The sequence below is a fragment of the Nomascus leucogenys genome, chromosome 23 (assembly GCF_006542625.1).
Source record: "Nomascus leucogenys isolate Asia chromosome 23, Asia_NLE_v1, whole genome shotgun sequence".
In the NCBI taxonomy this organism is placed as follows: Eukaryota; Metazoa; Chordata; class Mammalia; order Primates; family Hylobatidae; genus Nomascus; species Nomascus leucogenys.
Genome location: NC_044403.1, coordinates 11,721,510 through 12,009,867, shown reverse-complemented (window position 1 = coordinate 12,009,867; position 288,358 = coordinate 11,721,510). Strand labels below are relative to the sequence as shown.

General features: G+C 38.6%; 1 protein-coding gene and 1 non-coding gene across 4 annotated transcripts; both read right to left on the bottom strand.

Annotated features, from left to right (window-relative positions):
* Nucleotides 1–101,311: 101,311 nt before the first annotated feature.
* Nucleotides 101,312–101,471, bottom strand: LOC115832977. The gene has a single exon (XR_004028386.1). It is a non-coding gene; the product is annotated as a U1 spliceosomal RNA (small nuclear RNA).
* Nucleotides 101,472–106,855: 5,384 nt separating this feature from the next.
* On the bottom strand, nt 106,856–236,225 carry ST8SIA1 (ST8 alpha-N-acetyl-neuraminide alpha-2,8-sialyltransferase 1). 3 transcript variants are annotated; one of them, XM_030804470.1, is made up of 7 exons: nt 235,245–236,225; nt 188,457–188,601; nt 158,887–158,996; nt 152,656–152,748; nt 116,293–116,333; nt 114,922–114,966; nt 107,816–107,894 (listed from the first exon to the last, which is right to left on the bottom strand). In XM_030804470.1, the coding sequence occupies exons 1-6, from the start codon at nt 235,478–235,480 to the stop codon at nt 114,923–114,925; spliced, it is 669 nt and encodes a 222-aa protein (XP_030660330.1). In that variant the 5' UTR covers nt 235,481–236,225; the 3' UTR covers nt 107,816–107,894; nt 114,922. The 3 variants fall into 3 exon arrangements, with proteins under 3 accessions (XP_003265640.1, XP_012357922.1, XP_030660330.1); XM_003265592.4 differs by lacking the exons at nt 114,922–114,966; nt 116,293–116,333 and having other exon boundaries at nt 106,856–107,894; nt 235,245–236,182; XM_012502468.2 differs by lacking the exons at nt 114,922–114,966; nt 116,293–116,333; nt 158,887–158,996 and having other exon boundaries at nt 106,861–107,894; nt 235,245–235,445.
* Between the last annotated feature and the right edge of the window lie 52,133 nt (nt 236,226–288,358).

Sequence of the window (288,358 nt, the reverse complement as noted above, 5' to 3'; positions counted from 1 at the left end):
TTTTTTTTGAGACTGAGTCTTGCTCTGTCACTAGGTGGGAGTGCAGTAACGTGATCTCGGCTCACTGCAACCTCTGCCTCCCGGGTTCAAGTGATTCTCCTGCCTCAGCCTACCAAGTAGCTGGGACTACAGGCACATGTCACCATGCCCAGCTAATTTTTGTATTTTTAGTAGAGACAGGGTTTCACCATTTTGACCAGGATGGTCTCGATCTCCTGACCTCATGATTCACCCGCCTCGGCCTCCCAAAGTTCTGGGATTACAGGCGTGAGCCACTGTGCCTGGCCTCTTTTTTTTTTTTTTTTTTTTTTGTTATATAGGGTCATGCTCTGTTGCCTAGGCTGGAGTGCAGTGGCACAATCATGGCTCACTGCAGCATTGACCTCCTGGGCACAAGTGATCTTCCCACCTCAGCCTCCTGAGTAGTTGGGACCACAGGCGCACGCCACCATGCCCAGTTAATTTTTGTAGAGATGGGGTTTCGCCATGTTGCAAACTGGTCTCAAACTGCTGGGCTCAGGCAAACCAACTGCCTCAGCCTCCCAGAGTGTTGGGACTACAGGCGTGAGCCACTTTGCCTGGCGTAGACTATCTTTTCATATTTTATTCTCACCACTATACTGGAATATGGTTATTTGATATAATCTATCTATTAAGTGTTTCCACATTAGTAAGATTATGTTTGTCATTGTTATGACACTGGAGGCTATTTCTACACAAACATCAGGGAATGTTGAAGTAAAAATATTTGTCTAGAGGTCATAAGCATCCAAATAGGCAGAAAATAAATTGTCAGACATTTGTTATTTTAGAAAATCCTTCACGTTTTTTGTTGGACATTAATGCAGCTTGAACACCCACAGTGATATGCGCTTTCTGAATAGAAGTACCCTTGCCTTATTGAATATCCTGAACAATTTGGCCATTCAAAAAATTTATACGTTCTTTTTTTAATTTAAAAGATGTATTTATTTTTTATTAAAAGAATTCATTCATTAAAATCATTAGTGATATTTCTCAGCATGACTGCCATGAATACGAGCAACAGATGGAAATTTAATTTCAAATTGTATAAGATTTGCTGAAATTACTCATATTTGCATATTGCATTTCTTCGTATGGTCTTTTTGCAAACCTAAAATAAGTTTAGAAGATCTAAAGACAAATCTCAAAAATATGTATAATTAGATTAGCTCATGAGTCTGGTTTTACACAACATACTGTTTTCACACTCAGAATGTAAGGAGAAATCTCACATGGACAGGTAGACATCTTTCTGAACGTTTTGGACTAACAACATTTAAGGCATTCAATAATCTGGCCTTATGCTCAGTCCTAAGCCTACATTGTTCTATGTGCACTCAAAATTTCAGTCAGACTAGCCCTCCTGATTAGCGTGAGGAAGACAGAGAAAGATTTTCAACCTGCTGCTTTACAACCAAAACATTGCAGCACGGGCTGCAAGCCAAGTGCACTGCTTTCCAGCACTGATGCATTTGTCTACGCTCTTCCTCCCTCCTAGAAAGGCCTCCCCATGGGCACATGGCACTTGTTAAAAATCTTACCCATCTTATTCTAAGGCACAACTCAAATGTCTTTTACTCTGTAAAGTATTCCCTGACTTTGAGGCTTACCCAGTAAAGTATGATCTCTTATTTTTCCGGACACATAGCATTTTGGCCTTTTTCATCGTGATAAGACTCATAGCACCTGCTATCATGTCTTTAGTAGGCATACTAATATCTGATGAATGAATAAATGAATAATTCTGGTGATTCAAACAGAAAATCTCTCAATATGTCTTGTTCATAGCGCTTCATCCATATGTAGTAGCGTGCCTTTGATTTGTTAGGAGAAGGAGAGAAACAACAGAAAAAAATTTCGACTAATGTATCTTTTAACCGCAGAATGGAAATGCATTCAAATAGAAGTGTCAACAGTTAATTACAGGAGAAAAATAATTTTTGGTGAAGTGGTTTTATCAATTGATCAATGGTACCTTGGCTATTACCTTCTTTTGCTCAAAATAAGGGCAATTTTAATTGATTTAAAAATATAGAAACTGAGGCCCAGAGAAAAGAAGAAAAGCAGGGGAAGACCACTGGTCTCATTCAAAACGTATTATTCTGCTAGACCCTATCACATCTTGCCCATTAATAATGGGTTTCTGAGTCAAACTAGACACAGCACAAATGTGAATCATCTGCCAAAAACTATAAAAAAAACTACCCCCATTACTTCACTGTTGATAAATAATACATTTTAACAATTATAAAAGATTTTCTTTACATGACTGGATTTTTTCCCTGCCACTTAAAAACAAAAGGAGTGTGAGGGTGAAGATAAACTGGCCACACAAATGCATGGGGATTAATTTATTAGAATCATAAACCAGTCTATTAGTGACTCATTATCAGTAAGAGGCAGGCAAGTATAAACAAAATTAGTTATACAAGAAGAAGTAAATTGGACATTTATGGGGAAACTCATTTGGCCATATTCATCTTCTCATGTAAAAATAGCTTTGCAGTAATAACCAAAATTATCTACTGGTCTACTGCCATATGTGGCTTTTTCATTGGTGACACTCAATGCTTCTTGAATTTTTTTTCTGATCCCAATAAGATCATCTTTTTCATTAAAGCAAGCACAAACAATTCACCATTTACTCTCCAAAAACGTGAGTTACATTTGGTTTGTTTCATCAGACATAAGAAGTTGATGTAACCTATTTCTATATAAATCATTGAAGATACTTATTCTTCTAGGATTGCTTGCATTCACAATTAAAATGAGACAAAAGTGACACCTAACATTTATAGAGCTTTGAATACAAGGGCCAAGAGTTTCACAGTTTGCATTTTGGTGTCATGTTGCCATCTTTGTAAGTTTCTATTTTTTTTTAATTTTTATTTTAGGTTCAGGGTTCAGGGGTATGTGTGCAGGTTTGTTATATAGGTAAACTCATGTCATAAGGGTTTGTTGTACAGATTATTTTGACATCCAGGTATAAAACCTAGTACTCAATAATTATTTTTTCTGATCCTCTCTCTTCTCCTGCTCTTCACTTTCAACTAGGCACTAGTGTCTGTTGTTTCCATCTTTGTGTCCCTGTGTTCTCATCATTTAGCTCCCACTTATAAATCAGAACATGTGGTATTTGGTTTTCTGTTCCTGCATTAGTTTGCTAAGGAAAATGGTCTCTGGCTTCATCCATTTTTCTTCAAAGGACATGATCTCATTCTTTTATATGACTGCATGATATTCCATGGTGTATATGTATCACATTTCCTTTATCCAGTCTGTCATCAATGGTCATTTAGATTGACTCTATGTCTTCACTATTGTGAACAGTGCTGCAATGAACATATGCATACATGTATCTCCACGATAGAATGATTTGTATTTCTTTGGGTATATACCCAGTAAGGGCATTGCTGGGTCAAATAGTAGTTCTGTTTTTAGCTCTTTGAGGAATTGCCACACTGCTTTCCACAATGGTTGAACTAACTTACACCCCCACTAACAGTGTGTATGTGTTTTTTTCTTCTCTGCAACCTCGCCAGCATCTGCTATTTCTTGACTTTTTAATAATAGCTATCCTGACTGGTGTGAGATGGTATCTCATTGTAGTTTTGATTTGCATTTTTCTAATGATCAGTAATGTTGAACTTTTTTTCATATGCTTGTTGGTCACATGTATATCTTATTTTGAAAAGTGACTGTTCATGTCCTTGGCCCACTTTTTAATGGGGTTGTTTTTTTCTTTTAAATTTAAGTTCCTTATTGATGCTGAATATTAGAACTTTGTCAGATGCACAGTTTGCAAATATTTTCTCCCCTTCTGTAGGTTGGCTGTTTGTTGATAATTTCTTTGCAGAGGCTCTGAAGTTTAATTAGATTCCATTTTTCAATTTTTGCTTTTGTTGCAATTAATTCTGGTGTCTTCATGAAATATTTGCCAGTTCCTATGCCCTGAATGGTATTGCCTATTCCATTGTCTTCCAGGGGTTTTATAATTTGGGGTTTTACATTTAAGTCTTCAATTCATCTTGAGTTGATTTTTTTTGTATATGGTATAAAGAAGGGATCCCATTTCAATATTCTGCATATGATTACCCTGTTATCCAGGCACCATTTATTGAATAGGGAGTCTTTCCCCATTGCTTGTTCTTGTCAGCTTTGTCAAAGATCAGATGGTCATAGGTGTGTGTCCTTGTATCTGGGCTCACTATTCTGTTCCATTCATCTACATTTCTGTTTTTGTAACAGTACCATGCTGTTTTAGTTACTGTAGCCCTGTAGTATAGTTTGAAGTTGGGTAACAAGATAATATCAGCTTTGTTCTTTTTGCTTAGGATTGCCTTGGCTATTCAGGCTTATTTTGGTTTGACACGAATTTTAAAATAGTTTTTCCAGGTTCTGTGAAGAATGTTATTGGTAGTTTGATAAGAATAGCATTGAATTTGTAAATTGCTTTGGGCAGTATGACTATTTTATTTATTATTCTTATCCATGAGCATGAGATGTTTTTCCATTTCTTTGTGTCATCTCTGATTTCTTTGAGCAGTGTTTTGTCGTTCTCATTGCGGAGATCTTTCACCTCCCTAGTTAGCTGTATTCCTCAGTATTTTATTCCTTTTGTGGCAATTGTGAATGGGATTGCCTTTCTGATTTGGCTCTCAGGTTGTTGTTGGTGTATAGAAATGCTAGTGATTTTTGTGCATTGATTTTGTATCCTGAGACTTTGCTGAAATTGTTTATCAGCTGAAGGAGCATTCAGACTGAGACTATGGGGTTTTCTAGGCATAGAATCACATAGTCTGCAAAAAGGAATAGTTTGACTTTCCCACTTTCTATTTGGATGTGCTTTATTTCTTTCTCTTGCCTAATTGTTCTGGCCAGGACTTCCAATGCTATGTTTAATAAGAGTAGTGAGAGAGGGCATCCTTGCCTTGTGTCGATTTTCAATGGGAATACTTCCAGCTTTTGCTCATTCAGTATGATGTTGACTGTGGGTTTGTCATAGATGGCTCTTATTATATTGAGGTATGTTCTTACAATACTTACTTAATTCATTGAAAGGTTTTAAGGGATGTTGAATTTTATCAAAACCCTTTTCCATATCTATTGAGATAATCATGTGGATTTTGTCTTTAGTTCTGTTTATGTGGTGAATCACATTAATTTGCATATGTTAAACCAAATTTGCATCCCTAGGATAAAGCCTACTTGATCATGGTGGTTTAGGTTTTTGGTGTGCTGTTGGAATAGGTTTGCAAGTATTTTGTTGAGGATTTTTACATCTGTGTTCATTAAGCATATTGGCCTGAAATTTCCTTTTTTTGTTGTTGGATCTCTGGTAAGTTTTGGTATCAAGGTGTTACTGGCCTCATAGAATGAGTTAGGGAGGAATTCTTCCTCCTCAATATTTTGGAATAGTTTTAGTAGGAACAGTACAAGCTCTTCTTTCTACATCTGGTAGAATTTGGCTGTGGATCTGTCTGGTCCTAGGCTTTTTTGGTTAGTAGGCTATTTATTACAGATTCAATTTTGGGACTTGTTATTGGTCTGCTCAGGGAATCAACTTCTTCCTGGTTCAGTTTTGGGAGGGTGTATGTGTCCAGGAATTTATAAATTCTGGTAGGCTTTCTAGTTTGTGTGCATGGAGGTGTTTGTAGTAGTCTCTGATGGTTATTTGTATTTTTATGGGGTCAGTGGTAATATCCCCTTTGTCGTTTCTAATTATGTTTATTTGGAAATCCTTTCTTTTCTTCTTTATTAATCTAGCTAGTGGCCTATCTTATTAAATATTTTCAAAAAGGCTACTCTTGGATTTGATGATCTTTTGAATGATTTTTTGTGTCTCAACCTCCTTCAGTTCAGCTCTGATTTTCATTATTTCTTCTCTTCTGCTAGTTTTGGGATTGGTTTGTTCTTGCTTCGCTAGTTATTTAGTTGTAAGGGTAGGTTGTTAAATTGAGATCTTTCTAACTTTTTGATCTGGGCATTTACCAATATACATTTCCCTCTTAACACTGCTTTAGCTGTGTCCCAGAGATTCTGGTATATTGTATCTTTGTTCTCATTAGTTTCAAATAATTTCTTGATTTCTGACTTAATTTCATTATTTACCCAAAACTTGTTTAGGAGTAGGTTAATTTCCATGTAATTGCTGTGATTTATTTTTAAGTCTTTACTTCTATTTTGTACTATGGTCTGAGAGTGTGTTTGGTATTATTTCAGTTTCTTTGCATTTGCTGAGGACTGTTTTATGTCTGATTGTGTGGCCAGTTTTAGAATATGTGCCATGTGGTGATGAGAAAAGTGTATATTTGGTTTTTGGGTACAGAGTTCTGTAAAAGTCTATCAGATCCATTGGTCCAATATTGAGTTCAGGTCCTGAAATGTTGTTAATTTTCTGCCTCAATCATCTATCTGATACTGTCAGTGGAGTATGGAAGTTTTCCACTATTATTGTGTGGAAGTCTAAGTCTCTTTGTAGGTCTCTAAGAACTTGCTTTATGAATCTGAGTGCTCCTGTGTTGGGTGCATATATATTTAGGATAGTTAAGTCTTCTTGTTGAATTGAACCCTTTATGATTATGTAATGCCCTTCTTTGTCTGTTTTGATTTTTGTTGGTTTGAAGTCTGTTTTGCCTGAAATTAGGATTACGACCCATTCTTTTTGCTGGTTTCCATTTGCTTGGTATATTTTCCTCTATCCCTTTATTTTGAGCCTGTGGGTGTCATTGTGTATGAGATGGGTCTCTGGAAGACAGCATGTCATTGGGTTTTGCTTTATTATCCAGCTGACCATTCTGAGCCTTTTAAATGGGGCATTTAGCCTGTTTACCTTCAAGGTTAGTACTGATATGTGTGAATTTGATCCTGTCATTGTGTTGTTGTCTGGTTATTGTGCCAGCTTGTTTGTGTGGTTGCTGTGTAGTGTCATTGGTCTGTGTCCTTAAATGTGTTTTTGTATTGGCTGGTAATGGTCTTTCCTTTCCATATTTTGTGCTCCTTTCAAGATCTCTTCTTAGACACATCTTGTGGCAATGAACTCCCTTAGCATTTGCTTATCTGAAAATGTTCTTTTTTCTTTTTTACTTAGAAGAAGCTTAGCTTGGCTGAATATAATATGCTTGTTGAAGATTATTTTTTCCTTAAGAATGTTGAATATAGGCCCCCAATCTCTACTGGCTTGTAGTGTTTCTGCTGAGAGGTCTGCTGTTAGCCTGATGGGGTTCCCTTTGTAGGTGACATGCTCTTTCTCTCTAGCTGCCTTCAAAATTTTTTCATTTCAACCTTGGAAAATCTGATTGTGTTTTTTGGGGATGATCTTCTTGTATAGAATCTTGCAGGGTTCTCTGTATTTCCAGAATTTGACTCTCAGCCTCTATGGTGAGGTTGGGGACATTTTCATGGATGATATCCTCAAATATGTTTTCCATGTTGTCTGCTTTCTCCCCATCCCCTTTCAGGATGCCAATAATTTTTACATTTGGCGTGTTTACATAATCCCACATTTCTTGGAGGTTTTATTCGTTCCTTTTTATTTTCTTTTAATTTTTGCCTGACTGTCCTATTTCAGAGAACCAGTCTTCAACTTCTGAGATTCTTTCCTCAGCTTGGTCTATTCTGCTGTTAATACTTGCAATTGCATTGTGAAATTCTTGTAATGTGTTTTTTAGATCTGTCAGATCAGTTAGGTTCTTTTTTATGCTGGCTATTTTGTCTGTCAGCTCCTGTATAGTTTTATTGTGGTTCTTATTTTCTTTGGATTGGGTTTTGCCATTCTCCTGAATTTTAATTTTAATTATCTTTGTTTTTTCTACATTCTGAATTCTATTTTTGTCATTTCAGCCAGATCAGTCTGGTTAAGAATCCTTGTTGGAAAATTAGTGTGGTCATTTGGAGGACATATGGCACTCTGGCCATTGAGTTACTGGAGTTCTTGTATTGCCTTCTTTCTCATCTCTGCATGTGGGTGTTCCTTTAACTGCAGCGTAGATTGAGTATAGTCAATAGACTTCTTTTCTGGATGTTTTCACAGGGCTGAAGCTTTGTGCAGGGTTTTTATTTGTGGCTAACTTCTTGTCTTTAGTTTTACAGGGGAGTATGTTATCTAGACATTTTTGGTGTTGAGGCTTTGGGGTGTGATCCAGTAGGTGGCGCTTAGGCATAGTGGTCAGTTGGTAGGCTCTTGCTCAGTTGTGTGGCTCCGCTATATTTCCTCACAGGTGCAGCCATGTTCCCTCTCAATGCTCTGAAATCATGGGCCCCTCTTCCACTTGAGCACTGGCTGTAAATTGTGGCTTGGCACTCCTGGGCTGTCCACCAGAGCTCTGGGGTGAACTCAGGGTTTATGTTTCCTCCCCAACTTAGAGGCAGCAAAGGAAGGAACTTTAGCAGTGGTTGTAGCTGATGGTCTTTTATTTGTATCCTAGGGGCTCCACCCCAGAGAAATGCAGGTCAGCAATCGCTCAGTGCAATCAGCCTACGATGGGTCTGTGCTGTGGACCCAAGCCAGGAGTTCCCTTTCCTGCACTCCATCTTTCTTGTAGGTGGAAACCCCAGGGGCAACCAAAAGCTTCTCTGCCACTGCTTCTGCCTTTGTTAGTCTGAGGGTGGCAGAGGTAATACCACTGCAGAGGCAGTGGCAGAGAGGTTTTTGGTTGCCCCTGGGGGTTCCACCTCTGTGAAGCAGAGCTGCTCTTACTAGGAGTGTTCAGCCAGTGGGGAGGGGCAGCTGCAGTGCTGGCATGAGCTTGGGGCTCTGCTTGTTTGGCAGCAGGGGGTCGTTCACTGGGAGGAGAGACGGGTTTCCTCTCCATATGACTGTGGCATGCTGTAAGCTCAGATGTGGCCCTCAGGTTCTTTGTTTCTTCTTCAGACTGAGGGCAGCAGGGATAGAACCAGTGACAAAGGGGCTGTAACATGTCGCTACAAGCTTCTCCTCAGGCCACTACCAGTGGATATGTTCAGCCGTGGGTGGAGTGGCTATTCTGCAATCATGAGCCAGGGGCCCTGCCTGGTGAAGAGTCTGGGGTGGGGGTTCCCCTGGAAGAGGGGCTGGGCTCCTCTCTATAGCGTGGCTGTGGTGTGCTGGAAGTGCCAGCATAATGACTAAGCCCCTTGTTCCTTCCCAACCACGAGGGCTGTTGGAACTGTACCACTGCAGCTGCAGCGAAGGAGAGTTTGTGGGTTGGCTCTGGGATTTCCTCCTGGGAGAAGTGCTGAGCTGGCTGTGATTGAAGTGATCAGGCAGGGGCAGGGTGGTTGTGTTGGCGGTTGGATAGCCCTGCCCAGTGAGAAGTGAGGACCGGGACCTGTATGGGGAAAAATCTGACCACTTTTCCATGGGGTTGGTGCTCTGTGCTGGGGGTCTGGACCAGTCCCTGATCCTCGCAGACTCTCCAGAGGCTGGAGACACCAAGGGCAAGGGCTGCAAGACAGCCAAGATGGCAACCTGCCCCTACCATGGGGAGCTCTGCCCCAGGGAGTTACAGAGCTGCTATTGGCTCCATCGCCGCAGCAGAGGGTAGTTGGAGACCCAAGCCAAGAGGACCTGCCCAGTGAGGAGCTACGCAATTGGGGACCCACATAACAGTCTGGCCACTTTTCCACAGGGCTGCTGCAGTATGCTGGGGGTCCACTCCAGTCCCCAGTCGCCTTGAATTTTCCAGTATCTAAAGGTATCACCAGTGAAGGCTGCAAAACAGCAAAAATGGTGGCCTGTCTCTGCCTCTGGGAGCTCCATTCCAGGGAGGTTGGACCTGTTACCAACCTGAACACACCTGCAAGAAGTGATTAGAGACCCCAATCGGGAGATCCCACCCAGTAACAAGGTATAGGATCAGGGACCCATGTAAAAAAGCAGCCTGGCTGCTTTTCCTCAGGATAGGTGTGCTTTTCTGGGGATCCACTACAGCCCCTGGTCACCCCAGACTCTCTAATGCCTGAAGGCAGCAATGCCTAAGGCTGCTAAACAGCAAAGATGGTGGTCTGCCCCTCCCTCTGGGAGCTACATCTCAGGGGTTGAAACTGCTGTCAGCCAGAAAATACCAGTGGGGGTGACAGGAGGTCCTGGTCAGGAGGTTCTACCCAGTGAAGAGAAATGGGATTTGGGATCCACATGAAAAGCAGTCGGCTGCTGCTTTGTAGAGCTGCTATGCTGGACTGGGGATCCGCTCCAGCCTCCAGTCACTTCAGACTCCCTAGAGTCCAAAGGCAATAACTGCTAAGGCTGTAAAACAACAAAGATGTGGCCCACCCCGCCCTCTGGGAACTTCATCTCAGGGAGGTGTAACTGTTGTTATTGGTGACTGGCTGGATTCCCAAGCCAGTGGGTCTTATCCTGTGAGCTGCCATGGAAGCAGGGCCTGCAGTCCATCACTGCTCACTCCCCTGGATTCAGCCCCTTTCCTATGGGTATGTACGAGGGTCTAACCTCTCACTTTGAAAGAGTTGCAGCTACTTTTTGACCGGAAGCTGGATATCTAAGCCTCCCAGGGCTCCACATGTGCCTGAGTGGCTACTCTGCAGAGCCATTATGTAGCTCTGCATGTCAAACTGAAGGGTCGGGTACAGTGGGTCCATGAAGGGATCTCCTGACCTGAGGGTTGCAAAGATCTGTGGTAGAACAGTGGGTCTCTGCAGTCACTTCCTCATTCAGTCAACACTTCTCTAACCAAGGGAGGCTCCCCTGGTTCCATGGCACTCCTGGGTGGGCAGTTACCCTGCCTTGCTTTTCTCCATTCTCCATGAGTCAAATTGTTTCCTTGATGAATCCCAATGTGTGTACCTGGATGCTTCCAGTACACACATTATACCGGAAGTACAATGTGCTGTATTTACTCATCCCTTCTATTTCTCTTAGATTGGCACAACCTAGCTGCTTCTAGTCAGCCATCTTGGCTAACCCCCTCACTACCACTTTTTTCTTATTAATAATTCTCTGCTATCACAAAATATGATAATAGTCTATCACACATGACATTTTTGACACATTTATAAAGTGTCTGTTTTGCACTGAAAAAAAATCTGCTTTCTATAATGGTGAAAAATATTTATGTTTTCCCCAAGCACTGCATTGCATAAAATAAAAATTGGTTTCATTTCCCATTTGTATTAAGAGTGATCTTCAAAGTATCTTACCAGTTCACTGTGTTTCATCTTCTCTGTGAATGGTTCATTAAATACTCTTCTGCTCTGAAGTAGTTTATCCAATCACTCACTGCTCCTGGATAGATTGGAAATGTATCAGACAAGAACCAATTTAAATGTATTGTATTCACAAAAGAAATCTGCCAGTTTTAAAATAAAATGTGAACATTTTGTATCTCTCGGTGCCAAGATGATAGGGGATTATTCTTTATTTACTTATCTGTTGTGGCTAATTTCTTCTGTAATGGTTGTATATTATGCAGTTTAAAAAGTTATTTCTGGAAAAAGAAGGCCGATTAAAAATACATGAATGTCATAGGTTTTGCTCTAGCAGGCAAAGTTTCTCACCTAAACTTAATAAAATCATAAAGCGGGCAATATGGACATAATGATGTTTCATTTATTTCCCAACTTGCACATCTCTGCAACAGAAGCTGTGCTGATGACTGGAGGGTGGCGGTAATTAGTCTAATTTTAAAGACATTTATTTTACAAAGTTGATATTGAAAACATAAGTGCCAAGTTATATAAACACAAATGAAATTTACTTGTGTGATATCCTCACTTTCAATATAAGGTGTTGGGTGATTGAGATAAGATATACACTTCACATACTCCATCAGCCTCTCTTGATCGTACAAATCATCTCTCTCAGCCTTGGCCACAGGGTCAACCACACAGGACTGCCTTTTTTGCCCCCATTATGCATACAGTGCCAAACCCCACCCTGGATCTTGCCCGCAATGGTCTTTTGCCACTTCTAGTCTCAAATTTCATCTCTTGGGTCTACCTGTACTGGAGCCAGTGATACATTTTATCCATCCATTACAGAACATCTTCTATTGTTCTCTATCATCTTTTCTTTCCAAAAAGCTTATACATTCATTCATGTTAGGAACTATGATGTGCTGTTAGTGTGTAATCCTGCAGAACCTCTCATCCAGTGCTGACCAGCAGCCAGCAGGTCCTCAGTAAATACCTGTGTTTTGACTGAATGTCAGACAATTTCCCACAGCAAAAAATACAGTAAAATCTAGGAATTTTTGATGTTGTTGATTCCTGGTTCAAAAAACTGAGTTTAAGAAGAAGCAGAGAGAAATGACAAAAAGTAGTACCAGAGAGATCTCAGAGTGAGGAAATGACATTGCTTCTAAAATGCACGAATTGGGAGACAAGGCCAACTTCATGAAGTCAAAGTGCCTGGCCCATAGAAGATTAATATTAATGTCAAAGGCATGCCTTGGAGATATTGCAGGTTCAGTCCCAGAGCACCCCAATAAAGTGAATATTACAATAGAGTGAGTCACTTGAATTGTTTTGTTTCCCAGTGCATAAAAAGTCATATTTACACTATACTGTAGTCTATTAAGTGTGCAATAGCATTTCGTCTAATAATAAACAATGAACATACCTTAATTAAAAATACCTTATTTCTAAAAATTACTAACAAACATCTGGGCCTTCAGCAACTTGTAATCTTTTCGCTGATAGAGGGTCTTGACTCCATGTTGATGGCTGTTAACTGAACAGAGTGGTAATTGCTGAAGTTGAAATAGCAGTGGCATTTTCTTAAAATAAAACAGTGAGTTTACACATCAATTGACTCATCCTTTCAGTAAAGATTTCTCTGAGGCATGCAATGCTATCCAACAGCATTTTATCCACAGTAGAACTTTCAAAACTGGAGTCAATTCTCTTAAGCACTGCTAGTGGTTTATCAGCTAAGTATATGTAATATTCTAAATTCTTGGTTGCCATTTAAACAATGTTCACAACATCTTCACCAGGAAAAACTGCTTTTTTTCTCATCCATAAGAAGCAACTCCTCATCTGTATTAGTCCATTTTTCATACTGCTATAAAGAACCTCCCAAGACTTGGTAATTTATAAGGGAAAGAGGTTTAGTTGACTCACAGTTTAGCATGACTAGAGAGGCCTCAGGAAACCCACAACCATGACAGAAGGTGAAGGGGAAGCAAAGCACCTTCTACACAAGGCACCAGAAAGGAGAAGAGTGGCAGAGCAAAGGGAAGAGCCCCTTATAAAACCATCAGATCTCGTGAGAACTCACTCACTATCATAAGAACAGTATGGGGAAAACTACCCCCACGATTCAATTACCTCCCACTGGGTCCCTCCCATGACATGTGGGGAGAATTACAATTCAAGGTAAGATTTGGGTGGGGACAGAGAGCCAAACCACATCATCATCTATTCAAGTTTGACCATGACATTGCAGCAATTCAGTCAAATCTTCAGGGTTCACTTTTATTTCTAGTTCTCCTGCTATTTCCACCACAACTTCAGTTTCTTTCTCCACTGAAGACTTGAACCCATCCATGAGTATTGAAATCGACTTCTTCCAAACTCCTGTTAATGTTGACATTTTGACCTCTTTCCATGAATCCCAAATGTTCTTAATGGCAATAGAATGATGGAACCCTTTCCAGAAGATTTTTAATTTACTTTGCCCAGTTACATTAGAGAAATCACTATCTATGACAGCAGTAGCCTTATGAAATGTATTCCTTAAGTAATAAGACCTTAAAAGTTGAAATTAGTCTTTGATCCATGACTGTGGAATGAATATTATGTTAGCAGGCATAAACAGGCATGAAAACAGCATTCATCAGCTTTTATATCACCATCGGAGCTCTTGGGTGACCAGATGAATTGTTGATGAGCAGTAACATTTTAAAGGAATCTTTTTTTCTGAGCATTAGGTCTCAACAGTGGGTTTCAAATATTTAATAAATCATGCTACAATCAGACGTGCTATCATCCAGGCTTTGTTGTTCCATTTATAGAGCACAGACAGAGTTGATTTACCCAAATACTTAAGGGCCCTAGAATTTTCAGAATGGTAAGTGAGCATTGGCTTCAACATTAGGTCGCCAGCAGCATTAACCCCTAACAAGAGAGTCAGCATTTCCCTTGAAGTTTTGAAACATTGACTTCTCCACTATAGCTATGAAAATCTTAGATGGTATCTTCTTCCAACAGGAGGATATTTCATCTACATTGAAAATCTTATTTAGTGTAGCCACCTTCATCAATGATCTTAATTAAATCTTCTGGATAACCTGCTGCAGCTTCTTCATTAGCACTTGCCGTTTCTCCTTGCATCTTTATGTTATAAAGACATCTTGGTGCGATTGAGTGAAAATGGCAGATAGGAAGCAAGACTAGTTTGTAGCTTCCACTTAGACAGACAGAGCAGCATGTGGAGACTCACATCGTGAACTTTGGCTCCCAGAACTACTGCAGGAACATATCAGGAAAGTCAAGAGAATCCACAGACCCTTCGAAGGAACTGGGTCACTGCTGCAGAATCCCTGAGATGCCAAAAAACTGTGAGTCTGCTTGCCTTCTCAATGGGGAGGCTCGTGGCCTGGGACAAGTTCTCAGTCCTGGTCACCAGCTGCCTGGAAATAGAAATGCAGGGATGGTTTAACATACATAAGTCAATAAATGTGATATATCACATAAACAGAATTAAAAACAAAAATCAGGCCAGGCATGGTGGCTCATGCCTGTAATCCCAGCACTTTGGGAGGCTGAGGCAGGTGGATCACGAAGTAAAGAGATTGAGACCATCCTGACCAACATGGTGAAACCCCATCTCTACTAAAAATACAAAAATTAGCTGGGTGTGGTGGCACGTGCCTGTAGTCTCAGCTACTTGGGAGGCTGAGGCAGAAGAATTACTTGAACCCAGGAGGCAGAGTTTGCAGTGAGCCAAGATCACGCCACTGCACTCCAGCCTGGGGACAGATTGAGACTCCATCTCAAAAAAAAAAAAAAAAGTCTCATGACTATCTGAATAGACACACAAAAAGCATTTGACAAAATCCAGCATCCTTTGTGATTAAGACCCTCAGCAAAATCGGCATAGAAGGGACATACCTTAAGGTAATAAAAGCCATCTACGACAAACCCACAGTCAACATTATATTGAATGGGGAAACGTTGAAAGCATTCCCTGTGAGAACTGGAACAAGACAAGGGTGTCCACTTTCATCACTTCTATTCAACATGGTACTGGAAGTCCTAGCCAGAGCAATCAGACAAGAGAAACAAATAAAGGGCATCCAAATCAGTAAAGAGAAAGTCAAACTGCCGCTGTTTGCTGATGATATAATCATATGCCTAGAAAACCCTAAAGACTCATCCAAAACGCTCCTAGAAATGGTAAATGAATTCAGCAAAGTTTCAAGATACAAAATTAATGTACGCTAATTAGTAGCTCTGCTATTCACCGACAGGGACCAAGCTGAGAATCAAATCAACAATTCAACCCCTTTTGGGATATCACCACCGATCCCACAGAAATACAATCTACCATCAGAGAATACTACAAACACCTCTATGCAAATAAACTAGAAAATCTAGAAGAAATGGATAAATTCCTCTACAAATACACCCTCCCAAGACTAAATCAGGAAGAAGTCGAATCTCTGAATAGACCAATAACAGGTTCTGAAATTGTGGCAATAATCAATAGCTTACCAACAAAAAGAGTCCAGGACCTGATGGATTCACAGCTGAATTCTACCAGAGGTACAAGGAGGAACTGGTACCATTCCTTCTGAAACTATTCCAATCGATAGAAAAAGAGGGAATCCTCCCTAACACATTCTATGAAGCCAGCATCGTCCTCATACCAAAGCCAGGCAGAGACACAACCAAAAAAGAGAATTTTAGACCAATATCCTTGATGAACATTGATGCAAAAATCCTCAATAAAATACTGGCAAACTGAATCCAGCAGCACATCAAAAAGCTTATATACCATGATCAAGTGGGCTTCATCCCTGGGATGCAAGGCTGGTTCAACATACACAAATCAATAAATGTAATCCAGCATATAAACAGAACCAAAGACAAAAACCACATGATTATCTCAATAGATGCAGAAAAGGCCTTTGACAAAATTCAACAACCCTTCATGCTAAAAACTCTCAAGAAATTAGGTATTGATGGGACGTATCTCAAAATAATAAGAGCTATATACGACAAACCCACAGCCAATATCATACTGAATGGGCAAAAACTGGAAGCATTCCCTCTGAAAACTGGCACAAGACAGGGATGCCCTCTCTCACCGCTCCTATTCAACATAGTGCTGGAAGTTCTGGCCAGGGCAATCAGGCAGGAGAAGGAAATAAAGGGTATTCAATTAGGAAAAGAGGAAGTCAAACTGTCCCTGTTTGCAGATGACATGATTGTATATCTAGAAAATCCCATTGTCTCAGCCCAAAATCTCCTTAAGCTGATTAGCAACTTCAGCAAAGTCTCAGGATACAAAATCAATGTACAAAAATCACAAGCATTCTTGTACACCAATCACAGACAAACAGAGAGCCAAATCATGAGTGAACTCCCATTCACAATTGCTTCAAAGAGAATAAAATACCTAGGAATCCAACTTACAAGGGATGTGAAGGACCTCTTCAAGGAGAACTACAAACCACTGCTCAATGAAATAAAAGAGGATACAAACAAATGGAAGAACATTCCATGCTCATGGGTTGGAAGAATCAATATCGTGAAAATGGCCATACTGCCCAAGGTACTTTATAGATTCAACGCCATCCCCATCAAGTTACCAATGACTTTCTTCACAGAATTGGAAAAAACTACTTTAAAGTTCATATGGAACCAAAAAAGAGCCCGCATCGCCAAGTCAATCCTAAGCCAAAAGAACAAAGCTGGAGGCATCACGCTACCTGACTTCAAACTATACTACAAGGCTACAGTAACCAAAACAGCATGGTACTGGTACCACAACAGAGATATAGATCAATGGAACAGAACAGAGCCCTCAGAAATGATGCCGCATATCTACAACTATCTGATCTTTGACAAACCTGACAAAAACAAGAAATGGGGAAAGGATTCCCTATTTAATAAATGGTGCTGGGAAAACTGGCTAGCCATATGTAGAAAGCTGAAACTGGATCCCTTCCTTACACCTTATACAAAAATTAATTCAAGATGGATTAAAGACTTAAATGTTAGACCTAAAACCATTAAAATCGTACAAGAAAACCTAGGCAATACCATTCAGGACATAGGCGTGGGCAAGGACTTCATGTCTAAAACACCAAAAGCAATGGCAACAAAAGCCAAAATTGACAAATGGGATCTAATTAAACTAAAGAGCTTCTGCACAGCAAAAGAAACTACCATCAGAGTGAACAGGCAACCTACAGAATGGGAGAAAATTTTTGCAACCTACTCATCTGACAAAGGGCTAATATCCAGAATCTACAATGAACTCAAACAAATTTACAAGAAAAAAACAAACAACCCCATCAAAAAGTGGGCAAAGGACATGAACAGACACTTCTCAAAAGAAGACATTTATGCAGCCAAAAAACACATGAAAAAATGCTCATCATCACTGGCCATCAGAGAAATGCAAATCAAAACCACAGTGAGATACCATCTCACACCAGTTAGAATGGCCATCATTAAAAAAGCAGGAAACAACAGGTGCTGGAGAGGATGTGGAGAAATAGGAACACTTTTACACTGTTGGTGGGACTGTAAACTAGTTCAACCATTGTGGAAGTCAGTGTGGCGATTCCTCAGGGATCTAGAACTAGAAATACCATTTGACCCAGCCATCCCATTACTGGGTATATACCCAAAGGACTATAAATCATGCTGCTATAAAGACACATGCACACGTATGTTTATTGCGGCACTATTCACAATAGCAAAGAGTTGGAACCAACCCAAATGTCCAACAACGATAGACTGGATTAAGAAAATGTGGCACATATACACCATGGAATACTATGCAGCCATAAAAAATGATGAGTTCGTGTCCTTTGTAGGGACATGGATGAAACTGGAAAACATCATTCTCAGTAAACTATCGCAAGGACAAAAAACCAAACACCGCATGTTCTCACTCATAGGTGGGAATTGAACAATGAGAACTCATGGACACAGGAAGGGGAACATCACATTCCAGGGACTGTTGTGGGGTGGGGGGAGGGGAGAGGGACAGCATTAGGAGATATATCTAATGCTAAATGACGAGTTAATGGGTGCAGGAAATCAACATGGCACATGGATACATATGTAACAAACCTGCACATTGTGCACATGTACCCTAAAACCTAAAGTATAAAAAAACAAACAAACAAACAAACAAACAAAAAAAACAATTCAACCCCTTTCACAATAACTGCAAAAAAAAAAAAAAAACAATACTTAGGAATGTACTTAACCAAGGATGTGAAAGCCTTTACAAGGAAAACTACAAAACACGGCTGAAAGGAACCACAGATGTCACAAACAAGTGGAAACACATCCCATGCTCACAGAAGGGTAGAATCACCATTGTGAAAATGACCATACTGCCAAAAGCAATCTACAAATTTAATACAATTCCCATCAAAATACCACCATCATTCTTAACAGAACTAGAAAAAATAATCCTAAAATTCATATGGAATCAAAAAAGAGCCTACATAGCCAAAGCAAGACTAAGCAAAAAGAACAAAGTTGGAGGCATCACATTACCTGATTTCAAAGTATACTGTAAGTTCACAGTCAGCAAAACAGCATAGTATTGGTATAAAAATAGGCACATAGACCAATGGAACAGAATAGAGAACCCAGAAATAAAGCCAAATACTTACAACAAACTGATCTTTGACAAGGCAAACAAAAACACAATGTGAGGAAAGCACACTGTATTCAACAAATGGTACTGGGGTAATTGGCAAACCACATGTAGGAGAATGAAACTGGATCCTCATCTCTCACCTTATATGAAAATCAACTCAAGAATGATCAAAGACTTAAATCTAAGAGCTGAAGCCATAAAAATTCTAGAAGATAGCATTGGAAAAACCCTTCTTGACATTGGCTTAGGCAAAGACTTCATGACCAAAAACCCAACAGCAAATACAACAAAAACAATGGTAAATAGGTGGAGCTTAATTAAACTAAAACGTTTCTGCAGAGCAAAAGAAACTAAGCAGAGTAAACAGACAACCCACAGAGTGTGAGAAAATCTTCACAATTTATACATCTGACAAAGGGCTAATATCCACAATCTACAAAGAACTCAAACAAATCAGCAAGAAAAAAAATCCCATAAAAAAGTGAGCTAAGGACATGAATAGACAATTCTCAAAAGAACACCTATAAATGGCCAATAAACATACGGAAAAATGCTCAACATCACAAATCATCAGGGAAATGCAAATCAAAACCACAATGCAATACCACCTCATTCCTGCAAGAATTAAAAAATAATAGATACTGGCACGGATGTGGTAAAAATGGAAAACTTTTTTACACTGTTCATGGGAATGTAAACTAGTACAACCACTATGGAAAACAGTGTGGAGATTCCTTGAAGAACTAAAAATGGATCTACTGTTTGATCCAGCAATCCCACTACTAACTATCTACCCAGATGAAAATAAGTCATTATACAAAAAAGATAATTGCATATGCATCTTTATAGCAGCACAATTTGCAATTGCAAAAATATGAAACCAGCCCAAATGCCCGTCAATCAACGAGTGAAAAAAGAAAATATGGTGTGTGCGTGTATAACATGAAATACTACTCAGCCATAAAAAGGAGTGAAATAATTACATTTGTAGTAATCTGGATAAAATTGGAGACAATTATTCTAAATAAGGTAACTCAGGAATAGAAAACCAAACATCACATGTTCTTTACTCATGTGGGAGCTAAGCTATGGGGATGCAAAGGTATAGGACTGATACATTGGACTTTGGGGACTCAGAGGAAAGGGTTGGGGGTGGTTAGGGATAAAAGACTACACATTGGGTACAGTGTGCACTGCTCAGGTGATGAGTGCACCAAAATCTCAGAAATCACCACTATAGAACTTATTCACGTAATCAAATACCACCTGTTCCCCCAAAACCTATTGAAATAGAGAAATAAAGACATCTTTATATTATAACAAAAAAAACAGCTTTATAACATAAAGAAAGCAGCACGTGCTGCTTCTCTGTGGGTCTTTATGTTCTAAAGATGGCTTCTTTTTTTAAACCTCTGCTTGCTTTAAACCAACCTCTGCTTGCGTTAAACTTTTCTCCTATCATTTCCTCACCTCTTTCAGCCTTCACAGAATTGAAGAAAGTTAGGGCCTTGTTCTGGATTAGACTTAAGGAAATGTGACTGGTTTGATGTTCTCACCAGATCACTCAAACTTTCTACATCTCAGCAAGAAATTTGTTTCACTTTCTTATTATTTGTGTAAATAAATACTAAAGTAGCACTCTGAGTTGCCTGCAATAACTTTTCCTTTGCATTCACAACTCGGCCAACCCTTTGGTGCAAGGGGCCCAGCTTTCAGCCTGAAGGCTTTCAACATGCCTTCCTCGCTAAGTTTAATCGTTTTAACTTTTGATTTAAAGTTAGTGATGTGAGACTATTCCTTTCACTTGAACACTTAGAAGTCATTGTAGGTTTATTGATTGTCCTAATTTCAATATTTGTTGTGTCTCAGTGAATAAACAGTCAGGCTGGAAGAGAGGGAGACAGATGTGGGAATAGCTGTTTGGTGGAACAGTCAGAACACCACAACACTTATCAATTAGGTTCACCATCTTATATGGGCACATTTCGTGGCACCCATAACAATTACAATAGTAACATCAAAGATCACTGATCACACATCATCCTAACATATATAATAATAAAAGTGTTTGAAACATTGGGAGAATTACGAAAATGTGACACAGAGACACAAAGTGAGTGCATACCGTTGAAAAATGGCATCCATAGACTTGCCTAACACAGGGTTGCCACAAACCTGCAATTTGTAAAAAAATAAAATAAAATAAAAACTAATACCAACATCTGCAAACTGAAATAAAGCAAAGTGCAATTTATGAGGTGTGCCTGTGATTGTCAATATTCTTTGGTCCTTTCTGGTTCTACCGTCTGGCTTCTATATTATTCACCTGAACTCTTACTTCATTTGACCTGACTTTTGTTTCTTTGCCCTGTTTTTAATTTGTTCTTTCGCCTTACCGTTTTTTATTCCCTTTTTTTAAAGAAAAACTATTTTAAAAAATAATATCATAGTTGTATATGTAGGTTATGGAAAATTATATAAGCAAAAGATAAAATAGAGTAAATACACTCAGCTAACATGGCTTACAGACCTGCTAACATGCATTCTTCCAGATATTTTTCTTTGCAGACACACACACACATATATAAACTACATTTAAAAATCACACAATTTCAATCTGCTTTTTTTGCTTATTATACTTTGATTATCTTCAATGTTAACATTAATATGTGTATATACACACACACACAAATATATGGTTCAGTAGAGCAAGATGAGTAACCAATAGGTCAAAACAGAAATAAAAAGATTAGAAATGAAAATGAAAACACAACATATCAAAAATTATAGGATGTTGCCGGGCACAGTGACTCATGCCTGTAATCCCAGCACTTTGGGACTCTGAATTGGGTGGATCACTTGAGGTCGGGAGTTCGAGGTCAGCCTGGCCAACATGGTGAAACCCCATCTCTACTAAAAATACAAAAAATTAGCTGGGCATGGTGGCAGGTGCCTGTAATCCCAGCTACTCAAGAGGTTGAGGCAGGTGAATCACTTGAACCTGGGAGGCGGAGGTTGCAGTAAGCCAAGATCATGGCACTGCACTCCAGTCTGGACAACAGAGCAAGACTCTGTCTCAAAAAAAAAAAAAAGTTATAGAATGTATTAGGTTGGTGCAAAAGCAGTACCAAGAGGGCAGTTTATAGAATTAAACAGTTATATTTAAAAAGAAGATGATCTCAAAAAAACAACCTACCTTTATACCTCAAGGAACTATAAAAAGAATAAACTAAGCTCAAAGTTGGCTGAAGGAAGAAAATAATAATGCTTAGAGCAGAAATAAATGACATAGAGAATAGAAAAACAATAGGAAAATAGTCAAGAAAACCAAGAGCTGTTTTTTGAAAAGTAGACAGCATTGACAAACCTTTGGTTAGACTAAGAGTAAAGAGAAGACAAATAAGACTGTTTGAATTCAAAACTTGACTACTTTCTACTAGCTCTGTGACTTTGGACAAATTATTCAGGTGCCTGACATCTCAGCAAAGTATGGATAGCATGAATGTCATCCTCAAGTCTGCTGCCATGTTTAAGATAAACCAAGTACTGTGCCTGGCACATAAGAAGCACTCAATAAAAGCTAGTTATACAATTTTCTATATTTTTCATGACTTCATACTGAGTCCCTATATGGTTGCGTCTTAACAGTTTTTGATTAATGGCCATTTAAGTGCATTCTAGGTTTTCATTGTTATAAGCAATATTGCAAAATGCATCCAGTCCATACGTCCTTCCATCCACCTGTAATTCTTCCCGATTTTTAATATGTATGGGCCCTGAGACTCGTGACACTTGTGTTCTCACCTCTCACCTTATCTCCATGATGACTACAATCGCTTTCTTTTTAAAAAAAGTGTTCAATTATTTACTTTTTATTTTTATAGAGATTAGGTCTCACTATGTTGCCCAGGCTGGTCTTGAATTCCTGACCTCAAGCGATCCTTCCATCTCAGCCTCCCAAAGTCCTAGAATTACACTCATGAGCCACTGCTCCTAACCGACTTTATTGACTATCAGCTCTATTTCTGACATCAGAGTAAAGAGAACTGCAGGCATGCCTGTAATCCCGGCACTTTGGGAGGCCAAGGCAGGAGGATCACTTGATGCCAGAAGTTCAACTCCAGCCTGGGCAACACAGTGAGACCCCCATAAAAATAAAAAATAAAAAAAAGAGAACCACAAGCATAAATTCTTTGTAAAGCGTGGAATAACTCTGTGAGCCAAGGAGTCTGAATCAATGACTTCAGTAATTTATTTGAAATAATTATTCTCACATGATAGGTCCCTAACTCCCACCCCATCCAATCAATCAATGAAAGGAGTGAAGCAAATGGGCTCTATTGGTTCATCCTTGTGTTCAATTCTGCAACAGGTGCTCAGGTGCTAACTGTCAGTGAGGATGTATCCACTTGTAACCTTCTGTGATTAGATCCAGCACAAGGAAAACACTTATTAGATAGAATTTCAATGCATTAGAACTAATGTCACTAGCTACAATCATGTCAATATGATTTCACCTGAGGATATTTACCAGGGTTACTAGTGTGGCAGAGATTAACTCTCTTCCTATTAGAGTAAGATTACCCAAGTTTGTAGGATATGATGTGTGAATCGTGATTATTTTGCTCATCCAAATCTCAAAGAGCAGTGATAACTGCTGTCAACAGTGACACCAAACACCACTGAGCATCAGAACTTCCTCATTTCTCACTGTCCTCTTTACCAGGGTCCCTCCCAATCTCTTTCTCTCCCTTTTGTTTATTTTGCCTTCCTTCATGTGTCCTTTTCTAAAGTCTTTCTGTCTTCTCTTCATCTCTTCCCAACCACTCTTAATCTTTGCCTTGACCCTGCCTCTCTCTCTCTCTCTCTCTCTCGAGCTCCCACATCATCTTGTCCCCATCGTCTACTCTCAAACTTCTTGGAAGAGTGTCATTGCAAAATTATAACTGAGACAGTGAAAGAGATCTGACCTCATCAACTCCATCTTGCTTCTAACCTCCAAGGTGTCTTTATTCACTCCTAGGTGTAGGCTGAACTAATTTGGGGAATAACTTAGTTTACGGTTTAAAACAAAGACAGTAACAGCCCTTTCCCAAAACAAACCTCCTTCTTGCTTGGAGAACAGACTGCCTTTGTAGGACTAACAAATTACCTATAAGATTGGAAATTATGTTTTAGGGGTCATGCAGCTGGAGGCTACAATATTCTGACCCTTCCTAAACTGCTCCTAAGGTCAGTGCTTGAGATATTATGCAGATCCTACACTGACCGGTCAGCTGGCACCACCCAGATAGATAACTGGCTCATCTGATCTTGTGGCCCATACCCAGGAACTGACTCAGTGCAAGAGGACAGCTTCAATTCCCTATGATTTCACCTCTGACCCAGTTTTCATGACTTCATACTGAGTCCCTATATGGTTGTGTCTTAACAGCTTTTGATTAATGGTCATTTAAGTGCATTCTAGGTTTTCATTGTTAAGAGCAATATTGCAAGGTGCATCCATTCAGCACTCTCGACTCACTGGCCTTCCCCCAACCCACCAAATTATCTTTAAAACTTAGATTCCCAAATTTTCGGGGAGACTGATTTGAGTAATAATAAAACTCCCCTCTCCCGTAAAAACAAAGAAACAACTACTTGGAAGAGTGGTCCTTACTGCTGCTCCCCTTCTTCACATCTCCTCTCTTCAAACCCTTCGACCTGGCTTTCATCTCTATTGCTGTAGATGCTGTGCTCTCAGAATTCAGGAATGATAAACCAATAGCCATATGTGATCCTGGTTTTCCTCCTAATTCTGGCTGACCTTTTTTTCTTGGCTTTTCTTGGACTGTTTCACTCCCATTGACATTAGGGTCTCCGGGGCTCCATCTTCTATCGCACTCTTCACTAGCTCTTCCCACTCGCCTTGACAATTTTAACTAATTCTACGACCAGCTGATGGCTCCTAAACTCACTTTTCAGCTGAGCTCCACCCAACAGTGATTCCATTGTCACGGCTCTAATTATGACCCTCAATGTTTCCCACCCAAAACTATTACAACAACATCTTAATTGGACGTTCTCCTTCTCTTTCACCCTCTTCTAATCAGTTTTCTACCCTGACTCTATTTTTTCTAGCACATAGGTCTGGTCACGTCAGGTCCCTTCTTTTAGCAACAAACCAAGAGGAGAAAAGAGCTCCTCACACTGCCCACCAAAGCTCTCAGGCATCAGTCTTTATCTATCTCATTCTGTTTCACATATCATATAACACTCCAGCCCACGAGACTACCTGCTATTTCTAGAAAATGCCATCCAATCTTATGGTAGTTTTGAGCTTTTCTTCTTTCTATTAGCTCTTGCTGGAATGTGTTTCTTCCCCATCATTTTCCTAGTAAAATCCTGCTCATTCTTTCAGTTTGAGATCCAATATGATCTCATCACCCTACTTTGCCAGGGTAAAATGATCTCTCTTTTACCCATGCTCCCATCCACATTTGCTCATACCACCTTTTATTACTTGTATTATCATCTTGTATTACTATCTAGATTATGATCCTCTGAAGGAATGGGCTGTGTTTTGTTCAATTTTTGAATGGTAGTTCCTAGAAGTAATCATGCACTAATAAATATTGGTTGAATTGAATTCTCAAGTCCCTCTAGCCCTTTTGCAACCATAAGGAAATAAAAAATGAGCCACCAAAAGGGAAAATCATAATTTGCAAAATTAAGACAATATCTGTTCTACATGAGTTGGCAAGTATATGCTTTGGAGTGAATTCAATCCAGCTGGGGCAAAGAAGGGAAACAAATGTGTATTTTCTGGTAAGAAACGCAATTTGCCTTTGTGATTATATTAAAATATTTGCCCCCACATCTAGATAAAAATTCACAGACTTTAAAACAATTCTATATTCAGATGTATCCAACTTACTTTTTTTTTTTTTTTTTTTTTTTCTTGAGACAGAGTCCTGCTCTGTCACTCAGGCTGGAGCGCAGTGGCGCAATCTCGGCTCACTGCAACCTCCACCTCCCTGGTTCAAGCCATTCTCCTGCCTCAGCCTCCCGAGTAGCTGGGATTACAAGCATCTGCCACCATGCCCGGCTAATTTTTTTGTGTTTTTAGTAGAGACAGGATTTTGCCATGTTGGCCAGGCAGGTCTTGAACTCCTGACCTCAGGTGATCCGCCCACCTTAGCCTCCCAAAGTGCTGAGATTACAGGCATGGTAATTAGTGTAATCTCAGGAATTAGTTAAACCTCAGGAATTAGTGAGAATGATTTATTTCCTTCTCTTTGTGTTTTCATGCAGAGGAACTTCCCTAGATAGCAATCCCAGCTTTTCTCCTAACCTCTACTTATTTTTGGAGGGTAATTTTGCAGCTTGATGAGTTGAGGGAAATGTACCATTCATACTCCTCAGCTCCCATCTGTCTCCTGAAGAACAAGTGTCTTATAGGGCTCCCTACCACAGTCTGGTGACTGGCCCCAGTGGGAGAAAGGCCTGCATTCAATTGACTGTAACTAAGTGGATATGTTTGTAAAATTCAGGGTAAACGATAAGCAAACACACTAGGCTGCAGACTTGAGGCATAGAATTCAATAGCTTTATCATTTCCATCTTTTTGACTCCTGTGCCTCCCTCTCAATTGGTTTCTAACTGGGCATGGAAATCTCAACTCTGGAAAGAATGCAACTCAAGAATTTCATTTAACAAACATTCACTGAAGGGTGACAATGTGGAAGCCATTGCACAGGATATGGGGTGTATGAAGATGAAATGAGAAATTAAAAAGGGCAAAACTCTGGAACTGAAATGGGAGAGTTCCCTTATCCCCTTTGCAGGACATGCAGCAGGGGTATGGCTTGCCTGTTCAGTGGCCTCTGCTGCTCAAACCTCCAATAGGAGAGGGAACACATAGATAGGCAGGTGCAGGAGCCAAGGCAAGTGCTGTGGGCTCCAGCCCCATGGTAATGTCTAAGGGTGGGTGCCTGCAGCCCCAGTGTTACAATGCTCTTTTAGCTCTGCCATCCGTAGATGGCTTAAGTTTTAATCAGCCCAGTGGACCCTCTGTCTTTTCACAAGGGTGGGGGGCTAGTGTGATAGTTTTCTGTATCCCAAGCTCTTGCCCAGCATCCCAGAAGAATCGGGTAACACACGGGCTTGAAGGATGAATGTGAGGTTTTATTGAGTGGTGGAAGTTGCTCAGTGGGATGGATGGCGAGTTGGCAGGGGGATGGAGTGGGAAAATGATCTTCCCCTGGAGTTTGGCCATCCAGCTGCCGAACTCCCCTCCGACTGTCCCCAGCTGAATTCCTCTTTGCCTTCAGACATTCCTTCTCTTCCCCCTTTCTCTGCCATGCCGTTCTGCTATCCATCTGCTTGCCTGCTTGTCTCCCTGTCTCCTTGTCTCCTCGTCTGCTTCTGGAGCCTTGGGGTTTATATGGGTACAGGATAGTGGGGGCATGGTAGGCCAAAAGGCAACTTTTTGGGCACAAAAACAAAAATGCCTGTTCTCACTTAGGGCTGCAGGTCTTCAAGCTTGAGGATGGGGCCTTTGCCAGGGAACCACCCTCTTCTACCCAATATCTCCCTGTCTCCTGTCCATATCAGAACTGCTTCCAAATATAGGCTGCAGACAAAGCACCACATGGCTTCCTGGCTTACCTTTCCTAAATACCAGGTTCCTGTTAGATGTGAGGCACAGATGGTATGATTTGGATCACAATTTTCTTTGGCTGCATCGTTTCTCATTTCACTGAATGATATTTTCTAAGCAATTTTATTAATCTCACTATCATTCACGTTTATACTGAGGAAAGTAGTTATTTTCTTCATGCTTTCAGAAAGATCCTGAGCAATAATTGAATTAAAACAGTAAGTGCAACTCTTGTTAAAATGCCAGATTAATCCCCTGAAACCTAAATTGATTGACAAGCTTTGTGTTTTAACGTAATTTAATTTAAATTTTGGTTGTTGGAACATTGGGAAGGACTTACTTTTTTTCATTTCTTCATAAAATATAATTTTTTAATCACTCTTGTACTCTTCCCAGCTTAAAATATGATCAAACCAGGATCCATATACAACTGGAAGAAAAGTGAATTGTTCATATTAAACATTGTGGGTTTGCATCCCTGAGTTCTTCCCACTTCAGCACAAAATGAGAGAGTTTTCCTTAGCAGAGCTCAATTTCACTATTGTTTCAGCTAAATACAATGTTGTGACATGAAACCGGACGGCCATATCTTTTATTAAGCCTATTAGTGTTTTTTTCTATTTCTAGTTAATATTATCTTATTGTAAGCAGAAGTGGCAACAGAAATACAGAGCTACACATTTTTCCTAATAACGGTGTTCTGATTACTGCTTTGGTTTTTGAGAGAAATAGACAAACATTGAGAATTTATCATTTTCTTTCTTTCTTTTTTTTAATTTTTATTATTATACTTTAGGTTTTAGGGTACATGTGCACAATGTGCAGGTTTGTTACATATGTATCCATGTGCCATGTTGTTTTGCTGCACCCATTAACTCGTCATTTGGCATTAGGTATTTATCATTTTCTTTCTGAAAGTGACATGCTTTTCATAATTACAGGCTCATCACAAAAAGTTTACAGACTTCAAATAAAAGATTCTATTCACTTATCTCAGTTCAAGGCTGAAGGGATTTATCTGTAGCTGATTTTATCTCTTTCTTGTTGGTAAAGGAGAGCCTTAAAAAATCTCGAGGGCTTAAAAGTAAAATATTATCGTGCAAAACAATCTCTTCAGCAGTGATGATTAAAAACAAAATGTGAGCAACTCCTTGTCCTTACAAGAAGCCAAATAGTATGAAAATCTCAAGCATAAAACATAGTAATTGAAAGTACTATAATCCATCATTCCGTGCACTCATCATCCAAAGTTTAAATTCTAGCTAATGCCCAAGCATAAAGAGCTACTCTGCTAGTGATTTCCTGAAGATCTGTTGACTTCTGATTCATTGAATAAACATTTATTAAAGCCATTAGTGTCTGCCAGACATTGTGCAAGACACTCTGAACATTAAAGCTTTGATTAAATTGAAGTATAATTAACTCCAAACTAACTGCAGTTTTTCATGGCTTCAGTTCTTGAGGAAATTAAAGGCAAGAAAATAACCATAATGTATTTTTAGAACAAGAATTTCCAGGATGACTGTAGTGTCATTAAAAAATCAGTACCATTTTCTGTCCCTGGGACCCACAAAGTTATATATGTAATAAGAGTTGGTGCTTAGAGAAAGCTGTCCTGATACAGTCTTTAGTTATTAGCAATCTCAGGCTATTCCAGTGACTTACAAAAAACATTATCTTAGAATTACTCAAATTACCATGTCAGCGATAAGGGGTTTGCCCTCTAAGAATAGCCAATCTTTTCCCAGACACAAAAACTAGATGATAGAAAAACTGATCTCTGATGCACATTTGGGAAGTTAATTAGTCCCTGGCACCCAAACGATGTTCAAAAATATTACCTGCATCACCACCTTGCACCAACAGCCACAGCCCAGGCCTCCTGGATGATGTCACTGCCTAGGGTTGCTGAGGTTGCAGAAGCCCTTGAGACTGTCAGCGAAGCTCAAGCTCTTGTGCCCGGGAGGCTGGGCAGGGATAGAGACTCAGTGTCACACTCCAAGGTCAGGTGTAATTGACTCTGCCCATTATGTTTTTTCAGTTGAAAATATATTGCAATATGCCTCAAAATAGATTTAAAAAATAACTTTTGGAGCATAGCCTGATTGCAATTTGACAACAAGCTGTTCTGTTACTAATTAATTTATACCCCACCTTGTTCCAAAAAGACTTGTCAGCCAAAAGAATGTAAAGAATTGGCTGCCTGTGTCTTCCTTACTACTATAGGAAAGTGAATGTATTAATATATTTAAAGACTTTTTTTAAAGAGTTAATCTTTTTTTTTTTTTATTTTTAACTTTTTTGAGTCTCATTTTGTCACTCAGACTGGAGTACAATGGTGCAATCTCTGCTCACTGCAACCTCCGCCTCCCAGGTTCAAGCTATTCTGGTGCCTCAGCCTCCTGAGTAGCTGAGATTACAGGTGCACGCCACCATGTCTGGCTAATTTTTGTATTTTTGGTAGAGACAGGGTTTCACCATGTTGGCCAGGCTGGTCTCGAACTCTTGGGCTCAAGCAGTCCACCTGCCTAGGCCTCCCGAAGTGCTGAGATTACAGGTGTGAGCCACCACACCCTGGCAAAAGTTAGAATTTTTAAAAAAGCATTTTAGTTAATTTTTAAATCAGAATCCTCATTGTGCAGATTATTAATAGATCTGTGGCTTTAAAGAAAATGTAGCTTCCAAAATAGAGATTTGAAATCTTTTTCCAGGAAATACTTTTCTTTGGTTAATTACAGAATTATCCTACCACCTCTTGGCCTTAACATATGCCTGGACTGCCCTTTCTCTGTGGTCCAAATGGCTCCTTCCCCTGTGTGCCCCTGAACAGAGGTTGCTCACTCTCACCCAACCTATATCTTAGGGTCTGAAGAGTAAGTCAACAATCTCACTGCTTCCTAGAAACTTCCAGAACTCCCTCCTCCTTCAGAAACCAGGCTTCTTTGAGAGTCATGGGAATCTGCCACTCTTTCCTTCAATATTTCAGTCATAAGTTGACCTCCTGGTCTCTCCCCTATATTCACAGAAGATTCTGACTTTAGAACATTTTCTGTGTCATCTCAAGTCTCACCATCAGCTGGAGTGACTTTAATGAATAGTTTCTACAGTCCCTACTCTGACCACTTTTGTCCCTTTCTATCTTCACTTTCTTTCCCTTTGTTCATCCTCTCAACAGTTTTCTCGCCAAAACCTTCAACTTCCTTGCCCCTTACTGCTTATTTCAATCACCTAAAAATGTGCCCAGTATTGAATCAAAACACTTTACCATCTTTTCTTCTCTCCATTGCTACAGAGTGCTGCCGGAGAAATTTACACAATTCTATTCACACCAAGGCCACCTACCAAACCTACTTGTCCTACATTAACACATTCTATTCTTTACATCAGCTATTTCAAACCTTCCACACTTTCTGCAAACCTTCTGCCCCACTCTTATATCTGATTATAATGAGCATCTTAGTCTTGAATTTCTAGAAAGTACTTTGAGGATAAGATAATTGTACAGAAAATATAAATTCTCTAGGATGAAGTGGCCTAGGAAATATAGAGTAATAATGTAAGACTGGAGACAGAGCTACAAGGAATGAAAGAAAAAAATGCTAATATATTAATTTCATCAAAATATTAACCTGTCAAAATATTATTAGAACACAATTTACAGTTATTGTTTAACTTAAAAAATAAAGCACATTTATGTACTATCTAAAAGGTAAATTACAAGAGTAGATAAATGTAGCTGTCCCTTTTTTTTTTTTTTTTTTTTTTTTGACAGAGTTTCGCTTTTGTTGCCCAGGCTGGAGTGCAGTGGTGCAATCTCAGCTCACTGCAACCTCCGCCTCCTGGGTTCAAGTGATTCTCTGGTCTCAGACTCCCAAGTAGCTGGGATTACAAGCACATGCCACCATGCCCAGCTAATTTTTGTATTTTTTTTTAGTAGAGACGGGATTTTGCCATGTTGGCCATGCTGGTCTCAAACTCCTGACCTCAAGTGTTTCGTTCGCCTCTGCCTCCCAAAGCGCTGGGATTATAGGAGTGAGCCACCGTGCCTGACCTGCTGTCTGTTTATTATACTGTCTTGTCACATAACTCATGTCTATGACTACATTTGAAGATGAATACAGAATATCATGATGCCTCAGTTGTAAAACAATCTCTTTAGATAGATACCTACTTGCAATATTTTCATATTGATATAAAACTACTTAAAAGTCTTCTGTGTTTAGTAGAATAATGAGTAGATTTCTATAGCATATTTTAGCCATTACTTAATTTGAATCTCTAAATAATCCTACAAAATAGATTTATTAGTCTTATTTTATATTAGAAATGTAGAACTCAGAATGGTTACTTTGCTCATCCAAAGTCACACAGGGAATAAATTATAGTCAGAACTTAATGCCAAGTCTTGTACTTCCATCGCCTTTTCTTTCTACTACATTATATTTTCATTTGCAAGAGAATAAGCCTCCCCTCAAAAAGCCATTGAAGGCCGGGTGCAGTGGCTCATGCCTATAATCCCAGCACTTTGGGAGGCTGAGGCAGGTGGATCGCTTGAGCTCAGGAGTTCAAGACCAGCCTGAGCCATATGGCGAAACCCCATCGTATAAAAAATACAAAAATTAGCTGGGCATATTGCTGTGCACCTGTAGTCCCAGCTACTCAGGAGGTTGAGGTGGGAGGATTGCTTGGGGCCAGAGATCAAAGATGTGGTGAGCTGTGGTCACACCACTGCACTCCAATCTGGGTGACAGAGGGAAACCCTGTCTAAAAAAAAAAAAAAAAAAAAAAAAAAAAAGAAAAGAAAAGAAAAATAAAGGAAAGTCATTGAAGAACATCACTGAAACACAGTCACATACATATAATACATCCATACATGCATACACTCAGAAAGACAAACAGCCCTATCTTATTGAAATGGGAGAGTTCCCCAGTTCCCCTCACAGGACATGTGCCAGGGTGTGGCTCATCTGCTTGGTCACCCCAAAGCTCAAACCCCTAGGGGGAGCATGCAGACGGGCAGGTGCAGAGGCCAGCTGTGCACTTTTGGGCTCTGGCCCCACGGCAGCATCTAGGGGTGGGTGTCTGTGACTCCCAAAGCCCAAGTGGGCGTGTGTTACAAAGGCCTTTCAAATTTGCCACCTGCAGATGGCTTGTGTGTTAATCAGCTCAGTCGACCCTCTTCCTTATGGCAAGGGCAGAGGGCCAGTGTGAGAGCCTTCTGGACTCTAAGCTCTTGCCCAGTATCCTGGAAGAATCAGATCACATGTGGGCTCAAAGGATGAGTTCAAGGTTTTATCGAGTGGTAGAGGTGGCTCTCATTGAGATGGATGGAGAGCTAGAAGTGGGGATGGAGTGGAAAGGTGGTATTCCCCTGTAGTTGGGCTGCCCAGCGGCCGGATTCTTCTCTGACCACTCCCTGCCAAACTCCCCTCAGCTTCCAGACATCCCCCACTTCCCTCTTTCTCTGCTGTGTGTCATTCCACCATCTCTGGTCTGCTGGTCTTGACGTTCAGCCACTTGTGTGTGTGCCTGCTAAAATCTCGGGAATATATGGGCGCAGGATGGGGGCATGGTGGACCAGAGTGGTCTTGGAAAATGCAATACTCAGGTGCGAAAACAGGAGTGCTCATTCTCACCTAGGTCCGCGGGCACAGGCCCGAGGGTGAAGCCCTCACCAGGGATCCCACCCTTCTCTACCCAGCACTTCCCTAATCCCCTTCCCCGTATCATTAGAAGTAAAGAAAAGTGAAGCTACTGCTTCCATTCATACAGAGTTCTTTTAAAAGCACTAGTGATTCAGTGACTATTCCTGGTGGTGACAGGGTTTGCACAGGCTGGATCATCCTGATGTAGAATACTTACAAGTAAAATCTCTTCACACCTAAGAAGGTGTAAAAGAATCATGTGGAATATTTTTCCAGCCACACTCTGCCCCTCCTAGATATTCTGCTATGAGTCCTGATTAACGTGGTGACAACAAAGGCAGATGTTCCCTGAAGGCCAGTGAGCTTCACTGAGTTCTGGTCTGGGCTGGCATTTTTGTGGCTGCAGTCACAGAAAAATAATCTCTAGAACAGAAGCAGTGCTAGGCTGCTCTACCCTGCCCTAGTCAGACCATATCTGCAGTGTGCGTTTCCTTCTAAGCACTGCACAATAATAGAGATGTGGCCAAATCAGAGCTCATGCAGCCAGGAGAGAGAGGTGGTGAACTGCAGTGTGTAATGACAGTAGACAAAAACAGTATTTCTTTTCTTGAGGAAAAGCAGACTCAATCTTTTTTTTTAAAATATATGTATTTCAACACTCCTTACTCCAAAAATGGAATTGAGGTGGAGTGAGGCATGCAAGCTATCTTCAAATATTTAGAAACCTTTCATGTGGAGGAGGAATTAATAATGAGGAAGACTGGTTTTTTGTTTTGTTTTGTTTTGTTTTAGGACAAATTATGACACTGTGATAAGGGCAAAGATTTTCGAGCTGCTACTTAAATTTATATCTTGACTGTTTTCCTTATTAGTTACACATCTGTGGACAAGTTATTTGGCCTCCCAAGGTTTGCATTTTCCTCCTCTGTAAAATAAGGATAATGACATCTACTTCACGGTGTTCTAATAAGGAAGACATGAGATAATGTTAGCATGGCACTTAGATAAGTGTCTGTAGCACATGGTTAGCAAACAGTAAATTGTTAAGATTTTTTTTTTTTTTTTTGAGATGGAGTCTCACTGTGTCACCCAGGCTGGAGTGCAGTGGCATGATCTCAACTCACTGCAACCTCCACCTCCCAGGTTCAAGTGATTCTCCTGCCTCAGCCTCCTGAGTAGCTGGGATTTCAGATGTGCTCCACCAAGCCTGGCTAATTTTTGTTTTTTGTTTTTTGTTTTTTGTTTTTTTTTGAGATGGAATCTCATTCTGTGGCCCAGGCTGGAGTGCAGTGGCACAATCTCAGCTCACTGCAACCTCTGCCCCTGGGTTCAAGCGATTCTCCTGTCTCAGCCTCCAGAGTAGCTGGAATTACAGGCACGTGCCACCACACCTGGCTAATTTTTATATTTTTAGTAGAGACAGAGTTTCACCATATCGGCCAGGCTGGTCTCAAACTCCTGACCTCAGGTGATCCTCCTGCCTCGGCCTCCCAAAGTGCTGGGATTACAGGTGTGAGGCACCATGCCTGGCCAATAACTTTTTTTAAACATCTCAGCAGTTCCTATATAGAACGTGTTGCTTGTAAGGGTAATTCAAACATTGGGTGGATGTTTTGACCAGATAAACATTAAGGTACCTATCCTTCCTGAAACTTTATGATTCCACTAAGTGTGTGCCATTAGTTAAAGAGGAAAATAGATGATGAAAAACAGGAGTTGAAATAGTGTGAGCATTGCATATTCTTCTATAGGGAACAGCAAACCTATTTGCTGGTGAGTTACCAATGTCGTTATGTTAAAGCTATACTTGCTGTGACTTCCTCGAAATGAAAATATAAAAGTGTAACAGTTTTCAAGCAAAATAACAATATATAGCAATTAAAAAGATCTACTCTAAGTCCAATAAGAGACAGGATTCTTTGGGTGTGCAGTGTTCCTAAATGATTTGTTTTCAGAATTCTGTATCATCTTGGTATATTTATTTTTGTTCAATGAAAGCCTTGGAAATTCAGAATTTTTTTTAAGTGCTTCAGACACCAATGAGTCAGGGAGAAAGGGTTGGGGTCAACGGTTGTGCACAGTGGCAGGACCAATGTGTGCTGTACAGCTTAATCAAATCACATTTCATTGTGATGTTTTCAGGATAAATTACTTTCCATTAGTTTTTTTTTTAAATAAATACATTTTTAAATAATAGAGACAGGTTTTCTCCATGTTGCCCAAACTGACCTCAAACTCCTGGGCTCAAGTGATTCACCTGCAATGGCCTCCCAAAGTGTTGAGATTACAGGTGTGAGGTACTGCACCTGGCCTTCATTAGTTTTTACAAAACCAAATCACTCACTGTTTGTTTGAGGAACTTACTTGTGTGAGTGTATGTATTTTTTTATTTGTGTTGTTTTGTTTTCTAGGCAGGTATATATATAAGGCACATTTCAGACTACCTCTTCATGTTTCAGCTATATGTCTATGCACTTCAATCAGTGAATAATTATTTCACTAAAAAGGTTGGTGGTATATGAAAACAAAATGAGCTTGTACAGAATTAATCTCTGTTTTGAACACATTAGCTCAATAAGTAATCACTAATATGTGCTACCTACAGGTTATAAGAAAGATTGTTGATAAGGTTTGGCTGTGTCCCCACCCAAATCTCATCTTGAATTGTAGCTCCCATAATTCCCAAGTGTTGTGAGAGGGACCCGGTAGGAGATAATTGAATCATGGGGGTGGATTTCCTCCATAATGTTCTCATGGTAGTGAATAAGTCTCACAAGAACTGATGGTTTTATAAGGGGAAACCCCTCTCACTTGGCTCATATGTCTTTATTAGCAGCATGAAAAGAAACTAATACAGTAAACTGATACCAGTAGAGTGGGGCACTGCTGGAAAAACACCCAAAAATGTGGAAGCAACTTTGGAACTGGGTAACAGGAAGAGGTTGGTATAGTTTGGATGGTTCGGAAGAAAATAGAAAAATGTCAGAAAGTTTGGAACTTCCTAGAGACTTATTGAATGGCTTTGTCCGAAATGCTGATATTGATATGGACAATAAGGTGCAGGCTGAGATAGACTCAGATGGAGATGAGGAACTTGACATTTGGGCTGTGTTCACAGCAGCCCCTCCCATCACAGGCCTGGAGGCTTAGGAGGAGAAATAGTCTTGTGGGCTGAGCCCAGGGTCCCTGCACTGTGTGCAGCCTAGGGACTTGTTGCCCTGCCTCCCAGACACTCCTATGGCTGAAAGGGGTCAACACAGGGCTCAAGCCATGGCTTCAGAGTGCAAGCCCCAAGCCTTGGCAACCTCCACATGACGTTGAACCTGTGAGTGCACAGAAGTCAAGAACTGGGATTTGGGAACCTCTGCCTAGATTTAAGAAGATGTATAGAAACATCCAGATGCCTAGACAGAAATTTACTGCAGGTGCAGGGCCCTCATGGAGAACTGAAGTGGGGAAGGGAAATGTTGGGTTGGAGTCCTCACACAGAGTGCCTACTGGGGCGCCACCCAGTGGAACTGTGAGAATAGGGCTACCATCCTCCAGATCCCAGAATGGTAGATCCACCGACAGCTTGCACCATGCACCTGGAAAAGCCATAGATACTCAATGCCAGCCTGTGAACACACCCTGGAAGGGAGCTGTACTCTGCAAAGCCACAGGAGTAGAGCTGCCCAAGACCATGGGAACCCACCTCTTGCATCAGCATGACCTGGATGTGAGACATGGAGTCAAAGGAGATTATTTTGGAGCTTTAAGATTTGACTGCCCCACTAGATTTTGGACTTGCATGGGGCCGGTAGCCCCTTTGTTTTGGCCAATTTCTCCCATTTAGAACAGCTGTATTACCCAATGCCTGTATACCCATTGTATCTAGGAAGTGAATAACTTGCTTTTGATTTTACAGGCTTATAGGTGAAAGGGACTTGCCTTGTCTCCGGTGAGACTTTGGATTGTGGACTTTTGAGTTAATGCTGAAATAAGTTAAGACTTTGGGGTACTGTTGGGAAGGCATGATTGGTTTTGAAATGTGAGAACATGAGATTTGGGAGGGGCCAGGGAATAATATGAGTTGGCTGTGTCCTCACCCAAATCTCATCTTGAATTGTAGTTCCCATAATTCCTGTGTGTTGTGGGAGGGACCCAGTGGGAGGTAATTCGAATCATAGGGGCAGTTTCCCCCATACTGTTCTCATGATAGTGAGTAAGTCTCATGAAATCTGATGGTTTTATAAGGGGAAAACCCTCTTGCTTGGCTCTTATTCTCTCTTGCTGCCACCAAGTAAGAAGTGCCTTTCACTTCTGCCATTATTGTGAGGTCTCCCCAGCCATTAAACCTATTTTTCTTCCCAGTCTTGGTTATGTCTTTATAGCAGTGTGAAAATGGATTAATACAACTGTGAAGAAGCAAACTGAAAAATAATTTGCTTAGAAAGAATATAAGAATAATACATTCAGTATATTTCTAAAAATGGTTATGATCCCCTTAAACTTTTGGAAAATGCTTACATTTTGAGTGAGAAAGTTCACTGTAAATTAAAAATAAAAATTATTGTTATATTTGCTATTTCCTCTTAGGAATAGGTCTAAAATTGCAGCCCATGTTTTAATGCAGGTGAGATTAGGGTTATCTCTGTAGTAGTGGCATAAAGAAAGAGCTGTGTCTTTTGGATTCCTAATGATGTAGGAAATCTGTTAGATTCATTTATTCTTGGATGGAGATAACCCCAGAACAAAACATTTCTATAAGGAAGTAGCATTTAAATTCACCTGTGCAAGTCACAGTTGTTTTGGGTAGCTTCAGCTGATGATTAAACACAGTATTAAAAGTTGGATGTGACAGTAATATTTTCAATCATGCTCAACATTGCATGCTTTACTTGGTTTTTAATTTACAATCAGAACAGGCACATTTTACTTAGGTAAGAAAGCATTTGCTGAGTCACTTTTAATACATAACTTTCTGTGTCATGTTTATATCATCACCTGATGGGTTCTTTCTGCCTGCTGCACAGGCAAAATCAATTGACTAAGACCATGGCATTTCAGTAGAGAAATAGTTTAATTGATGTGAGACCAGCCTCAAATCAACCTCAGAGGCTCAAAGGCTCAAAGGCTAGGAGTTTTCCAGGAAGTTTGGTGAGCAGGGGACTAGGGAATGGGGAATATTGATTGGTTACAGATGGAATCACAGGAGTGTGGAAAACAGTCCTTGTGCACTAAGTCCACCTCTGGGTGGGACCACAGGATCAGTTGAGTCATGAGTCAAGAGTCTGGGTGGGGTCAGCCTGAAAAATATCTCGAAAATCCAATCTTAGGTTCTATAACAGTGACGTTATTTGTAGGAGTAATTGGCGAAGACACAAATCTTACGACATTTGGCCACATGACTCCTGAGCAGTAAGGGATTATAGAAACTATACCGACATCTTATCAGAATTTAGGCCCCTCTCATAATCCTAACATTGTGGTGTGTATTAGTCCATTTTCATGCTGCTGATAAAGACATACCAGAGACTGGGCAATTTACAAAAGAAAGAGGTTTAAAGGACTTACAGTTCCACATGGCTAGGGAGGCCTCACAATCATGGCAGAAGGCAAAGAGGAGCAAGTGACATCTTATGTGGATGGCAGCAGGCAAAGAGAGAGAGCTTGTGCAGGGAAACTCCCATTTTTAAAACCATTAGATCTCATGAGACTTATTCAGTATTACAAGAACAGCATGAGAAAGATCTGCCCCCATGATTCAGTTACCTCCCACCAGGCTCCTCCCATGGCACATAGGGATTGTGGAAGTTACGATTCAAGATGAGATTTGGGTGTGGACACAGCCAAACCATATCATGGTGTTACATTAGTTTTACAAAGCTGGTTTAGTTTTGGGAAGGGCTATTTTTATCCTTGCTTTAAGGTTAAAGTATAAACTACATTTCTCCCAAAGTCAACTTGGCCTACACCCAGAAATGACCAAAGACAGCTTAGAGGTTAGAGGCAAGATGGAGTCAACTGTGTCAGATTTGTCTTGCTGTAATAATTTTCTAAAGGTAGTTTCAATTATAGTCCAGGTATTGTGTGAGTCCACATGAATAGCACCTGCTTATTTTTAATTGAGAGATGTATAAAGGCGACTGTATACAAAAATAGTCACTGGCCCCCTCACTCACCTCCAATACCACAATATCCTCTCTTTATCCCAGGACAGAATTGTGGAGTAAACCAACATGTCATGCTTTCTCTAACTGCTGTAGATTTTCTCAGCAGATTCATAGAATCCCAAGGCTCAGGGAGCACAAATTTAAAAATCTACTTCTTAATAAAAAGGAATAAAATGGCAGAACTTTAAGCCTCATCCATTTAGTTGGATGTATTTGTTTTGACAAAGAAGAGAGATTTTAGGGCCTTTGGAGAACACCTAAAGTTACGTGTCTGTATTATCTTCTGGGAAAGACAATGCAACCCATTAATACCTATTTTGCCAAAGACTGTATTCTATGAAATCAGAAGAATTATTGGAGGAGGTTAGGGGACATACAGGGAAGGTGGAACAGGACTCTGGAAGTGACAGGGGATCAAATACTAAACAAAACATCATGAAATGTGCTGGGAAGCATACCTTTCACATCAGAGAGTTTAGAAACATAAAAAAGAAGAAACAAGGATTAGGAAGAAAATATAGAAGGCAAAGTAGGGTTGAGAGCTGGGAGGGAAAGACTGGGGGAGGAAGCTCCTATTTGACAGGCCCTGTTAGGGCAAAAGAAGCTTGTCCAATCTGGGAGCTCTCAGGGACTAAGCCATCAGTAACAGTGGACAGGTTATCTTCTCAGGAGACAGAACTGGAAGGCCTCAGTTCCCAGTATGGGACACACTGAAAGTACTGTATCTTAAGGCTGTACCTTCTTTCACTGTGATAGTTTAAAAGTACCCCAATCCTTCTGAGCTTCAGTTTCTTTACTCATAAAAGGAGAAATACACACACTTGTCATTGTTGTAATGTATACAAAACACATAGCTTACTATCTGGCAGTCATTTGTTATCAATGTTATTGCATTACCCTAAGTGTTACTTAGCTTACCGGACTCCTTTTCTCCTCAAATCTCTCTCTCTTCTCAGTCTCTGTCTCTCTCTCCTTCCCGCCCGTCTTAGAAATCATCTGCTGGAAACGAAAATGGTTTGTTCGATGAAACTGTAATCCAGTTAATACATCTTCCCCGTTCTGACAGATTCACTGGAGATAAAGGCAAACTCTGACATTTTACCTCTGGTTACTTGTGTTTACTATCTTTGGGGCACAAGAGTAGATGGTGTGGGCAGAGGCACTGTGGTCACAGAGTTACAATCAGTTACATGTATGACTGGTAGATTGTTTCTGTTTTTATGTTTAGAATATGGCTGACATCGCTTGAAGAGGCTTTATTACTGGAACTTGCAATGTATCCTGATTTTGCTTTTCAAATATTCTTTTTTTTCCTGATCAAAATAGAATTTTAAAATATTCCTCGTACATATATCTCTAAAGAAAATAAAATTCAACGCTAATGCCATACTGTAGAAAGTCACTTGGCACATTGATATATTTATATCTACTCTTTTTTTATGCATGTATGTGTATATTTTAACTAAATTGAAATTATTTCATATATATGAATTTAAAAACATAGTTTCTACTTAACCTTAACCCATATGCATTTCTCCATGAAAACTTAAATTTAAATAAGAAAGTTTTGAAAATGGAAATCATTCTTTTAAATTACAATTCACTTTTAAAATAATAATGTGTGCACTTACCTGGGTGCAGTGGCTCACGCCTGCAATCCCAGCACTTTGAGAGGCTGAGGTGGGAGGATCGTTTGAGCCCAAGATTTTGAGACCAGCCTGGGCAACACAGTGAAACCCCATCTCTACAAAAAAAAAAAATACAAAATATTAGCCAGGCATGGTGGCACACACCTGTGGTCCCAGCTATTTGGGAGGCTGCGGCAGGAGAATTGCTTGAGCCCGGGAGGCAGAGGTTGCAGTCAGCCAAGATTGTGCCACCGCACTCCAGCCTGGGTGAAGGAGTGAGATCCTGTCTCAAAAATAAAAAATAAAAATAATAATGTTCATTTTTAAAATGGCTAGAGGTAACTATTATTTGCATTTTTATTACAATTTATTTATTTATTTTCCTATATAATCCCATGCAAGGATGACAGATAAAATTATTAAAATTTAAATGGCATTTGCTCTGCCTTTCAAGATGCATAACAGACCAAGCATCCAAGCCCGGTTTTCTCAGATCTCCAAACCTCTGTCTTTATGCCATAGAACTTACCTTGCATTCCATTTGTTTAACATTCGTGGGTGGCATATGTCATAGTTCAAAGGCATTGGAATTACTCTTCTGTTAGAATACAATTTTAGCTCTTCAAATTTAGAAATGTCTCCCAATTCAATAGGAGATGTTAGAGTAATTCTAGTGTTCGGACTGTACGCAATGATGCCTGCATCCCAGTGAATGCCTTCATGCAAAAGTAAAACACAATTTTCATGACATGTCACTCTTGACGAAACGGATGTAGAAAATTAGCATGTTATAAAAGTGATTCATACATTAGTTTTATTGTAAATAGTTATTATTACCTCCTGAAACCCGTCAAAACCTGCTGAAACACTTGAGATGCTAACTCATTTTATAGGTAGAATCACATTCTAAAGAGTGTGAAAAGGTATGAAAACTGTGTGCTGTTTCCTCAGCTTGAAGTACTTTTCTATGCTATGACTCATCCCTAGGCCCTTCTCCATATCACAAGTTCACACAGATCTTTCCATGCAGGATTCCTACTGGTCCTGCAAGCTCAGGCATCTTCCTCTTTTATAAACTGTCTCCTGAGTCCCCACCCCTGGGCAGAGTTGCTCATGCCTCTCTGTCTTCCCACAGTGTATCCAACTCCTCTCTCCACTGGAACACAAACCGGAGGACAGTTGCATAGCTCATGTCCTTGCCTATCTTCCCACTCTCCACTTGAAGATAGCCATTGTATCTTGGTTTTGTTTGTGCGTAGATACATAGTAGTTGTGCTAAAAAGCATCTGAACAAAGAACGTATGCTGTATTCAAACATCATTGACATACAAGCCTGCTACCATGGAACCTGGAAGGAATACAACTTTATATTTACATGAAGCAAATGGTGGATATGTTCCGGTATGGTAGACAATAGTGAATTGGGGCAGGGAAATAGAAGTTTGCAGGAAGTAGGGCGGATGTCTTACTAATATGAAAGCAATGTTCTCAAAGACTTTAAATCAGGCCCAGCCTTCATTTATCTCATTGTATTTTCAATGAGATACAATATTAACAAATTTACAGTTAAACAAATATTTAGAGTTTAAACAAGGTCCTCATTTGCATTTTATGTTTTAATATTAAGACTTTTAAATTATGTTAATAAGTAATTGTAATATTCATACAAATGTGACTAATAGTGATAGCTGCATTATTCTAACAAAACATATTTTATTTTGATGAGGGGGAGAGAATACACATGGCTTTGTGCTATTAATGAGGACCTCCTGGTACTTGATGCTTTAGATGGCAGAAGATGTTAAATTATAGGCAGTGAAATTATACAGTGAAAAACTATATTGGTTGCTTTTATAGGGTATAAGTTAGCCACCTTCTCTAAGAACATTTAAAGTATCATAAATTACTTTCTAAGCTAACAGATCAATTTTAGGTAAGATATATTTATCTACAGAGCACACTAATACATTTCAACTTTACCTTAAAGTATTTTAAGGGCAATCATTTAATATCCATTTGCAACAACATTTTCATATAGTTATACGGTTTACATTTATTCTCAAAAAGCATCTGGTAGATCTGGCCCAATGTGAGCTCTGCATCTTCCTTAGGTAGGTTCTCTTGGTCCTCAGATAAAGGAACTATAATGCACATACAACTCAAAGGCAGCTTGGCTCTTAGTTACTCATGCCAGCAGTTACATGCCCATCCCCTATGCCTGCTCTTCTGGAAAGAGCAACAGGAAGTTGGATATTACATAACTTGGTCATTTCTCTAAAACAAAAGTAACATGGAACTAATTTTGATTCTCTCTAAAGTTATATTATTCAAAATAATTGTTCTTTCCCTTCATGGGCATATACCTATACGAAGGAACAAACTTTGACAATAAAAATATATGTGGTTTGTATTCACCCAGAAGAAAAAAATTATTTATACATCAATTAATAAGTGTGAATTGAACAAACACTATTTAGTTATCATTATGACTTGTACAAAGCATGATGAGAACTCTATAATGTTATAGCTATTATGCTTATTATATATTGTCTATATGTCTTCGGGAATAAACTAGAAACAAGAGTATAGTAAGCTTGAATTTTTCCAATTGAATTTTCAACAAGGCACACTGTTTATCTTTCTAATATCAAGGTTGTAAATTAGAATCAGCAGTGGGAACATTTTTAAAATCAATGTTTTATAAAAATTATTATATTTCTTTGTATTGCATTTCTATATTTTTTTATTATTATACTTTAAGTTCTGGGATACATGTGGAGAACGTGCAGCTTTGTTACCAGGTATACACGTGCCATGGTGGTTTGCTGCACCCAACAACCCGTCATCTACATTAAGTATTTCTCCTAATGCTATCCCTCCCCTAGCCCCCCACCCCCTGACAGGCCCCTGTGTGTGATGTTCCCCTCCCTGTGCCTATGTGTTCTCATTGTTCAGCTCCCATTTATGAGTGAGAACACGTGGTGTTTGGTTTTCTGATCCTGTGTTAGTTTGCTGAGAATGATGGTTTCCAGCTTCATCCATGTCCCTGCAAGGGACAAGAACTCATCCTTTTTTATGGCTACATAGTATTCCATGGTGTATATATACCACATTTTCTTTATCCAGTCTATCATTGATGGGCATTTGGGTTGGTTCCAAGTCTTTGCTATTGTGAATAGTGCTGCAATAAACACATGTGTGCATGTGTCTTTGTAGTAGGATGATTTATAATCCCTTGGCTATATACTCAGTAATGGGATTGCTGGGTCAAATGGTATTTCTGGTTCGAGATCCTTGAGGAAGCACCACACTGTCTTCCACAAAGGTTGGACTAATTTACACTCCCACCAACAGTGTAAAAGCATTCCTATTTCTCCACATCCTCTCCAGCATCTGTTGTTTCCTGACTTTTTAATGATCACCATTCTAACTGGCATGTGATGGTATCTTACTGTGGTTTTGATTTGCATTTCTCTAATGATCAGTGATGATGAGCTTTTTTCATAGGTTTTTTGGATGCATAAATGTCTTCTTTTGAGGAGTGTCTGCTCATATCCTTCACCCACTTTTTAATGGGTTTGTTTGTTTTTTTCTTGTAAATTTGTTTAAGTTCTTTGTAGATTCTGGATACTAGCCCTTCGTTAGATGGGTAGATTGCAAAAATGTTCTCCCATTCTGTAGGTTGCCTGTTCACTCTGATGATAGTTTCTTTTGCTGTGCAGAAGCTCTTTAGTTGAATTAGATCCATTTGTCAATTTTGGCTTTTGTTGCCATTGCTTTTGTGTTTTATTCATGAAGTCTTTGCCCATGCCTATGTCCTGAATGGTATTGCCTAGGTTTTCTTCTAGGGTTTCTATCATGTTAAGTCTTACATTTAAGTCTTTAATCCATCTGAGTTAATTTTTGTACAAGGTGTAAGGAAGGGTTTTCTTTCAGTTTTCTGCGTATGGCTAGCCAGTTTTCCCAACACCATTTATTAAATAGGGAATCCTTTCCCCATTGCTTGTTTTTGTCAGGTTTGTCAAAGATCAGGTGGTTGGAGATGTGTGGCATTATTTCTGAGGCCTCTGTTCTGTTCCATTGCTCTATATATCTGTTTTGGTATTGATAGAATGTATCTCAAAATAATAAGAGGCATTTATGACAAACCCACAGTCAGTGTCATACCGAATGGGCAAAAGCTGGAAGCATTCCCTTTGAAAACTGGCACAAGACAAGGATGCCCTCCCTCACCACTCCTATTCAACATATTATTGGAAGTTCTGGCCAGGGCAATCAGGCACCAGAAACAAATAAAGGGTATTCAAATAGGAAGAGAGGAAGTCAAGTTGTCCTTGTTTGCAGATGGCATGATTGTATATTTAGAAAATCCAATCGTCTCAGCCCAAAATCTCCTTAAGCTGATAAACAACTTCAGCAAAGTCTCAGGATACAAAATCAATGTGCAAGAATCACAAGCATTCCTATACACCAATAATAGACAAACAGAGAGACAAATCATGAGTGAACTTCCATTCACAATTGCTTCAAAGAGAATAAAATACCTAGGAATCCAACTTACAAGGGATGTGAAAGACCTCTTCAAGGAGAACTACAAACCACTGCTCAAGGAAATAAGAGAAGACACAAACAACTGCAAAAACATTCCATGCTCATGGATAGGAAGAACCAATATCGTGAAAATGGCCACACTGCCCAAAGTAATTTATCAATTCAATGCTATCCGCATAAAACTACCACTGACTTACTTCACAGAATTAGAAGAAAACTACTTTAAATTTTATATGGAACCAAAAAAGAGCCCCCCACAGCCAAGACAACACTAAGCAAAAAGAACAAAGCTGGAGGCATCACGCTACTTGACTGCAAACTATACTACAAGGCCACAGTAACCAAAACAGCATTTCTATATTTTTAAAAATGCATTAAAACAAATTTACCAGAGTTTGGATAGGAAACCAGAAAGACATCATTTTCTTCTGCACAAACAAAATAAAACCAGGGAATTTAGAAGTTCTTCTGAAGACACGGTGGAAAAGAGGACCTCCTGGAAGTTATGAAGAATACTTAACTGGTCCTGGGATGGCACCTTTAATCAAATCTATCAAAAAGTACTTACTAAACACTGATATTACACAAGACACAGAGCAAGTATGGTCTTGAATCTTAACCCTAGCTCAATGTGAAAGTAATCTTAGAATAACTAAGCTAACATTCGAACCGGGGAACCCCTTGCAATTCTTCGCAAGTAGTTTTTAAACCATAACCAAGCCAAGATCTACCGTGAAAATGATATCTGAATTTTGATAATACACATTACAAAATATTTCCTCTAACTTGACACTCAGGATGGTTTGCATAAAAAGCTACCAAACTATCATAATGTAATCATATTAAGGAACAAAATTAATCAAATTCTTTGGCCTAGATAAGGAAAGGCTATTAGTGGCTGTAATGGATTATGTCACTGTGCAAATGATTCGAAAAATTAGATTTCTTCTTATTAATATTAACACAGAGATGAGGAAGTAGCTAGTATTGCATTTCATGAAAAGAGAACCATAGAACGAGAAAAGATAAATATAATTTTTTCTGGAAATTGGCAAATAAATCTATGACTAAATACAAACCTTACAAGCAGTACTTTAGCTAATATGGGAATTAGGACACCTAAGCCAGAAAATAAATATCTTGAGCTTTCCTGTAAACATAAATTGTTAGGCTGATGTGTATAAACCCTTGTCTGAGTCATTTGTAGCTTTTGTCACTAATATTGTGATATTCTGGATTCAGTTAGATATGGCAACAAAGTGCCCAATTATTTCAGTGAACCAGAGTTGAATCTTTGCTGGCCAAACCCTTAAAATAATTGTATATCAACAAAGGACTGGCCAATATTTTAATTGAGCACAGAAAAATGTAAAGGCCTACTGTGGGAGAAATGAAGAGAAATATTCACGCCAGTGGCAAAAATAAAGTTTAGAATCATCATGTATACAGAAAATCCAAAGAATCTCAATTAGAATGAACATGTAAATTGAACATGACTGTTAGATTATGAGTCAATACATGAAAATAAATTGTATTTCTGTGTTCTGGCAATAATCAACTGAAAAATAAAATTTGAAAAACAATACTATTTACAATAATATAAAAAATCAATTTTCTGAAAATAAATCTGCTACTGAAAGGCACAGAAAACCACAAAGTATTACTAAGACTGGTTAAATAAAGAAATAGAAATAAACAAAGAGAAACATAAACTATGTCCATCTACCAGATGAGTTAATATTATTAAAATGACAAAACTCATCTTATTGATTTATAAAAGTCAGTTTAACTTGATCAGAATCTCAACATGTGCATGCTTGTGTGTGTGTAAATTGACAAGCAATCATTTATATGAAAATGAAAAGGCCAAGAAAATCTGAAAGAAGAAAAAATTCTGTATGACTTATACCATCAGATTTCAAGATTTACCACAAAGCAAATGTAGTTAAGATAGCATGACCTGAGCTCAAGGCTACACATATAGAACAATGGAACAGAATAAAGAGTGCAGATAAAGACACACACATAAATGGTCATTTGATTCATGGCAAAGGTAAACTTTAGTGAAGAAAGTTGTCTTTTAAAATGAGTGGCACTTACATATGCACCATGGAATACTATGCAGCCATAAAAAAGGATGAGTTCATGTCCTTTGTAGGGACATGGATGAAGCTGGAAACCATCATTCTCAGCAAACTATCGCAAGGACAAAAAACTAAACACCACATGTTCTCACTCACAGGTGAGAATTGAACAATGAGAACACCTGGACACAGCAAGGGGAACATCACACACTGGGGCCTGTCATGGGGTGGGGGAGGGGGGAGGGATAGCATTAGAAGATATACCTAATGTAAATGACGAGTTAATGGGTGTAGCACACCAACATGGCACATGTATACATATGTAACAAACCTGCACGTTATGCACATGTACCCTAGAACTTAAAGTATAATAAAATAAAATAAATAAAATAATAAAAAAAAATAAAATGAGTGGCACTTATTTTTTTGATCCATCTGGGAAGCAAAATGAATTCTACTTTATACTATATACAAAGAAAAAAAAATGGATCAGATAATTAAATTTAAAAAATAAAAAGCTTCTAGATGAAAACATGGGAGAATATTTTTATAATCCTTGGAAAGGTAAAGACTGCTTGAACAGGATACACCAAAGCCCTAAGCATTAAGGGAAGAAATTATAATTAAATTTCATTAAATTGAGAACCTTTGTTGATTAAAAGTCATCATTTAGAGAGTGAAAAATAAGCCATGGTCTAGAAGAAAATAGGGTAATACATATTAATATATTCAATACTGTATGCATTTCCAGACTCTTTAATAAACTCTTACTAATCGATAATTTAAAAATAAAAAATCTTAACAACAAAAAAGAGCAAAAGACATAAATAAGTCTTCGAAAAGGTATTTAACATTATTTGTCATCAAATAAAAACTAGCTGGAGGAGGTGGAACAAGAGGCCAAATAGAAGCCCCTATCAATCATCCACCCCCTAGCAGAAACACCAAATTTAACAGCTATCTACACACACAAAAAGGACCTTTCAAGAAAATCACCAAAAATCAGGTGAACAATCACAATACCTGGTTTTAACTTTATATCACTGAAAGAGGCAATGAAAAGGGTAAAAAAGACAGTCTTCACTTGCTGATGCCACCCCTCCCTCATACCCCGGCAGTGTCATGTAGCACAGAGAATCTGTGCACTTGAGGGAGGGAGGGCACAGCCACTGTAGGACTTTGTATGGCCTACAGTCCTGTCAACACTGGGCAGAACTCTGCTGACACCCACAGAGGGAGCATTTAGGCCAGCCATAGGCAGAGGGGAATTGTTTATCCCAGAGGTTGTAATTTCAGTTCCAGCAAGCCTTGCCTCCATGGGCTAAAGTGCTTTGGGGTCCTAAATTACCTTGTCAGGCAGTCTAGGCTACAAAAATTGCAACTCCTAGACAAGTTCTACTGCTGTGCTGGGCTCAGAGCTAGGGGATTTGGTGGGCACATGACCTACTGAGATGCCAGCCAGGGCAGACAAGGGAATGTTGCATCACCCCTCCCTCAATCCCAGGCAGCATAGCTCACAGCTCCAAAAGAGTTCCCTTTCCTTCTGCTTGAGGAGAAGAGGGGGATAAGTAAAAAGGACTTTGTCTTGCAACTTGAATACCAGCTCAGCCATTGTAGAACAGAGAACTGGGCAGAGTCATGAGGCCCTCGTTCCAAGCCCTAGCTCCCAGACGACATTTCTAGACATACCCTGGGCCAGAAGGGAACCTGCTGCCTTGAAGGGAACAACCCAGTCCTTGTAGGATTCATTGCTTGCTGGCAGCCAGGTAATATATGCCCTGGGCCTTGGGTGAGACTGTGAGACGTGCTGGCTTCAGGCGACACTGAGCATGTTCACAGCTGTGGTGGCCATGAGGAGAGACTCCTTCTGATTGAGAAAAGGTGAGGGAAGAATAAAAGGGACTTCATCTTCATGTTGTAACTCAGCCATAGCAGGGAAGATGATCAAGTGGGCTTTCAGGGCCCTTGATTCCAGGCCTTAGCCCTTGGATGGCATTGCTGAACCTACCCTGGGCCAGAGGGGAGTCCACTGCCCTGAAGAATGAGTTCCAGGCTTGGAAGGATTCACCACCAGCTGACTGAAGAGCCCTGAAGACTTAAGTGAACATCAGTGGAACCTGGCAGTACTCCTTGTGGGCCTGTGGTAGTGATGGATATGGGGAGAGACTCCTTTCCCGGTGGAAACGGGAGAGAAGAGCATGAAGGACTTTGTCTTATGGTTTAGATGCTGGCTTAGCTGTGGTAGAATGAAGCACCAGGTAGATTTCTCAGGTTCCCAATTCTAGGCCCTGGCTCCTGGACAGTATCTCTGGAACCACATGGGGCCAGGGGCAACACACCACCCTGAAAGGAAGGACACAACATTGACTGACTTTGCCAGCTGCTAATTGTAGAGCCCCAGGGCCTTGAGTGAATATAAGTAACAGCCAGGTAGTGGTTACAATGGACCTTAGGCAAGACCAAGTGCTGTTCTGGCTTCAGGTCTGACCCAGTGCAGTCCCAGTGGTGGTGGCCACAGGGGTGTTTGTGTCATTCCTCCTGCAGCTCCAGGCAGCTCAGCATAGACAGAGAGAGACTCCTTTTGCTTAGGAGAAAGTAAGGAAAAAGTACAAGAGTCTCTACATGGGAATCTGGATAATTCTTCAGAATCTTATCCAGGACCAACAAGGTGGTACTTCTACAAGACTACAAGAACTAGTGTATGATGGGGCTGGGGTGCTCCCTCATGTTGATACGGTGTAGTGACCAAAAACTCCGATCACAACACCCAAATCCCTTCAAATATCTGGGAAGCCTTCCCCAAAAGGACTGGTACACACAAGTCCAGACTATGAAGACTATAATAAATACCTAACTCTCCAGTGCCCAGACATTGACAAACATCCACAAGCATCAGGACCATCCAGGAAAACATGACCTCACCAAATGAACAAAATAAGTCACCAGAGACCCATCCTAGAGAGATAGAGGTATGTGACCTTTCAAACAGAGAAGTCCATAGCTGTGTTTTTTGCTTTTTTGTTTTTTGTTTGTTTGTTTGTTTTTTGAGATGGAGTCTTGCTCTGTCACCCAAGCTGGAGTGCAATGGCATGATCTCGGCTCACTGCAACCTCCGCCTCCCAGGTTCAAGTGTTTCTCCTGCCTCAGCCTCCCTAGTAGCTGGGATTAAGGGTGCCTGCCGCCACACCCAGCTAATTTTTTTGTATTTTTAGTAGAGACAGGGTTTCACTATATTGGCCAGGCTGGTCTCAAACTCCAGACCTCAGGTGATCCACCAGCCTCGGCTTCCCAAAGTGCTGGGATTACAGATGTGAGCCACTACAGCCAGCCAAATATCTGTTTTGAGTGAAGTCAATGAAATTCCAAATAACACAAAGAAAGAATTCAGAATTTATCAGATACCTTTAAAGAAGACATTAGAATGACTTAAAAGAGTCAAGCAGAAATTCTGGAGTTGAAGAATGCCATTGACATACTGAAGAATGTGTCAGAGTCTCTTAATAGCAGAGTTGATCAAGCAGAAGAAAGAACTAGTGAGCTTGAAGACAGGCAATTTGAAAATACATAGTCAGAAGAGACAAAAGAAAAAAAATAAAAAACAGTGAAGATCTAGAAAAATAGCCTCAAAAGGACAAATCTAAGAGTTACTGTCCTTAAAGAGGAGGTAGAGAGAAACATAAAAGTGGAACGTTTATTCAAAGGGCAAGTAACAGGAATCTTTCCAAACCTAGAGAAATATACAATATTCAAGTACTAGAAGGTAATAGAACACCAAGAAGATTTAACCCAAAGAAGACTACCTCAAGACATTTAATAATCAAACTCTCAAAAGTCAGAGATAAAAGAAAGGATGCTAAAAGCAGCAAGAGAAAAGAAAACAAATAACATACAATGGAGCGCCAATACATTTGGCAGCAGACTTTTCAGTGGAAACCTTACAGGCCATGAGTGATTAGCATGATATTTAAAGTGCTGAAGGAAGAAAACGTTTTTACCCTAGAATAGTATATTTGGCACAAATTTTCTTTAAACATGCAGGAGAAATAAAGACTTTCACAGATTAAAAAAAAAAAGCAGAGGGATTTCATCAACACTAGACTTGTCCTACAGGAAGTGCTAAAGGAAGTTCTTCAATCTGAAAGAAACGGACATTAGTGAGCTATAAGAAATCATCTGAAGGTACAAAACTCATTGGTAATAGTAAGTACACAGAAAACACAGAATATTATTACCGTGTAATTGTGGTTTGTAAACTACTTATATCTTAAGCATAAAGAGTAAAAGATGAACTAATCAAAAATAATAAAGGCCGGGCACAATGGCTCATGCCTATAATCCCAGTACTTTGGGAAGCTGAGGCGGGCAGATCACCTGAGCTCAGGAGTTCGACACCAGCCTGACCAACATGATGAAACTCTGTCTCTACTAAAAATACAAAAATTAGCCAGGCATGGTGGTGCATGCTTGTAGTCCCAGCTACTTGGGAGGCTGAGGCATGAGAGTCGCTTTAAACTGGGTAGGCAAAGTTGCAGTGAGCCAAGATTGTGCCAATCCACTCCAGCCTGGGTGACAGAGCAAGATTCTACCTCAAAATAAATAAATAAATTAATTAATTAATAATAACAAATCTTCAAGACACAGACAGTACAATAAGATATAAATAGAAACAGAGAGATCTAGCAAGGTGGCTGAATAGGAACAGCTCCAGTCTGCAACTCCCAGTGAGATCAACCCAGAAGGCAGGTGATTGCTGCATTTCCAGTTGAGGTACCCAGCTCATCACACTGGGACTGGTTAGAGAGTGGGTGCAGCCCACAGAGGGCAAGCCGAAGCAGGATGGAACGTTGCCTCACCAGGGAAGTGCAAGGGGTCGGGGAACTCCCTCCCCTAGTCAAGGGAAGCTGTGAGGGACTGTGCCATGAGGAATGGTGCATCCTGGCCCAGATAGTAGGCTTTTCTCACAGTCTTCACAACCCACAGACCAGGAGTTCCCCTCGGGTTCCTATGCCGCCAGGGCCATGGATTTCAAGCACAAAATTGGGCAGCCATTTCTGCAGACACTGAGCTAGCTGTAGGAGTTTTTTCATATCCCAGCGGTGCCTGCAACACCAGTGGGACAGAACTGTTCATTCCCCTGGAAAGGGGACTAAAGCCAGGAAGCCATGTGGTCTAGCTCAGTGGATCCCACCCCCACAGAGCCCAGCAAGTTACAATCCACTGGCTTGAAATTCTCTCTGCTAGCACAGCAGTCTAAAGTCGACCTGGGACACTCGAGCTTGGTTGGGGAAGGGGCATCTGCCATGACTGAGGCTTGAATAGGAGGTTTTCCCCTCACAGTGTAAACAAAGCCTTGGGGAAGTTCCAACAGGGTGGAGCCCTCCACAGATCATCAAAGCCACTGTAGCCAGACTGCCTGTCTAGATTCTTCCTCTCTGTGCAGGGCATCTCTGAAAAAACGGCAGCAGCCCCAGTCAAGGGCTTATAGATAAAACTCCCATCTCCCTGGGACAGAGCACCTGGGGGAACAGGGGGCTGTGGGCACAGCTTCAGCAGAGTTAAATGTCCCTGCCTGCCGACTCTGTGCAGCGGATCTCCCAGCACAGTGTTCAAGCTCTGCTAAGGGTCAGACTGCCTCCTCAAGTGGGTTCCTGACACCCATGTCTCCAGACTGGGAGACACCTCCCAGTAGGGGCCAACAGACACCTCATACAGGAGAGCTCTGGCTGGCATCTGGTGAATGACCCTCTGGGACGAAGCTTCCAGAGGAAGGAACTGGTAGCAATCTTTGCTGTTTTTTAGCCTCCACGGGTGATACCCAGGCAAACAGGGTCTGGAGTGCACCTCCAGCAAACTCCAGCAGATCTGCAGCAGAAGGGCTTGACTGCTAGAAGGAAAACTAACAAACAGAAAGGAATAGCATCAACATCAACATCAACAGGAAGGACGTACACTCAGAAACCCCATCCGAAAGTCACCAACATCAAAAACCAAAGGTAGATAAATCCATGAAGATGGGGAGAAACTAGTGCAAAAAGGCTGAAAATTCCCAAAACCAGAATGCCTCTTCTCCTCCAAAGGATCACAACTCCTCGCCAGCAAGATAACAAAACTGGACAGAGAATGAGTTTTGACAAATTGACAGAAGTAGCCTTCAGAAGATGGGTAATAACAACCTCCTCCGAGCTAAAGGAGCATGTTCTAACCCAATGCAAGGAAGCTAAGAACCTTGAAAAAAGGCCAGAGGGATTGGTAACTAGAATAACCAGTTTAGAGAAGAATATAAATGACCCGATGTTCACTCTGATGGTAGTTTCTTTTGCTGTGCAGAAGCTCTTTAGTTTAATGAGATCCCATTTGTCAATTTTGGCTTTTGTTGCCATTGCTTTTGGTGTTTTAGACATGAAGTCCTTGCCCACGCCTATGTCCTGAATGGTATTGCCTAGGTTTTCTTGTAGGATTTTAATGGTTTTAGGTCTAACATTTAAGTCTTTAATCCATCTTGAGTTAATTTTTGTATAAGGTGTAAGGAAGGGATCCAGTTTCAGCTTTCTACATATGGCTAGCCAGTTTTCCCAGCACCATTTATTAAATAGGGAATCCTTTCCCCATTTCTTGTTTTTGTCAGGTTTGTCAAAGATCAGATAGTTGTAAATATGTGGCATCATTTCTGAGGGCTCTGTTCTGTTCCATTGATCTATGTCTCTGTTGTGGTACCAGTACCATGCTGTTTTGGTTACTGTAGCCTTGTAGTATAGTTTGAAGTCAGGTAGCGTGATGCCTCCAGCTTTGTTCTTTTGGCTTAGGATTGACTTGGCGATGCGGGCTCTTTTTTGGTTCCATATGAACTTTAAAGTAGTTTTTTCCAATTCTGTGAAGAAAGTCATTGGTAGCTTCATGGGGATGGCATTGAATCTATAAATTACCTTGGGCAGTATGGCCATTTTCACGATATTGATTCTTCCTACCCATGAGCATGGAATGTTCTTCCATTTGTTTGTATCCTCTTTTATTTCATTGAGCAGTGGTTAAGAAGAAAATGTGGCACATATACACCATGGAATACTATGCAGCCATAAAAAATGATGAGTTCATGTCCTTTGTAGGGACATGGATGAAGCTGGAAAACATCATTCTCAGTAAACTATCGCAAGGACAAAAAACCAAACACCGCATGTTCTCACTCATAGGTGGGAATTGAACAATGAGAACTCATGGACACAGGAAGGGGAACATCACACTCCGGGGACTGTTGTGGGGTTGGGGAGGGGGGGAGGGACAGCATTAGGAGATATACCTAATGCTAAATGATGAGTTAATGGGTGCAGGAAATCAACATGGCACATGGATACATATGTAACAAACCTGCACATTGTGCACATGTACCCTAAAACCTGAAGTATAATTAAAAAAAAAAAAAATGACCCGATGGAGCTGAAAAACACAGCACGAGAACTTCGTTAACCATACACAAGTATCCATACCCGAATTGATCAAGTGGAAGAAAGGAAATCAGAGATTGCAGAACTTAATGAAATAAAGTGAGAAGACAAGATTAGAGAAAAAAAGAATAAAAAGGAATGAACAAAGACTCCAAGAAATATGGCACTATGTGAATAGACCAAACCTACGTTTGATTGGTGTACATGAAAGTGATGGGGAGAATGAAACCAAGTTGGAAAACACTCTTCAGGATATTATCCAGGAGAATTTCCCCAACCTAGCAAGACAGGCCAGCATGCAAATTCAGAAAATACAGAGAAAACCACAAAGATACTCCTTGAGAAGAGCAACCCCAAGACATATATTCGTCAGATTCACCAAGGTTGAAATGAATGAAAAAATGTTAAGGGCAGCCAGAGAGAAAAGTCGGGTTACCCACAAAGGGAAGCCGATCAGACAAACAGCATATCTATCTCTGCAGAAACCCTACAAGCCAGAAGAGAGTGGGGGCCAATATTCAACATTCTTAAAGAAAAGAATTTTCAAACCAGAATTTCATATCCATCCAAACTAAGCTTCATAAGCGAAGGAGAAATAAAATCCTTTACAGAGAAGCAAATGCTGAGAGATTTTGTCACCATCAGGCCTGCCTTACAAGAGCTCCTGAAGGAAGCACTAAACATGGAAAGGAACAACTGGTACCAGCCACTGCAAAAACATACCAAATTATAAGACCATCAACACTATGAAGAAACTACATCAACTAACGGACAAAATAAACAGGTAGCATCATAATGACAGGATCAAATTCACACATAATAATATTAACCTTAAATGTAAATGGGCTAAATGACCCAATTAAAAGACACAGAGTGGCAAATTGGATAAGGAGTTAAGATCCATCGGTGTTCTGTATTCAGGAGACTCATCTCATGTGCAAAGACACACATAGGCTCAAAATAAAGGGATGGAGGAAGATCTACCAAGCAAATGGAAAGAAAAAAAAAAAGCAGGGGTTGCAATCCTAGTTTCTGATAAAACAGACTTTAACAAAGATCAAAAGAAACAAAGTAGGGCATTACATAATGGTAAAGCGATCAATGCAACAAGAAGAGCTACCTATCCTAAATATGTATGCACCCAATACAGGAGCACCCAGATTCATAAAGCAAGTTCTTAGAAACCTACAAAGAGACTTAGACTCCCACACAATAATAGTGGGAGACTTTAACACCCCACTGTCAATATTAGAAATATCAATGAGACAGAATATTAACAAAGATGTTCAGGACTTGAACTCAGCTCTGGACCAAGTGGACCTAATAGACATCTACAGAACTCTCCACCCCAAATCAACAGACTATACATTCTTCTCAGCACCACATCGCACTTATTCTAAAATTGACCATGTAATTGGAAGTAAAACACTTCTCAGCAAATGCAAAAGAACAGAAATCATAACAAACAGTCCCTCTTACCACAGTGTAATCAAATTAGAACTCAGGATTAAGAAATGGCACAACTACATGGAAACTAAACAAACTGCTCTTGAATGACTACTGGGTAAATAACGAAATGAAGTACTACATGGAAACTGAACAACCTGCTCCTGAATGACTACTGGGTAAATAACGAAATGAAGGCAGAAATAAAGAAGTTCTTTGAAACCAAGGGGAACAAAGACACAATGTACCAGAATCTCTGGGACACATTAAAGAAGTGTGTAGAGGGAAATTTATAGCACTAAATGCCCAGAAGAGAAAGCAGGAAATATCTAAAATCGACACTCTAGCTTCACACATAAAAGAACTAGAGAAGCAAGAGCAAACAAATTCAAAAGCTAGCAGAAGTCAAGAAATAACTAAGAGCAGAGCAGAACTGAAGGAGATAGAAACACGAAAAACTCTTCAAAAAATCAATGATCCAGCAGCTGTTTTTTTTGAAAAGGTCAACCAAATAGACTGCTAGCCAGACTAATAAAGAAGAAAAGAGAGAAGAATCAAATAGACACAACAAAAAATGATAAAGGGTATGTCATCACTGATCCCGCAGAAGTACAAACTACCATCAGAGAATATTATAAACACCTCTATGCAAATGAACTAGAAAATCTAGAAGAAATGGATAAATTCCTGGACACATACACCCTCCCAAGTCTAAACAAGGAATAATTTTAATCTCTGAATAGACCAATAAATAATTCTGAAATTGAAGAAATAATTAATGGCCTACCAACCAAAAAAAGTACAGAACCAGACAGATTCACAGCTGAATTCTACCAGAGGTACAAAAAGGAGCTGGTACCATTTCTTCTGAAACTATTCCAAACAATAGAAAAAGAGGGACTCCTTCCTTCCTTACTCACTTTATGAGGCCAGCATCATCCTGATACCAAAACCTGGCAGAGACACAACAAAAAAAGAAGATTTCAGGTCAATATCCCTGATGAACATCGATGTGAAAATCCTTAATAAAATACTGGCAAACTGAATCCAGCAGCACATCGAAATGTTTCTCCACCATGACCAAGTCAGCTTCATCCCTGGGATGCAAGGGTGGTTCAACAGATGCAAATTGAAAAATGTAATCCATCATATAAACAGAACCAATGACAAAAACCACATGATTATCTCAATAGATGCAGAAAAAGCCTGAGATAAAATTCAACACCGCTTCATGCTAAAAACTCTCAATAAACTCAATATTGATGGAACATATCTCAAAATAATAAAAGCTATTTATGACATACCCACAGCCAATATCATACTGAATTGGCAAAAGCTGGAAGCATTCCTTTTGAAAACTGGCACAAGATGCCCTCTCTCACCACTCCTATTTAACATAGTATTGGAAGTTCTGGCCAGGGCAATCAGGCAAGAGAAACAAATAAAGGGTATTCAAAGGGTGTTCAAAGAAAGGGTATTCAAATTGCCCCTGTTTGCAGATGACATGACTGTATATTTAGAAAACCCCATTGTCTCAGCCCAAAATCTCCTTAAGCTGATAAGCAACTTCAGCAAAGTCTCAGAATACAAAATCAACGCGCAAAAATCACAAGCATTCCTATATACCAATAACAGACAAACAGCCAAATCGTGAGTGAACTCCCATTCACAATTACTACAAAGATAATTAAATACCTAGGAATACAACTTACAAAGGGTATGAAAGACCTCTTCAAGGAGAACTACAAACCACTGCTCAAGGAAATAAGAGAAGGCACAAAGAAATGCAAAAACATTCCATGCTCATGGATAGGAAAAATCAATATCGTGAAAATCACCATACTTCCTGAAGTAATTTATAGATTCAATGCTATCCCCATCGAGCTACTATTGACTTTCTTCCACAGAATTAGAAAAAAACTAGTTTAAATTTGATATGGAACCAAAAAAGAGCCCACATAGCCAAGACAATCCTAAGTAAAAAGAACAAAGCAGGAGGCATCACGCTACTTGACTTCAAACTATACTATGAAGCCACAGTAACCAAAACAGCATGGTATTGGTACAAAAGCAGATATCTAGACCAATGGAAGAGAACAGAGGCCTCAGAAATAACACCACACATCTACAACCATCTGATCTTTGACAAACCTGACAAAAACAAGCAATGGGGGAAAGGATTCCCTATTTAACAAATGGTGCTGGGAAAACTGGCTAGCCATATGCAGAAAACTGAAACTGGACCCCTTCCTTACACCTTGTACAAAAATTAACTTAAGATGAATTAAAGACTTAAACATAAGACCTAAAACCATAAAAACTCTAGAAGAAAACCTAGGCAATACCATTCAAGACATAGGCATGCACAAAGACTTCATGACTAAAACACCAAAAGCAATGGCAACAAAAGCCGAAATTGACATATGGTATCTAATTAAACTAAAAAAATTCTATACAGCAAAAGAAATTATCATCAGAGTGAACAGGCAACCTACAGAATGGGAGAAAAATTTTGCAATCTATCCATCTGACAAAGGGCTAATATGCAGAATCTACAAAGAACTTACGCAAATTTACAAGAAAAAAACAACCCCATCAAAAACTGGGCAAAGGATATCAACAGACACTGCTCTAAAAAAGACATTTATGCTGCCAACAAACATGAAAAAAAGCTCATCATCACTGGTCATTAGAGAAATGAAATCAAAACCACAATGAGATACCATCTCACACCAGTTAGAATGACTATCATTAAAAAATCAGGAAACAACAGATGCTGGAGAGGATGTGGAGAAACAGGAATGCTTTTACACTATTGGTGGGAGTGTAAATTAGTTCAACCATTGTGGAAGACAGAGAGGCGATTTCTCAAGGATCTTGAACCAGAAATACCATTTGACCCAGCAATCCCATTACTTGGTTTATACCCAAAGGATTATAAATCATTCTACTATAAAGACACATAAACACGTTTGTTTACTGCAGCACTGTACACAATAGCAAAGACTTGGAACCAACCAGAATGACCATCAATGTTAGACTGGATAAAGAAAATGTGGCCAATACACACCATGGAATACTATGCAGCCATAAAAAAGGATGAGTTCTTGTCCTTTGCAGGGACATGGATGAAGCTGGAAACCATCATTCTCAGCAAACTAACACAAGAACAGAAAACTAAACACTGTATGTTCTCACTCATAAGTGGGAGTTGAACAATGAGAACACATGGGCACAGGGAGGGGAACATCACATACCTGGGCGGGATGAGGGGCTAGTGGAGGGATAGGATTAGGAGAAATACTTAATGCTGATGATGGGTTGATGAGTGCAGCAAACCACCATGGTACGTGTATACATGTGTAACAAACCTGCACATCCTGCACATGTACCCCAGAACTTAAAGTATAATAATAAAAAAAAGAAATAAAAATGATTATAGGTGAATACTGTGAACAATTATATTAAATCAAATTAGATAACTTAGATGAAATGAACTAACTCCTGGGAAGATACAAATCATCAAAACTGACTTAAGAAGTAATAGAAAAACTGAACAAACTTTAACAAGTTAATAGATTAAATTTGTAATCAAAATTATTTCACAAGTAAAAGTCCAGGTCCAAATGGCTTCAGTGGCAAACTCTACCAAACATTGAAAGAAGAGTTAACAATTCTTCACAAACTCTTCTAAAGAATAGAAGAGGGGAGAACACTCCTCAACATAATCAAAATTTTATTCTGGCCTTGGTATCAAGGTGATACTAAAGCCAGACAAAGGTTACAAGAAAACTACCTACTAATATCTTTGGCACAAATGTTCAGTGGAATGCTAAAACTAAATCCAGCAACATATACAAAGGATTATGTACCACGACAAAACAATTTTAACTGAAAATAAACTAATATAATACACTACTTAAAAGTAATGACAAAAATCAAATAATCGTTGCAATAGATACATAAATAAATTTGAAAATTTAAATAGCCCTTCAAGACAGAAACATTCAATAAACCAAGAATAGAACAGAACTAATAAAGGTCATCTACAAAAAACCAACAGCTGACATCATACATAATGATAAAAGACTTAAAGCTTTTCCAGTAAGACAGGAACAAAACAAGAATATCTGCTCTCATCACTTCTATTCAATTTTGTACTGAGTTTCTCGCCAGAGTAATTGGGTAAGAAAATGGGGAGTAAAAAGCTATCTATATTGAAAAGGAAGAAGTAAAACTATTTATATATACAGATGACACAATCTTGTATGTAGAAAATCTTGAAGAATCCACTAAAATGTAGTAGAACTAATAAAATAATCCAGCAAGAGTTGCATGAAAAAGATCAATATATGAAAACAATTCTGTTTCTATACATTAGCAAAGAATAACTCAAAAATGAAATTGAGAAAATTCTTTTAATAGCATGAAAAGAATAAATTATTTCAGAATAAATTTAACAAAGTTTACATCCTGAATACTATAACATATTGTTGAAAAAAACTAAAGAAGATCTAAAACAGTGGGAACACATTCCATATGTTCATGATTTGGAAGAACTAATCTTTTTAAATGGCAATACTCTCCAAATTGATGCAGAGATTCCATGAAATCTGTATTAAATTTCCATCTGATTTCTGTAAAGAAATTGAGAAGTTGACCCTGTAATTCTTATGGAAATACAAGTGACCTAAAATAGCCAGATGATTCTTGAAAAGGAAAAGAGTTGCAGGACACACACTTCTGGATTTCAAGACACACGATAAAGCAAAATCATCAAGATAGTATGGTACTGGTATAAGGACAGACATATAGAATCTAGAAATAAACCCTCATATTAATGGTCAATTGATTCTTTATAAGGATCTCAAGACTATTCAAGGGCAAAAGAATAGTGTTTTTAATAAATATTGTTGAGATGAGTGAGTATCCACATATAAAAGGATAAAGTTAGACCTCTTCCTCAAACTGTATCTAAAAATTAACTAAAATGCACTGTAGTCCTAAATATAAGAGCTAAAACTGTAAAATTTTTTGAGAAAACATCTAAGGAAATCTTCACAGCCTTGGACTAGACAACCTTGTCTCAGATCTGATACCAAAGGCACATGCAAAAAAAAGAAAGAAAGAAAGATATATTGGACCTCATTAAAATTAAAACTTTTCTCCTTCAAGATTCCAACAAGAGAGTGAAAATACAACCCGTGGAATGGGAGAAAATATTCGCAAATTATATACCTGATAAGGAACTTGTGCCCAGAATATGTAAGAAGCACTTATAATTCAGTAATAAAACAAAATCCAATTAGAAAAATGTTCAAAGTATCTGAACAGACATTTCTCCAAAGAAGATATTCAAATGACCAATAAGCACAAGAAAAGTGGCTCAACACCACTAACCCCCAGTGAAATGCAAATCAAAAGCACAATCGGACAGCCTCTCACACCACTAGGACGGCTATAATAACAAGACAGATAAAAAATGACGACAAGTTGTGGAGAAAGTTGAACCCTCAGACACTGCTGGTGGGAATGTAAAATGGCGCAACTGCTTTGGAAAACAGTCTGGTATTTCCACAAAAGGTTAAACATAGTTACCATCTGATGCAGCAATCTTTCTCCTAGCCATATGCCCAAGAGAAATGAAAACACAGGTTTATACAAAAAATTACACACAAATGTTCACAGAAGCATTATTCATAATAGTAAAAAAGTAGAAACAACTTAAATATCGATTAAGTGGTGCACGTGTGTGTATATATACACACATATATACATACATACACACACACATATATGATGTGGCACATCAATATGTCTTAATTTCCTATTGCTTCTGTAACAAATTACCACAATTTGGTGGCTTAAAGCAATGCTGGTTTACTATATTATAATCCTAGAAGTCAGAGATTTTCAAATGAGTGTTTGCAGGGCTATGTTCCTTTTGGAGGTTTTGGGAATTAGTTTCTTGACTTCTTCAGCTTCTAAAGGCTTCCCTCATTCATTGTTTCATGGTTCTGCAAGACATAGCCTGTTTTTCCTCTCTGTTTCTTTAGTCACATCACTTTCTCCTTAACCTTGACTGTCTTGTGTCCCTCTTATAAAGCCCCTGTGATTACACTGAGCCCACCCAGATACTTTAGGATAGTCTCTCCATCTCTAGACTGTTAACTTAATCAGATGTTCAAAGCCTCTTTGCTATATAAGGTAACATACTCACAGGTTCTGGGAATTAGTATATTGGCATCTTTTGGGGAGCTATTATTCTGTCTACCACACCATAAAATGGAAACTTATTCAGCAATAAAAAGGAATGAATTAGTGGTAGATATTGCAACATGGACAAACATTGAAAACATTATGCTAAGTGAAAGAAGCTAGTCACAAAATACCACATATTTTAAGATTCAGTTTATATTAAATGTCCAGAATATGCAAATCTATGAAGCCAGAAAGCAGGGTAGTGGTTGCCCACTGTCTGAGAGGTTGAAGGAAAACTGACAGTAACTGCTAATGGGTATGGGGTTTCTTGTGTTCAAGGTGATTAAATGTTCCAAAATTGATTGTGCTGATCCTTTCATAACTCTGTAAATATATGCTAAAAACCATTGAATTTTCTATTTAAATGATTGAATTGCATAGTATGTGATATATAAAATAAAGCTGTCATATTAAAAAAAATCAACCATCTAACACTATACATCCACCAGAATCTCTCACCAACAAAATATAAGAATTCTAGTTGATTCAAATCCTTACCAACATATGATATTGTCATACTTTACTGACAGGAGTGTAAATTGGCTACAATATTTTGGAAAAGCATTTGGCAGTGTCCTATTTTTCTATTGCTACTAACCACCATAAAGTTTAGTGACTTAAATGCAACAATGTGTTATCTTTCACTGTTCTATGGGTACTTTAGCTGAGTAGCTCTTGCTTCAGGTCTCTCAAGCAGCTGATGGCAGGTGGCAGTAAGTACCATATTCATCTGAAAATTTGATTGGACATGACATAGAAGATGGCTCACTCACGTAGCTTACCGTTGATTATGACTGCTGACTGTGAGTTTAGCTGGGTCCTTCTATGTAGCTTTTCCATGTGGTTTGGGCTTTTTACAGTATGGCAGCTGGATTTTGAAAGGGAATGTTCCAAGAGTAAATATGCCAGGAGACTTAAGCAGAAACTTCAAGGCTTCTTATGACCTAGCCCGGGGAGTCACACAGCATCACATCTGTCGTAGTTTATTGGTTATACAGGGCTAGTCCAGATTCAGTGTGTGCGGGAACTACACAAAGGCATGAATAAAGGGAAGTGTAGTTCACTGGGGCCATCATGGGAAACTAGGTCTTGAAGTCTTCCTCTTACTTCTAATGATTTGTTTTTATTCTACCAGCAAATTGCTCTCACAGCCTTCTCAAACCCCGAAAGTCTCACTGTATTAAGTCACGAGGGTCAGGTTGTAAGTCTGTGATTTCATCTAAAGCAGGTCCAGGTATGAATGGGGCTCCTTGGGGCCAGTTCTTTGCTGAAGCACCTTGAATGCACTCTTGGAGCATGATCGCTCTTAATCTGAAGAGTTGTGAATTCAAGAGACAAGTTATCTGCCCTTACACACCCAAGTACAATGGTGAGACAGGGATGAGAGAACTGTATGAAACACTGCCACTTAAAAAGGGGGAAGATCAGGAGGCACATCACTGTCGGTGGACTGTAGAAATAGTGCTGAGTCCATCCTCCACCCTACAGGTAATTCTCTGTAGGATTTTTTTTTTTTTTTTTTTTTTTTTTTTTTTGAGACAGAGTCTTGCTCTGCAACCCCGGCTGGAGTGCAATGGTGTGATCTCAGCTCACTGCAACCTCTGCCTCCTGGGTTCAAGTGATTCTCTTGTCTCAGCCTCCCAAATAACTGGGATTTCTGGCACACTCCACCACGCCCAGCTAATTTTTTTGTATTTTTAGTAGAGACAGGGTTTCACCATGTTGGCCTGGCTGGTCTCGAACTTCTGACCTCAAGGGATCCACCCGCCTCAGCCTCCCAGAGTGCTGGGATTACAGGCGTGAGCCACTGCACCACGCCAATTCTCTGATGTTCTAGGCTCTGTCTTTTGAGCTCTTGATTCTGCACTCCAGGACATCTTTCCTTTCCATAAGAGATAGCACTGTTAACAGCTGAGCTGATTTCATGGATTTATTCAGGCTCGAAGACAGTTGGGGCCTCTGTGAGCTCTTTTCCTTTTGAATTGCCTGTGTTCCTTTAAGTCCAAGTAGGTGGGTTGTATGTTTGTTTGTATGTTTCTCCAACACAGTGCTCTTTAAGGTTCCCAATGAATATTACTGGTGCTACTTCCATGAGACAAAAGCCACGCACATGAATATCTTCAGGATAGGCCACATTCTCCTTTGGAATGAGCATCAGGTGCTTTGAGATCATGCCAAGATTCTCAGAAACTTTTTGCCTAGCAGATTAGGACTGAGTGATATGCCCTTAAGATTGCTAAATGCTTTCTTGTCTACAAAGGTCTATGAGGACATTAATTTTAATTTTTCTGAGATATCTACAAGGGCCATATTTAATATTTATTCTGTACCCTGAAACTATGTGTCGCTGGTAGTGCCATGGGTATAATCTTTGCTCTGAGCCAATTTCTTACTTTGAGAAGGTTTTGCTAGCTAGGAAGACTGGCAAGGATCCTATTTTCCACTAAATTTTAATAAAAACTGGGCAGTTTCGTCTTTATTTTAACCTTCTTCTATTTCATCATAGACACTAGAAGAAGCCAGTCATCACTTTCAACATTCTGCCTGGATATTTTCTTTGCAAAGCCAAGTGTTTGTTAAGTACCCTTTTTATATTCCACAGGGATTCAGAAGATAGTGTTGCTAATTGTTCTGCTATATATAACTCTCATCCTTTTCCATCCAGCAACTAATAATAACTTCCTTATTGTTCTTCAAGAGTTTGCCAACATTTTTCCCAACTGCTAAGGTTCCACTCAATTGTTCAATCCCAAAGTCAATATTACATGTTTTAGCTGTTTATTACAAAAACACCTCACATACAGGTACCAATTTCTGTTCCATTTTCTATTTGCTATATAACAAACCACCCCCAAATGTGGTGCCTTAGAACAACAGTTTTTATCTCTCATGGCTTTATGATGTTACTAGGCTCAGCAGGGCAATTCTCATCTGGAGTCTTTCATGGTAGCTGGGACTGAAGTCACCTGAAGGCTGACCTGGCCATGCAGATGGCTCACCTTTGGAATGAGCATCAGGTGCTTTGAGATCATGCCAAGATTCTCAGAAACTTTTTGCCTAGCAGATTAGGACTGAGTGATATGCCCTTAAGATTGCTAAATGCTTTCTTGTCTACAGAGGTCTATGAGGACATTAATTTTAATTTTTCTGCAACAAGACAATAGCCTAGGCCAGGCATGGTGACTCATGCCTGTAATCTCAGTACTTTGGGAGACTGAGGCGGGTAGATTGCTTGAGGTCAGGAGTTCAAGACCAGCCTGGCCAACACGGTGAAACCCTGTCTCTACTAAAAATACAAAAGTTAGCCATTGTGCACCTATAGTCCCAGCTACTCGGTTGGCTGAGGCATGAGAGTTGCTTAAACCTGGGAAGCAAAGGTTGCAGTGAGCTGAGATCGCACCACTGCACTCCAGCCTGGGCAATGAAGTGAGACTCTATCTCTAGAAATACATGGCAAGGAGTTCATACTGGCTATCATTTGGGAGCTCATCTGAATGTTTACCAGGTAACTTTCCTTCCTACTTATCTTCCTTCTTTCCTTTGTATTTGTGTATATATAATGATGTGAGCAGTAGAAAGATATGAAAATTTACGATACATAGATATTATAGTTTTATGAAAATGCATATGAAGAAAGAAGTAATTTTTTAAAGAACTAGAAGATTGTTTCTGACAAGAACAGCAAGCATATGATATAAATTATGTGAAATATATACATATAATATTTGTCTATTTGCATGATGACATAGATAAAAGGAGAGTCACTACATATTAATGGTGGTTATCACAGGATAAGTGGATTTCAAGTATCAGTTTATTTCTTCTTCATATATTGTTTGCAGTTTTTTACAGGGATCGTATACTGTCCATCTTCTCAAGAGGTGAAATTATTTTCATTTTAAATTAAAAGGAAGAGGACAGATGAGGGCTCGATAAACTTTTGGAGCAAGCACGCCTGGATATACAAGAGGAATGAAGGGATGACTGGTTGATCATAAGCAAGAAATGTGTTTAGACGCAACACTGGGTGATCCTGCAAAAAAAGCCAAGATAGCTCTAATTGTATGGGCAGGAAAACCCCTTCCAGCGTCATATTCACAGGAGTGTGTCCTTCTTTTCTGAGAAAGGGTTCAGTATCCTCCTGGGTGTGGTGACTGAGCCAATAGCAGTGCTGGAATGAGAGAAAGAGCATCAGTGTGTGTGATAGAGGTGGGTGCTAGCGGACAACTAGCAACAGCAACACCTGTGTGGTTCTCTCCCTCCCTCTCTCTCCTCCCTGTAACCCCCTGCAGCCAGAAAAGTGGAGGCTCTCCACTTGAGTCTTGCTGTCTGGGACTCCTTACGGAAAACTCTAACCTCAAGAATCTGGTTATGAGGCTAAATATGCTCATCTTGATATGCTAAAAAATAAGAGTTGGGGAGAATATTAAGGAAATTTTAAAATCTTCTCTCAAAATGATAACCTGTTTTACTAGGCTATTGTCTTTTTTTTTTTTTCTTGAGATAGAGTCTCACTTCATTGCCCAGGCTGGAGTGCAGTGGTGCGATCTCAGCTCACTGCAACCTTTGCTTCCCAGGTTTAAGCAATTCTCATGCCTCAGCCACCCGAGTAGCTGGGGCTATAGTTGCACAATGGCTAACTTTTGTATTTTTAATGGAGACAGGGTTTCACCGTGTTGGCCAGGCTGGTCTTGAACTTCTGACCTCAAGCAATCTACCCGCCTCAGTCTCCCAAAGTACTGAGATTACAGGCATGAGCCACCATGCCTGGCCTAGGCTATTGTCTTGTTGCATAAATTCTACTTTCAATGTCAAATATGAAAAATAATGTTTTCATTATTTTTCTTTTGTAACACTGCTAATTTCCTTTCCCCATCTCCAGTAGTACTGGGGTAAAGTTTTTACACCTGAAAAGTCACAAGAGTGAAGTACATTAATTATTTTAAAATTATTACCATTGTCACAACAGGTACCATTTATAATGTGCTTGTTATATCACGCCAAGCATTGCGATAAGTGTTTTATGTTCATTTAATCTTTTTAACAACACTATGAAAGAAATATTAAACCTGTAGTTTTTTAGTGATAACAGATTCAGTGGGATTAAGTACCTTACTCCAGAATAAATTTAGCTAGAATGTCACTGCTATTGGTACATATGACTAACCTGAAAACTCATTCTCCAAATCACTGTGATATTCTTCCTAGAAGTGTTTGTGCAAGAATGTGTGTGTATGCATGTATAAGTAAAATGTCCTGAGTAATAAATCTTTAAATGTCATATGTTTATATCTGCTGTTTATTGTCCTAAGCTTTTTAAATTCTCTTCCAGTTCTAAAAATATTATTTGCATCTTTGGAGCTTTCCAGAACCCTAGACATAATCCCTAGTGGGATATTAAAACTTAAAGCAAAATGTAGGCCCCATAAGTGCAGTAGAAGAACAAAGCTATGGAAGCTGAGAGGAAGGAAGCCACATCTGGTAGACAGATCAGTAACGATTACTAGGGACAGTCGCCTTTGACAAGGGCCAACTTGAAGATGGAAAGGTTTTTCACAGAAAAAGTGTGGGTGGGCTGTGATTTCTGAAAAGAGTGGGGATATAGGAGAATGATTTTAGGCCTGGAGGACAGTGCCTAAGAAGTTTCAGCCACAACAATCTTGGTTGAAGATAGAATAGGTACAGCAGAAGATGAGGTTAAAAAGTCCACCTGGGCCTCTGCCGTGGAAAGTGCTGAATGTCTGAGTGAGGGATCTGCTCCCGTTCTGGGGTATAACCACATGGGGTCACAAATCCTCTTCCCCACAGAGGCTGGGTAGGTAATGGAAGAGAGTAAAGAGTGCTAAATGTATGACGAAGACATACACAAATTTTTCCATATTATATACTTAGAAATGGTCTGCATTCCCTTAAGCAAATATGTAGCCTTCTCAGGTTTTTATATTCTTATGTTTGAAAAACAGACGAAGTTAGAGAAATATTCCTCCACTCTAAGAAAAGCAACAGTACAAGAGTAACATAAATAACAAATTATGCTTGGCCCCAGCAGGGAGATAATAGGGAGTGGTGGGGACTCTGGGAAACTGGAGAGTATGTACTTTGTTTGCAGGGAGCAGCTAATACTCAGCTGTTTACTGTCTCATGAGAGCCTAGGCCCACTCTTTGCAGATCTTTTAGTTTTTATGAGAAATCAGATTTATATATAAAATCCCTTAACTATTTAACAAATGGGTAAAAATTTTGTTTTAAAACTGAGAAGCCCAAACAAACAAAACATAAATTCCACCGAAACTAGAACCATAAGTGGCTCATTTGCAACCTTTGCTTAGAAAGTCATTCAGGTTTTTTTGATAGAATAAAAGGTGAAATTTACTTTGGGAATGTTATCTAGATGCTGTGTGTAAAGTAAATGAAAGCAGAAGGGGAACTTGGAAGCAGGCAACTCAGTCAGGATAGGCAAAAAGCTTGGCTTGAAATGACTAGGTAGCCAAGGAAATGAAAGGTGTTTTCAGGTTTAGGACTATGAAGAAAGAAAGTCTGGGAGGTGGCAGCAGGATGGAGGGCATAAAAAACAAACAAACAACAACATAAAGTGGAGTGATTGCTTACAGAAATAATAAACTCAGGAAGGAAGTTATTTTTCTTTCTCCCATTGCTTTGGTACCAGAGATAGGTATGATGATGACTTTGAGGTCAGGATAAAACAGATTCCAGAACAGTAAATGTTAAGCAACAGGAATCACAACTAGTAGAATGAAATCACTGGTGACACGAACAATGAAGTCATAAGTAGAGATGGAGTGTAGATGTCAGTGAGCTTGGAGCTTCATTGTGGTGCTACTTTTTATACATATATTTTTTATTATACTTTAAGTTCTAGGGTACATGTGTACAACATGCAGGTTTGTTACATATGTATACATGTGCCATGTTGGTGTGCTGCATCCATTAACTCATCATTTACATTAGGTATATCTCCTAATGCTATCCCTCCCCCCTCCCCCTACCCCACAATAGGCCCCAGTGTGTGATGTTCCCCTTCCTGTGTCCCGAGTGTTCTCATTGTTCAATTCCCACCCAAGAGTGAGAACATGCGGTGTTTGGTTTTTTGTCCTTGCAATAATTTGCTGAGAATGATGGTTTCCATCTTCATCCATGTCCCTACAAAGGACATGAACTCATCCTTTTTTATGGCTGCATAGTATTCCGTGGTGTATATGTGCCACATTTACTTAATCCAGTCTATCATTGTTGGACATTTGGGTTGGTTCCAAGTCTTTGCTATTGTGAATAGTGCCGCCGTAAACATACGTGTGCATGTGTCTTTATAGCAGCATGATTTATAATCCTTTGGGTATATACCCAGTAATGGGATGGCTGGGCCAAATGGTATCTCTAGTTCTAGATCCCTGAGGAATCGCCGCACTGTCTTCTACTTTTTAAAACAAGTTGATTTTTCATTTGAAATTCTTTCCACTGGAGCAACAGCTGCTGTCAGGCCAGAGCTGGAAAATACTCTTTCAACATTTTATTCAGCACTTAAAATGGGCCAGATATTATTCTGGCTAAGGGAAATAGAACTTGAATGAGATTGAAAGGTACATGTTTTTATGGAGAGAATTTTAGCTCACAGGATAGAGAATTATTTTTAATTGACAAATTAACAAGAAAATATCAAGTAGTGATAAGTACAATACAAAAAACAAAACCAGGGTGATACAGTATGGAATAATTGGGGGGGTACTTTAATTTGGGTGGTCAGGGAAAGCTTCTCTGATGAGGGGCTGGTCTTTATTTTCTGTATTCAAAGGGTGATCCTCTAGAATCTTAAGTATGTCTTGCTGTATGAAACAAAAAGAGCTAAAATTAGAAAGACTGACCACACCAAGTTTTGGTGAGAATGTGGAAGAACTAGAACTCCCTACTTTGTAAAGCAGTTTGAGAATTTCTTGAGAAGTTGAACATATTTCTGCTGCATGATTTAGCCATTCGACTCTTAGGCATTTACCTAACAGAAATAAGAAGAAACCTCCACACAAAGACCTGCACATGAATGCTCACAGCAATTTGATTTGCGATAGCAACAAACAAACAAAAAGCTCCACCAGCAAGTGAATGAAAAAACAATGTATGATATATATCATATTCACCAATAATAAGAAAGAAACAGTTTATATATGCCCTACATGGATGCATCTCAAAATAATTTTGCTGGGTTAAGAAAAGCCAGACAAAGGGTACACGTAGCGTGATCTTATTGATACAAAAAATCTGAAAACTGCCAGGCATGGTGGCTCATGCCTGTAATCCCAGCACTTTGGGAGGCTGAGGCAGGCAGATCACTTGAGGTCAAGAGTTTGAGACCAGCCTGGCCAAGATGGCCAAACCCCATCTCTAGGTGTGGTGGTTAGGTGCCTGTAATCCCAGCTACTGGGGAGGCTGAGGCAGGAGAATTGCTTGAACCTGGGAGGTGAAGGTTGCAGTGAGCCGAGATCGCGTCACTGCACTCCAGCCTGGGCGACAGAGCAAGACTCCGTCTCAAAAAAAAAAGAATGCAAATCACTGGTTCCTTGGGGTAGGAAGGAAGTGGGCAGAGGCAGGAGGCAGGGACACAAAGGGGCAAGAGGCATGAGAAATCTTTTGAGTGTGATTGATCTGCTCAATATGTTGATTGTGGTGATGGCTTCACAAATGTGTACATACGTCAGTTGCACACTTTAAATATGTAGTTTGTTGCATACTAATTGTACCTGAATGAAGCTATTAAAATGATTGAAAAAAAATTTACGTAAAGCCCAACAATCAGAGGATGACCGTAACACTCCATGTGATGTGAGTGTCATGTGTTCACTATAAAGTGGGTCTTGAAAATTGTTACTGAAATTATCTGATAAATCATTTTTATCAACTGTTTGAAGTCTTTTTCATTAGAAATGTGATCAGTAGTTTTTTTATTAATATAAAATCTATTGGAGATATCATGTAATCATTTTGGTGTCTTTCTTGCTAGAGTTATTGCTTTTTAATGTTTTTCTTCTCAGTGGCTCTGCCCTTATTTTCTCCACCCTCACTGCCTGCCACTTCCTCCTCCTCTCCTCTGTCCTTTTCAGTGTGTTACTTCCTCTCAGCCATAAAAATATACTACATCAAAAGGCAAATGAACCAAAGCATTACCGACTTTAAATATCAGGGTTTTATTTCCTCATTTAGCTGTTGATTCTGACACACTTCATGCAGATGAGGCTCGGTTTGGGAAACTATTTTATACCTGGACTGTGACTGTGGGTGTTTTTCTGTAGTTCAGAAGATTAATTGATTTTCTTCTTTTAAGTTTCACACAGGTTTTGGTCCCTAGTTACCAAGGAGCTCAGTGATGAATAAATAGGTGTACTGTAGAGATTGGTATGGGAGGAGTTATTAGGTTTTTCCATCAAGTAGGTCTTGTTTATTGATTCAGCTCAGTTTATACACCATGCTCACAGGTACATATGAATTCTGAAAGGTTGCTGTGATGGTTAATTTTTTTTTTTTTTTTTTGAGACAAAGTCTCACTCTGACGCCCAGGCCGGAGTGCAGTGGTGCGATCTCAGCTCACTGCAGCCTCTGCCTCCCGGGTTAAAGCTATTCTCCTGTCTCAGCCTCCCAAGTAGCTAGGATTACAGGTGCCCACCACCCCACGCGGCTAATTTTTATATTTTTAGTAGAGATAGGGTTTTGTCATATTGGCCAGGCTGGTCTCGAATTCCTGACCTCAAGAGATCCTCCTGCCTCAGCCTCCCAAAGTGCTGAGATTATAGGTGTGACCCACCACACCTGGGCAATGGTTAATATTGAGTGTCAATTTATGATACTTTGGACTTGGACTTTCAGGTTAATGATGTAATGAGTTAAGACCTTGGAGGACTGTTGGAAAGGCATCATTGTGTTTTGAAATGTGAGCACATGCAATTTGGGAGGGGACAGCAATGAAATGATATGGTTTTGCTCTGTCCCCACCCAAATATCATCTTGAATTGTTATTCCCATTATTCCTACATGTCGTGGGAGAGGCCTGGTGGAAGATAATTGAATCATGGGGGTGGTTATTCCCCTGCTGCAGTTCTGGTGATAATAAGTGTGTTCTCAGGAGATCTGATGGTTTTATAAGGGGCTTCTCTCCCTTTTGCCTGGCACTTCTCCTTGCTGCCGCCACGTAAAAAAGAATGTGTTTGCTTCCCTTTCCGCCATGATTGTAAGTTTCCCGAGGCCTCCCTAGCCATGCTGAACTGTGAGTCAATTACACTTCTTCCCTTTATAAATTACCCAGTCTTGGGTATTTCTTTATAGGCAGTGTGAGGATACACTAATACAGTTGCTAAAAGTAGCACTAATACCAAGTGAAGTCAGTGTTAATTGAAGTACTAAAGATGCAAACTTTCACTTTTTTTTCCATGAATCTTGGAAGAGTGACCTATGAAAAGTTAAGATGGTTTGGGATCACCAATCAGATAAAATCATTGGTGCAAACAAGAACTCAAAGGTTGGTGCAAACAAGAACTCAGAGGAATCTGACGAATCAAGAACTCAGAAAGAAAAGAAAATTTAATCAATAAGAGCAATTTCTTTCCTCTTCCCTCCACCCATAACCCTTACCATACTTGATTGTTCCGAATGAATTAGAAAGGTTCCAGTGAACAATTTACGGGGGTAGAATTAAACTTTTAGCTCAGTTCCTTTCTTTTTAAGAGCTAACCACTGATCCCAGTATACAGTTTTCTAAAGGAAAAAGAAGATTTCTCTACGATGGAGAATAATGTCTTTGGAAGACACAAAATCCTATCACAGAAGGTTTATAAAACGTTATTTGATAATAAAGTTAGAACTCATAAAAATGACCTCTTGAGATTTCCACAGATACTATACTTCTGCCATCCTTTGAAGGCTTAGTGAATTGACACAGTAACAAGATGAATAAGAAAATTCAGAATGAAGACTGTATTTTATTTAAATTACAGGAATTCCATTTTAAATGTAGTCTGTATATTCAGGCCATCTAACCTGTGGATACAAACAGGGTCATACTAAAAATAGTAAATCTCATTTCCTTTGTCTAATATCCCATCAGAATACCAACAGTATCCTCCTTTTGATAGTTTCTGAGGGTTTCCATGGCATGATCCCAAGCAGTCATGACTAATTCAGCTCACCTACCATCCAATGTCTACCAGATACACCATCTCATGGGCAGTCCAATTTTCCCTCACCAGCTGCGTGTATGCCCTGCAATACACTTTGCAATTACCACTACACATGATTGTTCTGAGGCCACAGATGTGATAGGGGACAGCTTGGGGAAAATTCTCATTCACTCAACCTGTCTCTCCATCCAGTTCCCTACAATACTGTAAAAGCTACTCTTTTGGCTTAGCATGATGTGGGAAGATTATTAGCAAGTACTGAATGATACACATGGAAATTAAACATAATACTCATAGTTTTCATCCCTAGTATTGATGACTAGGTTGCCTTAGACCAACTTCCCTGTTAAAAACAATAAAAAATAGACAAATTTTTAAAAAATCCATTTGAAGACATAAGAAATCTTGAGAATTTTAAAGGTGAAAATCTAGAAGAAGAGAGAATAAGAGATGAACAGAGCATTTGAGTTGAAATTTTACTTCAATTTACTTGGCAATTTCAAAAGCAAAAAGCATAGCTGAAAACCTAAAAACTAGGCAGAACTTCTGCAGTCTCAGGAGAGTTAAAGAACAAAAATGGCAGGTTAGGACTCTTCAAGGAGGTGGGGCTTTTGGTAAAGATCCCTGACATAGAAATAAGGGTGACCTGGAAGTAGACCATACTCACACAGACTGAAGTCTTTATATCAACTAAGTCTTTAAAAAATTTAAGGTGACCCACCTCCATCCTAACCTGCTGTCAAAGCAAAATAAATTATTCAGGAAGGAAGATACAATAATTAAGAGCATCCAGTTATCTTGATGGTTTTGAATATGCAATTTCCAGCACTCAATCCAAAATTGACATATTAAAAAATTTGAGTCAAAAGCCAGAGAAAAAGCAGACGAAAGAATCAGATATACAAGTGACCTAAACATTAAAGTTGCCAGACACATAATTTAAATAAGTGTGACAATATTTTCAAGAAAATAAATGAAAGAATGAGGAATTTCAACAAAAATTGAATATAATTTATATAAAAAACCAGGCCAGCTGTGGTGGCTCACACCTGTAATCACAGCACTTTGGGAGGCTGAGGCAGGTGGATCACCTGAGGTCAGGACTTCGAGACCAGCCTGACGAACATGGAGAAACCCCGTCTCTGCTAAATACAAAAAATTAGTCAGGCGTGGTGGCACGCGCCTGTAATCCCAGCTACTCGGGAGGCTGACGTAGAATTTCTTGAACCCAGGAGGAGGAGGTTGCAGTGAGCCGAGATTGCACCATTGCACTCCAGCCTGGGCAACAAAAGCGAAACGCTGTCAAAAATAAAAAAAAAAAGAGGAATTTTAGAGCTTAAAATTTTTTAAATGAAATTCAGACCTCAGTGAATACATTTAAAGTCAAATAATAAATTGGGAGAAAGGGCAGAAGAAATTATACAAACTAAATCACAGAAACGAAAGGATGGAAATATATAGGAAAGAACATAAGAGATATATGCCATACAGTGAAAAGATCTGAAGTAGGTAAAATTCAAGTCTCAGGAGAAAAGGTTAGAAAAGATGGGCAGAGCATTTTGAAGAGCTAATAGGCAATAATTTTTCACAGTTTATGAATGACATCAAGCTTCCAATTTAAGAAGGGCTACAGCGACAAGCAAGATAAATACAAAAAAAACTAGACATAGTTTTATGTCTGTTAAAAATTAGAGACAAATTTTTTAAAAATATTAAAAGCAGTCAGAAAAGGTGACCCACTTCTAACAGGATAAAGTAGTTCACAACAGGCCAGGGACACCAAACAAATACCAGAAAATCCAGGTAAATTACATCAGTCATATATCTAAGAGCATCAGAGAGGGGTGAAAGCTACAAGGACTTGGAGAAAAATTTCAAAGAAGGAAAATCCTTCAGAAGGAAGCGGAAGATCTGCAACTATTCATAAAGGCATTTGCTGATTCTGGGCATTGCCAGGGTGAAAAAATCAGGCTTGTTCCCTGAGAGAAAAATTTTGTTGAGAAACAAAGTGGTGGGGGGAAAAAAGAGAGTTTCATGAAGCTAGAGTGACAAAAGATTTGAGATTCTCAAAATAGATCACAGACCTAAATGTAAAGCTAAAACTATATATAATATACATATAAACATACACACATATTTTTTTATCTCAATGTAATTTATTTTTTGATTTTTATTCTATTATTCTTTGTTCTTGTTTTTAATTGACAAATAAAAATTATATATGTTTATGGGGCACAACATGATGTTTTGATATATGTCTACATTGTGATAAACTATAAATATTCTAGAAGAAAACATGAGAAAATCAACCCAAGCATACAGCATGTTTTCTTAGATATCACACAAAATGCACACCATAAAAGAAGAAAAATGATAGGTCTTATTTTGTCAAAATTAAAACTTCTCTTCAAAAGGTACTTAAGAAAATGAAAAGACAGGCACAAACGGAGAAAATACTTGCAATCTGTACATCTAAGTATTTCTTAAACTCAATAATAGACAAACAACCAAGTAATAAACAGCCAAAACATTTGAAAAGAGACTTCACAATACGAGATATACAAATAGCACATAAAAAGATGCTCAAAATCATTAGTTAACATAAACATGCAATTTAAACCACAATGGGATACCATTACACACCCACTAATTCTAAATTAAAAATAACCATACCAGCTGTTGGTGAGAATGCAAAGAAACTGGAACTCTCAAACATTGCTGGTGGGAATGTAAAATGGTATAACCTCTGTGGAGGAAAGCAGTTTGGAAAGTTCTTATCAAGTTAGATAGACACCTACAATATGACCTGATAACCTCATTCCTATGTATTTACCTAAAAGAAATAAAATCATAAGTCAACACAAAGACTTGTTAATAAATGCTCATAAATTATTTATAACAGCCACGAATTGGAAACAAAACACCATAAAAAAGACAATGGATAAATAAATTGCGGCATAGTCACACAATGGGATACTACTCAGTAATAAGAAAAATAATTTGCTGGTACATGCAGCAACGTGGGTGGGTTGCAAAAGTATTATGCAGAGAAACAGAAGCCAGGGCAGACACAATGTGTACATGCCTTATGTCTTAGCTTGTTTGTGTTGCTATAAAGGAATACCTGAGGCTGAGTAATTTATAAAGAAAGGAGGATTACTGGGCTTGTGGTTCTGCAGTCTGAGGGCCTCAGGCTGCTTCCACACATGGCAGAAGGTGAAGGAGAGCTGTTGTGTTAGAGACCGCATGGTGAGAGAGGAAGCAAGAGAGAGGAGAGGCAGGTGCCAGGCTTTTTTTTTTTAACAACCAGATCTCTCAGGAACTAGTAACAGTGAGAACTCACTCTTGCAGGCGTTAGTGTATTCATGAGGGATATGAATAAGATGGGGTAGTTCAGCCATAGAGCATGACCTAACACCTCATATTAGGCCTCACCGCCAACATTGGAATCAGACGTTAACATGATGTTTGAAGAGACAAACATCTAAACTATAGCATCGGCCGGGCACAACGGCTCACGCCTGTAATCCCAGCACTTTGGGAGGCTGAGGCAGGTGGATCACTTGAGGTCAGGAGTTCAAGACCAGCCTGGCCAACATGGTGAAATCCTGTCTTGACTAAAAATACAAAAATTAGCTGGGCATGGTGGCACGTGCCTATAACCCCAGCTACTCAGGAGGCTGAGGAGGGAAAATCACTTGAACCCGGGAGACAGAGGTTACAGTGAACCGAGATCACAGCACTGCACTCCAGCCTGGGTGACAGAGCGAGAATCCATCTCAAAAAAATAAGTAAATAAATAAAATAAAATAGGAAAAAGAAAAACTATAGCACCTTATGATTCCATTTATATGAAATTCTAGCCTCCACAAATATAATCAATAGTGTCAGAAAGCAGATCAGTGTTTTTCTGGGGCAAGAATTTGGGGGGATTTAACTGAAACAAATGAGAAACTTTTTAAAGTGATGAACATAGTCTGCATCTTATAAGTGTTGTTGAAATTCATCACATTGTGTGCTTAAAATGGATCCATTTTATTGCTTTCTAATTCTACTTCCATGAAGTTTATTTCTTAAAAACTACATCAAGATATCATATTCTTCATCAATCATATTGGCAGTTAATGCAAAACTTGACAACACCCTCTCTTGGTGAGGCTGTGGGGAAATCAGTACTCTTACATTGCTTGGGGAATTTTTAAAAAATGGTTTAACCCCTAACAAGGGGAATCTCAGACCTCCTAATATAATAGTCTCAGAATATGCTAAATTCCTGCCAAAAATGTATTAATGGAGTGAAATCATGTGAAGACATCAGACAAACCCAAATTCAGAGACATTTAATTGGCTTGAATTTCTAAAAAAATCAATGTTGGGGCCGGGTGCGGTGGCTCACGCCGGTAATCCTAGCACTTTGAGAAGCCAAGGCGGGCGGATCATGAGGTCAGGAGATCGAGACCATCCTGGCTAATACGGTGAAACCCCGTCTCCACTAAAAATACAAAAAAATTAGCGGGGCGTGGTGGCAGGCGCCTGTAGTCCCAGCTACTTGGGAGGCTGAGGCAGGAGAACGGCGTGAACCTGGGAGGCAGAGCTTGCAGTGAACCGACATCGCGCCACTGCACTCCAGCCTGGGCGACAGAGCGGGACTCTGTCTCAAAAAATAAAAATAATAATAAATAAAAATCAACGTTAAAGATGATGAAAGATAGAAGGATAGTTCCAGATGAAAGGAGACTAAAGAAACATGACAATAATGCAATGTGTGATTCTAGATCCGATCCTGGAATGGGAAAAAAAAATCACCAAAAAGGACATTAATGAGAAAATTGGTAAAATCTGAATAGGAACTGTATCAGTATCAAATTACTTACCTTATTATTATACTATTGTTATCTAGGAAAATGTCCTTGTTAGGATATATACATTGAAATAGTTCGGAAGTAAAGGATTATGTTATCTGCAGCTTACTTTCTAATGTTTCAGCAACAAGAATAAGAATAATAATTAGATTTTAAAAAGCTAATATGGCAAAAACATTAATGATTGTTGGTAATGAGTAAAGATTATACCGATGTACTATATTTGCAACTTTTAAAATTGATTTTTTTTTTTTGACGTAGTTTCGCTCCGTTACTCAGATTGGAGTGCAGCAGCACAGTCACGGCTCACTGCAACCTCGGCCTCACAGGTTCAAGTGTCCCTCCCACCTCAGCCTTTCCGGTAGCTAGGACTACAGGTGTGTGCCATCATGCCCAGCTCATTTTTGTATTTTTCGTAGAGACGGGATTTCACCATGTTGCTCAGGCTGGACTTCAACTCCTACGCTGAAGTGATCTTCCCGTCTTGGCCTCCCAAAGTGCTGGGATTACAGGTGTGAGCCTCTACACCCAGGCTGATAGTTCTTTTAAATTAAACATTTAAATAAATACATGAAACAAATATTTAAATAGATCTTTCTCAACTACCAAACATAAGACGGAAAGCCAAAGTGAGAGAGTAGGGTATTTTTTTGCCATGGGCTCCTGAACAGTGTAGACATTTTCAGTTCTTGTAAAGACTTCATAATGGATTTATAACTTCACTTGTATAGCCTGGTTAGAGAGTGGGCAAGAGGGTATGTGCGTGATGGTAAAGGAAGGAGGGCCACAGCTCTGCTCCTGCACTTGCTCTGCCACTTTGCCTCCCTAATTCAAAGGGCTGTAAACATTCTCTTGCAATCTTGGCAACATTTGAAAATGCACAAACCATTATATCAGCAAAGGGTGTTTTTGGCCACAGTAATTTCTGAGGAAAAAAGATGTCCCAGAATTTACCTGGGAGCTGGGGTGAGCAACTTCTTTAGTCCAGAATGCCACCTGAAAGATTACGACTATATCTTAGAGTCACTGCCAGGTGATTATGGTCTGGAGTACTCCAGGGAAGAAGCCAAAGGAGGGAAGTCTGAAAACGGGAAGGAAGGAGAGGAGGACACGAGGAGGAACATAGTGACTAAGGTGTGGAATAAGCATGTGCCCCAGTATTACCCAGCTGCCCGTCAAGGACATTTGCAAGAGGCAGCTGCTTCTGTTCTTACGCTGCCCACAAACTTTGGTCAGGAGGATCCCCTGAAATACACGGTCTGGTCAGTCATTAAGGATATGGTTAAATTTTTTCCAACTCAAATAAATTTCAACTGATGACCTAGGCCAGGGGTGTCCAATCTTTTGGCTTCCCTGGGCCACACTGGAAGAAGAAGAATTGTCTTGCGCCACAAGTAAAATACACTAACACTAGAGATAGCTGATAAGCTAAAAAAACAAACAAACAAACAAACCAAAAAAAAAAACAAACAAACAAACACACACACAAAATAAATCTCATAATGTTTTGAGAAAGTTTATGAATTTGTGTTGGGCCACATTCAAAGCCATCCTTGGCTGCCTGCATCCCATGGGCTGTGGGTTGGACAAGCTTATCTAGACAAAAATTCACTACTCTTTTGAATTTTTATAGTTCTTTGGTCCAGTTTTATGCCTCCCTTTACTTTAACTTTTGTCTCATGCCTCCCTTTATTTTAACTTTTATCCATGCTTTGTCTCCCTTACCAAATTACAAATCTCTTATAGGCTGAGTACAGAATATAGTCATTTAATATTCCTTACACTGTTCAGCATAATGCCTAACAATTCATGTTCAATAAATATTTGTTGAGGAAACAAAATTTAAAGACAAACAAAACATATATTTTTTGACATGTTGTGTGTTAGAGCCCCGTACTGTACAGAAACATCTGTCTAGAGGAGCCTGAATTAACTGGAATTTGAACAAATTGCCAAGGGAATGATCTCTGATTCACTCCTTTAATTCAAGATTCCTCTGTTTTCTTATCAGCCTGATTTATTCTTCTGAGGGGAAGGACCACTTTTAGAATATTAGAACACTTCCATTCTCCAAGACTGCATCACTGACTTGTGCTTCATCCTCCTTCCAAAATGCCTTTTCTTTCATCCCAGTGATGGAAGATAAAAGTATTTGTTGATTCTAAGATACACTTTTTTCACATTTTAACATTTCTGAGATCAAACTGTATCTTACAATTGATGCTGTCACTATTACTGTTAGGTTATGTCTCATGGCATAACCATCATTTCCTATACATATACAAACTCTGTTACAGCACTTCTCAATCTCACATTAGTTGACTAATGGGCATTGTTTGGGTCACTTTTGTTTAATTTAACTGCCATTTAAATATCTTTAAAAAGATACGATGAATCAACAATTACATATACATATACATGTAGTCTATAGAGTGAGTTGTAATTGGGCATTAAGACACAAAGCTGTAGTATGTGTAAAATGGCAGGAAAATTATGTAGTGAGATGTAAATCGATTACTATAAGTTGATTATTTTTTGGAAGAATGACTACATTTCCAGATTATGCTGCAATACAACAACTAAGTTTTCTATAAGACGTAAGAAGGAAAGATACTCACAAATGAATAAAGCTGGATTGTATTTTATTGCTGAGATTCATGCAAAAATATTGCTTATTGTGTGCCATGCAATCCAACTAAAGGCAGAAAAATTTGCAATGGTACCTCCGAATGGATTAAACTTCAAAAGAATGAGGTACTGATGTGAACTATTCATTCGTTATGCAAGACTATCAATAAAATGTCAATTTGTCAGCATCTGCCTGATAATTTCGAATAGAAGCGGATTAGTGATACATGATTCATTCAGGGAAAACATGAAAATGGTAAATTAGACATCCTAGTGAAATCCTAAGGTGGAAACATTCCTCAAAGTTATATGGGCAATGTTAAAGTTATTAAGGAGACCAAGATCGTGACCACAAGCTATAAAAATCCGTATATTGCTGATAATATGCATAATTACTGAAGATCAAAAACTATTTCCACATATTTAATTTTAAGGCGCAGCATGAAATGTAAGAATGAGAGCTCCAAATATGCCAGTGCCTATAAATTTCAAAATAGTTGGATGGATGAACTAATGATAGACTGGCTGAAAGTCATTTGGAGTTGATATCTAAGAGCTTCATGCAACACAAACGAAAGTTTGATTTTCAATTCATTTCACGTCCCACGTATCTTAACAGTTAAAGAAAATGCTTACCAAAATCTGTATCAATGTGGAGTGTCTTGGCAATTATAAATCCTTTGCTTTTCTATATAAATTATAAGTTAAGTTTTAGAACAAATTCTATGGGTCTAGATCAACTTTAGCAGCAAAGAAATCTTTAATATATTTAGTCTTTCTGTCTATGAATATAGTACATTTCTCAATTAATTCAGGTCTTTTTCATTGCCTTTCAATAAATTTCATAATTATTCCCTAAGAGACATGTACATTTTTTGTTGTGTTTATTAGGTCTTAGCATTTCATTATTATTGCTGCAATGGTAAATAGTTTCATTATTCAAATTGCATTTTCTAGCTGTTTATTACTAGTACTGTAAAAATGATATTTACTTTTATATGCTGATCTTGTATTTGGTAACCTTATCAAATTTGTGCATTAATATTACAAACTTTTCAAATTTTGATAGGTGAAATTACAGATAATTTTGGTTTTTCTATCTTTTAAAAAGAAGAGTTGTGTTTTTTCTTTCAAATCTTTATGTATTTATTTCTTTCTATTTTTGCGTATGTGTCATCTAGGTGCCCAAAGAAAATGTTGAATGATAAGATATCCTACTCTTTTCCTTCCTTCCTTTCTTCCTTCCTTCCTTTCTGTCTCTCTCTCTCATTCTTTCTTTCTTGACGGAGTTTTGCTCTGTCGCTCAAGCTGGAGTGCGGTGGCACAATCTCGGCTCACTGCAAGCTCCGCCTCCCGGGTTCACGCCATTCTCCTGCCTCAGCCTCCCAAGTAGCTGGGACTACAGGCGCCCGCCGCCACACCCGGCTAATTTTTTGTCTATTTAGTAGAGACTGGATTTCACCATGCTAGCCAGGATGGTCTCGATCTCCTGACCTCGAGACCCACCTGCCTCGTCCTCCCAAAGTGCTGGGATTACAGGCATGAGCCACCGCGACCGGCCCTCTTATCCTTTATTTTTAAAGGTATGTTCTAATGTTTCACTGCTAAGAATGATGTTTACTATACATTTTTCAGGTACATGTTATTCTAAAGTTAGGAAAGTTATCTAAAATTTTTTAAATAGAAAATAACTTAATTTTTTTCTCATGACCTTCCTTATCTACTGATATGAACATAAGATTTTTTAAACCTGGTTAATGTGATTAACTATGTTAATATATTCTCTAATGTTGAAGCCTCCTTCTATTCTGAGATAAATCTAACCTATTCAATAACCAGAAAGATGAAACAGTCTTAAAACTGTATAGCATAGCCTTAAAATATATTAAACAAAATTAGACAAAACTCCAATTTGACAAATCCATCATAAGGTAGAACATTTGTCTTTCAATTGGAGACTTGAGTATATTTAAATTAATTGTGCTTGCTGATGTATTTGGTCTCTAGTTAAGAAAGTGAACTATTCGTTGTTTCCCATACACTCTGTACTTGCCTGCCTTTGCTTGTCTCCCTTTTCTGGGAATGTCATCCCCACTATCTCTTATCTTTCTCACTCCATCATAATCTACTCTTCAAGGTTCATTCTCCTCAAAGAATTCCCTGATTCAAGAATGAGAAGTAATCATTCTTTAAACTCCTATAATACATCATCATTACCTCTCCAGGAGCAAAGCAAACTGAAAGGAAGTAGAAGAAAGGAAATAATAAAGCTCATAGCAGAAATCAATGACATTAAAAAAAGAAAATGTACGATGACACCAAAAGTTGGTGTTTTTTTGTTTTGTTTTTGCAAAAGCAAAACAACTGATAAATCTTTAGTGAGAATTACTGTGAATAAAATAGAAAGACACAAACTACAATTCAGAGATAAAATAGGAGACACCATTGCAGATCTTAGAGAAATTAAAATAATAATGGCCAGGCATGGTGGCTCATACCGGTAATCCCAGCACTTTGGGAGGCTGAGGCAAGTGGATCACTTGAGGGCAGGAGTTTGAAACTAGCCTGGCCAACGTGGTGAAACCCTATCTCTACTAAAAAAATTTTAAAAAGTAAAAATTAGACAATATGGTGATTCATGCCTGTAGTTCCAGCTACTTGGGAGGCTGAGGTATGAGAATCGTTTGAACCTGGAAGGCCAAGATCACACCACTGCACTCCAGCCTAGATGACAGAACAAGAATCCATCTCAAAAAACGAACAAAATAACAATATTATTAATAATTTTATGCCAAGGGATTAGACACACTACACAAATTAATAATACTGACTTACAGGAATTCAAAGTAGATCTATATACAGGGAAGATATTTGAATTAGCAATTAAAATTCTTCCCATAAAGGAAAGCCAATCCCTAGCTGGTTTTATTATGATTCTATCAACAATTTAATGAAGAAATAATACAAATCCCATTCAAACTTTCAGAAAGAAGAGAAACACTTCCCAATTTATTTTCTAGAGTCAGTTTTAACCTGATGCCAAAGCCAGGCAAAGACATCACAAGAAAAGAAAAATATAGACGAATACACCTCATAAGCACACAAAATCCTTATTAAAATATTAGCAAACCAAATCCTGAAACACACAAAATCTTTATACACCATGAGAATGTGGGGTTTATCACAGGAATGCAAGATTGGCTTAACATATTAACTGATTAATTTAATACACCACAGTGATAGAATAAAGAAAACAGGAACAATCATCTCAATAGATATACAAAAATACATTTGTAAGTAGTAAAGAATCATTCATAATAATAACTCTCAAGAAAATAGGAAGAGAAATCAAATTCCTCATTCTGATAAAGGGCATCTCTTTAAAAAACTTCAGTTAGTCTCCTATTAATCTTGAAAGATGAAACTTCACCTAATATCAGGAGCGAGGCAAAGATGTCCATTTTCAGATTTGTATTCGACATTGCGTTTGCAGTTTTAGCTAGTTTATTAAACCAAGAATAAAAAAGCTAAATGCATGCATGTTGAAAAGAAAGAAATGTGTCTTTATTTGCAGAAGACACCAAAGGCACTCTCTTTATGCAAAAATACAAAATGGTCTTCATCAAAATGAAAATCCCTGGGAAGAAGGATGGCATGGTTAACGGGCACAAAAAATAAAGGTTAGAAAAAATGAGTAAGATCTACTATTTGATAGCACAACTGGGTGACTATAGTCAACAACAACTTAATTGTACATTTTAAAATAACTAAAAGAGTGTAATTGGATTGTTTGTAACTCAAGGGACAAATGCTTGAGGGGATGGATACCCCATTTGCCCATGATGTGATTACTTCATATTGCATGCCTGTATCAAAATGTCTTGTGTACCCCATAAATATATACACCTATGTACTCACAAAAATTAAAAATAACATTTTTTAAAAAGAAACACCTCTAATCTTGAGACACAATTAAGAAAAAGAATAAATAATTTACAGACAAGAAAAAAATGCAAATATTGTATCTGAAAAAGGACTTGTACACAGCTTATTTTTTTTATAATCTTACCACCATTTCCCCCAAACATTCAGTGTAAAAGATTTTAATACATACTTCAACAAAGCAAATATACAACTAGCTTTATTAGAGGTTTTTTTCGTTGTTTTCGTTTGTTTGTTTTTTATAAATACTTGCTCAACATCATTAGTCATTAGGGAAATGAAAGTTAAAACTACAAATGGTATCATCACACAATCTCCAAGAGTGGTTATTTTTAAAAAGACCACCAATAACAAGTGTTGTTGAGCATGTGAGGAACCAAAACAATCATAGATTGATGTTGGCTGGTGTAAAATGGTACAGCTACTTTGGAAAACAGTTCAGAAGTTTCTTAAGATGAAAATTTTACCATGAGAACCAGCAATCTGTACACAAACATTTGCAGCAGCATTATTCAAAACAGCCAGGGACTAAAAACAAATCCAAATGTATATCAACCAATGAGTGGATGAACAAAATGTGGTAAATGCATACAATGGAATATTATTCTGCAATCAGAAGGAACAAACCACTGATATATGCAACATAGATGAACTGAAAATATTATGCTAAGTGAAGAAGCCAGACACAGATGACTACATACATAATGCATATTGTCTTATTCCATGTATATGAAGTTTCCAGAAAAGACAAAGACGTAGAGACCAAAAGAAGATCCACGGTTGTCTGGGGTCAGAGCTGGGAGCAGGGATTGACTCCAAACTGTAACTAGACAACTTTTGGGGGTGGCAGAAGTGTTATAAAACTGAACTCTAGTAATGGTTGAACAACTATAAATTTTACTAAAAATAATCAAAGTGTACATTTGTAATGTAAATTGTATGGTATATAAACTATCCCTAAATAAAGTTGTAAAAAATTTATTAGAAACCCAATTTAGTTTTAAGTAAAATATAATATTCATCTTTCACACAGATCTTGGGTAGCTTGTCTGTTACATAATAATAGCAATCATAAGCCAATCAAGCTATTGGTACTTGGAGCAGAAAGAGCTGACTGGAGTCTGGGAAAATCTCAGATGCAACAATTATTGCCTTGACCTGACATCTCCTTCTCTACCAAACCAACACCACCAACCATTTTGATATGAAAGGTTAGTTAAGTTAGACCTGAAAAGCACAGAGAAGAATGGTTTTTAGTCTGGCTCATAAGAAACTTGGAAATCACCACTCTCTTCTAACAACAAGTAAAAGTCTAAACAAAGTGAACATTCAACAACTCTTTAAATGGTAATGAATGAATTGCGGGGAGCTCAGTGTGGAGAATTCTGAGAGTTAAAAACTTCAGGGAGACCCAGTCATAGGACAGCCCCCAACACTTTTGTGAGTTTTACTTCCAGGAAATCAACTGGGTCCTCACAGTGACTATCAGAGAAAAATCCCCATGTGCTTCTGGCAAGGAAAGGGAAAAAGGAACCATTTTGAAACAGGCCAGAGCACTTCATTCTTCTTAACAAGGTCTGCCCTCAGGAGAAACTAACCAGAGCCTAACTTACTGGGGTTTTATCTGAGCCTTAACGACCTGCGGGAAGAGAAATCTTAACTCTAGAAATCTTAACTGTAGTCTTCCACATGGGAGAAGAGAAATGCCTAACTCCAACCCACTTAACCAATTCTGTTCCAGTAGTTTTTGTTGTTGTTGTTTTTAGGGAGAAAAAACGAGAAGGATTTGTGACAGTCCAGAGGCACAGGCTTTCTGAGGACTGAGACCTAATCATAGAACTATAAGACATTCCCCTCCCCTACCACCTTACAACCACATGAGTAAAGGATTATTTACAGAAGTTCCTTTTACTCAGTACATTATCAAGAAAATAATATACTAATTTACATTAGACTGAATAAAATAATTTACTCAGTCTGGCTATTAAGAAAAAAATTACAAGATGAACTAGAGGCAAAAAACACAGATTGAGAAGACAAAGCAAGCATCAGAACCAGATTCAGATATGGCAGAGATGTTGAGATTATCAGACCAGGAATTTAAAACAACGATAACTAATATGCTAAAGTAGACATGAATAATGGATAAAGCAGACAGTGTACAATAATAAATGGGCCATGAAGGCAGAGATATGAAAATACTAAGAAAGAATCAAAAAGAAGTGCTAGAGATCAAAACACTGCAATAGAAATGCAGAATGTCTTTGATGTGCTTATAAGTACACAGGACACGGCTGAGGAAAGAATCTCTGAGCTTGAGGATATATCAGTGGAAACCTCCAAAACTGAAAAAGCAAACAGAAAAGAGACTGGGGGAAAAAAAGCAGAATAGAATATCCAAGAACTGTGGGTGACTACAAAAGTTGTAACATATATATAATACATAATGGAAATATCAGAAGTAGAAAGGAGAGAAAGGGACAGAGAAATATTTAAAACAATAATGACTGAAAATTTCCCCCAAATGAATGTCTAATAACAAACTACAGACTCAGGAAACTCATAAACCAATAAGCAGAATAAATGCCAGAAAAAACTATATCTAGACATGTAATATTCAAACTGCAGAAAATCAAAGATTAAAAAAATCTGAAAAAACCAGAGAGAAAAAAATCCTTATCTATAGAGAAGCAGTTACATCTGTTTTCTCACAAACTATGCAAGCAAGGAAAGTGAAATGAAATATTTGAAATGTCAAGAGGAAAACAACCTACCAACCTGGAATTCTGTTTTCTGTAAAATCATTCCTCGAAAGTTAAGAAGAAATAAAGACTTTCCCAGACAAATAAAAATCGAGGGTATTTGTTGCTAGTAGACCTATTTCATAATAAAAATTAAAATAAGCTATTTAGAGATAAGGGTTATATAGGTCAGTGTGTTAGTCCATTCGCACTCTGCTGTGAAGAAATACCCAAGACTGGCCTCTATAAAGCAAAGAGGTTTAATTGACCCATGGTTCCACAGGGCTGGGGAGGCCTCGGGAAACTTACAATCATGGAAGAAGGCAAGGAGAAGGAGGCACCTTCTTCACATTGAGGCAGGAAGAAGTGCGCAGTAAAGAGGGAAAAGCCCTTTATAAAACCATCAGATCTCATGAGAACTCACTATTACGAGAACAGCATGGAGGTAACTGCCCTCATGATTCAATTACCTCCCACCAGGTCCCTCCCATGGTATGTGGGGATTATGGGAACTACAATTCAAGAAGAGATTTGGGTGGGTATGCAGCCAAACCGTATCCGTCAGAAACTCAGACCTACATAAAGAAAGGAAAACCATCAAAGAAGAAATAGATGAAAGTACAATAAAAATTATTTTGTTCCTTACTCTTAATTGACCTAATAAAGGAGAGTTTGTCCAAAATTATGATAGCAACAATGTATTTTATTATTTGCATATATATATGCTATGTATATGTGAAATAAATGGCAGAAATAATACAAGTGATGGGAGGAAGGAATTAAGAATATTTTATTATAAGGCACTATTTGTGAAGTAAGTGTAGTTTTATTTGAAAGTGGAGTTGAATTAGTTGTAACTGTATATTGCAAACTCTAGAGCAACTATTAAAAAAATTAAAAAATACAACTGATATACTAAGAAGAAAAGAGAAAATGGAATAATGTAAAATGTTCAATCAAAGCCACAAAAGGCAGAAAAATAATGGAAGACAAAAATAGAAACAAAGAACAGGGACAACAATGGAAAACACTAAAAAATGTGGTAGATACTAATCGGACCCATATCAGTAATCTCTTTGAATGTCAATACACCAATTAAAATACAGAGAATGTAAGAAAGGATCAAAAATAAAACCCAATTGTATGTTGTCTATAAGAAATTTACTTTAAAGACATATAGATAAAAGTAAATGGGTGGAGAAAGATTTATTTTCCTAACACTAATCAAAAGAAAGCAGGAATCACTATATTAATTTCAGACAAGGCAGAGTTCAGTGCAAGGAAAGTTATCATGGATAAAGAAGGGCATTACATAATGAAAAAAGAGGTCAATTATTCAAGAAGACGTGGTAATCTTTAATGTGTATGCACCTAACAATATGGCATCAAAATAAGTGGGGCAAAAATTAATAGAGCAGTCCAGATATGGTGGCTCATGCCTCTAATCCTAGCACTTTGGGAGGCCAAGACAGGAGGGTCACTTGAGATCAGGAGTTTGAGGCCAGGTTGGGCAAACATAATAAGACCCCATCTATACAAAAAAAAATTTTTAATTAGTTGGGCATTGTAGTGTGTGCCTGTAGTATCAGCTACTCAGGAGGTTGAGGCAGGTGGATCACTGGAGCCCAAGAGATAGAGGCTGCAGTGAACTATGATTTTACCACTGCACTCCAGCTTGGGTGACAGAGCAAGACCCTGTCTCTAAAGAGAAAAATAAATAATTTTTTAAAAGCTAATCAATCAGCAAGGAAAAATAGATGAATCTATTATTAGAGTTGAAGATTTCAATATTCCTGTATCGGAAATGGCAGATCTAACAGGCTTAGAAAGCAAGTAAGGACACAGTTGAACTCAACACAATCAATCACCTGGATATATAGGTATTTATAGATTGCTTCATCTAACAACAGCAGAATACACATTCTCTCAAATTCCTGTGGAACATTCACCAAGATATGCCACATTTTAGGCCATAAATCACACCTTAATGAATTTTAAAAGCACAGAAATTATACAATGTCTTCTCTCAGACCACAGTGGAATTAAACTAGAAATCAATAATAGAAAGCTAGCTGAAAAATCCCCCAAATACTTGCAGATTAAAATGTCTGGTCTGCTCTATTAGTTTTTGCCTCACTTATTTTCATGCTATATTGTTAGGTGCATACTTTTAAATAACACATGGATCAAAGAAGAAATTGCAAGGGGAAATTCAAAAATATTTTAAGCTAAAAGAAAATGAAAACACAATGTATCAAAATTTATGCGATGAAGTAAAAGTAGTGCTTAGAAGGATATTTATAGAATCGAATGCATACATTAGAAGAGGAGGGCCATGTGCAGTGGCTCACACATGTAATCCTAGCATTTTGGGAGACCAAGGTGAGCAGATTGCTTGAGCTCAGGAGTTCGAGACCATCCTGAGCAACATGGCAAAACTCCATCTTTACAAAAAATACAAAAATTAGCCCGGCATAGTGGCGCAAACCTGTACTCCCAGCTGCTTGGGAGGCCGAGGTGGGAGGATCACTTGAGCTTGGGAGGTGGAGGTTGCAGTGAGCCAAGACTGTGCCACTGTCCTCCAAACAAGGTGACAAAGGGAAACGCTGTCTCAAAAAAATGGAAAGGAAAAGGAAAGAAGAAAGATCTAAAATCAATGAGTTAAGCTTCCCCCATAGGAAACTAGAAAGAGCGTGAGAGAAAATAATTGCAAAAAGACATACCCAATAAAAGAGTGTTATTCAAAATGTACAAAATCTTAAAACTCAACAATAACACCAATAACCCAGTTAAGAAGTGGACCAAAGACCTTAACAGACATTTCACCAAATAGAATATACAGATGACAAACAGCATATGAAAAGATGCTCCACATCATTTTTCATCAGAGAAGTGCAAATTAAAATAACGAGATATCACTACACACCTATAGAATGGCCAAAATCTAAAGCATTAATATTAATGCTGTTGAGGATGTGGGGCAACAAGAGCTTTCATTCAGTGCTGGTGGAAATGACTATAAAATAGTACAGCCACTTTGGAATACAATTTGCCAGTTTCTTACAAAATTAAATATACTCTTACCATAAAATACAGTAATTGTGCTCCTTGATATTTATCCAAAATAGTTGAAAACTTATGTCTACACAAAAACCTGAACTCAGATGTTTATACCAGCTTTATTTATATTTAAATGTTTATTATTAATTCATTACCAAACTTAGAAGTAACAAAGATGTCCTTCAGTGGGTAAATGAATAAATAAACTGTGGTATATTCAGACAATAGAATACTATTAAGTACTAAAAAGAAATGAGTGATCAAGCCATTAAAAGACACGGAGGAAACCTTAAATGCATATTGCTGAGTGATGAAAGCCAGTCTGAAAAGGGTATACAGTATGATTCACTATATGACATTCTGGAGACGTCAAAACTACTGAGATAGTAAAAAGATCAGTGGTTGCCAGAGAGTAGGTGGGAGGGAGGAAAGAATAGACAGAACACAAAAATCGTACAGGGCAGTGAACCTACTCTTTATGATACAGAGTAATATATGATAAAGGGTAATGACAATGGTGGAAACATGTCATTATACATTTGTCCAAACCCAAAGAATCTTACAACACTAAGAGTGAACCATGAGGTAAACTATGGATGTTGGGTGATAACTTAGTCAATGTAGGCTCACTACTTGTAACAAATGTACAACTCTGGTGGGAGATGTTGATAACGGGGGAAGGTCTGCATGTGTGGGGACAGAGGGTATTTGGGAAATCTCTGTACTTTCTCCTCAATTTTTCTGTGAACCTAAAACGGCTCTAAAAAATAGGGTATCACCTCTCCCCGCCCACCCACACACACAAAGGAATTACATGGTTTTGCACATTCTAGTGATACCTGGAACTGCGGATGCTACTGTTAAATCTCTATCAAAGTGCTGAAACCTAAATGAAAAAGAAACACCCTAAAATACAGGCCTCAATCTGTATAGTTCAGTACTACAAAAAAATTATTAATAAACTAGGAATAATAATAGTAAAGCAATTTCCTCTAATGATTTATAAATTTTCTTTTATTAAATTATCTATGCACACGTTTTTCATCTGCAAAACTAAATGTTTTCTTTTTAAAATATGAATCTGGTGACTGTACTTCAGAAGTCACTTGTGCCTCTGTGATTTGAAATTGGCTCATCTGTAATGTAGAATATTTTGATCAGCTCATCTCTGAAATAACCTTTGGTTTTGTTCAAAAGCAAATTGTAGCGTTTCTTTTCCTTTGAATCTCTATGAATTTGCAAAGAATCATAGATTTTATGTTTCTGGTGTTTTGTCCTTACTTCAAATCTAATTGAATACGTCAGCAGCATTAGTTGGCTCATTGAGCATTTCAGAACTCTTTCCCTTCTACCAAAAGAAAAGAGAAAGAAACAAAATGACATTATTGGTGGCTACAGTGAGTTCGCCTGAAAAATATCATGCTTTAACTATTTTGTATTTACTTCAATAAAGCAGGAGCTCTAGTCTGCTGGGGGGAAAAAAAACCTTAAAAGAAATTAGAGGGTAGAAGGAAAAGCAAACATCACCCGTAATACAATGGTGATAATTGGAGCAAAATCTTCAGAAACATAGTAAACTGGAAAACAATGGGATGATATATTTAAAAAGCTGAAAGAAAACCTGTCAAGCTAGAATTCTATAGCCAATAAAAATATACGTCAAAAATGAAAGTGAACTATAGACATTTTCAGGTAAATAAAAGCTGAGAGAGGCCAGGTGTGGAAGCTCATGCCTGTAATCCTTGCACTATGGGAGGCTAAGGTGGGAGGATCACTTGCACCCAGGAATTTGAGACCAGCCTAGACAACACAGGGAAACCCTGTCTCAAAAAAAAAGAAAAAGAAAAGAAAAGAAAGAAAGAGATAACCTGTTACCAGCACTACAAGAAAAGCTAAAGGAAATTCTTAGGCTGTTGAGAAATGATATCATTTCTACAGAAAGGATTAAAAGCAATAGATCTGTACATAAAGGGGTACATAAACAAAAGCGTATTTTCATATTCTAATTTCTTTGAAAGGCATCTATGTTTTTAAAACAAAAAACAACAATATTGTATTATGGAATTAATCAAATGTACAGTAGTAATACACATGGCAATAGGAAAAAGGATCGGCAGACAGAGTAATGTGACATATTAATATAACCCTCTTATTTGTGAAGTAGTATAATATTAATTCAAGTTATATTGTGATTAAAGTTGCATATTATAATCCCTAGAGCAACAGATAAAAGTATAGTAAAAAATGATTACCTAAAAAAGGCAAGAAAGCAGCATGAAAGGCAAAAAGAACAGAGAAAACCAATAAAAAACAAAGTTATGCACCATACAACAATATTTCTATCAATGATGAACTGCATATATGACATTGGTCCCATAAAATTGTAAATTTAGTACAGCCTAAGTGTACATTGTTTGTCAAGTCTACAGCAGTGGACAGTAATGTCCTAGGCCATCACATTCACTTATTGATGCACCCAGAGCAACTTCCGGTCCTGTAAGTTTCACATGGTAAATGCGCTATATAGATATACCATTTTTTAATCTTTTATACCATATGTTTACTGTATCTTTTCTATGTGTAGATACACAAATACTTACCATTATCTTCCCATTGCTTACAGTATTTAATACAGTATCATTCTGTGCAGGTTTGTAGCCAAGGAGCAATCAGCTATACAATTATAGCACAGGTGTGTACTCAGCTATAGCATCTAGGTTTGCATAAGTACACGCTATGATGCTTGCGCAATGATGAAATCACATAATGCATTTCTCAGAATGTATCCCACCATTAAGTGACACACGACTGTAATAAGATGATAGACTTAAACCTATCGATATCAACAATTCCATTAAATATAATAGTGATAAATGCCTCAGTTAAAGGGCAAAGATTGTTGAAATAGATAAAAAAGCAAAACAAGACCTAAGTATGTTGTTTACAAGAGATACATTGCAAAGATATAATAACTACAATAAGCTCAGGGTAAAAGGATAGAAAAAGATATACCAGGTAAATATTAACCGTAAAAAATTTTGTTTTCATTAATGTAGATGTAGATTTCAAAACAAAAAAAGAAAAAAAACAAAAAGAAAAAAACAAAAAAACAAAAAACAGAAAAAACAAAAAAACAAAAAGAAAAAAGAAAAAAGAAAAATTTATGTAATTATGTAATTATTTTGATACTTATTCATATTATAATACTTATATTGTTCTAAAAGTTAAGAATAAAAGGGTCAATTCATAAAGAAAATGTCACAATCTTCAATGTGTATTTCAAGCAATCAGATGTTGGTCAATTAGGACAATAAGCCAAGTGAAAGCAACAATCAAGCCTTTATTTACTTACTATGACACTGCAAAGAGGAGGCACCAGTTTCCTAGGGTGTAGTTTTTCCCCATGGAATGGTACTAGGTGAGAGTTAACTGAATGCAGTGTAGATGGGAGAATTGTCTCAATGCCAAGGAATCCTAAACAAAAGGCTCTTTCTCTCTTTATGGACCTATCAGCCAGGGGGAAGAAGAGAGGGCAGGTCTTCTAGCAATGGAAAGATACTGAGTCAAAGTGGAGAAGTGTCTCAACAAAGGCCCCTGATATAAAGGCCTCTACACGAAGGTGTTGGGTTAGGAATGCCAATATACATATGAACATGGCTCTCCTAAGAGTCCTAAGTCCTTGACTGCAACTCACTCTAGAAAACTGATGAATTGGCTATGCATCAAGGTGTGAGGAGGTGATATGGTTTAGATGTTTGTCACCTCCAAATCTCAGTGTTGAAATGTGACTCTCAATTTTGGAGGTGGGGCCTGGTGGGTGGTGATTGTTTGATGGGGGCAAAACTCACATGAATGATTTAGCACCGTCCCCTTGGTAATAAGTGAGTTCTCACTCCAAGTTCACACCAGATCTGGTTGTTTAAAAGTGTGTGGTACCTCCCACCCTGCTCCCACTCTTCCATGTGAGGGGCTAGCTCCTGCTTTGTGCTTTGCCTTTCAACATGATTATAAGCTTCCTGAGGACTTCACCAGAAGCCAAGCAGATGCTGGTGCCCTGCTTGTACAGTTTGCAGAACCATGAGCCAATTAAACTTCTTTTCTTAATAAATGACCCAGCCTCAGATATTTCTTTATAGTGATTCAAGAACAAAATAATACAGGAGAGCAGCTTCTCTCCATTAGGCCTGCCAGACAAAGCCTTATAATTGCCTGTGGTCAGACAGGAAGAATTGCAGATAGGAGTTTGGTCTGGAAGTCAGACTCCTCAATGAATGAAACTTATAATAAATTTCAAAGTAAATTCAATAAAGCTAAAATGTGTAGAACTAAAAGGAGAAATTGGCACATCATACTTAGAGACTTTAATATGCTTTTTTTTCTATAGTTGATAGAACAAATAGATAAAATGTATCAGTAAGAGTGTACAGTTGACCCTTGAACAACATAAGTTTGAACAGCACAGATCCACTTATATGAGGATTTTCTTCCATCTTCGCCACCCGGAAACAGCAAGATCGATCCCTCCTCTTTCTTGTCCTCCTCATTCTACCCAACATTAAGGTGATGAGGAGGAAGACCTTTATGACGATCCACTTAATGAATAGTAAATATGTTTTCTCTTTTTTATAATGTTCTTAATAACATTTCCTATTCTCTAGCTTACTTTATTGTAAAAATACAGCATATTATTTGTACATATGCCAGCAAAATATTTGTTAATCAACTGTTTATGTTATTGGTAAGGTCTTTGGTCAACAGTAGGCTATCAGTAGTTAAATTTTGGGGGAATCAAAAGATACATGTAGATTTTCAAATGCATCAGGGTCGACACCCCTAACCTTTACATTGTTCAAGGATCATCTCTACTTGACCTAATAAACGCTTTCAGTACACTATTGCCAACAACTGCAGAATGGATGTTCCTTTAAAGTACTCATGGAACCTGCACCATAAAATAATTCTTAATAAATTTTAGAAAATAAAATCACACATAATATATTCTCTGGTCATGCCAGAATTAAATGACAAAGAGACAACCAAAAGATACTAGAAAATCTTCCATATATTTGGAAATTTAAAATATACTAAGTGACAATTGATTTAAAGAAAAATCACAAGATAATTAGATAATATTCTGATTTAAAAACTGATAAAAGCACAATGTATCACAACTTGTGGAGCCACTTCTACTTCTATCCCTTCGTTCCCAGATCCAGATATTCTTAATACAGCCCAAACATATAATGGGAGAAACTAGTCACTGTGCAAAACATATACGACATCCTATAAGATGGCACCCCATACTCCCAACATTGTCTCTCAGATGGTCCTTAAAATGAGTCTTTATTAGGCCAAGCTAACTTTGTGTAAGGCAGACACTTCTAGATCAGTGTTCCTCAAACTTTTTAAAATTATCCCCTAAATAAACTTTTAAGATCTTTTTTCCTAACCATTAGAGTATCTATTTTTTTTTTTTTTTACCTCGTCATTCAAAAGATACCCGGAAGGCTAGATGGTAGAAAGGAGAGTTTTATTAGCAATATTGGTTTGCAAGCCAGGAAGAGAAAGTCTCCAGCATAGACCAAAGGTGCTCTGTCTTTGTAGAGGGGAGAGACAGGTTGGGTTATATGCCTGGCAAGGTTCGTACAGTCATAAATATTCAGCAGGTTAGAAGGGAAAGCTATACATATTTATGAGGGGAGCAGAGTGCATGCATGATGGGCAAACATCCACATAACATACAGCCATGTTCACTTTTAGGCTGAGTTTTAGCATTAAAATGAGATGGAATTTGGTTCTTTACATCAAAAGTTGAAGTACAGGATGCAAAGAGTTTGCGTGTAGCCTTTATAAGCTGCTGAAACTGGCTTAAGGTCTGCAGTAGTTTATCAGAAGAGAATGTTTATAAGGCTGATCCCCTGTCCAATCAGAGTTGCAGTGGTCTGGGTTGTAAATCAGAGTTAGGATAACTTGCCTGAAAGCTCTTATTGTTAAGGAGGCTGGTGAGAGTGTGGTTTTTCTTGCAGGAATTTAGAAATGTGTCATGCCAGCCAGACCCTGAATCCTCCACCCATAGGTTAACTTTGTTTCCTTAATCTTTAGGTCTGTCCTGATTGATAAAAAGGCATCTAGCTTGGTCTAACTTGGTCTCTCAGATCACATGCCCTAAAACCAATTTTTTCCTCTTTAGGGGGCAGTATCTCTCCTGTTGATAATGTATGTTCTATATGATATGGTAAAGAGTAATGCTAATACAAGCTAGTTCTATGGGAATTAGTTCCTTGCTACATTTCTTTAGCCATAAAATGTGTGTCCTTTGGTCAGAAGGATATTATATGTTGTACATGATGTCAATATGGTAAATGAGTCACTCTGTAAGTTCATAGATAGCCATGCTGGCAGAAGCATTGAGGACAGGAAAGGCAAATCTGGAATACATGTCTAGTTCAGTTAGAATAAATTGTTATGTGCACCAGGATAGAACGCATTGATAACCACTCCAGAAATTAACCTCACTACTGCAGTCATAACCTTTATAAGAGGCCCACACCAAACAATGTGTTGAGTGGGTAGCAGCTGGTATCTTTTCTCAATTACTCCACTACTTTCTCAATGGACTTCTATACAAAGTGGTTTTGGTAACACATATGGAGGTTATGCATGGAATTAATATCAAAGACTAATGATAATCTGCCTTCCACCACTGCCAAGTGCCCAACCAACAATAGCAAAGGCTAATGTTAAACCCTCGGTAGAGAAGCACTCTCTTTGTAGAGATCAGTAATCTGCCTGGTAGGAAATTGATTACAGTGGTCCCACCCAATGAACACTTGTACCTTATTCCTGCTGTCTCCCTTGCCCCATATGCAAAGGTTGGAATCTCCTTGATTGGCATCTATCTGGAGACTCACAAATTCTTTATTGCCTTTTAACCTAACATTTGATTGCACTGTTTACCATGAAAAAGTTCCCAAGTATTGAGGCTGACTTTTTAATTCCGGCCCAGAATTCATGACTATTGAGAAGGAAAGAAATGACTTTTACTCTGTCTATATAAATGAAACATAAACTTGTTTTCTCTACATCTAACAGCTCATAAAATGGAATAATATAAATTATAAATGAAGTCAATCCTCCTACATCTATAATTGTTCATATCATCAGGAATCTAACTGTATATCCAAAATAGTAAGTTTTCAAGCAAAAATATAGTCTATGATTTATAATTATCCTCCTTTTAGGTTTAGGGGGAATTCTTGAGTAATTAATGCCTTTGGAGTCTTAATATCTGCTTTTGAATGCTGAAATTGAAATAAAGTAGAAGAGCAGGACTCAGTCAAATCTAGATTTGGGGACTTAATGATAGTTGGTGAAAACAAGTTAAGTCTGTTTTCCTCATATGGTCTGAGAATAGGTTAGGGTAACCCACATTTATACTAGAGTTTTGCATTTGTTTCCAAGTGATTCAGCTGAACACCATGTAGATTTTCCATTAGGTAATAGAATGTCCTTTCTTAAAATAGCTGTAGCCCAAAAAGCTATGTCGTGTCAGAATGAAGTCAGAGAATTAATAAGGAGATCTGTACAGAGTAACTTGATCAATTTCTGAGGAGAAATGTATAATAAAGGATGAATCAAGGTCACTTTTCCTGATGCCACTCCCTCTGAGGAAGAGTCTGGCAGAACTGGGCCAACAGCGCCCAAGGGGAATGGGAGTTTAAAGCAATTATCTAAATAATTCAGACAAAGAGGCACACTTGGGCTTTGAAAGTCACCCATATGTGCATAAGGGGAATCTAAATGTATTGCATCTTGTTAGGAATGTATTAAAGTATCTCTTGGACACACATACTGATATTGACAAAAAGGAGAAGTTTCATCACTGGAAAAACTAGGCTCATCTTCACTAATCATATTAAATAAATGCTCAGTTTTCGTTCTAGTTTGCCTTATAGATAGTCCTTTCATCCACATAAGAAGTACCAATAGTGTTCTTATATTCTAGCAATTATAATTCAGGATTTCTAAAATGATTTCCTCGCTAAGTCTCATGACTTTTCATCTGTAAGAAAAAAATATCAGTGAAGCTGATATGGATACAAAATAAAGCAGGAATAGAAAATGAAAAAGCATCGCCCATTTAATTCTGGAAAATAAAAAGACTTCACAAGCTATAAAAAAATCATTTTATTCACAGGGTACATTTACAAATTTTCTCCAAGTAAGGGAGGTAGAGAAATTGAGACTTACTGAACCTTCTCACTGCCAGCCATAATTACAGTGAATACACCAAAGAAAAAGACATGTTTTTACAGCAAACCTCCTCCTATGACATTGCATTTAGATTCGGTGGAAAGAAGCAAGTCAGCAGAACCAACAGAGATAGATACTAATTTTTCTAGTCACACTGTAGAAAGTACCGATTAAAGTTTTCTTTTTTACCTGCAACATTTTACATGAAACTCTACAAAAAGAATTGAGCACACTGATTTTCTCCACACTTTCTGCCAGTAGAGGTTGGCTTTAATAGAAAGAAGCAATTCCATATACTCTTCAAAGGTAATTTCAATTTTATAGTTTAATCTAAAATTTTTTCCCAGAATTATTATATCCATGAACTAGTAGTCAGATTACATTATATGAGAAAAAATAATGTTTTAACTTTTCTATTTTCTTATCTCCAGCCTCAAACTTTGCTCTTGAGAAACAGTTTGCACACATGTGGAATAATATTAAAATGTGTCATAATAGAATTAAAGAGACCAAAAAGGCACCTTTTTTCCCCATTGCTGTTTAGACTGACTATGCTGCACGGTAACTGGAATTCTAGTAATATTTCAGACTTTTTAAAGATTAAGCAGGCTTTTTGATGAGCTATATTTATTCTCTTCTCTCTAGTGTCTCTATGATGTACCCTAGTGGCCATCAGACATCCTAAATTGTGAATCCTGTATATTTATTATAAAGGGAGTGTCTATAGCAACCTATCAATGCCCAACGGTGCTTAAGACTGAATGAAAAACAGTGACAGATTGATTCCTTGCTTCTGGTGTTTGCTGGAGAAACAAACATTAATCCTCTTGCAGTTATCACCTAAGGAGCTTCCTACTAGAAGGTTCTACGACTTCAATGAAGGATATTTACATACCATTATCAGACTTCTCCAAGGCCTATAAACTATTGTGCATTTCTATAAAATAGTCACATTTGCTACATTTATAGGACTTCTTGATAATAATGATACAACTTGGAACAGACATGGTTACATCTCTAAAGTGACAGAGGTATATGAAGGAAACACATAAGGAAGTAAGGGTCAAGCCAGAAAAAGTTAAGGCACCCTCTGCCACTCCCCACTCCCACTGAATCAACCATCTCCCTCTTCTCCACGGGTAAAGGGCTTATGTGTGTGTGTGTGTTGTGTACACTAGAATACAGGGTAGAAAATGCATCTAAGTAGCTTAAGTAATCATGGATACAAAAGCCTGTTATTGAAGTAATCGTGGAAGCAGGGTTAGAACCTCCTGTTCTAACTCTAGCTATACATAGCCCACTTTCCAAGGGTGAGGGTCAAAGTGACACTTCCTGCTATCACTGCCTTATCATGACAGGAGATCTAAATAATAATCTTATTTGGGGAATATGTACCAAAGTACAGACAAAAAAGGGCTATGAAAACAAGAGTGTGGGGCTGGGCTCGGTGGCTTATGCCTGTAATCCCAGCACTTTGGGAGGCTGAGGCGGGCGGATCACCTGAGGTCAGGAGTTCGAGACCAGCCTGACCAGTATGGAGAAACCCCATCTCTACTAAAAACACAAAATTAGCCGGGCATGGTGGCGAATGCCTGTAATCCCAGCTACTCCAGAGGCTGAGGCAGGAGAATCGCTTGAACCTGGGAGGCAGAGGTTGCAGTGAGCTGAGATCACGCCATTGCACTCCAGCCTGGGCAACAAGAGCAAAAAACTCTGTCTCAACAGAAAAAAAAAAGAAAAAAAGAAAGAAAAAAGAAAACAGGAGTGTTGTTTCACTGCCATCAAACTCCCAGGAGAGCACCTCTCCGGAAGGGACAGCAAGGGGTGGAGCCTTGAGACTGTCATGATCCAAGTGGGTAAACAGGTACCACTCTGTTCTCTCCGTCAGCATCTCATGATCTGGCTGTCACACTGCTTCTTCTAGCATCTTTTCTCTCTCTTTTTTTTTTTTTCTGTTTTTTTGTTTTGTTTTGTTTTTTGTAACCAGGGAAAAGCAGGAACACAGTCCCCCATTACCACAAATTATGCAGGCAACATTCCAACATTTGGGGAAATCGCAGGGGTCAGCACATCAGGTGAGCAATGGATAAGCCTCACCCAGAGAAAACTATTCATTATTAACCATAACAGCTGGATGACAATATATTTCCTTTAAAATATTTCAAAAAGGTTCCATTCTTGAGGCTCCACTCAAGGTCAACAGCCTCTTCCTTGCTTCCTGCTGAACTCTCTTCTGAGATCACTCCCAATCATCCTTTCAAATTAAAACCAAGATTTTGTCTCTCTTTTTTTCACTTTGGTTAAACCTTTTTTTATTACAATTTTCTGTTTGTAATACTGTGCAGATAAAATAGACATTAACTGATTCTTAGTTTTCTCTGCCTTGGATTAAATCACATCTCTTAGATGTTTATTGGTTTTGTGTGAAGCATACATTTTAAAAATAATCATCAAAAGAAAGTTAATTACATAGAAGCAGAAAGAGGCAGGATCAATATATTTGGATTATTCTATAAAATTCTCAGACAGCTGGGCATCATAGATTATATCCCACAGCTTCAACAAGAAAAAAAATTATCTGAAAGAATTTTAGCACAATATAAAGATCAATAGAAACACAGAGGAGTGACCATAAAATAAAATTCCTCTTCTGTGCTTTAAAAAGTTAGAGTCATAGGCTTTGACTATCTCGCAAATGCTCGCAGGCATGTAAGTCAATTTATAATATGGTATTTATTCCTTATGTATTAGAGACAGAAGAAATCAGAAATGTTGGCACCAGAGGAAACGAATTAGAGAGAAACAGAAACATGTATTTTCCCTTATTGAAATGGTGAGCAGGGGCTGTGTTATGTTTGAATAAGCTTTTCATTCATGCAGTTGTTTCAATCTCTCACCCCTAAGATGTATGTAAAAAATTCAAAAGACAAGTCTGGGCTGAGGGTAAAGCAGATGGTATCCATTTTCTTATGATAGAAGGGAAAAAAAGCTACAGCAATTATAGATTCAAGTCTCTTTCCACTTGCAAAATAGAAATTTTCTAGTGCTCAACCTAAATATTGTGGCCTCATATTTAGGAGTTTATAAACAGACGCTCTGGGCTTCAGACTTCCTGTGAGTTAGTCTCTAGGACTTTTAAAGAAGCTATGTAGGAACTGGTAGAATATTTGATATCTCCCTAGCTTCAAGGACTCAGACTATCCATATCAATGAGGGGGAAAAGTTCCACTTTAGAATCACTGGCAGGGCTATAACTAGGTCGGGGTGATCAGACCCTGTCACAAAACACCCAAATTTAGACAGCACGAGTTTAAGCAAAAACAAAACAGTTTAAGGCAGTGTAAAATTTTGAGGTCCTCAGCGAATTTCCACACTACCTCTCTAGTCACAATGCTATTAGCTCAACTCTGGAGCCAAGGTAGCTCTCCTGGGAGAGGACAGAGACTGACGGTGCTAAAAAGCCAAGGTTAAGGGTAGAGAGCACTCTGCCCTTTTACATCCTGAGAGTGTGGGGATAGGGTCATCTCCTCCTTTCAACTTGCCTCACCCTCCTCCTAGCACATAGTGGAATGAAGTTGCTAGTTATATTTACTGCTGACTTTATTAGGGGCTTTGAGCTAGGTTGCCAGACCCTGAAATTGTTAACCCACTTCTACCACTTCCACCCCTGATGTGTGCCCAACAAAAGTCATACAACCTGAGAGTCGACCTATACGACGCGAAGATAAAGAAAGAAAAAGCACAATATTACTCTCAGTCCTTATTCCTCCACAAGCTTGTCCTCAAGTTCACATAAATGTCCTTACAGCTTTTGATCTTTGGAATTCTACAAACATAGAGAATATATTACCTGGTGCTGGTGGGAAAGTATTTACACAGCACAATGAACATTTCCTAAAGTTTTCAGTGGACTGGTAACATTCCCCTCCCCCTTAGGTCCCTCCTAACAAGGATTTGTCAGTGAAAAATTTCACAAAGTCAATATTTCAAACATAGAAGTTAAAACTCTGGATGGCTGACTTTCTATTAATAAATCAAAAAATGTATATAATAAAGTTATAAAACTGGAATATATAGCTGCTGACAAAAAGAAATGTTATCAATATTGTTTCCATTTTGGATCATCTATAACACTCTTGTAAAGCCTTTGACTAATCCAAGGGTATTTCTGGCAAATGTAAAATCCCAGGATTTTTTCAGTTATTTTCCATTTTAAGCTATGTTGTCCAGATTGCTTCAGGTACAATTTATATATAGCCTAAACAATTTTTTTAGCCAAGAGAAAGACATGACACATCACAAAGCCAAACACAGTATTTTCTGAACATGTGCCATTTGAGATCATTTACTTCCTACCCTTGCGAAGACAGATAAAAGTGAACTATACAGAAGCAAAATCCAGTGAGCACTGCCTTAACTTCTTGTATGAGAATTATGCAGTTTAGATGTGCAATTTTGTATAAACTTTTGGCAAAACCCTCTATACAAAGCATATGTGTCTGTGAGTCATTGTCCATATAAAAATCTTTCATATAAACATTACTTTTCTTAATTATGGAATGACTTAATCCTTCACCTACCTTAATTTTACTGAAGTGTGATTAAAATTAGAGGGCATCCTTAGTCATGATCTTTGGAATCAATGCAGTTCTCAAATCGAGGCTAATAAAAACTAAAATTCTATCAAGGTACTAGTTTTTAGTCTCTTCACCCTTCCTTTTGCCCCTATGGAGCAGCCTAATTTTTATGACTACACAACAATTTTTTTAATTAGTCTGATGGTACAAAGTGATGCCCCCTCTTGGCAGGTGCATCATCAAAAGTGATTAAAGATTTTCTCATTGAATGTCTTCTGAGCTGAATTTTAAGAGTCAGTTATATCAAAATGTAATTGATCAAATCTGGAAAAGTACCAGGCCCAATTCTGAAGGTCTTAATTTCAGAAAAACAAAGAAAGATAATAGGAGCTTAGAATTGAAGATCTTAATAATAATAGAGTATTCCAGAGCACTCTACAGGATGATTCCAGCAAGGTCCTTACTTAGGAACACATAGCACAGTAAGTATAGAGATGCCTAACTTCATGCTACACACACACACACACACACACACACACACACACACTCCTATCTAACCAATTACGGCCAAAAGGCATATGTATGGTGTATCTAGTGAGTTGTAATTTACCATAAGAAAATATTTCCATTAAATTGTAGTCATATTTTGAATGCTGTGAGCTTGTATATCTATCTTTAAGTGAAGACAAGGTGGAACAATCAAAATTTCATTTTGGTCTAATCCAGGGTGTCTCAACCGTGATACTACTGACATCTTAGCCTGGATAATTATTTTGCTGTGAGAGGCTGACTTGTCCATTGTAAGATCTTTAGCAGGATCCCTAACCTCTACTAATTACATGCTATTAGCACCCTTGAGTCATGAAAATAAAAAATGTCTCTGGTCTCCAGACATTGCCAAATGTCACCAGAGAGGGATAATTAATCACCCCAGCTGTGAAGAACTGATCTAATCAAACATCACCGGCACTGGCCATTTCTGTTTTGCCTTTCAGAATCCACGTGAAATAGTTTCACAAGTTTGTAAACTAAACATTAAATATAAATCTACTGCATAAATCTATCCCAGGCATCCTAACAAGATGAAAAATTTCCACATAATATTTTCTTTCTTTCTTTTTCTTTTTTTTGAGACAGGGTCTTGCCCTGTCACCCAGGCTGGAGTGCAGCGGCACCATCTTGGCTCACTGCAACCTCCACTTCCTGGGTTTAAGAGATTCTAGTCCAGATAATATTTTCAATGCAACTGTGATGTATGGGTTTTATGGAGCTTTTTAATTACATTTTAACAATTAAAGTACTAATCTGAGTAACATATTTTATTAACTTTTATATGTGTTTTTGTTAAGCCTTTTATATTTTTAATGGTATACTAGTAAAAATGTATTCTTTTTTAGGTAACTGCTAAATAACAACAGATCAAAAGAGGAAACATATTCAAAGCTTCACTCAAAGTGAATATTTAACACAGTTTCTTCATGGTACATTCTCATTATGTTTTTGCTGCAAACTGGTTCTCCAATAGAATCATTACTCTGGAATTCTTAACTTTCTAAGTAACAATATAATCTGCACTATCAACAAGTCATATTTTAAATGCAAATTTTTATAATAACCTCACTATTTAATTGTATTTAGAAATGGTCTACTTCAATGATGTAGAATTTTGCCAAGGGCTTTGTTATGTTTATGTCATGTTAAATTAACCCACAGAAAATACCAGCCATTATTGTTTACATGGTAACACGGTATGCTAAGTTTTTACTGTTAAAATTAAACTAGAACTTTTTGGCACAGTTTACCTACAATTTAGTGACATTTAAAATAAAAAAGAAATTGAACTCTAGTGTCTCATTTTAGCTTAAGACATTCCAAAGTATGAAGACAACGAGAGGCTTCCTTTACCCTTCTCTGAAATGTAAACACATTTGGCTGCTTGTAATCTGTCAGTAGAGTTTTCTTGCTGTGTATCAAAGCTGGTGTAACAAGCTAAGTAGTCCTACCTGCTACTAAGGAAATAAATAGCTACTAATTCATATCTCTTTACTTGTACAAACTATACCTTGTGTGATCACGCTCAACAGCAAGCCCATTCATGATATTTTGGGTAAAATCAGGATGAGTAAGACAATTCTGCTCATTCCGGGTAAGCATTTGGGGTAAGACTTGCATCTTGTGCTGCTATGGGTATTATGTGCAGCAACCAGTGAGCTCAGTTGTCTTATATCAACATGTAATGGATAGTGCATAACACATTTGTGATCTCCAACACTGGTTACAAATTTTTGCCATACCAGGTCATATGAGTTCAGCTTTCATAGTTGCACAGTAATGAGCTTTAACTTTGTGTGTGTGTATGTGTGTCTACATGTATGCATACATGCATACATGTTAAGCCTTTTACATTTTTAATGGTATACTAGTAAAAATGTATTCTTTTTTAGGTAACTACTAAATAGCAATAGCTCAAAAGAGGAAACATATTCAAAGTTTCGCTCAATTCATTCTTGCATGTATGCATACATGTCCTTTGCCTTGCAGTGAATATGCCACAGTAGATAGAAAAGGGATTTGTCTTCTGGTCTGTCTTCCACAAAGACTAAGCTTTTCATCAGTGTGCTTTACTGCATTTCTGAACATTAAATTATGAAGACAATTATGCCAATTTACAAATAAATAATGCACTCATATTGGTAGTCTTTTGCACCAAAATAAAAATGACAATGCAAACAGGCTTACATAATGCAGACCTAAAATTGGGTTTATGTCCTAAATTCTGAGGAAGGAAAGTGGCTCCTGTTATCCAGACTATGAATCAACACAGTCTAAATTCAATAATGCTTCACATTGTCTCTGTAGACTTGACAAATGAGGAAGAAGCAATTCTTACGTAAAATTTTAAAAATAGAGGGGAGCTATAGTTAATATAGACGTGGCTCAACAAATCACAATTATCAGCAGTAACATTTTGTATCTTTATTACTCAGGAAGGGATTTTTTAAATCTACCCACCCACTTCCCCAAAGAGGGCAAAAATAAATAATAATTTTTTAAAAAACTTACAGTTCTAAAGCCAGTCTTAATAAGACAGGTTCTTATTAATATTATTAAGCCAGTTTGTGTTGACAATCAGCAACACTGTTACCCCAACATTTTCTTTATTCTACCTTGATTGGTTCCTCAGCCCTAACAACTCCAGTCTGTCTTGTTTTTGAACTGCATCTTCTAGATTTGAACCATGTGCTTTACCAACAGCATTTTACCAGCAGTTTACTAGCTGCAAATCTGCCATGTGCTATAAAGTATTTCATAGGATGTTTCATTTCTTTTTTGTCCTCCAAGCCAACACTGAAAGTAAAGTTTTGCTTGGATCTTCATTGCTCCTTTCCTGTTTTTCCAAGGGCCCATGCAAATCCATGAAACAACTTGACCATTCCCTCTTGGAGTCACATAGAAAACCTAACAAAAATACCCTGGTTCAGTCCTTTCTTCTTCCATTGTCCCTAGGAAGTGGGCTGGAGCGAGGTATCTTCACATGGGTCCAGCTGCATTCTCAGTGCACCGATTTTATGAAGATACCAGAGTTGGAGAAATTCCTCGGGCATGGCATGGAAGCCAGAAAAGGGTAAGACGTTATCATAGTAGTGGTGGCTGATGGGCTGCTCATGCATATTCACAGAGAAGGGCCAGAAGCCATAGATGGCCACCTCTTCACAGAGACCCAGAGCTGCGCTCACCAGAAAAAGTCCTGTGGACAGGCGCTTGGCATGGATTCCTCTACTTTTCCAGAACTTTCCAATGCTACGCAGAAAGTTGGGGTTGGCAAACAGCACTGTTTGATTGGCACCAACATCTGACAGTGTATAATAAACCCTCAAAGATGGCTCTGTTCCTGTCTTCATAGAAAAGGCAGGCATGTAGATGTAACTGTGGTTATAGATTTTCATGTTGTCCACAAATGTCTTTCTGGACCACAGAAGGTTCTGAAACCTATTAAAGAAAAAAAAATGGTTCAGTTAAACCTAGACAAAAAGAAACTCATTAGAACCCACTCTATTGTCTTCTGGTGGCCCTGATACCTCAAATCATTTCAATGAAACACATGAAAAACACTTTATTTGTATCTAAAATCCTCCTTGAACTTATCAATTATCTCTCACCAAACAGCCTGACCTTTTCCCTGACCCCTACTTCTTAAAACGCAGTTAACATTTGTTAATGGGGCTCCCTCTGAACTAAAATGCATTGTACATTTGTTCTCTTCCAGAATGTTTTTGCCTGAAATGGGAAATGGTTTAATTCTCATAAATTTCTAAAGGTTGTTGGCTGGGATTTTGATGAAAGGTGCTTAGGTGGTCTAACGTAACCACAAGACTGGTTTCTTCATCTGCAAATCAAAGGAATCACTTCTAAGATACCTCTCCCCACTGAAATTCTATGATTCTACAAATATTCAGATTCATCAATGCTACAACTATAATATTACATGGAAAAAGAAAAGCATGTTACTATTACAAAATGATGCAGGGAGTTGCCCATATTGCTTGCTGCAAAGAACTCTATTCTCCTATGTTCTTTCAGTTTGGATTACATGAAATTCTAGTGCAGTTGTAGAAACAGGTAAGTACAACACAAGTAAGTACAAGATACAAGTAAATACAATAGAATGTTCTAAATACAATGTTGATACTTGTATAAAGTACTATGGAATACAGATGAAAAAAATAATTCTGCCTTGAAAGAGGGAGTGTGGTCCAAGAAAGCTACAGAGCGGGAATAACATTTAAATACACTTCTTATAGGGAAACAACAGAAAGAACAGCAACTAAACTCGAAGGGACACTTTGGTTATAGGCAAGAGTATGCAATATACTGAGGCAATGACAAGGATTCCCTGTCCCTAGAATGTAGGAGGTGCTAATGGCGGGGGCAGTGGCTGAAGACAAGGCACTCTTCGAAAAACCTCTTATATCTGTTTTGTTTGTTAGAACGTCACTCTGTGGTGACAGGAAATCTTCACAACAGTGACTGCTTACAGCACTTATGACAACTATCAGTCTGTGTAAAAAAAAGGTACTCTAATAGAAGATTACCTTGGAAGGAAGAGGCTGGTAGCCTGGAGACCAGGTAAGAGGCTGCTAATATACTCAAGTTAAAAAAAAGAGAGAGAGAGAAAGAGAGGGAGAGAGAAGGGTAGAGAGAGAGAAAAGCTACAAACTAGATTAGGGCCTTGCAACTTTTAATTCCTTTCACCATGGGAGCTGCCCATCTTGGGTTATGTGCAGGTGGAGCAGCAGCATCAAAGAATAAACCGAGCCACAACTAGCAGAGGAAAGTCTGGCCTGACATGTTGGCAGCCTCATCATAATTTGTGAAATTAAAGTTCTGAATACACAAATCCACAGGATTGTACATAGCAATCAGCATTATTGACTCTGCCTGCCCAGAAAGGTATGTTTCCCAAGGCCAGAAGGAAGGGAAATCCCTCAAGTTGTCTTCATGTCCTTGATCCAGTAGCCTGCTTTCTTGATCCAGTAGCCTGCTTTCTTGATCCAGTAGCCTGCTTTATCAATTTTTCCCTGGGCCCTGATACAGAAGTAATAACAGGGTCTTTAGGTAGATTCACTTTAACTTAGAAGAAGCCATGGAAGCACATTCAACCATATCTGGAGCTGGGCCAGCCTCTCCAATACAAATTCCTGCTTCCCAACTTCCAAATGGGCTCTGCTCAGCAATTCTTTTCTTCCTTCCATTGCCCACCCATATCTTCCACCCTCTTCCTAAAACACGAATGCTTTCCCAATCATATAGACACACTGTGCAGATAACCTACTACTCCATTTGAGCCATTGGTTCTCACACTTTAGTTAGAATAACCCAGAGAGTTCACTAATATCACAGCTTCCTGGGTTCTGATGAGAGTGATCCAGGGGCTGAATTTTTACCCAGTACTCCTAGGTAATCTGACACAGGTGGGACATACTTATTGAGAAGATCAAAGCATCAGTGTAAGCTGTCTGGCTTTCTGCATCCATCCCTCACCACCTTTTTCTTTACATCTTCTAATGACATCCTTGCTGCCATTCTAAGAAGTGCTCCATCTTCCCCTCTGTATCTTGAGACAAGCTGTTTCACATATCCTAAAGAACTCATGTTCCAAAGTGGGTCTCTCCTCTTTTAAAAAAAATTCAACCTCTCCATCTCAACTGAATTGTTTCCTCTGTCTTCTAAATATGGTTAGAACTTTCCCCTTCAACTTTACTAAGGTATATTTTACAAATAAAAATCGTGTATATTTAAGGTGTGTAATGTGGTGTTTTGATACACACATACATTGTGAAATGATTACAACAAGCAGGTTAGAACTTTAAAAAACTCTTCTTAATATGTTCACACTGTTCCCAGTGCTACATTCTCATTCTGTCATTTCACCATCAACCTTCTAGAGCAGTTAGGATGCCTCTATTGCTTTCCCTGCTTGCTTCCATTCCCTCCTTATTCCTGTACAGAATGGATCCAATTTCACAGGGCCCTGCTGGCTGATGGAACTCATCCCTGTCTCTGTAGTGGACTACATACTAGCAGAGAATTACACACTGCTTCAATAAAGTAAAGATGATTGATTTTGTGTTTCTATCTTAAAGCCAACTGATTAGTCTTGAAGGGAGTAGTTTTCTCTTTCTGTGTTTTCACTTTGAAAAGGAACACACAGCTTGAATTTACTATAGTCCTAATTTTATTGACACTGTTATTATTTTTACCTCTCCCATTCTGCGACAAATGACATTATTATGTAAGAATTCGATTCAATTCAATAATTGTTATGGTATACTGAATATGCTTAATATTATCCTGATCAAGAGTTTAATGGGGTTGGTATTGAATTTTATTAAATTATTACAAAATTAAGCTGGAATTAGAAAAGAGGGGTGCTCCAGTTTGTCTCTCCAGCCTCATACTCAGTTACTCCTCATGTCCTCACCCTATGCTCCAGCCATCCCTGTGTGTGTACCTGTCCACAATTTTTATTGCATATACAGATTCATTTTTGCTGATCTAGTCGTTGCCCTGGTGAAGTTGTGCCTATAAATCAAGACCCAACTTAAGCTTTCCTTTATTAGGCTTATTCCTTCCTTCCAACTTAAGCTTTCAAAAGTCTTCTTTGAATTCTTGAATAATAATTGCTCATACTCTCTAAGACTATGTACTCCTTGAAAACAAAGGAGAAGTGCTATTCATCCTTTAATTTTTATAACCTAGCTCAGAATATTTGTGTAGTATATGAATAGAAAACTACTAAACAATAATTTTTAAAAATAAAAAAAGAAATCAGACCAGCCTATGAGTTAAGAATAAAAATGAAGATCAGCTCATGAATTATTAAAATATAAATGATTAATTTATAATCAATATGAGCATAAAAGGAAAAACAAAAACAGAGTGTAAAGGACAAAAGTATAGTACATTTTATAAAGGAACTGAATATGTGATAATGGGGACAAAACCAATAAGATTTTTTAAATTACTTAAGAAACAATATTGAGATAGTTAGCTAACAATTTGGAAATCTGAGAGGGAACAGATTCATACTTCATGAGACAATTACTAAATAATTTTAAGATAAGTAAGACAGATATTTAAAATCTAGCCAGCACAGTGACTCAAGTCTACAATCCTAGCACTTTAGGCAGCTGAGGTGGGAGGATCACTTGAGGCCAGGAGTTCGAGACCAGCCTGGGCAACCATCTCAATAAATAAATAAATAAAACCTATGTTACAAAAACTCTAAAAAAAAAACCATGAACTTATCAGACATTTGCAAAATATATTTTCAACAAAGGAAAATATTAACAAAATTGATTATGTCATGATGTAAAATTTCATTACCATGAAGAATAAGATAACTAAAGTAAAAAGGGTATTACTCCAAGAAATATTTACAGCAAACATGACAAACATAAATTGGTATCGATAAATTGTAGAGTCTGAATATATTGATACATTGATATGAAAATGGACAATTAATCTTGAAGGAATTTCAATTAAAAATGTTAAAGCATTCGGTTACAGTTAAAGATGCAAACTGAATACAAAAAGGAATATTAATAGAATAGAAAGGAACACAATAAAGGGTGAATAAAGCTCTCACCTCCTATGACAAATCTCTAGAAATAGGAGAAAATAAGTTTTTAAAAATCTATCTCCATTCTGAAAATAAAAAAGAAAGCAAACCTCAGTGGATCCTGAATCTAGGTTACCTCAAAAAAACAGACAGTTTACCAAAGGAAACGAGAGCGTGAAGTAACTTGTTGGGCATTCCTCTAAAAGGCAGCAGTAGCAGTGCCCTATGCCTGGAGGCAGGAGATACTAGGGAAAGTGGTGTCTAACAGCGATCAGCAAGGTTATTGTTCAGATTATGGGGTAGCAGAGATACCCAGGTGGGCTGAACTCTAAAATCCTGCACTGATCAATTATCACCGTGTATGTGGAAGAAGGCGTCAGTTTCCAGGTAGGAAGAGTGGGTATGTGTCCAGAAAGCTGGCTCAGCCCAGGGAAATTGAATTCTCAACTCATACAATATCAGCAGTCAGGCTTGTAGTTCCCAAGTGGAATACTGACACTGAGTAGCCCAAGGAGAAGACCTACAAGCAGTAACATTTGGGAACTGCCCAAGAGAAAGCAATGTTGCCACCTTCTCAACCCAGAGTACAACCCACCTGTTGACAGGTGCAGTCCCTGCACAGAGCTTCCAGTCACCAAACAAGAACACACAGCCAAGCTCAGAAGACACTGATGGATAGCGTCCAACACAAGAGTCAGAGCAGAGGGACTCAGAGGAAACCAAAATCATTCAAGGGGCAGAGGAAAACTCTTAAACATCTATAATTAGTTTGTTTACTCATGTTCAAGGCTACCACATCTGGACTAGGATGATACAAAAAGAAAAAGCATTTAGGTAATAAGAAAGTGCTGCCGGCAATTTAAAAAATATAACAAATGATGGATTTGGGTAAAGGAAAGCTCCAGAAAAATAGCTATAAAGTAGGCCTAGAAAGCCATCAATCAGGTTCAAGAAAGAGAAAAATACAGCTCCAGATGAATGTCTCAACAGAAACAAACAGTGCCCCAGACAGACCAATGTGCAGCAGGGATGGAAGAGCTGCACTTTCAAAGGATTCCAGAGATGGATTCGCGACTGCTGCATGGAAGGGCTTTATGCACTCTGGGAGAAAATTTAAATGTGGACAGGCTATCAATTCCTGTAATAAACTTTTTATCTCAGATGTGAACTACACTCAGGTAGACACTGACTATTGATTTGATTGTGATATGTCTGGATTGAGAGGTCAAGAAAGTATAAGTGTATAGGGTAGACAGCTGTGCTGTGAGGAGCACATGAAGAGAACTCAGTCTACTTTTCCATAAGAAATCGATAGACAAGTTGAAATTTTAGAATTGTAATTAGGCATGTTGTTTTCACATGTGACAAGAAAAAATCAGCTGGGGAAGTTGAAAGGTATAGATTTCTTGGAACATAACTTGGGGGAGTGGGGGGGCAGCATCTGAGACAAGAGATTGCTGCTTTTCATTTTGAGCTTTGTCATATGAGTTAATTTTTCCATGTATGTGTATTATTTTGGTAAAAACAGAAATTTAATGTTTAAAATTATAAAAAAGATAAAACAATTTATATTGACCAAGTTCACAAGACTACCAAAATAATAGTAGTCAAGAAACTTTAAATACCTAACATTATAGCTTTTAAAAAATATATAGCATAAACCAATAAAAACTATAGATAGAAATTCACAAGTCCACAATCATAGTGCATTTTCAATTTTAAAATATATTATTTAAAACACATAAAATACAAAATTTCTAGCCAGGTGCAGTGGCTCACGCCTGTAATCCTAGCACTTTGGGAGGCCAGTGTAGACAGATCATGAGGTCAGGAGTTCGAGACCAGCCTGACCAATATGGTGAAACTCCATCTCTACTAAAAATACAAAAATTAGCTGGGCATAGTGGCAGGTGCCTGTAATCCCAGCTCGGGAGGCTGAGGCAGAAGAATTGCTTGAACCAGGAGGTGGAGGTTGCAGTGAGCCAAGATCGCACCATTGCACTCCAGCCTGGTCAACAGTACAAGGCTCTGTCTCACAAAAAAAAAAAAAAAAAAAAAAAAAAGCAAATTTCGAAAAATGGCCACACATTATGTTACAAAAGCAAAATCAATAATAAAACAATTATCATCATATGGGTCACACTGTCTGATCAAAAATGTAAAAACATGAGAAGTCAACAACATAAAAATACACACACACTGCACTAGAAAAAACTTTTAAAACATATTTCAATTATGTATATAAGGGGAAATCCGTCAATATTTGAAGATGTTATAATTACCTATCTAGAATATATAAAAGAATCAACTGAAAAAAATATTTATTGGAACCAAGAGAGTCTTAGCTTCCCTATACAGCAGGAATCATATATTAAAATAATACAATAAAACAAAAATTTCATTGTTAATAGCAACAAAGCCCTCAAACACTTTGAAATAAGCCTAAAACGAAATACAACATTTTTATGGGGACAATAATGAATATTGAAAGATGTCTCCCCAAATAAATTTGTAGGTTCAAATGCAATCTCAACAAAAATCCCAACATTATTTTAAAGTAAAATTTGATAAGATAATTCTAAACATTGTATGAGAGGTATAAATTAGTATGTATACTGACAATAATTTTGGAAAAAAGAATAACAGAGAAAACTTAACTTACCAATGTCAAAACTGATTATAAAACTATAGTAATAAAAACACTATGGAACTCACACAAGAATAAACCATGTATGATGAAACAGGAGAATGAGTCTAAAAATGTACCTAAGCATTTTTGGAGATTTCCTTTATGCTAAAAGTAATATTTCAAACCAATTCATAAAAGTCTACTATTCCATACATTGTACTGGATCTACTGGCTAGCCAATAATAGAAAATAAGATAAATTACTACCTCATATTGTCCCGAAAATTAAGCTCCAGATGGAATAATCATATACTATAAAATTAAAAGAAAATATGAGAAAATATCTTTAAGACCTTTAGGACACAAAAGACAACATAAACATGAGGCAATTCCTTAGCAAAATCCATAAGAGATTGTTAAACATGACTGCTTTAAAATGAAAGTCTTCCACAAACATATTTTTAAAGAGACAAGCAGCAGATTGGGATGAAAATATTTACAACATACATGACAAGGGATTAGTATCCAGGATACAAATGATAAAAATCAATAACAAATACAGCAAATAGCACAATATAACAAGACGGTAGTATCCAGGACACAAACCATAAAAATTAATAACAAGCATGTAAATATCACAATGGGTAAATGAACAACAATGTAGAACTGCCAAGTCTGAGATGAGGAAATTCAAAGGGCTAATATGCATATTAAAATAAGCACAACCTCACTAGCATTCAAGTTACAACAAAACTATAGCAAACTAACAGTTTTCCACACATCTGACTGGTACACATTAAGGAAATTGATAATAAGAAAGAAACCTGTGAGAAACAGTACACTTTTAGGCTTCAAATGGGAGTATGAATTGCCACTGACAGCTTGGAAAGTGATTTTGCATTTCAAATATGCACACCTATTGACCCTGCATTTCCAGTTCTCAGCTGGTGCCTTTGATATTTGCAGGGCACCATCCATCACTTCTTTTAGGTCTTGGCTCAAATGAAAGCTCCTCATTGAAGCCTTTACTGCCACCTACTTTCTCATCTTTGTTTTCTTTCTGTATGTTTTTTACAACATCTTTGTTGTATTTTTTTGTATTTTCTTTCTTAGATGTATTTTATATATACATCTTTACTGTCTCTGCTGTATTTCTTCTATCGTACATAATATTTTATTACATATACATGTCTTCATTTTTATTTGTCTCCTCTTACATGTCCACAAGAAGTATTATTTTGTTTACTAGTAAATCCTCTGAACCAAGAAGGGTGCCTGGCACGTGGCACTAAGTAAATATCCACGAATGTCTGCTGGAGGATGCAGGAAATTAGAAACCACCTAAATGCCATCACTAACAGAATGCCAAATAAATTATGTTATATCCATATTATGATACATGGCAATTTTTTTAAATGACATAACTCTAATTTACATTGAAATGGAAATATTTCCAAGACAAATGTTATATAGAAACATGAAGAAGTTGCAGAATTACTACTGCAATTTGTATAGTGGATTATCATATATACATATCATAAAAGATAAAGATAGAAATTGTCTATAGTTACATATACATATGTAAGTGCATGAGAAAATGTTGAAAGGATACACATAAAGCCAAAAAAAGATGGTTACCTCCAGGGATAGCAGTGGTATGGAGGTAGCGGTAAGGGTCTCTGTGTAGAAAAAACAAATTCAAAGTGATTTTTCTGTTCTCTCACTGAACACTAATCAACACAGAAAACTTCTGTGACCTATATGTGGGTTTTTTCCCCCACACATCAAACAAGCAATCAGTTTTACAGCAGACATCAGCTGGGGGTCCTCCACTTCAATTCCAACACTATCTACCTAAAGATAGCATCAGATCCCTCAACCCCTTAGACATCAGTTGCAAGTCTGGGCCTCCAGAACTTCTGACCAGCTGGCTTCACGCTGAGGTTCCTGCAATCCCTTCTTCATGTTAGATTAATTTGCTAAAGTAACTCACAAATCTCAGGCAAACATTCACATTTACTGGTTTATTATAAATAATATTACTGTCAAATTAAGTTTAGTCTACAGCTGCCTCTTTACATATTTTAGGTTCAGCCTAAAGATTTCTCTATACACAGTGAACTGTAACTTAACAGGATGTGTAAACAGACCATAACCTACTCTTGTACCAATCACCAAGTTTCAGCCAAAGGTGGCCAATCGTTCCAGCTGTGTTCAAGTAAGACAAACACCAAGCTGTAACCAATCATGCTGTTTCTGTACCTCAGTTCCACTTTCTGCATGTCACTTTCTTTTTTCTGTCCATAAACTCTCTCAGAAAACACAGCAGCATGGAGTTTCTCTGAACCACTTCTGATTCTAGGGACTGCCTGATTCATGAGTCTTTGCTCAGTTAAACTCTGTTAAATTTAATTTGTCTAAAGTTTTCCTTTTAATATTACAAAGGATACAGAGGGAGAGATGCATAGGGCAATGTATGGAGGAAGGAGTGTGCAACCCTCCAGGAACTTTCACATGTTCAGCTATCCAGAAGCTCTCCAAACCCTGTCCTGTTAGGTTTTTATGGAAGCTTCATTACATAGCCATGATTGATTGAACCACTGGCCACTGGTGATCACCTCAACCTTCAGCTCCTCTCTCCTCCCTGGAGACTGGGGGGTGGGGCTAAAAGGCTCAATCCTCTAATCATGCCTTGGTCTTTCCTGTGATCAGCTCCCAGCCTGAAGCTACCTAGCGATTGTCAACCCTGATTGCATGCTAATGGTTGGCTAATCATTAGCATACAAAATACATCACCTTGTGGAGATTCTAAGGATTTTAGGGGTTGTATGTGACAAAATAGGTTGAAGATCAAATATGTATTTCATAGGGTCAAAGCCTTATCTGTAATGCTTTTAATTTTTTAGAAAGTGAATATATGTATGTTACTTGTGTTATTAAATATGTCCTTTTAAAAGGTTAGGCTATTTAGTAATCCTATAAATGCAAAGTAAACCAGTTGTGTTTTTCTAATGTACTATTTTCTTTTTTCTTTTTTTTGAGATGGCGTCTTGCTCGCTCTGTCGCCCAGACCGGAGTGCAGTGGTGTGATCTCGGTTCACTGCAACCTCCACCTCCTGGGTTCAAATGATTCTCCTGCATCAGCCTCCCGAGTAGCTGGGACTTCAGGTGCCTGCCACCATGCCCAACTAATTTTGTATTTTTAGTAGAGACAGGGTTTCGCCAAGTTGGCCAGGCTGATCTCAAACTCCTGACTGCAGGTGACCCACGCACCTCGGCCTCCCAAAGTGCTGGGATTACAGGCATCAGCCACCGCACCCGGCCCTAATTTACTGTTTTCAACACAATGATAAGTGAGGATTATGGCATACTTTTATTCTTTTGATATTTTAATATTATTATAATGTCTGTGCAGTATAAAACACATTTATAAAAAACAAGTCATATAAATTTTCAAGTTAATTTATCTCCTAAGCATATTGCATTTTAAAAGTCCACTTCTTTTACACACAATATTTATTCTATTTTTTTTCTGTATAATAACTTTAATTTGAACACTTCCTTTATTCACTTCTTCTTCAAATGCTTCAGCAATTTTCCAATGGGTTAATTCATTTCCTCATATTATTTACTTGCTTTTCTAATTTTTGGGGACCATTTTCCATGTTCATTGCTGCTTACTGTCATTTTTCTGTCTCTTTGAGCAGCTGTTTGTTTACCCAGCTGTTACTTCCTTTCCTTCTGTCAATGAATGTTAATTTTATGTTGATTTACAATACTTTCCTCCTCCGTACCTTCTCATTTTATGGGTGTGTTTCTTCCACAGGAAAGTATTTTACCAGATTGCAATGAACATTCTGTGGCAAGCTATTCCATTGATAGATAACACATGAACTGCCTTTAAAAAAAATTGCAACAGTGAAAGAAATCTAACATAAACTGACTCCATCTTGCTTTTCACCTCACAAGCTAACTGCCCTTGCTCATGCCTGAGCATAGGTTAAGCTAACTATAGGAAGAATTTAGCTTACAGTTTAACTTTGAAGCAAGGATGATAATAGTCCCTTTCCCAAACTGATCCCTGGGGACTGACACCATCTTTGTAAGACTATAGTGGGGCCTCAATTCTGCTAAGAGGTAGGCATAGTTGAACAATAACCAGCCATTGTTCCCTAGATTGCTTTTCTATAACTGCTCACTGCTCAGGAATCATATAGCCCGAAGTCACAAGATTTGTAACTTTCCCAATTGTTCCTGTATATTCCTCACTATTGTAAAACCTGAGACTGGTCTTTGAGATCATTTTCAGACTTTTGCATTCAGGCAGACCAACTCATGCCACCTGAATCCATGACCCATACCAAAGTACTGACTTGACAGGTCCACAGGTCCTGTTATCCACCCCTGCCAGCCAGAAACTGACTAGGGACATGAAGATAGTTTCAACATCCCTGTGATTTCATTCCCAACCAATCAGCCGCACCCATTCCCTGGCCCCCTGCCCACCAAATTATCCTTAAAAACCCCAGCCTCTGAGTTCTCACGGAAGTGAATTTGAGAAATATCTCCCATCCTACTTGCTTCACACCCCACAATGATTAAATTCTTTCTCTACTATAATACCTGATGTTTCCACGTATTGCTTTTTCTGTGCAGCAGGCGAGAAGAATTTGTGGGGCTATAACAATAATAAAATATGACTTACAAATGCAAGCTTTTAAAATACTTGCAGCATGGGGGTTCCAAACCTAGACTGGGGATGTTGCTAAGAGAGAAGAAAGTTAGGGCAGGCCTTTCAGATATGCATATATCTGAAATGAATTTTGAAGAATGAGTAAAAAGTAGCTATGCAAACGGAGTTGAAGGAGAAGAGCACTCTTTGCTGAAAGACCAGCATGGGCAAGGGCATGTGGTAAGAGCAGGTAGTGCCTGGGGAAATGCAAACAATTTAATAGGGTAAAGTTTAGAGCCTTGGGAGCAGCTAGAAGTGTAACTAGCTTGATGCATAGGACAGAAAAAAGGAAGGATCTATTCCACTCAAGGTTGAGATTTTACCTACAAGGAAAACGAAAACACATTAGCATGTGAATAGTCCATGGTAAAATGATGTTACCACAGAGGCAGTAGGAGCTGGCTTTGGTAACTGAGTATGGAGGGCTGATCTTTAGCTGGGAAGCAACAGTGAGGTGTACAGGGCACTGTCCAGTCTTATTTAATGTCTGCACTGTGCCAGTTGTTGAATATTTATTATTTCTAGATGTGAAAGTGGTTTCAGTTTGGGAGACTGAATGGCTTGGATTTCTGGTGACTGCTTTCATTGTGATATGTAACACAATAGGAGAAAATGGTTTGAAAAGAAAGACTATTATCCAAATTTGGACATGTTGAGCCACAGACATGAGCCAACAAGAAGAACAGTGAGCTAAAATAAAAACACTGACAAATTATTGCACTTAAATGGTGGGCAAAGAAGACAGAGCTGCAGCAAAGAGTAGACGAAAAAGGAAGGTGACAGAAAATAGAGGAAAAAAGAGTTTCAAAAGTTTATCAACAGTGGCAAATGCTGAGGAGAGATCAATAAAATAAAGACAGAAAGTGGTGTGTGGGGATTTTGCAATATGAGAGTCATTAAAGGTATGAGATATTTTATAGTAGAAATCAATAGTAGAAATTACTATGAAATTGATTCATAGTAGAAATCAGTCTAGATCATGGGTTGTCTACAAAGGCCAAGTAAATTAGGAAAATATATGAAGAGTCCAGGCAAAAGACAAGAGGGAGTAGACCTGGAAATGGATTGTTGCATGTCCCATTTAAGGATTTCGAATTAAAAAGAAAAAAAAAAGTTATAACCAAGTGAAATAACTCTGCAGGCCAGATTTGGCCTGTTGGCAACAAGTTTGATGTTAACCTTCAAAACTTATTCAAAATTCCAAAGGACGTGAAATCCCAAATCCTTTTGGAGCAAATGAAACAAAAAAAAAACATATAATAGATAGGGCCTCTTGTTTATTTATGACACTAGTAATAATTTGAGATAAAAATCAAAAGATCTATAATTAAATTACAGAAATAATCAACAAATTCCATCACAAGATTCTTGCTTAATGCATTTCATGTCATTTAAGCCTTGCAGTAACTCTATGAGGAAGGCATTATCCCTTTTCTGCTGTTGAGAAAATTAAGGATCAGGGCAGTTAAGTATTCTAGCAAAATTTCATAGCAAGAATGTAGTAGACTCTGGCTTCTAACTCAGATCAGCCTGACACTTGATTCTATGCTCTGAATTATACTGTGTAGCTTTTCCCTGAGTAGAAGACATAGCCCTCCTGTCCTGTGAATTCATTCCCCGGTAGTCTGGGTTCCTTCTCACCTTCTGCAGGACCTGGTCCACATCATTCTCTTTGCCTACTCCACGTCATTCGCCCCTTCCTCCATATATACTCTTTCCCAAGTCTCCCCCAACTGAAAACTAACATAACAAACAAAAATTTGCTCAAAAGTGCATCTTTCTCTAGGTACTTCCCAATCTCTTTCCTTCTCTCAATGACTGATTTCTTCTCTCGTGTCACCCATACTCTCTGGAAAGCCTCATTCCACTGACCATTTCCATTTGGATTCATTCACACTCCTAGCAATTATTTATTGAGTACCTATCATGTACCAGGTGCTGTTCTATGCACTGAGGGATGTAGTAATGAACAATACTGGCAAAGTCTCTGCTGTCATGGAGCTTTCATTCAAGTAAGAAGAGACAACCAGTAAACCGAAAAATGAACAATATGTGGGAAGAGCTATGAAGAGAATAAAGTGGGATAAAAAGAAAAGAGAGAGTGAGAGTGTTGCTGTTTTGTTTAGGGCGACATTTTAACACAGGTTCAAAGAAAGTTAGGGAGTCAGCCCTGTGGAGATCTGTGGGAAGCATCTCAAACTCACATCTTTCCTCCAATATCTATTGTGACAACCATATTCCTTGCATGAAAAGATTGCACAACCATCCACCAGTGACTCAACCAAACTAAAAACATATATTCTTCCCTTTTCTGCAACTTCTACATCCAGTTGGTCACTAAGTTCCATTTTCATAGCATCTCTTAAGTTAACCTTTCCACCTCTCTACCTATTACAGTGTTACAGGCTGAGCCACATAAAATGGCCATTATGCAAGTCAGACAGTTGTTTCCTCGGTCAGCAACAACAGGATCTATTCAAGGATTCTATAGCCCTAAGGGAATGGTGGAACCAGAGATGGAATAATTTGGGGTCCATAAATGACAGTGTAGGATAGAACCATTCCCCTTTTCTGTGCACCCTCAAATTGTATCTGGATGAGAAAGAACGCTTTGCTGTATTATGTCATGAAGGTTTGGGGTAGTTTATCATGGCAGTTGGCCAACCCTAACTAATGCATATCCTCAGTACCACAATTTAATTTCAAGTTACCTTCAAGCCTCCTTCGTATTATATTAACAGCTCAGTCTCTAATGCATAATTCTCAATCCTCCCCAAGTAATTGTCCCAAGTCCAATTTGACCATGTCACTTCCTGTCAAGGGGGCATTCTTCAAGGGCTTCTCCTTATCTTCAGATAAAGTCTAAGCATGATATAATCCCTGCCTACACCTTCAGCCTCTTTTCTTGCCACTGCTCGTCAGCACTCCCTACCCTTGCCCTGCCCAATTACTTGGTGTTTATCAAAAGGGTCATGCTCGCTGAAGCCTCTAAGCTGTTGCACATGCTACTTGTTCTGTCTAAAGTGAATGCCCCCTTTGCCCTGCTAATTCCTACTAATCTTTCAGGACTCAATTCGTGGCATCTACTATAAAAAGTTTTCCATGACCCTGAGCCTGGATTAGGTATCTAACTTTGTGTTCTCTTATCACTTTATTTTTATCAAGGTACTTGTCACCTTGCCATGTCTTTATATCTTAATTTTTAGATCTCCTTTACTGAATTCCTTCAGAAAAGACTAATGTCCTTTATCTTGCTGTTCCCTAAGGCTAATGCTATGCCTGACATAATGCAGTATCTAATAAATATTTGTTGAACAAATAAATGCATAATGAAATGAGTGAATTTCTAAGCATTTTTGTATCTTTGTCCCAAAGTCCATTTAATTCTTACCAAAATATGCTATAGGAAAAGCAAAATATGCTATTTCTTTTTTAAGGAATACCAAGATAACATAAGAGATACTTCGATTGCCTTCACATTTGTCATGCAACATTTTCTATCACTGGCTTTTATGCAAGCTATTTTCCTGCCTGAAGCCAGAAAATGGGTAATTAGGAACTGAATAGCACCCTTAAATACAAATCTCTCATTAGGCACTAGTTCATTTTCTTGTAAACAGAATATGGTAATTTCTGAGAAACATCAAACTTTCCACAAATCACACAACCATTTTTAATATCAGGAATCTTTTAGAAAAATCTCATTTTTTTCCAGGACAAATAAAATTGTACTTGCTGTTGTTTTGACCATAGGTGTTCATCTCTTATGGTCTCTCCCTTTTGAAGTTCTCAGAATAGCAATTTATTTGTTTAAGTTTCTTTATATGAAATTAAGGCCATACTAAATTTAAAAACAGATATTAATTTATTTCGAGACACAATATTAAGTGAAGTATATTCTAATCTATAGACTATCACCATTTAAGTAAAAAAATGGAGATGATGGCGTAAAGTAACACCTTATATTTTAAAAATAGACTGTATCTTGGAAAACCCATTGATTTTTGCCATGTTGATGTCTATGTCTAATATAGATGATGGTCTCAAATGTGGTTTCAAATTTTAGGGAAGGTATTTTGAGAATCCTGTATGTTCCGCCTTTTCCACAGCAAATTGCACAACCTTAAGCTGGTTACTTCATTTCTTTATGCCTCAATTTCCTCACTTGAAAAAAATAATAATAGCATGTAGTTCATAGTGTTGTGAGGACTAGATGAGTTCATATGTATAACACACTTAGAATAGTGCCTGGCACATAATGTCTTACAACTACTAGCTTTCATCATCATCATCACATCATCGTTATCATCATCATCGTTACTCTCCTCTTTGCAAAAGCAAGTGATGAAAATTTGAATCTTAAAAGAACTCTTCCAAAGAAATAAGCATTATCTCCAAGGACACAAGTTATAAATTAATAGAAAACCACTTCCTAGCTTTGGTATGGCTGTGCATTTGTTTATATAGGCATTATCAGAATAGTGAAATGAATGTAAATAACTGTTCATTTCTCATTTCTCGTTGTTTTGTGAAATAAAATTTAAACATGTGACTGACATTCCAAACTGTCAGTGAACACTTAGAAATAACAAGATATAGGCCCAGTGACTCATGCCTGTAATCCCAGGACTTTGGGAGTCTGAGGCGGGCAGATCACTTGAGGCCAGGAGTTCGAGACCAGCCTGGCCAATATGGCAAAACCCCGTCTCTACAAAAAATACAAAAATTAGCCAGGTGTGGTGGTGGGTGCCCATAATCCCAGCTACTCGGGAGGCTGAGACACAAGAATTGTTTGAACCTGGGAGGCAGATGTTGCAGTGGGCCGAGATTATGCCATAGCACTCCAGTCTGGGCGACAGAGCGAGACTCTCTCAAAAAAATAAAATAGACCAGGCACAGTGGCTCATGCCTGTAAAACCAGCACTTTGGGAGGCCAAGATGGGAGGATCACTTGAGGTCAGGAGTTCCAGACCAGCCTGACCAACATGGCAAAACCCCGTCTCTACAAAAAATACAAAAATTAGCCAGGCTTGGTGGTGGGCGCCCATAATCCCAGCTACTCGGGAGGCTGGCTGAGACACAAGAATCGCTTGAACCTGGGAGGCAGAGGTTGCAGTGGGCCGAGATCATGCCATTGCACTCCACTCTGGGCGACAGAGTGAGACTCCGTCTCAAAATAAAATACATACATACATACATACATACATACATACATACAAAAAGTAGCCAGGCCTGGTGGCAGGCGCCTGTAATCCCAGCTACTCAGGAGGCCGAGGCAGGAGAATCACTTGAACCTGGGAGGCGGAGGTTGCAGTGGGCTGAGATTGAACCACTGCACTCTAGCCTGGGCAACAGAGTGAGACTTGGTCTCAAAAAAATAAATAAAATAAAATAAAAAAGAAATAACAAGGAATAATAAGTGCAGGGATCAGTGAAAATGGTGAATTTCATGTTCTTTGTCAGAGCAGAAAGGGAATATCAAAGAATCTCTTTTCTATAATCCAAAAGAAACAAGCTAAATGTAAGCAAAGTTTTATAAGAGAATGGAATCCCACCAAAATATTGTAAAATGTATCATCTTTATTTTATGACAAAGAACTTAGCTATGCCCTCCCTATACTCTAATTTAAAACAACTGATAGAACTATTTGCATTAGCATTGAAAGCTTTAATATGTTACACATTTATTATAGGTATCACATTTATTTAATTAATGATGAATTTCATTACTCAATTACTATTTTATTAAAAGTTCTTGCCAAATAACATACCACAAATGTAAATTATACTGTGTTTCAATTTTATTATATTTCTATAGTTATATGGACAGGATATCTGTATAATCTCTTTGATTATCCTTCAATAAGAAGTAATTTGGAATTTCCCTTTGTGCCATAAACTCAAACTGAAAATCTGCGAAGGGTGTGAAGACAGGGATCCTTCTCTTGGGATGCAGCAGTGGAAGGGAGCATCAGCTGCACTTCAGAGCCAGGATAGGGTGCAGGCGAGGGCACGTGAAACCATTTCCCAGGCCTCAGACTACATCTGAAGAAGCAAGAGAGGACTTAATATTCCACTCACCTTGCCTTTGGTTAGGTGACCTGGCAGGTTGATTGTTGTCTACTGCAAGCCACAAGATAATTAATTCGGGGAATCTTGTTATGGAGGATTTTTTAAAATGAAATTATCATGAACAAATCATTTACAGGATCTTTAAAGCTGCTAGAGAGTGTATTTGCTAATTCTGGGAAAGCAAATGGAAATTTCTCACTGGTATGTGCCTGCCATCTACACCTTGCAATGACTACATTAGGAGGCTGCTATAAGACATCATGCCGGGGTGTCCATGACCCATCTGCAATGAATTTCCATTGTATATAGTGTGATAAAAACTTGACCCACATAGAGAAATCATTATATTTAAAAAAGAACCAACTACCAGATTTGACTTTCACGTGAACCTTTTTAACCCATTTTCAGTAAGATCACTTGAGTATCAGAGTATCATAACACTCTACAAACTTCCTCCACTTCTGAAGATCAAAACAGAGTTCTGGTTTGTATGTAACCACAACATAGCCTAAAATAGTGAATGAAAAAGTTTGCATGGGAATTAAGCTCTATATAAGCCCAGCAAAATGATTCCTGCAAACCTTGGAACTTATATTTAACTAACCTCAAAAACATATACTGAGAAACAGAACAGTCAACTCCAAGGCCTTGTTTTCAACTCACATGGTGAGACATGAGCACTCAAATACTACAGTGAGTGAATAGGATAGATTTGTTTTCAAATAACAGTGAATTATGTCTTCCTCTTCACAAAAGCAAAACAGAAAGATTTTATTTGTAGAGAAATTTAGAAATAAAGGTAAGCACAAAGGAGTAGTTTGGCAGAGGGACAGTGTTTAATAAATGTATATTGAATAAGAGAGAAAGAGAGAAGGAAAACAATCACCTAACAATTCTACCATTCAGAGTTGACCTCAATTAACATACTGATTTTTGTCTTTCATATACACACCCCTAATAGCAGAATTGAAAATTTATACACAACTCACATGTGCTAAAGTCTAACTTTTTTCCCCCTGCAATTGCCTTCATCTTACTCTGATGTTCCCATCCTCACTGAAGGCGGAAGAAAAACCCTTAAATTTGCCAATTAAAAGCAATTAAGCGTCTTTCAAAGTAAAAATAGTGTTGGGGGCAAATATTTCATTCATTTAAAACGTAAAACTCCTTCAGAGCTAATTTTTCCCCCCCAGGATCCTCACGGAAATAGTAGATCCTTATGCTGTCTCCAATGTGGTGAAGTTGATCTGAGTTTGTCCTTGGGACCTGGCACTGGTGGTGTCTGCATGGCTGGTACATCTGGTTTTTCTGGACACCAAGCTGACAATCAGAACTCAAGTCTGTAACCTTCTCTGTTGTCCCAGTAATCCGTGCCTGCCTTTTCTCTGCCTTCAGCCCTTTTTGCTCCATCAGTACTTTTAGTGCTTTTCTACATATTGGAAGTGTGGAAATGTCATGATTCCCAAAATATCACATGCAGGCTATGGAGAACAGGAGGTAGCATCTCAAGTCCATCCCTGGGCATCCCCTTCAGCCCTTTTTCATTCTCTCCTAGCACCAAGATGGCTCCCTCCTAGGCCGCCAGTCTCCTTGGAGAAGCATGCAGTTATTTCAGACACCTACCCTGTCCACCAACAATACCACTACCCTAACTTTCCAATTTACATAATCACCTGGAAAAAAAAAATGATGAGTGAAGACAGATGGAGAAGAAAGGGAAAAAAGAGAACAGAAGAATGGGAAGCAAAAGGACAACAGGAAGAGGAGGTAAATAAAAAGGTATTACCAAAAACAATAGCAAAGATAAACTAGGCAATCAAAAACTTGTATGATTAAAGAGGTTGAGATGCAAAAAGAGAAAAAGAACAAAAATCATTTTCCTTCCTATCACTCATCCCATTATTTATCTGCCACAATGAATAAAGACGAAGAGATAAATAGCAAAGTGTAGAAAATAACAAAGAAGAGGAGGTGAGAAGAAATGTCTCACTTGCTCTCTTCCATTTCAAGGACTAAATTATACACTCATTTCATTTCACCTCCAATTCTTTAAATCATGTGCTGCAAACAGCTCCAAACAAACCACAGTAGACTGCAAAACAGTTGATTCAGTGGCTAAGTAAAAACAGAGCCTAAGAGTTAATTATATTACAGTTGTTGAAAACAGAACATCTATTTTCATTTCACTTTGTGATTCAAGTGTTAGTGGATTAGCTTTTAAAATAAACCTTTTCCTTGCTTATACCTATATTAGATGTAGGGCAAATAGTAATTTCTTCCATTTCTACGTGTCCTCGGTTACTGTCTGCCTAGCCTAAAAAGTATTTTGAATAATGAATTGCATATGTTACATGTATATACAGCAGTCATTCTCCTATCTCTCTAAAATATGGCTAATACCACCATTCTTCACCCATTTCCAAAAATGGAAAAGAAAGTTAAAAAAACTGCACAATACAGTGAACATTGGAATCTTAATAGTACGTCTTATAATTGCAATGTATTAGGATAAGAAACCAAATATATTTATATCAAGAATAAATTTCAAAAAAAAGTTTATTAACATTTAACAAACTTAAGTAAACAAACTTAACTTATTTAACTTGTTTTATTATTGGGTTAATTTTAACACACTAGTCCACACCTTTTAACATCACACTGAAGGAGTTTCTTGTAATGAGGTAGGGCAGTTAAATCATCCCTCAGAATCTCCAGGGGAATTGTTGTGCTAGATCATATGCTAAGTTGGAAAGCTTGGTCCAAACATGTTCAGCAAGAAAAGCTGCCTCATGAGGGAAAAACTGTAGACAGTAACCTTTTGCTCTACTCGAGTATTTTTATTTTGGTAATGGATTTACATTAGAAAATCTCTAATTTTCCAAAAAGAAAATCTCTAATACTTAAAGAAGTGAGAGAAAAGACGTTGAAGAACTTATTATCTTTATCACAGTTAACAAGCAGTAAAAAGTATTCATTTGAAATACCAATAATATTTTAATTAAAAGTAGCACTCTATGTGAGAGAAGTGTAAGTAATCTTATTGACAGTTAACTAGAAAAAGACCATATATATATATATATATATATATATATATACATATACATATATACATATACCTGTATACACTGTATCTCCAGGTTTTTGTTTTCTTTGGAAGCAATCACTGTACTCGTTGATTTATTTATGATTGATAAATAAAATTAGTTTCTTTACATTTTAATATTAAGATTCTAGTCATATACTTTAAGCCAAATATTATATATACACACATATATTTATATATTACCCAAGAGAAACACATAAATACACAAATACCCCTAAATTCAAGTCTAAATGACTAGCCTGTGCTACCTCTAGTATTTCGTCAGCAACTACCACTCATGCCTGATGTGAAAAAGCCAAATTTAGAGGGAAATTAACAAGCTTTTTTGGGATCTCTTCAAACCCTAAAACAGTGAAAGAAACAGCCATGGATATATTTATTTTCTATTCATTCATGTCCTCAATACTTCTTTCATTTATTTAACAAACATATGTTTGCTTGTTTTGATGGGAAACGAGAATTATAAAATTAATTTATGTTCATTTTAGGAAATGGAAAAGGTATAATTAAGAAAAAGAACAACTCCTACAGTTTCATGCAAGTGTTTAACACACTGCCATATTTCTCAGGTGTTTTGTCCTCTATATTTTACATAGATGAGATCATGCATTATATACGCTTCTATTTCATGCTTTTTAAAAAAATGTTTAATCAAAAGTATTTCTGAGTCATTTAAAGCCATTGAATATATTTCTTATAATTTGAATGTTTAGAGTATGGTGCATATATGGACTGGATCACAAAATAATCATTTCAACCTCCTTCTGTATCTTCCTGTAGTCCAAAGTGGAAAAGCTAAGAACTGCCTTTCTCAGACTTCTTTATAGCCGGGATTCCAGCTGTGATGCTGGCGCAGCCAATGTGATGTACCTGTGTGAGTCCTGACTTCTGAACTGGGTTAAATGAGGAGACAGGGGCCCATTTTTCAAGCCAGATTCTGATTCAAGCAGCATGAGTCTGGAGTGAGCAGCTGAAGTTGTGGCTTCTCAACGTGGCAGGGATTCTGATTCTGACTGATTCTGCAGTCTATTGATTGCTAGAGACGTTCTGTCGTTTGGAGCTGTTTTCCATTTCCTTAATCAAGAATCTATTTCTTCACCCTCTCGACAGCTGTAAAATCCCTTTAAATAAACCCGTTTATGCTTAGGCTAGTTAGAATGAATTATATTCTCTGCAATATCCTTAACAATAGCATGTTTCTAATTGTGCAAAATAATACTTAATTCTGTTATATCTTCTTTTGCTTTCTACATCTTTATCCTTTATACATTGCTAGATTATTACTTTCTGACTTATTTAGAAGTGTTATTATGAATTCAAAAGGTAGGAACATTTTCAAGATTCTTGATACATGTCAATTCTTTTGTTTTCCTAAAAGAAAGGTTGTACTAATTTATACTCCCATTAGCAGTGCATGAGAATATACAGCAGCATTATCATTTCTCTTTATTTTTGCTACTTTGGTTGTTAAAAATAGATAATTTGCTTCCAGCTCTAATGTGAGTATATTTATTAATATGACTGAATACTTATTTTACAAGCCATCTGTATTTACTCCTTTGTGACTTTTCCACCTCTACATCCAATTATCTCCTGAGACAATATTTTTCATACCTGTTTACATATCATCTTTATAAATATATAAAAATATATTTATATTCTTTTTTTTTTTTTTAGATGGAGTCTTACTCTGCCGCCCAGGCTGGAGTGCAATGGCACAATCTCTGGTCACTGCAGCTTCCTCCTCCTGGGTTCAAGTGATTATCCTGCCTCAGCCTCCTGAGTAGCTGGGATTACAGATGCACACCACCAGTCCTGGCTAATTTTTGTATTTTTTAGTAGAGATGGGGTTTCGCCCACCTTGGCCTCTCAAAGTGCTGGGATTATAAGCATGAGCCACCATGCCTGGCCTATTTATACTTTATCTTGGTATCTCTGATGCAGTTTTTTCCCAAATAATTGTTGGTTTTTAGATTTTGTTTATGTTTTTGACAAGAACAAATTTTAAATTTTTGGAGTCAAATGTATAAATCATTTCTCTTTGATTTCTGTCAGCAGAAAGTACTCTATCCTCAAGACAAATAAGTAGTCACACTAATGCTTTTAATTTTTGTAGTCTGTTTCTTACATTTAATGTGTGAATCCTTCTCTTGGGTCAAATCCTTGTACTGATCCCCAGAAAGTTCACATCCACCCAGAACTTCAGAATGTGACTTTATTTAGAAACAGGATCTTTGTAGATGTAATAGTTAAGTTAAAATGAGGCCACAGCACATTAGGGTGAGCCCTGATCCAATGACTGGCAGCCTTATAAAAAGAAAAACAGCGACATAGATCATACACAGGAAGAATGCTGTGTGAGGACAGAGGCAGAGATGGAGTGCTGAGTCTATCAGCCAGGAAAGCTACAGATTGTTAGACACCACCAGAAGCTAGGACGATGTAAGGAAGGGTCCTCCTCTAGAGCCCTGGACACTTCACAGAGAGCCTGACCTTGCTGACACCTTGATTTCAAAATTCTAGCCTCCAAAATTCTGAGAAAACAAATTTCTGTTGTTTTTGTGGTTTGTGGTAATTTGTGGTAGCAGCCCTAAGAAACTAATAAAATGATTATATGGTTAATTTTGATATATGGCCTCAGACGAAGATTTAAGTTATTTTGTGATCAAAGAGTGAAATAATAGGTCCAGATCCTAATTATTAGGATCTGATCCTACTAGTAGCTGGATCCTAGTAGGCACGTGAGGACCAATTGCTCACATTTCTCCTATTAAAGTAAATTAAAATGGAGACCAGGGCTGAGGAATTCTTGAGCAGACAAAGCCAGTCAGAGCTCATAAGTGGCCTTAACCTTGCTTGATTTGCAAACATAAGTGAAACAAAACTTGAGCTACTAATATTTCTTATAAACACCTATTTTAAAGAAAAATGAAACTGGCTTGATCTGCAAACATAAATGAAACAAAACTTGAGCTATTAATATTTCTTGTAAACACCTATGTTAAAGAAAAATGAAACATTTTAAGCTCAATTTATCAGAAGCCACCAACTAACAAACTGATGGTTATGTAACTAAACACTTTTCTGCAGGACAGACCAAATAAGGCAACTCTGTAACTGTTACCAATCAAATGTTCTCTTGCTTTATTTCAGCGTTCACCCCATAAAAAGCCTTCTCCTTGCATTCCCTCTGCAGAGCCTGAAACCACCTTTGGTTTGGTGCTTTCTGAAACAAGAACCACTATTTGCTAAAATAAACTCTTTAAAATTTTAGTGTACCTCAGTTTACCTTTTATCACTCCCTAACTCCACATTAACATCACAATGGTAGCTTGACTTGGCCGTGGGGGCGGTACTTACATCATGTACATCAGCAAACACTAAAAATGAAGGCTTTCTTCCCCACCCCAGAGCTGGTTTTGAAACATTTACCAGCACACCGTTTCAATCTGTATACTTTTAATTGCTTTTGAATTACTATCAGTATCTTATACTGCAAATTCTTATTCTTGAATATTTGGCTCTCAGCTGTAGTGGATATTCATAATACATATGTATATAGTACATACTTTATATTAAAAAAATTCAAGAAGAATATTTGAGAAATAACCTTTCTGAACCCTCGTATTATATATATGACAACTTGGCTAGACTTTTTAAAGAATCATTCACATCTTGGTACTTACCATGACATCTGTCCTGAAACTTAGTGATAGGGAAAAGTTTGAAGCTACCTTGACTCTTACTCCGTTGTAGGTAAATCACATTTTTCTGATTGGATGCTTGTAGAGTTTTTCTCTTTATCTTTGAAGTGTAAAAATTCATCACAATATGTCTAAATGTGGGTCTTTTTGCATTAATTTTACCTGGAATGTAACTAAGTACTTCTGTCTGTGGACCCAGTCCTGTTTCAGCTCTGGAAAGCCTTTTGGCCGTTAAAACTTTTTTGTTTTTCTTATTGGGTCTGATGATTACTTTTTTAAATTCTTTCTTGATTCTTCTTCAGAAAACTTGTCATCTTTAGGATGAATCTCCTTTCCCTTTCCTTCATCTTTTTTTTCCTCATTATATTCATCTCTCTGAGTTTTTTTCCTCGACATTCTTAAAATGGAAATATTATGGGGTTTACTTTCTGCACTGTAACTCTGCTCTTTGCAACATCCAACATGAACTTTATTGCTTTCTTTGCAATTCTGCCTGCTCTCAGCCATCTCTCTTTTCATCTCAGCTTTCAGCTCATCCTTTATTCTAATACCTAACCACTCTGTGCACCTAATGGGTCAATTCTTATTAAGTCATCAAGCTAAGGCTTTGAAATTGTTTCTATTTCCTCTGCAAAAGCAGGTTTCTATGTGTGTTTTTCCTCTGAGTCTCTTTTGTTTGTTTGTTGTTGTTGTTGTTTTTCTTTTCTTTTTTCTTTTTTATTATACTTTAGGGTTTTAGGGTACATGTGCACAATGTGCAGGTTTGTTACATATGTATCCATGTGCCATGTTGATTTCCTGCACCCATTAACTCGTCATTTAGCATTAGGTGTATCTCCTAATGCTGTCCCTCCCCTCTCCCCCCTCCCCCCACCCCACAACAGTCCCCGGAGTGTGATGATCCCCTTCCTGTGTCCATGAGTTCTCATTGTTCAATTCCCACCTATGAGTGAGAACATGCGGTGTTTGGTTTTTTGTCCTTGTGATAGTTTACTGAGAATGATGTTTTCCAGTTTCATCCATGTCCCTACAAAGGACACGAACTCATCATTTTTTATTGAGACAGAGTCTGGCTCTGTTGCCAGGCTGGAGGGCAGTGGCGTGATCTTGGCTCACTGCAATCTCCGCCTCCCAGGTTCAATGATTCTCCTGCCTCAGCCTCCCAAGTAGCTGGGATTACAGGCACCCACCACCACACCTTGCTAATTTTTGTATTTTTAGTAGAGACGGGGTTTCACCATGTTGGCCAGAATGGTCTCAATCTCTTGACCTTATGATCCACCCACCTTGGCCTCTCAAAGTCCTGGGATTACTGGTGTGAGCCACCACACCTGACCTTTCCTCTGAGTCTTTAAGTCACATTTTCTGTGTTATAAAATGTTTTGAGGCCAGGCGCGGTGGCTCACGCCTGTAATCCCAGCACTATTGGGAGGCCAAGGCAGGCAGATCACGAGGTCAGCAGTTCGAGACCAGCCTGGCCAACACGGTGAAATCCCGTCTCTACTAAAAATACAAAAATCAGCCAGGCATGGTGGTGGGCGCCTGTAATCCCAGCTACTCGGGAGGCTGAGGCAGGAGAATCGCTGAACCCGGGAGGTGGAGGTTGCAGTGAGCCGAGATGGTGCCATTGCACTCCAGCCTGGGTGACAGAGCAACACTCTGTCTCAAAAAACAAAACAAAACAAAAAAACAAAAAAAATATGTTTTGAGGTGTTCTATATCAAATTTTTTTTCTATTATTTATCTTAAATAGTAGAAAAACAAACATAAAGCAAGAAACTTATTCCAGAACCATATTTGGTTTCAAAAAGGTATATATGGTATCCTTTTATCTTCAGGCACTTATCATTTGAGTATTTGTGCATTTTCTTTCTTAGACCTAGACTTACAAAGAATGCCACAGTGCCAAGTCCTGAGCCTGGTTTCTCATGTCTAGCAAACAATCATCTAAAATTTTTGCTAAACTGAGGGAAGATCTTCTACTCCAACTGACAGGTTGTCTGATGATGGTTAGGGAGTCATATGCAGAATTTAATTTTTCCTTTAGTGATAGAAATAAAAATTGCACCTCCAGCTGCACTGTTCTAAGGGCTCTTCTTCTAATCTTCCCTCCTTGAATGGTTTCCTAAAGTCTTTACACAGCTCAGCCTGCAAAGTGATACTGCCTCTACTTTTCACTCTCTACCCATGGCAGTTTTGTGTATTGTGAAGTATGGTTGTCAAGTGGATAAGGAAAGAGAAGAACTGATTAAGAGAAGAAAGGGCATGGCCCTAGCCAGCTAAGAAAAGAATTCACACAGCTTTGGGATTTTCTGTGTTTCTTTGCCAGTGGATAGAGTGGGGTTGAGTCACAGTCTTTTCCCATCTTCTTCCCAGATTTCTGTGCTATTCTGGTTCAGCAGGCTTAGTTTAGGATTATGACTCTCAACCCAACCCTCTCCTTGCTGCAGTTAGTGGAAATTCCCTGCAGATTCTAGCATTTTATTTTTCTCTTATCCTATTTTTCAGTTCTCTTGTAGATTTTTTTGTCTATGTGTTTATTTATGCTAATTTAATTTAAAAGTTGGAATATAACATTTCACCAGAATGGCACATACTAACCCAGATACTTGCTAATGACTCAACTGTGTTAAACACTCTGCTAGATACTGAGAATAAAAAGATAAAAAGAGACAGAGTCATTGCCATTGGAGAGCTAATCCTTGGAAGGGACAATACAAAGAAAGACTCTAGGCAGAGGACACTGCATGTGTGCAGAGCTACTGGTGAGTGTGGTCCCTGGAGAATGACAAGTGATACTGGCATCTGAAGAAAGTAGGAGACAGTGGTGGGGATGATGACCCAAGATTCCATTTAAAAATTAATGGGGGCTGGGCGCGGTGGCTCATGCCTGTAATCCTGGCACTTTGGGAGGCCAAGGCAGGTGGATCACGAGGTCAGGAGTTCAGGACCAGCCTGGCCAACATGGTGAAACCCTATCTCATCTAAAAATACAAAAATTAACTGGGCATGGTGGTGGGCATTTGTAATCCCAGCTACTCAGGAGGCTGAGGCAGGGGAATCGCTTCAACCTGGGAGGCAGAGGTTGCAGTAAGCCGAGATCGCACCACTGCACTCTAGCATGGGTAACAGAGCAAGACTCCATCTCCAAAAAAACAAAAAAGTAATGGGGAGCCAGTGAAGAATATTGATTCTGGATTTTCTGGATTTTAAAAGACAAATCCATACTGTAAAAAAACAGGGGAGGGGTGTTGAAGGAAGGTCTTAGGACACTATTTTCAGCAAGGAATTAGAATAGCCTGAACAAAGACAATGGCAGTGGAAATAATGAGACAGTAACAGAGTTCATGGATAATATAAAAGTGATATCAACAGTGTTTTGTAGATTAATAGATAGGGATGATGACAGCAAGGTTGTACAAGAATGACTTCAAGGGCTGAGCATGGTGGCTCATGCCTGTAATCCCAACACTTTGGGAGGCTGAGAGGGGAGGATCACTCCAGGCCAGGGATTTGAGACCAGCCTGGGCAACACAGGGAGAACTTGTCTCTACAAAAATTAAAAAATTAACTGGGCATGGTGGCATGCGCCTGTAGTCCCAGCTACTTTAGAGGCCAAAGTGGGAGGATTGCTTGAGCCCAGGCGGTCGAGTCTGCAGTCAGCTGTGATGGCACCACTGCTCTCCAGCCTGAGTGACACAGCAAGACCGGGTTTCAAAAAAAAAAAAGAATAACTTCAAGGTTATCCACCATGGTGGCTTGAAAGATGGTGCCAATAACTGTGATGATGACTACAGGACCAAGGATGGTTTGATGGGAGAGAAAAATTATTCACTTTAAGGACACATGAAACATGAGGTACCTGGGGATTTCTAAGTGGAGTTGGCCAGTAGACACATAGCTGTCTGAAGCACAGAAGAGATTCAAGGCCTGGGACAGGTCTGAACTAGTGGTAGTTCAACACTAGGGAACACCAACATTAAGGTAGCAGATAAAGGGAAAACCAACAAAGGAAGCTAACAAGAAACAGTAAAGAGAGCTGTGTTGGGACATAGGGTGGAAAGAATATCAAGAATGCAGAAACATGTGTTAAGTGCAGCAGAGATTAAGTAATGTAAGTACCAATAACCACTAGTTTCACTCGTCCAGGACTTTAAATCTCTCTTTCAAAATATTTATTTAACAATTGTTCAAACAAATAGTGTCAAGCTCTTACAAAATAATGCTCTTACACAAAAATCAGAAAACTTCCATCTAATGAGAATCTGTTATGAAACCTTTGCCTTCTGGAGTTTTAGTGACATCAGGCACATATTATGATCTAGCATATATTTGAGGAATGAAATCTCTTTTTTCACAGAATTTGTTGCCATGAGATGTAAACCATGAAAAAGGCAACCTTCTAAGAGCCTCTAGTCTTACAGGACAGCTATAGACGCTGAATCCTGCCCTCTCTGGGGCTCTGTAATACAAAAGAGTAGAATCTGTTTCCCATTAGTTCTCCAAAAGCCATCATTAATCTTGTGGTAGCAAGGTCAGCCCTAGGAATAACTAGCTGTATAAATGGAATGATGTAAAGAACATGAAGGATTCCTTTCCAATCCCCCATCTAAAATTCCCTGCCCAGCCCCCCACTCCCAAGACAGTCAAAGTGTCTGCAGTTTCTCCAGTTAAAGAATTATTCTATTTCTTTAAAGCATTTAGTTTCCTCAGGGTGGCTCCAGTTAAAATGCAAACCACAGAGAGAAGTAAAACATTACCCCTTATAAACTACTAACATTTCAACAAAGTTATGTTTATCAAATGACTCACTATCATCTTGAATAGAGTAGAGACTAGACATTGAGTTGAGAAGATCTGAATCACAGGGCACTGCTGAAGGACAGGCCTCTTGGAACCAAGGAACACCACATCACTGGGAATGGGAGCAAGGATACCACAATTGGGGAGGGGGTAATGGAAAGCAGCAGTCCCCAGACTGTTGTTTTTAACCCACATTTATCTTTAATAAACATTAAGATCTCTTGGGCCACTGCCTCTGCAGATTCTGATGTACTTCCCAGGGAAGGTGAGGCCTCTTCTAAGAATCACATATCTGCATATCCCAAACAACTAGAAGTATGTTGGTGAGCTTGATGTTTTGTAAGTTGAGTTGTGAAAATAAGTGAGCATGAATATTTAAATATATAATTACATACTTTATAGATATAATTATACTTAATTATATATAAATATATAATAGATATAATCATACATATATAATATTATATATTTAAATACTCATATTTGGAAAATTTAATGAATTTCCAAATGAATTAAATGAACAATGTTGCATGTGATTTTCCAAAGACTCATGCCCTGCTGGAAATCCTGACTTGACATTCCAACTGTTCCATGATCACCACCCTATCACTAACACCTTCATTCCAAAACAGGGAAGAGACTAATAATTTTATCAAATTAATTAGAATAAGCTTTTTTTTTTTTTCCTGAGCTGAAGAGTACCACGGAAAAAACTGTAAGATGAAATGATAATTTAAAGTAGAAAAACCAGCCCATGTGGGAAGAAAACGCTTGGCTAGAATAAAGAAGCATAAGAGTTTGGGATGGCCAAGGATAAACTAATTCTTCTACTTTGTGCTAATGCAATAAGCTTTTTTTTTTTTTTTTTTTTTGAGATGGAGTCTTGCTCTGTCACCCAGGCTAGAGTGCAGTTGTGCGATCTTGGCTCACTGCAAGCTCCGTCTCCTGGGTTCACGCCATTCTCCTGCCTCAGCCTCCCGAGTAGCTGGGACTACAGGCACCCGCCACCACGCCCAGCTAATTTTTTGTATTTTTTAGTAGAGACAGGGCTTCACCGTGTTAGCCAGGATGGTCTCGATCTCCTGACCTCGTGATCTGCCTGCCTCAGCCTCCCAAAGAATTAGCTTTATTCTTAGACTGGGTTGTTGTGGTTTTACAAATGTCAAAGTTTAAAAGACAAGAATAAGAATCTCTTACGTGTGTGTTGACTAGGTTTAAAGTGCGGAGAAACGCTGCCAGTTGAATTTAGCTACTGCTATGGAAAGGAATGGTTGCTAGGGTTATTCTCATAGGAACCACAAGGAGACAGGAGACCCACAGGACACGAGGAGGAAGGAACAAATCCCTTTCCCCTTTCAGCCTCCCATAGTGTCCCTCTAGTGCCCCCAGTTGGAAACTAGCTGGTAAGGGGGAAACGTGATTTGTAAAATCCTGGTTTCAGCAACACAAACCAGGGTATGTGAAAGTGGTTTTGCAGCTGAGAGGCAATAAGCTACTAAATAGCACAGCGGTAAGGCTGAGAGCATAAAAACTTGTTGGGAGATGACTGCAATTATTCGGCAGACACATGGACCAAGGTCGTGACAGTGGAAGAGGTGAATAATGGTCATAAAATATGAAAGTAGAGCCACCGTAATTTAGCAGTGGATTTAATAAAATAAGCCAGTGGGGACTCCAATTCAAGATTTTTGAGCTGAGCAAATGAAAAATGGAGTTTCCATTTCTTTGAGATGGGGAAAATGACAGAATACACAGGTTCGCAGAAAAGGGGGAATTAGGAGTTCTGTACTGGTTATTTTAAGTTTGATATTCATATTACATATCCAAATAGATTAGACAAGCTGGGAGTTAGGTATATGAGTCTGGAGATAAAAGAATAGGTCTCAGAGTACAAATTTAAGAGTCATCAGAGGATATACATATAGTATTTAAGCCCTGAGACTGGATAAAATCCTGTAGAAAGTGAATAAAATAGGCTGGGCGTGGTGGCACATGCCTGTAATTCCAGCTACTCAGGAGGCTGAGGCAGGAGAATGGTTTGAACCTGGGAGGCGGAGGTTGCAGTGAGCCAAGATCTCACCCCTGCACTCCAGCCAGGTGACAGAGAGAGACTCTGCCTCAAAAAAAAAAAAAAAAAAAAAAAAAAACTAAAATAAAAACAAAAAATAAAATGGCAAGAGAATCTAAACAGTGTTGACTTGGAAACTAAGTGAAGTAAGTGGTTTAAGGAGAGAAAAATCAATGTGTCACGTGTTCCTGGTGGGTCAAATAAGAGAACTAACAACTGCCTACTGCAATCGGCAAAGCAGAATTAAGGAAATAACTCAAGAAAAATTTCCATAATGAAAGGACATAACCTTGCAGATTGAAAAGGTCCACTGCATGCCAGCACAATGAATGAAATTAAGCCAATCACTAGGCGTATCACTGTGAAATTTCAAAATATGAGGCGAGGAAGAAGATCAGATTAGAACGCAGGAGTAAGTAGACGTACAGGTCATACACAAAAGATCAGGAATCACAATGACATCAGTTTTCTCGGAAGCAACACTGAATCTGAGAAGAAACATTGGAGGAACATCTTTGAAATGCTAAAAGGATTTCCAAAGTAGAAATAAAATCCCAGCAAAAATATCAATCAAGTGTAAGAGTAGAGTACTGTGGTGGCGTATTTTTTTTTAACATTTACCGAGCATGCATTCTTTCACCCTTTCATATATTCTGTTACTGTCAGAATCTTTGAAATACAGAGTACAGAATCATAAATCACTCTTTTTTGTCTCCCCAGGAGTTTCACTCAAGTATCTCAAGTCAATAAATCCTCCTTTTCTCTTTTAAATGGTAAACTCATTATTAACCTCTTGGAATTTTCTTGTTTTCTCTTCTCTCCCAGTAAAACACGGGCAAGCTGCTATACCAACCATAAACCTCTCCACAGTATCTCTTGAACTACTTCTCAAAAAAAAAACCAAAGACCTAGGTTCAAGTGCCTAATCTGCCACTTAATAGCTGATTGAAGCAAATCATCTAACTTGTCTGTCACAAAAGTTTTCACTGAAAAATCAGGATAATGCTAATACATGCATTACTTACCTCTCAACGTATCCATTCGATGTGCCTCATGGTTGTGCAGCGCTTAGTATTTTCTTTTATGTGCCATGCTTCCTCCAAATATTCCGTTTCATTTTCTATCTAATCATTTGTATTTCAGAGGAATTAGCAGATATTGTTTATTTAAAACAAATTATATTTTATCAAATATAATATATTATTTGGCTGGGTGCGGTGGCTCATGCCTGTAATACCAACACTTTGAGAGGCCAAGGTGGACGGATCACTTGAGGTCAGGAGTTCGAGACCAGCCTGGCCATGGTCTCTACTAAAAATACAAAACCCATCTCTACTAAAAATACAAAAATTAGCCGGGCATGGTGGTGGGTGCCTGTAATTCCAGCTACTCAGGAGGCTGAGGTAGGAGAATCACTTGAACCCAGGAGGCAGAGGTTACAGCGAGCTGAGATCGCACCACTGCACTCCGGCCTGAGTGACAGATCGAGACTCTGTCTCAAAAAAATAAAAAAGATATTATTTACTAACTATAAAGAAAAAAACACTGCCAATAAAACCATGCCTCAGTGTTTTTATAATAGTATTGTGAATAGTCCTGTACTAGTCTCTTCTTGCTCTGGCATTTTTCATGCATTCTAAGGAACACAACAATTTTTCCTGCATTCATCTGCATTGTCTAGACAATCATTTTGCACACATCTTAGTAACTACTTAAAATAAACCGTCATCCGCTGGTGGTTATTTTCTTCTTCCTTTTTTATGCTGCTTTACAAGAAAACATAAAATTGCTTCCATTATTTCTCTGAAGTAATTTGCTTACAAATCAAATTTACATCCCAGGCTTTGTTTCCACCTTTATACACAATAGATATTCAATCTTTTTGGAGATATTTTAAATGCCAATCAAACTCAACATGTGCAGTACCAACAATGTGCATAATTTAATTAGGAGGACAGCATAGGAGCAGCTATGAGCAAGGTGACAAATATGTACTCCCAGTGCCAACTATGCCTCAGCTTCCAACTGGACAACAGAGGCTGTAAGAAGCAGCTGTTTCACAGATGTTAAAATATTAAAAACTTTGCAGCTCACAATCAATAAAATATGGTAATTTAACCATGTGGGTAGCACTTCCTTTTTCTGCCTTTCCCTTCATTTGTATTTGCAATAATATTTATCAGATATGATATCTGTCTGACTAATTTATATTCTGCCCTTGTCAACAATTTGCATTGTGATTCTGATTCTCCTTTGTCTCATTACTGTGTGTATGTGCACGTGTGTGAGCGCATGTATTGTGTGTGTGCAGGGTGTGTGTGTCCAAAGAGATTCAAATATGAAAGCTACAGTGGAAACTTCGGTTAAAAATACATATCATGATTTATAAATGCAATAACACTAAAGCTCTGATTTTTAAAATTCTATTAAACAAATTAAAGCAACTTAGTAACAGAAACATACAGATATGTTCTCATAATTCCAGTTGGAAAGAAAACTTTTTTAAAATAAAAATATTGTTTTAAACAATATATAATCCAATGCAATACAATTAGTAATCATTGAGACTATATTCTATTTAATCTACATGGTTTCTATTCTCCAATAAAATGAATTACAAATACAAATTTAGCAATAAAGTCATTTTTATTTTAATAAAGTAATAGAAATATTCACATACTAATAAATATTACTGTCATCCATTTTCATGAGGATAATGAAGAAAGTTCATTAATAGCTGGACAATCTGAAATCACTGAATACATAATCAACTCTGCAATGAATTGTTCACAGATGGACCCCTACCATCTTGCTCAAAGAGGCTCTTGGCATATATGGAGTTGGTAAGATAATTAGCCAGTTTCACACTTTACACTTAAAGTTTGCCTCCTACAGTCAATCATGCTGTGAGGGTGCCCACAGTAATTCACAAGGAGAAACCATATGGAAAGCCCTGAGACTACAGGAAGGGAGATGTTTGTCCAGCCGCGGCTTCTCCAAGCCTTTGCCATTTCAACTCCAGCCACCATGTGAGAGATCATGAGACAGATCTGTTCAGCCTAGTTCTTCCTGAATTCCTGACCCACAGAAACAGTGAAAGATACTAAAATTACTGCTGTTGCTGCTTAAGACAAAAGGATGACTTGTCACTAAGAAGTAAAAAATTGAAAGAAGAGCTAAAAACACTTCAATCTCCCCCTCCTAACTTATGCAATGTCATTTTCCAGTATTTTAGTTGTCTTTTGTTTTGATCACACAAATCATCTGCAAAAATAATGTAAGATAGTAATTATTTTATACAGATAAAATTGTTTAGATTTGTTGCTATGTTTAGCAATTCATTTGCATGCCAGATGTTTTTTTCTGGAGTAACATACTCTTCTTCTGAGATATATTCTTCAGATTTTCTCCCAATGAAGGATATTTGGAGGTAAAAAATCTGTGTCTGTTTTTTAGAAAACATTTTCTATTGAAACAACTATTGAAGAAATAGATTGCTGAATATACATTTCTATGTTGATAGTTTCTCTCTCAGCACTTTGAAGATACTCTTCCACTGCTTCCTGATGTCCATTTTTACTGTTAAAGTTTGTTTTTAGTATAATTATTCTTTTGCAGGTGATCTGTCTTTCTGTGTGCTTTTATAAGCTTCTTATTATCTTTAGTTCTGTTTCACTAAAATTGTCTGTTTGCATTTTTAAAAATTTTAATTGATCTGCTTGATACTTTGTGTTTTGGATCACATTACTTTTTACTTATGGATCACATTAATCATGAATTCTGGAAGAGTTCCTATCTCTGTTTTATAGTTCCACAATTCCACTTTAACATACTCCTTCTCATTCTATCCTCCATGTTTCTTTGTCTTGCCTTTATATTTTCCATAGCCTCATTATCTGGAAAATTATTTGCTCTGTCTTCCAGTTCACAAATTCTCTCTTCAGTTATGTCTAATTTGATGTCTTTCCATTTCAACAATTAGATTTTTCATTTCTTAAGGTTCAATTTAGTTCTTTTTCAAGTCTACCTATTTAATTTGGATATTCTCTTATTGGCTTCTCATTCTTTTTATTTCCTATAAAGATTACATATTTAGTAATCTACTGCATCTGACAACTCCAATAAGTTCTCAGGCATTAAATTCATCTGTTACTTTTTGTTTGATTTTTGTCTCTGAGAATTTACATTATTGATGGCTTGTGTGCATTTTGAGTGTTTGCTTATGAGCTATCATTTGTTTGAACATAGTATATGAGAATTCCATGAGCTTTCTTCCAGAAGAAACTTGTTTGCTTCTGTTGGAAGCCAGGGGCTGCTACTGACCTGGAACCACAATAGGCTCCTTCTCAGGACTTAATATGGGACACCCATTAACATGGTGAGTCCAGAGATTGGTCTCTTTTCTAAGTTTTGGTACCTGACTTTTAGAATTCACACCATTTGGTCTGGTTTTTGTTCCCTCATTTTCTGTTTTTGTTTTTTTGTGGGGAAGGTGGGCATGCAGATATTCTTGGAGATTTCTCTAAATCTGATGAGTACAATAATGTATTAAATAATATGTTTTATCCAAGAACAAAATGTACTGCAACAGGAGAGTCCTCTTGAGTAGCTACTTTGGATATCAGTCAGAATAGCTTCTACTAGATGCAGTTACATTATCTCATTTATATCTCTCAACAGTCCCCAAGGTAAATAATTTTTATACTCAACTGACATATGGTACATTAAGTAACTAAGGTTACATAGCTAGTAGGCAGAAACACTTACTAGCACTAGCACTATAATTTGAAAACAAATCCGTTCTAATCAAAACTTGTGTTCTTCACTGCTATGTAATATTGCCTCTCAGACACCAACTCCATGTATTCATATTTTTAGGGGCTTTTCTTTTCTATCTCCTCCTTGCTATCTCTAGTTGCAGTTTTATTTTCTGCCTTCTAATTCCCTTATTTCAGAACAGATGTTAGAATAAATAGCTATCAATGACTTTGAAGCCTTGATACAAACACTGATAAGCTGCTCTGAGTTTGGAGGAAAAAAAAAAAAGAAGTCAGACAGCAAAAGAGATACAGAAGTTTTAGGAACACAGTTTGAAACATTCATGTACAGTATGTGTACATTGAGTTGTACACAATTTTAAAGATAAATTGCTGTAATCTTGGACCCAAGTTATTTTCCTCAAAGCTCAAGTTATTATTTAAAAAGTACATTAATGATATAAACAATTGTTCCCCCTGTGATTATCTCTACATTCTCAATTCCCTTTATTAAACTTAGAGGCACTAACCATTGGATAAAATCTCTTCTACTTGTATGGGAAGATATTCCTCAGGTGATACCTCAAAATAAATACTGAGGTCTCATATCAAGTCCCCTTATTGAATTAAAAGTTATGCATTTACAAATTTTAAAAGTTTAACTCCACCATGATTTTTACTACATTTGTTCTAAATACCTTTCTGTTTCCTAGTTCATGCCAACTCTTTTTTTTTTTTTTTTTTTTGAGACCGGGTCTTGCTCTGTTGCCCAGGCAAGAGTGCAATCATGGCTAACCTTAACCCTAACCCTAACCCTAACCCTAACGCAACCTTCTGGGCTCAAGCAATCCTCTCACCTCAGCCTCCTGAGTAGCTGGGACTATAAGAACACGCCACCATGCCCAGCCAAGTTTTTATTATTTTCTGTAAAGAACATTTTGTATAATTTCAGAAGGTAATATGCTTTGTATCTGTGTCCACACCCAAATCTCATATTGAATTGTAATCCCCAATGTTGGAGGTGCGGCCTAACGGGAGGTGATTGGATTATGGCGATGATTTCTCATCAATGGCTTAGTACCACCCCCTTGGTGCTGTCCTTGCAATAGTGAGTGACTTATCATGAGACCTGGCTGTTTAAAAGTGTCGCAGCTTGCTCGCTCTCTCTTGCTCCTGCTCCAGCCATGTGACGTGCCCGCTCCCCCTTTGCCTTCTGCCATGATTGTGAGTATACCGAGGCCTCCCTAGTTGCTGAGCAGATGCCAATATCATGCTTCCTGTAAAGTCTGCAGAACCATGAGCCAATTAAACCTCTTTTCTTTAAGAAGTACCCAGTCTCCGAAATTTATTTTTTGAGATGGAGTCTTGCTCTGTCACCCAGGCTGGAGTCCAGTGGCACGATCTCTGCTCACGGCAAGCAATGTGGGAATGGACTAATACAGAAGGATTCCCTCAAATTTATAAAATCCCTTCCGTGGACACTACAACCATGGACATGTCTGCTTCTGTGAGCAACTTCAGGGTTTGAGGCCATCTCATTCAACTTTGTATGTCATGTCCCAGAGTAGATTTCAAGAAATATTTGTTGGCTCTCATTTTATTCCTCCTCCTCCCCATAAATTTCCAGATCTTCAAATATATATGTATACTTTTTCTAAAATATATTTGCTCAAGACCAATCTGACAGTCTAAAGAACTCTCTTTTCCAAATTCAATTTCCATAATTTTTGTTTTTCTATTTCGCAAAAGAAAGTCATGCCTCCTATTATCCCAAATATTATAATGATGCATTGCCCCAAAGGATAAAAGCTGCTAGGCCAGCAAACAAAGAAACATTTCCAAAATACATACCTTCTGAGGGAATATCCCCTGAACAAAAGCAAAAACTTATTTAGAAGAAATAGAAAGGAGCTGTGCCTTATTTTATCCAGGGGACAAACTCTTGACAGTTCCCCATACTGTATATGTTGAATAATTAAACCTGAGAAGTGGGTTTATATTAAACCCAATATAATTAAACCGAATAATTATATTGGATTATACTGTAACACTTATTTGAATTAAAGTAGTCCATCTTTTCTGACAAAAAGTTAACTTAATAAATTAATTTGACAAAGTGACTGATTTTGCCATGAGGAAATGTAACATCGGAAGAACTAGATCTGCACTTCTGAAATTCTGACAATATAAAGCATATGTATATAATGCCCTGAAAAGTCCACACTTGGCAACAATTTAACCTATGCCACAAAAATTAGGTTAATTAAAAATAATCAAGGAATCATGGATTTAAAAAATCTTTTAAAGGATATTTGAACACTAACTTCACCACTACAAAATATAGCCATGTAACAAAATGGCACTATATTCCTTAAATTCATAAAAATAAAATAAAGAGTATTCGAACAAAAATGTTTTAAGAACAAGGGCTACAGATGGTGCATTGATGAAGGGTAATGATATGTATGAATCCTCTGCCTTCCACCTGCAAAGGCCAGCAAAGGAAGAAAAAGGATAATAGCAAGGAGTTTAAACATCCAGCTGCCAGATTAAAACCACCTCTCCTCTCTTCGCCCATAAAAATTCAATCAAAGGATGAATGTGACTGCAAAGCCCTTTCTAATCTTATGTCTCAGGCACCCTAACTAATCTTTTTGTTCCGGGTACTGTCAAGAAGAATGCACTCCAAACAAGATATCCTAACAAAGGCTGTAGCAAAGCTCCTTCTTACTGTAGCAAAGCTCCTTCTTACTGAGAATTTCTTTTAGATAGAGTAATAAGTATTACCTTCTCTAACTTTCTTTTTGTCACTATAATTATGAGTGCCTCTCACATATGTATGCTTAATTTTTCTAAAACCTGTTTTATCTTGTTACTGATATTTTCTAACAGAATTTTACAGTGAAAACTCTTAATGCTTATAACTTCTGATAGAATATTTTTAGGAGAATCAAGATTTTGGAGACAGCTATGAAAATTAGCATTTCCACTGCACATCTTTGCCCAACGAGTTTAATTTTTCATCACATGAAAGTACAAAATAACTACTGATGTCTTAGATTTGCACAGCTTTGACAGAAGACTACAAGATATGAATATCTAATATAAATAAGGTAATCTTCTAATATAGAAATACATCTTGCCTTTCTCACTTCAATATTATTTCCTCCATTTTACTGTGCCATGGTAGTAGAGAATCATCTATATTTTAATCCCTATATACAAGTGTTTGCACTTTGTATACCACCCTGTTTGCATATACTGCTAGCCACGTGAACAAGATGCTACGAACACAGTCTCAGCTGTATTTAACCAAAAGTTTCCAGCACTTGCTACCTGTTTGATCCCTTCTATAAAACAAAAAGTTGATAACTGATGGCTTAAAACATTGTATTCCAATTCGAGCACAGAGCCTCACAACACTAACAGTGGTGCTGATAAGGCTTTAACTATGTTTCTATTCAAATATTTTTATTGGCCGGGTGCGGTGGCTCACACCTGTAATGCCAGCACTTTTGGAGGACCAGGCAGGTGGATCACCCGAGGTCAGGATTCAAGACCAGCCTGGCAAACATGGTGAAACCCTGTCTCTACAAAAAATACAAAATTAGCTGGGTGTGGTGGCACATGCCTGTAATCCCAGCTACTTGGGAGGCTGAAGCAAGAGAATCTCTTGAACCGGGGAGGCAGAGGTTGCAGTGAGCCAAGATTGCACCACTGTACTCCTGCCCAGGTAAAAAGAGTGAAACTGTCTCAAAAAAAAAAAAAAATGTTTGTATCAATCCTTATGTTCAAGACACTGAGATCCCTTTTATACAGAACTTACACTCTAATATACTTCTCTGGAACTCAATTTTGTCAAAAAAGCAAACAGAGAAACTTTAAAATTAACTATAAGTTGTGTAGTCCTCCAGCACTTAGTATACCTTTTTCTTATGTTTTTAGTAAAGTACATCTACTGAAGAGTGCATCTAACATACATGTGCAGCCTAAGCAATCATCATGAAGGTATATCCATGTTACACCAGCCTGGCCAAGAAAAAGAACACTTCTAGCAATCCAGAGGTCCCATTATTCTACACCTGAACCCAATACTCTTCCTACCCTGAGAAGTGACTATTGCTCCTTATAGTTTTACTTGCTACATTTTTGTCCCTAGCCATATTGTTAGTTGGTTTTATTTTTTTATTTTAAATTATTATTATTATTATTATTATTATTTTAGAGACAGGGTCTCACTCGACAGACTTTGGTGCAGGGCACAAACAAGGCTCACTGCAGCCTCAACATCCTGGACTGAAGCAATTCTCCTGCCTCAGCCTCCCAAGAAGCTGGGACTACAGCCACGTGCCACCATACCCAGCTAACTTTCGTATTTTTTGGTAGAGACGAGGTTTTGCCATGTTGACCAGACTGGTCTCAACTCCTCAGCCAGTCCACCAGCCTCGGCCTCCCAAAGTGCTGAGATTACAGGCGTGAGCCACCAGGCCCAGCAGCTTTATTTTTAGGTCTTAACCACCTGAAAATAGTTTTTGGTATAAGTTATGAGGTAGAGGTTTAATTTAATTTATTTTTTTCCCATGTGTAATCTAATTATCCAACATCATTTTGGAAAGTTTATACTTCTTTGCTATTCTTGGCTCTTCATATTTATATCACTGATATAAATACGACATCTGTCATATATACTGGCTTATATCTATGTGGAAATATTTAGAAGTATCCTATTCTGTTTCACTGCTCAGTTGGTTTATCCCTTCATCAGAGCCACATTGTCTTAATTATAATAGCTTTTCAATAAGTCTTAACATCTTATAGAGCAACTCTGCCCATCATTTTTTCTTCAAGAGCTTCTTTGCTATTCTCGGCTCTTCATATTTCTACATAACTTTTTAAGTTTAACACACATATACACACACATGCATCATTAGGATTTCTATTGGAATTTCAATGAATCTGCAGATAGATTTGGGTAGATCTGGTGCCTTTAAATACTGAGTCTTTCAATCATGCACATGGTATTATCAGTACATCTAATCAGGTTGTCTAAAGTGTCTCTCAATAAAATTTCATATTTTTTCCAAAGAGGACTTGCTTTCTTGTCTAATTAAGTGTATCATATTATTTTATTCTATTGTAAATGCAATTTTTTCTTGTCACAAAATGGAATTGGTGTACACATATTGATTTGAACAGAAATCTTGTTACATTGAATACATTTTTTAAAATGAAGAAACTTTCATTCACTTTTACAAAATTATTTATAACCTGTGAAAATGCTACTGTCTCCTTTGCAACACATGAATCATGGAGAAAGGTCAGAGGGGGGGATGGAGTAATGTTGTGAAATACATATTTGATCTTCGACCTCGTAACTCCTAAAATCTTTAGCAACTCCACAGTGATACCTTTTTGCATCTTAAGGAGTTGACTAACGGCTGGCAGCCCTATGCAGCTTCAGAGTGTGGGGCTGGTCACTGGAAAGAATCAAGGCAGGATTCTAGGGTTGGGACTTCAGCCCCACTCCCTGACCTCTGGGGAGGAGAAAAGGGTTACAGGTTAAGTTGATCACCAGTGGTTAATGGTTTCATCAATCACTCCTGCTAATGAAGCCTCCATAAAAACCTGAAAGGACAGGGCTTGGAGAGCTTCCAGATGAGAAGGTGGAGGTTTCTGGGGGGGGTGGTGTGCCCAGGGAGGGCATGGAAGCTCCATGTCCCTTCCCCCATCCCTCATCCTATGCACTCCTTCATCTGAATCCTTTGTAACATAATAAACCAGTAAACGTAAGTAAGTGTTTCCTTGAGTTCTGTGAGCTGCCCTAGCAAGTTAATCAAGCCCAAAAAGAGAGTTGGGGGAACCCCACTTGAAGCCAGTCAGTCCGAAGTTCCAGAGGCCTATACTTGTGACTGGTGGGGGTGGGGGGTAGTCTTGTGGGACTGAGCCCTCAATCTGTGGGATGTGACACTATCTGTAGATAGCATTGGAATTGAATTGGAGATACCCCGCTGGTGTCTGCTGCAGAATTGATTGTTTGCTTGGTGTGTGGGGGAAAAACACAAACACATTTGGTGGCAGAAGTTTTCTATGTTGATTATTCTGGGGAAACTCTATTGTCTCCTTGTGCAACACAGGGATTTCAGAAAAAGATCAGAGGGTGTGATGGTGTAATATTATGAAATAGATATTTGAGATCGTTGATCTCATTTCGTAGCATACAACGCCTAAAATCTTTAGAAACTCCACAGTGCTATCTTTTTGCATGTTAATGAGTTGATTGAGGCCCTATGCAGCTTCAGGGTGGGGGCTGGTCACTGGAAAGAGCCAGACCCCCCAACCCTGGTTCTTTGTCACAGTCTTCTGTGTTGTAGTGTGAAAGCAGAGGAAAAAGCAGTTTGGGTTTTTTTTCTCTCAGAGATGGTCACTGGTTGAGAGCACGGGCTTTGGAATAAGAGAGGCCTGGGTGAAGTCCCAGGCAATTATTAGCAGCTGTGTGCATGAGCAGGTTCCTAGATTCACCACATCACAGGTTTCTTCTGTCAAATGCATAAATTAAAATAGTTTCTGTCTATTAGGATTGTTTCAAGGATGAAGTGAGGAACTGCCTATAAAGGGCACAGAACCTGGCACACAGCAATGTGAACTAAATACTTATCAATGTTAGTAATAATGATTCTTGCTTGTCCATGCGTGTTTTCTTCATAGTGAGCTTAAGTCTTAACCAACAGTACTACTTTCCTCTTCAAAATTTAATTTTTGACCCTGTCCTTCCTCCATTTGTATTTATATTTTTCCCCCAAAACAATCTCTCCCTCTCCCTCCCTCCCTCATCTCCTTCCCTCTCTCGTCTCCTTCCCTCCCTCCCCTCTTTCCCTCCCTCCCTCATTTCCTTCCCTCCCTCTCTCCCTCATCTTGTTCTAAATCTTGCTCTGAACATTCTTTTTCACATTCCTTTTTAAATCTTACACCAACTCCACATATTCGGGTAGAAAAACAGAATCTTCTGGTCCTCGATACAATATATTGAATGTTCCATTTCCCTCCAAAGGAACATGTGTTCCTTCTTAAAAGTTATTTTATTCCTAAATCAAAATAATAGTCAAAGATGTCACCTTTTGGGGAAACTGGGTAAAGACTATGTTGAACCTTCCTGTAAATTGTTTTTTGCAATTTTCTGTGAATCTATAGGTATTTAAAACTAAATTGTTTTAATAAAAAAACTTCTTGTAAGTGTTCTCTTATTTCTTCTTTGTACTTTTCTGTTTGATTTCTTATAATGAACATATATTTGTGTTGAAAAACAATAAAATTACTCTTATAAGAACAAAAATAAATACATTTACATGGATTACATTTCTAAATATAAACTATAAATGCATTAGAAGCATTCAGGATATTTTTTTCATGGGAGGAGCATCAGAGTAAGAAAGATCATCCAAAGAAAGACTGTTTTTATAAAAGAAGCCATAAAGGAAAATATTTACAAGTCTCATCGCATAAAAAATTTTAAATTGCAATAGAATATAAATTAAAATACATGTGACAGGCTAGAATAAAATATTTGATACAAAGACTTAATATCCATAATATAGAGTTCCTATAAATCAATAGAAAAATATTTTTTAAAGCAAGTCGAAAGTAGGCAAAAAATACAAAGGAGCAGAAGAAAAAATACTAATAGTCAATACCACTCAGCTCTTATTATATTCAGAAAAATGCAAATTAAGTAAAATATAATGTATCCTTTTTTTCCACAAATAGTATTGTTTTACATATGGGTAACAAGCAGTCTTATCCATTACTGAAGATAAATGGTACATTTGGGGAGGGTAATTTAACAATATCTCCCAAAATTAAAAGCTGATTGCATTTCTAGATATCTATTTTATGGGAATACTTATGAACCAAAACAAGTAGTGCCACGTTGTGAATAAGTGAACACACATGCTGTTCACTTGGACAGGACTTAGATGAAAAGCACCTGGGCCCAGAACATCTGGATATTTCACTCCTAATTGCTAGGAACACAGGAGGACCTAAAGCAATGCTTGATTCCTCTTTACTCAGAGATGGACTCCTTCTCTACAATGAACGGTCCTTGGAGAAACAGCTGATAGCTTGCTGATGCATTTCATCAATTAGAGACCGACCACCTCCCCTGCCCCCGAAGCTCCCACAGCAGCTTCCAAGATTCCAGGCAATTTCAAGATTTCTGGAATTGATGCTAGAACAAGAATTTTACATCTCCTCTCCCAAATATGATTGAATATAATATAATGTAATGTAATATAGTATACTATAACCACATATTCTTGTACATTCTGACAATATTGCTATTTTAATGCATGCATGGATTGGCCAAAGCAATGTAATGGATTGGCCATTGCTTTGTTTTTATTCTTGATATTAATTCAGTTCACAGTTGCCAATCAGTAAATTGGGACTGAAGCCAACAAACTGAAAAGTAGCAGTAATGAGTAAACAGAATATTGTGCTGCTCTTTGAGCAAAACAATTGATCTTCTTGTTATTTCTATCATCTTTAAAGGCAAGAAACAGAATCCCAGAGGAAGCATAAAATATTGTTTGGATTCCCATAATCCTGCTTTCTTTATTTACAATTCCCTTCTTCATCCTTCCTGCCTGTCCAGATGGTTTTCCTCTTGATTTCCCAAACTGAATTATGCTCACTGCCTTTGAGATGCTAAGTACTTGAGAAGACTTCATCTTCGTTCATCACAAACAGAAGTCATAAACTCTTACCTTTGCCGAATTATGCTAGGATTAGCTGTCACTAACTGACTTTTGGATCCAACATCCTTAGTGTATTCACTTGACAAAGGAGGGAGATTGCATCTAGAGAAACAAGAACAAACATTTTGGAACAATTTGCATAGTTTTAAATCATCAGTTAGAATAATACAAATAGAAATTTTATTAATTGTAGCTCAATTCACAAGTAACTGTTTGGTTTTTATTATTATTATTTTTTTTTGAGACGGAGTCTCGCTCTGTCGCCCAGGCTGGAGTGCAGTGGTGCGATCTCCGCTCACTGCAAGCTCCATCTGCCAGGTTCCCGCCATTCTCCTGCCTCAGCCTCCCGAGTAGCTGGGACTACAGGCACCTGCCACCACACCTGGCTAAATTTTTTTGTATTTTTAATAGAGACGGAGTTTCGCTGTGTTATCCAGGATGGTCTTGATCTCCTGACCTCGTGATCCGCCCGCCTCAGCCTCCCAAAGTACTGGGATTACAGGCGTGAGCCACCGCGCCCGGCCAGTAACTGTTTTTTTTGTTTTTTTTTTTACCACCTCTCCCTTTTAATAGACATTAGATGAATAATTAACTATCAGCATCTTCCAAATGCTGTCATAAAAACTACTCCTGTTTAGGAAGAAAGATAATGTCAGCCAAAGGGGCAAATTATCTACAAAAAGAAAGAGACAGTAACTAGGAGGTATTTATTCCATTCAAAATATTTTTGAGAGGGTAGGACAGACATTCTTAGACTTGAATTAAAGCTCAGGACAGTGTGGTACACTAGAGGACATGGGACCTACAGTACCTCTGCACACCCATAAATCTCAAAAGACAAGGAGGAATTAATATATTTTCTTGTGTTTTTCTTTCTTTTTCCAAAATCAAAATTATAAGAGTACATTCAGGGCCATGTACTATTCACTTAAATCACAGCATGTCTGACTTGTGTGTGTGGCCAATGCATAGGCTGATTACTGGTGAAGGCATAATGGCTCATCATCCAAAGAAATGCAGTGATCCACCATCCTAGTTCAGCCAAAGGAAAGAGTACAGGTGATGTTTCCCTGGTGATGGGAACAGCCACCCCACTCCCACTCCCCAAACCCCACCCTGCCCCAGTTGCTCTCCTTGGCCACCATGTCTTATAAATGTTTACAATGGGAAATATGACCACTGCAAATTCAAATCCCATGGCTTTCTGCCTGTGGAACATTAGGCAAGTTAATTCATTTGCCTGACTTCAGTTTCTCCATTACACAAAATGAGGATAATGATTCTTCCTCTTTTCCTGAATTGTTGCAAGGACTAAAAAACATATGTAATATAAAAATTCCCTAACCTTGATGTGTACACTTAGTAAATATTCATAAATATCACAAATCAGAAATAGCATACAAAAATAATTAAATATATATTTATTATCTATGAAAACGCCAAATGGGCCTAGTTTCCATTATGCTTTCTTTTATTACTGAGTCCTAATTTCTCCTCTTCAACCATATGTCTAACTTGACTCCTACCACATTAGGGCATCTGTAACTTTTTATTACTTCAGTAAACCAAAGCATCATTTACTTGTAGGTAAAGATATGTTACAAATATTGCAGTCTCTGCTAGTTCCCCAACTACTAAATTTTCCTTACAAATTACCGTCAGTATCCAGGCACCCACTCAGCTGATCAGCTCAAGTTCTCTGATTTTGTCTCTTATTTACCCTGTGAGTGTCACCACATCAAGGCATCCTAGGCAGAAACTTGTCTCAGTTGATTTAGAATCTTCTTGTTATCTGCTCTTTGGTGATAAGATACTGGTTTTTCTGGTAGCTACCAACAGGTCAGTTAACCAGTCAGTGGCTTTTGCTGAATGCCCACTGAAAGCAAACACAGTGGGCATTATGGGGGCCTTGGGGGTAGAGCCCAAGTCAGAGAACCTGCTCTTGAAGTATCTACAGTCCAGTGGTTGCCCCATATCCCACCACGTGGTTTCCTGAGGATTCTAATGAGGGAGTGAGTTTATGCATTAACAGCCAGGCTCATCCGGCTGTGGTAACTGATTGTGGTCTTGTGATTTAATTGATCTTTGCAAAGAGGAAGATGACTTCCAGGATAAAACAGACTAAAATTTGGATACTTGTCTCTTAAAGAAGCTTTGATCTTAATTGCCCTTGGAAGCATGTGAGAATCCGCTATGTTACGCTAAAACTGTAAATTCTGAGTATTGCTGGAGAGTACTGTCAACATGTTTTGTCATTATTAAACAAACTGGTTTTCATGATTTCCTGTGTGTTCCATGGCTCATGTGTCTGGGTCTTTTCATATCGACTGCCACAGAGTAATAGCTCAATAAAAACTTGCAGGTATTTATTATCTTCTAGAACAGAGGGGAATGCTTAAAACCATAAAGATAACATTTTATATGAATTTTGATGTATTTCCAGAAAATAATGACAATACATTTTGATGTAAGTTTTTCTGGGTAAACTTTTTCTTTAAGTGCAAATATCTGTGACACTTTCTTGTATCTCTTCTCTCAGGAAAAGCACACCATAATTTTAGTTCCTCAACTCATAAATTGATAATTACAAAGATGTACACAAAAGGCACATTTAATACAGTCAAATTGTTTTAATAAGGCATAATTGTGGTGTAAAATGTTTCAAAGTTTGCATTATCGCTGTTGGCACAATTAACAAATATTAATGACTAAAGTGTCTTAGCAACTGTGCTCATGATCCTAAAAGAGATCTGATCAGAGAATTAATGAGAAATGAATATTATTTGAATTGGGATGTGGAAGTAAGTGGGAAACAGGCTTCATAGAAAGAAATCTTAAAGTAGAAAAATCATGAAATTACTTCAATTTTTTTGTATATGTGAGTATGCAAAACATACATTTGAGCATAATTCAAAAGGCACCAAAATTATGTTCCCTCATTCACGTCCCCAAGCCAACCAGTTCCTTTTGAGGATGCAATCCCTGTTAATTTTTGTCTGGCAAATCTTCCCAATAAATTGAATTCAATGATATTATTTTTTAAAGTACTGCTTTTGGCTACAGAGCAAATGTTTACTTTGAGAAATGGGAAATTGATTTTCAGCACTAGAAGATGTGTTTGAAAACATTTAAGCAAAGAAAATTATGAAATTGTTATATCCTAGTCCTAGGAGACACTTTGAACTGTAATCTGGTATATTATTGTGTATAGGCAGCGCTATATTTGGGTGTTCTCTCTCACTGTATCTGTCCATTACACACCCTACAGTCTAGGACCAGACATATGACATGCTTTCTAATCTATGTTTATTCATTAAATGTTTAATTTTGAATATATAATATCTCAATATATTAAGCATGCCCCAAAATGCATATTAAGCAATGATTTATTAATCGATCTGCAAATGGTCAAATAATTTTAAAATAATTTATCAACTTTTATTACTCCTATAATTTAAACCATACATAAGGCTTTTAAAAATTAAAATGTGTCATAAAACAGCACTCTTCTTGAAATTAAATCAAAGGCATATGCATACACAGTTCTAGTTATGGTGCTACCTTCTTTGAATTCTTTCAACCCTCATCTCCCCATATTTTAGAAACATTATGCTTAATATTGTGCCAGGCACTCTAATCAGAAGCACTCATTAATTCTGAACTTGAATATATCAACACCAGATTGCATATAAGGCCAAAAAAGTCTTGTTTACTTGTGATAAATATGGCCCACTGGAAACAACAGATAACATTCTATGGTGCCTAAGCCTAGTCTTCTACACATTAGTAAACGTCCATCTTCACAAATGGATGACACACACACATACACACTCATGAATATTACAAAAATACACTTATTGTACTGCACGAAGTGTATTTACATTTCTACGTGTATCAAGTCCACTTGAAATCACTTAACTTCTTTGAATCTGTGAGTTGAATACTATGAATTCCTTCTTCCTTACATAATTTTTGGAAAGAGTACAAAAACTAATAATACTCAAGAGCAATTTGAAAACTTAAACTAAACTACATAAACGGTGTTACAATGATACGGTATTCACACAGTCACAATGGGAAGGGCCTGAGGAATTGCCTTGTCCCGCTTCCTCCTACAAATTAGAAAGCTGGGCCCCAGCAAGGGTAAAATAATGCACTGTAGGTCACAGACCTAGTCAACAACAGCAAGGACTTGTCTCCTATCTCGCTGTGTTCTTTGCTGGCTCCTCAGCCTCACCTAATGCCAAAATACTGGAGAGGGTGCCTGAAGGTGGCTCAGGGCTCCCTGCTCTTCTCACCTATTCATGCTCTCTAGGTGATTTTCTCCACTCCAATGCCTTAAATACCTCTCTGGCTCCATCTCAAGCCACTTTCCCCACTGTTCATGACACTGCAACAGCACTTGCTGTCTTTCCCACCTTGGACTCTTGGGAAAGGTTGTTTCTCTGCTTAGGGTGAAATGAAGAGAAGACTCAGCTCACATGCCGCTTCTCTTGAGAAGCTCCCATGTGTCTGAATTCCCCCATGGTAGCAAACACATCTCTAGGATATAAATCCACCATATAATTGTTCAACACACCATCCCAGAGCCAGCTCAAGGCCCATATGTCATGGGTGCTCAATGAGCAGGTGTTGCATTGACTGCAACTAAAAGAACTACATTTGTACTTTTTCCATTTTTCTATTGTTTGTTTATGTTGAAAAGAAAAACTGCAATACAGAGAAAAAACTATGCTGAGGGTACCTGCATGAGGGAAAGGTGGGTATAGAAGGATCTAGACTCTCCTGCAGGCTTCACCAAGTGAGAAAAAAAAAAAGTCTTTCAAGGAGACCAGCTCCGAGAGGGAACTTGGCCCCCACAAGTACATGGCTTCTCTTGAAACCCTCTCAAATAAAGTCTTTACTCTTCCCTCTCCCACTTAGCTCAGGGCTCAGAGGTGGCTTAGCATTCTCTTGGCTACCTTTTTTCCACTCCTAGACTGTTACTCGTTTATACTTAAAAATAAACAGGAATACAAAATCTCGCTCAGCTTTCTGTCCTTGATGTTGCCGCGGTCTTCACCCTTCCTGGCCACAGAGTCTGCTGGCACTTGGTTCATAGTCATTTCCACCTCAGTGAGGCTTGAGGGTCCACCTGAAAAGTCCCTCAGAATCTATCCTCAAGCTTCCTTTATTTGCTCCATAACAAATGTTTTCTTTTTCTACAGCATGTCCACTCAGCCCTGAGATACCCCGAGCTCTGAAATCTTGCCCTCCAGAAAGCCATTCTTTTTGACTTTAGCTTCTTATTATTCCACGTCTCCTTCATTCATAGCCAGGAGCCACAACTTACCTCACCCCTGCTCTGAATGACCCCATCATTTGTCCCTTTCCTTTCTCCTTCACTCATCTCAGAGCTCTCTTCCTGCCCAGCCCAGATTTCAAGGTGTGTTACATTACACCCTCTCTAGCCAGAGCCCTCCAAGTTGTCACTCTCTGTCCTTCTTCCCTGTCACCCAGATAATCCCAAACCTGTCCTTATCCAATCACTTGCTGTCTTTCCTTCTACACCTGGCTGGTAAGCATGTCTGGGCAGAATCACCCAGCAAGTCAGGCTACTGACCCTACAATTTGGCATCTCTGCCCCTGGCTGAATATGTCTCAGCAATTCCTTTTCATGCTCCTGCAGGGGCCTCCTGTTTTTCCTGGAACTGATGTGCACATCACCACTCTGCTCAGTCCCTTTACCAAGCGTCCTCCTTGTTTGAAATTTACCCCGCTCCTTTGTTCGTTTTCTCACTCACTCAAAGATTTAATCCGTCTTCAGATCCCACTTGCCACTTACACATGCTTTGGTCAAAAACTAAGAATAAGGTATAGCATAAAATGAATCCATTAAAGCATTTATTCATAGAGAGTTGCCCTTAAGGAAAAGAACAATTTAAAAAGCCGGAATCACCTGACTGTACAATCTAAAATGAGATGTGAGATTTTCCACTTTCCCCTGCTCCCTTTATTCACAGCAGAGTGGGTATCTCTGTTCCGCCTGAGCCTTCTTGGCTTTGTACTTTCTCAGGGCATGTTCCCTCGCTCCCCTTACCCTTCTCCTAAACTCACTTGTCTATGAGCTGGAAGTGAAGCTAAGGAGCGTGCTACAACTGATTAATCACAAGTGACTAGTTTTGAAAAGCCCCAGGGCTTATGGGAGGGGTGGGGAAAAGGAGAGAAGGCAGAGGCCGCGCTGTGGGTGCTCTCTCTTACCGCATGACAAAATTTGCTTCATCTATTTGACGGCCACAGCCACTCTTCTTCAGAATCCCACCATTTCCCACCACCGCGCATTTCTTCAATGGCAGCTGGAATGGGGTTGCCTAGCAACAGAAAACAAGGCGGGTTTTCACTGCAAAGAACACACAACCGCTCACAAAATCATTGTTTACAGCAGACCCTTTGGAGGAATTTGACTGAAGACTGGGTCCAGCAAAAAAGAGCATGTGAAAAGAAAGATGCCAAGAAGTTTGTAAGGAACAAACTAGTCTGTTGCCTTGAAATTTAAAAAGCAAAATTTTAAATAAGCCTCCCTGAAGTGTATTTAAATATAACAACATTTATTTTTTTCATCTCCAATTGGCCATGCACATAGTAGAAGGTGTTTGCTAGGGAAAATTTAAAAAAAAAATACAAAGTAAACACAGGATTATTTTTAAAGCCATTAAGCTGGAAACAAATGAGCTCCATTCTCCTATGTGATTGCAATCTCATTCATTCATACAATCAGCCATTCACTTGACAAATGTTTCTGAACATTTCCTTTGCTAACTGTTGGGGAGAGATGTGGACAGAAGTCACAGGCTTGAGGGTTCACAATTTGGGATGTGAGGAGAGAAAGGGATGATGACAGTGTGAAAATATATACCTAGGTAACAAACTCTATTATAATGATGAAGTTGCTGCCAAAGAGATGCACACCGAATGTTATGGGGCAATCCACAAGGAGGAAGAAGGCATTTCTGCTGAGACAACTCGGGGAAAGCTTTCTCACTTGGGATGAACCTTAAAGAATATGTAGAATTCCTCCAGGCACAGAAAGCAGCGTAAACAATGACACAGAAGTATTTGCTGAGAGTAATGCTGTGTTTATGAGCAAATGAACACTCTGGGTGGGTCTGTCTAGAGCTTAGGATCCACTAAGGGGCAAGTGACTTGTGTAGAACCACATAGCATGTGACTTTCTTTCTGCCAACACTGAACTGGACTGCAAAGAAAATGTTCAGTGTATCTGAGTGTTCCCTGAAGTGCTATTTATAGTATGAATATGAAAACCCAGCAATAGCCCCTGAAAGTGAAATGCGTCATTCGGCCACTTCTAGCTGGGTCAGCAAGAACTGCCAGGTACAGAATTTCCTGCTTGCTGAAACGACACAGAGCAGCTGGAGTTCTTTAGGGAAAGACCTTACATATACACAACTGGCATCAAAAATAACCACCCTACATGAATCTCAAGCAAATAATATGGGTTATTCCAAAAGAACAAATCCAAAAGTATATGAATATACACTGTAAGGGCCTCATATAGGCAGGAAGTAGTTAAACCAAAAATAAAATTCCAGGAGTTTCTGTATTCATTGGTAACTGAGGTGGCCACTTAATGCAGCATAAGAAGAGGATTTTACTCCTTTGATTTCTAGTTGTCAAAGGAGCAGCCAGAGCTATGCAAATATTGTTGATAAAAATACAGTACTTAAAGTGTAATGTCTAAGCATTTGCCAGCAGAGAGTTAAGAATTTCCTGATTACTACACCAGAGACCAGCCCAACAAACATCAGAGCAGATCCAGAGAGGAGAGACAGGCAAGAAACAGAGGGCTTGGAATCAACACTAGAAAAACATCAGTTAGAGCTATAACTTGTTACAAGAAGATTTAAATACTTACATTCAAAGTAGCTGTTTGTTTATTCCACAAGTATTTACAAAGTGCCTACTATGCATCAGGCACTGCCCTGGGTGACAGGGACATAAGTAAAAATTCCTGTTCCCGCAAAGGTTATATTCTAGTGTGGAAAACAGATGATAAGTAAAGATAAATGAGTAAAATGAGCAGTGGGTCAGATGGTGACATGAGCTTTGGAAAGAAAGAAAGCATTGCCATGAAAGGATTAGGACATGAATTCAGAGAGGAACTGCAATTATTATTATTATCATTTTCTTTTGAGACAGAGTCTCGCTCAGTCACCCAGGCTGGAGTACAGTGGCATGATCTCGGCTCACTGCAACCCCCACCTCCGGGATTCAAGCGATTCTCCTGCCTCAGCCTCTTGAGTAGCTAGGATTACAGGTGCACGTTACCATGCCCAGCTAATTTTTGTGGGGTTTTTTTCTTTTTTTTTTTTTTTAGTAGAGATGGGGTTTCATCATGTTGGCTAGGCTAATCTCAAACTTCTGACCTCAGGTGATCAGCTTACCTCTTCCTCCCAAAGTGCTGGGATTACAGGAGTGAGCCACCGCACCTGGCCCCAGGAACTGCAATTTTAATAGGGTGATCAATGAGGAGCTCAATTTGTGAGCAAATTCCTGCAGGAGATGAGGTAGTGAGCCTCATGGATCCCTGTGGGAACCCCTGGTGCAGAGACCCTAAGGAGAAAACATTCCTGGGATGGGAAAGCGGGAGCAAAGAGCCTGTTGTGTCTGGAGATGAAGAAGCGAGGGAGGGAGAAGTAGGAAGGATATCAGAGAGTAGACTATTAGGGAGGTTGGGAAATGCATTCTGAAGGGCCTTGTAGGGTATTGTAAAGACATGGGTTTTTATTCTAAGATGAGAATCAAGTCAATGTTGGGTGTGCAAAGGAGTGACATTATGACATATTTTGGAGCAATCACTATACTGCTATGAGAACAGGCTATAGAATGTCATGGGCAGAAAGAGAGAGACCAGATAAGAGTCTTTTGTAAGAGATTTTGGTGACTCTTGGACTAGAATATGTCCAGAATCTGGCTGCTTCTCACTACCCCTATCATCGTCACTGGGGGTAGTGAGAAGTAGCCAGATTCTGGACATATTCTGGAGAAAGAGCTGCCTGGATTTGCTGATACAATGAAAACAGGGCAAGAGAAAAAGAGAGAAATCAGCGATGATGCCAAGAGTTCTGGCTTGAACAACTGTAAAGATAGACTTGCCATTTACCGACATATGGAAGATTACAGGAGGAGCAGGTTTCTGGGGAACGATTTGGAGTTCAATCTTAAATATGTCAAGTGCATGATGTCCTTTAGAAACCCTTTAGGTGGCAATGTCAAGTAGGCAAGTGAATATATGACTATGCAGTCAGGGAGTTGGTCTTTCCTGGAGACAGAAAATAGAGAGTGATCAGCATGGGCATTTAAAGTCAGGAGACTGGATGGTGAATGAGTGCAGAGGGAAAAGAGAAGAGGTCTAAGAATTGTCCAAGTTAAAAAAAAATAGTGTCTCCAGAAGAAAAGAAAAAAATTACATCAAATGCTACTGATAGATTAAGTAAGACAACAGCTAAAAATTGCCATCGAACTTAGCAACAGAAGGTCACTGGTGAACTTCAAAAAGATAGATTTAGTTCAGCGACAAGAACAAAAACCTGATCTGAGGAAGCTATACATACACATTTGCATATTTCTTTTCATATTGCTTATTTGAAAAATCTGAGTTTACTCATCTTCAACTAATATTTAGTTTGCTCTACAAAAGCCAACTAAAAATCCCTCTAATTGTTGTCAAAGAGTGGTTCTTGCTTGAACCTATTAGACTGGCAATTCCAGGTTTTCTGTCAGGAATCTGGCCCGAAAACAAACAGATCTTGGAAGCAGCAACATAGTCCTAGATATAAACATTACCTCCTAACTTCCAAACTGTGGAACTATGGAATTGGAAGGTGGGCTGTCAAACCCCTCTGTATTCTGCTTCCCGTCCTGGGAGGGGCCTAACCTCACACAGGCGTTCATGAAATTCTATGAGTTTGTGGATGTCAAGCATCTAACCAAGCCACTGGCATGGAAGTCCACTCATCTTCCTTCCCTTTTTCATTTCTTTCCTCCTTCTAGCAGAGTCTCCCTGGCTTGTTCAAGCCATGAAATGCCTAGATTTCATGGTTTCTGTAGAACATGGTAAAATAGTAATTTATCACACTACCTTAACAATTAGTAATAATTTTATTAACAGAAAACTTAGCTATTATATCCATGCACTAGTAAATACCACCCCCAAAGCCCTCAAACAAAAGTCCAGGGGTTTTAAAAAAAGCCATTTTGACTTTTTATTGACAAGCAATTTCATTTCATTTCAATAAATATTTCTTGAGTGCCTGAGTGCACTCTCTGGGCACTTATAATACGTCAATGAACAATAACAGCACACCAAAGCTTTACAGACAAAAAACTTAATTGAGAAAATACTATGGATTTTTATTTTTCTTTTTTTTTGAGAGGGAGTCTCCCTCTCGCCCAGGCTGGAGTGCAGTGGCGCGATCTGGGATCACTGCAAGCTCCACCTCCCAGGTTCACACCATTCTCCTGCCTCGGCCTCCCAAGTAGCTGGGACTACAGGCACCCGCTACCATGCCTGGCTAGTTTTTTTGTATTTTTAGTAGAGACGGGGTTTCACCATGTTAGCCAGGATGGTCTCGATCTCCTGACCTCGTGATCTGCCTGCCTCGGCCTCCCAAAGTGCTGGGCTTACAGGCGTGAGCCACCGCGCCTGGCCGAAAATACTATGGATTTTTTAAAGTAATTGAGATAATACTCTCATTAATACTCACAGAATACCTCTCAATTTCTCAGTTTGGCAATGGTCTATGTTTTCCAGAATGATGTATGAACAAGATGTTTTCCTTTATGAGTATACTTATATAGAAAGAAGTTTGGTCATCCATTGCCACGTGAACATTATTATTTTAACAGAGAATATTTTTATTAAGGCATTGCATGCTGTCTTTTCAAATATGTCTCCTTGTACCTATGCAAGAAAATAATCTACTGGATTTGAGAATATAATATACTATAACACTCTTGCTAACCTTAAAAAAATCTACTCTAAACGCAAGGATAAATTAGACAGATTAACTATAGTAATGAGCTCAAGGGTTTTTTTCTTTTTTCTTTTCTTTCTTTTTTCTTCCCTTTTTTTTTTTTTCTAGACAGGGTCTAGTTCTGTGTCACCCATGCTGAAGTACAATGGTGCCATCACGGTTCACTGCAGCCTTGATCTCCCAGGCCCAAGCAATCCTCCTGCCTCAGCTTCCCAAGTAGCTGGAACTATAGGTGCATGCCACCACACACAGCTATTTTTTGTATTTTTTGTAGAGACAAGATTTCGCCATGCTGCCCAGGCTGGTCTCAAACTCAGATTCAAGCAGTCTGCTCGCCTCAGCCTCTTAAAGTGTTGAGATAAGGCATGAGCCACTGCGCCCAGCCTCACAGATTTTCTATTCTTGCTCAGCCACTAATCATCCTACAGATCTTTGTCCAGAGTTTTTTTATCTGTAACTGTTCCATCTGTTAATGGCTATCTTATTAGTGACCATATTATATTAATCATCTGGATTGAGATTTGTCAGGCCCTTCAACCCCTCAGTGCCTCACTGGAAACAAGGCATGATAAAAAACCATCTGTTCCATCTTCCAGGACTATTATGAGAGTTAAAATAAGGTGAGGCATTTACCATTATCAGTAACCTCTGAAGTCCCATATAAATATATTATATGAATTCATTATTATGTACTAAGAAAATTGCATTCCTTAGGGGAAAGTTAGTATTTTGCTAGACCACTGTAATATTTAGTCTATATTTGTGTGAAATATTTTCAATTTCAAAGATTTATATAGTTGTTTGTTTTTTTTTTTTTTTGAGACAGAGTTTCACTCTGTCCCCCAGGCTGGAGTGCAGTGGTCCAATCACGGCTCACAGCAGCTTCAACCTCCTGGGATCAAGCGATCCTCCTGCCTCAGCCACCAGAATAGCTGGGGCTACAGGCACATACCACCATGCCTGGCTAATTTTTGTTTTTTGTTTTTGGTAGACACGACGTTTCACCATGTTACCCAAGCTAATTTATATAGATTTTGAACAAATCAATATTTTTTGTCATTGGTCCTTTGAGAGTGTATTTGTTTGTTTTGTGACGGAGTCTCGTTCTGTCACCCAGGCTAGAGTGCAGTGGTGCAATCTTGGCTCACTGCAACCTCAGCCTCCTGGGTTCAAGCAATTCTCCTGCTTCAGCCTCCCGAGTAGCTGGGATTACAGGTGCCTGCCACCACGCTCGGGTCTTTTATTTGTATTTTTAGGAGAGATGGGGTTTCACCATGTTGGCCAGACCTCAGGTGATCTGCCTGCCTTGGCCTCCCAAAGTGCTGGGATTACAGGCATGAGCCACCGTGCCCAGCCAAGAGTGTATTACTAATACAACTTCTATCAAGCCATGAGTTTTAATAACATATTTTTGTAGAAATCATTGCAGGCATCATATCTTTTTTTTCAACACCTCATATCTGGACTAAGTACAGATAAGATGATCAACAAATTGTCCAATAATTAGTTATTTAATCACAAAATTTTCCTGGAGCATCTAATCCATTCTCAGCAGTTTTTGGACCTAAAATGGCATTTCCTTATATTGTAATGAATATATAAATTAATCTCCAAATTTGAAGAACAAGCATGAGCCCCATCACTCTAAATATGAACCGATCAGTAAGGCCATCCAGTGTGTTGCTTCTGAGATACCCCTTATCCTCATTTTCCACAGTCTGCCTCACTCGTGCCTCTTCTCAAATAGCCCTAATACCTAACTTCCCTGTTCATTCATCAACTTTTCATTGAGCACCTAGTATGGGCCAGGAGCTGTTATGGATGCTGAAATGTGATGGTGGACAAAATAGACATGTACCCCACTCATGCAGCTTACACGCTAAATAGAAAAACAGAATTTAACAAACATGACAGGAAAATGCAGAGTGCTATAAGGTTAGGAAAAATTTCTCTGAGGAATTAACATTTAAGCTGAGATCCATAGCTTTAAGTATATGAAAGTAGTTGAGATTTCTGGTCTATTAGATAATATTAGGAAGGTGAAAAAAAGACAAACAAAAATTAGGATCTTTGGTGTTTTATAGCATGCATGAGAGTGAAAAGACTTGTTAAATGCCAGCTGCAAACATATTCCTGGCTGACAATATGACTTCTGGAAAAATGCTATTGAAATCTGAAGAATTTAAACCCTGTTTGTTGTGCCTTATGTAAATAGTACTGGAGCATCTCAGAATGGTTTTTATAATTAAGTCAACAAAGCATCATTTACCAGAGTCATTTCCAAAGCCCGAAGCCCACTTCTTCCTCCTCTCCTTGTGCAATCCACACAAAGCAACAAAGAGCTGGCGAGCTGGGACTCCAGCCCCAACCTCGAACAGCAGAGCCAGCACTGACCTCGACCACTGGCACAAGGAGACTTTACACCTACTCATCTTCCAACCCACAGACATAACTAGATGTCTTGAATGATAATTGTGTGACCTCTAGAAGCACATGAGTTAACCACCACAAATCATTCATTGTTGCAGAGTCTGAGCTGGTCTGGGAGGCAGGGCAAAAAGTAGGAAGTGCATGGAGAAAAAGAAAATGTAAACCACTTAGTGCATAGAGAATTGGATACAACAGTAATTTTCACAGGAATGCATAACATTTTATTAAGAGCACTTCTGATTACAAATTAAGTTACAAGAGCCTTTGTGAGAGTCTGCCTTTGAGGCATCTCTACAATTTTAAAAATCAGCATCATGCATTGATGTGAAATCAAAATCTAAGAATTAAAAAGAAGTTCTTTAAAACCACTACAGGGCAGAACAAGAGATTGCGGGCAGGCTGCAATGTCCTTACATCCACATTATAAAAAATAACTAACCTTAAATATAGATTTCTTGAATCCTTTTCGGATTCTTTTTGAATCTAAAAACTTCAGAATCCCTGAAGCAACCAGCTCAACCAGGAATCTATCAATAGTGGAGTTCTGTCAGAACTGACCTAAGGCCTGAACAGATATGAGGAGGCTCTGAGGCTGTGGGGTTTATGAGAATTTAGTGCTATATTGAATCAATTTAAGCAGACTATTGGCCAATTAAATATGTTTAATTTCAACAATTAAGCAACGAACAAATATTCGAATAGTTCTCTAGCTTTTGAAGATGACAACAGGAGTCTCCGTGTTTTAAGTTTAATATAGGATATATTTATTATGATCACTCTTAACATACTTCACTGCTTCAGTGTAAGTTTCTGAGATGCCCTGAGTAATTTCTCACCTACTTTGCTTGTGATCATTCTTCCCCTGGCTCCCTTCTGCCAATCCCTAGTTCCTCTTTTATCTGCAGCCTACATTTGTTGCTTTGTTGGTTTTATATGTTGGGAGGATGCCAAAATTATTTATGAAAACATATTGTTTTAGAAATTTAAAATAAAGAGGTTACCATAACTAAGTTTTGTTGATTTTGTTACACATTTATGTTTATGTGATACCCTTTTAGCTAAAACAGTGATGCTTACTTTCACAGTTGGCAATATAAAGAAAAATTGGTGTTTTGGTTGTTGGTGGCAAGAAGGTTTTGTTGTTCTTGTTTGTGTGTTTATTTGCCCTAGTAATCCCCGCCAAACTCTTTTCTCTTTGACAGGAAGGGGGAGCAGGTCTTCCTTCTCATGTAATTGTGTTTTAAAGCTAGAAAAATTACCCAGCCACTCAGTATTTAGAATTGTGGCATGAAGTGCCACAATCAAGAAGAATCAACAGCAGTGTTAGCTGCAGGTCTCAAACCATATTGGAAAAGCACAGAGTTTGCTTTGCAAGTCTTCAGAGTGGTCTGAAAGGCTGTCACTACATGCCACCTGCTATCAGTCATGAGGTCAAAACATATGTTTGCCCTTCATAATGAAAATCTCAAGTTTTTGACCATAAGAACATCAACTCACACATCTAATTGCACTCTGACCCTTTTCTTTCCGTATACCCTCACCCACGTATCTTCCTGGACTCCCACACATAATTATGCTTCACCCATACACATAATTTAATTTCTTGCCCATATGTTAATTATATCCTCAACTTAGGCATCTAAATACACACCCCTGCCTCACATTTAATTATAGCCCCCCTCTTATGAATGTAATTACATCATTCAGCCTCCCACCTAATTATGCCCTCCTTAATATATTTAATTGCACTGCCCTTCTCCAGGACCTAATTACATTCTAACCAGTGCATCAATCAAGCCCCCAACTCTCCAGCAATACTCCTCATATGAACATCTCTTTATCCTGTACCCCAGTCACTTTATTATTTCAACTAAGGACTGGCAATTTCCCACAAGCGAATTCCTAGCGAGCATGGTGCCCAGCTAAACAAACAAAATAATGACAAGATGCAGCCGAATCAAAAGCAGTTTTGGTTCTTTCCAGTAAGTAAACTAACACATATTGGCTTTTTCAGTCATTTAACTAGCCCCTTGGAAGTCCAAATTAAAATTTCAGTTGTTTTCTTACTTTGCATACGTAAGCATTTTATGATGAAAATATCTGGTAATTAGTTCACTTATTTCAGAGAAAAAAATACTTCTCATTATAGATATTTAATTATTAAACCCTTTAAAAAACATTACACAAAATTTTCCCTGAAGATATTTGTACATGCTAATTATAGAATATTTGTAGTTTCCTACCACTCAAGGACTTTTAACTGTTCTTCAATTATATGAAAACAAATTTCCAGAAAGCTGCTGCTAAGATTTGTATTCCCCATTCTATTAATAAAATTGTGATTTTAAAAGGATAACTTCAGGGTTATGCTTTCTACACAAGACGCTTCTTTGGAAATTGAATGATGTGAATATTTACGTAGTGGATGCTATTTGCCTATTAAAATTTCTTACTCAATCCATTATAAAAAATAACACGAAAGCATTCCAAAAAGTGTTTTGTATGTTTCACATATGATCTGTTATTCTGGATGCAACTCATGTGGCATCAGTTCATGTGCCCATGCAGCAGATTTATTAAACATCTCATAGTCAAGTCCCAATGAATTGAAATTTTTCACTGATGTTGTTTCTGAACCATAAGGTGACAAAGACTGTGTCTATACTTTAGGGCAGAGGTTGACCACATTTTAAAAGTCCTCAAAACTGTTTTCATGATGGAAAGGGAAGGAAACACGAAGGGCATGCCCAACATTTCAAAGGTAGGGCCAATCATCTTAGCAGTGGAGCAGAAAAACGGAGGAAGCAGCAGCAGGAAGAACTAAGCTTCATGCCATTGCTAGACGTCATATTTGCAATCCCCTCATTGGAAATACCACTGAAAGATTCATTTTCTCCAAATACAGAAAGCACATCTTCATGCTGATGAGCATCATCTTGTAGCCCGCCTGCCTGCATCCAGTCCCTGCTGTTAATGTTCCTCTATGACCACTGGCAAGTTACTTAACCTTAGGCCCGTAGTTGTCTCACTTGTAACAATTGTACTGACTTCTTACAGTTGTTGTGAGAATTAAATGACTTATGTCTGGCACAAGGTAAATGATCAATAATTGTTATTTTTATCTTTAAGAGATCAACATTTTCTCAGCAACACAGACTAGAAATCTCAGAGCCATTTTTGCTCACCTCTCTCTTAATATCTACCTAACACCTCCCTCTGCAGAGGCTCTTCTGTTCTCCTCCTCTTTCCACTCTCATTGTAACTATTGTTTAAAATGGCTTAATGCTATAAATTGGCCTCTAGTTCTTGCCCACCATCAGTCCTTCACTCTCATATCCTAATTCTTCTAAAACAAAAGCTAGTGCAAATCACCTTTCTAATAAAAAAAAAAAGTACCATGTTTTCCCTTGCCCACAGACAAAAACATTTGGGATCTTCATTGAAGCACCCACCCAGGACCTCTCAACACCCTAAACTTCCTGTTCATTCTTTTCCACCAGCTGGTTATCTATGCACACACCCAATATTCCCTCCACACCATTTTACGCACCTGTGTTTCCTCAGACACAGCCTGAATTTCTTGTCTCCCTACCTGTGTTAAAGCTGCTTCAATGGCTCGCCCTCACCCCTTCTCCTTACTTTCTCTACTCTATTACCTGCCTTCCAAATTATTTTTCAACCTTAAGATCTATGAAGGGTCTGCAGGTATAGTGTCCAATAAAATTCCCTACAAGTGCAAGGAATGCTAAAAAAAAAAAAAAAAAAAAACAAAAAAAACTCAAGCAGACAAGAGGCACACTGGAATTCATTTATATCCCATGAGTCATGAGATTATGTATTAAAGCTGTGCACAGTGGCTGGTAAATACACGTGGAATTGAAACAAATCATTTATTCAATACTTCAGAGACTTCCAAACTTATTACTGTTGCTACTGTTAGTTTCTTTGCTTCAAAATGGAAGCCTTTATTGTTTCTCAGACAAGGTTATACCAGAAAACCCCTATTAAAAAAATATATATATACAGGCCAGGCATGGTGGCTCACATCTGTAATCCCAGAACTTCAGAAGGCTGAGGTGGGAGGATTTCTTGAGGCCAGGAGTTTGAGACCAGCCTAGTAAAACTCTGTCTCTACTAAAAATATACATTTTTTAATTAGCCCAGCATCGTGGTATGGACATGTAGTCCCAGCTACTTGGGAGGCTGAGGTGGGAGGATCTCTTGAACCTAGGAGTTGAAGGCTGCAGTGAGCTATGATTGTGCCACTGCATTCCAGCCTGGGTGACAGAGTGAGACCCTGTCTCTTGAAAAAATGTGTGTACACATACTCACACCCACACACATACACAGAAGTATACACACACACAAATACACAAAAGAGAAGATGAAGTAAAGTGGGCACCCTTCCCCAATTTCTTGGTCTCTCTATTTCTGGAAGTGACACTTAGACACCCCAAGGAATTTGATGGTGTAGAGAACCATGAATAAAATCCAACTCAATTTTTTCAGAAATGAAGAACTACAAATACCAAGCAAGTTTCAGTTAAGAACATTTGGCAAGTATTTATGGAGTGCCAACTAACCATATACCAGTCACTGTATGAGATGCTGGGTCAGAAACTGTGAGCTTCAGTTCAGTATTTGCTACACTAAAAGGTGGTATCAATTAGGGCATCCCTTTTGTTTGCAACTATAAATAGTGTGCAATTACTTAGTAAGTAATGCAGCAGACTGCTAAACCGTTAATCCAATTTAACTGATTAGGCACCTCAACTATCAGGACCAGGATCAATTGCCTGCTAATTAACTATTATTCGCATTTTAAAAAAAGCATGTCCATGATTGATTGTCTCATATATAACTATTTTATTCCATTAAAAGATAAATAAACCAAGCAGAGAATGTTTTTTTGGGAATAACTTGCTGCTGCTGATGCTTTATTTCCCCAATTTAATAAAATGCATCTGCCATCCTTTCTTACTGATAAAAAGGAAAGTAAGTGAATTCCAGAGCATCCTTCTCTTCCCAGTATTCCTCCCTTAATTATCTCCCAGGACTCCGCATACAAGCATCCAATCAGCTGAGTTTTGCAGCCTTTAAATTACCTTCACACATTCCTACCTTTACTTATTTCTCCTGACCTGCTTGGCTTATCTTCTACCCTTTTTTCACAGTGTAACTCACATATTTCAGAGTCACATGGAATTCATATTAAAGATGCATATTCTTGGTCCACTTCAGCCCTCTAGAAATAGATCTCTGTGTAGAGCTTAGGAATCTGAAGTTGCCCTACACGATACAATTCACATGCACAGTGATGTTTGTGACCCACTCTATCTGCCAACTGTCAGTTATGACCTGAGGTCTTCCTTCCCTAGAACCTTCCCTGACCTATGTCATCTTCTAGGATTGGCATGCACATCCTGCCCACTCCCACAGAAACACCTACTGCACTTACCGTCAGTCTCACTAAGCAGACATTCTAGGCCCTTGGCACTGGGTAACATGTGACTAGCTACCGTTGTGTACACCCGTCTTCCACAACAGAGAATAAGCCCCTCAAGGGTATAAACCACGTCTTTGTAACTCTTAGTGTCTCCAGAGCCTACCATATAGGTATACAGATGTTTTTATTAATTAATTGATTTAATACATCCCCAGACTTTCTGGAGAAATGCCAAGGATCTATCTAAGCAAATGGAGCAAACTTGTTCCCTTTTTCAGACCACTGACAGAAAGGTTAAGGAAATTGCTAAATGATCCACAGATGAGCTTTTCAGATTATTTTAAAGTCTAGCACACCAGAGGTGCAAAATGAAATGCCTACACAATTTAAGCAGGTAACATAAACGAGTGGAAGGAAGGCAATAGGAAGTGCTAGAGACTGTGGCAAACAAAGGGCACATGGCCAAATGTATTAGTCTGTTTTCACACTACTAATAAAGACATACCTGAGAGTGGGTAATTTATAAAGAAAGAAGTTTAATTGACTCACAGTTCAGCATGGCGGGGGAGGCCTCAGGAAACAATCACGGCAGAAGGAGAAGCAAACACATCCCTTCTCGTGGCAGCAGCAAGGCCAAGTGCAGAGCAAAGTCGAGGGGAAGGGGGAAGCCCGTTATAAACCCATCAGATCTAGTGAGAACTCACTCACTACCATGAGAACAGCATGAGGGTAACCGCCCCCATGATTAAATTACATCCCACCTGGTCCCTCCCTTACATGTGGGGATTATGGGAACTACAATTCAAGATGGGAGTTGGGTGGGGACACAGCCAAACCAAAACCATATCACCAAAGCAACAGGATAAGGAGCTGCTCATGCCCTACTCATGGGCATGGGAGCCAGGACTGCTAGATATTCTGATTTTTTTCCAAGTGATACTAAAAATCCAGGTGTTAATGTAAAAGCTCCTAGTTTTTAAAAGTTGGCATATAGTTCAAATGATTTTTTTTAAAGTAAAGCCAAAATTTGAAGGCCAAATTTGTCTTAACTGGTAGCCAATTTGCATATCCTACTATAGACCCAGGCAGGGCCCTGGCAGACTTAATAAATAAATTTATTCCAAGAGTACGCAGTTAGAGAAGAGTGCATATCTTAAATTATTCCAAGAGACACAGTAGGAAAATACATGCTTTAGGGAATTTTAGCCAAAGATTGAGAAAGAATCCTTTCTCCAGGCCAGATTTAAACGAAATACAGGGTTGTTTTTTTTTATAAGGCAGTTAGTGAAAAATTCAGGATTCTAACTGACAAAGAGAAGTCCAAAAGTTTCTAAAAGTCTCCCTTGCTTCTTCTCAAAATAACATTAAGTAATATTTTTAAATTACCTGCAGTGATTTCTCAGCCCTCTGTTGCTTGGACTTCCCATCCTAAATGGCTTGTTTTCTAACCAAAATTGGATCAGATGATCCCATATGAATACTATTATGATGTGTATGTTTATTTAACAAGATATTATGGATACCTTTCCATCATGATTTTAATATCAACATGGTATTTAACTGTAGAGGTGGTTCATAATCTAACCAATCCCTTAATGTTGAATATTTTAGGTCGTTCCCAATTTTTCACTATGATAAACAATACTGTTATAAACATCTTTGAATTGTGGCAGAGCTAAGAAGGTAGCTGAGAAAGGGGCGTATCAGGCCACTGTATTCTCTTCTTTTATATGGACAATAAAGTTTGCTTAATTGTATGTAAAACACCTCACATAAAAGGGGTCTTGAAGAGACAGAACCCTCTTTTAACAAGTTCACCATCACTAACCCATTCCACCTAGAGGTCCTCCTGCTGTTACTTATCTGATACATACAGCCTGGAGCAGTTGTTCAGTTAATTCTTTAAGATAAATCCTTCAATATGGAATTGCTAGGTTTAAACAATTTGGACCACATTACAGAAATTAGCAACTGAGTAAGTGTCCATCCGTTTCCATAAGAAAAACAAAATGGGAATCTCCTTATACACTATTATAGATATTTCAGACATATCAGGAGAGAGACTTCATTAGGTTGTAAACATTTTGTAGCATATTACTTAATTTGAAAGGAAATGCAATGCAGTTTAAAGGGCTAAATTTGCAGAGTTAGCTTCAACAGGCCTCAGTTTGAATCTTGACTTGGAATCCCAGCATGGAACCAGTGTCTAACTGGGAAATCCCAGGCAGGACACTTTTGGCTCAGCCTCAATTTCTACATGTAAAATGGAGACAATAATATCAGCATCATATGTTGGGATTATCAGATAATGCATGCAAAATATTTAGCAAAGAGTCTAGCACATAGTTAGTCTTCAACAAAGTATAGTTGTGGAGTGTAGCCACAAAATTGAATCAAATTGAGAAAATACAACCAACCTACTCTTTGGTAGGTTTTCTCTAATATGTTTGAGTTTCATTAATGTTTCCTACGCACTTTCCTTAAAGTGTCACATTTTGGGGAATTGAGTTATTTAAATTAACTTACTTATTATTTCCAATTTAAAATTAAAATTCTGAATTAAAACAAAAATATGTTCAATACAATTTTTCCTCTAAATAGATATAATCTATTTCAAATAAGAAACTTTTACGTGAACCTAGAGTGTGGAATGATAGACAATGGAGATTCAGAAAGGTAAAGGGGTGAAAGGGGGCTGAACAATGAGAAATTATTTAATGAGGATGCTGTATGTGATTCTGGTGATGGATACACTAAAAGCCCTGACTTCACTGCTACGCAGTATATCCATGGAACAAAATTATACTTGTACCCCATAAATTTACACAAATTTTAAAATTAGGAACAAAAAGAAAATTGAAATTTTAAAAGAAGAAACTTTTGTAGGAGTCGTAAACAGTTGACATTAATTGCTTTATTTGTACAGGTGGTCACAGATTCATAATTAGTAAATGGAAATATACTTAAAAGTTCATTGTGCCTTTTTTCCTATGTATTTGGCCATACTTGCATCTACCATGTCACTTGCAATCGTGGCAGCCTTTTATGTGAGGTAGGTAGTTTATGTCTGCAGTTCCCACAGGCACATAGATTTCCTTTTTCTTTCCAATAGGATCCTCAAGAAAATGAAGCTTTGGTGGTTTCACCAGCAGTGGATTTGATGAACCTTTTGGCTCACATATCCATTAACTGACTCAGTAAGAAAACATCTGCATTAACAGGATGAGTTTCAAGGCTGGAGTGACTTTCTTATAAGTGCACTAAACAGAATGCCAAGCCCACAGGAAGCACTGGCAACAGAAAGTTCGGGGTTAGCCAATTTAATCCTCAATGCTTCTCAAGCACAACTTAATTGAGGAAAACTTCACAGACAGATGGAACAATAGCATATATAAACTCTATATGAATATACATAACATATCTAAATCATTCCTCAGTCATCTTCTAAGTGCCCAGGTCATGGAGAACAAAACGGTTATTTACACAATTACAGCATCAGAGGATTCTGCCACTTCCAATGTACTTTGTGACAGGTACTGAACCTTTCTAAGCCTCAGCTTCCTCATCTATAAATGGGGTGAAGGGAAACGTAAGAAATTACCTCTACAGTTATTGAATGAATTAAATAAAATGATAATTACAAAAAGTGCCAGGTCTGGAACTTAGAAATCATTCAGTCAATATGAGCTATTAATAGCTGTAAAATACGAGAGCGCTAATCATCACATTGCTCTGGTGGCTTCCCTGTTCCATGTAGTTGTTCTGATGTTCTGTGTCCCACACAAGCCTTTCCTGTCCCCTTGTTCTCTGCATCCCTCCACTGTTCTGAGATCGCTCAACCATCTGCAAAAGTGAAAGGAAATTTCTATATATCCAGATCCCCATGGTATGACATAACCTAAAACATGAAATTTATATTTCCTTCAGGTACTCTCTTTTTAAATACATGACATAATCTATGACATTTTATTACCATTATTTTTATTTTATGATAACACTTTGCCTTTTTCCCCAAAGCTTTCCTGGCCCTTACTTCATCTATCTTACATCTTATAAATCCTTACCACTGAATGCTTATTTTCCTAAGCCCAAATCTTTATCTTCTAAATCCTTTCTTGCCCCTATTTGTTGATGATGCAATAAAAGGTCACCAATGAAATTACAAAATGCCTTAAGTGAACGTTTTAAGTGAATGACTATAATTTACTTTTTAATTTTTGACCTGCTATGGTCTTTTGAATATTGCAGAGAGCACTTTGCTACTTGTTTTACAGGGCCATTTCCTTGAAATGTAATTACAAGCTGAAAAAGAAGTCCTAGGGGATTACTTAATGTATGTCCTTTACTAATTCCAAGGACAGTCAAAAAGTTTTCAACTCGAAGGATGATTGTTCAAACTGCCCACAACAACCAAGGTTTAGTGTTCATAATCTGGATGAAACCATTTTCCTGTTTAGAGTTCAAGGGATTAAAAAATTATTACTGTCTCTGGCAAGAGGTTATTTGGGAACTATATTGACTGGCTTGTTTCCTAAACATATTGGCTCCATGGCGCTACAAAGACTAAAAAGTATTTTCCTCCAGCAGCTGGGCCAAGATAAGTTGAAAAACAACAGGGAGACAGTATGCCAATTTCAAAGACACCGGTATTATAATAACTGTGGTTTTAAAATACAAATCCCAGTCATTCGCTTTGTGGGAAAATTGGTACAAGAATATTTGATGGCTAAAAGACTGAAGAGCACCAAGGCCCCAACACAGGAGCCGAGAGTCTGGAGATGCCAGCTCCTGGCAGGGAAGAGACCTTGGAACCAGTTCAGCTTTTTGCTCTGTCACTGCACTCTGCCATTTAGTTCTGGTTGGGCAGAAGGCAGAGACTGAGCTGACATCTCTGACTGTGATTTTTACATCTTCAAAAAGAGCAGCAATTTCTCCATTATGGTGTCCTTTAAGATTGATTTCATTGCAACACCTGAGTCTTGTATTATCTAATGACACAAGAGTGACATGGTAACAAAAGGGCTCGGGGTCACCCTGTTTGACTATCTTCACAGTTAGCCCTAAAGGCTTCAGTCTGGGACAGTTATTCTGAGGTTTCTTACTGATAATGACAGGAGGCAGACAAATGCCCAGATAGATTAGCCAGGCATGGTGGTGCCCACCTGTAGTCCCAGCTACTCGGAGGCTGAGGCAGGAGAATCACTTGAGCCCTGGGGGCAGAGGTTGCAGTGAGCGGAGGTCACACCACTGCACTCCAGCCTGGATGACAGAGTGAGACTCCGTCTCAAAAAAAAAAAAAAAAAAAAAGTAATGAGGAGCTGGAGGAAGCAGATGGATGGCAATTGGTAAGCTTATATTAGCTGACATCCTCAGAGCGTTCATATCGTGAAGACCCTGTGTGACACTCTAAGGGGTTTGAACTTTATCATACAGGTAATAACCAGGAAGGATGAACCTGCTCAAGATTGATCCCCTGTCAACGGGTAAAAGATGTGGCCTCCTGTAGAGCTGCATGGAAACCCGATGGGGCTCAGTGCCCAAGGCCCTCAATCCTGGTCAGTAGCAAGGCTTGGATTCCCACTATTCTCAGCAAGCCAAGGAAGAGACAAGCTCTTCTGCAACCATAAACTGATGCAATAAGTCCCGTTTGTGTTCCCCACCCCTCACCCGCTGCCTAAGCTCTTCTGTAGCTGGGGTGAGGTGCTGGCAGTGCTCTGGGAACCAGGCCTGCAGTCTTCCTATTCCAGTACTGCTGTGAGTCAGGGGAATGATATGGAGGGAGGATCTAGTGCAGCAGCCTCCACGCAGGATTCAGTACAACACTGGGGAGTGATCCTTCCCTCCGGCCTCTGCCTACCAACGACTGGGTTTGTCACTGGGAAAACACAAAACATTACACGACCCAGCAACAACAAAAAAACTAGTCCTCTTAGAATTTCATGCGCTTTGATTTTTTTAGGGCTTGTGCCCTGTTTCACTTGTAGAGTCTAGAATGCTTGTGTTGAGTAAAAAGGAGATGCCCTAATATTCAAAGCAGCTAAGTGTCCTCTTTGCCATAAAGACTCCATGAAACTGTGTGAACACTTGGGATTTTTCTCCTCTGTCCCGAGGTTGTTGTCTGCTTTCTTTTTTGGGTTTCTTTCTAGAAGATGGAGAAGTGCAAGTGACGGGCTGAGAGCACCCACCAAACACACAAGCTCTCAACCATGGGCAGCTTCTCCACAGCCCCAGCTTAGCACAAGCTCCTGGAGGGCTGCCTGGGGGAGGCAGACATGGAAGTGCCAAGGTGGCCAGATGGTTCCAGGACCACAATGTCTATTTTTAACTGTTTGCCACCGCCACCCCCACCCCTGCCCTCTGGAGTACTGTCTTCCCCAGACAAGCAGGAGTGAAGTGGAGGGGGAAAGCACTGATTCCCAGTTGGGGTGTTCCTAACTGAGCAGTAGGGATAGAAGGTGTGAGCCTGGGAGTCCTTTTATAAATTATTTTCCTTGTAGATTTTATTTTTAATTTATATCTGTGACCTGCCAGGGAGGGGGAGAGAGAGAGAAAAAGAGATGCTGTTGAACACATGACAAAATAAAATAAAATAAAATGAAACAAAAAAGGCCACCGTTTCTGGCCATCTATGTCATTCAACTGTATCTGCTTGTACCTGAGTCACCCATCATAGCTACACTGGCTTTCCATTCCCTACAAACACTAAGTTGATAAAAGAGGCCAAAGCCAGGGTTCTGCCCTATCTTAGTAAGTATGTTATATCTCAGTCTCTCAATCGCCCCAGGGGAATGGTTGGTGCATCCCTAATTACAGAACTACAAAGCCCAGTGTAGTTTCAGGTTCCCTTTCTTACAGGGTAGAATTTCCTTATTTTTAATAATAAAATGCAACAGCGTATCTACTAGCTGCTCCTTGTCCTTCATGAGTTTTCTCCGTGAATGCTGCTCCAGCCGACTTGGTGAGTCTGCCGTTTAGCCACTTGCTCATCTGCATGGCAAGTAGTGAAGAGTGACTTAAGAGATGTCACACACACCAGTTTACATTTTATAACAACAAAATTGGCAGAGGGTGGAGGATGTCACAGGAAGGCAAATTCATAATAGTGAACTTTTTTCTTTTTTTTTTGAGACAGAGTCTCACTCTGTTGCCCAGGCTGAAGTGCAGTGGTGTGATTTCGGCTCACTGCAACTTCTGCCTCCTGGGTTCAAGCAATTCACCGGCCCCAGCCTCCTGAATAGCAGGGATTACAGGTGCCTGCCACCACGCCCAGCTAATTTTTGTATTTTTAGTAGAGACAGGGTTTCATCATGTTTGCCAGACTGGTCTCAAACTCCAGACCTCAAATGATCTGCCCGCCTCAGTCTCCTAAAGTGCTGGGATTACAGGCATGAGCCACTGCACCCGTCAGTGAAACTTTTTTCAAAGTTCTTAAATTAGCATAGATAACAGATGATAAACCTTGACCTAACCCAGTGGCAGTGAGGTAAGAAAAGAGGGGATTGATTCAGGAGATATTTAAGAAATAAATTTGGATTTGGACAGTGAAATTCAAACATAAGACCCTGGTGTCCAGCTCAGGTGACTGAGTAGACGATAGTGTCATTACCTGAAACCAGGAATAGAAGAAAAGAAGCAGGAGAGAGGGACAGAACTGTGAGCATGTAAAAGGTAAGGAACCTATGGAACATTGGGGACAGTATCCAATAGGTGCAGAACCAGATCTATTTTTACTCACTATTATTTCCCCAGGAACTAGCATAGTCCCTATCACACAGTAGCAGTTGCTCAATAAGTACTTCATGAATGAGTGGTTGAACACTTATTTTACTTACATAGAATCATGAAAATTTCAGGAAAGCATAGTTGTGCTGGCAGCAGGGCGTATTTATTTAGGTGACAAGTCCAATCAATGTGTAAGGCAATTTTCTATGCATCAAATCCTTGCTTTAAATTTAATTCTAACCTTGATGTTATTTTGTAGATTTTTGATTTACATTAAATTTTATAGTTCATGTAGAAATACTGTGTTTTTTTTCTTGAGTCCAGAAATATTACTGAACTTTGGATTTTAAAATATCCTCAAACAATCTCCATGTCAGGCATCTGGAAGCACCTACAAACTGTAGCAACTTCAGTTCTTACTGACCTTGGGTGCTATAGTCAAAGACTATGTAAGAGTATAACCAGAAAAGACAATTAGGAAATTTATAAGTTATGGCTGCAGAACTAACCATACTTTGTGAATATACTATCCTCTGAATAGTATATGAGACCCAAGATGTATATAAAATCAGAGTGGATTGACTCTAGAAACAGAAAAATGTAAGCAAAATAATCAGATGATACATATTGTATATGGGGCTGTTAGCCAATGCTTCATTAACTGCAGACACCCCAGGTGAAGTGATTATCAAATTAATTTAATTTACAATTGCATTTCTCTCAGCACTTATTTTCTTTTTCTCAGCAAAGAGTTAAAATTCTGAAATCTCAAGAATAGAGTCTGAATAGACAGGAAAAATAAAACTTAGCAAGAAAAAAACCCTATGCATAATAATTTTCAGAGTATAAAATGTTGCCTTACCCTCAAAAAGCACTTCTGTTTCCTTTACAATCAGCAGATGTTGACCCATGCCCATCTATCCTAAATTTTCTCACCACACTTATCCACTTACCTATTTTTCTGACAAACTGCTAATATAATTTCTTAATTACCTAACAATTTTCCCAAATCCTCTCCTTACACTTAGTTTTTGCTCTCTCTGTATTGTCAGCCTCCACAGAGCTAGACATTGAAGACAGTAAGAATCTAACGTTTTGGTCTGAAAAATTCTACTCATTTATCCAGCCTACTTCTCAATCTCTATATACACCTGAACCTACAGCTGGGGTTCAGACTGAGCCCTGAGCAATGTGGGTGAATCTTGGCCTTTAGGGGAATGATTGGGGATGGTCACCTGAAGCTATGGGAATCACTATCAAGTTACAGTTGTGTTCTGGCCCTGGCTTTGCGGTATGGCTCTAGTAACTTGGTTTATGACTTAATTTCAAAACATAACCCCAGGCTGCCCTTCCAGGTCCCTGCCTCCCAGCTCATACCAAGTTCCAGTAAATGTGCTTCGGCCTTGCTTACAAAAACAGTCCCTAATTTGGGCCCCAATGCTAGGACCCTCACCTTGTTCACTTGTGTTCCTGCTGTGATAAATGATCAGTTCTCAAACCTCTAGAAGTCAGAGGCTCTGCCTTCTTCTGACCAGTACCCTTGGAAGCTGCCAGTTGCCAAAACCTCCAGCGTAGAGACTGGGAACTTGAAGTCAATTGTTTTAACCGGATCTCTGGGTATAGCTCCATCCACCCCTATTTTCATCTCTGCATCCTGGATACTAGCAGCACATCATGTTATTCCTTATTATCTTCTGGTTATTGCCAACAGTGTCCCACAGTAAGAACTGCAATACTCCTTTATGGCTACTGGCTGGACTTCCTTTTAGCCCCCAAAGCTATGTTCACTCCCTATCCTATCCCTAGCCAACCCCTTTCCCCACTGTGTTGGGCAAGTCAAGCTTCACGGTCGGTCTCTTCAATCTGCTCAGAAGTTCTGAACACTGAAGATAACAGGGTAGAGCTAGTCAGGCCATGAGTGATTACAAAAATGTTGTGCTAGCTCACCTGTGATCTAAGAATGTTTGACCATCAATGGAAGGAAGACAGTGAATTAGAAGGAAGATAGTGAATTGATCTGAACATAGACAAACACTCTGAAAACGTTCTCTGTACCTAGTCACACCTCTTGATTATTTGACCAAATTAATTAAGCCAGAGAAAATTCAGGGTTGAAATGATACCTCTCTGTAAGTTAATCAAATATGTCTATGCATTTAAGCGACTCCTAATAGAGTTTAAAAGTACAAATGAGCATATTAATAGAAATGAAACAGAGGCTTCCTAGTAGCCAAATGCTCAAAACCAAATTAAAATAGGATGCAAATTCTGTTCTACACTTGGACCTTTGTCTGTAAGAGCAACCAAGATTAAGAAACTAATCAAAGAAAAAAAAATAAAGGTATACCAGGTTTTTGCTGCAGGGAAACACCCTGTCATGTCACCAAACCTAAGAAGAAAATGTTATATGGAACAGTAACACCTCCTAAGAAAAGCTATCACTCCTGTCAGGCCTATGGGATGAGATGTGACTCAGTGGTAATTGGTGTCATGAATTCTTTTCAATTATTCCCAGGAAGCTAGACTCCTGAGCCATAATCAGTCTTTGTACGAAATTTTACACACTGTCAAGTAATTTAGAAAGATCTACACCATGGCAAGATAGAGCATTCCTTTATTTTTCATTTTGTTCTCAACCATAGACAACCTGCAAATTTTCATTAAAGAAAGGTCTTAATTTTTAATTATTTCTAAATTTGAAAAACAAGACATCTTAAAGTTCCCGTCAGCTATTCTTTTGAGCAACTCCATTGCACTACCTCACTTCTAATCAATTGTTTTCCTTTCCCTATGAAGATAACAGATATTTGGACATCCAGTGATGATGTCTTCTTCTCAGTTACAGAGCAATTTGAAGAACAGTGGATATCAATTCATTGTTCAGATCACAATCTTAATTCACTGGAAGTTAATGATTTATTTCACCTTGCTCTTTTACTTTACTGTAATTATTATCTAAATATAATGAAACAAAGACTATAACATTCTCCGTTACTACTTTATGTTTTCTGAAATCCCAGCTTCAACATCTTTATTTCTTTTCACTGTCCTGGAAAATTGATTTCACCCCTTTTTTAGTGGTGTTTTAGTTTTTGTTTTGCTTCATGGGTTCCTGGCATTACCCAAATGCCAAGGCAATGCCAAAGTCCGTAAACACTTTGAGAGAAAATAACAGTAATAATATTATTATATGTTTTTATGATGCATTCATTACCAAGTACTTTTAAACCCATTATCTCATTTTAACTTTGTTACTCATAAAAATGATACTGAAATATAAAGACCAGGTATTATTTGTCCCAATGTGCAAATTATGAAATTCATGCTGAGAATGGTTCCATGACTTGTCTGGGATCATAAGCATCATCATTGAAAGGCCAGGCTTAGGATCCAGATTTTTAGACTGCATACCCTAAATAGTACTCTAGTGTTAGCATTAGGCCAAGAATGGCAGGGCAAATTACCTTAATTATTCAATAGTAGTGGAATCATGTTCTAGATTCCTATAACAAAGAAGCAATGCAAGGTTTCCCCTTTATAAAACTCAAAATAATGTAAATGCTCTTATTTCTCCTTTCAACAGGGGATACCGGGGAGCTCAAAGCCAAAAAGAGACTAGAGTATTGTATGGGAAACTATGGTGTTGTATAGGATTCCATATCCTATATATCTACACTCTATTTTTTCTCCCAAAAAGCTGCAGAAGAAATTTCTTGGCCAGGTGTAGTGGTTCACGCCTGCAATTCCAGCATTTTGGGAGGCCAAGATGGGTGAATTAGTTGAGCCCAGCAGTCCTAGACCAGCCTGGTCAACATAACAAAATCTTGCCTCTACAAAAAAAAAAAAAAAATACAATAAAAAAATACAAAAATTAGCCGGGTGTGGTAGCACATGCCTGTAATCCCAGCTACTTGTGAGGCGGAGGTCGGAGGATCACTTGAGTCCAGGAGGTGGAGGCTTGCAGTGAGCCATGATCGTGCCACTGCACTTTCAGTTTATCAAACAGAGCAAGACCCTGTCTCAAAATAAAATAAAATAAAAATAAATTTAAAAAATGAAATTTCTCCATTTCCTATAAGGGTATTCTTAGAAGTGAAAAACCTTAAAACGGTTTCAAGGTGACTGAGTGATAAGAATGAACTAATCCACTAGAACCCAAGTCTTCTAAGGAAATAAACCAGAGAGTAAACACTAACACCTTTGAAATCAGACAGGCCAGGTTTCACATCCCAGCCCTTCCACCTACCAGCTCTGGGACCCTCAATAAGGTATTTAACCCCTCAGTCTTAGCTTCATCCATGAAATGGAGACAATAATAACAGCCACACAGAGTCGCTGTAAGGGCTGAGCGAGATAACATGTGAAGAAACTGAGGCAGCCCGTATAGTTGACAAACACAAGGCATTTGCCTAAAGCTGGAACACTGAACTTCCCAGGCTTTCTTGCAGTTAGACACGTCCATGTGACTCAGTCCTGATTAATGATACATGAGCAGGAATCTGTCCAACTTTCCTCTTCTGTCTACTCCTTCTTTTTGCTGGGATCCTGAACCAAAACTGCAAAGTTCCTTGGCCATCAGCTAAGGAGGTTTGAGTAGGAAGACAAGGGTCTGGGAGCTTGATGGCACACTATGTAGCCATCACTGAGCCCTAAACTACCCACCCTCTAATTCTTTATTGCTTAAATAAGCACCTATTTGGTTCTGCCCCCCATCAGGTTTCTGTTATAAAACAGCCAGATGCAAGCCTAAAAAGAGAACCTAACAAAAGTCCAGCAAAGATCCATCCCCACCAGACATGAGACCCCTTAGTTTTCTTCCAGCCGAAAAGATATATATCAGGGGAAATGATTACAATAATATGGACAAGTGGAAAAAAACTACCAAATTCTGTAGATTATATAGTATGATCCAAATTTTATTAAAAGAAAAAAAAATTGCTGTGAGACTCAGGGATATCCGGGAGCTCAGAGAATTCTATTAAGCACATTACTGTGAAGGAAAAAAAAATGTGTATTTTCATTTTAATAAGGCTATTTTGACAAACTACCCCAAGATGTCCTGCTGGGTTTCCCACAGGCCAAGAACGCTGCAGGTCCAGGCTCAGTGGAACGTGACAGGAGCCTACAGCCAACCTAGGAAGCTGGAGATGAGTGTCTATGTGGGGTGCATTAATGATGTTTTGTGATGCTTTACATATGGCCTTGGGTGAACATGCTGAGGAGAAATGTAATTTATATCACAATGTAAGAGAATGGAGAGCCAACCGTGTTTTTATAATACCAAAAGGAAATATTTTTCAGATTATATCAGCACAGTTGTGGTTTCTAACATTCCTGCTACTCCCTCACTCATTTCCATGGAACTTTGTGTTCTTCCTTGGCAATATATCTTAGGCCAAAATAGGGTTCATTCAATAATTCCTGCAAACACTGGACCATGCAGGCTTAAAAGGGGCAGTTCCTGGCTAAGCAGGAAAGAGCTGGTCCCAACCCAGGGGATTGGGAGCAGCTATTCTCAAAGTGGGAAGGCTGATACCATCACACCGTCCTCCCCAAATACAAACACGCACACATACATCGCATGTTTTAAAAATCCTGTGTGAAGGTTAAAAATTCTGCCCTTCATGCCTAATAATATTCAACAAATATTTCACCAAAATACATTTATAGAGCCCTTTGGAAACAGCTACATCTGAATTTCCTGCTTGGTTTCCTATAGTTCAAGCAAGGGCACTGCAGGGGTCCAGCCCAAGTGAGACACAGACAGGAACGCCCTTGACAGACATGAGTGGTCGGGAATGAATATTTATACTGAGTGGGAAGCACTGCAGTGGGCACAAAAAGGAAAACCCTCTTGTTCTCAAGAGCTCACAAGATGGTACTGAGATAGCAGATAAGGACTTTTAGAACATAGAACACTGTCATATGGAGATATGAAGTTATGTACACAGCATTATGTGGCAAAATTGAATAAATATGAACATAAAATTACAGAAAGTTGTGGAAGGTTCAAATAGCAAAGAACTAACTAACTAAAAGGAGTTTGATGTGGCATCTCAATACACAGACATTTTAATAGTTACCTCCTGAGGATACACCGCCCCAGCCCTTATAGGACCTGTTGCTATTCCCTAATGTACCAGAGCATCTCCCTTCTTACACTGCATCTTTGTACCAACAACAGAAAAAACAATACTTAAAAGTAGGCAAACGAATAACACTGATAATGATGGCTAACATATACGGAGCATTTAAGGGGCAAGTGTAAAGGTACAGATGTAGAATCGAGGTTAGAAATGAGTGACCTAGCATTATTTCACTGAAACTCTGGGAAAGGAGTGAAGCTTTGTTCATGCTGAAAACACTGAGCCTGGCCGACTCACCTGCATTTCTACCTCATCTGCATACGCTATTTTCTTCCCACTGGGAACATAAATGAAGCATACCAATTAACTGGCAACCCTTTTTGGCTGATAACAAACTAGAAACATTTTGCTAAGAAATAATAATGGATGAGAGCAGAGGGAAAACACCATTTTTTCCAGTGATGCAAACTGGTTTACCAAGATTTCTATGAATAAATTAGTCATTTCAGATTCTTAGCAGGAAAATACATACATATGCAATTTAAAAAAATCTACTCATTGAATTGGTTCTGCCTTTTGCAATGGCTGTGCCCATACACAATGATGTAACGACTTCTGATTCCCAAGAAAAAAGTATTCTTCCTTTATTATTCAAGGATGTTTCCTTGGTCTTGAAACTGGCACAAAGAGGCACATTAATTCATTTGCACACACTTTACAGAGTAAATGTTTCTTATAACCCTATTGCTGCAACCGACAGATAATATAGGAGGCTAGTTTATATTTCTTTAATCTTCCTTTTAAATCTATTTTCTAATACAAAGTTAGAATTCATTTGGTATAACTAAAAGTCATCATCTATAAAAAAAGCTACTTTGGATTTCATTTAAAATGTTTCTATGTGAGGAGCTGTTAAAGGAGATTGCTTCCTTATCTCTTCCTCGTGCCACAACTAGTTGGTAGCAGTTTTCATACATAGAATATCCTGTGGATTGGCTTGATTAATCTCTGTACCACTCCCTTTCCAGCTTTCTGCTGAAGCATGATACTTAAAAACTGCCTTTCCTGGACTTCTTCGCAACTAGTGTTCTGGATGCAAATCATTTCTCCATTAGAAGCATTTGAGGAAGATTTGAAATGAGGAGGAGAATTGGAACTAATCTTCTTTCCCCTATTTCTAATGGAAGCAGTTGTGGCCACGCTAACAGCAATGCAAGTTGGGGCTTCCCAGTCCCTAGACAACAGTTACAGTAGTAGGTTCTTGAACTCAGTAATTCTAGGAACCACCCTTTGGCTCCCATTTCTCCATTCTTCCAATGATTTTTTTAAATGCCAAATTCCCTATATGAAATATCTTTCTGCTAAAAGTACCTAAAGAGATTTCTGTACCTTGCCTAAACCCTCACCAATACAATTCTATTTTTCATGCCTCTGCTTCAAGATACTAAGTATGAATCAGCACATTAATACCAAGCATATAATGCTTTGTATTTATAAAGTACATTTATTATGTATTACAGTCAGGCACGGTGGCTCACACCTGTAATCCCAGCACTTTGGGAGGCCGAGGTGGGCAGATCACTTGAGGTCAGGAGTTCGAGACAAGCCTGGCCAGCAGGGCGAAACATAGTCTCTACTAAAAATATAAAACAGCTGGGTATGGTGGCACATGTCTGTGATCCCAGCTACTCAGGAGGCTGAGGCAGAACTGCTTGAACCTGAAAGGTGGAGGTTGCAGTGACCCAAGATCACGCTACTGTACTCAAGCCCAGGCAACAGAGTGAGTGAGACTCTGTCAAAAAAAAAAAAAAGAAAAAGGACATTCCCATGCATTATCTAAGTTGATCTTTTCCACAGCTCTGTAAGGAAAATAGGGCAAGTGCTGCTCTAGCCATCATAGAGACAAGAGAGCTAAATCTCAGACGACTTAGGTAATTATCCAAGGAATTTAGTTAGTAAGAGATGGAGACAAAATTCAATTCCATATATTATAACTCTTAGTTATTTGCTTTGACACTTGGAAGCCTCCCAAGGGCAGATGAAGAAAAGAGAGAAAAAGAGAGAAGACACGTAGATGCTGGCAATAAACTAAAGCTTCTATTTCCTATTTCAAAAATTAAAAGAAAAACCTTATCACTGCATTTTAAAACCATTAAACTAGACTAAAATATCTAAGGATGAGCTAGTCAGCATGGCTGTTTTATAGAGAGTGTGACTTTGGATCTGGCAGAACCTGTGCCTCCACTTTGTGGGATTCCTCCTTTAAAGTCTCATGGGCTATTAACAGAGATACATGAAAGGTTCAGTACCACTTTCCAAGGCTCAAAAATTCTCTTTCTGTACAATCATCTGAGCAAACCAAGGGTGGCTAGAAGAGGTCTTGGGGAGACCACGATTCATTTCTGAATTTTTCCCTAATTGCAATTTTGCCTAAGATCTCCCCTCCCCAAAACTAGGGTTCCCTAAAATAAAATTTCCCTTTTCCCCCCTCTTGCTGCCTACATGTATATTAGAAAAACATTTTATTTCAATGCTCAGAAAACCAAGAAGAGATATTAAGTAAGCAAAGCTTGATTTAGACCACTTCAAAAGTGGTCAAGTTGAATTATTCCTCTCCATATCCACCACTCCTCCATTTCACAGCGGTAATCTAACCACAGGGTTAACATTCAAGAGCTCTAAGAAGCAAACTTCTCACCATATGGTCCCCACTCCTTGAGCAACATCAGTCCTAAGAAAACATTCCAGTATCACACAAATCCTCACGGTCATTCCACAGCCAACCTCAGAACACTAGAATTCCACAAGTCCCTGATCATTCATTTCTTGCTTCCTTCAGTCTCATAAGACTCAAATCAGAAAGGCTAGGAAAATTGTAACTCTGTAACATCCTGCTTCCACCCTTGCATCAAAACACTATGTGATTTATTCACACACACACAGATGACAGATATAAAGAAAAACCTTTAAAGTTAAGAGAGAAGAAAGAAAACAAAAAGTCGATCTGATGAGTTAGGCAAACTCAATTATCCCTTTTCTATGACAGCAAGAAATTTAAGAAACCATATTGAAGGCAACCAACTCTATACTAACCTGAGGGAAGAGAGAATAAGTTGAATTGTCAATGGTGAATGAGTATAAAAACTCCCCGTCATACCACATGCTTTTCCCCATAGGGGAATTCATTTTAGTCATGGCAAAGAGGTGGGCAGGGTCGCAGCAGTCTTCCATTTGTTTCCTAGGAGAGAAAAGAGAGAGAGAGAAAAGAACAGCAGGTTAAATGAGGAGCAGATTCATTCACTTGTCATTCCCACAGAGATGCGCCGCCTTACCTCAGTGCCAGCTCATAGAAGCATAGCATCTCCAGGGTGATTAGACTACTATTAATTCACTCTTCTAGCCACCAAAATGCGTGACCAGAATATTTCACAGTAAAAAAAAAGTTCACAAAAAATACATCGGCTCTCAGATTCAGGTGAGATATGTCAAAAGTAAAAATAACCATTACAGTTGCAGATGTACTGATTGATTCAAACATCCAGGTCCAGAAAAGACCTGGATAGCTAACTTTGGAGACTGTTGAGCTATTCAGCTACAGCAGAGGTGCATCTCTATCTTCATTAACAATCAGGTGGTTAAATTCAGTGAAAAGAGACTTCCTGCGAGCTGTATGGCAATGGAATACACAGAGTGACCCTAAAGAGAGTGCACTCCCCAAAACTGGTGACAAGATAGAGAACAATCCCTTGGAAACCTTTTGAGTAGAAATAGAATGAAATGAATGATATGATCTCAGACACTGGAGAGCAACCTACCGTCTCACTGCTAAACCTCACGGGCCTTTTTGGTTCTCACTTTGGCCTCTCAGAAGTGTTTGACACTGTGATGAGCTCTGTGACTTTGACAGAAGTTTCTCCCAGCTCCCTCAGTGTCTGAAGCACCAGCATCACTGGGGTAACCTCACCCTTCTGGGCTGGCTTGCAGGCTACTCGCCAGCCAGCCCCTCAAGTCTAAGCCATGTTTGTTCTATGGGGAAATATTTATAGTACCCTCCAATTAACAATCTGTCAGAAATAAATTCCACTTACTCATGAGTAAAAGAGCTTATTCACCATTTCCTCCTCTAGGAAGATGAATAAAACAAATTGCTGGCTTAAACCACTTCTGAATGACCTCACGCAGAAATGCTTGCTCAGACATCTTTAGCTGAAAGGGGACGGTGGAGTGGGAGACCTGACTTCAAGTCCTGCCTCTGCAGCTTACTAACTCCATGACTGCGCAAAGAGAAGGGGTTGCAGAACTGCCCTATGAGACTTTCATTGAGAGTTCACTGAAAACGTACTGGTAGAGCACACAGTGAAAGTTCAATACTTGGTAGGTGTTCTCCTTCTTATTGTTACACCGTCCCAGCCTCATTGCTGCCAGGAATCAGCCTAGTCAGTAAGGCTGCAGCTGCAGGGGTCGTGCAGCGTGGGCAGGCTTCCTCAGCCTGCGGGGGAGGTGCTTTTCCTGCCACACTGTGCCTCCCCTTGCACTCTCTGAGATCTTCGTTGGCTTTGCCTTCACGAAGGTTTCATTGGAAAGAAGGACAGAAGAGAAGGGCTCAAGCCAGAAAGGGGAGAAGAGCTCGGGAAGAAAGCTTTCATCTTATCAAAGTTGCTAGACCCAGTGTCTCTTCCTGCTCCTACACTAGCCCTCTGTTTCTCATCAGCTACCTCTCTTTCCCCTTCTTCTCCACCTTCATTCATTTTTATTGGTGTTTTGCCACCCAAAAGGTGGCTTCCAGAGATGGTAAAGGTTTTCTTTGTTGTTTGTTGTTGTTGTTGTCCTTGTTTTTTGAAACAGGGTCTCACTCTATTGCCCAGGCTGGAGTGCAGTCACTGCAACCTCAAACTCCTGGACTCAAGCGATCCTCCTGCCTTAGCCTCTCAAATGGCTGAGATAACAGGCATGTGCCACCACGCCTGGCTAAGGTAAAGTTTTATACTGGACTGCAAACATTTTGTCAAAAGCGCATCCTGCGCTCTTATTGAGTCAATAGAAAACACCTGGACATGGTTTACGACTATCTTTAAAAATAAGGAGAATTATCACTAGCATGATGCTAAATTTTGGGGGAGGATAGGCTAAATTGTTAGTTCCTATCCCATGTCTGCTGATATCTTATATTTTTTAATCCTCAGAGCAACCCTAAGAGATAATTAAAGGTATGGTTATTATTATTATTATCATCATTATTCCTCCCAATTCTCGTCTGAGGAAACAGGTTTAGAGCAGTTCCAGGACTTGCTCAGGCCACACAGGGCAGAACAGGAAGCCAGGTCCACGGACTCCAAGCTTTCTCCTCTTTGCAGGCTACCTGCTCAGAACCATTTTGATTCATTTGTATCTTTCTCTGCCCTAAAAAAAATGCTGTGTAAACACTGGCCAACTGCCTGCAGTACACCAGGTGGCTTCATAGGTATTTTTCTACTTAATTCTCACAGTAACCCATGAGCTGGATGACTTTAATATTCTTTTCTCAAGTAATTTATCTCCGGTCACATAACTGGTGAAACGGTGGGGCAGGGCTTTGCTTCCAGGTCTTTGTACCTCATATCAGGTACTTATTTCCAACAAGACCGTGGCTCTGGCCTCCAGCCAAGCTGAACGTGCCATTCTGTACAAAGTGCTACAAGATGTTCAGAAGGAAAATTTGTCACAGCCATATAACACTTTACGTTGCCTAGTACCTGGCAGCTTGCAAATCGCTTTCATATTTGTTTCCTCTTTGCATCCTCAAAATAGCCTAAGAAGACAGGTTACATTATTCTGAATTTATGGACAGTGAAACTGATGCTGAGTCCCAGAGACTTGTTTAAGTTCATTAGGTTAGCAAATGTTTTCTTAATTATTGATAAAATATGTATTAGATTATGTTGAATCAAATTCACATCTCCTCCTACAGCATCACCATGCTAGGGCACTCATACCTTTAGTGGGGGAAAACAAATATGCCATAGAAAATACAAAGTTTCACATATGTAGAAATATTTTTAAATCCAAGAGGTATAGCAAATTCACAGCAATCATGCCACTATTTGCAATATGAGTGGTTTTTCTATCATAAACTCTTAAACTTTTCCCTTCATCCAGAATGCCTCCACATCTTCCCTCTGTCATGACCATCTCTGGAGGGTGGCTAAAAAGAAACCACAATTTGGAAATGTGTATGCATATCCCATGTGCCTGAGTGGGGTCCTCATTAGCTCAGCAGCTACACTGGATATGGCAGCAGCAGCAAAAACAGGAATAGTACTAGTACTGTAGTACTACCAGCTGCAGTACTAATAGTAGTAGTCATGTTAGAAGCAGTAGTAGTGATTTTTACTGAGTTCTTACCTAAAACTGTGCTAGGTTCTTGGGATATAAAATTGAATTTAAAACCAGATCTTCCTTCTGAAAACATAATCAAGAAAAGGGGCAACCAGCAAGCAAGTGACTTCCTGTGTATGCAGGGAGATGTGACCAAAGTCACAGCAGAGATGTGCACAGACGTCTGTGGTTGTTTGGAAAAAGGAGGACATTAAGTCATATCCAGGGTTCCAGGAAGGGTTTCCTGATCTGAGATTTGCAGCCTGTTGTTTTTGATGTCTAGGAAATTGTCAGATTAAATAATGGACTTCACGTCCATCCAACCTTCAGGTAATTCTGGAGCAGAGCTATAGACCAGCTTTTAGAATTTTTACCGAATTTGGCTCCTATATCCTTTTTCATGCTTTGCATGGATGCTGTGTATTATTTGCTTTTCTTTCGTGGCAGACAATAAAATCAGAGGATCAAAAAAGCTAAAGGAATTCCTTTTTCATATTCATCTTTAAATTGCCAGATCATTAAGTTTCAGTTGCATGTGAGTTGAGTACTGGAATTACATGTAATTGCTTTTTATTTGAATTCAAGCTTCAGCAATAGTCATAGCTAATGACACTATAACTGCAGCATAAAGGTAAATACTTACAAAGCCTAGGAGCCACTTGCTAGAATGTCACTCAGGTTCTTATCCCTCCTAATGGAATTCATAAGATCAATTAAGCCAAGAAGCCCTCATCTGTTGACTGTGCCTACCGACTAGGAAGCCAGATACTGAGGAAACTTAACAGGCAAATAAGGGTGAAAATCCAACCACTCAATTAATAATGCCTAGGATCAGAGTGAACCTTGTTATGACCCTTTCAGATGCCATGTTCAACACTTTGGTCACCAGGCAGGAAGAAGGTTGGGAGGCTACCACTCCAGTGACTGATACTTTTGTGCCCCTTCCAAAGGATGACTGAATTTGAGAGAGGAGGGGTGGGCAAGAATTTACCTCAGTTTCAGTATCTGGCCAAAATCTACTGTTACACTGTAGCTATTTAGACTTAGCTTTTGGAAGGTTAAATACTCAGATATACAAACATCCAAATCAATGCCAGTGCTGGCATCCCTGAACATGCATGTGACAAATGATCATTTGATCTTACATGTGCCCTTCATATCTAATCAGGGTATCAATGTGAGTAGCACGAACAGGGAGTGTCATCAGAGTTTACTGTTTGTAACCGACTATGCAATCTAAAATTCTTATACACAATATAGGGGTAAACAGTGACAATCTCTTTATGTGCTTTCTATGTTGAAATTCTATCAATCAGGTGAAGTGTAAGTGAACATTTAATATTGCAAGAAGAAAATGCTGCAATAATAAATTTATTATGAAAGCTGTTAGTTTTATGTACAAAAAAATTATGAGGAATTATTTACTACCTAGGAGAGTCAATTGTCAGTTAAAGGAAATATTAAGTCAGAGTGTGTCTGGAATATAACCTTAGGAAAAATACCACATAATTATTCTGCCAACGAATATTTACAAAAAAAAATTTTTTAAATAATATAAAGCAGAATAACAGAGTTGAGATTAAATAAGTCTTCATAGAATTATTTTACATACTGACACTCAAAACATTAGACAAAATAATCTTGAAGAACTATATTTAATGTTCAGTTATTTAACTCCATTTAGACAATGAGATTTTCAAGGAAAAAAAATCCTAAATTGGAACTCTTCACATGTTGTTATGAAGAACTGAAAGTTAAATGTTAAATCTGCCCTCAAAAAGTTCCATGAGGAATAAATACTCCAAAAATAATATCATGAGAAATCATCTTTGATCCAGTCACAATAGAGAATTCCTCATATCCCCCTTCCCTGCTTTATTCTTCTCTCTAGCACTTAAAACTATTTATATGCTATATATTTAATTTATAGTCTTGTTTATTGTCTATATCCCTAAGGCCCAGAATATAAACTCCATGAAGGCAGAGACTTCTATCTTCTGTTCACTGTTGTATCCCCATTTCCTGAAATGCTGACTGAGACATTATAAAGATGCTTAATAAATATTTATTGAAAACCTAGATGCTTATCAATAGTGCATTGGATAAACAAAATGTGACATACATATGGATGGAATATTATGCAGCCATAAAAAAGAAGGAAATCATGTCCTTTGCAACATGGATGCAGCTGGAGGCCATTACCCCAGGTGAGTTAATGGAGGAACAGAAAACCAAATACTGCATGTTCTCACTTATAAGTGGAAGCTAAACACTGGGTACACAGGGACATAAAGATGACAGCAATACACGTTGGGGAATACTAGAAGTGGGAGAGAGAAGGGGAGAAAAGAACTGAAAAACGACCTATTGGGTACTATGCTCACTACCTGAATAATTGAATCATTTTTACCCCAAACCTCGGCATCGCACAATATATCCAAACCTGCACATGTACCCTCTGAATTTAAAGCCGTAATTAAAATAAATAAATAAATCTGATTGAATGAATAAATAACAAATAGGAAGAAAAAAGACAGTGTTAGAGAAAGCAGAGAATTGCAATGTGCATTTTGCTTCCACAATCAAAATTCAAATTTAAGAAGTCAATTCCTTATAGTTTTCTTCTGTGTTGTCTGTTTCGAGACTAAGGAACAAAACACTTGTCAAAATAATTGCTCTAGACTGGCAAACATTTTCAGCAGCAGAAGATCCAGGATTTGGGGTATTTGCTGAGCAGTGAATCCCATTTCCTGCCGCTGTGTGCTAAATGTTAGTCTGGTTAAAGTAGGCATGTCTGTAGGACTGCAGACACGCAGCACAGAGACTACAGGAATAATCCACCAGTGGATAGTGCTAAGAAATTATTTTTCCTTCACTATATTGTCAAACATCCAAATGTTGACTTTGAAAATGTTTGGTAAGGTTTCAAATTTAATCTTGTCTCCCCAAAGTTCTTCCTATTCTAGTGATATCTGACTTGTCAATTATTTATTTTAACATTTGGCTTTCAGCCAAAATGTGTATCTAATGCATTTCCTCCAGACAGCTAAATCAATAGTCCTTATTGTAAAGTGTCCTGAGCTGAGTTCCTAAAATTCCTTTTAGACTACAATATGTTGACTCCTTGGGTTAATGTCACAGAGCCTCAGATTCATGACTGAAAATGTTCCCAAGCCTCAATATCAGAGGATGGTTTTGAAATGGAGGTAATAGATATAAATCACTTAGCACATTGTATAGCCTCAGTAAGTAATTTCATTCTCCTTCTTAAGAGTTAGAGACAATACAACTTTGTTTGCTTCACACAATATCAGTTTATAACCTTTTTCTGGCCGTAATTTTTAATAGTTACCCCTTCTATTCTCAAACATGTCCCTATTTGAATAATAACTTGTATGTTCACCATATAAAGAGTAGAAGCTGAAAAGTTAAGCATCTAACAAAAGGGGGCTTTTCTTTAAGTGAAGAATCTAGTAGCCTAGACAGAAATCAGAGAAGTTTCTTATTCTAAAAACTAGGTGGCAGATTTCACATGAAAGAAGAGTTTGGGCCAGCATACGTTAATTTTTTCCCCTGACTTAAGGAAATCTGTCTGAAATAATCAATTTTGAAGCAGGTTTTTTTTTTTAAAGGGTCACTGTTGGCTGATGGCCCAGACATATTTTCTATATGATCTAGAACAAGAAGTGGCAGAAGCTGCTCTGAAAATTTTCAGTGAATGCTTATTTTCAGTCTCCCTGTTTATACCCACTGGTCTATGTAGCTAGAAAGATTCTAATATTGTGTTTTGAGAATCAAGCAGCAGGGTCTTGCTCATGGAAGGGGAATGGAGGCAAGCAGTGATAATACTGCCTCTGGGGCAAAGACAATACCTTTGCCCCAGGTATTGGGGCAACTGTATTGGTTCCCTGCAGTAGCTTACATCATTGACCTAATAGGCCGAAATACACACTCCATATAGAGTAGAGATTTGTATTCATCTTATTTTTCTATCAAAATCTCTTAAATTGTATGAAGGAGAAGTACTTTCATTAGATTATTGCTTCAAAATTTTGTTTTCTACAGATATAATAAAAAGTCTTTTCAAAGATTAATCTTCTGGATAATTTGCCAGAACTACAAACACAGAGAAAAACAACTCTTACCCACTACTTAAGCCAGCAAGTAATCTTGTATTTAGCAGTATTTTATTTTTCACATTTGAAATGACTGCATGATAAAGGAAATGTGTTCCAAAGAAATGACGAGTTAATGGGTGCAGCACACCAACATGGCACGTGTATACATATGTAACAAACCTGCACATTGTGCACATGTACCCGAAAACTTAAAGTATAATAATAATAAAATAAAAAAAAAGAAAGGCAGATTAGTGCCACGTGTAATTTGTGTTTCTCTAGTAAGGGCAGAGAAAATTGAAAGAAGGAACTTTTGAAACATGAATATTTTAAGGAGGATCTGTTTTTTCTAATACGTATTTGTTTTATAATTTATGGAACAAGTACACAAAATAATTTGGATTAAAGAATATCAATGTTTCCAGGAAGGATTTCAATGAATACTTATTTTCAGTCTTCCTACTCAGGCTTACTGATCTATACAGCTAGAAAGATTCTAGTATTATCTTTTGAGAACCACTTATTTGTTATTTTAGTAGCTGGAAGTGACTGGACCCATTCAGACCGCACTCATTCAGTCAATCAACAAACATTTGCTGAGCAACTTCTATGTGCCCAGTGCTGTTCTAGGCACTGAGGATAAGGCAGTGAATATACCAGGGGCAGAGGTAGGGGGGACACCTTGCATCCTAATTCTACTGAAGAAATCAGAAAAATAAAATAAATAATTTACTTGGGTGAATTGGGAAAGATGCAGTTTTTAACAGGGTGGCTAAGTGAGTCCTCACCGGGTGACATTTGAGTAAAGACCTGAAGGAGGTGAAGAAGAAAGCCATGTGAATATCTGAAAGAAGAGTATAGTGGAGTCAAAACTCTCTGTCCCCTCGTAGGGTCCTGGCTGGGTCTGAGAATTAAATTGATACATGATATATTAACAGGAGAAAAGTTTTAAAATTTATTTAATGTAAGTTTTATAGGATATGGGAGCCCTCATAAGAAAAGTAGGACTCAAAGACATGGCAAAACCTACATGCAGGCCAGGCACTGTGGCTCACACCTGTAATCCCAGCACTTTAGGAGGCCAAGGCAGGAAGACAGCTTGAGCCCAGGAGTTTGAGACCAGCCTGGGCAACATGGTGAAACCCTGTTTCTACAAAAAAAAAATTTTTTAATTAGCCTGATGTGGCGGTGCATGCCTGTGGTTCCACTACTTGGGAAGCTGTTTGGAGGATTGCTTGAGCCCAGGAGTTCAAGGTTACAGTAAGCCATGATCACACTACTGCACTCTAGCCTGGGCAACAAAGTGAGACCCTGTTTCAGAACCAACCAACAAAAAGAACCTACTTGATTTTGTATAAGGCTGAACAAAGAGATCCAATTGTGGAAAAGTAACTAAACTATGGCAAGGCTAAAGGAAGACAAGATTTATTTTAACAAAGTCTGCTTGTACAGAATTCTCTTGGCTATGACTCCCCATCAAAGAATGTTTCTTTCTTCCTAGCATATGGAGGACAGCTTTCACCTGGGAGTTTTTAATCTCCTGCCTTCAGGAAGAAAAAGGGAAGATAAGAATGTCCTTCTCGCATCTGCTGTTCTTCAAGTGTCTTTAGCTTGAAGTCATCCCCGTGTGGTAGTGTTGTTTTGGGGGGCATAATCTGCTGTCCTTCAAAAGCATTCCAGGTAGAGCAAACAACAAGTGCAGAGGCCTTAAAGAGGAGCATGCCTGGTATGCTGAAAGCCTCAAGGAAATCAGCGAATCTAGAATAAAGTGAGCGTGGAACGGACTGGTGTGCTGGAGGAGAGGCTCACATAGGGTTGGGTGCATGCGGCACTTACTCTGAGTGAAAAGAAGACTCTGCCCTCCCTTACAGATCCTCAAGAATAAATCCAACTCCAAAAGCACAGCAAGACATTCGAATTTGACTAGAAGTTGCAATGGAGGGTATGGGGCCACTGCAAAGCAGAAACTTCATAAAATCTTCCAGTGGATGCCTGTTTCTCTCCTGGACATATTTCTAACATTTTCTCTAACCAGCCCCGTCAAGCCGACCCTCTCTCACTCTTATCTCTGTCCTATCCACAGCAAGGTATCCCTCTATTAGACTCTTCAATTTTGATTCCCCTCATAATCATCTAACACCATGCTTAGATATGAGAAAACCCACCAAAGAAAATATTTCTGTTATACATGAATTCATATCTTCATGAATAAAATTCTGTTTGTCTGTTAATGGCATCACAGAAAAACAGGGAAGTGGGTATCTATCACATCTGGAGAGTGTGTTTCAGTGGTCTGAAGTTTAAAACACATGTTTGGAGAGATGCAATGAATTCACTTCTGGAGGCTTGAGCAGGAGCATAGGGGTGGGCAGGTCCATCCACTCAGAGAGAGGCAGTAGTTGGGCAGTCATCGTAAGAACAGCTGAAAATACGGTCCAGATCAGAAGTACCAGTCATCACATGAACCCCTATACTCCACTGGGCTTTTAGACATGTGCGCAAGTAGCAGATGCTCCAAACTGCAGGCAGTGACTTATAATTGAGCCACTTCTCGAATATACATGTTTACACAGCAGGGTGGGATGCAGCGGGAATGTCTTTATCCAATCATGGCCCACGGTGCTCCTGAATAGCACTGGGGAGGCCAGACATTATATAATAGATATAAGAACTCCATTCAGAAACACTTTTTCTTTCTTGTTGTAATGATACCTAGATCTGAGATTATGTCTGTGAAAGATGGGGAGAAGTTTGTGAAAGGCAAAGCAAATTAAAGGAAGAGAAAAAAGATACAGAAACGGCATTATAAATTTCTGAATTATACAGATTTTTTAAGTCAGGGAACTGAACCAGCAAACATTAAGATGATCAGGGAAGTGACATATTTCAGAGGGTAAGATCCTGTAGTCAGCTCCACGGACTCATCCCAGCTGCACTGCTTACTAGATACAGGACTGGACAGTAGCATCTGTCCTGAAATTTTTCCAGATCCTAATTGTCTCTTTCATGATTCATGGCATACACTTCTGGTATTTCTGTGAGTAAGATTCAAAATTATTTTCTGAGAAAAACTTTGGCTTTGTGCTATGAACCATTTTCACAGAATGGAATTCTGCGTAAACACAAGTCAAAGATTCTCAATTTTCTTTACAGATTATTAACTGTGCCACCTGCTTGTCTAAAACATATGGGTCTCTCTTTACTCAACACAGAATATCAGCATTTCAGGTTGTCAACAACCTTTAACTGACTGTCATTCAGTTTCCATTAAGGAACGTGCTAGCTGAATCTTATTCTGGGAGGTAGAGTCTTTATATTTGTGAAATTATGAAATATAAATTTGCTCTTCGACCCTGTTTCCTGGCGTACAAGTCTTAAAATCCTTAGAAACTCCAAAATGATGTCTTTTTGTATGCTAATGAGTTGACTGGTGGCTAAAGACCCCTAGGTAGATTCAGGATGGGGGCTGATCATTTAAAAGGCTAAAGCAGGATTACAGGATTAGAACTTTAAGCCGCATCCCCCAAACTCTGGGGAGGAAAGGGTGGCTGAAGGTTAAGTTGATCACCAGTGGCTAATGGTTTAATCAATCATGCCTACATAATGGAGCCTCCATAAAAGCCCAAACTGACAGGATTTGAATAGCTTCTGTATAGCTGAACACCTGGAGATTCCTGAAGGGTGATGTGCCTCATGAGGGCATGGAAGTTCCACACACCTTCCTCCATATCTCACTGCATGCATCTCTTCATCTGCATCCTTCGTAATATCCTGTATAATAAACAGTAAATGTGTTTCCCTGAGTTCTGTGAACTGCTGTAGCAAATTAATAGAACCCAAGGAGGAGGTTGTGGAATCCCCAATTTATAGCCAGTCAGTCAGATGCACTGGTAAAACAACCTGGGGCTTGTCACTGGCATCTAAAGTCAGGGGCAGTCTCAGGGACTAAACCCTCATCCTGTGGGATATGACTCTATCTCTAGGTAGACAGTGTTATAATTGAATTGGAAGACACCCAGCTGGGTCCACCACAGAATCAATTGCTTTCTTATTGGTAGGGAGAAATCCCCATGCATTTGGTCACAGAAGTCTGTGCTGATTGTTGTTGAGTGGAGTTTGTGCATGGTTTTTTCCTACTGTCAATATTCTTTCTTTATATCAAGTCAAATCATGAGGAATTAAGCTATTTATATCACATAAAGGTAACTCTTTTTAAACATCAGCCCTGTAAATGATCATAGACATAAACAAAGCTACTTTCTAGTTCCAGTGGGTCAACTCAGCTCCTCACCAACATATTGTGAAAACAGTCAGGCAGGCACTGCCACCTCATCCACCCATCATCCCTCAACTTGTCGCTGTGTTCACTGCATTTGTACTTAATATTGTTTTGTGAATATCACTGGCCATCTTGATAGAAAAGTGCAAAGGTATTGAGAGAGTTGAAAGCAACAGTTAAGGAGAAGCATAGGCTTATAAACAAAAACAAAAATAGAGATTTTTTTTTTAATTTGGAAGCATTGAGAAAATAAAGGATATTACAAATTTAGATGGAATGAATCCTTTGACGAGTGAAAAAAGAAGCAACAACTGGCAAAAGGGAAGGAAAATGAGAAATGAAATGGAGTTTGTTTTTTTTAGTTTGCTGAGAAGATAATGAGGTAAATGTAATGGGATAAATACTTGTAGACAAATTTGTCATAATTTAGAATCTAAAGGTATATTAAATTAAATAATAGATACTTCATTATTTGGGTATTTTCCAATAAAAATATATTGTAGGAAAACATTCTTTCTAAAAAAAAATGTCCTTTTTAAAGAGGTGAACAATTTTTGTCTAATTCAAAGTTTATTTAACTGTTACATATATAACAAAGTAAAAAGAACCAGGAAATAAGACAGATGTAAAGAAAGTTATAGAAATAAAGAGGTATTTTTTGGTAAGAAAGCTTAAACAGAAATCATTTTGTATGAGAAGGAATCTTATAAAGTAAATTTAGTCTTAGAATAAAAGGTCTGGTTGTTTATGAAAGAGGGATGTTCAGGACAAACCAGAAAGTCCAAGCATGTCATGAATAGTCTGTGTAAGTCCAATAAGAAGCTGTATTAAAAAATGTATAGTTAATGGGTGCAGCACACCAACATGGCACATGTATACATATGTAACAAACTTGCACGTTGTGCACATGTACCCTAAAATGTAAAGTATAATAATAATAATAATAAATGTATAGAGTATAAATCCAATAAGATGATTTATTAAAAATATTTTTATATGATCAAGTTGTCTATAATTAAAGGGAAATTATAATGGTCTTTCTAGAGATTGGGTTTGATGTAAAAGAACACTAATACACTAAAAAATTGATTAGAACAATAAAATTTTCTTAAGGGATTGATTTATTCTTAATAAATTATAAGAGATTTTAATTTTTTTAACCCAAAGTTCAACTTTTATTGCATCTCACCATTTTCAGTTTTCTCTCCCCTTTTAAAAGCCACAAAATAGTAACACTCTTCTTCAACTCATTTTCAGCTCATATAAGGTTTTTTCCCCTCAAGTTCTGTTTGTTGTGGCCTGATGCTAACAATGTTTTCTTAAAGGTCTGAAGGAAAAGATTTATTCCAACATAATATATTCTGTGCACTACAGAAAGTCTTTTCTTTTGCCTTTTGGTAACAGGCCTAACAGATTTTATGTTTTATCAAAATTATTCCTATGCCATTATTATTAAGTTTTGGTTTGCTTAGAAATAAAACTAAGATTTAAAAGAATTATTTTTTAATTAAGGTTATTACATCTGTGTATCTTTCTTTAGGTGCTTTTAAAGTCCTTGTGATATTGAGTTACAGGGCTTTGACTCCTGGGTCTAAAAAGGACACCAAGTTCTGCTAAATCTTAAAAACTGAAAGCAATTAAAGTCTCATCTCCAGGCCCACTATAAAATGCCAATCAAATAAACTGCATTCCTGAGACACAGAGCCAGAAATTAAAGCTTTTCAACTCCTCAAGGTCCAGGGACTATTGCAGAAGAGGTGGGTATGTGAGATTGTAAGGGCTGATATTGAGAGATGAAATAAGTTCAGTTCCTCAGTAAATTAACCATTAACATCAAAGGCACACTAATGCAAGACCAACATATGGGCCCCTGTATCCAATTAGCAAGGTTTTCTTGAAGCATTAACTGACTCTTTAATAAAACTTATAAAGGTTATAAAAGGCTTATTGAAGTTATATCTTATGGTCAAGATTACAATTTTATAGGTCATTTATAAAATTTTGAAAAACAAGTTTAATTGGCTTTGTGCTGTTTTTATTAGGGCTTATTGTTTGGAAAACTAAGTCTCCTCTCTCAAAGACTGAAGGTTTTTGCCTTTTTTTTTTAAATCCTTGAGTTATCATTTTAAGTGAATGACTTATTTTACAATGACTTGTGATCCAATTTTGTGATATCAAGTGTCTTAACCTTTGATATTTGACAAACTTCTCAAAATCAAATTATAAATTTTGTCTTTTTCTGACTTAATTAATCCTTTAAGATGTTAGGCTTCCTAAAGTCCAAAGTTGACATATTTGACGTATTTGGTATAAAAATTATATAGGAAGCATTGTCAAATCTGAAATGGTGTTTGGTTTTCTTTGGGTTGTATTTCTATAAATATGTTATTGGTATGTGTTCCAAAATTATGAGAAACTCCTATCATTCTGATATGACTTAGTGTACATTTTCGGTAATAATTATAATCGTTATAATAAATAATTGTGTGCCACAGAGGTAATAAATTTCTTTGTCAATTGTGTCTTTGACTATGGCTGCCCTAAAGCTTTTTGTCATTCATGGAAAATTATTGCCTTGTTTTGATCCTCTTTAGAAGGTGGTTTTATAATCAGCTGTAAAACTCTAACAAGTGCTCTTGAATGAAGGTGTCTGATAATTCTGGAGATTTTGACATCAGAATAGTGGTAAAACTTTCAGGACTCATGGAGAGCTGAAATGTTGATGAATATCAAGCAGAATAGGTATTAACCGCACAGAAAAAACTAATAGAAGACCAGAGTAATCTTTTTGACTTTTTGCTTAAAATGTTGGTGATCCTTTGTTTTGTTTTTCAAAGTAAAGGAAACTTTTCTTTTGAGCTATTGACAGCTTTTAACAATTAAGTATACTCCTATAAACAAAATTTGGAGCATATTTATTTCTCTCCACCTGATTTCTCCAGAATTCAGAAACTATTTGTGAATATTCTTAACTTATGGCAATATAGTTATTTGCATAAGTTCAATAAGAATCTGTTTTCATTTGTAACAGGACACAGTTGGAGAAACTGGTTATTTTACCAAGGCTTTGACTGGCATGGTGTGCTTTCCTTTAAGGAATCGAAGTTGGCTTAGAAAGCCAATAAAAGCTTTTTGGGAAAACTGCCCTCATACCTTGTCTATGCAGTTCCTGTACAGGGTTCCTGTCCTGTGGTAAATAAAGAATGTCACTTTCTGACAGGCCCAGGAGCCCCAACCTATTAATACCTTGGAACCTCAAGAGGAGAGTAATTCATCCAACTCATAAGTATTTGATGGTACAAATCCATGGCTGGGCTCAGCTTTAAAAAAAATCTTATCTGAGATTCCTTTTATGGAACAAAGTTCCATCAAAGCCAGTACAAAAAGCCTATGTGAAAGATAATTATTCTTGCTGTACTTTACACAAATAATCTGGCCAAGTATAATAAAGCAAATCAGTCCTACCATGATTTGTCTTTAGTAAAAATAGGAAATTGGAGAGAGAAAAATCATGTTTCAAAAACTATAGTACACTTGATGTTTGATTCCAGTCTTGCCTAAGGTTTTTCAATTTTTATTATTTTCTAAGTTTAGACTGAATTCTGATTTTTCCTGGCTGCAAGTATCCAAAAATAATGTTTTCAATTTTTTTCTTCTTTCTTTTCCTTTTGCCCCCCAATTTTCCTAATTTGAAATCACTAAAAACTAACCTTTGCTTTCTTAAAGCCCTGCTAACTGAATTTAGACAACTTAAATAAACTTCAGAAGAAAATAACAGCAATCTATTTACACACATAAGCCACTTTCATACCTGCCTACTGATGTATGGACTTCAGAGTAATGTGGCCTATACCAATTTTCCAGGATTGTTCTTTTGTTTGTTATTGTTTTTCTCCCTTCCTCCCCCTATTTTCTCTTCATAGGACATGAGACTTCTCAACCTGCTGAAAATGAGCTTTCCTAATAACTTGGGACCTACCTATATAGGAATAAACCATCCCAGACATGAGAGATCAGATACAACCTGAGACCAAAGGCTAATTTTCTTGTAAAATGTTTTCTCCAAAAATTTTAGAAAAGAAAAGGGGGGAAATGTCAAAGGAAAATAAATCTTGGGGCCCCAAAAATTACTAAGCTAAAGGGAAAAGTCAACCTGGGAACTGCTTAGGACAAAGCTGCCTCCCATTCTATTCAAAGTCATCCCTCCCCTCACTGAGATAAATGCATGTCTGATTGACACCTTGGAAAGGCTAATCAGAACTCAAAAAGAGTGCAACCATTTGTCTCTCACCTACCCGTGATCTGAAGCCCCCTCCCTGCTTGAGCTGTCCCACCTTTCTTGATGGAACCAATGTACATCTTACATATATCAATTGATGTCTTATGTCTCCCTAAAATGTGTATAAAACCAAGCTGTGCCCCAACCACCTTGGGCACACGTTGTCAGGACTTCCTGAGGCTGTGTCATGGGCACACATCCTCAACTTTGACAAAATAAACTTTCTAAATTAAATGAAACCTGTCTCAGATATTCAGGGTTCACATTTTGGTAACCACAAAGAGATTCTAAGTGGAGGTGCCCCTGACCTTTGCCAAATCTCCCATTGGTGCTTGGTACCAGCTTGAGATATCTTTATGGCTCGGACCATTAGGACAATTTGCTGAAGCCTGAAAGTGCCCCCTCCAGAGAATCCCTGATCTCCCAAAATTTGGTCAAGATCTAAAGTTTATATTGCCACACAACTCCTTTTTTTTTTTTTTTTTTTTTTGGAATTTTGCTTGCTTCCCCCACAAGGAAGGCAGGTTTTTCCTGCTTCCATGACAATGGAAGGCAGGTAACTAGTTTATGAAGTCTGAACTCTCTTCCAACAGGGAAGATGAATTTGAGATTTTTCCTCCTTCTAGGATGGTAGAGAGCAGTCTTCAGCCTGAGACCCATTCCTAGGTAAGTAACTGAATCGGGGTTTGTTTTGGCTAAAGTTAAGATTAACAACCAGCTGGTTTTAATTGCTCCTTATCATTGGAATGCTCAGTAATTGAATAAGTTGTTTTGCTTAACTGTTTGTTTTGTTTTGCTTAACTGTCTTTTGTTTGTTTTGCTTAACTTTTGTTGTTGTTGTTGTTTTTGTTTGTTTCTGTTTTTGTGGTTGTTTCGGTCTTTTTCCCATTGGGTTTGATCAACTCTATCCGACTTAATCAAATTAGAAGGAAACTTCCAAATTATGGGAGAAAAAGCCTCTGAAGTGGCTAAATCCGCCCCCCAACACTACTACCCTGCCACACACACACACACACACACACAGACACACACAAAGGTGATGTGGTACGGGGAGAAAAATGAACAGCAAAAAACAGGAAAGACTTTCATTTTTGACTACTTAAAAAGGCTTTGTTTACATAACAAGGCCACCTTTTTGCTAGTCAGGCCAACCAAAAAAGCAATGGCTGTCGCCTCACACTGCTGTTCCATAGCTAGGGGTTCTGCCATCTTTTTTTCCACCTTAACAGCCTGGGTTTGTTTCCTAAATCAAGCCCTCTCTGGTTTGATACTTGGTACTTCTAAAATAGCAGCAATTTGTTCCAGCTGAACTACGGTCATAAGATTTAAAAAGATTTTTTTTAAGGAGCTCAGTGGTTAAAAGTCAGCTTAATTAAAAGCTAACATCCAAAATGTATGTGTGTGTGTCTATGTGTTTGTATTTAAAAGGCCTTCATGTTGGCTTTTTTTTCTCCTAGGACCTTGTCTTTTTCTTTTTCTTTTTTTTTTTTTTTTTGAGCAAAAGTTTTTTCTTCTCAGTTGACTGAATTCTGTTTTCTTCATTTACTTCTTCTGTCTCTCCTTTCTCTTGCACCCTCTGCTGAATGAGAAACCTAAAATAGTTTATAACAGCCTTAAAGAAAACAGAGAAAGTGCCAGACTCCCTTTGGGGGAGAAACCTGTTTTTCCTTATGGAAACCCAAGAGCATAAACAGATCAGTTCATCTCAACTCTTAAACTACTTGTTTTTGTATTTTGTTATTTGATTTATTGACTAAAATAGTTATTGCAACAGAGGTTCTCTTGGGTTTTTAGGGAGAGTGTAGTTTAGACACTCAGAAAAGTCTTTGTTTAAAAAAACTTTTTTTAAAGTGCACTGAAAAAGCATCACGTGGTCTAGCCTCATAATAATTCTCCTTTTTTGGAGACCCAGGATTCAATGTGGGCTCTGCCCAGAGCTCAGATCCAGTTAAAAGACAAGTAGTCCCTATCTAAATAAAATTGGTCTCCTTTTACAGTCCTATGGTAGATTTGTATAATTTTGTGCTTGACATCCATCTTTAATCTCCCTCCAGCTCTACCAGACTTTTTCTTTCAGTACCTTGAGATGTAAATTTCGCTATCTGATTTTTCACTGAGAGTTGTTTCCTTCAATATGCAGATTTAGGGGTATTTAGCTGACAACTGCCAGGGTGATGAAACAGGATCAAGAGTTTGCAAGTCTAAGATAGGAAAAACACAAAAGAGGAGGTCTTAGGAATCTATAAATGTACTTCTATCGGTATGCCTAATACATCTCTTTATTTATGTGCTGTGTACACAATGTTTCACTGCTAAAAATATGTAAAAGGGCTCTAATGAATGGACTTAAAGAAAAATAAAAGTGCTTAAATAAAATACTTTATCAGAAAAAAAGGAAAGACTAGTCAAATGCTTTTTCAAGTGTACATGACTTAAGTAGAATCTTTAATAAATAAGCTAGCTTTAAAATTACTGGTAAAGTAATATTAGAAATGTCTTAAGAATTTCCAGCATACTTTTTTTTTTTTTTTTGAGATGGAGTTCCTCTCTGTCGCCCAGGCTGGAGTGCAATGGCGCGATCTCGGCTCACTGCAACCTCCACTTCCTGGCTTCAAGCTATTCTCCTGCCTCAACCTCCCAAGTAGCTGGGATTACAGGCGCCCACTACTATGCCCAGATAATTTTTGTATTTTTAGTAGAGACAGGGTTTCACCATGTTGGTCAGGCTGGCCTCGAACTCCTGACCTCAGGTGACCCACCTGCCTCGGCCTCCCAAAGTGCTGGGATTACAGGCGTGAGCCACCACGCCCAGACCAGCATACATTTTTGTTTGCATTTATTGACCAAGCAATCTCATACTTATCCCTGGCAAATACTATAAGGTGTCAAAATTTGGCATTGGGGTTACCTAACTATCAACCCAGCCCACAACAGAATGATCTTTGCTTGTGTAATTTTTAATAAATAAGGTGATATTGGTTTAATGAAAAGAGCTACATCTTGAATTATTTAGTAAAATTACCATAACTTCTAATCTTGTGGTTTTGGGCAGTCTAGTCCACAGGCAGGAAGAAGGTTTGTTTTGGGAAAGGACTATTATCATCTTTGTTTCAAAACTAAACTATAAACTAAGTTCCTCCTAAAGTCCAGGAATGAACAAAGACAGCTTAGAGGTTAGAAGCAAGGTGGAATCAGTTAGGTCATATCTTTTTCACTGTCCTTCACCTACCTGTGACCTGGAAGCCCCTTCCCTGCTTGAGTTCTCCTGACTTTCTGGATGGAACCAATGTACATCTTACATATGTTGATTGATGTCTTATGTCTCCCTAAAATGTACAAAACCAAGCTGTGCTCTGACCACCTTGGGCACATGTCATCAGGACCTCCTGAGGCTGTGTCATGGGCACGTCCTCAACCTTGGCAAAATAAACTTTCTAAGTTAACTGAGACCTGTCTCACATATTCAGAGTTCACACCTTATTCTTTCTTTTTTTTTTTAGTATGCCCTCATTTTGGAATAGCTTACAATCTATTTCCTTCTTGAGAAAGGGTACAAGCAAAGTACAATTTTTGAGGCTTTGGATGTTGAAACCACTTCCTAGTTTGGCTGGGTAACAAAATTCCAGAAAGTTTAGAAATAATTTCCCTTAGATTTTGAAGGCATTATTGTTTTCTGACTTTCAGTGTTTCTGTTGAGTAATCTGACATCATTCTTAGAAGTAACCATTTTATTATAATGATTTTTCTTCTTTAAATGTTTGTAAGATGTTAACTTTGGGATTCTGAAATGTCACTAATATGCCTTGGATATGTCTTTTTATATTCATTGTGCTGGATACTTGGTGTTCCCTCGCAACCAGAAAACAGGTCCTTCAGCTCTGGAAACAGCCTTTTATTGTTTCTTTAATAACTTCTGCCCTCTCATTTATATTTCTCTTCCTGGAACTCCTACTATCCATACTTCTCACATTTTTATCTCTTTTTTTTCCTTTCTGTCCTTTCAGGAGTGATTTCCTAAACATTATTTTGCTAATCCATTTGTTGACATTTTAATTTCTACTATCGCATTTTTTTAAGAGCAAAAAGTATTTCTTAGCTTCAAAAGGTTCTATTTGCATAGATTCCTACCCTTTGTGAAAGCAGTATATTTTCTTTGGAAGGATCATAACTATATCATTTGTTGTGTATTCTTCTGCCTCCCGCTCGTCTGTTTTCTGTGTTTTTTCTATTGCTTTGTTTGGTCTCTGTTTTTTTATGTGAGAGGCTTTCTAGAAATATTTACTGATCCATAGCTGTCCATTTACATTTGAGAATGAGGCACTACACAGCTGACTGAAAGCTCTTTATGCTTGGGTGGTAATTACCAAGCACTGGGCTTCATCAGAGCTTCATCCACGGGGACTCAGCCATTTCACAAATGTCAGTCTCCACATAACAGCAGTCTTTTCTCTTGGCCTAGTCAGTCTCCCCAGAAAGAAACTCTCCAATCTCTTGGTATAGTTTAAGCCTAGTTGCTAACATTCTGCCAGCTGGGTGGTAAGATGGGCTGAGGTCTCTCTCTTCAGGATACGACCTTTCCTGTCTTCAGCTAATGTCCCAAGTCCAGAGCCTCCCTGTTTCATCTCCAGTCTTCTAACAGATGGGAAAGGGCAACACCCTGCACCTGTGGGTAGAGGGAGAGCAGACACACTTCCAGCCAATCTTCCTGGTTTTAGTGACATCAGCACTCTCACCTCTAATTCCTGCGTCTTTTAGGAATTTGCAACAGAACTGACTTCCTTTTACTGCTTCCTGTGTTGTGAGTACTGAAGTTGTAGATTTCTGTACTGTCCTAGTCAGATATCACTAGGCCATCTGTTTTAAATCTCCTAATATTTTGTTGATGTCTTTTGTCTATTTTCTTCTCTTCCATTATCTTCATTCTTACAAGTTTATGCCTATTTACATTCTTGTCTTCTCATGTTATTAGTCTTTCAAGAGGGATCCGAAAATCATAAGCCAGGTGGTATTATCCTTTTCAAGCTTAACTTCTTTACTAATGAGTTTTCAATACTGTTTTCTGATTTTAAAACATATGTGTACAAAAAATTACTGAAGGGCTACCAAGAAAAAAAAATTTATTTTGAGATTAGAGGTCACAGTGTGTTGCCCAAGCTTGTCTCAAACTCCTGGACTCAAGCAATCCTCCTGCCTCAGCCTCCTGAGTAACTGGGACTACAGGCACGTGCCACCACACCCAGCTTACCAAGTAAATTTTTGAAGGTGGTTGCTTTAAAGAAATGGAAATAAAATATTAGGGCAGGTGGGAAGTTATAATTTTCATCTTATATGTTTCTATAGTTTCTTAGTGTCATGAACATGTTTTATCATTTTAAATCTGCTTAACTTTAAGAGCAATTAAAAATTTGAAAATTATAGATGCTTGTTATAGAAAATCTAGAAAATATAAAAGAGAACAAAGAAGAAATTAAAAGTTAAAAAAGAACACAACCATACAAAGAAAAATACTATTAACAGTTTTCTCAGTGTGATCTTGACATTAGATTCTCAGGCTTTCTTCAAAATTGGCACACACTTACCTATCAATTATCTCTGCTCTCTGACATCTTCAAAATCTTCTTAACTAGATCTTTAATTTTTGCCCATAAAAATACTTATTTCTGAACTAAATTAAAGAAAAATTCTTTCAAATATGACATCTCTTCAAGATATGATAGAATCTCCCTGATTTTTACAAACCAAATATCTCAAAATAATTACTGCCTCTATTTCCTCACCATCCTTATTACTTTCCTCCAGTCCATTACCTCTACTGAAACTGCCCTCTTCAAGGTCTTTAAAGATATCTGAATGATCAAATCAAATCAAATGGCCTTTCCTCATTACTCATCCTGATCCCTGTAGCATTTGACACAGTTGACCAAATTTCTCCTTCTTATAAGTCTCCCTTCCCTGATATTCATGGCAGTCTCATATCCTACATATCATCAACTCCTCTCTAAGTGCTTTTTCTCTCTCCCCTGATAAGACAGCACTTTTTCCTCCCATCACCTAAATATGATTGTCCCAAGGCTTACACCTTGATCCTCGGCGTTTATTATTCTAATCATAATGAAGGATTGAATCACAGCCACATTCCTTATATCCATCCCAAGAAAACTAATATCTCTAAAAGAGATACAAAAGAGAACAGACCTAGGATGGACCATCAGGAGATGCCTAAAGTATTGTAAACTAAAAATGAAATCCTAAGCCCCCCAAGCAACTGAATGGACACCCTCCTGGCCAAGGGGACCCCAAGATAATCTTGGAAACTAAGTTCTTGGCCATGACGAGGGATAGGAAGTCGGACACACCTTGCTAGACCTCCTCCCTCGCTAACTACCATTAGCTTTTCTTCCCTAAAGACTAAAGAGAAACCGGCCCTTTCAAAGAACTCCACCACTGATGTCCACCATCCATCTGACGCTGCCCCTCCTTTTTGCCTGAACAGACACCACTGACTACAGAGTGGTTTTGGCCAGTCTATGGAGAATGCACAGTAAGGGTCTTTGTGTCCTCTGCTTCACCTTTTGACATCAGAGGGCCAAACACTCCACCCTCAGATCATGCTAACCCCACTGCTTTTTGCACACAGGACCCAAGAAGGGGCATGAAGCTCAATTGCACATGTACACGTTTCTCCTTTCATTAATATTCATGAGTCTTTCTATAGCTGATTGAATATGTAGATTTGGCTACTCTGCTCAGTATAAATTCTTGATCCCTTTGTCCCTCTCTCAAAATATCTGTTTCTGGCTTCTGGTGGGAGGCTATGCTTCCAAGCCTAGCAGAACGGCCACTTTCAGGCTGCAACACTTTATGAGAAATAAAGCTCTCCTTTCCAAATTTTTGAACCTCATCATTCTTTAGTTGGCAGTAGAAAGGTAGGGCTGGATAAGTGAAGAAAGGAGGGCCTACAGGAAAAAGAAGGAGAAATTTAAAAAATGTATTTGGTTCTTACTATGCACAGATGCTATGCCATGTCCTTTCATATATATTACCTTCATTTCATTCTCAAAACAGTCCTGTGAATTAGGTACTTTTATTTATCTTTACAAGAGTTAAGGAGCTGCACAAAATGGCACAGCTATGATCCAGGTTATAAAAGAAGGAAGCCAGACTGATGTGATGGAAAAAACAGAGGCTTGGAGATTACACAGCTTTGATGCTACCACTTACTGCTCTATGGTATCGGTCAAATACAACTCTCTGGTCTTCAGTTTTCTCATTTATAAAATAAGGACAAAATTAGTTGATTACAAATGAAAGGCTTATAAATAAGGTATATAAAGTACCTAGTACATAGGAAGTGCCCATCAATAATTGTTATTCTGACTCTATGAATATTGGTTATTTTCATTAACAAAAGAATACAACACTAGGAGAAGGAAGACAAGAGAGTTTCAAAAAGAAGATCTAATGTTTCTTTCAAGGCACAGATCCAAGCCCAGCTGAAGCCCAGGTCTCTAGTGGCTGCACAACCTTGTATCTATAAGGGGCTTGTCTGTGAGAAAGACAAAGGGGCAGGTTCCCCCTGTGACTGAGCAAGAGTCAGTGCAATAACTCATCACAGTCATCTTGTGAGCTGGGAAAATGCTCAATACAGTAACTCGATTGCCTAGAGACCATATGTCCCCAAATGAGACAGCTCAGATCACCACTGAATCTTAAGAGAAGCTGCATCTATGCTTTCTGGATATGTTGTTTTGATTTCAAAAAATGTTTAAGGCAAATACAAGTGTGGTTTTTAAAAAAGAAACAATAACAACATAAAAGCAAAGCATATACGCCTTGGTGGATTTAGAAAAATTGGACTACATAAAATGCTGACTTTTCTCTACACTCACTAGATAGCATGTCTTACAATATTGTACATTCCTTTTCCCATAAAAATAAATAAAAATATGATAAATCAACATGGCAACCCAAAATGAATTGACTAAAGAGAAACACAAGCTGACCAGAAGAGCTGAGACACGCCCTTATAGCCCCTGTAAGTGTTTCAGACAGCAGCTGCAGACTGTTCCCAGACACTCTGATAATGGAGAATATAATTAGTTTTCTTCAGCAAAGAAAAATAGAAGACTGATGAGGTCAAAACCCATAAATTAATTCAATTTAATGAATATTAGTGTTTGTTTCAATAAATCCCATGTGCTCGAAACTGCAGGTCACAGAAGACATGCAAAACACAAAGAATAGGCAGGGCATCCAGGTAATCACGCATTCATTCATTCACCTACTACTTATTATGCACTGAGTGTGTGTCAAAGACTACGTGCTAAACTTTGGGAATGAAGGTGAATAAGATGCAGTTTCTGTCCACAAGAATCTCATGGTCCTGTGGTAAGAGACAGCAGCAAATTATCCCAGCACATCTTATCAGTACTTGGAAGAGGACACACAGACTGCCACCTAGAGAGATAATTGGAGGGGTGGGCGGGGTGCAAGACAGCAGGTGGAGGGGGATAGAAGAATTTCTAAGGTCAAGGTGTAAACTGAGAATCGAAAGACTAGAAGGATTTACTCAGACAAGCAAAAGGCTAAGTGACATCATTCCCAAACACCACAGGCCAGTGCCAGTCCACAACTATTTCTTCAATTGTCTCTGGCAAAATGAGGAAAATATAGGCAATGTGTGAGGTTTTCATAGTTTATTTTAATTAGTGGTCTTTATTCTGAGATGATGTCCTTTCTACTTTTTAAAATGTTAACATATAAAGGCTTCAATGAAATGGTGGTATTTTATAATTTCCTTACTTGCTGTAATACAAAATCAACACTATTCATGTTTTTATTTATTTGGCAATTCTCTAGCCCATTAAATCCTAAATTTGGGAAACTCTGTGCATGATGCATCAACAGAACCACCAGTCCTTGGCATGATCAATCAGCAGAGTACACACAGCAAGCAAATAAACAATAACAGTTTATGTAGGAGATTAATTGCATAAAGTAGGCAGGACCTCCATTACAAAGGACTTTAAATGGCTGGCTAGGAAATTTAGGCTTCATCCCATAGTCAAAAAGGATGAAGGTGACTGTCAAAACTGAGGAATTAGTCAGTATAATGCTGGGCAAGTCCCTACACTTTTTCTCTGGTGCTTCTTTCTAAAATGTTAATGCTGATAAGCACCCAACCTACCAAGCTTTGTGGGTACATAAACCACAGCTGAGATGAGCTGATGATGTTCCCCATAAATTCTGGTGTGTTGCCCCAAAGGTAGAGGGTTAACATTAATAAAACCCTCCCTCTCCTCTAAATAAATGTATAAACTAACCAGCTGTTAAAATCTCCCCTCCTGGCTCTTTCTCCTGGATCACCTTTGGCCGGGATACTGCCTACCAGGGTCCTAGAATAGGACATGAAGTGAAGAAAACCAAAAGACACTTTTTGGGTTCTAATAAATGAATGGCACATCTTTCCCCAGACTTTGATTTTTATTTGTGACAGAGGACCACCTAGTAGCAATCTACTAAGTTAATTTTAAGAGTTATTAAAATTCAGTATTCAAACACTAGAATTGCCACATGTGAGAGTTTACCAAGGATTCTCATTCAACATTCTCCAAAGAAGCCTGGCTGCTGAGCAGCAGTTGGCAATAGAACAATGCTTCCTTTGTGCACAGACACATGCACGGTTTGGAAATTCCCACAATTGTCGGAAAAGACATGTTTTATCAGTGCATCATTAGTGTTATGGGGACTTGGATACAATTTTCAATTGCTATTGCTCTTGTTGGTAAATATAAATTACTTTAGTCATTGCTGGATTAACCTAAAGCAGATTGTTTGTATTTGGTGTGCCAACCAAATAGGAGTGTCATGGAAATGAAAAAAAAAAAAACAATAAATTTGTAAAAATAATTTGGTAATTAAATTCCTAAAACCATTAAAGTGGTCCCGATGGACACAAGCAAAACTTTACTAAACTGAGTATACCATATTCTTTTCAATGCTGAAGTCTTCTAAAAGTTTTAATCAGAACTTTTAGTTAGCTTAGCAAAAAACTTTCATTTCTTGTGAATTACTGGTCTAACCCTTTGGTATACAGAGATGATAATTTACATTGATATTTTATGCTATAATTTTGGAATAACTTTTAAATTTGAGACATATCTGTATAACTTACAGTTGAAATATGAATCATCTATAAATGTGCTGGTAGAGTCTGAGCTTATGGAGGCAGGCCATACCGAATCTGATTTCTGGCCCTATCTCCTACTACAGATGAGACCTTGAGTATGTTCCATAGCCTCTCTAAGCCTTAGTTTTTGTAACTGGACAATAGAAATTAAATAGTGCCTCCCTCATACATTAGTAGAGAGAACTGATAAAGCTCATATATATAAACCCCTTTGCATGGAAACTGTCACATTTCTCAACCACTTAGGCATTAGCAGCAGTAGTATTATTTAAGTTCATTTTTTTCAACAGCAGTAAAAATAGGTAAGATATAAGGGCAAGAAAGCTCAGCACAGTTAAGCTACCAAATAAACACACTTGAGTTTTGCTGATGAAGGAAATAGGAAAGGAACAGAACAAATGTTGGAGGAGTTATCTCCACACAGAAACCATGAGGCATAGAAAATGGGACAATGGCCAAATACACTGAAAATGAGAAGCAAGAGGATTCTAGCCTGTGCCAAAGGGCCTGGATAAACATTTGTCCACAAATGTCACCTATTTCAGTGAATCTAGACAACTAAGCTGGATACCCTCGATGTTGAACAACAAAAAAGAATCAGTGGAATGTACACTTAATTGCACTCATATTGATGAATTTATGCATAAAGCCAATTTACCAATTTTTACGCTAACGATTTTAACTTTCACACAGGTACTGCTATATCTGGAACATGCCAGGAATGTCTATGGAGCCAAGAGCATGTGTTGCCAGCAGGAAGGTGCCCCAGGCCATATGGACTGACCAATCAGTGTCCAGATACCTGACACCAGCAGATATGCTCAACTTATGCCCTGGTATTTGCTCATAATACAAATTTAGAAATTTTCATTCTTTAAAATGTCTATCTCTTTAAAAAATATTTTGGTTGCATTTGTTCCATGTAGGTGTGTCTACGTTTGGGTTTGTTGTAAGGTAAGGGGTGCATTTGGAATAAGTGTTTTGTGGTTCTTAAAGCCGTGAGTTGGTTTGTCTGAGGAGGGATAAAGGAGGCAATTAAGGATGTCAAGGAGGCTGTTTTCCCCATCCATCCAGACTCCTGCTAGCTTAGTCCCACCACGTGTACAAACAGCTGCTGCAAAATGGGACAGGACAGAGAAACTGACAACATGGCTACATGAAACCCTGCACTCTTCCCCTCCTTCCTCCATGCTCACTAGTACAACCCTTCATGTTACGTCTTTAGCCATCAAAGAACTCTCAAACATGATTATCCCACAAGGCCAAAATATGTTAACCCAGAGAGAAGAAAGGCAGCCCGTATGCCTCCTAACACAGTGTTTAACCTCCTCCTCAATGTATGCCATCATGGTGATAGCTTTAACTTTTCAGTCACCAGAGCATCTACTGGGAGGATCACTTGAAGACAATTCAGTGCATAACTGATAAAACCTACGGGAACACATCAAGAATCCTGATAATTTAAAGAAAATTTTAAAGAAAAAAATGCAATAACCGGCTCAATTAGCAGAAGAAAACTAAATTCCAGTCCAGATTCCATGATATACAGCAAGAGGACCCGGGTAGTGTCAAACCTGTCCAGTATTGAATTGTGTATCTTCCTTCTCTTCCATGAACTTTACAAAATCATTTTCTTATTCTGGAGGATTTTCTGTTGTGTCTGTTAGATCTGCCCCTTCTATGCCATTCCCATTGTTTGCACTCTAGACTGGGCTCTCGGCATGACTCTTAACTCACATCCCTGGCTCCAGGCCTGCCTCTCCCAGATTCATGCTCCTAATCACAGTTACCATGTTACTTACATACTCCAGAGCTGACAATAACTCTCAAACTCCAACTGAAGCTCATCCTAACTGCCCCAGGTTTTCTTTCATTTCTCCCACTCACATAATGCTGCTCAAACCAACCATTCAGCTAACTCTCAACCAAAAACCATTTCTCAGATTTTTCTCAGGCTCAGAATATGCATGACTGTTTCTCTGCCAATTCAAATCCCACTCACCCTCAGATTAAGTTCAGCACTCCTCTCTGCTACCAAGTACCAGCATTTAATTGTCTGACCAACTAGTTACAATTACCTGGAGATCAGAGACTATGCCTTACACTTTCTTTATATTCTCCCTTGAAACTGTCCTCATAGTAGAAACTCAATAATGACTCGTTGAATTTAAAAAAAAAAGTGCTAAACAGAGTTGTAAATTCTATCACTTGCAAATAAGAAGCATCTATTTCTGTCATTTTTCCTACTCCTTATTCATCCCCATCCCAACCACCCATCACAGACCTGTGCTTCACTGACAGAGGACTTGGTTTAGAGCAACCGTTCTTTCTCCCAGTAAGATTCATGCAGTAATCCCACTGCTAGAGAAAATAGAGCAAAATTAACACGTACTGATTTTTAAAACCTAGAGAAGTTTCCTTTCTGAGCAGAACATCTATTTTGACTCTTGCTTTCCATTTCCCCACAAGAATCTAAACTATTTTCCTTCTCTACCTCTCGTGCTCCCTCCTAAAATAATGACATTTCCAGAAACCGGATTCTTTTGATTTAAGCATCTCACAGTGAGCTGTGTTTCCTTTCAAACCGAGGACCTATAGTGAAGGGCAAGAGGAGAATGTGCAGCAGCAAACCTTGAAGTAATGAGGGAACTAAACGCCTCTGAACAATCCAGAAGAGATAAGAGTAGTTAGGGCAAGCAAATAAATACACATTCACAAACCCCTTAATGTAAAAAAAAAAAAAAAAAAAAAAAATTCCCCTCACAGACAGGCAATGCAGTATAGTGAAATCATTGTTCTTAGAGTCAAAAGTCCATCAGGATAAACAGCTAATGCCTGTGGAGCTTAAAACTTAGATGATGGGTTGATAGGTACAGCAAATCACTATGGCACACGTTTACCTATGTAACAAACCTGCACATCCTGTACATGTAGCCCAGAACTTAAAATAAAATAAAATTAAATATTTTAAAAAGATAGAATTCTAAAAAAGCTAAATACTCTGTTTAGGAAAATAAAATAAGAATTAAATATACAAGTAAATATTCTTAAACAAGAAGCTTCAGTTCTTAATAACATATAAATGAGTGAAATTCAAATAATAAATCTCAACAAGAATCATTTGAACTTGCAAAACAATCTTAATTGTATCTGAGAGAAAAATATGACACAATAGCACAGAAACTTCTGACAAAGAAACTGATTGGCCCAGCATATATTAAAATGTACTGTAAAGCTATGGTATGGCTTTAGAAAAGAACAAGTGAGACACAACTATGGAAGAAAAGTGGGACTTCTGAAATAGACCCACACATATCGGATTATCTAGAATGGATGAACTTGGCATTACAAATTAGTGGGGAGAGGTGAATTTTTGTTTTTGTTTTAGTAACATCTGGTGGAAAAAGTTGGATCTCTACCTCACTACACTAAAACAAATCACAGATAGATCTCAAATTTAGATGCAAAAAGGTTAAATCATAAAAATACCAGATGAAAATGTTTTGGGCTGCACGATTCATGACTCGAAGGCTCAAAAGCTATAAAAGAAAAAACTGATGAGGTTGATTGCCTGATAATTTTTAAAGTCGTTATGGAAAAAAATTCAAACATAAACGTAGGCAGTCATAAGACAAATTTAGAAAAATATTTGCAACAGATGTGACAAAAATGTCTACTACATTCCCTTAACAAATAAGGAACACTTAGTATCAAAAAAGAGAAGATGAACCACCCAAGAAGAAAGTGGCTAAGAGACATGAATGTGCCCCTCGCAGAAGACAAAATCCACAGGGATAATAACACATAAGTAAAAGAGAGCTGAGTCTCACTCATCAATACAATTAAAATTTTTCACCTATATATTGGCAAAATTGTTTAAAGTTGATAACATTCAGTATTGGGGAAAAAAAACAGGCTTTCTCATACACTCTTGGTCACAAAACAGATGACTTCAATTGGAACACAATTCATAAATATCAGTGTAAACCTAAATGTGCTGTCTCATGACCCAGAAATCTTTCCTTTAAGAAGCTACCCTGTGGAGATAATTGCAGGAGCAAAAAACATGTTTCCAAGGATTTTTAAGGCTTTTTTTATTTAAAAAAAAGGAAAGGAGAAACATTATGGTCAACTCTAAAATCATTTTACATTTTATCTATTTTAAAAAATAAAATAGTATTGCTTTGTACTACACATACTAAGTGGGGTATCTACTGATAGACATTGTGGGTGGGAAAGAGGATATTGTTAAAAACAATTTATTACGTGATTTGATTTTTTATTTAATAAATGTGGATGAGTTATCTATTATGATATAACAAATTATCACAAACTTAGCAGCTTAAAACAGCCAAGACTTACTATCTCACACAGTTTATGAGAGCCAGGAGTATCTCAGCTGGAGGGCTCTAGCTCAAGGTCTCTCATGAACTTGCAGTCAAGCTGTCTGCTGGGGCTGTGGTCATCGGAAGCTAAAGGATACGCTTCCTAGTTCACTTACGTGGTTGTTGGTGGCCTCAGTTCCTCACTGGCTATCAAGCAGAACTGCAGTTTTTTGGCACAAGGGTCTCTCCATAGACTGCCTGAGTGGCCTCATAGCATGGCAGCTGGCTTCCCCCAGAGTGAGTGATCCGACAGGGAGAGAAGGAGGGCACTCAAAATGGAAGCCATGGTCTTTTCATAACCTAATCTCTGAAGTGGTGTGCCATCTCTTCCATAGCATCCTATTCTATTCTAGTAGTGAGTCACTAAACGCAGCCTCCACTCGGAGGCAGAAGATGACACAAGGGCATGAATACCAGGAGTGGGGATCACTGGGAGCCATCTTAGAAGTTGTGCATCACCATGTATGGCACATGTTGAGTGTATCTAGATATTTCTGTAGACACAGCTGTAAAAATTCATACACAGTAAGGAGATTATATATCTCAGTTTGTTGGGAATAGTCTTAGTTTGTGCCTGTTGTCCTGGCATAATTATAGCATTTTATCTCAGGCATCCCAGTTTAAATAATGAATTATACTCTAAATAGGAAAACATCTGGAAGAATAGACATCAAAATATTAACATTGTTTATCTCTAGGAAGTGAGACTGATAAGACTTTTATGTTTGATTAATACACTTGCATAATACAACAAGTGCATTATTTTAATAAAAAAACACACATTGAATTCTCTCTCTGAATAACTCAAAACATTATCACATAGATTCCACTTCAGAGACAGTGACTATAGCCGAAAGGAAAGTCCATGGAGATTTCAGCAATGGAGAGAAATGAAAGAATCACTTCCCTTTTCGGGTGCGCAGAAGTCTCCACACGATTCATTGCTCCACTCCTGTTTCTCAGTTGTACAGTCCATAGTTTCCCTGACTATGGTATGGCTGGCATCTTTTCTAGGCTTCCACCTTACAGATAAAAGGGGGAATTAAGCAAGTGGGCTGTGAGAGCTAGAGAGTTAAGAGAGCAAACAATCCTAAAGCTAAGCCACTGGGATGAATCAGAGATGTCAGGCGGAGAGAGGAAAAAAAGAGACATCCTCCTTCCTCAATGCTTCATTTGAAGGGCTCTTGAGGAATGGGTGATATAAACAGCCTTTGATTTTAACAATAGCAAAATAGAATAAAGTGTTAATTCACCTATACAAAATGAAATTTTATCATTTGCGATTCATTCCTTTGCAGTAAGACACTGCAATATAAGGAGCTATCAGGCTTTGACTTGAAGCCCTGAATGTGAATGTGGATCTTACCGCAAAGGTTCAGCACAGTAAGGAAGTTTGCCAGTCCTAGAGCCAGACAGTCCATTTTCTAACTATGTAACCCTAACCAACCAAGGTCCTTAAGCTCTTTGTGGCTCAGTTTCTCCATCGAGAAAATGATGATCTTAACATCCACAAACATCCTTAAAGAGGAGCTGACGTATAGTAAGCATTCATTAAATGCTAGCTCTGGGCATTACTGACTGTCTAACTGCCCTTAGGTAAATAATTGTTCACAGCCTGTTTCTTTGTAAAATAAGTATAATAATATCTTCTTCATTTTGCATTTGCGAATGTTAAGTGATAACACTGTGTAGAGTGCTGAAAATAGTGCCTGGCATATGGCAGACAGAAAATAAATAAATAGCAACTTTATTACTGAAAATATCATCATTATTGTCTAAAAAATGGAGCTGATCTAGGGTTAAATTGACTGATAAAATCTGCATTACAGCATCTAGCACAGTGCTTGCATACAGGTCGTACTCAATAAATGTTCATTAAATCTGAACTTAATTTTCCATATTGCATCTCTATTTTAAAAGTCCAAAGAGAATTTTTTGGACTACTTATAAGTTATAAACCTTGACATCTGATACAGGAGGAGCAATCTTCTGGCTTCTTTATTGGTTCTTTCCTTTTGTAACAGAATGCTCAGTGGGATTTTATGCCGGAACTATGGTTTAAGTCCAAGACTGGAGATGCAGCTTCTGAGTATGCTGCATGAGTTGGGAGAGTCCGTGGACATATGGCCCTCAGCAGGGCTGGGGGAAGAGTCTGATTGGCAATCCAGCGCCACCACTATAATTGCCCTTCACCTTGGCGAACATGAAGGGAAAATTGGGAGCAAGAAGAATCTATTGAGAATGGGTATTCTTCCCTCCCCTGAAGAAGAGGGAGGCCCCAAGAGAATCAAGGTTGGGGGTACCTAGCCAGAGGGGCATCATTCATCATTCCCCATTTGGAGTCTGCTTAGCTAGGAGGTGTGTTGATCTGACCATGAGCTTCCTAAGCAAGAAGAAAAGGAAATTTTTAAAAAGACAGTGAAGAGTGATTCTAAATGGTGAAGAAACAGTTCAAGACATTCATGGTAAGCCCCCTAAAGAGGAGATGAGGGGCTTGGGCATCTCATTTGTAATGGGAAACCTTGATTTCTTGCTCAAGATGAAACAGAATGGACTCAGTTGAGCATTTCCATATAACAGACCTGCAGCGATCCTTTAAGAAACAGCATACAACAGATTGGATCTTTACAAATTATGTGAATGTATTAAATTATCACATGTACCCCAAAGCTATGTACATCTATAATGCATCTATTTAAAGAAAGAAAAGGAACTTAGTCGGTGTACAATAACTAAGCTTCATGAAGGTTCAAAGACTTATCCAGGGGATAAGCATAACAAAGTGTGAGGATTTTTGCCTCTTATCTGGGAATTACAGTCAAGGCCCCACTCTAAGGCCAAAATAGGCTAAGTACCCCATCTTTTATGTTTACCACTCCACAGGTTTTCTAAGAGGGCCAGTCCTGGCACCACCCAGCTGACTTATACTGGGGAAGGAGCTGCCTTGGGAGTGGCATGCGTTTGCGGTGAGGCCACAGCTTTTCACCCCCACGGAGAGGGGAGACTAGGGCTTTCCCTCCCTGCCAACACAGAAGAAGGGTAGAGGAAACTCCAAACAAATCACCTGTAAAGAAGCGGAGCTGGGCGCGGTGGCTTACGCCTGTAATCCCAGCACTTTGTGAGGCCGAGGTGGGAGGATCACTTGAGCCCAGGAGTTCGAGACCAGCCCGGGCAACATAGGGAGACCCCTTCTCTACAAAGATAAAAATTAAAAATTTGCTGGGCCTACAGTCCCAGGTACTTGGAAGGCTGAGGCAGGAGGATTGCTTGAGCCCAGCAGGGCTGCGGCGAGCTATGATTGCACCACTGCACTCCAGCCTAGGTGCAGAGAAAGACCCAAAAAGAAAAGAAGGAAAGAAAGAGAGAGAGAAGAAAGAAAGAAAGAAAAGAAAGAGAGAAAAAGAGAAAGAAAGAAAAGAAAAGAAAAGAAAAACGAAGTGAAATGAAGAAAGGAAGAGTCTGCAGAACCAACCAGACACCAGACACACCAGGCACTGCACTCCTGGATCTTTTATCAGGCTGTCCATCTCCCTGTGGATGGAGTGTTTATCAGGACCCCACCTAAGAAGGCTGTCCGCCAGGTGAAAGAACCAGAACACCTTGCCATTGGAAGGCTGGGCAGCCAGGCAGGGTTCACGCGGAGCAGCCACCCCCAACAGAGAAAGGGACTATGAATATTCCCCTCCTCCCTGCCCAAACTGAAGAAGTAGCTCCTAGAGGAGGGTGGAGTGGGTTCCACCTCAGAGATTGCTCTTCTTGCCTTCCGCCGCAAGCGCCTAGAGGTTCTAGAGCCTGAGCAGGCGGAGGTGGTAGACGCCAGAATTTTCATTGTGCTTTAAAATAAACAAAACAGCTAAAAGCCAGAGTGAGACTGTCCCAAGAATCAAAGTGGATAAAAAATTAATAAAAGCTGGCCAAGTTGTTCAGAGACCCATTAGAGCCAGCTAATTGGGGTGTGGGGTGGGGGTCAGGAGGTAGATTTCACATGCCATAGTTGGAGCAGTTATTAGGAAACAATAAAGTGACTGTGTTTTTACCCCAAATTGAGACTCAGCCCACTGCCTACTGACTCAGCTCACCAGAGAGTCTTGCTGCCAGCCCCTCCACTTCCTCTTCTTTGCTATTGCAGGGTGGCAGGTTGAGTTGAGAACAGTTGCTTACAAAGTAAGCAATCCCCATCCAAGCCAGCCTGCCTCTGTCCCTTTGATTCTACCAGTAATTGAGCTTTGTGTTCCCCCATGGGCTCATGTATCTTTCAGCAAGGTTTTAAAGTGCTTTTCCTCTCCAGCATTTCACATGTTGCATAGGTTAGCAAGAGTCCAAAGATATCATACCACTGAACTAGACAGAGACCTCTGGCATCGCAATCACGATTCAGGCACCACACTGAATGGACCAGAGTGGAGATTAGGGCCCTTTATGGACTGAATCAAATACAGGCAGACACAGCTAAGTTCTGAAAGCTAAGGCAAACCTGTGTTTGTTTTTCCTTCCATATAAAGAAGTGGAGACACTGGAGAATGTTGCTGCTCCTTTCCCGTTGTGTGCTGCATGCTTGTTTGTTGCATGGGGGAAGGCCCACGTCCTCTTGGCCTATCACTCTGTTCTCAGTAACTAGCATTGTGCCTGGCACATAGAAGGCATTGAATATATATTTGTTGAATAAAGGAATGAAGAAGTGAATACATGAATTAGTAGTGAATATTTAGAGCCTAAAGTCTTAATAATAGACAACAATAGACAATAAGTGAAACTGCCCCCTAAAAGGTATTCAGACAGCTGTCTACCAGCCTTTCAGACAATCTGATGTTTTTATTCATCCAATACTCATTAGACATTTAGTAAGGCTGTGACCAGGGACTTGAGACAGACAAATATCAACAAGACTTCATTTCTGGTCCCAAAGCACCAAAGCAACAGTATGTAGAGCCATTTCACACAGATGCAAGGGCATAGAAGGACACAATGCAGACGATATCGGGCAATGTCATCACAATCACCAACACCTGACCTCCAAAACATTGACCCAACAAAATATCATCATTGGAATTTTTGTGCCTTTTTACGACACCTCCACCCTTCACCAGGTGGGTACGATCTGCTCCAGATTCATGCTGAAGACGTTTAATTTTAGTAAATAGGAAAATGACTCTTAGAGTTGTGAAACATAGTATTTCTATTTTATCTAGGACACTATTCTTTTTCCTTGAAATCTCTACCTTATCTGAAGTAAAAGTTCATTTTCCTTTTTAAATCACAGTTTTATTTAATTGCTTAAGTCCTAGAAGAAAAAAAGCTATTGCTTTTTAAATGGAGATAAAACACCATGCTAATTATCAACTGTACTGTAATGGAGTGGATAACCATGAAAAATAAAAGCACATGTACCACTGCACTACATAAATTCCTCATAGCTTGGTCTCTGCAATCCCAAATGAAGGGTTTACCTGCCACTGTACATATCCAGTTGTATGGGGATCTTTTTTTGTTGCCTGACCTATTGTAAATCCACCTAAGGGAAATTCTATCATTTAATTTAACAATCATAGTATATCTATTTATGCAATCACTTTGCACACTGAAAGAGGGAAAACCCCAAATCTGCACTTAGCCAAAGCCAAAAGATTTTCTATGAACAATCAAAGATGCCAAATATAAGAATTGGTGTTTACTGATGGTGGGAGTGTAAATTAGTTCAACCATTGTGGAAGACAATGTGACAATTCCTCAAAGACCTAGAGGCAGAAATACCATTTGACCCAGTAATTCCATTACTGGGTATATACCCGAAGAAATATAAATCATTCTATTATAAAGATATATGCACACATATGTTCACTGCAGCACTATTCACAATAGCAAAGTCATGGAATCAACCTAAATGCCCATCAGTGATAGACTGGATAAAGAAAATGTGGTATATATACACCATGGAATACTATGCAGCCATAAAAAGGGATGAGATCGTGTCCTTTGCAGGGACATGGATGGAGTTGGAAACCATTATTCTCAGCAAACTAACCCAGGAACAGAAAACCAAACACTGCATGTTCTCACTTATAAGTGAGAGCTGATCGATGAGAACACATGGACACATTGCGGGGAACAACAACACACCTATCAGGGGTGGGGTGAGGGAAGAAAGAGCATCAGGAAGAATAGCTAATGAATACTGGGCTTCATACCTGGGTAATGGGATGATCTGTGGAGTAAACCACTATGGCACATGTTTACCTGTGAAACAAACCTGCATATACTGCATATGTACCCCTGAACTTAAAATAAAAGTTGAAAAAAAAAAGAAAAAACCGATATAGAATTAAATCAACTTAAAGTCATCAAATGACAATGTTATTCATGATCATAAAAATAGTAAATAAACTAAATTTCCAACAAATATCATTGGTTAAATACATTTAATGATATTCATATGGCAGAAAATTATGCAAGCTTTAAAATGTATGTTTGGGCTAAAGTTTAATGGCATGGAAGAAATGCTTGTAGCAGCATTCGTTTTAAGTGAATAAACTCAAGGAGCAAAAATTTTAAAAAGATTTTAAAAAAAGAATTGGCGCTTCAAACTAAAAAGTGTGAAAACATTAATTCTAGAAATTTATAAGCAGGTAAGTGTTTAAGATGTATACAAAAGGATGGTCACCACATCATTATTCATAAAAGTGAGAAATTGCAACATAAATATCCAAAACAGTATATTAATTAAATAAATTTGTATCTATCCTAACAACGGAAAATCTTATAGCCATTAGAAGAGATGATGTCGACTGCGTATATTATTACTAGAAAAATATTCGCAATGTACTGTTGAATTCATTACACTTTTGTTTCATTTATACACACATTGGCATTGAATGATCCAGAAGAATATAAACCAAAATATTAGCGATGTTTGTTAAATGTCAATTACTTTTACAAATGAAAATCGTGTTGCTTTTATCCTTTAAATACCAACCTTGAGAAAGTACAGATCTTTAAAGAGGCTTTTTAATTTCCTATGCTCAGCTATACAACAAATACATATGAAGAAATCATTAAAGAAAAAAAGTCTAACGTAAATTTGTCAGCAACATAATCTTTTTTAAAAGTATTTTTATGGTAATACTTGGACAATAAATAATTATTTTTCCAAAATAAAAAATTATAAAGCTATTTTTTCACAAGTTAGTAAATTAAAAATTATTTAATTATATGAGAAAATACTGAAGGTATAATTTTGAGTGAATAAAAGAGGATATAAAATTAAGTATACAAAATACATACAATTTAGTAATACACACAAACAAACATACACGAAAGAGACTGTTTACTATGTGTTCTTCTGAGTGAGGGAATTTGAGCAGGCTTTTTCTTCTTTTTACTACATTTAAAAATTTTCTGTAGTAAATATGTATTCTTTCCAAAATCAGACAAATAATAAACCCTATAAATTGTTTAAATGAACATAGGAGACATAAAATCCTGTAATATATTTGTTTATTTTATCAATAATGGAAACAAACTAAAGATTTTGCATCCCAGGCAAGATGTAGTGGGACAAAAGGCCCTTTTCTCATTGTGGTCACCTGGAAATCTCTGATAGTGTCTTCTGTGTTTAAGATCTGAAAAATGGAGAGTGTGTGGCTCTGAATTCATTTCCACTTCCTCCTGGCACCTAATTAGAGTGACACAGCTCTTTCGGTCTTGGCTGCTTCCCTCTCATGTAATGCCACAGCTAGAAGACAGTTCAACAGAAAGGGATAAAAATCGATTCCTTCAAAACCCATTATCATTATCCAAAACAGTCAAACTGTAAGCCTTGGAACCCCACGTTACTTAGTTTCTTACTGATTTAAGAAAAGAAACTAGGAATCTCCTCTTATCTGTGGAGGATACATTCCAAGACCCCCAGTGGATGTCTGAAACTTCAGATGGTACCAAGCTGTATATACCGTTTTTTCCTATACATACATGCCTATGATAAAATTTAATTTATAAATTAGACACAGTAAGAGATTAACAATAATAGCTAATAATAAAATAGAACAATTATAACAATATACCTGCATCATCACTCTTGCATTTTGGGGTCACTGGTAAAATAAAATAGGTGTTCCTTGAACATAAGCATGGTGATCCCACGACCTAGATGGACATTAAGTGACTCATGGGCAGCAAGTGTCAACAGTGTGGAGATACTGAACAAAGGGAAGATTCGCATCCCAGGCAAGACATAGTGGGACAAAGCAAAATCTCATCACACTACTCAAAACAGAGCACAATTTAAAACTCATGAATTGTTTATTTCTGGAATTTCCATTTAATATTTTTGGACCAAATTAATCATGGACAACTGAAGCCATGGAAAACAAAACCACAGATATGAGAGAACTGCTGTTAATTCGATTATAAATTTTATCAAATCAGGGACCACATTCTTGTATTCATCACTGTATTTCCAGCACCTAACTGGTACATGGTAGACATTCAACAAATGTGGTTGAATGAACGATTGAAATCAGTTGATTTATTGCTGGGCTCTGCTGTCTTCCCTAAAATTTTGCTGGCCATAGTACAGCACCTTCAGCACTAACTCTGTGAAAAAAGAGGGTGTGTCACAAGGTCATATTTCATTGTCAGATATTCTTTTACTGAAAGTACAATTAATAGGCACAGAATGTGTCCAAAGACATGGATTTTCTCCTCATTACGGACTAATAATTAGCAATTATCCAGCAACTAAATCCTCTCAAGGTAACTATTGCCACCTGCGGCTAAGGCTCAGCAAGACCAAGTAAATTTTTCAATGTCACAAAGTTGATAAATGACAGAACCAGGATTAGATCCTTATCTCTGGGAATCCAAAGTCCAGACATTTTCCAGGTGGGAACAAACTTCCTGTCATCCCACCCAGCCAGGTGAGGATGGTTATGGAGTCTACATTCATTATCTGATTTAATTATCATCGCAAACCTATGAAGTAGATTAGCACATTATACTCATTTTTCAGATGATGCAACAAAGGTACAGAGAGGTTAAGTAATTTGCCCAAGGTCACACAGCTCCTGATAGAGCCAGGTCAGAATGATAAACTAAAATAGATTATTTTACCATAAATCTATCAAATCCATCATGAGAGAGTGCATTAATGATACATAGTATCATTATTTCCAAGATGGCTCACAACTTTGTCAAAAGACTAACAGACCACACTCTATACTAACTTACATAATTATTCAATTGATCAACTAGTTTCCTAAAACACTTTGCTCTCAAATGAAGACTGATAGACTCCCAAGTTACAAAAAAACCCACTACAATTTTTCACTTGAGTATTGATTATGCAGTACAGACCAAAAACTCTCCAACCACCTCCATTTGCAAGGCAGAGGACAAAAGTACAACTGTATCTAATATTGAGAAGTTATCATCAAACCAACCAACTGATAAAACATATTCTATTCTCCTCCCCGGACAAATAAACCTGCATAACAATCTGGAATGCCAGATTCAAATTCAGCCTCCTGAAACTCCAGGAAGTTTGGTCCTGCAACCTGGGGAACAGGGCAAGCCTATACCACTTGCATATGTGGGCCCCACAGCACCAAATCAAAGTTCCTTCCCCCGTGTCTCCCTCAAAGAGCTGTCCCTTAGCTGTCCCTTGCCCTCTCTGATGTGTGGCCTAGGATTGTACACACCAGGGAGGCAAGCTACTCTCAGGAAGAAGACTGGGTAAAATGCCCCACGCAGGCAGGCAGGCTGCGGAAGTAGACTTGGGTCATTTGGGCAGGAAATTCCAGGGTCTAGAAAGGTCCCATTAACACCCTGCCTCATTGAGAAAGGGTGAAACCAGAGAAAAAGAAGGATGTGGCCCCTTAAAGTATAGGGCACAGAGCATGGACCCCTCTCACCAGGGATTAAGGGGAACATTAATGAAAATCTTAAACAGCTGTTACATATACGTTCGACAGAGACGGTTGCTTATATAAATATCCTAAAATGCCTCCCCTCTCCTGACCCTTCCCTAACCAGGACCTATCTATCAAGTACAGTTCATTCAGGCCTCTTCCAGGAGGCCTTCTCCAACAGCTTGAGCCCACAGAGACACCTCTTTTCTCTAAACAGTCAAAGCATTTACATTGTAGTTTCCAAATTTAGTTTTTAATTACGCATACTTTCAAGGTTTCTTAAATCCTGTCGATTGGGCAGGTTTTGTTTCTGCAAATCAGTGGTTCTCAGTCAGGGCCACTTTTCCCCCCAGGAGGTATTTTGCCAAGTCTGGAGACATATTTGGTTGTCTCATTTAGTGGACAGAGGCCAGGGATGCTGCTGAACATTCTACAATGTACCGGACAGCACTCCACAACAAAGCAGTATGCAGCCTAAAATGTCAGGAGGGTTGAAATTAAGAACCTCTGCTCTAGAGTAAGAGCTCTTTGAGAATACAAAGGATGCTTACTCCTCTGATCTGCTACACTGCCAAACAGAGTGCTGGACACACAGTAGGTCTCATTAAATATTTGTTGACCAATTGGGTGGCTATCTGGTTCCACACCTTCCTAAACATTCATTCACATGATATCTAAGCAAAATTTAGTGTGCCAGGGACCATGTGGGCTCTGGGAATGCAACTATGAATGAGGCACAGTTCCTGTCTGTGAGAAACTTAAAATTTAGCAGGGAAGGCAGGCAAGTGCACTCATATTTTTAATACATCATGACTAATGCACCTGTCACTACCAGTTATTTGTATATTTCTCTGTTTATTTTCTGTCTCTCATCACTATCCTATAAATTCCAGGAAAGCAAAAATCTTGTTCAGTTCACAGCTACAGAACCAGCATCTCCTATCCAATAGTAATAGTGGTAGACACAGAGTAGTAGGTATTTTGAATACCTGAAAGGATTACAATGATATGAGCATGGTATAAAGAAAACAGAGAGGAGGAGTTCTAAGCACAGCCTGGGAAGGAAGGAAGGAGTAAGGGAAGCCACCTTGAGGAGAAGTAACAAGGACTGAGCATTAATTATATACTGGAAATAGTTCTAAGCATTTCAAACACATTATCTAATCTAATTCTTACAACAATCCTATAAGAAGCCCCATTTTACGGACAGAGAAATGAGCAATGAAGGCTGATTTGCTCAAGAACACAGCAAGTGATGGAATCAGAATTTGAACACAGCTGACTTCAGAACCTTTGCTCTTAACCACGATAATGCACTGTCAAGAAATGAGAAGGAACTGGCCAGGTAAAAGGCAGGAAGATGTGGCTTTAAAGTCAAGTCATTGCGGGTGGAGTGGATGGCTCGAGCAAAACCAATATAGCCTGGCCTATTTCAGGAACCATAATTATTCCAATATTAGCAAAGAATAAAAAGAAAAACTGATGAAAGATGACATTGGAGAAGTAATCAGAGCCAAATCATGAGACAGATGTATACAGCATTGCTTCATTTATCCAAAATTAGCAAGGAACAAGCATGAGGTTTAGAATTAAATAGCTCCAGGTTGGAAACCAAACTCCATCATTTTGTTCATGGATCTCTCTAAACCTCCATATCCTCATCTGTAAAACAGGGAACATACACAAACCTACTTTATAAGGTTGCTTTGGGGGAAAAAAAAACATATATAAGTGCTAAGAACTAGGCCTGGTATATTTTACGTATCCAATAAATGTTAGTGATTGATTTTTGCTATTGCGATTATTGCTGATGAGATTTTTTTCCACATTTGTAAATCTGCAACATAACTGTAGCATATTTTCTTGAGCACCAAAACTTATTATATTTTCTTGAGCACCAAAACTTATTAAACCGTCTTTTTCCTAAACTACCTTTTCAAAGTGAATTCCATAAATCCCCAACTTACAAACACTAAATTTACATTTTATCTGTACAGATGGCTGCACCTACCCTCATCCTCTCCACTCCCAGTGCATTTTTCCTGCCACCGGGACAATTATGGAAATTGAGCTTTTAACATCCCTAGATTCAAAAATAGGCAAATAAAAGAGGCCACATAAAGGTGGAACTGCTGAAAATAGTCGTTTGTTCAGAATTTTGAAAAAGAAAGAACTTGACTGCTTAGAGTAATGGTTACCACCCAATGAGTCGACAGAATTTTCAAAACAACCACTTCACTGTATTAACCTCTATTCTATTTCCTAAACCCACTGGTAACAGTGATGTGCCACCTCTGCTGATAGCTAACACGCAGCCAGTACCATTAGATCCTTGATGTCTGTCCATTTCTAATGAGCCACACCTTAAATACATTCAAAGATTCCTGGCTTCGTCTTACCACCCAGCCCACTTTTCTATGGTGGTCTCCGTGGGTGACTTAATAACTTTCCATACAGTAAACACACCAGGCACTTCTAAATCTCTCCGCCTTGATCTTTGCTGTTCTCTCTGCCTGGCATATACTTCTATCCTCACCTCTTACCACTATGCCACCCTACCATCCTTGGAGGCTTACTCCAAACGCCACCTCCTCTCTGAAACCCGATTTCCCTCCCTTCAGTAGAATTAAATGTCATGTTCTGGGAACGTCCCCAGCACTTCACTGGTGTTTCTATTGTTATAACAATCACGTATTAAACAGAGATACATGGCAAGCATCATTCCAGGTGCTGTCTATATACTATCATGTAATTTTCACCACAAACTTGTAAGACATTCTTACAAGCCCCAATTTGCAAGTGGAGGAACTGAAGCTCTGAGAGTTGGACTTACCAATGATTGCACAACTGGAAAGGGATACAGCCAGAATTCCAACCATGTCCTGACAGCTCCCAAATCCATAAGGTTTTCACTCTGCTATGTTTCCTCTCTTTGATGGCCCTATTTCCAGTTAGTTAATTATATACATTATCTGTCTTTTCCAGGGGATTATAGCAACTCCCTTGAAGACCAGGGCATGTTCATTTTCATAAATGTGGATAATGATATATCAATTTATATAAGATTCTTATGAGGATTAAATGAGACAATACATACTAGCATAGTGTCAGGCAGATAATAAGCACCTAATAACTTGTTAGCTTAATTGTTACTATTATTGTTACCATGTCAGGTGCCACGAATAAAGCCTTGCACATAAATTCTGAATTCAGGTTCACTTCTGAGGAGCAAATGAAATGGGTGAGGATCTGATGGAAGAAACGAACACTGCTTTGGTTTGGCATTTCCCACAATATCACTTAATCAAAAGCAACAAGAATTAAGAAAGTTTCTGTAATAGGATTTATTGATTCCTTTATCTTTCTATCACCACATAAACATTAGGAAAACTTCCTGTTCCATTCAAAACTCTTACAGCTTTCTTACTTTCTTCCTGCCATCTCCTATGCAGTTTGACAAGGTTCTTCTCTGAGAATTCAGTACATATCAAGCACTAAGCTAGAAGAAGAAAATTACAAAAGTAAATGGAAGCACAGAGGGCAAAATAAAATCTTAAATTTTGGTGTTTATATACATAGTGAAACACTCTCCTTTCTCTTCACAGAATTTAACCGTATGTTAAGTCATCATATTTATTTGTGTGTCAGTCATCCTCTACTAAGAGGTAAGCTCTTGGAGGAGGCAATCTATCCATCCTATCCACTGCTATCCCCCAGGGCCTAACACATATCTGATGCAGAGTAGTCACTCATGAAATATTGGTTAATTGACTGATTGCAAATGTTTGTATTTATGTATGTATACAAATCTATATTTTTACACATATATGACACCATTCCATGATTTGTGAATAAATGCACATATGTCTCCACATATAAGTGCACTTTGTGCATTTGTGTGCATATATTTGTATTTATGCAGAAGATGTTTCAGACTGGAGAAAAACAGATGCTTGTTTGTCAAAATTGTGTCTCCTTAACACGATAATGGCTTCTGACTGACCGGTCTAATATTGAACAAATAAACACTACTGCCATATACTAACAATCCAAATGTTAAAGAACATTAAATGTGCAGGTAAAAAATAATTAACTCAAACCATGAAACTTCTACCTTTCAAAATGTCTTGTCCCTGTTCATTAGCGTAAGTGTACATGGCTGGGGAGAGGGGTAGGGACCAATAATGTTTACCTGTAAATCTGGCAGGAGAAACATTCCAAATTCTCATGGGCTGCCCAGATTTCCTTAAGTTGTAACATATACCAGAAATTATAATTTATAACAATTATAAGGCAACCATTTTCTGGGTACACAATGTACCAGATACTTGGCATCAGTTTTTATTAAAAGTGTAAACCTTCTAACAACTCTGCAATGTAGATAAACAAGAAAGCCAGGACACAAAAAATATAGTAACTTGCCAAAGATTCTCTGCTGTTTATCTAGTCACGCCATACTCAGTGTAGAAATTCAGAATTCTACTCTGAAGCTCAAACTTATTTCAATAAGCAATGGTGCCTTTTACATGGTTTTACAGCCACTAACTTTGAGGGATATGTGTTTAGGTAGTTTTCATAGTGTATGGATTTTAATAAGTAATTCTCTGCACATAGAGACCAGACCAAATAACAGCCAAATACACTGAAAATTACTCCAGGCTACAGAAAGCAAGGAAAAAATGAGTCTCAGAAACTATCAGCCTGTGTTTCTCAGAATATGAAGCATTTTCCACTTGATTGTGTCCTCTAACAAGAAATCTATCGTCTAACAGGGCTTCATTATTCCTCCTCCTATATTAAAAAAATGGACTCTTTATTGCAAACCAGTGGGAAGTTCTTAACTCATTTCCTTAGATCACTTTAAATGAAAGTGCTTTCTGTCTTTAGGGAAAATAATTGCTGGATGTGATGCCTTTTGCCTGCTTTTGAGTCCTACAATGAATACTGTGAAGGAAAGAAAAAATTAACCCTTAGATACTCTTAGGAAGAGTGAGGTTATTTTTAAATTCAATGATGGTAGAGTTCTAAAAAGAGAGAAGGAAAGTCCTCCCTTCCAAGGAGAATGCAGTTGCCTTCCTCTAAACAAATTGGCTCTGTTATCTTTTTAACTCTCTTTCTAGGAGGAGGCCTGAGAAGGAGAAGGAAACCATATGTTTAAAAAGTTTTTTAAAATGTATAGATGCTCCTGAATATTTGTAAATAACTGCAGTGAAAAATGTTTACATTAGAACTCACCTGCCCTGGCACTGATTAGAAAGATCCTCTGCAGAGCAGAGGAGATCATTTCCAACCACCCAGACCACTACAATCACAGGAAGAAGCCAACAGCAGCATCTTCAGCCCCAGAGACTAAAGGTGAAAGGGGCACCTCGCAGTGGTGGAAGCACCCGTGTGTTCCCTCAACATGCCTGGGGAGGTGGAGAGGAAGAGGAAGCAGCTCTGCCTTCCCTCCAGTCTAACTACACAACCCCTGCTGCTGTAACTTATTTTTAGACATTTAATCTAAAATTCCCAGAAAGGAAGCAGATCTACAACCTCTGAGTGATCCTCAGAGTTCTGATTTCCAACCTGGCTTGGGGATTTTGTTTGTTTTCTGACTTCAGGTGCCTACTTAAAGTACATCTCCCATCTTCCAGAGGCATCCACAGTCTAAGCCAATAAAAACGGCTGGGAGCTTTGGAGCTTTAAGTGATGAAAAATCCAGCACCCACAGGTCAAAAGTAATGACCTTGGGGAAGTTACTCATCCTTCTAAAGAATCAATTTGTGGTCAACAAGATGAGATAATAATACTAGAAAGTTGTTCGAGATTTCAACACAAAAAACTGCACAGTATCGTCTCTTAGCAGGACGTCAGTCAGTCTATGCACTCGCTGTGGGCACACTGCGCAAAGCTGCGGGATCCGTCCATGTTTCCACCGCCCATCACTCCGACGTTGGGGATTTATGTTACCGACAGTGCACTCCACCTCGGGGAGATGCCTTTTACCTGCTTCTTGTTCCCTACAGCTTCAAATGTCTGCAGAGCCCAAGAGGTAAATTCTCATTAAGTGCAAGAGACTAAGTTATCCTGGGTTCTCCTTCCCTCTGTTTATCCGTAAATTGTTAAATAAAACTCCGTTTTGGGAAGAAATGCGTCGAGTCTTTACATGCGCAAAGCAGGTGTCTGCACATCTCTGGGGGTCAGGGGCGGGGAAGGAACCCTGACTAAAGTCTCCAGGTTGGGAATGGCACAAATGGAGGGAAAGGACATGGAAGAGCGGATGAAAGGGATGCCTTTGCGAGGCGGTGCAAGGCGGTCCTCGCCGGTGACCCTGTCCTCTGCACTCGGGGAGGAAAGGACGCTAGAGGGGAGGAGCCGCGAGGGCAGGAGTACCTGAACGCTCTGGCCGCGGTCTGGTTCCTCCTCCACGCCGTGCCCTGTTGCAGCACCCCCTGCACGATCTCCTTCTCGTTGGGCAGCCGGTAGACGGGGAAGATGTAGAGCCAACAGAGGACCACGACACAGAGGGCACTGGCTCCCATGGGCAGCCGGGTCCGCGGGAACTTCCACGCCAGTACAGCCATAGCCCCTCTGGACGTTTGTCGCCGGGCCCGCCTGCAGGGGCTCATCGCAGCCCCGGCGTCCCAGGGGCGGGGGCCGGGGCCTCAGCACAAAGCTAGGCGAAGTGGCAGCGGAGGGTCCCCCACCGCCGGCCCCCCATGCACACACACCTTTCGTTCTCTTGCTTGCAAACGCACGCACGCTTCTTCGGCCCCGTCGGCCCCAAAGGTCAGCGCAAGGATTTTTTTAAATGCAACTTTTCCAAGGATTTCTTTCTAGGGGAAGTGGCTGGGGGGCAAGTCACGATCTATGGCCATGGTCGCTTCCCCTGCAGAAGGCGGGCGCTGGGGTCTCCGAGTGCGCAGAGATCGGCGGCGGCGAGTAGCTCCCGCCGGTTCTGCAGCATCACGGTCGCCCTCGGCGAGGGTCCGGGAAAAGGTTCGGCTCCCTCCCAGACATTTGGCCCGTGGCGTCCCCTTGTCCCCTCCGAGCGATGCTCCTGCGCCCTTCGCCGCCTCCCGCGCTGCTGCGCCGCCAGGCAACCCCCCCAGACGCGCTCTCTGCGCCGCACCAAGTCCTTGGAAATTTCCACGGCGGCCCGGGACCGCTATCCTGCCCCGGGCTCCTCCGCCTCGCCCGCCGGGACCCTCGCTCCCCACCCCTCCCGGAGAAGAAAAGAACTCGCTCTCATCAGTTAATTCAGCGGCGCGCCGCAGCCTTCCGCTGCGCCCCGGACTTCGCAGACAAACGCCCGGGGATTGGTGGAAATCAAGGTCTCCCTCTCCCTCCCCCACCTGCAAAATTGCCTCCTTCGACCCGATCCGAGCCGCAACACTCGTCCAGAGCGCGCACCCCTCACTAGTGCCCTTGTTCTTTGGAGATAACAGCAGACAATAAAAAACAACAGCCCCCCCTCAATAGAAATATATCAGTCCCTGAGTGTGGCGGAGACTGGCTAATATCCTGATCCTTCGACACGCGGCCGGTGTGCCCAGGCTGTCACCCTGCTGCCGTCACCCTCGTCTTTCTGTAAGTGGTTGGGTATTAACCCGCAGCCAGGCGCGAGGAGGCTGGCGGAGATTTATTCCTTCCTGGGCCCCCACCCCCATTAGCCGGTCCCGGAGCCGCGGCCCGTGTGCGCGCGCGCATACACACACACACACACACACACACACACACGCACACACGTTCACGGGCGCAAGCGAGCGCGCGCACGAGGAGGTGCGTGCACTCCGGGGTCCTCCGCCTCGCCTCCTCCCTGCAAGGAAAGGCAGTGCTGCATCCAGATGTGCAGGCGGCTGGTGCCCAAACACTAGACCTCAAGATGTCACATTGCCTTGGAGGCGCGCGGCCTTTTAGACTAAAGGACCGTTGGTTCTTAGACGTCCTTCTTGCCCTTCTTGCTTGTCATAAGCGATAAGCTTTTCCCAACCCCGACCTTGGAAAAGCGCCACCCGCCTTGACCCACCGAGCTGAGAGTCGCTGTTAGCCACTTCTGCTCGCCCCGGCGGCCGACGCATAGCTCGGGTACCTCCTAGTGGTCGCCTATTCTATTTGCTTAAGCATCTCGTCAAGCATAAAGTGTGCAAGGACAAAGAAGAAACCTGGTCAGCTTAGTCATCACGAAAACAAAATTTAAGGCTATAACTCCATTTGTTCAGCCGACCAGGCTGCGGTGCCTGGTATCTTTGTCTAGCATCCGTCTCCACTGAGAGGTGGAACTTGAGAAGTTGATGCAAAGTTATTTACCAAAAGCGAAGTAGCATCCCAGATGACCACTTTAGTGTCATTTTCTCAACAATACTGTGCTCTCTTAGTTGAGTGATCTACTGCCCTCCACTGGCAGGCATGCCCCAGAAATCTCTGTCCTACTTGGGTAAATCAGTAGAGACAGGGGAAACCTTGAAATCCCTGTCACATCTTACCACAGTGGAGGCTAGTACAGATTCTTTAAAATGAAGATCATCTTAAGTCCTGCAAAGTAACCAGCCAACTCTCCTCTATTCTTGAAAAGGGGAAGAGAAGGGGGGGCTTTTCCTACTTGCCTGGGCTTTGGATAAATCATCTGCCATCTTTGATCTTATAATTTAAGTAAAACACAAACCATTCCCATTTTTCTTCCTCAAGTTCAAGGGGTATTTGTAGAGTAAATAACAAAGAAATAAACTGACAAACAAAACTAAGGCATATTACAGTTATGAAGGGTCTATGTAAATGTTTCCCTATTGAATATCATAAGAATGCATTAAAGTCATGCTTTATATCAAAAGATCTGTGTGACACAATGTGCTGTTTTTCTTTTTTCTGCAAACTAAGAATTCTCTTACCTTGGTGGGCTTTTGCCCACCCAACAATCCAAACTTATGCCCTGCTTTTTCTTAACATGAGCACAAAATCTAATGAGGTCATCACTCTCACCCTTCGAAGTCACACTACATTGGTCCATTCTCACATTACTATAAAGAATACCACTGAGACTGGGTAATTTGTAAAGGAAAGAGGTTTAATTGACTCACAGTTCCACATGGCTGAGGAGGCCTCAGGAAACTTACAATCCTGGTGGAAGGCAAAGCAGGCATGTCTTACATGGTGGCAGGCAAGAGGGAGAATGCGTGTGTAGGATAAACTGTCAAACACTTATAAAACCATCAGATCTCGTGAGAACTCACTATCATGAGAACAGCCTGGGGGAAACAGCCCCCACGATCCAATCACCTCCAACCAGGTCCTGCCCTGGACACGCAGGCGGGGGGGGGGTGGGGGGGTGGCGGTTACGGAGATTACAATTCGAGTTAAGATTTGGGTGGGGACACAGAGCCAAACCATATCACACACAGGTCTCAGTTCTGTCACAGTGTTGTGATCCGCTCATGGGATGTGTGTTTGTTTTGTTTTGTTTTGTTTTTCTCCCCATGTATAAATCCAGTGCATTATTCAAGACCAAGCCAAGTTATCTAGAAAGTTCTCATTCAATAATGTGTTCCCAGGACACCTAAAACACAGACTTTATGAGAACTCAATAAATACTTATGGTTTCTGCTTCTACTCTCTTTGACCTCCTGTTCTGATGTCATAGTATTTGCTGGCTCTGACAGATGATTAAACACTTAGTTGATTGTGTTGTGTTGTGTTGTGTTGTCTTGTATTGCTAGCATTTTTCATATATAACTGTGCCTCACCAACTAGGCAGGAAGGGGATTTAGTTTTATGTATCAAATGAAAAGCCTGTGCTTTTGATCAAATTAGGACTCCACAGGGCATGGCTAAGTGTCTAGGAGAAGAGCAAGAACAATATTTCACATTTTCTTCATGTTCCTCCAGGTATCAACTCAGGCACTTCAACAAATAATTGCTGCTTGGTTTTATAATGAGACCCTCAAACTTATTCAGTCTATTGCCAAGGCATCACTGTTTAAGGAAAAGTATGAACCCCCAAGTTTTAATGTTTTAAGTAAAATATTTTAACTGATATTTAGCCACCTTGTTTGTATGACTTATAGTAAGTAGCTTAGGTATTCTTTTATACTTCTGCATCTGAGTATGCTTAGCGGACACAAACAGGATTTCCTCAGGGACTAAACAACTTTTAAAACTCTATAAACGTGTAGTAGAAAAATGTAAAGGCAGGAGTCCAGATTAAACAGAATTGTCAGTGATTTGAGATAAAAACTTTAAAAGGCCATTCTTCAGTCTCTGCTCAAGTTCTTCTTGTCAGAATGGCTTGGAATGGCCAGTCAGAAGCATAAAATGATGCCTGTTTCACAACCAATTATAAAACCAAGGTAAATAAGGTTGTAGATGGAGAAAGGTTATAAATATAGTTTATCTGAATAAATGCATTTATTCATCTCCACTCCCTATTGTGACCTCACTAAAAGAATAGTAAAGGAGTAAAAGAGAAAAAGATTCAGAAGAACAAGAGAAAAAGAAGGAATACAAAACCAGACAAAGGATGTCAAAAAGTTCACAAGCAGGAAAGCAATTAAACAAGTGTTAACTGACTTATCAGGAGAGAGAAAGGTCTGGGCCTTCAAGAAACCGTGTGTGTGTGTGTGTGTGTGTGTGTGTGTCCGCGTGCAAAGAAAGTTGAGGCGCATAGAGAGAAGCCAACAAGAATCAAGCTAATTTGTACTACAGAGATCTTGCTCAGAAATAAAGGCACCTAGGACCTCTGGAGATGGAGGTAATGAATGAAACAAAGTAAGAGGTTTGTTGGAAATCTTTAAAAAGGAGCAGTTGAAACATCTAGATCTTATTCCCCAACCTGGCTTAAAACAGGAGGTTAATTCTCTAGAGACTGACCAGCACAAAAAAGAAGACCTACAGATTCTGATATGTGCAAGAGATCTCCAATCGAATGGCTAAATCCCTGTCTAACACCCTCTAGTGAGACCCATTAGTGGATAAGCTCTGCCTACATCGAGTTTCGTGGCCTCTTTTTAAGGCCTCCTTCTTAAATATGAGGGGAGAGTCAAGGATCCCTACACATTTGAAGAGAGTCTCCAACATGAAGCAGAGACAAAAGAAGCAAATAATCACACACAGAAATCAACCCTAGGAAAAAATGATAATGCAAGAAACATAAGAAATCTTCAATAAAAACCATAATTAATATTCTCACATGGGCTGAGACACAATCCAATGAAGCAAGAACAAGAGGAGGCCGGGCGCGGTGGCTCACGCTTGTAATCCCAGCACTTTGGGAGGCCGAGGCAGGCGGATCACGAGGTCAGGAGATCGAGACCACGGTGAAACCCCATCTCTACTAAAAATACAAAAAATTAGCCGGGCGTGGTGGCGGGCGCCTGTAGTCCCAGCTACTTGGAGAGGCTGAGGCAGGAGAATGGCGTGAACCCGGGAGGCGGAGCTTGCAGTGAGCCGAGATCGCGCCACTGCACCCCAGCCTGGGCGACAGAGCGAGACTCCGTCTCAAAAAAAAAAAAAAAAAAAAAAAAAGAACAAGAGGAATGTTCAGATGACTAAAGTCCTTTGAAACTGAAAACATGGTAACAAAATATATAACAGAATTCACAGAAAAGTTGAATTACAAAGTTGAAGAAATATCCCAGAAAGTAGGCCAAAAATATAAAAGAGGGCAAACAAGATAATAAATTATAGACTCGAACAAAAAATAAATATCCAAACCACAAGAAACAAAAAGCAGAAGATTTTCAAAGACATACTAAAAAGAATCCTAAAATTTAAGCGTTCATTAAGGACTCAATATAATGAATTTTTTAAACCTACACCAAAGGTATATAACAGTGAAATTTTAGAAAATAAGAAACAGAAAATAATGGAAGTTTAAAGAAGAAAATGCATGCAAAAGATTGGAAATTATGTTGGGATTAGATTTACTTAAAGCAAGAAAGCTGAAAATCAACAACTTAACTTGGGCTCAACAAAGAACTAAAGTTACAAGGCAACTCCCCCCCTCCTCCAAAATGGAGAAATGGACAAATCCAGAACCAGAGTTGAGGTATGTTTATCTGGAGCAGAAGATGTTGAAGCCATAAACTGGTAGGAATGCTTCAGTGGTCATTTGGAATTGGCATAGTGGAATTGCTGGAGGCTGAGTCTGGACTAGAGTGAAAGAGAGAAACTCCTGGGGATCACAATCAGGAACTCCTGGAGATCATAGTCAAGTGCGCCTCCACTCTTTTTATGAGTTTTACCTCCAAGAATCTCACTGACACAGGATGGGGGCCAGGGAAGTATTGGGTAAAAAAGGGCAGTGTCCCTGGAGATAGCTCCACCCTCAGGCCTGTGCCCACAGACCTAAGTGAGAACAGGCACTCCTGTTTTCGTGCCCAAATGTTGCATTTTCCAAGACCACTGTGGCCTACCATGCCCCCCATCCTGTTCCCATATAAACCTAAGGCCTTAGCAGGCGCAGACGCAAGCAGCTGAATGTTGAGCAAAGCAGAAGAACACACCAGCAGACACCAGCAGACTGGCAGTCCAGCAACGGCGGAACGACATGGCAGAGAAAGAGAAAAGAGCAGGGCCATCTGGATGCCACGAGGAGTTCGGCCGGGGGCGGTTAGAGAAGGGTCTGGCTGCTGGGCAGCCCAACTCCTGAGGAAGACCACATTTCCACTCCATCCCCCTCTTCCAGCTCCCCATCTATCTTGCTGAAAGCCACCCCCACCACTCAATAAAACTTTGCACTGATCCTTCCAGCCCACATGTGATCCGATTTTTCCAATACACTGGGCAAGAGCTCAGGATACAGAAAGCTGTCACACTGGCCCTCTGCCCTTGCAATAAGGCAGAGGGTCTATTGAGCTGATTAACACAAGCCATCTGCAGACAGCAAAGCTGAAAAAGCACACTGTAACACATGCCCACTTGGGCTTCGGGAGTCGCAGATACCCATCCCTAGATGCTGCCATGGGGCCAAAGCCCAAAAGCGCTCCCCACAGCCTCTGCACCTGCCCATCTGCATGCTCCTCCTAGGAGTTTGGGTAGCAGGGCCATCGAAGGAGCAAGCCACACCCCTGTTGCATGTCCTGTGAGGAGAATAAGGGAACTCTCCTGTTTCATCACCAGGTTTTCAGGAAGAGAAACTGAGAAAGATCATCTTAGGGTTTTACATGGGTAGGGAAGAGTAACCATCGTGAAATATACCCAGAAGATTATCTACAACAAAGCCCTACTCTTCAGGGCAGAAAATCTTACCACATCATTATCTCATCTCAGGGAAGGGCATTTCTTCCACTCCAATCCCCTCTAGGCTTTCTGTCTCTCCTAAGCTGGGAAAATAAAGCTAAGAAACACTTGCAAAGTTCATTGTCCAAGGACACAGGGCCACTAAACACTAAAATGTAATAATAAGATTATAGAACATTTCTCCTCTCCCACACCTTATCACCACACCAGTATGGCTCTGATATAGTATCAACGGATTACACACATTCTCTCTGAGAAGTACTTAGACAAGCCCAGACAGGAGAAACAAAAACTAGAACATTGGAGAAATTTGAAGACTGATACTCACAGCTATAGCAAACACTAAACACAGCCCAAATCTTAGCCAAATTAACATAAAAGTTCACACTTGAAGGCCCGTTTACCTTTGCTTGTATTACCTAATACATAATATCTTTCAACAAATAATTACAAGGCAAGAAAAAAATTCTGAAGAGACAAAACAAGCATCAGAACCAGTCACAGCACAAAACATAAGGAATACATGTTGGAATTATGGGACAGAGAATTTAAAATCACTATGATTAAGATGTTAAAGGCTTTAATAAAAAAGTAGACAACATGCAAGAACAGATGGCTGATGTAAGCAGAGACATGGAAACTCTAAGAAAGAATCAAACAAAAATGCTAGAAATCAAACCCACTATAACAGAAATGAAGAATGCCTTTAATGGGCTCATCAGTGATTAGATCTGGCTGGGGAGAGAATCAGTAAGCCTGAAGACAGTTCAATAAAAATTTGCCAAGCTGAACCACAGGACAATTTCAAAGGGTGTAACATAAAAGTAATTGGAATACCAGGGGGAAAATAGAAAGAAAAAGGAACAGAAGAAATATCCAAAGTGATAATAGCTGAGAATTTTCCAAAAGTAATGACAGAAACCAATCACAAATTCAGGAACCTCGAGAACACCAAGCATGATAAATCACAAAAAAAAAGCATATATAGGTATATCATATTCAAACTACATAAAACCAAATATAAAGAAAAAAATCTTGAAAGAAGCCAGAGTGGAAAAAAACACCTTACCCATGGAGGAAAAAGTTAAGAATTACATCTGACTTTTCATTAAAAACCATACAAGTAAGCAGACAATGGAGTGAAATACTTAAACTGTTGAAGGGAAAAATTACAACCTAAGATTCTAAATTGAGTGAGATTGTCTTTCAAAAGTAAAAGATAAATAAATACTTTCTTCAACAAAAACTGAACTGATTCATCACCAACAGATTGGCCCTGAAAAAAATATTGAAAGAAGTTCTTCAGAAAGAAAGAAGTGATACAGGTGAGAATCTCCAAGCTACCTAAAAAAAGAAAGAGCATTAGAGAAGGAATACATTGAGGTACAAGCCAGGTTCAGTGGCTCACGCCTGTAATCCCAGCACTTTAGGAGGCCAACGTGAGAGGATTGGTTGAGCTCAGGAGTTCAAGACCAGCCTGAGCAACATAATGAGACCTCATCTCTACTGAAAAAGTTTTTAAAAATTGGCTGGGCCTCGTGGCATGTGCCTGTAGTCCCAGCTACTCAGGAGACTAAGGCAGGAGAATTGCTTGAGCCCAGGAGGTCAAGGCTGCAGTGAGCCATCATCATGCCATTGAACTCTAGCCTGGGTGACAGAGCAAGAGCCTGTCTCAATTAAATTAAATTAAATTAAATTAAATTAAATTAATTACAGCATAGTAAAATATTTTATTTTTCTTATTTTTAATTCAACTAAAAATAATTTTTAAGATTGATAGTAATAACAACGTATAGAATGATCATAGCATACAGATAAGCAAAGTGAATGATAGCAATATCATAAAGAATCAGGAGGGAGGAATTGGAAATACTCTGTTATCAAAGATATCTGTACTACACTTGAAGATGTATAGTGTCATTTGAAGTTCAACTTAGAAGAGTTAACAATATATGTTGAAAACAAGAGTTGAAAAAACTCAAAAAACATATATTGCAATCTCATATCATGTAACTGATAAGGCAGAGGGTCTATTGAGCTGATTAACACAAGCCATCTGCAGACAGCAAAGCTGAAAAAGCACACTGTAACGCATGCCCACTTGGGCTTCGGGAGTCGCAGATATCCATCCCTAGATGCTGCCATGGGGCAAAAGCCCAAAAGCGCTCCCCACAGCCTCTGCATCTGCCCATCTGCATGCTCCCCCTAGGAGTCTGAGTAGCGGGGTCACCGAAGGAGCAAGCCATATACCTGTTGCATGTCCTGTGAAGAGAATAAGGGAACTCTCCTGTTTCATCACCAAGTTTTCAGGAAGAGAAACTAAAAGAAAAGATTAAATGGAGTCATATAGAATGCTCAGTTAAAACCATAGAGGGCTGAAAAAGAAGCAGAAGAAAAGCAGAGGAAAAAGAGCAAGCAATCTTTTTTGAAGTAGAAAAACAGAGACCCTGAGAAAGAAGTTATCCCAGAAGAAAAAATTAAGCTGAGAGACCACCTGGTAAGTTTGATTGTGTTTAGAATGAACACTGTGTTAGCTAGTTTTCCATGTACTAACTAAGCCAATGTAAAAACAAAGCAATAATTAACTCCAGATAAAACAAAAAGTTGTAAAAGAAAAGAAACATTTCAATATATTTAATCCATAATCTTAATAACATAAACAATAAATACTAATTTAACAAAAAATGTGATATAATAATATTGGGTGAGAGTAGGGTAATATCAGGGTATAAGACAACAAAATTCTATCTTCCTTAGAAACAATATAATAGATCACATTTTTTAAAAAGATCTAGGAAAGGCAACATAAGAACATTATTTCAAAATTTGCCTAAAGAAATAACTAAAACAGCTAAAAAGGATAGGATAAAGAAATACCTAAAACAGCTAAAAAGGAATAGGGAATTAGGGATGGGGCAGGTAGTACTATTTGTTTGCTTGTTTCTTTGTGTATTTGTCTATTTATTTACTATTCAAAGCCTGGTAGTTCCGGTAGTACTACATGGCTTTTTAAAATATGTGCTTTTATTCATTTTGTAAAACAAAAAATATAAACTTTAAATAGAAAAAAAACAAGCAGGAAGAGAGCCAAAGTATATTCAGAGAGATCATTTAGAGTCAGATGTTTGCAGTAGAGATGAAGAAAAGAGGGTGGATTAGAGAATCATTTAGGAAATAAAATTGATGGGAGTTGAAGATAAATTTGAAAACAGACATGAGGGAAACGTAGGTGTTGAGAGTAATTCATAGATTTCTGGCAAAATAATAAAAGATGCTATTCTTAAAGACAGCAAACACCAGAAGGGGAGCAAGTTGGGTCTCAGGACTTGAGTTTGGTTTTGGACATGTGAATTTGAGGTACCTTTGAGACATCCAGGTAGAAATATCTTCTAGGCAGGGAAGTATTTGTACCTGGAACTCAGAGAAGAGGTTTGGGTATGATATATATTTGGAAATTACACATCTGTAGATAATGACATAGATAAAATTGTTGAGTTAGTGGAGGAAAACACAGGGCGGAAAGAAGACTACCTAATATTGAGCTATAAATCCCCAACATAAAGGTGGACCCATGGAAAAGAATAAGTGTGTAAAAGAATCAGAAAAGGATTGGCCCAAGAGGGAAAGAAAATCCAGAGAGTATGGTGTCATAGAAGGCAAGGGAGTATTGAGTGGCAGAAGACATGATCAATGGTGTATAAAGAAAGAATATATTTCCTTTCATATGGTCTATTTTTTTAGGTGATCCAAGGTCAGAGTCTGGTTGGAATATCAAAGGACAATTTTGTTTACTGATATTTAATCATTTCAAAACTAGTTTTAGCAAACTATAGTTTGGGGCGAAAAAAACCATTTTAGTGTACAGCAACTGTTCTAGTATTTCAAAAAAGGCTATTTCAGATACATTAAAAATAAGAAAAGAGGAAGAAGAGAAGGAGGAGAGGGAGCTAACACTTACTGAGACACTAAGTTGACACTTCACATGTATAAACTCATTCAATCCTCACGAAGCCCTAGGATGTACTACTTATTGTTATCCCTATTTTTAAAAGGAGCAATTGAGGCACATAGAGGTCAAACAACTTATATCATTTTATTCTTTTTTAAGGTCCACCTAGAAATATCTTGAGAAAACTTTTTTATAAATGGGTAGCTTCCTTATGGAGTAACCGTAAGCAACAGAACTGAAAGGACTTCAGGGTTCCCCAACCCCCAGGTTGTGAACCAGTACCAGTTCATACATGTCCTGTTAGCAACCGGGCAGCACAGCAGAAGGTGAGCACCAGGCAGTGGGCATTACTGCCTGAGCTCCGCCTCCTGTCAGATGAGCTGTTGCGTTAGATTCTCACAGGAGCACGAGCCCTATTGTGAACTGCGCATGCGAGGGATCTAGGTTGTGTGTTTCTTATGAGAATCCAATGCCTGATGACCTGAGGTAAAACAATATCACCCTGAAACCACCCATCCTAAAAAGGTTGGGGACTGCTGGCTTAGGGTATTATTCTTCCTACATACATTCAGAGATTACTTAATGAAAGTGTGTTGACCTTTTTACATGGAAAAGAATATATTATTGATTAACTTTATATATGATAAATATTTGTCTTAACCTTGAGAAAATTCTAGGTCCCTAGGTTATGGGTAGAAAGAATAAAGCATTGGTGAATGTCTCCCAGCTGATCAGTGCTAAGTTTTTCCAATTCCTTCTTTGTTATGTTTTTAGAAGACAATCTTCCCTTTCTAGTCCATTTGCTACCATTCCAACTTCTGCTTCTGGTTTTTCTTTTATCTCTTAACATTATCTTTCCCAGCAGTTCTTTAACTCATCCATCTTGTGTACCACTGACATATTTATCTTTCTAAGACACCTTTAATCACGCCATCCTGCACTTCAACAAGAACCACCAGTTGCCTACAAATACGTGTCAAAATCCATAGCCTAACAGGCAGGATGAACCACAATCTCAACAACCCTTATTCTCAGCCTTATATCCTCATACACCGAATTGCCTGCATCTGAGTCATTCTATACTTCATTTCAGCTTTCTTGGACTTGCTTCATGCATGTAAGTTCCTTCATTTGAAATTCTGTTCCACTTTCTCTGCTTATTCAGATCTTAACCATTTTCAACATCACAATCTTTTCATGAATGTTTGTTTTTTCCTGCAACATTCCAGGTCCTGATCATCTCTCCCCTTGTGATTTTATGCCAATTGTTTATAAACCTCTTTTAGCAGTGCATCAAAAACTATTGCAATATGGTGTGAATTTTAATTTTGTTTTCTTACCAGCATATTGGAATTACATGATTTGATTTCTCAATTTTATTTTAAGCTACTTGAGAGTAGACACCAATTGCATACAAACAAAAAGGCACTATTTTAAGCCAAGTCACTACCGTAGGGGTAAAGATACAGCTATGACAAGTCAGACAGAGTCCGAGTTCACACAAAGCATATTGTCTCCATCCTTTCTAGCACCAGCCAGTCTTTTCTGTGTTAATGGAGATAAAGCTGTATTCAGTGACTATACTTACCCATAACTCCTGCTAGCATATCATAAATCAGGCTTTTTATGTTATACAAAGTGTCCATGGAACATGAAAAAATTATCAAAAGAAGTCTATCTTCCCAACAAAGCAAAGAAATTCCCTCCTTCTCCATACCCAAGTATCTTTTCTCCTATCAGTAAAAATACCCAGAAGAAAACTTGTATTGAATCTTGTTTCAGTTGGTGTCCTAGTCCATTTTCTTATAACAGAATACCAGAAACTGGGCAATTTATATAGTAAATAAATTTATTTCTTACAGTTGTAAGGGCTAAGAAGTCTAAGGTTGAGGTGCCACCTTGGTGAGGGACTTCTTGTTGGTGGAGACTCTTCCCAAGGTGGATCAGGGTATCACATGGTGAGGGACTGAGCATGCTGGCTCAGGTTTCTCTTCCTCTTCTTATAATGCTGGCTCAGGTTTCTCTTCCTCTTCTTATAAAGCCACCAGTCCCACTCCCATGATAACCCATTAATCGGTTAGTGAATTAACCCATTCAGCAGGGCAGATTCCTCATGACCTGATCACCTCTTAAAGGCGCCACATCTTTATACTGCCACATTGGGGATTCAATTTCAACATGAACTTTAGAGTAGACAAATATTCAAATCATAACAGTGACCTAGGGTGTTTTATTATGGGGAACATGTTCAAATAAATTCTTTGTATACTTTGTAAGGTCATCTGTTTTATGAGACCCAGTGGAGACTAAATGCCCACTCCCTCTGGCATGATATATTCCTTTTTTTCTAAATGTCAATATATACACTATACCAAATTCTACCCATGGTGGATTACAAAGCCACGTAATCTTTCTGTGCTACATTTTCTCTCTTCTAAAATCAGAGAATTATAGTTGATAATCTTGAAGATTCCTCCAGTTATAGAATTCTATTATTATATATATAATAATATACATATATAATTATACATTATCTATAATATATGTATATAATTACATATTATATATAATATGTATATGATTATATATATACATAATTCTATTATTATACATATATACCCACATATATATGGGTAATATTCTCCAGCCAATATTCATTGTCTGGAGAACTGATTGTTAAAAAAGAACATGGCCTCCTCCTCCTTCTTCTTCTCTCTCTCTCTCTCTGTCACTCCTCTCTCTCACCATGTGATCTCCATGCAGTTGGCTTCCCTTCACCTTCTACCTTGAGTGGAAGCAGCCTCAAGCCCTCACAAGAATCAACTGCTGGTGCCATGCTTCTTGTACAGCCTGTAAGCCATGAATCAAACAAACCTTTTTTCTTTATAAATCACCCAGTCTCAGGTATTCTTTTATAACAATGCAAAAGGACTAAGACAATTGGGTTTTGGAAAATCTCTTTTATACACTATAGTATATTTGACAATATCAAAACCAGATAAAGTCCCTAATTATTCCTTCAGCTCTACTGACAGAAATAGAGGCAATCCTGCATTATGAGAAGGACAGATAAAGCCTATTCTAGTGTTTCTCAAAGTTTGATGTGCATATGATTCACCTGGGGAATCAGATTCTGATTCAAAAAGTTTGGAGTGAGGGCCTGTCGTTCTGAATAATAAGCCACGATTCTTAATTTGTCAAAAGCCAACCAATTTGTACCACACAGAATATAAATGCCTTTTTAATTTATGGCACTGTGAGTGTGATGAAACTGATATAAAGGCATCTAGTGACTAGTGACACCTCGCCATAGTATAGGCTTGCCATAGTTCCCCACCCCCAAATGTATCCTTCCAGCCTGATTCTTCATTATACCTTGGCACTTCCCTGCAAGTGTATCACATTCTATTGTAAGCAACATGCCAAGCCTCATGTCATCCAAAGATGCTAGCAAGCCTAATTCTCAATCAGTTTGGTAATGGGCAATATCCATTTGCATATTTCTTTATCATCTTTCCAGACCAACTGTCAAGCCCTTGGCTGTCCTTCTAGTTGTCCTTATCTGACTTAACAGGTCTATCACAATGGTGAAGCTTCAAAAGGACTGTTATCACCACTTGTCTCCACATACCAAGCCCAATTACTAAGACCCGCAATCCCCTTTTAGCACAGTGCAGCCAGTACTGGTTAAAGGACAACAAATGTTACCACTGTGTATTTGTGGTGTGGGTGAAATTCAAGAATTGTGTTATTTGAGCCTATGCAACTCTTAGATACAGTTCTGAGTAAGTCATAACATTTCCATAATTATCCTTTTTGAAGTTCCAGGGATGAATTATCTGTGATATATGATAAGCATGTCAAGCCAATAGTCACTATCTGGAGCACAATCCCAATCCTATCACGATGAGCTTGTCTAGCACTCTGTCTGTATTCACATCTGGTATTGTCAAATGAGCAAAGTAGACCCTGACGTACAAGGCAGGCAGCAATGCGCAAGTCAGCTCTCATCATGCACAGTTGCCTTAACACGCTGTCATCTTGGTTCATGGCAATGCAGAGTATCAGCTACAGATGCCAAAATCACAATGTATCCTCCAGTTCAAAGAAAATTTTCTCTAAAAACTACAAAAGAATAAATACAATAAATACAACCAAGAAAACACAACCCAAATGGCAAATGCAACCTGCTCATATTCAAGAGTCATCAAGGGATGCTAATTAACCTATTTTCTCTAAACTTCCCAAGTGCATTCTTTGAGTGAATCTTATAGTATGGATTCAATCCAATCTTTTTTCTCAGGGAAAAACAAATCTGGGGGCTTTGCCTAGCATTGTCCATTATTCCACACCACATCTGAGGCAGCTAAAAATATTATTTTCCTGCTGTGAGATATTGTCTCAAGAAAAGAATGATGGTTCCCTTTCCTAGCATTGTTACCAGTTAAATACCCCATTCCCACCTCCTGCAATTTCCACTTGTTTCCACTTATTACCTAGTTTCAGCCTCCATGGGTGAGAGTTTCTGCCCAATCATAAGGCAGGTAGCAGGCATAGCCTTGCCAGAGGCTCTTTTGTCCCTGTCCAAGAAAGAAGAGTAGTGTTTAAAAAAAATGTTAGGGATAATGAGACTCCTACTACTAAACAATAAAGTACACATATGGTCAGGCCTCAGTTAGCCATACGACAGAAACTGACTATCCAGCTCACTGTGTGCTAAGAATACACTGAGTCAAATTTGGAGTAATTTAAAAAATGTCCTGAATACTGTCTCTCTCTTCCACACACACAAGGGCAACCCAGACCCAAGACATTTGGATACAGGAAAACCAAAAAATTTTGTGGGAAAGGAGGAATACAGAATCGCTGTGATGGCGTTGAACCCTATTCCTTTTTTTGCCAATGCCACATTCCAAAAACTTGTCCAAAGGTGTTCCTCCCCTTTGCTGCCTATATACTTGGATGAAACACACGTTCTCCCAAGTGAGTCAGCAATCTTTTCATGCCTCATCACCCCTTAGGTTTATTAATAGGTATTCTAATTGCTCATCCCAGTTCTCATCCAAACTGTTACTCTGTGTGTGATCAGAGGTATCAGTCCATGCATTATTTTTTTTTTAGTTCAGTTTTTTACATTGCCAGCAGCTAAATGCATACCTTGGTCCAATGAAATGTGGTTTGAGGGACCAAACTTGGTGCTGCATACCTTAAATGACATTCTTAGCCATTGCTTGGTGACTAAGTAAGAAGAGACCAAAGCAGATTACATGTCTACTCCAGGCAGGACCCATCTGAAGCCAGCTAGGACTACTAGCGAGGGTCCTAGGTATTCATTTCCTAGCTAAATGCCAGCTCCTAAACTCAGGGGACCTTACCTAAAGCTATCTTTAGATGATTCTTTTGTTCTTGACATTCACCTTATTACCAGCTTCAATGAGAGGCAAAGAAATATATCATTTTTCCATCCAACATTTCATAACTTGAAATGCTGCTTGGGTGATGTACCTAAGTAGCTATTTCCAGAGGCTGGACAAGACAGCCTCTACATCTCAGTCCTCCTCTGAGCCACCAACTGCATTTTTCTGGTTGGCATATGCATAGGCCATTTTAATTCATCCTTAGAGCTCCTACAGGGATTTCATAATTACAATCTAGGAAGGACGGAAGGTAGGGAGGGAGGGAGCGAGAGAAGGAGGGAGGGAGAATGTGTTGCCTGACTATACATCAAGGCCTTGGAAAGTCCAAGCTCTTACTGTTCTATGGGTATACCGCCCTCAATTTTGAGCATTGCTCAAGTTACCCTTGCTTCTTCAGCCAAGGTTTTATGACCTACTGATCAAATGGGGGCAAACATCTAGACTGCAGCGCATCCTTGATTTGAGGGCTTCCATCAGTAAACCAGGAAACTCACTTTACTTTAACAAGGAGAGAAACCCACGATTAAAACCACTCAGCACCAAGAGCTGGCAGTTTTGAGGGCTCCTGTTGTTGGTCCTAAGAGCAAAGTAGCAATATATTTATGGATACAATGTCTTCAGGGCCATAGCAAGTGCAGTGTTCTATAAATATATCATTTCTATTTTAACACTGAGCTCTGTTGAGCTGCTCCTTCCTTATCGGAATGAATCTGACATTACCTATGACATCAAGGTACTTTAGATCTCAGAATTATTTGAAATCCCTGAGCGGTGGAAACAATCTCCACTAAAGCCCAGTAAAAGGGCAGTAATTGTCTTTCAAAGGGGCCATATCTTGTCTTGACATCAGGTATCTTCAAATTCAATACTCTTCCAGAAGTCACTTCTTAGAGCAAGGAGAACAGTGTTAACAACTTTGGCAAGAGACTACAATCTGGACGTATCTATCTAGATAGTAAAAACCTCCGAAATAATTTGTACAGTAGGCCAACCCAAATAGTGCTGTTTTGGGTTACAGCTCTCTGTAAGTCTTCAAAGCTTGTTTTTGTTTTGGGATATCTTTCAAATTCATACTTTTCTTTCTTGTCACTCGATGTATTTTAGCTAGCAAGATGCCCAGGAACAGCAAATGGTGTCCCCCAAGCCCAAAATGCCCCACAGATTTTTGTGTCTCCTTCTTATTAGCAGAGCCTAGCAAACATATTTGTTTATTCTCTGCCTTCGGTGGACTGTCTCTTGCGGCCTTCACTCCAAGCCACGCTCAAGTGTTTAACTGATTGAGCTGTATTTTAACCACACAGATTAGGTATCTTCAACTAGTCATAGATGCTAGTACTGTTCTCAGATCCTCCTAGGCTTCCCGCTCTGACAGGGAAACTTTCCTGTTATCATTAATGCATATATCAACTTGCATTTGACTGTGATTAAGTCTAAACCTTAGCTCACCAACTCGTCAAAATATACTGGAGAATTCAACTACTTGTAGTAGAGAATGGTGAGTGTATATCAATCATTCCCCTGAAAAGGGACATTTTGCCTGATTTCTTCTAAGACTAGGACAGAAAAGAAAAAAAAAAACACCAAGACTTTCACAGCATCCCAGTCATATTACCCTATTGGATTTCCTGAATAGGTTCACCCATGTCTGACATGATGGGGGTTATCAATGGACCTACTTGGTTTAAGCCACAATAAACAAGTTACTTTACAGGAGCCACCCATTTTTCTTCCCACAAGCAAGAAAGGACGGTTGTAAAGCAAGCTGTTGGAAATTAGTATCGTTCTACTATATTTTAATTTTTATTTTTATTATTTTTAAAATAAATGCTATTGTGTATATTTGAGGTTTGCAATATGATGTTATTGGATACATTTAAATAGTAAAATGGTTACTGTAGTGAAGCAGATTAATATATCTATCATCTCACATGGTCACTTTCTTTTTGTGGCAAGAGCAGCTAAAATGTGCTTATTTAATGAAATCCCTAATATGATATAATTTCATTAACTGCAGTCCTCATGTACATTAGATCTCTAGACTTGTTCATCCTACATATCTGCTACTTTGTATCCTTTGACCTTTATCACCCCATTTCCTTCGCATCCCCCCACCCCAGTAACCACTGTTTCATTCTCTGTCTCTCTGCCTTTGACATTTTTTTAAAAGATTCCATATGTAAGTGAGATCATTAAATACATTTCTTTCTGTGTCTGGCTTATCTCACTTAGCATAATGTCCTCCAGGTCCGTCCATGTTGTGACAAATGGCAGGATCTCCTTTTTTAAGGCAGAACAGTATTGTATCTCGTATATATCTCATATATATGACACATATATGAGATATAGATACGAGATACAATACTGTTCTGCCTTAAAATATACCTGAGATATATGTATGTATCAGATTTTCTTTATCCATTTGCTCATCAGCAGACACACTGTTTCCCTATCATGAGCATTGTGAATAATGCTGTAATAAACATGAGAATGCAGATATCTTTATGAGTTGGTGATTTCATCTCTTTTGGGCATGTAACCAGAAGAGGGATTGCTGGGTCATATGGTTGTTCTACTTTTAATTTCTTTAGGACTCTCCATACTGTTTATCCATAAAGGCTACACCAATCTACATTCTTACTATAGGATTAAACCACTCTATTATATAATTAAATTAAAGCTGGAAATTTCTTGTTACCCTTCTGGGATTTGAGTATTGCTTAATATTCACTATGGAGGAGAGTTTGGACAATTCTAAGATTTCCTAATTAACATACTCAATTAAAATCAGGCAAAGGGTAGAAGAAGCCCCAGCAACAGCAAAGCCTTCCATTCACAATTACACTTATTCCAACTATGCACTCAGATACATGTTTCGTGTCTTTGGTTTTTCTTGTTGTTTTGTTTCTTTTTCACTTTTTAAACAGCGGCTTCACCATAATCCTAGGACTTACCATGACAACATCGCTATGCCCCTAAAAGGCTCATTTTTGGTTTCCTGATATTTTCCTCCCACTATATAGCAGATGTTATGGTTCATTGTTCACCAGTATCCAATAATTCCATCAACCCAAGACTGTTCCATTTAGACATAACATGTAGTCTTGGATCCCCCAGTGGAATTCAAGTCAATCATCTTTGCTTTATTTAACAGGTGGAGTAAACCCAGCACCCTGGTTTAACACATTCTTCCACTTCCCATCTGCCTCCGTGGATTTAAGTTCATCCAGTCTGGGATAAAAATAGGACAAATTTGCCAAGACTCTTTAGGTAGAGTGATCACCTGGGCTAAAGTAATTTTTCTTCATCCCAACAAATAACAAGGTGCAAACTGGCAATGTGCAAAGTTGACACATCTTTCTGGTTTTTCTTTTTTCTTTTTTTACTGGCTTCAACTTCAAGGGGTCTGGCTTCCCCCACCCCTCTCCTCCAGCCCCATCAGCTATTTAATGTTCACTAAAGCAGTCTGTTGTAACCAGTATTTCTGGCTATTTCTTCCTCATTTTCTCTCCCCAATGCACTTTGCCAACTCTTCAAAGGTCACTGCTTTATCATTCAATCTCCATCAGTAATATTTGTCCCTGCTAATCTGCCACAGATCTTCTGCTACTTCAAACCTAGGATAGGCAGGCAACTACCCTGGCTACAAAATGTTGTCATGTTTCCATGCTGGCCAGGAAGGATTAAGTCTACTATAACCTGATTACAACTCTGGACAAGGTACAAAAAGCAACTGAGCAACTACCTGAGAGCTCTGAAAGTAGGAGGCAGTGTGGGAAGAGACATCAAAGCTTTAAGAATAACCAGTATAGCAGTGACTTTTCTAATTTTTCCCCTCTTTTATTACCCCACTTTGATCTAAGTGTGCCCAGTGCACAGCAGGCACAGATAAAAACTCCAAAAGAAACCCTCTTTTTCTTGACAGGGGACAGAAAAATACGCCCTTATTTATATTTTGTATTTCTTTAACACTATTTTTTCCATTTGTTTCAAGCATGTTTGTAATTGCTTATTGAAACGCTTTTATGATGACTGCTTTAAATTTCCTGTTGGATAGTTCCAACGTCTCTACATTCGTTAATTTTCTTTTCTCATTCATGTTAAGATTTTTCTGATTCTTATGATGAGTGATTTTTATTGTATTCCGGACATTTCGGGTATTGCTGTGAGACTCTAGGACTTATTTAAATCTTCTGGTCAAACAGTTTTTTTCTGACACCAGGCCAGTGTGGGAGAGGAGAAAGGAGGAACCTTCTCATTACTGCCAGATGGGGTTGGAAGTCCCAGCTCCCGCTGTGGTCTCTACTGACAGCACAGGGGAAGGAAGGGGTTCATTACAGCCAGATGAGGGTGGAAGTCCAGCTTCCTCACTCAGCCTTTGCTGAAGGGGATGTAGCCAGTTTACTCTGGGTTGTAATGATTGCATTAGGGTAGTTAGTGTCTAAAATATTTCATTCTTTCTAGACTGCCACTTTCATGGTCCCTTAGCTAGAGAGAATTGCTTTTCTTTGGGATTTTTTGGCCTATGCCCATTGGTATTTCCAGACTGCCCCCTTCTACAGTGCCCAGTCCAGGGTATGTAAATCAACAGCAACAATAACAAAACAGAAACAAGAAACTCTGCTGAAGTTTCTACAAGTCCCAGGTCTCTAGCTTGTCATCTCTCTACCTTCAAAAGTCTTCTGCGTTTGCTTCATAAATAATGTTTAGGATTTTTAACTGTAATTGGTGGGAGAACTAGGAAGAAGTTTGTCTATTTCATCTTACCTTATAGCCAGAGAAAGCTGAATTGTCTTTTAAAACAGAATAATCAACTTTCTCCAGAAAATTTTAACAGGACTCGGTGTTCTATGACATAATATTCAAAATGTTCAGTATGCAATTTAAAATTACTCAAAATATCAAAATCTAGGAAAATGTGCCCAATTACTAAGGGCAAAGACAATCAAGAGATGACAACCCTGAGATGACTTAGATATTGGAATTATCAGAAAAATACATTAGAGCAGCCATTGTAACTATCCTGTGAGAGAAAGGTGAAAATTCTTAAAATGCATCAAAAGATAAAAGCTTTCAGCTAGAAATAGAAACTAAAAACAAATGATATCAAAACCTTACAATTGGAAAATACAATATTGGGAATAAAAATATCAGTGGATGGGTTCAATAGTAGAATGGAGGTGAAAAGGGAAGAGACAATTACAAGAGAGGTTAAGGCAGGAGTCCCCAACCCCGGGTCACAGACTGGTGGCCTGTTAGGAACCAGGCTGCACAGCAGGAGGTGAGCTGAGGGTGAGCGAGCATTACCACCTGAGCTCCGCCTCCTGTCAGACCAGCAAGGGCATTAGATTCTCATAGGAACACAAACCTTATTGTGAACTGATCATGCGAGGGACAGTATGGTGAGTTGTATAATTATTTCATTATATATTAAAATACAGTAATAATAGAAATAAAGTGCACAATAAATGTAATGCCCTTGAATTATCCCCCACCCACCCCTTGCATGGAAAAATTGGCTTCCATGAAACTGGTCCCTGGTGCCAAAAAGGTTGGGGACCACTGGTTAAGGGATTATCCATTCTGAAAAACAAAGTGAAAAAGAGATTAAAAATAAAATTAAGAGAGCTTTAGGAACATGTGAGACAATATTAAATGGTCTGATATTTGTACCATTAGCATCACGGAGGAAGAGGAGAAACAATTAGTAAAGGGAAATATATCTGAAGAAATAACACTGAAACTTCCCAGATTTGAGGAAAGGCATAAATCTACAGATTTAAGTAGTCTGGCACACTCCACACAGGGAAACCCAAGGAAAACCAAACCCAGACATGTGAGAATAAAACTGCTGAAAATCAGAGGTTAAGAAAAGCCATGAAAGCAGCCATTAAAAATGCCACTTTACATATAAGGGAAGAACAATGTGAATGACTGTGGATTTCTCATCAGAAACTAGTGAGGCTGGAAAACTGTGGGACGACATCTTCAAAGTGCTAAAAATAAATAAATAAATAAATAAATAAACTGTCAACTCGCAATTCTATGTCCAGTGAAAATATCCTTCAGGAATAATGACAAAATAAATATATTCTCAAATGAAGGGATCCTAAGAGAATTTGTTGCCAGTAGACTTGCTCTAAAACAAATGGTAAAAGACGTTTTGCCAGCTTAGGAAAAATGATACCAGAGAGATCTCTGGAACTTCAGGAAGGAAGGAAGAACAACATAAGTAGGTCTATATCTGGGTAAATATTTTAAAACTTGATTTTCTCTTCCTAAGTTCTTTACATATAGCCATCAAAAAGAAAAATTGTAACATTTCTTGATGCAGGTTTTCAGTTTATGTAGATGTAAAACATGTGACAACTGTAACAGAAAAGGAAAAGTTAAAGGGTAGATTTCTACACTTTCCTTGAAATGGCAAAATATTAACTCAAAGAAGACTGTTAAAGTTAAGTAGGTATATTGCAATCCTTAGAACACACGCACAGGTGCACACACATGCTAGATAGCCAAAAAGCCAAAAATGATATAAAATATAACATTTAAAAAAATCAGGCTGGGCGTGGTGGCTTACACCTGTAATCCCATCACTTTGGGAGGCAGAGGCGGGCAAATCACGAGGTTGGGAGATCGAGACCATCCTAGCTAACATGGTGAAACCCTGCCTCTACCTAAAATATACAAAAAATTAGGCAGGCATGGTGGCAGGGGCCTGTAGTCCTAGCAACTCGGGAGGCTGAGGCAGGAGAATGGTGTGAACCCGGGAGGCGGAGCTTGCAGTGAGCCGAGATCACATCACTGCACTCCAGCCTGGGTGACAGACCAAGACTCTGTCTCAAAAAAAAAAAAAAAAAAAAATCAAGCCATCCAAAAGAAAAGTTAATAAAAGACTATCAAGTACTCAATGCCCATAAATATAAAAATGTAGATAAAACAGAATAATTGTTTGAATAACAGAAACTACCAAGATTCACTGATAAATTTGATAAAGAAATAGACAAAATAATCATATCGCCATTAAAGACATATTAAGGTTTTACATACAAACGTTTCCACAAGAAAAGTTGATTCCCAGAGTATTTGACTGAAAAATTCTGGTGTACATTCAAAGAAATAATATAAACTCTATACAATGTCTTTCCAGAAAACAGAAGAGAAGAAAACATTGCTCAATTCATTTTATGAGACCAGCATAACCCAATACCCAAACCAGACATAGATATAGCAAGAAATAAAAACTATAGAAAAATATTCATGAATATGGACACAAAGATTTTCAATAAAATATTAGCTAATAGAATCTTACAGCATGTGCAACATGTTAAAAAGATAATATATCATGACCAAGTGGGATTTTCCCAGTAATTCAAAGCTGATTCAACATTAAAATATCAATCAATATGGTTTACAATATCAACAGAAAATATTACATAATCATCTCAATAGATGCAAAAAAGCATGTTATAAAATTTAATAGCCATTGATATAGACTAGAAATATAAACTTCATTAGCCTAATCAAGGACATCTAAAAGATCTCTACATTCTACATCAGACTTAATGATAAAAGAATAAATGCCTTGCCCCTGATAATGGGCAGCTACAAAGAAACAAAAAACAAGCAAACAAACAAAATAACCTATATACTACATTATAGTTAACAATTAAAGATCTAAGAATTTCCCCTAAGATCATTGATGAGGCAAGGATGTCTGTTTTCACCTCTCCTATTTAACATCATATTGATAGTCCTAGCCACTGCAATAAAGCAAGAAAAGAACAAATGGCCTACAGATTGGAAAGGAGCAAATAAAATTATCTCTATTTATAGATAAATGACCATCTACACAGAAAGTCTAAAGTAATCTAGTAAGATCCTTCTAAAACTAATAAATGAATTTAGCAAGATTCCAAGATACAAGGTCAATATATAAAAATTAGTTGTATTTCTATATTCTAGCAACAAACAAGTGGAAATCAAAATTGGGGGGGGGGGCAGGTAGTACCATTTAAAATAGCATCAGAAATACAAATAAATGAAATATGTACATATTTAACAAGATATGTGCAAGATAAGTATGCTCAAAAATATTAGACACTGATGAAAAAAGCCAAAGAGACCAAAACAAATGAAGAGATAATGTGACCACAGATTGTGTTAATCAATATTGTTGAGTGCCACTTGTCTCAAAATTTATCTATAGATTTAAGGCAATTCTAAACAAAATCCCAGCAGGACTTTGTAGAGATATTAGCAAACTTATTCTAAAATTTATATGGAAAGGCAAAACAATTTTGAATAGTCAAAACAATTTTGAAAAAGAAGAACAAAGTTGGAGGATTCATATTATAATTACATAATTTCAAGACCAAAAATAAAGCTACATAGTGAAGACTGTGTGGTGTTGGTGAAAGGACAAATATAATAATGATGCAGAATAGGGAACCCATAAATAGATTCACAAAAATACAGGCAATGATTTTTTTTACAAAGACACAATGGAAGTTTAAAGGAGCAAAAATAGTCATTTCAACAAACGGTGTTAAAACAACCATATGCAAAAAAAAAAAAAAAAAAAAAAAACCTCAACACATATCTCACACCTGATTTAAAAAAATTAACTCAAATGGATCACAAGCCTAAATGTAAAATATAATAGCATACAACTTTAGGATGAAAACAAAGGAGAAAATTTTTGTGACCTTGAGTTAAGCAAAGATTCCTTGGATATGATACCAAAAGCACAAGCCATTTTTTAAAAAAGTTGATGAAATCAATATCAGTAAAATTAAATTATTTCAGCCTCTGAAAAACACTTTCAAAATGAACTGAAAGCCACAAACTGAGAAAAAAATGTTTGCAACAAATTTTACTACTGACAAAGGGCTTGTATAAAGAATAAAGAAGGGTCACAGGCAAGACAGCCAAATAGGAACAGCTCCACTCTGCAGCTGCCAGTGAGATCAATGCAGAAGGTGGGTGATTTCTGCATTTCCAACTGAGGTACCCGGCTCATCTCATTGGGACTGGTTAGACAGTGGTTGCAGCCCACAGAAGGCAAGCAAAAGCAGGGTGAGGCATTGCCTCACCCAGGAAGCACAAGGGGTTGGGGAACTCCCTCCCCTAGCCAAGGGAAGCCTTGAGGGACTGTGCCATGAGGAACGGTGCATTCTGGCCCAGATACTACACTTTTCCCATGGTCTTCACAATCCACAGACCAGGAGATTCCCTCGGGTGCCTACACCGCCAGGGCCCTGGGTTTCAAGCACAAAACTGGGTGGCCGTTTGGGCAGACATCGAGCAAGCTGCAGGAGTTTTTTTTCATACCCCAGAGGTGCCTGGAATGCCAGCTAGACAAAACCACTCACTCCCCTGGAAAGGGAGCTGAAGCCAGGGAGCCAAGTGGTCTAGCACAGTGGATCCCATGCCCACAGAGCACAGCAAGCTAAGCTCCATAGGCTTGAAATTCTCACTGCAAGCACAGCAGTCTGAAGTTGACCTGGGACACTCGAGCTTGGTGGGGGGAGGGGCGTCCACCCATTACTGATGCTTGAGTAGGCAGTTTTCCCCTCACAGCGTAAACAAAGCCACCAAGAAGTTCAAACTGGGTGGAGCCCACTGAAGCTCCACAAAGCCGCTGTAGCCAAACTGCCTCTCTAGATTTCTCCTCTCTGGGCAGGGCACCTCTGAAAGTAAGGCAGCAGCCCCAGTCAAGGGCTTATAGATAAAACTACCATCTCCCCAGGACAGAGCACTTGGGGGAAGGAGTGGCTGTGGGCACAGCTTCAGCAGACTTAAACATTCCTACCTCCCAGCTCTGAAGAGAGCAGTGGGTCTCCCAGCACAGTGCTCAAGCTCTGCTAAGGGACAGATTACTTCCTCAAGTGGGTCCCTGACCCCCATGCCTCCTGACTGGGAGACATCTCCCAGCAGGGGTTGACAGACACCTCATACTAGAGAGCCCCAGCTGGCATCTGGTGGGTGACCCTCTGGGACAAAGCTTCCAGAGGAAGGAACAGGCAGCAATCATTGCTGTTCTGCAGCCTATGCTGGTGATACCCAGGCAAACAGGGTCTGGAGTGGACCTCCAGTAACTCCAGCAGACCTGCAGCTGAGGGGCCTGACTGTTGGAAGGAAAACTAACAAACAGAAAGGAATAGCATCAACATCAACAAAAAGGATGTCCACACAGAAACCATATCTGAAGGTCACCAATATCAAAGACCAAAGGTAGATAAATTCAAGAAGATGAGGAAAAACCAGCGCAAAAAAGCTGAAAATTCCAAAAAGCAGAACACCTCTTCTCCTCCAAAGGACTACAAGTCTTTGCCAGCAAGAGAACAAAACCAGACAGAGAATGAATTTGACGAACTGACAGCAGTAGGCTTCAGAAGGTGGGTAACAACAAACTCCTTCAAGCTAAAGGAGCATGTTCTAACCGAATGCAAGGAAGCTAAGAATCTTGAAAAACAGGCTAGAGGAATTGCCAACTAGAATAACCAGTTTAGGGAAGAACATAAATGAACTGATGGAGCTGAAAAACACAGCACCAGAACTTTGTGAAGCATACACAAGTATCAATAGCTGAATCAATCAAGCAAAAGAAAGGATACCAGAGATTGAAGATCAACTTAATGAAATAAAGCATGAAGACAAGATTAGAGAAAAAAGAATAAAAGGAATGAACAAAGCCTCCAAGAAATATGGGACTATGTGAAAAGACCAAACCTACGTTTGAATGGTGCACCTGAAAGTGACGGGCAGGATGGAACCAAGTTGGAAAGTACTCTTCAGGATATCACCCAGGAAAACTTGCCCAGCCTAGCAAGACAGGCCAATATTCAAATTCAGGAAATACAAAGAACACCACAAAGGTACGCCTCAAGAAGAGCCACCCCAAGATACATAATTATCAGATTCACCAAGGTTGAAATGAAGAAAAAAATGTTAAGGGCAGCCAGAGAGAAAGGTTGGGTTACCCACAGAAGGAAGCCCATCAGACTAGCAGTGGATCTCTCTGCACAAACCTTACAAGCCAGAAGAGAGTGGGGGCCAATATTCAATATTTTTAAATAAAAGAATTTTCAACCCAGAATTTCATACCCAGCCAAACTCAGCTTCATAGGTGAAGGAAAAATAAAATCCTTTACAGACAAGCAAATGTGCAGAGATTTTGTCACCATCAGGCCTGTCTTACAAGAGATCCTGAAGGAAGCACTAAATATGGAAAGGAAAAACTGGTACCAGCCACTACAAAAACATACCAAATTGTAAAGACCATCGACACTATGAAGAAACTGAATCAACTAACGGGCAAAATAAGCAGCTAGCATCATAATGACAAGATCAAATTCACTCATAACAATATTAACCTTAAATGTAAATGGGCTAAATTCCCCAATTAAAAGACACAGACTGGCAAATTGGACAGAGTCAAGACCCATCGGTGTGCTGTATTCAGGAGACCCATCTCACATACAAAGACACATATAGGCTCAAAATAAAGAGATGAAGGAATATTTACTGACAAAATGGGAAGAAAAAAAAGTGGGGGTTGCAATCCTAGTCTCTGATAAAACAGACTTTAAACCAAGAAAGATCAAAACAGACAAAGAAGGGCATTACCTAATGGTAAAGGGATCAATTCAACAAGAAGAGCTAACTATCCTAAATATATATGCACCCAGTACAGGAGCACTCAGATTCATAAAGCAAGTTCTTAGAGACCTACAAAGAAACTTAGACTCCCACACAATAATAGTGAAGGACCTTAACACCCCGCTGTCCATACTAGACAGATCAACAAGAGAGAAAATATTCAGGACTTGAACTTAGCTCTGACCAAGCAGACCTAATAGACATCTTCAGAACTCTTCACCCCAAATCAACAGAATATACATTCTTCTCAATGCCACATTACACTAATTATAAAATTGGCCACATAATTGGAAGTAAAACACTCCTCAGCAAATGCAAAAGAACAGAAATCATAGCAAACAGCCTCTCAGACCACAGTGCAATCAAATTAGAACTCAAGATTAAGAAACTCACTCAAAACCACACAACTACATGGAAACTGAACAACCTGCTCCTGAATGACAACTGGGTAAATAATGAAATGAAGGCAGAAATAAAGAAGTTCTTTGAAACCAGTGAGAACAAAGACACAACATACCAGAATCTCTGGGATACGGCTAAAGCAGTGTTTAGAGGGAAACTGATAGCACTAAATGCCCACAGGAGAAAGCAGGAAAGATCTAAAATCGACTCCCTAACATCACAATTAAAAGAACTAGAGAAGCAAGGGCAAACACATTCAAAAGCTAGCAGAAGACAAGAAATAACTAAGATCAGAGCAGAAATGAAATAGATAAGAGACACGAAAAACCCCTCAAAAAATCAATGAATCCAGGAGGTGGATTTCTGAAAAGATCAACAAAATAGATAGACCACTAGCCAGACTAATAAAGAAGAAAATAGAGAAGAATCAAATAGATACAACAAAAACTGATTAAGGGGATATCACCACTGATCCCACAGAAATACAAACTACCATCAGAGAATACTATAAACACCTCTATGCAAATAAACTAGAACATCTAGAAGAAATGGATAAATTGCTGGACACACACACCCTCCCAAGACTAAACCAGGAAGAAGTTGAATCCCTGAAAAGACCAATAACAAGTTCTGAAATTGAGGCAGCCTACCAACCAAAAAAAGCCCAGGACCAGATGGATTCATAGCTGAATTCTACCAGAGGTACAAAGAGGAACTGGTACCATTCCTTCTGAAACTATTCCAGACAATAGAAAAAGAGAACTCCTCCATAACTCATTTTATCAGGCCAGCATCATCCTAATACCAACATCTGGCAGAGACACAACAAAAAAAGAAAATTTCAGGTCAATATCCCAGATGAACAGTGATGCAAAAACCCACAGTAAAATACTGGAAAACCGAATCCAGCAGCACATCAAAAAGCTTATCCACCACAATCAATTTGGCTTCATCCCTGGGATTCAAGGCTCGTTCAACATACACAAATCAATAAATGTAATCCATCATATAAACAAAACCAACGACAAAAACCACATGATTATCTCAATAGATGCAGAAAAGGACTTAGACAAAATTCAACACCCTTTCATGCTAAAAACTCTCAATAAACTAGGTATTGATGGAACATATCTTAAAATAATAAGAGTTACTTATGACAAACCCACAGCCAATATCATACTCAATGGGCAAAAGCTGAAAGCATTCCCTTTGAAAACTGGCACAAGACAAGGATGCCCTCTCTCACCACTCCTATTCAACATAGTGTTGGAAGTTCTGGCCAGGGCAATCAGGCAGGAGAAAGAAATAAAGGGTATTCAATTAGGAAAAGAGGAAGTCAAATTGTCCCTGTTTACAGACGACATGATTGTATAGTTAGAAAACCCCATCGTCTCAGCCCAAAATCTCCTTAAGCTGATAAGCAACTTCGGCAAAGTCTCAGGATACAAAATCAATGTGCAAAAATCACAAGCATTCCTATACACCAATAATAGACAGAGAGCCAAATCATGAGTGAACTCCCATTCACAATTGCTTCAAAGAGAAATAAATACTTAGGAATCCAACTCACAAGGGATGTGAAAGACCTCTTCAAGGAGAACTACAAACCACTGCTCAAGGAAATAAGAGAGGACACAAACAAATGCAAAAACATTCCATGCTCATGGATAGGAAGAATCAATATCATGAAAATGGCCATACTGCCTAAAGTAATTTATGGATTCAATGCTATCCCCATCAAGCTACCATTGACTTTCTTCATAGAGTTAGATAAAAATGACTTTAAATTTCATATGGAAACCAAAAAGAGCCTGTATAGCCAAGACAATCCTAAGCAAAAAGAACAAAGCTGGAGGCATCATGCCACCTGACTTCAAACTATACTACAAGGCTACAGTAAACAAAACAGCATGGTATTAGTACCAAAACAGATATATAGACCAATAGAACAGAACAGAGGCCTCAGAAATAATGCCACACATCCACCACCATCTGATCTTTGATAAACCTGACAAAAACAAGCAATGGGGAAAGGATTCCCTATTTAATAAATGGTGTTGGGGAAACTGGCTAGCCTTATGCAGAAAGCTGAAACTAGACCCCTTCCTTACATCTTATACAAAAATTAACTCAAGATGAATTAAAGACTTAAACATAAGACCTAAAACCATAAAAACCCTAGAAGTAAACCTAGGCAATACCATTCAGGACATAGGCATGGGCAAAGATTTTATGACTAAAACACCAAAAGCATGGGCAACAAAAGCTAACATTAACAAATGGGATCTAATTAAACTAAAGAGCTTCTGCACAGCAAAAGAAACTACCATCAGAGTGAACAGACAACCTACAGAATGGGAAAATTTTTGCAATCTATCCATCTGACAAAGGGCTAATATCCAGAATCTACAAAGAACTTAAACAACTTACAAGAAAAAACAAACTCCATCAAAAACTGTGCAAAGGATATGAACAGACACTTCTCAAAAGAAGACATTTATGTGGCCAAGAAACATACGAAAAAAAGCTCACCATCACTGGTCATTAGAGAAATGCAAATCACAACCACAATGAGATACCATCTCACACCAGTTTTAATGGTGACATTAAAAAGTCGGGAAATAACAAATGCTGAAGAGAATGTGGAGAAATAGAAACGCTTTTACACTGTTGGTGGGAGTGTAAATTAATTTGACCATTGTGGAAGACAGTATGGCGATTCCTCAAGGATCTAGATCCAGAAATACCATTTGACCCAGCAATCCCATTTCTGGGTATATACCCAAAGGATTATAAATCATTCTACTATAAAGACACACGCACACACGTATGTTTACTGAAACACTGTTCACAATTGCAAAGACTTGGAACCAACCCAAATGCCCATCGATGATAGACTGGATAAAGAAAATGTGGCACACACACACCATGGAATACTATGCAGCATAAAAAGATGAGTTCACGTCTTTTGCAGGGACATGGATGAAACTGGAAACCATCATTATCAGCAAACTAACACAGGAGCAGAAAACAAACACCACAATGTTCTCACTCATAAGTGGGAGTTGCACAATGAGAACACATGGACACAGGGAGGGGAACATTACACACCAGGGCCTGTCGGGGGGTGAGGGGGGGTGAGGGGACTAGGGGAGGGATAGCTTTAGGAGAAATACATAATGTAGATGACGGGTTGATGGGTGCAGCAAACCACCATGGCACGTATATACCTGTGTAACAAACCTGCATGTTCTGCACATGTATCCCAGAACTTAAAGTATAATAAGAAAAAAAGGTTAAAAAAAGAGTAAAGAAGTCTCAAAACTCAGTAGTAAGGCAATTAAAAACAGTTTAAAAAATAGGCAAAAGATTTTAAGACAGTTTAGCAAAATAATTATACAAATGGAAAATAAGCACATGAACAAATGCACATTATCATTATTCATTACGAATAATTATTTAAAACTACAGGAAGTTATCACTAAACACCTATTAGAATAGCTTTATTTATTCATTTATTTACTTATTCATTTACTAAAAGCCATTAACAACACCAGATGCTGGTAAGGATGCAAAACAACTAAAACTCTCATACATGACTGATGGAAATGCAAAATGGCACAGCTACTTAAGACAACAGTTTGACAGTTTCTCATATAGCTACGCATTAATTACTATATGACTCAGCAATTCCATTCCCAGTTATTTATCAAAGACAAATACAAATTTATATTCACACAAAAACCTGTACATAGATGTTTATAGCAGCTTAATTTATAACTGCCAGAAACTGGAAACAGCATAAATGCTCTTTAGCTTGTGGATGATAAACAAACTCCGGTCCATCCATAAAAAGGAATATGATTCAGCAATTTTACAAAATACCCAACTTGATACCAAGCAGAAATAAATCTCAAATACATCATGGTAGGTGAAAAAAACCATAGGCTACATGCTGTATGATTCCAGTTATACAATATTGTGGAAAAGGCAGAACTACAGGGAGAGAGGATAGATCAGTGGTTGTCAGAGGTTGGGACTGGAGAGTGACTGATGCCAAAGGGATATTTAGAAATGTTCTTTTGATGATGAAACTTATGTATCTTGATTGGGTGGTGGTGATCCTATGACTCTATGCATGTTTCACAATTCAAAGAATGGTACTCTAAATAGTAAATTTTACTATATGTAAAATTAAAATATAATCAGACATACATTTCTAAATAAATTAAATTTTAATCTTGTTAGATTCTCTCTCTATGTAGTTTTTATCAACCCAGTGTGCTTTTGTCTTATATCTAGCCACAATTCTATGAGTATAGCATAAGTGGAAAACAGACTTTTATGGATAATCAGTAGTCTCTGCCATATAAAGTTTAATTCTGCATGAAATCATTCTCTAGTGCAAACCCTTTCTATATAGATCCACAAATAAAATGATGTGAAGATTAAAAATTTTCAGGTTGCAGAACAAAAACATTGTACCAATTCTGTCCTCTATGTAGAAGCTTGGTAAGACCACTGCAGGCTGTTTGATAAACTATAAAGAGATGAGAAAACCAACTGCAAGGGACTAGACAGAGGAAAAAATGAAAGTACAAGGCAGGGTAAAAGAGAAGAATACAGTGTAAACAGAGAGAAGAGATAGGATTAGAAAGGGAAGATAAGACAAATGGGGAATAAAATATGAAAAAATAGTGAGTGTATGAAATTTTTATATCTTTCTTATGCAGAATAATTTTTCATGGTTGTAGCTATAAAGCAAAACTGAAGTCAATTGGGAACTATGTGTTACTTTGTTTTAGTAAGTTAAATTAAGTTTCTCACACAATGAAACAAATTACTAAAAGTCTCCCTCATTACAAAAATATTGCCAAATATTTCTCCTTAGTTCTAGCTTATAAAATATCACTGTCTATCTCAAAAAATGAAATTGTCTAAATGTCCTTTTAAGAGTATCTCCGATGCTGGTTCTCACATCCCTCAAATGTAGAAAAACTACTTTCTCCATAAATGTTAAGTTGCAAACATTTAAATCAATTTATAAGCTAGATAAAGACTACCATAAAGTTTCCACAAAAGTACACTCACCTCATGCTGCTGATGTAAACATTTAACATAAAAGGTTTATATATACAGTTCTCTGGAACCTCTCTCTAAAAGTTAGCAATCCCTATCCATCCCAAACAACCACAGAACAACCTGTCTGCAAATCTGAGCGCAGTCTGCTTTTCTGCTTTCTACTACACTTGGTGCCATTTTGGCCTCTCTCAAGGCCTGCCTTCAGCTTTGTGTTGAGAAGGGAACCCCTCTCCTCCCTCGCCATCAGCAATATCAAGGTCAGGGAAGCATTTTTAAAAGTTTCTCCTTAGGTCTGATTCTCCATACCACAGCATATGTTTGAATTATGACATGCGTGTCAGTGATTTTCGACCAAGAAAATGTTGTTCTCAAGGTTTGGCAATGTCCAGAGACATTTTTGGCCATGATTACTGGGGGAAGGATGCTACTGGCATCTAATAGGCGGAGGCTGGGAATGCTGCTAAATTCTACAACACACGGGACAATCTTCCACAACAAAGAATAAATTAATTCAAAATATCAATAGTGCCAAGGTTGGGAAACACTGATCTATATATATATTTCAACATCTACCTCCTTATCTGTATCTATTTTTAAACCAAGTAGTTGTTTGGGGTTTCTGGTAGTTTTTGTAATTAGGGATGTTTGGAGTTTTCAGGTAAGCATGTTTGGTTGGTTAAGAGACCACCCAGATTAATTAGCAGACTCACTGGAGACCTTGAATAATGTCTTCAGTAATACTGAGCATTGGGAATTTGTTTCTGACTCAAGTGGCAGAACCCTGGTTTATGTAGCCACATAAACTCTGAAGAGGAACAGACTGTCTCTTTCAGAGTGGAAACTTCCACAGTTCTGACGTTTGCACTTCCTGCCTTCACAAGGGGAATAATAATATTCTTGTGAAACTTTAAAAAAATACCAAAAACGAGAGAAAAAAAGGAAACAAGCTTTAAGCATGAAATACCAGCATAATTATACTTGCAAATACTTGGATAATTACTACTTCTTTACCTGGCATTATAGTACATTAATAACATAATAGTAAACTGAATTTACCCTTAAATGGATCCTTAGGCTCAAGTAATATTGTTCATCTCTAAAAGGCACTGGAAGTACAAAACAAGTTCACCCGGGTAAGTGGATAGATAATTTATAATATAAAATAAATCCAATAAAATTCTTTATGCCTTCTTTAAAACTAAAAAAGTATTAAAACGCTTTTGTCACTCTGACAAAAGCATTCAAATGGGGGACAAATGAGAGTGAAGCAGAAAACTTTAGCTTGCAAGTTCCAATTCCCTCTGTAAGAGTCAAAAGATAAGGTTAACTTTTGAGGCATCCTATCAATACTTTAGAAACCAGTGTTGGTTAAGTACAATAAAAAAAATTAATCATTGTGTTGTTTTATGTGCATTTAAAATTTTTTTTATTTTTAAAAAATTTCTATGGGTACATTTATGGACATATTTAAGAGTCTTTACAACACAAGAAAATTCACTCTATTGGATTTATAGAAATATTAAGATTAAAATCTATGTTTAAATATTTCAAAATTTTAATTGGCTACATTAATAAGTTTTTATTTAGAGTTGCATAAGGAGTTTGTGAATATTTGGAAATACCTAGATTAAAGGTTAAACAGACATTACTTGACATACAAATAAAAGTAAGGGCATAAAGTCCTCCATAAAACTATAAGTTTTACAAAATATTGAGACAGCCAAGTAAAAACGGGCTCTGGAAGAACCTCCCACCAGCCTGCACAGTGGGAGGACGAGGCGGGGCCTCGGAAAGTTCGCGTTGTTTGCAGTGGGGAGGATCCCGGCCTCCCCTGTCCCTGGGATTCAATCTGTGAGATGAGGGCCTGTTAACAGGAACGCCTCCCGCTTTGCTGATTTTTTTTTTCCTTTTCACCCAATAAATTCCACTCCTCGCCCTTCTGTGTGTCCACGAGCCTAATCTTTCCTGGTCATGTGACAACAGCCCGTTTTTTTTTTTCCTACAACAGTATCACCTGGTGTCTGCCCCAATTTAGGTCACTCTAATTATAATGTCATAAGAAAAAAGCAAGCCCACAGAGAGAAAGCCTTGGTCAGAGAAGACCACATTGCTCCACTATAAAATCCTTCTCCCTCTGCATCAAAGCTCATGTTTAAGAGTCCATATTTGAGAACCAGACTTCCCGGGTTTAATTTCTGTGGCTCTACCACTTAATAGTGGTATCGTCTTTGGCAAATTATTTAATTTGTTGACCCATTCTCTGACTCAGTTTATTCATTTATAAATGATAATAACCTTAGAACCTGCCCTATAGGGTTGCTGTGAGGATTGAATAAGGTAACATTTTTAAAGAACTTGGCATAATGAATGGAAGATGGGTAGCATTATTATGCATTACTCTCTTAGCACTGAAACCATTCTCCCTATTCCCTATGATAGGCAGGGCTGTTACATTTTTAATATGTTAAATATCCAATCCTGAAAATCAGAACGGAAAGTAGCGAAAAGCTTTCAAAATTTATCCTTGACTTCAACAAACTGTGACAGAAATATAAAGTTACTTTTACTAAAGCATTCTGTTAACTCATGACGTGAATACAAAAAAAATATATACAGGGTTGAAAATAAAACCTAAGATATATCATTGAGTTCTGTTTAACACAACAAATCAGACTGAGATAACATTTAGAATAAAGGAGACATACAGACCTTCACGGGGATGGTGACAAAGATGTGGGGATGGTTGACGTTTGCTGGAATGCTTACGGTACACCACACACTCTTCTGAGTACCTGACATATGATGGCTCAAATTGGTCCTCAGAGCATCCTTGTGAGAGGTGACACCGTGCTGGCAGCCGGCGCTTGCTCTCGGGGCCTCCTCGGCCTCGGCGCCCACTCTGGCCGCGCTTGAGGAGCCCTTCAGCCCGCCGCTGCACTGTGGGAGCCCCTTCCCGGGATAGCCGAGGCCGGAGCCGACTCCCTCAGCCTGCTGGGAGGTGTGGAAGGAGAGGCACGGGCGGGAACCGCGGCTGCGCGCGGCGCTTGCGGGCCAGCTAGAGTTCCGGGTGGGCGTGGGCTTGGCGGGCCCCGCCCTCGGAGTGGCCGGCCGGCCCCGCCAGCCCCACAGGCAGTGAGGGGCTTAGCACCCGGGCCAGCAGCTGCGGAGGGTGCTCCGGGTCCCCCAGCAGTGCCGGCCCACCGGCGCTGCGCTCGATTTCTCGCCGGGCCTTAGCTGCCTCCCTGCAGGGCAGGGCTCGGGACCTGCAGCCCGCCATGCCTGAGCCTTCTCCAAGGTGTCTATATGCTGGAGCGGGGGGAAATGGATCAGGTCACGCCAAACAATCTGGATCAAAAAGGCGTACTTCCTCTTACCATGAAAAAATAGTATCTTCACTTTAAAATATTAAATGAAAAATACATGTTGTATATGTGAAAGTTATAGAAAAGGGCTAATTATAAAAAAAATAGCTTAGTGCCAATACTGGTTCATAAATTCTTATTTTTAACTAATGCTGTTAAAATGCATACCAAAATCTTTCTCCTTAGTGACAATCCTGGCCTGAATCACAGAAATTTATACAAACAAATTACATTCAAAGAAAAATCTGTGTTTAAAGACAGGGCCTTAAAAATGTTTCTCTAGTTGAGCTAGATATTCAATAGATTCATAAAACTTTCATTGCCAAGGCGTACAAAACGTTTATTTTTAAAAGCTCTGCCTCTATATTATCTATGCCAAGTAAAATAGAATTTTATCTGGATTAAATGTCTTTGAGACATTTATCAGGCTCACTATTTGCTGGGAGGTCTATTTTACTAAATTAAAAAATGTCACTGAGACAAAGCAACTAAGTGTTAAATAACTTACTTTCCTATTTCAGACATAAATCTGTGTAGGTATAGATGGTCTTGATAAACTGTGATAGAAGCAATCTGGCATCATACCTAGATGTCACCAACATTTTAAGCAATGGAAAAAAAATAACATGGCTTAGGACCATTTGAGACCTTGGCTGGAGGCCACAGCTTCTGTGGCTTCTGAATTGTTTAGGAAAGAAGCTGAGGTTTGGTTGTTCCTTTTTTACATTCTTTCATGAAAGGAGAGAGAGATATCCAAGGGATGAAATAAAAGAAAAAAAATCTGTTACCAGAGTTGGTCAACAGGCATCACAAGCTCGGATTCCAAGAGCCTGGAAAAACAAGTGAGAGGCGAGAGGTTGGTTCTCAAACTAAGAGCTGATGTGAGGTGCCTGACTTTCAGCAAGCCGGTAGACTTCCCCAATACCTACCCTGCACTTGCAGACCCTGACCACAGCCAAGCAGACAAAGCCAATTTAAAAACAGAATGTCAGAGAAAAACTGGAGAAGCAAAGCAATGCCCAAGAGTGGGAGAGGCAGAAGCAGGCTTGAATGAGTAATCATGACTAGCTTCATGGAAAAGTAGATAATCTCTGCCCCAGATAGATAAAGGGTAAAGCCATAGACATTCCCTCTCACCTAGAAAGATAAAGTGGCCTTTCTGGAAATTGATGGTATGAAACCTAGATGTGAGATCATTTAAACCTTATGTAGTGTTATCTTAGGTAGTGTTATATAGTGCATATATGTGCTGTTTAGACTTGCAAAATAAGAATCTAATACCTACTGGCTCCAAACAAACAGTTAATTTAGGGGAGTTAAGCTCCAAGGAATCATATGCATAGTGATAGCCCTACAAAGCCCAAGCAATGGAAAAAAAAAAAATTTTTTTTTTTTTGAGACAGAGTCTCACTCTTTCACCAGGATGGAGTACAGTGGCATGATCTCAGCTCACTGTAACCAGGAAAGATTAGGCTTGTGGACACATAGAAGGGCAATGAATGCATTCAAGCAATTCTCCTGCCTCAGCCTCCCAAGTAGCTGGGACTACAGGTGTGCGCCACCACGCCCAGCTAATTTTTGTATTTTTAGTAGAGACAGGGTTTCACCATGTTGGCTGGGATAGTCTTGATCTCTTGATCTCGTGATCTGCCCGACTCGGCCTCCCAAAGGGCTGGGATTACAGGGTTGAGCCACCGAACCCAGCTGGAAAAATTTTTTTGTGACTTTCATTCCTGGAACTCAGTCTGGCTGCATTTCTGGACCATCACTCCAGCTGAGAACAACCATAAATGCTGAACACATTTAAATGTTGTTGTATCATTTTAAAGGCCTTGAAGAGAAGAGATGACAAGCAATTACCAGGCCTAAATCTAGGAGAAGGCAGAAACCCAGAGAGGAAAACAAAACTCTGAAGCTAATTTTGCTCTGAGAGTGTTTGCTGAACCCTGAGGACTTGTAATTTTGTTTTCACTGCTCAAGGGCTGTGGGGCCACCATAGACAGGTAAGACAGAGACTGGCTCTGTGCTCACAGATCCTGTGTCTTTATTATTGGCCCACACAAAGATTGTATTTCCTATTGCTTCTTATAGTTATGTTGGGGACACATGTCTAGTTTAGTCAATAGAATAAGTACAGAACTTATGAATGTCACTTCCACACCCAGCCCTTAAAGTCATCCTCAAGAGCTCAGTTTCCTTTGCCAAATATTAACAACTTCTTGACAGATGCCTTGGAGGGGACAAACCTGAGAGAGTCATCTGAATTATGTCTGACTATGACATGAATGAAATAATACATTTTTATTCTTTTAAGCCACCAAGATTTTGTCTATAGAAGCTGGTGAGGATTATGCTGACAAGTTCCGGGGACTGCAAAGAGGCCCTCAGCCTCAAAAATGTAAAAAATAGTATCAACCCACTCTATAGGCCCAACCACAGACCACAACGAATGTTATCTTAGTTGAACAGAAAAGGGGAGAAGTGGAGAGACACTTGAAAAACCATAAACAGAAGTAAGTGAACACACAGATGACTAAATCATGATCACATTTGCTGGACTGTGTAAAAAAAAAATTCAAATTGAGAATTCAGTTTAAAATTGTCTCCGATTATAGTATAGCCTAGAGTCCAGCAAATGCAAACACAAATCGTTTTTGTAGGGATTCATCTTTATCTCAGGCATCAAAGAACTTTCACAAATAATTTTAGAGGGAAAATGCATGGATCACAACCCAAAACCACTGAAACAGCAGGAAACAAAGCAGCATGAGCAAAAACAGCAGAAATAGCAAACAGCAGGAATAGACATGAAAAGAGATGATATATTGGAATTGACAGAAATATAATTCCATACTTGCTATGCCTAAAAAATAAAAGACTAATTTGGAAGTATCTATGGGAATCAGAAAACTATAAAGAATGACCAGCAGATTTGAAAAGGGTACAAATAAAACTTATCCTATTGAAGAATGTAATACCAAATTTCATAAATATAACATGCATTTATTTTCTGACCATTATTTCCTTTCAGTTGAAAGGCCACAATCTATGGCAATATTGATTCAAAGAAACATGGTCATTGAAATAAAAAGTCACTGGAAAGTTTTAATAGCACATGAGACAAAGTTAAAAGGACAATTGGTGAGATGTAAAATGAGTCAGAGGGAACCATCCAGAAAGATGCACAATGAGAAAAATAAATGAAAAATGTGTTTTTTGAAAAATTTTGAAACATGGAGGAGAAGGCACTTCCAAAACTACGGAATAAAGATCTATAAAAACCAACTCCTCCATAAGAACAAATATTGTCAAAGTCAACTTTTCAAGAATGCTGGAAATTGATGGCTTGCAACAATCCAGGAGCATTTATTCAAGAAAAACAGTTGAATTTTAGTAATAATATTATAGTGAGCCCTGTGGTGTTATAACTTGCTCTGGTCTCATCTGCCTTCTCTAGTTCTCCAGTAGCCTTGAAAGCCAACAGCCTCAAAAATGTCATAGCTGTGAAAATCACAACCTAGCATCCCTGGAGGGGACAGAACAGGTTTGGACCACCCCAAAAACTCCATACTCAGAGAATTGTCAGTATTTGACCAGTCTGTAAGCTCCCTGAAAAGTTTCTTTCTCAGAGCTTGGTCTGTGTAACTATCTTAGGCTGTTGTCTTAAAATCACTCAACAGTAGTTATTTAACACTACAGTTGCATGAAGCAGTGATAAAAGTTGGGGATAATAACAAGAAGCTACCACGAAATTCAAAAGGAAGAGTGGGGAATGAGATGTCCACGGGGTCATTGAAAAGCTCTGACAAATTTATAGAAATCTAGAAGGCAACATGCATGTGCCAAGGAAGACCTGACAAGGCCCTGATCTCTTACCTTTGGCAGATCTTAAGGCTCTGTGCAAGCAAAAAGAGAAGGTTAAGGCAGAGTTGTGAACTACTTGCTGAGGACTGAAAACATGTTGCAACACACTCTGAGAGATTCTTAGCAAAGACTGGTGTACTTATTGGTTTAAGGCATTTGAGGAAATAGTGTTGAATTATTACCTGATTGGTAAGTTAACATAAAAGAGATTTTAGAGACTACACACTACAAACAATACAGAGTTCAAAAAATTGGTCCAGGAAAGTCATTATACGACCAAACAAACAACAGCAATAACAACATCAACAAAGAGCTACAACAACTGACACTGGGGTGGTACAAAGGGGACATGCAATTTCCAGGGTTGTAACATGGTATTATTTTAAATATCCAGTTTTATACAAAAAATTATGAGACAGGCAACAAAACAGAAAATTATGGCCCATACATGGTGGCAGGGGGAATGCTGGGGGGAAGGCAATAGAAATGTTCCTTCAGTATGCCCAGACACTAAACTGGAGAAAGACTTTCAATCAACTATTATATTATCAAAGAAATTGCAGTAACCATGTCTAAAGAATTAAGGAGAATTTTGATAAAATGTCCCACCAAGTAGAGAATATCATTTAAGAGATAGAAATTATTTAAAAAAAGAACCACAGGGAAATTTTGGAGTTAAAAAAATTAATTGAAATGACAATTCACTGGAGGAACACAACAGCTGATTTGAAATGACAGAAGAAAGAGCCACCAAAACTTAAATCTAGGTTGACTGCAAGTCTCTAATCTTAGAAACCAAAAGAAAAAATAATAAAGAAAAGTGAACAAAACCTCAGAGAACTGTGGGAAACCATCATGCATAGCAGCATACACATAATGGAAATATCAGAAGGAGAGAAAAGGGGGAAGAAAGAATATTTTTAAAATAATGTTTAACAAATTCACACATTTGATGATGTCTCATCAGAAATCATTAAGCCAGGAGGCAGTGGGACAATTTATTCAAAGTGCTGAAGAAATAGACTTTTGAATAAGAATTCTGTATTCTCCATTAAATGTCTTTGAGACATTTATAAGGCTCACTATTTGCAGGGAGGTCTATTTTACTAAATTAAAAAATGTCACTGAGACAAAGCAACATGGTGAAACCTCATGTCTACTAAAAATACAAAAAAATTAGCCGGGTATGGTGGCGGGCACCTGTAGTCCCAGCCACTCGGGAGGCTGAGGCAGGAGAAAGGCGTGAACCCGGGAGGCAGAACTTGCAGTGAGCTGAAATCGCGCCACTGCACTCCAGCCTGGGCAATAGAGTGAGACTCCGTCTCAAAAAAAAAAAAGAAACACAAAAAGGAATCTTTCCAGCTGAAATGAAAGGACACTAGATAGTAGTAACTCAAGTCCATGTGAAAAAATAAAAAGCATCAGTAAAAGTAACTACATTTGATAATATAAAAGATATCATAAGTGTATTATTGTTCATAACTCTTTTCTTCTCTCACTGATTTCAAAGACAACTGCATAAGGCACTAGTTATAAAACTGTGTTGAAGGATTTATAATGAAAAAGATGTAATTTCTATGACAATCATAGCACAAAAGGTCAGTGAGGAAAGAGAACTACATTGGAAGTTGACCAAGAAAGTTTTTATATACAATTGAAATTAAGTTGTTACTAATATAAACTAGATTGTTTTAAGTGAAGGTGTTACTTGTAATTTCCAGGACAACCACTAAGAAAATAATTTAAATAGATACATATATTTATACTTATCTATAATATGTATTATATATAAATATTTGAATCATTTAGTTTTTAACATATTAAAAGAAAGAAGGGAATTAAAACTTTATACTACAAGATATCAATTTAACTCAAAAGAAAGGGGAAATGAAGAAATAGACAAAGACACAAGATGTATAGAAAACAAATGGCTGTTTACTCTAATGAGTGAACAGGCAACCTACAGAATGAGAGAAAATTTTTGCAATCTATTCGCCTGACAAAGGGCTAATATCCAGAATCTACAAAGAACTTAAATTTACAACAACAAAAAACAACCCCATCAAAAAGTGGGCAAAGGATATGAAGAGACACTTCTCAAAAGAAGACATTTATGCAGCCAACAAACATATGAAAAAAAGCTCATCATCACTGGTCATTAGAGAAATGCAAATCACAACCACAATGAGATACCATCTCAATGCCAGTTAGAATGGCAATCATTAAAAAGACAGAAAACAGATGCTGGAGAGGATGTGGAGAAATAGGAATGCCTTAACACTGTTGGTGGGAGTATAAATTAGTCCAACCGTTGTGGAAGACAGTGTGGCAATTCCTCAAGGATCTAGAACCAGAAATAACATTTGACCCAGCAATCCCATTACTGGGTATATACCCAAAGGATTATAAATAATTCTACTATAAAGACACACACACACATATGTTTATTGCAGTACTATTCACAATAACAAAGACTTGAAACCAACCCAAATGCCCATCAGTGATAGATTGGATAAACGAAATGTGGCACGTATATGTCATGGAATACTATGCAGCCATAAAAAAGGATGAGTTCATGTCCTTTGCAGGGACATGGGTGAAGCTGGAAACCATCATTCTCAGCAAACTAACACAAGAACAGAAAACCAAACACCGCATGTTCTCACTTGTTAAGTGGGAGGTGAACAATGAGAACGCATGGGCACAGGGAGGGGAACATCACACACTGGGGCCTGTTGGGGTCTAGGGAGTGATGGGAGGGAAAGCATTAGGAGAAATACCTAATGTAGATGACGGATTGACATGTGCAGCAAACCACAATGGCATGTGTATACCTACATAACAAACCTGCATGTTCTGCACATGTATCCCAGAACTTAAAGTATAATAAAAAAAAAGAAAACAAATGGCAAAATTCCCGATGTAAATCATACATTATCAATAATTGCATTAAATGTAAATGGACTAAACCCAGCAGTCAAAAGGCAGATTGGCAGAATAAATTTAAAAGTATAATCCTGTCATAAGCTGTCTACCAAACACATTTGAGATTCAAGAGACAATTGGTTGAGAGTAAAAAATAGAGAAAGATACAGTATGCTAACAGTAAGTAAAGGAAAGCTAAAGTGGCTACACTAATTTCTGACAAAACAAACTTTAAACAAAAATTATTACTTGAAACAAAGGATATTTTATAATGATAAAGGAACTAAACCATCAGCAAGATTCATTATTCATTCATGAAATGAACAAATATATATATTTCGACATTTTGGAAAATGTTTAGAAATATATATGCAGCTAACACCAGATCCCGAAAATACATGAAACAAAAAGTGACAGAACTGAAGAAAAAATAGACAATTCAATAATAATAATTAGAGGCTTTAGTATGCCATTCTCGATACTAGACAGAACAAGGCAGCAGACAAACAAGGAAGTACAAGATTTGAACACTGTACACCAACTAGCCCTAACTGAGCATCTATAGAACATTCTACTCAACAACAGAAGAATACACATTGTTTCAAGGGTATGTGGCACATTCTCCACCTTAGACCATTTGTTAGATCATAAAACAACCTTCAGTACCTTTTAAAAAATTTAAACCATACAAAGTATATTCTCTGGCCACAGTGAAATAAAACTAGGAATCAATAACAGAAAGAAATTTGGAGAATTCATACAGGAAAGTGTATATTAAACACACTACTAAGTAACCAGTGGTTCCAAAAATAAATGTAAACTAAAAGGAAAACTAAAAAATGTTGCTAAATAAATAGAAACAAAAATATTCCAAAAATTATGGGATGCAATGAAAGCAGTGCTTAGAGGGAAATTACTAGCTATAAACACCTACATTAGAAAATGAAGAAAAATCTTAATAGCCTAACCATATACCTTCAGACTAGAAAAAGAAGGGCTAACTAAACTGAAAACAAGGAGATGGAAGAAAATAATAAAGATTAAAGTAGAAATAAATGAAATAGAGAACAGAAAAAAAAATCAACAAAACCAAGTTGGGATTTTTTTAAAGCTTAACAAAATGGACACATCTTTAGCTAAACTGACACAAAAAAAAGAAAGAAAGAAGTTTCAACTTAATAAAATTAGGAATAGAAACAGAGACATCATTAATGATCTCACAGAAATAAAAAGAATTCCAAAAAGGATACTTTAAACAATTATATGCCAACAAATTAGATAACCTTGATGAAATAGACAAATTCCTAGACAGACACAAACTACTAAAACAGATTCAAGGAGCAAAAAACACTTGAATAAGCATATCACACGTAAAAAGATTTTATTAGTGATCAAAAATCTCCCCACCCCCAACATACACACACAAGTCAAGTACCAAATAGATTCAATGATGAATTCTACCAAAAAACTAAAGAAGAATTAACACCAATTCTTCACAAACCCATTCAAAAAAATAGAACAGGAAAGAACACTTCCCAACTCCTTCTGTGAGGCCAACAACCAGACAACTACATCACAAGAAAAGAAAACTACAGAACAATATGTCATTATGGGCCAGGCCCAGTGGCTCATGCCTGTAATCCCAGCATTTTCGGAGGCCAAGGCAGGCTGATCACTTGAGGCCAGGAGTTCAAGAGCAGCCTGGCAAACATGGTGAAACCCTGTCTCTGCTAAAAATACAAAAATTAGCTGGGTGTGGTTGCGCATGCCTGTAGTCCCAGCTACTTGGGAGGCCGAGGCACAAGAATCGCTTCAACCTGGGAGGCGGAGGTTGCAGTGAGCCAAGATCGTGCCATTGCACTGCCGCGTGGGCAACAGAATGAGACCCTGTCTCAAAAAAACAAAAGTCATTATGAATATTGATGCAAAAGTCCTCAACAAAATACTACCAAATTGAATCCAGCAACATATAAAAAGCAATATATAAAATGCAAATCAAAACTATAATGAGTTATCACTTCACACCTCTTAGGATGGCTATTACTTGGAAAAAAAAAAGGTATTGGCAAAGTTGTGCAGAAACTGGAAGATAAGTGTTGGTTGGAATATAAACCAGTGTGGCAGCTATGGAAAACAGTATGAAGATGCCTCAAAAAACTAAAAATAAAACTACCATATGATCCAATAATCTCACTTCTGGGAATATATACAAAACAATTGAAATCAGAATCTCAAGGAGATGTCTGCACTTCTCATGTTCATTTCAGCACAATTCATAATAACCAAGACATGGAAACAGCCTAAGTATCCATCAACAGATGAATGGATAAAGAAAATGTGGTATATACATACAAAGGAATATTAGTCAGCCTTAAAAATAAGGAAATTCTGCCATTTGCAAAAACATAATGAACCTGGAGGAGACTATGCTCAGTAGAACAGGACAAATATTGCATGATTTCACTTGCATTAAGTACTTAAAATAGTCAAACTTATAGAAGTAGAGAATACAGTGATGGTTGCCAGAGGCTGGAGACAGGAGAAATTTGGAGTTGCCATTCAAAGGATATAGTTTCAGTTATGCTAGATGAATAAATTCTAGAGATCTGCTTTTAACACAGTGCCTATAGCTAATAAAATGATATGGTGCACCCCTCCTCAGAAAAAAAACAAAGGAATACAAGAAACTCTTGGAGGGGTTAAATATGTCTATTACCTTGATTGTGGTGAGGATATTATGGGTGTTTGCATATGTCCAAACTCATCAATTGTACACGTTAAATATGTGCAGTTCTTTATATATAACTATACCTCAATAAAGCTGATTTTTAAAAAGATTATACAACATAACCAAGTGGCATTTATCTGAGAAAGAATGCAAGATGGTTAACATCTGAAAATCAATCAATGTATAATATCCTATTACAAAAACCAGACAATCATTTCAATAGGCACAGAAAAATCATTTGAAAAAGTCCAACACTCTTCCTAATTAAAACATTCAGTAAACCAGGAATATTTTAAAAAGTTATCAGCCTAATAAAGGCCATATATAAAAATTGCCTAGCTAATATCATAATTAATGTTGGATGACTAAATGCCTTCCTCCTAAGATCATGAACAAGAAAAGATTGTCCATTCTCACCACTTCTGTACAATTTTCTACTGAAAGACCTAGAGAAAAAATGGGCAAATGTCTCTATAAAAATAAAAAATAAAAAATCTGCCTGGTGTGGTGGCATGTCCCTGTAGTTCCAGCACTCAGGAGGCTGAGGCAGGAGGATTGCTTAAGCCCAGGACTTAGAGGCTCCAGTGAGCTAAGATCACACCACTACACTCAGCCTGGGTGACAGTGTGAGACCCCCAACTCTTAAAAAATAAGGTAAAAAAATAAAAAGTTTAATATATCAGAAAATATAACAATTTAACGTGTATGTATTCCTATGTACGTTAATACAAAATATATAAAGCAAAATTTTACATAACTATAAGAGAAAGTTAACACATTCACAATAAAAATGAAACACTTTTTAACAAATCTACCAGGCCGGGCACGGTGGCTCACGCTTGTAATCCCAGCAGTTTGGGAGGCCGAGGCGGGCGGATCACGAGGTCAGGAGATCGAGACCACGGTGAAACCCCGTCTCTACTAAAAAATACAAAAAATTAGCCGGGCGTGGTGGCTGGCGCCTGTAGTCCCAGCTACTCGGAGAAGCTGAGGCAGGAGAATGGTGTGAACCTGGGAGGCGGAGCCTGCAGTGAGCCGAGATTGCGCCACTGCGCTCCAGCCTGGGCGATAGAGCGAGACTCCGTCTCAAAAAAAAAAAAAAAAAAAAAAAAAAACAAACAAACAAAAAACAAATCTACATCAGTACCTAATAAAATAAAGCAAAAAAAGACTATAGGATATTTCAGTAGCATAACCTACAAACTTCAAATCACATTCTTTGAAATACACATAAACCAATTACAAAAACTGATCATGACTTGGCCTCAAAACAACTCTCAGATAATTTCAAAGGTTTAAGGTCATACAGATGATATACTATGACTATAATTCAATTAACTCAGAAGTCAGTAACAAAAGTATAACTACAAGATATTTCATGTTTAGAAATAAGGAAATATGTTTCTAACTGAACTATGGTCCAATAAATAAAGCATAATAGAAATAAATTATAAGAAAGTAAAACTCTCTACTGAAAATGGAGAGGAGGGAGTATATGATAACATAATAAAAGAGGAAGAAGGGGAGTAAATGATCACTTGAAAATATAAAAAAGACTTAGGAAAAGAAGATGCTACATGGGGGAAATTGGGAATATATTTAGAAACAATAGAAGTAAGCATAAAATAAGAACTGAGAAATTTTAGAAAGCAAAGCAGAGTGTATAAAATTTACTATCTTGGTTTTTAAAATTCAGTAAAGTAGTAATATATGGACATTCACAAACACACACATAAACAACACACATAGACTTGAAACTAGTGTGATTGACTTACTATCAGAACAGAAACAGAAGAAAAATAAAAACAAAACAAAGAAAAACAGGTTGTGATTGAAGGAAAAAAGATATTTTCTTAAGAAGAAAGATAGGCTGGGTGCGGTGGCTCATGCCTGTAATCCCAGCACTTCGGGAGGCCGAGGTGGGTGGATCATCTGAGGTCAAGAGTTCGAGACCAGCCTGGCCAACACTGTGAAACCCATCTCTACTAAAAATACAAAAATTAGCCAGGAGTGGTGGCTTGTGCCTGGTAGTCCTAGCTACTCAGGAGGCTGAGGCAGGAGAATAGCTTGAACCTGGGAGGCAGAGGTTGCAGTGACCCGAGATCGCACCCCTGCACTCCAGCCTGGGCACAGAGAGAGACTCTGTCTCAAAAAAAAAAAAAGATAGAGGGCAAACTGGAGAAAAAATATGATCCCCTTAACAACAGCCATAAAACTATAAAATTCCTAGGAACTAACCTAACAAAGAATATGTAGACTTTTATAAAGAACTATTTTAAATTCTATTGAGGACCTAAATAAAACTTAATAATGCAGATTCCATGTACATGGTTGAAAAACATAAGACTGTAAAAATATTTTCCCTCATACACAGATACACACAGTCTATAGATTCTTCATTATTTCAATGGACTATAAAAGCGAATGATAAAGATATTCTCAAATTTAGATGAAGAAAATAAATGAAGGATAACTAAGATGATTTTGAAAAAGAAGATTAAAAACATAACTAATGGCCAGCTGCGGTGGCTAACGCCTGTAATCCCAGCACTTTGGGAGGCCGAGGTGGGTGGATCACAAGGTCAGGAGATCGAGAACATCCTGGCTAACACGGTGAAACCCCGTCTCTACTAAAAATACAAAAAATTTGCCAGGCATGGTGGCGGGCGCCTGTAGTCCCAGCTACTTGGGAGGCTGAGGCAGGAAAATGGCGTGAACTCGGGAGGTGGAGCTTGCAGTGAGCTGAGATTGCGCCACTACACTCCAGCCTGGGTGACAGAGCGAGACACCGTCCCCCCAAAAAAAAAATCCTAACTATGTCTACACAACCACCATATTCCCATTCTTTATTATTAGCCAAGGTCTTATTTTCCTCCCCTCCTCCCATGCAACTGAAGGAATGACCCTATTTCCAGGTCCTCCCCAGCGTGCATCCTAAGTGGTCTTAGGTAATCATTGTGGGCCTGATCCCTTTGCCCCTTAGTTGAGTTACATATGGGCATGTGTGTGTTCTGACCAATGACGTGTGAAGGGAAGCTCACTGGAGGCCCTCTGCAAAGGTTTCTTCAACTCTTAAAGAGACAAGTAAAGACAGCCCCTCTTTTAATATTATGCTTTGGCCTGTCAGAATATGATCCCTGCTATCCTGCAGCCAGTTTGTAACCAGGAGGAGAAAGCCAACGTGTCAATGACAGCCATACTCAGTGGGAAAGAGTGGGATATTTGATGGTACTGTTGCACCTTTGAATTAACCTGCTCTGGACTTCTTGTTCATAGCATAATAAATGGTCCTTCCTTGTTGTATAAAAAACAATAGAGTGACAACCATAAAAAGGAAGAAAATAATGGCATTTGCAGCAACCTGGATGGAATTAGGGACCATTATTCTAAGTGAAGTGACTCAGGAATGGAAAACCAAACATCATATGTTCTCACTGATATATGGGAGCTAAGCTATGAGGACGCAAAGGCGTAAGAATGATACAATGGATTTTGGGGCCTTGAGAGAAGGGGTAGGGAGGGGAGTGAGGGATAAAAGACTACACGCTGGGTATGGTGTACACTGCTTGGGTGATGGGTGCGCCAAAATATCAGAAATCCCACTAAAAACATATTCATGTAACCAAACACCACCTGTTCCCCAAAAACCTATTAATTGTTTTAATGGAGGGAGATTGTATATACTGCTATGGAAATATGTTGAAACACATTTTAAGTAGGAAAAATATCCAAAATAGTATGTAGAATATGATTTCATTTGTGTAAAACAAAGATTTATATGTATTATTTACATTGTAATATGCATAGAACATGTATATCCAAGAAAACAAAAGAACCTATTAACAGTTTTTACTTCTGTTGTATAATTTCAAACTTTGCTTTATATACTTTATAATTTTTAAATGTTTGAATGTGTTTTATCCTAACTGTGTGTTACATTAAACGAGGTAAAAAAAATTAGAAAATGGTGATTTGTCAGATGCCAGGGAGAAAGAAAAGGGAGAACAGAGTTACTGAGAAAAACAAGCATGAATAAAAAACAAGGAAACAAAAATTCTGGCAAATTAAGAATGAAGTCTGAAGTCAACATCTGGAAGTTGACATAGTTTTAGGCTGGGTTGATACTGTTGCTAACTGATGCTTCAGTTTCAATTGTAGCCAATGCCAGCTGTTGCCTATGTTCCGGGGCAATGAGTGAGTGGGGAAGGAGAATCAAGTACAGATGGCAGGGGCTCTTCACTTACCTGCTCTCAGCTGGCTGAAGAAGCCTTTACGTTCAGAATCTTGGCTCATATCATGGATTGCTCATCTTCGTGGTTTGCCATGAAATGAATTTTGTGCTGCAAGAGGCATGTTTTGCCATTCTTAATTATACCAGATGGTGATGGAAGACTTAATAGACAATAAGTCTGTTTGGAAAACATCAACAAATGAATTTAGGAAATAGCATCTATCCATATATCATTATGGATAGTCATTAGTTTTGCCACAGCAGGTATCAGTCTTTGAAGTTGGTTGGATAGTTGTAAATTAAATTATCCAGAAATCCAAATAGGAAATTCCTATTTTTAGAAAACACAGAATCCCAGAATGCTAAATTCTAGGAGAAAAAGAATAAATTAAAGCTTTTTATTTGAACAGAAATACAACTCAGTGTGATGCAGTTAGAATGCACCCCTTACAGAAGTCATGAAAGCAGAAAATTGATTAAGAACATACTTACAGTGACAGGGACCTAGAATCTGTAACAGGGTTTCACTTTTGAGTAAAGAATAATGCCAATGGACCACTAACGAGGTCAAAGTTGTGTGTTCAATACCCTAGTGATAACAAAATTTTCCGTTTTCAGGCTGCATTATGCAATTTGTTCTTAAACAATATTTATTTTTATTTTTTAAAAAGGACTGGTAGGTGTGTATGAATCCATCTCTGTTACTGGAAAACCACTCAAATGGCTTATCCTGCAGGTGGCAGTTCAGTAGAATCATCTTTAAAATGAAAGATAGTCAATCATCGTAAGCACAGAAGACATTTGTCACTCATATCAGTGGAGGAAAATGTTAAATATCATTTCATGAAATGTAACCTATTGTTTTATTTTATTTTTATTTTTATTTTCATTTATTTTTTGGAGATGGAGTCTTGCTGTCTCCCAGGATGGAGTGCAGTGGTGAAATCATAGCTCACTGCAGCCTCAAACTCCTGAGCTCAAGCAGTCCTCCCTCCTCAGCCTCACAGCTAACTGGGTCCACAGGTATGTGCCACCATGCCTGGCTAATTTTTTTTTTTGTAGCTACAGGGTCTCACTATGTTGCCCAAGTCCTGAACTCCTGGCCTCAAGGGATCCTGACTCTACCTCCCAAATTGTTGGGGTTACAGGTATGAGCCACTGCACCCGGCCCCTGTTTTTACTTTTGATATGAGATAAAGTAACTTTTATATTATATACCATATTCTCACTATGTTGCCCAGGCTGGTCTTGAACTCCTGGCCTCAACTAATCTTCCTGACTCCTGGTTCCAAAGTGCTGGGATTACAGGTGTGAGCCACTGCAACTGGTCCGTTTTACTTTTGATATGAGATAAAGTAACTTTTATACCACAGGGACCTAGTCACAACTTAACTCACACTATCTTTTATAGGAAACAGTCTTTTTAAAAAATTTTCCTCACTCAGCATTAAGCAGTAACACTCCCCATAGTAGTTCCTGGAGAAGAAATATAATAATCTTGCTAGCTTGCCCTTGATGTTTCAGAATGCCGTACTGTTACTACTTTTTCGTAACACATTATAACAATATTTTAGCACTTGTTATTTTCACAGTGAATAAAGGAAATGATTGTATTAGTATTTATTTACCATGTTTATCAGTTGGGACAGTCCACTTCTCTCATATTTCAACTTTTATTTTAGATTCAGGGGTACACATGCAGGTTTGTTACATGGGTATATTGCATGATGCTGAGGTTTGGGGTATGACTGATCCCATCAGCCAGGTAGTGAACATAGTACCTAATAGGTAGTTTTTCAACCCTTGCCCCCTTCCCTCCAACCCCCTGTAGTAGTTCCCAATGTCTATCATTCCCATCTTTAGGTCCACGTGTACCCAATTTTTAGCTCCCATTTATAAGTGAGAACATGTGGTATTTGGCTTTCTGTTTCTGCATTAATTTTCTTAGGATAATGGTCTCCAGCTGCATCCATGTTGCTGCAAAGGACATGAGTTCCTTCTTTTAAATGGCTGTATAGTATTCCATAGTATATATGTTCCACATTTTCCTTATCCAATCCACCATTAATGGGCACTAATGTTGATTCCACATCTTTACTAACAGCACTGCGATGAACATACAAGTGCATGTGTCTTTTGGGTAAAACAATTTATGTTACTTTGGATATATACCCAGTAACAACATTGCTGGGTCAAATGGTGGTTCTATTTTAATTTTTTCGACAAATCTCCAAACTGCTTTTCATAGTGGCTGAACTACTTTACATTACCACTAACAGTTACAAGCATTCCCTTTTCTCTGTAGCCTTCACCAACATCTGTTTCCTTTACTTTTTAATAACAGCCATTCTGACTGGTTTGAGATGGTATCTCATTGTGGTTTTGACTTGTGTTTCTCTGATGATTAGCAATGGTGAGCTTTTTTTCATATGTTTGTCGACTGCTAGTATGTCTTCTTTTGAGAAGTGTCTGTCCATGTCCTTTGCCCACTTTTTTATGGGGTTACTTGTTATTTGCTTGTTGAAGTGTTTAAGTTCCTTATAGAGCCTGGATGTGAAACCTTTGTCACATGCATAGTTGGTAAATATCTTCTCCCGTTCTGTAGATTGTCTTTTGGCTCTGTTGATAGTTTCTTTCGCTGTGAAGAAGCTCT

Coding starts and splice junctions, on each gene's coding strand:
- ST8SIA1 (XM_003265592.4), bottom strand. CDS start 235,480: ATGAGCCCCTGCAGGCGGGCCCGGCGACAAACGTCCAGAGGGGCTATG. Junction 158,997..188,456: donor CTTATTCTCTCTTCCCTCAG/GTTAGTATAGAG, acceptor TTCTGTTGCTAG/GCAACCCCATTCCAGCTGCC. Junction 107,895..152,655: donor CCTAGCATAATTCGGCAAAG/GTAAGAGTTTAT, acceptor TTTCTTTAATAG/GTTTCAGAACCTTCTGTGGT.